The 288,358-nt window shown below is 47.9% G+C and overlaps 1 protein-coding gene across 6 annotated transcripts; it reads left to right on the plus strand.

Moving 5' to 3' along the window:
• The first annotated feature begins 25,249 nt into the window (after nucleotides 1–25,249).
• On the plus strand, nucleotides 25,250–206,387 carry AUH (AU RNA binding methylglutaconyl-CoA hydratase). 6 transcript variants are annotated; one of them, XM_059656335.1, is made up of 10 exons: nucleotides 25,252–25,549; nucleotides 48,200–48,267; nucleotides 48,375–48,462; nucleotides 60,096–60,182; nucleotides 100,565–100,657; nucleotides 102,841–102,897; nucleotides 193,686–193,873; nucleotides 198,774–198,824; nucleotides 200,550–200,597; nucleotides 205,967–206,387. In XM_059656335.1, the coding sequence occupies exons 1-10, from the start codon at nucleotides 25,294–25,296 to the stop codon at nucleotides 206,042–206,044; spliced, it is 1,014 nt and encodes a 337-aa protein (XP_059512318.1). In that variant the 5' UTR covers nucleotides 25,252–25,293; the 3' UTR covers nucleotides 206,045–206,387. The 6 variants fall into 6 exon arrangements, 5 of the variants coding, with proteins under 5 accessions (XP_059512320.1, XP_059512318.1, XP_059512319.1 ...); XM_059656339.1 differs by having other exon boundaries at nucleotides 25,389–25,521; XR_009447564.1 differs by lacking the exons at nucleotides 198,774–198,824; nucleotides 200,550–200,597; nucleotides 205,967–206,387 and adding exons at nucleotides 111,544–111,646; nucleotides 160,219–160,347 and having other exon boundaries at nucleotides 25,250–25,549; nucleotides 193,686–193,826.
• The last annotated feature ends 81,971 nt before the right edge of the window (nucleotides 206,388–288,358 follow it).

Genomic DNA, 288,358 nt, shown 5'->3' on the forward strand with positions numbered 1-288,358 from the left:
ACTACCTCGTTTCCAAATTGTTGACTCAGCCTTCTGCTGCATCTACTCTACTGTTGATTTCCTCTAAAGCAGCGGTTCTCAACCTGTGGGTTGCAACCCCTTTGGCGGTCGAACGACCCTTTCACAGGTGTCACCTAAGACCACCGTGCATATCAGGTATTTACATTACAATTCATAACAGTAGCAACATTACAGTTATGAAGTAGCAATGAAAATAATTTCATGGTTGGGTCACAACATGAGGAACTGTATTTAAAGGGCCAGCGGGTTGAGAACCACTGCTCTAATGTATTCTTCGTTTCAGTTGTTATGGTTTACATTTCTGACTAATTTTTAAAAATGTTTTCTATCTCCATTTTTATAGTTCCTATATTGCTGTTGAGGCTCTCACTGAGTTCGTTGAGCATTCTTATAACCAGTGTTTTGAAATCTGCACCTAGTAGATTGCCAGTCTACATTTTGTTGAGTTCTTTTCCTGGAGTTTTATCTATTCTTTCATTTGGGACATGTTTCCCCCTTATTTTGGCTTCTTCCCCGTGTTTGTGTCTATGTATTAGGCAGAGCTGCTTCATTTCTCAGTCTTGGTAGAGTGGCCTTATGTAGCGGGCTGGTTTCTCTGGTCACTTGAACTGGGTGCTCCAGGACTGACCCTTGTGTGGGTGGTGTGCCTCCTGTTGTAGTTGAGCCTTGATTGCTGTTGGCACATCAGTAGGAGGGATTGGCCCGCAGGCTGGTTGGACGGCTGTGACTCCACCGGAGGACTTGTTGTGCAGGGGCTGACCCTAAGCAGTAGGATTCGCGTTAGTGGGGCTCTGGTGAGTGCTCAGTTTGCCCTTGGAATGTGTCATCTGTGGGGGTGGTTGAATGGGGCTCTGGTGTAGTCTGAAGCTGACCACCAAGGTGTTGTTTCTTGGGCCTTTTGGAGGTGCAGGCCAAGGTCAGCTGCTGCCTGTCCCCTGCCCAGGTCTACTTGATATGAGCTACAAGTGATCTGCAGCCCTAGCTGGTTTGGCTCAGTGGATAGAGCATCAGCCTGTGGACTGAAGGGTCCGGGTTCAATTCCGGTCAAGGGCACATGCCAGGGTTGCCGGCTCAATCCCCAGTAGGGGGTATGCAGGAGGCAGCCAATCAATGATTCTCCCTCATTATTGATGTTTCTATCTCTTTCTCTCTTCTTCTCTGAAAACAATTAAAAAAACACAAAGCCACAAAGTGATCTGCAGATCGTTGCCACTTGTGCTGAGCTCAGAGGTGCCTGGGAGAAGCTAAGCTGCAAACTGAGGCCAGCTGGTGCTAGCACTAAGCTTGGAGTCACTTAGCAAGAGGTATGGGACGCTTTAGGCCAGCTACTGCTATTTTGGTGTTTATGAAACTGAGAGATTTTAGGAAAGTCTGTAGCATGAACCAAAACAGGCCATTTGTATGGAAAAGCCACTGGAAGGGGCTTGGGTGGGCCTGCAGGATGGGTAGGGCAGGGTCTCAGGGGATCACCAGGACTGGGCAAACTGTGTTAGCCAGGACTACGGAACCTCAGATATGGTGTCTGCCTTCACCTACAACAGTGGTTCTCAACCTCCTGGCCCTTTAAATACAGTTCCTCATGTTGTGACCCAACCATAAAATTATTTTCATTGCTACTTCATAACGGTAATGTTGCTACTGTTATGAATCGTAATGTAAATATCTGATATGCAGGATGGTCTGTGAAAGGGTTGTTCGACTGCCAAAGGGGTTGCGACCCACAGGTTGAGAACCGCTGACCTACAGGATGAATGGGGGGGGGGGGAGAGCGCATGGGGGGGCTCAGCAAAGGAACAATGACCTCTGCCAGCACTTCTGTCTGGGAGAAGGCTGCCCTTTCAGTTAGTTCTCGCCCTGAAGCCAGACAGACAATTCAGTTCTTCCCTGTTGTCTCTGGTTCCTTCCAAGCTGCTTTCCAGCGCTGAGCTCAGTGAGTCTGAGTAAGTCCATGTGTGGGCCCTTTAAGAGGAACTACCTGGAACCCCAGCAGCCTCTGTCTTAGCTACAATCCCCACTGGTTTCCACAGCCAGAAATTATGGGGACTTCACTTCCCAGCACTGGAAACCTGGGCTGGGGAGCCCAGTGTGGGGCTGGGACCCTTGCTTCTCAGGGGACCTCTGCAGCTGAGATAGCTCCCCGCTTTTTTACCAGCAGGTCTGTGTCTCTGCCCCTCTTACCAGTTTCAAAGTGGCTTCTTCGCTATATCCTTGGTTATAGGATTTCTGTGCAGCTAGATTTCAGAGGTTCTCAGCGGTGGTTGTTCGGTAGTTTAGTTGTAATTTTGATGTGGTCATGGGAGGAGGTTTACCTATTCCATTATCTTGATCAGAGGCTGACATATGCAAATCTTATAACCCAGCAATGTGGCTCCTAGGTACATCCCCCATAGAAACACAGACACACGTCCACCTGTACATGAATGTTCACAGCAACATTATTCATAATTGCTAAAAACTGGAAATATCCCAAATATCCATCAGCAGTAGACTAGATCGATGAACACAGTGAGTACTGCACAACATTGCATGAAAGCCTCCAGAGACCCAACAGCCTGGGCGATGCTGACCGACATGGGCTTGCGATGTGAAGCAGGCTTGGGATGAACAGCTAAGTGGGCAAACAGCAGCACCCAGAGCGGGCAGCCTGCGTCCAGGCGCCTCCGATTCAGAAGCAAAAGGGGTTTGCGGGTGGCAGCGCAAGGTGGCACTGCTGTCGGCACAGCCTGGCCCCGAGGAGCCGCACCCGGAGCCCCGCGTCCACAGGGCACTGGCCCGCGCCTCCGCACAGCCACTGTTCTAGATGGAAAGAGACCCAGGAGGATAACCAAGTGCTACGTGTGGCTTTGAAATTAATTAGCTCTGACCTACCTGCTAGCACCAGTGAGCAAAGCCAGTGCCATGCAGTCCCTCACGGAGGCCCTCCTCACTCCTGACGTTGAGGGGTGAATGTCATGACACCTGCAGCTTACTCATAGAACAAATATGCAGGTGTTTGCTGTATCCTTCTTTTAACTTTCTGTGAATTTAAAAATGTTCAGGAAAAAAAATTAAGAAAAAGAGTCTCTAAACATCCATATAATTAAAAAGTCAAACTAAGTTGTTGTTTTTTTTTTTAAATTGATTTAAAAACAATAGGGGCCATAACACTTTATGGTCGAAATATTTCAAAGGCAAATTGTATGGCTTAACTCTACGTTCCGGTCAGTCGCTGAAGAGAAGTGTGGGTAATGGGGTACAGAGCGGCACCGTCAGGGGAGTGAGCCGACACGAGCGGACAGCGGCCCGGGACCCGCACGCACAGCCCCAGGAGGAGACAGTGGCCTCTGGACCCGCATGCAGGTGCTGCCGGACGGAGGCGGGAGCGCAGGCCTGGCCCTCACTAGCTGCAGGGGCCCGGGCAAACGTTTCCCGTTTAATTTCCTCAGGTTACTTTATCAAATGTTAGAGGCTCAACACGGAACAATTCACGAATTGCAGGCAGACGTGTGTTAAATTTTTAGCAAAGTATCTGGCATAATAAGTGCATCAAGGTTGGTGCTGTTATGATCACAACCATATTTTGCACAATTAGGCAGGAATGGGCATTCTGGAGTTACAGCCCCACACATGAGGGCAGGGGGCCACCTGAGAATGACGGCCCCTCATGGGAGGGCACCAGGGGCCAAACCAGCAGCCTGGCCCCCAAATGCAGACCTGGTGGCCCTCACTTTGTCACTGTTACTGTATGTCCTCGGGGAATTTATTTCATCTTCCCAAGTCTGTTTTCTGAATAAATGGCAAATGCACAGAATAAATGGTAGCAATTTTTATTAAAATCTGAATGCATATATTTAGAACATTTTCATGATGTTTTATTATTTTAATAAAGACTTACTGAACTGAGTTATACAGGAATTCTTACCTTCATATGGAAATGGCAAGGGTGTTTTGTTTTGGGGAAGGCCTCGGTCAGGCGGATGACCTCTGTCACAGAAAGTGTAATTTGAAACAATAGCTGCCCAGCTCTCCGCTGGGTTTCAGGCAGGAAAGCTGCTGAGAAGACAGTGAGTGCATCCGCCTGCCGCCTCATCCTTGACACTGGGAAGTTCGGAAAAGTGGAGAGGCTAAGAAACCCATCACCTACGTTGAATACTTGCTAACTGTGTCAGTCAGGAAAGGTTGCGTTATACTTTAGTGACAAACAATCCTAGTGGCTTTTAAAGCAACACAATTTATTACTAAGGGTTCAGCATAGGTTGGTGGGAGGTTGGGGCTGTACTTCTCGGCAAAGCCAGAGGAGCTGGCGCCAGGGTCGTGGAGCTGGGGCTGCTGTGGACCAGCAGCAATGCCTGGCAGAGATCCAGCTGAAGCAGCCACTGCCCGCCTCTGGGAGCGGATCTGCAGGGCTGACCCCCATCTCCAGCCGCTGCCTGCAATGCCCACAGGAGCATAGAGCCAAGCAGAACAGCTTCTGCAAACCCTGGCGGTACTGTCATGGCCTGCCGCTCATCACACAATGCGCTTACCAGGTCGGGCTTAAATAAATAAAGACCTCATCAAACCTAAAAACATAATGAATTGTATAGGGAGGAAACCCTGCTCCGAGCCAATCCGTCACTAGTTTTGTCTTTGCAAGAATGTCTTATAACGGAGTCAGCCGGGCCTCTCTCACTCCCCGCCACCTGGAGGGCGACTCCAGCTGCGCGCTCCTTGGCGTTGCTGAGCAGAACTCAGTGAGTGGCACGCGGGTTGTTTCCATTCGGGGGCGATTACAGGTAAAACCTGTGCACGTTTTTGTGAAAAGAACTTTTTTATTTTTTAGGGTCATAAGGGCAGCGCATGTTTAACTCTGAGAAATTGCCCCATTCCGCACCCCAGCGTTTGAGGGTTTAGCTTCTTGTATCCTCGCCAGCACTGGGTGTGTCAGTGCTCAATCATTCCGATAGGTGTGCGCTCTCTCTTTCTTGGGAAATTCTGTGGATGAATCATAAATAAAAAGCATATCCTCTGTCACCTCTTACGTTCCTGGAAGAAAAAATATGGGAAGTGGCTGCTGAGGGGGAAATGCAAACACCCGGAGGAATAGCTTCCACACAGCAGCAGCCGCAGGGGTTCGCGCCAGGTGTTCTAACGGAAGAATAATAGCAATGGCTCTCCCTCCAACAGGAAGACCGCACACAGCCAGCGGCACACTCCAGCGCTGGGGCACGTAGGACCTCCCAGGCTGAGTCTAATAGACACCAGTTTCACACACACACACACACACCCTGACGGTGTACACACACATATACCCTGACAGTGTACACACACGCACACACGCACACACACCCTGACAGTGTACACACACGCACACACGCACACACACCCTGACAGTGTACACACACACATATACCCTGACAGTGTACACACACACGCGTGCACATACCCTGACAGTGTACACACACGCGCACGCACATAACCTGACAGTGTACACACGCGCACACACACCCTGACAGTGTACACACACACGTACACACACCCTGACAGTGTACACACACACATATACCCTGACAGTGTACACACACGCGCGCGCATATACCCTGACAGTGTACACACACGCGCACGCACATACCCTGACAGTGTACACACACGCACACACACCCTGACAGTGTACACACACACACGTACACACACCCTGACAGTGTACACACGCACACACACCTCCTGACAGTGTACACACACACACACACACCCTGACAGTGTACACACACGCACATGCACACACCCTGACAGAGTACACGCACGCACACACACACACCCTGACAGTGTACACGCACGCTCACACACACCTCCTGACAGTGTACACACACGTGCACACACACCCTGACAGTGTACACACACGCACACACACCCTGACAGTGTACACACACACACACACACCCTGACAGTGTATACACAGACGCACACACACCCTGACAGTGTACACACACACACGCACGCACACACCCTGACAGTGTACACACACTCACGCACACATACACACGCGCACACCCTGACAGTGTACACACGCACACACACCCTGACAGTGTACACACACACACACACACCCTGACAGTGTACACACACGTGCACACACACCCTGACAGTGTACACACATGCACACACACCCTGACAGTGTACACACACGCGTGCACGCACACACCCTGACAGTGTACACACACACGCACGCACACACCCTGACAGTGTACACACACTCACGCACACACACACACGCGCACACCCTGACAGTGTACACATGGACATTTCAACAAACAGCGGCAATATTGGACACTAGGCAGAATCAGTGCGGACTCAGGGGCCCGCTCTCTACTCCCATAACACGAAGAGCCACCCCACGTGGCCGGCTGGCCGACCTGGGAACAGCTGCCAGGTCCCTGAAGAGGCCACTGGCCTCTGTCAAGCTTGGGGGTGGGGAACGTGGAGGGGAAGCCGTGGGCCTCCGGGCCTGGCTTACTGATGAAGTCCTGTGCTGTTTGCTGCACAGATTTAGAAAGCGCCAGAGGACAAAAACACAACCGACCGGCGGGATTGCCTGGAAGCCCCCCCGCACCCCCCCCCCCCCGCCACTACAAGGCCCCCAGCAGAGGCGGGAAGGCACTGAGGCTGCTCAGTTACAAGCTATGTCGAAGACGTCGTCAACAATACGTGCTGATTTCACAGCAATTCCACAAGCTATCCCTACGTGGACTGCGAACTGGCAGACTATAAACTGAGAAGCTGATGGCAATAAGGTAGAGAAATGTAGCTAAACTTCCCATTTCCAAACAATGGTGGGATATGGCCCAATTCACACCTTAAAGAAGATATTGGGGCCCGAGAACAGGAAGTAATGGGCAAAGTAACTCAGAAAGTAAGTGCCCTAATCAGACAAGGAAACATTATCCCATAGAAATAGCAAATTGGGTTCCAGAAACCTTAGGGCACTCTGGACAAAGTCCTTGATGACAAGGGCTGAGCAAGGACACATGCCTTCAAGCACTGAGGCCGTTTTAACAGGATCTGCTGAAGGAAGCCTGTCGCTGTCAAGGGAGAAATGCGTGATGGAGGAGATGGACTGAGCCAGACACGGCAGAGGCACAGAGTACGGGAGGCCTGTCGGTGCGCGTGGCCGCACACGCGGGCTTGGCACTTGCCGTGCCCGCTGCGCAGTGCCCGGGCCTCTCTCCAGTAACGCCTGCTCACGCAAGGACGTCACGGAGTCACCCTGGACAGCCGACCCAAGGGCAGGCGGGCGGGGTGTGGTGGCGCACCTGGAGGGGCTCCTGCCCCTTCTTCCCCAAGCGGGGCGAGGGCAGGGAATTCCTCGGACTCATCTGGCCTACACAGCTGTAAGAAACACCAATTTAAGACAGTGAGGACCAAAAAAACACAAAAAAAACAAAACTAGGCCCTACTCTCCCAAAAGACCCGTGGCAATAACTAACCAGCTCCATAACTAGAGGAACCAAAATGCCAGGGAAAGCTTCACAAAGTCAATGCTATTGAATGGAAGTGAATTAGCTCTAGAACATGGTTGGTACATGCAGAGCTAAAACTATTAAATGCGGCACGAGTAATATTCCTACCTTACATTTATCCTTGGACAACTTACATTAGTGTGACAATTCTGGGTTCAGAAATAGATATATGTACCTTTTACCTAACCTCATTATTTTAAACTTTCCATATTTCCTCTGTTGGGTTTGTGGGTCAGATAAATCATCATTCTTTTTTAAAAATAGTTTTTATTTTATTTTTTTACTAGAGGCCCAGCTCATGATGAAATCATGCTCGTGTAGAGTTCCCTGGGCCTAGCCTGCCATCAGGGCCGTGTCTGCTGCCCTACGTCTTGCACACTCCGCAGACGCTGCTGGCACCCCGCGATGCTTCACTGATGCTGCCGGAGCCCCGCAACGCTCCACTGACGCTGCTGGCACCCGGGGGTGGGAGGTAAGGGGGGTAGGGGGTAGGAAGGATAGGGAGAATGAGGGTGGCGGGAGGGCCCGAGAGGTGCTCCATGCACCTCCTGGTGACCGGTCGTTTGGTCATTATGGCGTTACAGCCACTGGCCTTTTATCATATAGATTGTTAATCCTCACCCGAGGATATTTTTTACATGGATTTTTAGAGAAAGTGGAAGGGAGGGGAGAGACACAGAAAGAGAAACCTTGATGTGACCGAGAGGCACATCAATTGGTTGCTTCCCGCCCGCTCCTGACCTGGGCCGGGGATGGAGTCCACAATTGGGTTATGTGCCTTTAACCAGAATCAAACCTGCAACCCTTCAGTCTGTGGGCGGATGCTCTAACCACTGAGCCATCGGCTAGGGCAGATTATCATTCTTTACACAAAATATTTTAAGGCACAAAAATATATACATATGCAGTATATTTAACTAATTAAAGAATAACTGCTGTTTTCTACAAGTGCAAAAAATGGGGGCACCCTCTAAAATGGTACCAGACACAAAATAGACTTCTTAAGGGACAAAATTAGCGTTTCCAGGACTCGTTGTAGCTAGAAAAAGCTGACTCCATTGATATGTGCCTTGTGCTGTGTAGGTAATGCTAATGTTCCACTAGGGCTGAGAACCATCATTACCTGTGAGCTGCCCGTTAATTTTACAAACTCCCCCGATACTTGAAAGGGGAAACAGTGATAATATTAATGGCGTCAGTGGAGTTCTGCTTCCTGCAGCTCAGGGGGCCTGTGCCTGGCCGGGAGCCGGGCTCTGCACGCACGCGCGATGGCCAGCTCAGGTGGTTGGGTTGAGGCATTTTCTAGCAACAAAGGTCTCACAGAACTTTCTGAGCAGCTCAACCTGACCGCAGAAGGTCACATTATTGAATTAGCACCAAATTCCTTTCAGAAGAACTCACTGGTCATAGAATTTAAGTTTGTCAGACATGCTGATAGGTATTAAAATAAGTGATGTTAAAATTAAAAATTAAATCCCTAGTAATCTTTTAACAGGAAAATACCTTAAAATGGGAAGTTTGCCTATGCTGGTGGCTTTCAGTTTATTTAAACGAGACCCACAGGATTCCTTTAACATTGAATGTTGTTCATGGACCCCACTGAAAAATGCAGCGTTCAGGCAAATATAACTAAAGAAGGACACGCCAATGACTTGTTTGAGAATTACTCCAATACTAACACATTTGCACCACCTACTCTGCAATTCTAATTTAAGAGCCAAATGTTGGGCCTGGAGCTACTTCTAAAATTAAGTAATAATGGGGGCAGGGGTTGGTCCTAGTTCTGAGTGATTTCCTGGTAAAGATAAAGACCTTGTTTTTATTTGTTCAACAAGAAGAACACATATTTTTGAGCATCTAATTCGTGTCAGGCATTGCAGCCGACCGTTAGATTCCATGGCAGCGAGATGTACACGCGGTTCTCCTGGACCCCACAGCCCGGCAGTGGCTGGCGTGGGTCCGAGCACACGCATGGCAGCCACAGGCGTTGTCAGCGGCATCATCGAGGCACCAGCCGGGCACTGCTCCATCCCGTCTCCCCTAACGAACGTCTGCGTGGCAGCGCCCCAGTGCTGTGCTGGTAAAAACACGTGTTCCAAAAGTAAAAATTGTAAAATACATGTTCTGACATGAAGTCAGCTTTTTCTTTGGGGCTGAAAATGCCTTTTGACTCCGCCGGCAGAAGATCCCGGGGCAGGGCGGCTCTGAGATGGCGGTGCCCGGACGGCCGGCCCTCTGGGAGCTCTAGACCTGCTCCCTCCCCAGGGCTCTGCAGTCCAGCCCGGTCCACTGGCAGGGGACATTGCTGTTGCTTGAAAAGTAAGCGGTTGGATATGCATGATGTTCTTGGGTTTTCTCCTCGTTCTCTTTCAGTGTGATAATTTATTATTTCCAGGAAAACCTGGACGTTGTCTCCCCTTTCTCCTGAACTACAACCACTACCTTTTCTTAGAAAAAGTCAGAGGCTCCTCTGTGGTGGGCGCTCTGCGTCAGCCTCCTGAGTGGCAGCCACTCACACTGTCACCACCACAAACACGTGGGCCACGGGAGGTCCCACCCCTGCTGATTCCCGGACTCGCAGTCAGGAGTCTTCTAGCACATCTACTACCACATCTGCCGTTCTGTGACAGGACACCCCTATAGCAATGTCTGCCTCACTTCCTGGGTTACTGATACATTCAGCACCTCACGAAGACCTGCAGACAGCTCCGTGCTGGCTGGGCGACCTGCACAGGAACTTGGCTGCGGGTGGTGGGGATCAAAGCCACGCACTGGTTTTTTTGGCTCCAGGCCAAAATGGAATATTTCCATCCCTCACTGCAGGTTGGCAAACTTTTCATTATCTGAAAACATTTTGTGGCCTGCATGAAAGAAACTTTGCTTTGAGAATGAAAATGCTATAAAAATATGAAAAGCATATAAAAATATGCTTTAGATGAAGCCCCTTATGAAATACTAGAGGTTCAATGCACAAAAATTCATGCAAGAGTAGGCCTTCCTTCCCCTGGCTGCCAGCATGGGCTTCCCTCTGGCACCAGGGACTTGGGTTTCCCTCCTCTGGCTCCACTGGCAGGCACCTGGGACCCGGGCTGGCTTCCCTCCAGCCCTGGCTTGGCCAGGAAGGATGTCCAAAAGACATCAGGTCTAATTGGCATATTACCCTTTTATTATTATAGACTAGGGGCCTGGTGCACAAAATTCGTGCACTGGGGGGGGGGTAGTGTCCCTCAGCTCAGCCTGCCCCCTCTCACATACTGGGAGCCCTCAGGGGATGTCCTATTGACAGCTTAGGCCCGCTCCCTGCTCCCCTTGGGGAGTGGGCCTAAGCCGCAGTCTGGCCTCCCTTTGTGGGAGGTGACTGGGCTGATCAGGGGAAGGCACCAGCTCCATCACCCCGCTGCTGCAGCCACTGCCAGTCACCACAGCCAGCAAGGTTTTTTCATCAACACGGACTCCAGTCCCTTCACCATGAAAAAATAACAACTTTCTTTAGGCATTTTCAAGATGTGTCTTTCATATAATAATAATTACTTTATTATTTTTTTATCCTCACCTGAGGATATGTTTCCATTGATTTTTAGAGAATGTGAAAGAGAAAGGGAAAGACAGAGAGAAACATCAAAGTGAGAGGAACACTTTGATTGGTTGTCTCCTGCATGAGCCCTGACCTGGGCCCCGGCCAGGGAGGAGCCTGCAACCTAGGTACATGCCCTTGGTCAAAATTGAACCCAGACCCTGCGGTGGGCAGGCCAAGGCATTATCCACTGAGCCAAACCGGCTAGGGCAGGATATGACATTTCTTAGCCCTCCAGCAGCGGACCTTCGTTTTTTTCACCAGGAGTGTGGTGAAAAACCCTAGATCACCTTTTTGGATTGTTATTACCCAAGTTACTAAGAATATTACCAGTGGCATACAGGGAGCTTAGCCAATGAGAGGTCAGAAAAGGTGTTTCCTCTGTAGTTCACACCAATCTTTGGCTTGGCACCCCACCCACCCCCACCCCAGGCTTGATGCCTCTGGCCCAGGCTTCAAGCCTGGGCAGGGGAACCCCATCTCCCCCGATCACGGGCTCCACCCTTGCCCAGGCCTGACGCCTTGGCCAGAGGTGTCGACCCCCATCACCCTCCGACTGCCAGATTGGCCCCTTGCCCAGGCCTGATGCCTCCGCCAGATGCCCCATCTCCCTCCCATAGCTGGCTCCACCCCCCCGCCTAGGCCTGATGCCTCTGGCCCAGGTATCAGGCCTGAACAGGGGACCCGCACACCCTTCCGATTGATGGCTCCACCCCCCACCCAGGCCTGACGCCTCGGCCAAAGACGTTGACCCCCATCACCCTCCAATCGCAGGATCGGCCCCTTGCCCAGGCCTGATGCCTCTGCCAGAGGTGTCAGGCCTGGGCAGGGGACCCTCATTTCCCCCTGATCACTGGCTCTGCCCTCCGCCCAGGCCTGATGCCTCTGGCCCAGGATTCAGGCCTGGACAGGGAACCCCCCTCTCCCCCTGATCACCGGCTCCGCCCCTGCCCAGCTCCCATTGCCGGCTCCACCCCTGCTTCCTGCTATCACTGGCTGGGTGGCAAAGGTGCCGGGTTCTCTGATCATGGCTGGGGGGAAGGGCAAAGGCCGCCTTTGCCCTGCCGCCTTTGCCCTGCCCCCAGCTCTTAGCTCCCCCCTGGGTTTCCGATCACCGTCAGTGGCAGGGGGCTTCTTCCGTCCTTTCCCTTTCCCCTCCCAGCAGTGTGCCTTTGTTGGCTGTTAACCGCCATCTTAGTTGGCAGTTAATTTGCATATCGCCCTGATTAGCCAATGGGAAGGGTAGCAGATGTACGGCTAATTACCATGTTTCTCTTTTATTAGATAGGACTAGAGGCCCAGTGCATGAAAATGGTGCATGGGGGTGGGGTGGTCCCTCAGCCCAGCCTGCACCCTCTCCAATCCGGTACCCCCTCGGGGGATGTCTGACTCACAATCCAAGACTGCTGGCTCCTAACTGCTCACCTGACTGCCTGCCTGATCGCCCCTAACTGCCTCTGCCTGCCCACCTGATCACCCTCTAACTGCTCCCCTGTGGGCCTGATTGCCCCTAACTGCTCCCCCCTGCCAGCCTGATTGCCCCTAACCACCTCTGCCTAGGCCCCCGCCATCATGGCTTTGTCCGGAAGGATGTCCAGTCTAATTAGCATATTACCCTTTTATCCTATATAATAAAAGGGTAGTATGCAAATTGTCCCCTCGACCAGGAGTTTGTCTGGGAGTTCAACCAGGGCGTGGGGCCAGCTGGGGGAAGGGAGGGAGGCCTGACTGGTGGCGACGGTGGCTGCAGCAGGAGGCCTGAGGAAGGGAGGGGGTACCCGGCCAGCAGCCAGCAGCCACTAGGGACCCTACCAGCGCACGAATTTTGTGCACCGGGCCTCTAGTTAGTGTAGAGTCTCCTAGGAAAATCCAGAGGACAATGATGTCTCAGGCATCGCAGGCAGAAGAAAGCCTTGGGATGCTGACACTCTTGACTTTGGTGACAGCTGTGCGGGAAAAGTTAAGTGAAATAGGCGATCAATCAAAATGAGGAGACAGAAGCAGCAGCAGAAGCTGAAATGCAATTATTTCATGGCGCTCCTGTTACAACTGAGAATTGCTTAAGTTGGGAGGCCAGGTTTGATGCAGAACTCTTGGAAATTAAAAAGAAACAAGTGAAAGATGAACAAGCAAGAAAAAATAAATCGTGTGGGAACAGCTACTGGGAACAGACCATAACCTTGGCGCATCTGTCCAGTTCTGGGAGGGCGCTGACACACTGGGGGTCTGAGACTGTTCCAGGTGATGCATGGAGCAGAGCGAGGTGCTGAGGGTGGCCCAGCTGCAGCCCTGCGGGCCGGACTGACCGGGACCACGCAGGGGCCCTCCACTGCAGAGGCCGGACTGCCCGCAGCGTCTGTGCTATTTGAGGGTCTTGAGTTTCCTTTGTTTTGTTTTTGTTTTTTTAAGAAAAAATAATTCTCAGAAGAATATTCTTCTGATAGCTTTCATCATTAAACTTAATAAACTGACCTTACAATTTCAAAATTTAAATTAACTTTAAAAAGCAAAGCTCAACTATTTGCTGTCTCGGAGAGACACACTTTAAGTATCTGTCCTTTGTCTGTAACATTTGAAAGCATACTTCACTTTCTGACATGGACAGAGCAGTGATAACTCCCTAGAAAGTCCTCCTTCCACAACGAAACCCTGACGAGCAGCAGGATTGGCTGTAGCTAAAAATTAAGACGAAAGTGTGGTTTGCTTGTGGCATCTGCCCACCCGTTCAAGTCCTCCCTGACCCCCACGCAACCAGTGGCCCACGTCCAGGGCGTGCCCTCTGACAACGCAGCCCGAGCTCTGTGCTCTGCGGGTGTGGCTCCTCAGCCCAGGCCCTCCCGGGCCAGGTGTCTGTGATTCCATAATTTGGAAAAGTAATTCACTAAAGTTACTCACTAACAACATATTCCTATTCCATGACGTGGCTGTAACAAGGGCAGCCAGGGTCTCCATCATCATAACTGATATTTATCGAACATACTCAGTGCTAAGCACAGCACAGGTGTACCCATATAGTCCTCCCCAGGAGTTTTGCGAGGCAGGTGTGATGGTCAATGTTTCCTAATCCTAACAGCGCAGCTGAAGTGTGTAGAAGTGAGTCTCCCTCCCGCCACACACAGTTACATGTTACAGTTCCGGAGATAATAACAGGATTTAAACCAGTGCATTTGATTCTGAGGCACAGCCCCTGGAAGCTAAGGGATGGTCCGGCATAATGACCGAAGCACGAGAGCAGGGACCCCGGGGCAAGGAGCCTTTCTGTCCTTCGAAAGCACTTCAGTAGCCCCGCCCTGCACATTGGTCCTGCGACAAGGTCCTTGTGGGCGAAGAAAAAGCCCACCAAATGAAGGCAGCGCTGGCTGCTGCGGTTCCGGTCCCGGCGCACGTTCCCGCCTGTGCTCTCTACAACCAGAAAGGCGGCTCTTCTCCCACATTACAGATGAGGAAACATAAATGCTTGAAAGTTATAAAGTGAGACATTATAAAATAGCGTATACCGATCCTTTCTTTCAATAAGCTAATCTCATGAGAGTGGAAGGTAAAACACACACATAGTATGTCAGGCACGACTTGGTTACTACAAATCTGTATTTGGCGTGATCACTTCTTACAATAAGTCTGTATTCAGATATCACGCGTAAAATGAAAATAACAAGAACAAACGTGACTCAGGACCGTTTTCTGAGGGTGAAAACATCTGCGTCTCGCAGGAGACACGTGGCTCTGAGCAGCTTGGTGGCTTCGCTCACCGAGGCCGGGGCACCCGCTGGGGCCCAGCACAGCGCTCTGAATGTTGCTCGCCTTACAGCCCCTTTCCCCAGGAAGAGGCAAGGGTGACCCTGACCTGTCAGCACCAAAATAACGTGAGGAGGAGGTGGGAGGTTGTGACAAAATACCTTGCATAGGACTCCGTAGCTTACTCGCTTTTGATCGACAGTGTCAAAAGCTCACACCTCCCCTCACCTCAGAGCAAGTGCAGGAAAGGACACTGGCACTCCCAGAGGAAGCCACCAGCTCAGCTCCCAAACCAGCTTGCGCAGGACTACAGCCTCACCCGAAGCAGGCAGCGTCTGAAGTTTGGGAGGTTCAGCAGAGTGGTTACAGGGAACTGAGGACGAAGAACCTGTCATGAACTCAGGGGGTCTCCCCAAATTCCTATGTTGAAGCCCTAAGCCCTATTGGAACTGTCTTTGGATATAGGGCTTTGAAGAGGTAATTGAAATGGATGACATAATAAACATGGGGCTCTAACCAACAGAACTGGTATCCTTAGAAGAGGCTGATACGCCGAGGAAGGATGCACACCGAGGAAAGGCGGTGAGAGGGCCCCGTGAGAAGGTACTGTCTGCTAGCCACGGAGAAGTCTCAGGAGAGACCAAACCGGCCCACACCTTGATCTTGGACTCCTAGCCTGTCTGTGGTATTTGCTATGGCTCCCTGAGCGGATAATATACCCCCTTTAGGCTCCATTACTGATTTAGAGGACACAGTAAAAATCCTACCCACTGGAAAACTGTCCCAGGGACAAGACACAAGAACCCTACCACCCTACAGAAGGGGCTAAAACCGTATCTTTCCAGTCACACTGTATTTCCCCACCCGTATCATTAACACCGCCCATTAGCGTGGCACATTTGTTACAACTAATGAGCCTATAGTGCCACGTTATTATTAACTAAAATCCATATTTTGTTTGGATTCCCTTAATGTTCACCTAATGTCCATTTTCTGTTGCAGAATCCCCCATGGCGTGTAGTCGTCATGTGTTCTTGGCGCCTCGCGGCTGGGACAGACTCTCAGACTTGTGTTTGGTGGCCTCCCAGTTCTGAGAAGTATGAGGCAGGCGTTTTAGAATGCCCCTCAGTTGGGTTTGTCTGTATTTTTATCACGATTACCTGTGGTTATGGGCTTCTGGGAGGAAGTCCACAGAGAGAAAGTGTCATTCTCATCACGTCATTTCAAGGGTCCACACTATCAACATGGCTTACCCTGTGGCTCTGACCTGATCACCTGGCTGAGTGGTGTCTGTCAGGTTTCTCCACTAAAACTCGTCCTTCTCTCCCCCTTTCCACACTGTGCTCTGCGGAAGGAACCCCCTGCCTGCAGCCGTGGAGGGCTGCGTTCCCCTCCGTGAGAGCAGCATCCACAGACATTATTTAGGATCCTACTCGGGAGCTTTGTCTCCTTCCTCTTGCTTACTTATTAAGTTATTTATACAAGTCTGGATTTTTGGATATTTTTCTTCACTTCAGGTTATAATCCTACACCAAGCATGTCAAACTCAAAGGCTAATATGGGCCAAATAAACAAGGTTTACGTTGATGTGGGTTGCAAAAAAAACAAAAGCTTCCATTTTCATAGAAACAGGTTTATTTTGATAAAGACTTGCTGATTACAAAGGGCTGAAATAAATGGGTCATCGTTAACGTAAAATAATAGAACATTTTAATAAAAATTATTACTTTTTCTTGAACATTAACTTACCAGACACTGAATAACTGCACAGATTAATAAGCGTGATGCAAATAAACCTATTTTTCTGGTTCTCCCAAAGCGAAATATTTCCTGTTGCGCACATCAAACAAGTCAGTCCAAGACTGATGACATGGCCATCGGCTGCTAAAATATTCGCTGCTAGTATTAGTGGAGAGAAATGGTGCGCCTGCGTGTAAGGCGCGTAAGGGAAATGAATGCAACACGATTATAGTAATCAGTCATTAGCGAACGTTGTAGTTCGTTATTAATAATTATGTGTAAAAGGATATTGTAAAAATTAAGTTACAAACTTTTTATTAAAATGTTCTTACATACCGTTATATTGGCTGGGCCACAAAAACATTTGTTGTGGGCTGCGGACCGCGAGTTTGACATGCTTGTCCTACACTATATATTTAGTTACTGTTCAACGTGTTCCCTATGTCGCCATTAGGAGCTCTTTCACTGCGTTTCTGTAACTGGTTCACGAACTCTCATAAAGAGGCGTCATTTTGAGCACTTCCTTACCTTTTGGCTTCACACACCTTCCAGGCTCATCTTGCATATTTCCTATGCTGACCCCGTGCTAGAATCAGCTATTTCTCCGCGGAGCACTTTTACTGATGAATGGTATTGGAAACTAACCAAGATCTGAGCACTACCTACTCATTGCTACCTGAGTGTCATTGCTTCTAGGTCACCTCAGCCGAAAGAGCAAGGAATATATGTGTGCGTGCTAAGCTGTGTATATAAACTTACCTAAACATTTTAATATATCACAGATGTGTCTACTCTGAGCCAAACGTCAGTTGATACTGATGTCACCAACTTTATTCCCCTATCCTACAGGCCATTCCAGGTCCCCAGGCATGCGGCTTTTCCGTATTCTCCCACTCCAACAGTAAGAAACTGGCTCCCACCATCTGCCACCCATTCATTTAATTTTTCATTGACTTAACAAAATTGTAAGTGTTAGTACCCATTAATGGCATTATTCCTTTTGATGCTCCAATTGTCTCAGATTTGGCCAGTGGGTTCCCTTCAGGCCGTGTCCTCTCACCTCATTGTTTTCTGGCGGGATGATATTCTGGACTCACCTTTCATTCTTTCTTAGATATAGAATCAGCCATACCTTAAAGGAGCCCTAATCCACCCTCTTCAATGGGATATAATTTACATACCATACAATTTACCCATTTAAATGTATAAAAGCCAATGTTTTTTAGTATATTTTCAGATATATACTACAATTTATTATATTTTGAAGAATATATACCATAATCACCACGATCAATTTTAGGACATATTCATCACCCCACAAAGAAGCCACATATCCTTTAACTATTGTTCCCGAATGTCCCTGTGTTTCCCATCCCAGACTATGATGGCATGTATCTTCAGAGTCTGGTGCGTGTGTGCGTGTGTGCGTGTGTGCGTGTGTGCGTGTGTGCGTGTGTGCGTGTGTGCGTGTGTGCGTGCGCGCAAGCACACACACACACACACATACAATTTGCAACAGTGGGGTTGTCCATTTCTGGGAAATCATGACCACAAAGAACCTAATGAAGAGGGTAGAGTTTCCGAACAGAGTATAAGAGGGGATTGATCAAATTTCCCACATCTGGGAGCAGGGGTGAGGACAGGTAGGGGGAAGCCCTGATGATCATTTGTGGAAAGCAGATGATAGACACAGTAATAACTAAGAACCCGGATTCCAGAGTCCAGTGTTTACTAGTAAGTCTCAGCTCCATAACATGTAGCTGTGGGACTCTCAGTGACTTAAGGCTTTGGTTGCCTAATCTGTGCAACAACTACTCTCTGCCCCTGGGTGCAGGAAGTCAGGGCACAGTGGGTGTGGCCAGGGCCCATCAATGGGCCCTACATAGTCTTGGTGGGGGTGGGGTGCAGTGTCTGGTCACAGAGGCCTCTTCAGGGCACCATGTTTCTCTGGAGACGAGGTCCTCTGGTGCGGCTCATGGAACCCTCCAAGGCCTTGGAGATGTGGTTTTCTGGGTTTGCCATTCACACTCAGAGATGAGTACTCAGGGTAGGTGGAAAGGGAGGCCTTCTGGAAAGTAAACCCACTACAGAGCCTTAGAGAACACTTGCTAAAGAATGTATAGAAAAGCATTAAAAAGAGACCCAAAGAAATTCAGGGACTAGTGTTATAATTGTTATTTTGGGAATAGAGCATGAGTAAAATTGTGCCCATTTTTTGTACCTTGAACTAAAGTTTTAAATATTTAGAATGACTATTTAATACATAAGTGTTTTGCTTAAATTGCACAGATAATATATATATATATATATATATATATATATATATATATATATATATATATATACACTAGTGGCTCAGTGCATGAAATTTGTGCATGGGAGGGTTGTCCTTCAGCCTGGCCTGAACCCTCTCAAATCTGGGATTCTATGCAGGATGTCCGACTGCCAGTTTAGGGATTGGGCCTAAACTAGCAGTCGGACATCCCTCTTGCAATCTGGGACTGCTGGCTCCTAACCGCTCACCTGCCTGCCTGCCTGATTGCCCCTAACCACTCTGCCTGCCAGCCTGCTCACCCCCAACTGCCCTCCCCTGCCAGCCTTCTTGCCCCCAATGGCCACTCCCACCGGCCTGACCACCCACAACTGCCATCCATCTTGGCCTGACCACCCACAACTGCCCTCCCCTCTTGGCCCCTAACCGCCTCTACCTCGGCCCTGCCACCATGGCTTTGTCCAGAAGAATGTCTGGAAGGTCTCCTGGAAGGTCTCCCAGTCTAATTAGCATATTACCCTTTTATTAGTATAGATAGAGGCCTGGTGCATGGGTGGGGCCAGCTGGTTTGCCCTGAAGGGTGTCTTGGATCAGGGTGGGGGTCCCCACTGGGGATGGTGCTGTTTGAGGGGCTGGGGCAGTTTGCAGGCCAGCCACGCCCCCATGGGGTGAAGGTCCCCGCTGGAGGGCCTGGCCAGCCTGGGTAAGGGGTTGAGGGCTGTTTTCAGGCTGGCCACACCCCCCAGAGGGGACCCTCACCCCGATGGTGGTGTGGCCAGTCTGGGTGAGGGGCTGAGGGCCATTTGCAGGCCCCTCCCTCGGCAGCCAGCCCAGGCGACCCAAGCCTCCTGTTCGCTCTGGCCTGCTCCGTGGCCGCTGCCAACAGGCCCCTCCATCAGTGGCCGGTGCAGGTGGGCGGAAAGCTTGGCTACCTCTGTTGCCGGGGGCGACCAAGCCTCCCGCCAGCTCCAGCTGACTCTGTGGCTGCCGCCATCTTTGCCCTGCTAATTTGCATATTCCCTCCTGATTGGCTGTGGGGTATCACAGAGGCCTGGTCAATTTACATATTTGTCTACTATTAGTGTAAACTAGAGGCCCAGTGCACAAAAATTTGTGCACTCGGGGGGAGAGGGGGGTCTCTCAGCCCTGCCTGTGCCCTCTCGCAGTCTGGGACCCCTCGGGAGATAACGCCCAGCTGGCTTAGGCCTGCTCCCGGGTGGCAGAGGGCAGGCCCAATCCCTAGGTGCAGCCCCTGGTCGGGCTCAGAGCAGGGCCGATTGGGGAGTTGGGGCGCTGCCCCCTGTCATGCACAGAGCAGGGCGGATCTAGAGGTTGATGCCACCCTCAGTCACGCTCAGGGTAGGGCCGATTGGGGGGTTGGGGCACCGCCCCTGTCACACTCAAGGCAGGGTCGATGGGGAGGTTGCGGTGCCACTCCCTGTCACACACAGAGCAGGGCTGATCAGGGGGTTGGGGCGCTGCCCCCTGTCACGCACAGAGCAGGGCCCATCAGGGGGTTGAGGAGCTCCCCCCTGTCACTCAGATAGTAGGGCCGATAGGGGAGTTGGAGCACCGCCCGCTGTCACACACAGAGCAGGGCGGGTCAGGGGGTTGGGGCGCCACCCTCTATCACCCACAGAGCAGGGCCGATCAGGGGGTTGGGATGCCACCACTCTCACACTCAGGGCAGGGCCGATGGGGAGGTTATGGCTCTACCCCATCACACACAGAGCAGGGCCCATGGGAGGGGTGGGGGTTGTGGCGCCGCCCTCTATCATCCACAGAGCAGGGCTGATCAGGGGGTTGGGGCGCCGCCACTCTCACACTCAGGGCAGGGCCGATGAGGAGGTTATGGCTCTACCCCGTCACACACAGAGCAGGGCCCATGGGTGGGTGGGGGGGGTTGGGGCGCCGCACCCTGTCACACACAGAGCCGCAGGGCGATCAGAGGTTGGGGAGCTCCCCCGTATCAGGCACAGAGCAGGGCTGATCAGGAGGTTGGGGCTCCTTCCCCTGTCACAAACAGAGCAGGGCGGATAGGGAGGTTCTGGCCCCGCCCCCTGTCACACACAGAGCGCAAGGGTGATCAGGGGGTTTGGGCGCTGCCCCCTGTCACACTGATCCCGGTGCTGGGAGGCATATTACCCTTTTACTATATAGGATAGAGGCCTGGTGCATGGGTGGGGCTGGCTGGTTTGCTCTGAAGGGTGTTCTGGATCAGCGTGGGGGCCCCCACTGGGGTGCCTGGCCAGCCTGGGTGAGGGGATGATGGCTGTTTGCAGCTGGTCACACACCCTTCAGGCTTGGGGTCCCCACTGGGGTGCCTGGCCAGTCTGGGTGAGGGGCTGAGGGCTGTTTGCAGCTGGTCACACACCCTTCAGGGTGGGGGTCCCCACTGGGGTGCCTGGCTAGTCTGGGTGAGGGGCTGAGGGCTGTTTTCAGGCTGGTGGGTGACGGAAGCTCCAAACCGCTCCTTTTTTTCTTTTTTTAAAAAATTCTGGGCCAGCTTTAGCTCTGAGGCTCCAGCTCTTAGGCCTCCGCTGCTGAAAGTAGGTAATCAAAACAATGTATAACTTCAGCTCTGACTCCAGCTCTGAGATCCCAGCTCACTGAAAGCATCTATATTCGTTACAATGTTTCTTAAACTGCAGGCTCAGAGGCCGGCAAGGTAGGCGGGGAACGTTGGAGTCCTCTGTCACTGAAGCAAGCAAGCCTCATGTTCAGTTTAAGCTGCCTGGCTGCCGGCCGCCATCTTGGCTGACAGTTAATTTGCATATCTCCCTGATTAGCCAATGGGCAGGGTAGCGGTTGTACGCCAATTACCATGTTTCTCTTTTATTAGATTAGATAGTATCATCTGATTATTATCTTTGTGCACATGTAGTTTTGAAATTGTTTTTTAAAATATAGAACACATAGATTGCAAGTGTCTCTATGTGTCACCATACATGTATACCCTCAGAGATTTAATGTGGTTGTAATTGTATACACAGTTTCATAAGCTTATCTTTTATATTATTTGTCAATTATGAAGATATAATTAGCAATTATTCTCAGATAGCTCAAATGGAAGGACAGCTATTTCTTGTAAAACTTATCAGACTTTAGGGCTGTGAGCTTTTATCTTAGTATTCACAAAATTTCATATAAAAATAAAAAGTCAAGTGTGTGTGGCAGATTATGTTCCTAAATACATGGAATCCCCTTTGCATGTAGCAATAAAATGGAAGCTGGGTGTATGATCAGCAGCACATGGTTACATTCTTAGGCCCCTTTTGCTGCTGGTTGTGGTGTGTGGGAAGTAGCCACAGGGACAGGTGCCATTTCCAGGTCTTCCACCTGACAGGCCTGGGTGCTCCCCTCGTCTTTCTTGTCTTGCTGGTGGCAGGGAGCAGCCACTGTAGACACAGGAGATGGGAGCCCATGTTGAAGATGGCAGAGGCATCTCAACTGCGCCCGACTGTTCACAGTCTCTCCCTCACATTCACGGGTGATGGCCTGAATTCGGACACAGTGGCCCAGCCATTGCCCTACCATACTACTTTCTCCTTGATTGTTTCAGGCAAGATAGTTTTTTTTTTTTAAAAAAAAAATATATTTTATTGATTTTTTTTCAGAGAGGAAGGGAGAAGGACAGAGAGTCAGAAACATCAATGAGAGAGAAACATCGATCAGCTGCCTCCTGTACACCCCCTCCTGGGGATGTGCCCACAACCAAGGTACATGCCCTTGACCAGAATCGAACCTGGGACCCCTCAGTCCACAGGCCAATACTCTATCCACTGAGCCAAACCAGCCAGGGAAGGAAGATAGTTTTAAAATATTTGCTCATTTTTTCAAAAAGCCCAGAGTTCTGCTTTATTCTTCTCATTGTCTTTGCTGAGCTATTCTGTCTCTCTGCTTGTGGTTGGCAACATGTTGATAAGTGTTTATTTTGCCAGTGACACCTACGTCCTCCTGAGCATTCTGTGCACAGAACTGCGTTCTAGGAGGGGTGTCTTCTGCCACTCAGGCTGTACTCCAGGAGTTCGGTGCTGGCCATCCTAAAACACACACTAAATATCACATAGAAATAAGCATTAGGAAAACATCAAGGGTGTGGCAGATTGAGAAGACTGTTAGCTGAGAGCTGGCTAGAGGCAAGGGTCCCAAAAAACCTGTAGCAGGTGGTACTAATAGTGTTGAATACGCCAAACACCGCCGCCAAATGGACACTCATTGCTTCTGGCTCACATTCTTTGCTCCTGGCTCACATCCTTTACTAAAAAGTAGAAAGGAACTGAAGGGAATTCAATTTTATTGGACACCTTAACATTTATTGAGAGGCTCTGCAAAACAGTGATTAAGAACACGAGGAACTGGAGTCAGATATATCAGATATATTATTAGCTGCAGGGTTTGATAAATAACTTAATCTCAGTGTTTTCATTTGCAAAATGGGGATAGTAATAATACCTTCAAAGTTTTCTAAACATTAAATAAAATAACATACCTAAATGCTTGGAACAGACTAAGAAGTCAGTTGATAAACGGCGTATCATTATCTGTTCTGCTCTCATTCCTGGTGCCTAGTGCGTTACATATTTACTCATCAATCCTATAACATGGGCATAATCTTTTCCATGTTACAGATGAAGAAACTGAAGTTGAAGAATTTGTGTGGTGAAACAGATCTCATTCTAGCAATTTTTCAAATGAAGAAATGGAAGCATGGACTATTTAAATAATCTATGGATGTCCCAAAGTGAAGCAATTATGAAGGTGGGATCCAAAGCCATCTGTCTATCCTGATGTTTGGCAATTCTCCATTTGTTGTCACTCCTGACGGATGGTAATGGTCATGGTGATTACATTACATTTTAACAATCAATTGTCTTCATACACCAGGATATCATCATGACTACTTTCAGTGAGGACCAGACTCACAACTGTTAGGGAAGGGGCTAGTGTCGCTAAGCTGAGTTTTCCCATCAGGCTCTCTGCCCATCAAAACCATAGGCAGTCCTTACTCTGATTTCTTTTTTTAAAAACATATTTTTATTGATTTCAGAGAGGAAGGGAGAGGGAGAGAGATAGAAACATCAATGATGAGAGAGACTCATTGATTAGCGGATTCCTGCACGCCCCCAACTAAGGATCCAGCCCACAACCTGGGCATGTGCCCTTGACTGGAATCAAACCTGGGACCCTTCAGTCCGCAGGCTGTTGCTCTATCCACTGAGCAAAACTGGCCAGGGCTTACTCTGATTTCTAATATAACCCAAACAATCGATGATTATCTTTCTGAAGTTGTCCTAGTTGATTGCAAGTACTTTCTGAGGTTATGTTATTTAAATAGCACTGTCAGGTGGTCTGTAACTCCTTTATTTGAATTTACAATCTACTGATAAGCCAACATAAAGATATCAAAACAATTAGCAACTAAAACAAGTAATTAGTTATAATAATTGCAATAGTTAAGCTATAAGTGAAATTGTTTCCTAGCAGTTAAAGTGAACATGATTATCAGACAAGGCAAAAGATACAAGAGGAAGCAAAGTTTTCCCAAACTACAAAAGAGATTTACAAGTGTCATTTTACAGAAGATGGAATGAACAGAGCCCTCAACAACATTCCCGCCGCGGGCGCTGTACACCTGAAGCTAATACCAAATAACACTGAATGTAAACTGTAATTGAAAAATAAAATTCACGAAAACCAAAAAATGTAGTCAATGTGCAATAGCAGAAATTTGTGTGGCCGTGGGAGTATACTCGGAGCAGCATATTTTTCAAACAATATTCCTAAGCACACCTTTCTCGGCTGGGATTTGATGAAAGGTAGCGAGGAGGAAATCCTAAGCTCTGATGAGCACCTGGACAGGACATCGATCTTAGCGACTCTGGGTGAGGAAGGATCCATCTGCTCTAAGCGCCCTCAGCATCTGGCTGGGGGAGCCCCTGATGTTATACGACGGCGCCTCACTCTTGACCAGCTTGGGCAGGCGGGCTAAGGGCTCCTGCTATTTTGAACTGCACGCAGTAAGCACCGCGTACGTGGACGGGCACGTTAGCCGGTAGCGCGGCTCTGCAGGGCATGAACAGTAAACCGCTGCCACGCAGAGCTGCACGGTGAGCCAAAGGGGACAGAACACAGAGCCCAGAGCACAGCCCAGGTGCGCGGGGAGGAGGCTCCCTGCGGGGAGTTCCCACGCCACCGGCTCCCCACTGTTCCGCAGCCGCGGAGGATCACTTTCTCCCGGTCTCCGCGGACACGCCTTCACTCCGGGGTTACCCCGGGGCCGGGGAAGTCGGGCCTGGAACGCTGTCACCCGGCCGGGGCGGGGCGGGGCGGGGCGGGGGACGGGGCGAATCCGCGGGGCGGGGCGGGGCGTAGCGCGCGCGGCGATTGGTCCGGGCGCAGCGGACTGGGGGCGGGGCCAGGCCGCGCGGCGGGGGTGGGGCGGCAGCCTGCGGCCCACGCCGTAAACAGACAACATGGCGGCGGCGGCGGCTCCCGGGGCCCTGGGCGCCTGGCAGGCCGGCCGCGTCCGACTGGTGGCCGCTAGCTGTGCGCCGCTCGGCCCTCGGTGGAGGCTGCCCGCCTCCTTGACGGGCCCGCGGCTGGGGTCGGCGATCTGGGCCCGGGGCCGGGCGCCCGCGGCCGGGGGGCTGCCCCTGCGGCGGGGCTACGGCTCCGAGGTGAAGACGGACGACGAGCTGCGGGTACGGTACCTGGAGGAGGAGAACCGAGGTGCGTGGCGGCGCTGGCGGCCGGCGCCCCTAGGAAGGGGTCGCGGGGTCGAGTGTGGGGGCGACGTCCTTGTCGGCTGAGCGGCCGGGTCGGGGTCCCCTCCGCGCCGAGGCCGACGAGCGCTCACGCCCTGGCCCGGCCCGGCCGCGGTCAGCGCCGGCTGACACTCGCTCCCTGTGAGCGCGGTCAGGGGAGTGTGGGCGCGGCGAGAGCCCTGCAGCGTGCGGGAGGGTTTTACCGTGACGCTGCCCCGGACAGCCCGCCATCTGCCTTAGGGAGTTAGCTGGGGGCACTCTCCCGCTCAGGTAAGCAGGTGTGAACATTTTGTCCTCCGATGCCGTGCTCAGCGGGGGACCCCTCGCGGAAGGTGCGGAAGGTGCGGGTGGTGCCCTTGAGTTGCCTCCTGCGGAGGAGACAGGCCTTGGCCTCGGCTCAGTTCGGCGCGGGAGGCGGCTGTGGAAGGCGGCCCCGAGCCTGTGTCCCCGCCCCTGGCCGCGGGGAGGCTCAGGGTCTGAGAGGTGTGACAGCAGTCGGCCCGGGACTGGCCGTGCAGTTAGACGTGCACTTCCCTGAGACCGGGACCCGCTCCGGCGGAAGCGCGAGCCCCTGGCAGTGCGGTGGCTGCGGCGAGGGTCGGGCGGTGCTGACTCTGACGGCCTGGGGCGCGCACAGGCTCTAAGACCCCCAGGGGGCATGTGGCCGGTCCTTTGAGGGGGAGATTCTGAGGGTCAGGCGGGGGTTTTGCCAGGTGGAGCAGGCTCCTGGCGTTCCTTACCGGGCAGTGGAATGGACAGTCGGGAGGGTTCTTGGGCAGACGCCTCTGTGCCTCAACTTTCTTGTGTATAAAACAGGAAGCATAATCCCACCTGTGTGCGGCTGCTGTGAAGATTAAATGGTAATGTAAATTGCCCACTCAGTAGCTGGCGACCAGTAGGTGCTCTGGAGTTTGTTTAGCATTTCAGACAGACAAGGCATGGAATATGAACATGTGGGTTGTTTTGGGGAAGAATAAGGCAGGTTTGCCTGTGGTGTGGCCTGGTGGGTGGGGTCCTGGGGGAGTCAGCTGGAAAGCCTTTAAGGTTAGCTTAGTCTCACTGGAATGTCCACTCCGTTAGGTGTAGCAACAGTACATTCGATACAAAAGGCGTGCATGTGCCGTTAGTCATAGGCACTGTGTCCTATAGTTCTTCATCCTTAGGACTTCACGAACTCAAATTGAAAGTGAGTTTTCATAAAATGCCTGGAAATTCCATAGGTTAGGATCCAGATGGATTAAAAAGAAATGGGAGCATACAAGACAATTTAGTAATTAAGATATTTTAGTTACCTCAGATAACCTGTACAATCAGGTGTTAGGACATCATGGTTTCTTAAGACAATTGACCCAGCTTCCTCGAGGGATGGGCAAGAGTATGCTGTGCCTTCCGGGGCAGCCGGCAGGAAGCGGGGCAAAGGAAACATGAGGGCAGGGATGCTGCGGTGGAGGTCTCCCTGGGCCCCTGCTTCCCGGAGCGGCTACCCCGAAATGGCTCTCGGGCAGCCCGCGAGGAAGCTCAGAGCCCTCTGTGTCAGAGGGGCCCGGCTGCGCCCTGTCCCGTCGGCCGCTAGGCTGGGGCGGTGGGCAGCACGGATCCACCAGCCCTCGTCCGCTAGCTGTTTGTCCCTGCTTCTAATGGGATGTGGACGCACAAGCTGTGCAACCGGCTTCTGTAGCGGCCAGTGCTCGCAGCGCTGTCCAGCCGGCTCAGTCCGGGCCATGGTTTACAAAGGCCTCTCTTGCTCGTGGGCAACAGCCTCCTGTGTAAGCCAGCTGACCATTCTTCCCAGTGTGTTCTTTACACTGGTGCTGGACTTCCCTTTTCTGAAGGCCAAGAATGAACTCTGGTGAGGTGAACACCTCTAGTGGCTTCCCCTGCCTGCAGTCCCCACAGCTGGCAGCCTTCACAGGGCCTCCTCTCCCTTCAGCGGCAGCTACGCGTTGTGTTTTTCTGCTTGGCATGCAAGTGAAGTGACCTCGCCCTTCCCCTTACCGTCTCCCAGTCTGGCATGCTTCTACTTACCATCGTGACCCATTTCAAACGTCATCTTTATGAACCTTATTGGAACAACTCCTGGCAGAAACAGAGCAAACAAGTAAATGCATAATGCAAGTCACTCTTGGTACCTGCTTCTCCTCCTTATTCACCTCTAGATGCTCACGTCTTCCCGAGTGTCTTTGAAATCTTTCCACTTTTCTCTATGTTCTTCGTTATCAGTACCGCTCTTGTCCAAGCCAGCATCGTCTCTCAGGTGGACTGTTGCAGAGGTCTCATGTTTTCTTATGATGGCATGTGAATTACGTAATTATATATGTAGCTATATAAAATTACATAATTATATATGTTAATTATGTAATTCACATGCCATGAAATTCAAAATGGAGACTTGCTTTTAGTGTATTTAGAGTTGTGCAACCATCACCACAATCCAGATTTAGAACATTTTTATCAGTGCAAAAAGAAACCCTGTTCTCTTTAGCAATGACTTGACTGCCCGTTGTCGCAGTCCTGCTGCCCCAAATAAGACCCATTTGTCTACTCTGACATTTCATATGAAGAAATCATCATATGTGGTTTTTTGTGGCTTCTTTAACCTTGTGTTTTCAAGGTTCATCCATGTTATAGTTATATAGTACTTCATTTCTTTTTATGGCTGAATAACATTTAATTGTATGCATATATCACATTTTATCTTTTTAAAAAATTTATTTCATAGAGGAAGGGAGAGGGAGAAAGAGACAAAAACATCAATAATGAAAGAGAATCACTGATTGACTGCCTCCTGCACACTCCCTACTGGGGATTGAGCAGGCAACTGGGGCATGCGCCCTTTACGGGAATCGAACCTGGGACCCTTCAGTCAGCAGACAGATGCTCTATCTACTGAGCCAAACCAGCTAGGGCTATCACATTTTATCTTTTATCATTGATGTACATTTGAGTTGTTGCTACTTAGTGGAAAAGTGAACAGGGCTGCTTAGGACATTCATGTACACATTTTTGTGAACATCTGTTTCATTAGGAGTGGAATGGCTGGATCATATGGTAATTCTATGATTAACATTTTAAGGAACTGTGGAACTTTTCCAAAGTGGCTGCAGCAATTTACATTCCCACTAGTGAGGTATGAAGGCTTCAGTTTCTTCACAGTCTGACCAACACTTGTTATTGTGTTTTTTATTATATTTGGTGCTTGTAAAGTGATATTGTGACTTTGATTTGGATTGCCTAATGGTTAGTGATTTGGATCTTTTCATGTGCTTATGGGCCATGTGTGTATCTTTTTTAGAGAAATGTCTTAAATCCTTTCCCATTTGTAATTGGTTTGTTTGTCCTTTAATTGCTGAATTTCGAGAGTTCTTTATATATTCTGGATGCAGATTTTGTATCAGGTACGTGATTTGCAGATGTTTTCTCCTGTTGTGTGGGTTGTCTTTTCATTTTCTTAAGCCTTACCTGAGGATATGTTTTTGGAGATGCCCTTTATCCGATTGAAAAAGCTTCCACCTATTCATAGTCTAAGTGTTTCACCATTTTGAATTTTGTCAGATGCTGTTTTGGCATCTGTTAAAATGATCATATAATTTTTCTTCTTTAGCCTGTTGATGTGATGGATTATGTTAATTGGTTTTCAAATATTGAACCAGTCTTGTGTACCTGGAATAAATCCCACTTGGTTATGGTATGTAACTCTTTTTATACATTTCTGGATTTGATTTGCTAGTATTTTGTTGAGGATGTTTGCATCTCTGTTCATGAGAGCTAGTGGTTTTTAGTTTTTCGTACTTGGGATGCCTTTTTCTGGTTTTGGTATGAGTGTAATGCTGGCTTCATAGAATGAGTTAGAAGTGCTCCTTTTTGCTTATGTTTTCTGGAGGAGATTACAGAGAAATTATATCACTTATTTTTGAATGCTTTGGTAGAGTTCACTTGTAAAATTATGTATATCAGATGCTTTCTGTTTTGGAAAGTTATTATTTATTAAGTTTCTTTAATTGATATAGGCCTATTTAATTTATCTATTTCTCATGTGAGTTCTGGTAGATTGTCTCTTTCAAAGAATTCTCCCATTTCATCTAAGTTACCAAATTTGTGGGATAGAGTTGTTTATAGTATTCCTTTGTTATGCATATGACATCAATGGAATTCAGTAATGATGATACTACTTTCATTTCTGATATTAGTAATTTGTTCTCTCTCTTTTTTTCATAGTTTGCCTGATTAGAGGCTTATCAATTTACTGATTTTTTTAAAGAACTAGCTTTAAAAATTTTTTTTATTGATTTTTAGAAAGAGGAAGGGAAAGGGATAGAGAGTAACATTGATGAGAGAGAAACATCATGTATTGGCTGCCTCCTGTATGCCCCCTACTGGGGATTGAGCCTGCAACCTGGGTATGTGCCCTGACCCCTGATTGGGAATCAATCAAGATCTCCAAGTTCCTTGGTCCATGCTCAACCACTGAGTTACATCTTTTCCTACTGATTTTCTATTTTCAGTTTTATTGTTTTCTGCTGATTTTTTCTTTTTTCAATTATTTTAGATTTAATTTGCTTTTGTTCTAGTTTCTTAAGGTGGAAGCTTAGATTATCAATTGTAGATGGTTCTTAATATGTGCATTCAATCAATGCTGTAAATTTCCTCTAAGCACTGCTTTTGCTATAACCTACAAATTTTGATGTTGTATTTTTATTTTCATGTATTTAAAATATTTTAAACTTCTCTTGAGATTTCTTTCTTTCTTTCTTTTTTTAACCTATGTGCTGTTCAGAAGTACTTTACTTAATCTCCAAGTATTTTGAGATTTTCTAGCTGTCTGTTACTGATTTCTAAGAGCATACTTCAATATGATTTTTTATTGTTTTAAATTTGTTAAGGTGTATTTTTGGCCCAGAATGTGATCTGTGTTGGTGAATGTGTATTCTGTTGTTGGCTGCAGTAGTTTATATTCAGTTAGATCTAGTTTTCAGTTATAATTGATTGGTGTTGCTCAGCTCAGCTATACCCTTACCTGATTTTCTGCCTGCTGATCTGTCAGTTATTGATAGAGGCATTGATGAGATTTGTTGTAATAATTGTTAAATTATTGAAGTTCACAAAAATTTTCAAATAAAGTTAATATATATGGTAAAATTAAAAATAAAATAAAAACACTGTGGAAGGGTGCCAACCTTCACTTTCAGGCCCTTTCATCAAAAGTAAAGACTTTAAACATCTCTTGAGTCCTTGCTGTGAATGATAATTTCGTTCACTGTCTTTATTATTTGTGTTATCTATACAATTATTTTTACAGACAGTATCTGGACTCCTTTCTATGTAAGATGAGAAAAGGAAATGTTTGCTATCTTATTTCTTTCATCTTCTACCTTCCAATTTCTGTCATTTGTAACTTTTAGTTTACATCATAAAAACTTATGAGAGTTACATGTTGTTCTCCTATGACTTAGTCAGTGCTTCCTCTGTAGATGGACCACAGATAGGCTTGTAATGCCACTGTGATAGTCACGGGGACACTGCCTTCAGTGTCTCCAGAAGCGGTCGTCTTCCCATCTCCACTCCACAGCCCAGAGCCTGTGCTCTCGCTCTGCACCTCTGCTGGAGCTTTTTGCTTGGTGACCCCCAGCATACCTTTTTTTTTTTTTGTAAATTGAGATGAAATTCATATAACAGAAAATTTATCACTGAAGTTTTTAAGTGTACACTTCAGTGGTTTTTAGTTTACTCACCATGTTGTACAACCATCACTACTGTCATTACAGACTACTTTCATTACCTCCAAAGCAAATCCATGGCCCTTAGTCATCCCTCCTCATTCCCCTCCCCCCAGTTTCCAGAAACCATGAATCTCCTTTCTGTCTTTGTGGACTTGCCTGTACCAGGTTTTTCACAGAAATAGAATCAAATAATAGATGGCTTTAGGTATCTTGCTTCTGTCATCCTTATGTTTCAGGGTTTACCTATGTTATAGCATGTATCAGTACTTCATTCCTTTCTGTGGCTGAGTGGTACTCCCTTTTTATGTGTTTCTACTTTTTGGGTGTTATGAATAGTGCTGCTGAACACTTGTATACAGTTATTTGTTTGAGCACATGTTTTCATTTCTTTTGAGTAGATAGTTAGGAGGAGAATCATTGGGTCATACGGTAAATTTATGTTCAGTTTTTAGAGGACCCACCAAACTTTTCCACAGCAGCTACACCATTTAACATTTTCAACGGTCTACAGGGGTACCTGTTTTTCCACATCCTCGTCAACACTATTTGTTCCCACTTTTTTTTTGTTATAGCCATTCTACTGGTTGTGAACTGACACCTTGTGGTTTTGATTTGCATTTCTCTAATAACAAATGATGTTTAGCATCATTTCATGTCCTTATTGGGCATTTGTAGATTTCCCTTGGAAAAATACCTATTTAAGTATTTTGCTCAGCATTCCATTGGTTTGCTTGTCTTTTTTATTGTAACAAGAATTCTTTTTTTTTTTATTAAATTTTTTAAAAAAATATACTTTATTGATTTTTTACAGAGAGGAAGGGAGAGAGATAGAGAGTTAGAAACATCGATGAGAGAGAAACATCGATCAGCTGCCTCCTGCACATCTCCTACTGGGGATATGCCCGCAACCCAGGTACATGCCCTTGACCGGAATCGAACCCGGGACCTTTCAGTCCGCAGGCCGACGCTCTATCCACTGAGCCAAACCGGTTTCGGCGTAACAAGAATTCTTTATATAATCTGTGTATTAACCCTATATCAGATATATGATTTGCACATATTTTCTATTCTGCGGATTGTTTTATCACTTTCTAGATCATGTTGAGGAGGTCTGATTTATCTGTTTTTCTTTTGTTGCTTCTGCTTTTGTTGTAATATTTAAGACACTGTTGCCTAATCCAAGATCATGAAGATTTATACTTATGTTTCCTCCTAAGAGTGTTATAGTGGTAGCTCTTACAGTTCTGTCTTGCATCCATTTTATATATGGTGTGAGGAAAAGGTCCAATCCATTCTTTGGTGGGTGAGTAATACCTAGTGTCCCACCACTATTTGTTGAAAAGACTATTTTTGCACCATTGAATGGTCTTGGTATCTTTGTCTAAAACCAATTGACCTTAAAAGTGTTTATTTTTGAAGTCTTAATTCAATTTCATTGATCTATATGTCTCTCCATATGCCAGTATCACACTGTTTGATAACTGTAGCTTTGTAATAAGTTTTGAAATCAGAAAGTATCCAAATAAAATCCTCCAAATAAGTCTTTCAGCTTATTTCTGCAAAAAAGGCAGTTGGAGCTTTGATAGAGATGTGTAGATCAATTTGGGAAGTATTGCCTTCTTAACAATTAAATCTTTTATGAACACAGGATACCTTTTTACTTATTTAGGTCTTAATTTCTTTAAGTGATATTTTATAGTTATTAGTGTACAGTCTTGAACTTTCTTGATTAAGTTCATTCCTAAGTATTCTATTCCTTTTGATGCTATTAGAAATTGAATTGTTTTCCTAATCTCATTTTTGGAGTGTTTGTTGATAGTGTTTAGAAATATGGCTGCTTTTTATATATTGATCTTGTATCATGTAACTTTGCTGAGTTCATTTATTAGCTCCAATAGTTTTTGGTGGATTCTTTGGACTTTTCTCTATATAAGATCATGTCATCTGTGACTAGAAATAATGTAGCTTCTCTCTCCCGCTCAACCTGGATGCTTTCTTTCTTATCCCTTCCCTTCCTGCCCCTCCCCCTGCCCCTGCCCCTCCCCTCCCCTCTCCTCCCCTCCCCTCCCCTCCCCTTTCCTTCCCTTTCCCTTTTCCCTTTTCCCTTTTCCCTTTCCTTTTTTGCCCAATTACCTCGGCTAGAATTTCCAGTGAAATATTGAATAGAAGTGGTAAAAACAGACATCCTTATCTTGTTTCGTATCTTAGGGGAAAGACCTTTAGTGTCTGATCATTGAGTATGATGTTAGTTGTGGCATTTTATAAATGCCTTTTATGAGGTTGAGAAAGTCCCTTCTATTACTAGTTATTTTCCTTTGTCAGTTGAGATGATCACATGGTTTAAAAACATTTTTCTTCTGTTAATGTGGTATATTTGATTGGTATAGATCCAATTATGGTGTATCAACCTTTAAATGTGCTGCTTGATTTGGCTTTTTAATATCTTCTGGAGGATTTTTACCTTTATATTCATTAGGGATGTTGGTTTGTCGTTCCTCGTATATTCTTGCTTTCTTTCTAATATATTCTCTACACTGTTACATGAGTGATCTTTTTAAAATACAAATTTGGCCCTGACCGGTTTGGCTCAGTGATAGAGTGTCGGCCTGCGGACTGAAGGGTCCCAGGTTCGATTCCGATCAAGGGCATGTACCTTGGTTGCGGGCACATCCCCAGTACGGGGTGTGCAGAAGGCAGCTGATTGATGTTTCTCTCTCATCGATGTTTCTAACTCTCTATCCTTCTCCCTTCCTCTCTGTAAAAAAATCAATAAAATATATTAAAAAAAATAAAATAAAATACAAACTTGAACGTGGAAATAAATTTCCCCAACTTGATAAAAAGCTATTGGAAATGTATAGCAAACATATTAAATGGTGAAATACTAAAGCATTCTCATTAAAGGCATTGACAAAATAAGGAAACTTGTTAAATTTGCTAATATTCTGTATTCACCACAATCAATTATAGAATACTTTTGTTCTCCCCAAAAGAAACTCCACACTTTTTAGCTTTCACTGCCCAATCCCTCCATCTCTGCCAGCTCTATACAACCACTAATTAACTTTCGTCCCTTTCAGTTTGCCTCCTCACGGCCTTTCAGACAAATGGAATTATACAGTGCTCCTTTGGGACTATTTTCTTTCACTCAGCATAATGTTTTAAAGGTTCATCCATGTTGTACACGTAACGGTTTTTTATTTCTTTTTATTGCCAAATGCATGTATAGACCACATTTTGTTTATCCATTCAGCAGGTGATGGACATTGGGTTGTTTCCATCTTTTGAATATTTTGGGTAATGCTTCTCTGATCATTCTGATACAGGATTTTGTGTAGACATATGTTTTCATTGGAAATCTTTTTTAAGGAAGATACTAAGCCCCAAAGTTACAAAAACAAAGATATACTACATAAAATTTAAAACTTTGGTGCAACAAAATACCATAAACAAGTTGAATTAAAAAAGTGAGTGATAGGGAAAAGACTTAATAAATAATGACTTAATATTTGTAATGTAAAAAATTAGTCAAAATGCAAAAGACCACTCTGTGAGTAGGTAGTCAAACAAAAAAGACCAGTTAATTCACAAAAGAAATGACAGATGGTCATTAAACTTAGTTAATTAAACTTTAGTTCAGAAAATGGGGTGAAACCTGATATAAATGACATTATCTTCCCATGTATTATCAGAGATTTATAATATTAAGTGTTGGATGGACCAGTGATTCTTTTTTTTTAAAATATATTTTTATTGATTTCAGAGAGGAAGGGAGAGGGAAAGAGAGATAGAAACATCAATGATGAGAGAGAATCATTGATCGTCTGCCTCCTGCAGGCCCCCTACTGGGAATGGAGCCCGTAACCCAGGCATGTGCCCTTGATGGGAATCGAACCCGGGACCCTTTAGTCCGCAGGCCGATGCACTATCCACTGAGCCAAACCGGCTAGGGCTGGACAAGTGATTCTTAATAGCACATTTTATGAGCCCCCCTCTATTGACCGGAAATGCAATGTACAGATAATGTAAGCTACTCTCATATGTAATTTTTAAAAATGCCTAAATATAATGAAAACACAAGAAGGTACTTTTTGGTAAAGCAACATATTTTAGTATGTAAGTTTTTTTTGCTATGATTACTAAAATACAAATAAGTTAAGATTAAAGAGAAGAGAGAAGACCAGAAGCCATTTAACACAAGAAGTAGAGGAAAATAACAAAAAAGATGGCATAAATAGTTAATAGAATAAAAACGAATATTGGGTCCTTAAGCTCAGTTGGTTAGAGCATCATCCAGATATGCCCAGGTTGTGGGTTTGATCCCTGGTTAGGCCACATACAAGAATCAACTAATGAATGCATGAATAAGTGGACCAGCAAATCTATATCTCCCTCTCCCTCTCTTTCTCTTACTTTCCGCCCCTCTCTTTTCCTCTTCCCCCTCTCTCTAAAATCAATCAATAAAACTAATAACAACAAAAAACCAACTACCCCTCTCCCCTAATATTGGGTTAAAAATAACAGACCAGACTAATTTGTATATGGTGAGAGACTGAGACAGTAGCCTGAATTGAAAAGGGATATTATGCCAAGATGAATTTTAGAGAGTCAGGGAACAAATATGATATTCTCGCAAATGAGCTGTACCTTACTTAAATAACTTTGAGTCAGAATTTTCTATTGGGACTTGGGAGAGAGTGGCAACAAAGTAAATTATAAGATTCACTTCTCATTGACACCAAGTCAGATAGAAGTTCTCTCTTATCAGTAATACACTTGAAAATGCAGTAAATGTAATTAGACTAAGTCTGCCTTTAACTTTTCTTTTTTGATGGATACCATGTGAAACAATTTATCAGAATTCCTGATTTTAGGGCAACAAGCTTGTACTTGTGTGTTTGTGTGTAGAGTTGGAATTTTCTGCATCCCAATGTATTAGATTTTGTACAGTGTATCTTTTGCATCTTGTCTAAGAAAATCTGGTGGTTCCATCCAAAGTAAGACACAAGAATGGCCACAGATACACCTAAATGGCCTGTAGAAGCTGAGTTCCAGTGACCTTTTTCCTGTACATCCTTGTAAATAAATTAATGTGGGTAATATAAGAATAATTTGTTGGCACAGTTGTGTCTCAGTACAATGTAGAGGTAGTTTAAACATATTTGAATTGATCTTAATATTAGGTTCATTTTGTGTATTTTTTCAGCATTATTGATAATATAAAAATTCAAATATGAGGGGAAGGAAGTGTCCTTGTGTAGGTTATACACATAATTGGAGAGAAAATGTAGTATTTCCCACCTTTGTAAATTTCTGAAGGTTCTCATGTTCACAGTTGTCCCTGATTGTATCGATGTAATTTTATGTTCTTTAATGTACAAAGGGCCCTTAGTTATGTCACCGTCAGACCCGCCGGCCCTGGACCCAGCCTTGGAGGCGCCCACGATGCTCCTTTACATTTTCCTAACGTGGCCCCGGAGGTGTTGGTGCTTGGCCGGGCAGTAAATAGGGACTCTTTGGGGGATTATTTGCAAAATTAAGAATTCCCAGACCTAGAATGTTCATTTCTTGATATTTGCCAGGCAAATACTTATGCAGGTATAGAAAAAGAAATCTTTAAGGATGCCTATTGCAGCACTGTAATATTTAGTAACAGTTTAAATGCTCAAAAGGAGACTAATGGAAATCCATGTCACAGAATTTTATGATTTAAAGAAATGTCTGGAGATAGAAAGATCTTTTTTTTTTTTAAATATATATTTTATTGATTTTTTACAGAGAGGAAGGGAGAGAGATAGAGAGTTAGAAACATCGATGAGAGAGAAACATCGATCAGCCGCCTCCTGCACACCCCCCACTGGGGATGTGCCCGCAACCAAGGTACATGCCCCTGACCGGAATCGAACCCGGGACCCTCCAGTCCGCAGCCCAACGCTCTATCCACTGAGCCAAACCGGCCACGGCTAGAAAGATCTTTAAGATTGAATTAAGTAAGTAAAAGAAATATTTATGAATGAGTTATGTAGAATAGCACTGACAGAAAATACTGACCCCATTTATGTAAAATAGCAACAACAGCCCAAACTGTAGTACAGCTCTGTGTTTCTGTGTGCAGATACATTTTCTGGGAGGTTCCATAACTGATTACTGAGGCTACCTCTGGGGAGGATAGTGGGAGGGTTCAGGGAAGGAGATTTTCACTTTGTGTGTATAATTTTAATTCTGTACAAGCCAAATATATTCATGTATATTTTTAAAAAGTCCCAGCTAAGTCTCTGTGCTCATCTTTCAGCTGTGTGAGCTTTGTAGAGCGGGGTTGAAGTTGTAATGAACTTGTCACAGATTCACCAGTGATGTTTTATGAAAAGGCAGGGAAACCTAAGACAGGGATTTAAGGTTAGCATATGAATGTATAATTTTTTCTAAGTTTGAATAAACCTGTTTTGGCTAGGTTAGATGAGGAGGATGCATGATAATTGAGCGTCCTTAGAAGCTGTTAATTGTGAAATAAAGTGGGACAATTACAAAACAAAGAATGACAGGCTCTGCTGAAGAAAACTAAGGTTCATTCCATTTTGGGGTAATAGTAACCCATTGATACATTTGAAGGTACAATTGTTTGGCACTGGATGATTCATTTTAAATTACAGAGCTAACTTCCAACTCTTTGATGTGGATATACCCAAAACATCAGTCCTCAAACCTGGGGCCAACACTGCTATAATTAACCATGGTAAAAGCATTTTGATGGTACTTTACATGTTAGTAATAATGTCAACAGTATTGTATCTAGCATGCATTATGGTAACACTTACTGTCCCTACCTGCTAGAAAGGACAAAAGTAATTGAATACTTATGCTGTAAGCTTTATATGTACAGCTGGGGCACTAGTAAGCTTACAGCTGTTTGTATGGAAAATAATGCAATAACTAATAAACAATAATATGAGAATTTTGTGTACTCACAAATGTAAACCTTCTTGTGCCCCACCCTGTGTATACCAGATCATTTGCTCCTCACAATAGCCCCACAGAGTTTGGAACTACTAGCATCTTCCTCAACAATGTAAGACACTGAGGACCAGAGAGGCTAAATAACTAGCCAAAGGTCATACAGCCAGTAAGGGGCAGACTGGGATTTCAACCCCAGCAGGCAGATCTCAGAACCCGCATTCTTAGCTCAGAAGCACAGCAATACAAAGTTCCTGTGCCTGGAGCTCGGAAAGGCCAAAACTCATGTCAGAGTTTGAAGTAAGGAAACGTTTATTAATCGAGAAGTTGCCAATTCAGAAGATGAGAGTTTTAATCCCAAATCAATTTTAAGAAAGTACAGCGTTCAGGCTTCTTTTATGTTAAGGGAAGGGAAGGTGGGAAGGATTGTTTTTGTAAAAACTCAAGTCCCAGGCAGAATTCCGCTGATGATCAGCATGTCGAAAGCAGGAGCTGTTAGCCGGAAGGCCAGGGCAGCGATGCAGGCGAGTACAAGATGGACTCAGTGAGACTGCCATTTCCCTCTCTTACATCCTTAGAGTTGACATCAACTTGGATGTCGCAGAGGCACTTCACATTTACTTTAATTCAAGACCAAACTCATGAACTTTATCCCCCGCCACTTTGTGTTTTTTATGGTTCTGTCATCTCGTTTCATCCACTTGCTGAAGCCAAACACTTAGTAGATACTTCCCACAGAGTTTGGAACTCTCCTAACCTCAGCCAGACCTATTATCTCTTGACTAGACTGCAGCTTGTGCCTCGAAGCTTCTAGCCCTATTCACTTTTGGTGTGATCTCCAAAGATATCGAAACTATATTTCCCCCCTGCTTGCATATGTGTGTTTATATGACTTAACCCTCCTTCACTGATAATTCCTTATTTTTTTCACAGGACTGTAAGGATAGGATCTAGCCTGAGGTGACCTCTTCTCTCATTGGCTCTCTTCTTCTTCTCCTGAGTGGCAGGTCCTGCAATGGGGCCATGACTATTGGCCAGGGACCAGGAGTCAGATTTAAAAGGACTCTTAGGTGGGCTTTTTCTGGGCAGAGAATTCTCTGGGTGGGTCTAGATCCTGAGAAGGTCCACAGGGGAAGGATAATGGTCTTAGCAAGTGGAATGTCCATTGTGAAGTGGTCTAAAGATCAGTTCCCAGGGTAGGGTGGAACAGGAGTCCCTCGGGGGTGAGGACGACGGAGCCCAACGCGCTGGGGCGTTTGCATGCACGACTCCGGAGACCAGGTTCAGAGACACAGATCTAAGTTTATTGAGGAAGTACAGCCGTATATAAAGGGGTAAGCAGCCAATACAATAGGGACACGCTTGCTGTGTTATCCAATGGGCGTGAGGGTCGGTGCTAAGAGTAGGTGGCTCTTGGAGATTTGTCAGGCGGGTGTTGCCACTTCCTGATGTGCCAAGGAAGCATGTTTGCTGGAGTGTGCTCACAGCATTGCATCGGCCACAGCACCGAGATAAATCTCTTGAGCTCTGCCAACAGTAGGGGATATTGATTCAATTATTTGATCAGACCTAACATTCCAGCCTTTTTGTTTTATGGAATAGGGACGAAGGTCATATCTTCTGTAGTTACTTCCTGCTGAGGAGGGACATTGAGATCATAGGGGGTAGACTTTGATTGTAGTCGACTGGAATGTTGTATAGATTCCTCCTGGTTGGAGCGAGGGGTTGCAGCAGTATGATTTCCCCGAGAGACTGGTTAGTGAAGGCGCGAGAGTGGTCCTGAAGGAAAGATGAAAAATGGCACAGAATAGCTGAGCCAAAAATGAGGATGACAAATAGGAGTGCTAATGGTCCTATGAAGGGAAGTAGCCAGGTATGCCAGTTAATATTCTTTAGCCAGTAGTCCCATGAATTTGATTGATGATCTCTAATCTTTGTGGCCCTTTCTGTTAATTTTTGGATGGCATCCCTGACCAGGCCAGACTGATTGACATAAAAACAACATCATTCCTCTAGAAAGAGTCATAGACCTACCCTTTCTCCATAGTTAGGAGGTCCAGTTCTCTCCAGATTTTGGAGGTGACAGCTGCTAGTGATTCTGTCTGATCCTGAATTTGAACTAAATTTTTGGCACTGTCATCTAGGCTTTCTTGTAGGTCCTGAGACAGGATTTCAAAATATGATAGAGCAGTGGTTAGGGCCCCTATGCCAGTCCCGACACCTGCTGTGATTGCGAGGATTTTGAGGAGAGGGATTATCTGGACTGCTCTTTTGTGTCGGCTATGATGGGTTACTGGGATAGGTAAAGACTGATTATTGGGGCTACATCTACATTGGATGAGAGATAGATGAGAGTACAGGTTCCTGCCCAGTTGGTCGGGAGGCAGATGTATGTGTTTTCTCCACAGAGGAAGAAGAATCCCTGATCATGCAGACAAGCTGTAGGAAATAACCATTGGCTTCCGGGGAGACCTGGTAGTTAACCTGTTCGGACCAATGGCTATTGGGTAGTTCTAAATTAACTGTGGTATTGCAGGCTGATGATGGGAGATGGCCTATTGCCATATTGCCCTGTGACCTTGTAAAGCATAAAGGGGTTTGGGCGATTAGTAGGGTGTGTAGAGTGATAGGACCTGTGACCGGGATGGAGGAAGGAGCTACCTTAGCAAGAGACTGAATATAAGAATGGAAATGAAAGGAGGCTTGATGCCTAGGCTGCAGGATAATTACCTAGAAGGGTGTCTGGCTTTTCAAGAAATACAGTTCCCTTTTCCTTTTTATAAGCTAGAGTGATTTTTGCCTGATTCCGTCTCTTGGTTGGGTTAGGGATGGAGGCATACGCTGAAGAGGAGAGGGAAAGGCAGAGCCAGCAGTTCCTGGCTAAGGTTGGATTGGTCTGGTTTAGGAGGCAGTGGGTAAAGTTAAGTGTTCATTTGAGATGAGTGAAGGTGAGAAAGTTCCTTGTGGGTGTAGGAGAGGAGTGTTGGAATAGGATGAGAAGGAGAACTAAGCCACACTTCCAGGGCTGGGATTACCCCAATCGGGGGAAAGCCTATGTTTGGGATCTAGAAAGAGGGAAATCTCGTCCCATGGGATGGTGGTGTTCCAGGGATGGGTTATAATCTGGAAAGGTGGAACCAAGGGGTATGCCCCGATAGTTTAGCTGTAGTTGGGGTGGTTAGGAGTACCTGATAAGGGCCTTACCATCGGGGCTGTAAATTATTTAACAAGTGGATTTCCTTTAGGAGGACCCAGTCCCTGGCTGTAGAGGAGTAGCGGGGATGTCTCCTGTAAAAGGTCAAGGGAGGACCTGATCAGCATGTTCTGTCAGTAATTGTCTCACAAGATTTAAAATAGAGACATAGTGCCCTAGCCAGTTTGGCTCAGTGGATAGAGCTTCCCCCTGTGGACTGAAGGGTCCCGGGTTTGATTCTGGTCAAGGGTACATGCCCAGGTTGTGATCCCCAGTGGGGGGTGTGCAGGAGGCAGCCAATCAATGATTCTCTCTCATCATTGATGTTTCTCTCTTTCCCTTTTCCTTACTCTCTGAAATCAATACAAATATAATTTTAAAAAATAAAATAAAATGGCGACATAGCCCCTAGAGGGGTCCCTGTGGAAGGGAAGTTTCCTAATAAGAGGGTCTTCCATACATGAGTTTAAAGGGACTAAGGAAGGGGGTTGCCTTGATGTGCATAAGGGCTAGAGGTAGGAGAGTAGTTTAAGGTTCTTTAGTTTTGTGAGTTAATTTAGTTAATTTAGGTGAGACTGAATTAAGGAATTTTTTCTACCTTGCCTGAAGATTGGGGCCAGTAGGGGCATGTAAGTTCCACTGGATGTTTAGAGTGGAGGAGACCTGTTGAGTCATTTGAGATGTGAAAGCAGGTCCATTATCTGATTACAGTGAGGTGGGGAGGCCGAATCTGGGGATGACGAGCTGAATGGGAGCTGTGTGACCTCGGAGGACTTTCAGACGCAGTGGGCAATGCTTCTGCCCAGCCTGAGGAGGCGTCTACGAGGGTTAAGAGATACTTGGTTCTCTTAATGGGGGATAAGTGAGTGCAGTCAATCTGCCAGTCTTGTCCAGGGGTTTGGCCCCTTGCCTGATGAGTAGGGAAAGGAGGAGGTGTACCCTGTCCTGGGGGAGATACTGAGTAACAAGTAGAACAGGTTTTGGGGGTATCTTGCAGTAGGGAGCTAGGCTAGGACATGTGATGGGTGGGGGGTGGGGGGTGTTAGGATTTGTAGAAGCGGTCTGCATCCTATATATAGGGAATTGTGAGTAGCCCCAAAGATATCACGGGCCTGTCCCTGGGGAAGGATATACTTGCCCTGAAATTTTAACCATGGATCTTCCTGAGTGGCCCCAAGAGCTAATAGGGACTAAGGTTCTCTGGAGTGTATTAGGGTGTTATATGAGGTAGAGCTAAGAGTTGGGGAGACAGGGGCTTCCTCTGAGCCGCTACCTTGGCCTCCTGGTCTGCTTTGTTATCTCCCTGTGTTACAGGATCATTCCTGACTCAGTTTCTTTCACAGGGTATGACCTTTAAGAAGGCTAGAAAAGGGGAGAGAGGGTCCTAAATGCCAAGCAGGAAGACCTGTGAGGCTTGCAATGATAGAGTCAAGGACTGTGAATGAGCAGTGGAAATAAAGAAATGTCTAGGCTCCAACTTAAAGACCTTAGCCACAGGAGAGCCTGGGCGGCTGCTTTAGCTCACTCGGAGAGAAGGGGTCCCTTCAGACATCAGGGGGATCAGGTCCTGAGTCACTGGACAGACTTTTCTACAACTTTCACAAATCTTCCTACCCATTCACAAATAACCAGCTTTAGTGAAAAAGTAAACAACCAGCATTTCTTAGATTGACATTTATGAACACATTTTAAACACACTCTTACTTTCCAGAAAATATAGCTTCAACAAAGTACAAGAGGCCTTCTGTACTAAAAGTGAAGAGCAGGCGAATTTAAAACTTGTATAACAATCAATGTTTCAGTATTTTATGTTATTTAAAAATATTTAGATGTTTATCATTTAACCCAGCAATGCTCCAAAGTCTTTAAGTTACTGAAGACTGTGGATAATGATGTACAGGCACATGGGGCTGGAGAAAAGGCGGGGGAGGAAGGAGCAGGCCCTGCAGCCTGTTCTAGGACTGCAGTTCCCAGGCCTCCAGCCACTTGGATTTAAAGCTGCCACATTTTCCTTAGGGATAACAGGCTAAGGTTTGGGTGATAATGAGTTCAGCTTCTGATAGCAGCAGGACTGTTACGTAAGCATTTGCAGTTTTGCAGTAAAGAAAGTTGTTCTTTGGGAAGAGGGGTGAGAAGATACTGAAGTGAGAGCAGTTTTCAGAGCATTAAAGGGGTGAGAATGCTGGCCTTGGGATCTAAGGCCTCAGTGAGGGGTCCCTTCACTTACCATAGAGGGGCTTTGTGAGGAGACTAAAGTTGGGAACCAAAGGTGAAAGTACCCAGTGAGCCTGAGAAAGGAGAATATTTCTTGTCTAGAGGAGGGGGCAGCCATGGAGGAAATAATGCATTTACAGTCCAAGGAATGGCTCGGCTTTGTGGGGTGAGAGTGAAACCGAGGTAGGTGACTGTGGTTTGGGACAACTGGGCTTTATGAGGGGATGCACTGCAGCCCTGGCTGGGCACCGAGGTAGAACGAGAAAAGGGTGGATAAAGGGGTGTCTAGTAAGATGCAGTGTAGAGGTGAGGTGGCTACTGGCTGTGAGACTAGTCTGTCAACCCCCATAATAGAGACTGAGGAGGGAACAAGGGTTCCCGTGAATTCGTGGAGGGCAGAACAAGTGGCACCAGGTGTCAATTAAAAAGGAGATCGGCTTATGTGCCACCACAATCATTACCCGAGGCTCTGCCCTGGTGATGTAAGTCTGTGCGGCCCTGTCAGGGCCTGGGCAGCTTCTGTCTTTGGTGGCCAATCCCAGGAGGTCTGGGAGCTCCAAACCAGATCCATAGGGTGGTCTTGCTGGGCTGGCTGAGGTCTGAACTGGAGGGGACAGATTACAGCCTGAGTTCCAGTGGCTTTTCCTTCTGCACCTTGGGCAGGGCCCAGGCGGGGGTCTTGGGTTTGAGTAGGACTAAACCCAGTGTCCTTCCTTGTTGCATTTGAAGCAGGGCCTGGAGGAGGCTTAACCCCTGTCCTACCCTTGTTGGAGGACCAGCACTTCGTTTGGGGTTTGTGAGAGCAGTAGGTAGGAGCTGGAAGGCCTCCTGGGCCTCAGCCTTGGCCTGATCTCGCCTTGTTGTTGGATTTGGGTCTCCTCGTCTCCATTATTAAAGACCTTAGAGGCCAGGTTAATAAAGTCTTTTTGAGATGTTTGTTTACCGTGTCTGTTTTTTGAAGTTTATGGCATATGTCAGGGGCTGATGGGGCTATAAAGTGGGTGTTCAGAAGAAGGGTTCCCTCTGCGGAGGTGGGGTCTAAGGTGGTAAATTTCCTTAAGGCCTCCTTGAGGTGGGGGAGGAGAGCTGGGTTTCCGTCAGGGCCCTGAGTGATTTTGTTGTGTCATACCTGACCGCCTTATGGACAGACTTTTGAGTCTGGCAACGAGACAGGTGATTATATGGCATCGGAGCTGGTGCCCTGGAGAAGGAACCTTTAGTCCCATCCAGGTCAGTTGGGGACCACATCAGCGCCAACTGGTTGGCCACTGAGTCCTGTCTATGGAGGGCACAGCATGGTCCTGGGGTGAGCGAGGAGGACAGGAGGACATAGACATCGTGCCAGGTCAGGTCATAGGACTGGGTCAGGTACTCAGTAAAGGTGGTAAAGGTGGTGGGGTTGGTAGAAAAAGACCCGAGACACGTCTCAATCTGTGCGAGGTCCCACATAGAGAATCGGACGTGTACCCAGACAGTACCCTCAGTTCCTGCTGCACACGAATAGAAGTGGCTGTTGAGGAAGGCAGGGGTCAGGGAGAAGGTGGTTGCTGGTTAGGAGGGTCTAGGTTTTGGGAATCTACTGTAGGTGAGGGAGGAGGTGCACAAGGGGGTAGCGGTCGGTGGTCTGCTGGGTCAAAAGTAGATTCAGAATCAGAAGTGTTAGGGGTGATGTTTCGTGTGAAGGAGAAGGATCTGACGGGTAGAGCAGGACTGAGAGAGAGGGCTGGGACTGAAGGTGAAAAGGCCTGGACAGAGGGAATCTCTGACCATTTTCCATTGAGGTGACAGCAATTATCTAAATCGCGCAATGTGTTAAGATGGAAAGTGCAGTTTTCAGGCCACTGAGACTTATTATTTAGCTCACATTGTGGCCAAACAGTGTTAGAAAAGAAAATGAGGGCCTTGGGCCTGCCCTGCCCTGTGAGTGTGCAGAGGGAGTGCAGCGTGGCCCACGAGAGAGGAAGGGTGAGTGACGGATCACAAATCCAAAGGTGACTGCTTAGGGCAGGCATCCCCAACGCTAAACACATCACCACGAGAAACAAGGGGTGACCCCTCAGACTGGGCGTCCCCAGTCCAGAAGAACCCGGGGCTGAATGGCTGAGGAGCCTTCTGGCCTAGCGCTAGGGCTTTCGAGAAGAGAGACCTTCGAGAAGTCAGTGAGAGAGAGTGGACAGAAGACTCCAGATGAAATTGTGGAACGTCACTCACCTAGAGAAGACTGGCCGGTGTGGGATGGAGGGTCAGCGGTGTAGAAGGGGAGGTTCCGATCCGGTGTCCTCCTCGGCTGGTTCAGGAGGGCCCTTAAGGGAGGGAGGCCTGATCGAGGCTGGTGATCAAATCACCAAGTAGGATTCGGAGGCAAGTCCAAGATGAGCTGCCACTGCCTACTGCTCTCTGAGTAGCAAACTCAGGGTGAGCGAAGCCAGGATGATGGCTCCCCTTCCCTGTGGAACCCTCCCGGGTTTTGGCATCAAATGTTAGGGTCGACGAAGGAGGAAGGCACGGCCTAAGTATTGAGGGATTATGAATTTATGAGGTCATCTGGATAGCAGATGGGTTGAGCCCCAAAATGGCATCAGCACCCAGGGGCGGGGAGTCAGAGATTTTAAAGGACTCCTAGGCGGGCATTTTCTGGGCAGAGAATTCTCTGGGCAGTTCCAGATCCTGGGAATGTCCACAGGAGAAGGATAATGGTCTTAGTGAGTGGAATGTGGTCAAGTGAAGGGGATTGTCTTTTGTGAAGTGGTCAGAAGGTCAGTTCCCAGGGGATAGGGTATTGATCAAGTATTTGATCAGACCTAACACCCACCTCCATTCCCAACTAGATGAAAGGCATTTCTGTTATACAAGGAAAATTTGTACTTACTCGGGACAGGGTTGAGTACAGGTATATACAACTTTGAATATCAAATTAAGGTCTTTGAACTCAGACATTTTGGAAATAAGATAAAATTAAATGTATTTAAGCAGGGATTAAATTATATGCTTAGAATTATTTTTGAAATATTGATCTGACTGCAGCAGTTAGAATGGGAGCCTGGATTTAGGTGATGGTCTCTGATAAAACTAGGGAAGTTAGGAGGGAGAGCTGGGCTTTGTGGGAGATAGAATGAACTTTGTTTCTATAGATTGAGGTTGAGTTGCTTGTTAGATTTCCAAATGGAAGTTGTTGTGCCCAGATTTCAAGGTTCCCAGGACCCCCAGGGAGCCCGTCAGTCCGATGCAAAAGCAAAGAGTCCTTCATTTCGAACTAGTTCGGCTCCCCGACCACACTCACCGATGCAACGGTAGCCCAGTGGCCGAGAGAGAGGCCTGATGGGATTGTGGGTTTTATAGTAAGGGCAGGGGAGGGGACTGTGGGCCCCGCCGATTGGCCAGGCGCCAGTCGGGTCTTGTTACACAGGATGTGGTCAAATTGATGGCGTGCACTTCCCTTGACTATCATTGGTTAGTCCAGAGAAATCCTGGGCGTGGCCAGCAGAGGCCTGGGCCTCCGGGAAGAAGCCCCCACCGAGCACATGGCTCTGCCCAAAAATGGAGGACCCAGGGCAAGATGGAGGGCGCAGTCCTGGCCACCCCCCCCCCCCCCCCCCCCCGCGAGCTGAGTCCGGGCTCCAGGGGCCAGTCCGGTTGCCGGCGGTCCAGCAGATCGACCAGTCCCAGCCCAGACAGGAAGTCCACGTCCTCCGTCTCATCCCCGGGGGTGCCGGCGATCGCCTCCTCCTCCATCTCCTCGGGCAAGGGCACACGCCCCGCCGCCACCGCTGCTACCGCTGCCGCATGTGTCCGGTCTGGGGTGGCGGGCGGGTGGCCTGCGCCGGGCTCCCACCGTGGGCTGGGGAGTCGGTGCCTGAGGCCGCCAGCAGTGTGGTCAGACTGTGCCTCATGGGGCCCTGCGGCCGGCCCACGTAGGCACCGCGATGACTTGCCCTTTCAGAAGTGCCTTCAGTTTATGCAATGGAGGGAGAGAAATTTGGGATGGAGATAATGAAAACTAGTTAGTATGACAAAAAGAGTAATTGAGGTGGTAATATCTGGTATGTATACCACTGGCAAAAAGCTGATCCTGCTGTCCTTGCCTGTGACAAGGATTTGTTGTTAGCCATTAGTTCTGTGGGTAGGTGAAGGTGATACAACCGCATTGTAAGTAGTACGCTGTAATTGAGAATTTTCACTAGTAAGCGTGGCCTTCCTTCTAGTTAGTCTAACTTGGTGGTATAAAGTGTACTTAAATATGCTGATTACCTTAGTGGTGCTTAAAGAGATAAATTGTAGAGACATGATGTTCTAAAGCTCTTCTGTATCAGTCAGAAGAAAAGCAGTGAATATGAAGCAGAAGATTGATTTTATAAATATGTTACAGTACCACATTCTTTAAAATATATGCTTGAAACAGAAAGTAAACACAAAACTAAGCTCTTGGGGGGCACTTCGAGGAGGTGGTAGATTTCTTAAGTGTCCAGTTAACTAGCTGTGTGTGGGAGTCTGTACCCTGAACACTCACTAACTCAAGTGCTTGTGCTTTTTTCATAACTAGGAATTGTGGTGCTTGGAATAAACAGAGCTCATGCCAAAAATTCATTCAGTAAAAATCTCGTTAAAATGGTGAGTGTAAAGATTAAACTCTTTGCTTCTAAAATTAAGCTATAGTGTTGACATCAAGCTGAAAAATGTTCTCCCTTTTTCTTCTTATCCTCCCTGTTTATATTTAGCTCTCAAAAGCTGTGGATGCTTTAAAATCTGATAAGAAAGTACGGACTGTAATAGTGAGGAGTGAAGTCCCAGGGATATTCTGTGCTGGTATGTAAATAAATTTTATTATGAATTAAATTGCAGTCTAATTTTTCCTCACTAATAGCCTATAATAATGTGTTCTGTGGTTTGAATTCCATTACCCATAATTCCTCTTTGTCTTTTTTTTTACTGGTTTACAAGAAAAAAGATGCTTTGTCAGTATTAGACACTTGTGTAACATGGAGCTTGTTTGGAAGTTGAAACAATAATTTGAGTCATTTGTGTGTAGTACATGAATAATATTTCTGAAAGATCAGCTGGGAAGGAAAAATTGTATTTTTTACCCACAACAGTGTGCTGTATTTATCAGTGGCTCAGAAAATACTTTACTTGACTAGCAATAGCTGCCCCACTACAATATGTTAAGTATAGACATTTGCTTTGAAGGTTGGTGTTTGTAGTAGTGCCTACCTATGTTCACAGGATGTATTTTAAAATTGGTAGCTACAGCAGTGAAAGGTAAATGTTGTTTTCCCATTTATACTGCTTACCAAAAGATTATGTTTTTTTTTTTATTTTCCATATTTGTGAGTATTTCTAAGCCATGAAATTGAGTGAATCTGTTTCAACTAGTAAACAATGTACATGATTAAGATAAAAAATGCTGATAACATGCAGTATCATTGTAATTTACTAATAAGTAAATGAAGGGAGAAGTTGACTGAAGAATTAGTTTTTTTTCCCCATTGAAAATATAAATGGGATAATCCTTTTGAGGTAACCAAACTTTTGAAAGAATGACAACATACACTATTTTATTCATTAATCGAGTATTGAACATTTAGTGTATACCAAGAATGATGCTGAAAAGATGGGGAAATACTTCTAGATAGAATCTTTTTAGAGGTGTCTTAGTTGTGAAACTGATATTCTTCAGTTTCGTAAGGGTCCTTAGTTTTCCGAGCTTCACACTCTGTGGCTTCCACATGAAAATTATTGCAGAATTTTACGGTATGTAAGACTATTCCATGTAAATGGGTTATATTTTGGCTGTTGATGTAATGTAGCATACCTACAAGGGTTAGTTTTAACTCCTTTGGCAATCAAAGACAGTGAAGTTATACTCCTCAGCTGCTTGGGTGGTGAAGTTCTGCAGTGCAGATTTCTGCTTTTACATCTGTCAAACACAAGTAACACCATCTGCCTGGTAGGTTGTTCAAGGCTTCAATGCCACAGTGTACCTACGGAGAGTCAATAGTAAGTCACTGATGGCTCTTCATAGTTTCTATAAGGGCTTCACATGTATTTCTATTTTATTCCTTAAAGAATATGGAAAATGTATACCAAGGCAATAGCATTCTTGTATCTGTGACTTTAGGACTAGTGAATATTCCTCCAGGGGACTGAGTCAAGTGCCATGACAGATGGCTGTGAGGTCACTGTTCTCAGGTCCTGTGAGGGCTGCTGAGGGCCTTATTGGGAGGACTTTGGTCAGTTTGGGGGCCTTTAAAGAAGGCCCTATTATGTAAATCCATGAGGAGTGACATGATACTGTGAAGGTAGAACAACACTTCAGAAATAGTGTTAATGACCATAGTAACATTACTGTTGTCACCCGAGAGCTGCCCAAGTCAGAGGTTCTCCCCTCCTCGGCTTGTGGGAAAGAATTCAGACAAGTGATAGAAAGCAGTGTTGAAGCAAAGCAAGTGAATTTAAGGAAACAAAGCAAGCAAATTTATTAAGAATACACTTGGCATAAAGCACAAATGGGCAACTGAGCTAGTCTGAGCGTCCCGCCTGGTGTGGGTTCAAGAGTTTTATACTTCCCCCTATAGGTTTCAAGGTTCACCTGTCAGACTAGATTTCAAGGTCCCCCTTTTACGTTGCTGTGACTTTTCACGGAATTTATTAGATCATCTGGCAATTTTATCTCGTCAAGTCCCAAGACTGCTGACTTTGTTCAGTGGGTGAGATAAACTCCTCTTCCCCCTTCCCTCCTCCTGCCCTAGCAGCTGTTTATCCTGCCTAACATCGCTCTCTCAAGTGATACCATCCAGATGCTTTTGGGGTTTTTGTTATTTGTCCCCCAGACTTCACCTGTCTTTGGGTTTAGCTGGAACAAGTGGCATTAATTGGCTGTTTGTTCTCTGTTTTCCCAGGCCAGGGGGGCTTGCGCTATGTGTTCTCTAGTGAGGGAGGGTGTAAACCATTTGCTCTCAAGTGTCCTTGGTGGGGGAGGATGAGGTCTTGGGATTCACAGGCTGGCTGCAAGCTGCCCACACTGTTCGGCCTTGTTTAATTGTCTTGTCTCAGTTTCCCCATTCCACTTTCCCCATTTCACTTCCTAGCTTCTTACTATCTTGCCACACTGTCTTTTTGTTAGTAATAGGTTTTGTGATTAAAACACTGTAGTTATTGGTAGAATTCTTTTAATCTTACCTATTTATTTGCTGCCCATATGCTTTGCATGGCTATATTATGTATATTCTTTGAAATAGGCTTTAATTCTTTAATACATTTTACAGATGTCTTTTATAGGTTGCCTTTTTGGGGACATATTAATAATATACCACATCTTTTTACTAGATTAACAAGTTAGCTTTGAATATGTTTTTCAAGTATTAATCAGATACACTTTCTTTGCTGTATATGCTTTTAAACTTTGTCATGATTAAGATATCTATATTTTAACTCATAAGAACTGTTACTGTATTTTATAAAAAAAAATCAGTGTTTGAATTATAGGAAAATTGGGGCAAATCATTTATTAATTCAATGTGTATAATAGAACCATTTTTTCAAATTTCTTTGGAAGATTTTCTTTGCTTACATATATTTGAAACAGTTTAGTAGGTCTGTCTTTATTAATATGTACAGATTAAGTGTAAGTCCAGATAAATTTAAACTTATAGTCTCTGTTAATTTAAAATATTAATTTTAATTAGGCTTCATTTATTAGTTATTGTTGAAGAATACAGTCTTTTGGGTGTGTTTTGCAGTGTCTCTGAATTGTCTCAGACCACCCTCCTAGTCACTGATAGTGTCTCTGGTTCTTGACTTTGGTTCATTGTTTCTGTATCGTTTTTCTAAGATATTAGAAAAACATAATTAAGCCCTATTAAACTGATCCCTATATGCATTGGAGGTTGGAGAGAGTGATTTCTGACTTCCCATTTAAATCTATTATTTAGAATCAATAACCATATTTCACTTACATTTTTAAAATTAAATTTTAGTTTAAAAAATATAATAGGTCAAAATGTGTTAGATTTGTACAGAATGTATGAAAAAGTATATAAAGAGAGAAATACCCCTGTCATCACACTGCCTCTACTCCATTATTCCTCTAATAAAAATAACAATTTTTATCATATTCTTTATTCTTCTTGTATTTCATTATACAGATGTATACACATACCAGTACACATGAATATACAAATATGTATGTTGAGGAACTGTTTGCTGTGATAATGTGAAGCCTGCATGCAGTTTGGAGAATGCATGTTGTAAGAGCTGTGCATGAGGTGTTATGCCCACGGTGCCTCTGGTGCTGGAACTGTCTGCAAGTGAGACTCTGGTTGGAGTGATAGCTTCTGTTCTCTGTCTGTAAAAATAATTGTTACATGAAATTATGTTAAGTAAATGTACATACAAAGTAAATAATTTTGAAAAAAATCACCAAGTGTATTAGTATACTTTTTGGTTTTGGTAACTGAAGTTGTGACATTAACTGGGCTTCTGAATTATTTGTTACAAACATTTGAGAAGAAAACATCTTATATAATAAAGAGCTAATATGCTAATGTTCATGATGCCCTCATGCAGTAACGACCGATCAGCAGGAGGCTGCGTGCGTGGCAGGTGCGGGTGGGCAGGGGTTTGTGCGTGGCGAGGCACACATGGGTGGGTGGGGACGTGATGCTGTGTCCCTGCCCGGCGCCAGCCGGAGACGTGATGGGGGTGGGGCCAGCCGGGTCTGGGTCTCGCCCAGCGGGGGTAGGGCCGGCTGGGTCTGGGTATCTTCCCTTTTAATGTGCACGAATTTTGTGCACCGGGCCACTAGTTTTTAGAATAAAACAATCTCATTGGGTAAGTCACATGCTATCTTTTTAAAGAGTCCATGTAAGGTCAAGGACCTGATGAAAGGGGTGGTTTAGCTGGAGCTACTTCCCCTGACTTGTAGGGCAGGGCTTGCTTTACTGTTCTGGTGATTTACTGCTTTAGAATATGTTTTCCTTTTAAGCTCTAAAATCTCATGCACTTAAGCATCATAATGGTCCTATGTCAGTGATGGCGAACCTTTTGAGCTCAGCATGTCAGCATTTTGAAAAACCCTAACTTAACTCTGGTGCCATGTCACATATAGAAATTTTTTGATATTTGCAACCATAGTAAAACAAAGATTTATATTTTTGATATTTTATATATTTAAATGCCATTTAACAAAGAAAAATCAACCAAAAACATGAGTTAGCGTGTCACCTCTGACATGCGTGTGTCATAGGTTCGCCATCACTGTCCTATGTTGATTGAGAAAATGCATAATGTCAAAATACCACTCTGGTTATAATAATGTATTTGAATGAATTTTCTGTTATAAACTACAATGATATCTAGATACAGAAAAAAAGTATATCATAGTAATCATGACTGTATACAATGTTTCCTGTACGTGTATGTTTTCAGATACCATGCCATACCCTAAGCATGACTCCAGGTTGGAAATCACTCTTGTATACTTTTTTTTGCCTGTACTTTTTTTTTCTTTTAAGATTTTTTTATTGATTTTTAGAGAGAGAGGAAGGGAGAGGGAGAGAGAAACATCCATGTCAGAAGGGGGTTGCCTCCTGCATGCCCCCTTCTGGGGATCAAGCCTGCAACCAGGGCCTGTGCCCTGACCTGGAATCAAGCCGCAATCCTGTAGTGTCTGGAGGACCCCCAGCCCACAGGGACCAGGGCTGCCTGCACTTCTTGCAGAATACTGAGCATGTCATTTTGATAATCAAAGCTCAGTGTGAAGCACTGGCTACATAGTTTACATGAGATTGTCTTGAGTGTGTGCCCTGTCCAATTTTTATCTTGTTTCTTTTTATTTTATTGATTTCAGAGAGGAAGTTAGAAAGAGAGATAGAAACATCAATGATGAGAGAGAATCATTGATTGGCTGCCTCTTGCATGCCCCCTACTGGGGATCAAGCCCCCAACCCAGGCATGTGCCCTTCACCAGAATCGAACCCAGAACCCTTCAGTCCACAGGCCAACGCTCTATCCACTGAGCCAAACCAGCTAGGGCTATCGTGTTTCTTATACAAACACACACACACACACACACACACACACACACACACACACACACTCACTCACTCACTCAAAGAAAATATGAAATAATTCTGCTATTTCAAAATGATTTTGTAGTAACATTTTTAATGTATTATCTATAATGAAATTATGAAAAAGTCCTTTTAGTGCGATTACTGTATTGGTTGTAAACATGTAACCCTAGTCATCTATTTTTGCTCTTTTAGTGTTCTAAAAGTAAGTAGAAAGTACATGTGGATTGTTTTTACCATAAACTTTTTGAAGTGAAATTTTATGAGAAGTTACTGAGTCTAAGAATTTTTCCCTTTGTAATCTCTAAAATAGAGTATAAACAATTCTTGGTAATTGATTCTTGTATATAGAACTCTCACTTGAGTGTTTCGTTGAACTACACTGGCGTTTTTTTTTTTTTTTTTTTTTAAAGTAAAGGTAGTTTTGCTTCTGCTTTTGAATTCTAGTAAATTGTGTTCTGACAAAATTTCTCACTAAAATTGTCAGCGTGCTTGATTGTTATGTGTATTGTTCAAATGGATACAGATGTCATGATGTGATTAGAAGTATGGGTGCTTCTGACTAATAAAGTTATCCAAAGTTGTTTCAGCATCTTAGTTTGTTATATTTATGTATTTGAATGTTAATACCAGCGATTTCCAAACCTCTGAGCTGTGATTGGTGGGCAGTGCATGGGCCACAGGCGTCAGGACCAAACCCTGGACCCCTGAGCTCCTGGCATGGCTCCAGGAGCCTCCTCCAAACCGGTGCGGTCTCCCAGCAGGCAGTGTGCCACAGAGCCAGCATAGGTGCTGTGTTAGAGGGCACCTCATGTAAGGACTCCCAGCAGGCAGTGTGCCACAGAGCCAGCATAGGTGCTGTGTTAGAGGGCACCTCATGTAAGGACTCCCAGCAGGCAGTGTGCCACAGAGCCAGCATAGGTGCTGTGTTAGAGGGCACCTCATGTAAGGACTCCCAGCAGGCAGTGTGCCACAGAGCCAGCATAGGTGCTGTGTTAGAGGGCACCTCATGTAAGGACTCCCAGCAGGCTGTGTGCCACAGAGCCAGCATAGGTGCTGTGTTAGAGGGCACCTCATGTAAGGTCTCCCAGCAGTCAGTGTGCCACAGAGCCAGCATAGGTGCTGTGTTAGAGGGCACCTCATGTAAGGACTCCCAGCAGGCAGTGTGCCACAGAGCCAGCATAGGTGCTGTGTTAGAGGGCACCTCATGTAAGGACTCCCAGCAGGCAGTGTGCCACAGAGCCAGCATAGGTGCTGTGTTAGAGGGCACCTCATGTAAGGACTCCCAGCAGGCAGTGTGCCACAGAGCCAGCATAGGTGCTGTGTTAGAGGGCACCTCATGTAAGGACTTGGTGGGTTCCAGGGTGCATTCCTGGGGCTCCTCCAGGACTCATTCAGAGTCCCTGTCTCTCCCCTCTGCATTGCTTGCCTCCTCTTCCATCTGCTCCTCTCTCCCATAGAGCACTACATTTAACTACTTTTATTAACCAACTAGAGGCCCCGTGCATGAAATTCATGCACGGGTAGGGTCCCTAAGCCTGGCCAGCGATCAGGGCCAATCGGGGCCTTCTGGCTGCCGGCTGGGGCCTTCCTTTGTTCCACGCTGCCCCCTGGTGGTCAGTGCATGTCATAGTGAGCAATCGAACTCCCGGTCTCCTGGGCAAACTCCCAAGGGGACAATTTGCATATTAGCTATATCTATCTATCTATCTATCTATCTATCTATCTATCTATCTATCTATCTATCTATCAATCATCTATCCGTCCATCCATCCATCCTGTTAAAATTTGGAGAAAGGAGTATGCATACAAATGGAGGAAATAAAGTACTTCGAGTACAATTGAGGACTACTGCAGAAGTGTTTGTAACAGGCAATTTTGGAAAAACAACAAAACTCAAATACATCCTCTGTCTCATCCCGCCCCTGTCGTTTGAGCAGGTAGATCGCTCCACAGTGACCAGGTCCAGTGTATCTGAGACCCCAAAATCAGTCCTAGCTCCCTGGAAAGGAAGCCAACCCAACTTTTTGAAGTTTGTGGGGGAAGGGTATGTAGTTAATGGGCATCTCTTTTTTCAGCTGTGACTGGTGCAGAGCAAGGGGCTGCATCCTACTGATTGGAGCATGTGGGAAATATCCTGAATATCCTGCTTCTGAATGTATAAAAAGTAAATGTCTTGTTACCAAAGTGGAGAAATTTATGAAATGGTTAATGACAGAGAAGCTACTCCCAGACATGCCTCCCTCGGACTGACGACAGGCAGGGTGGCCTCCTACTCACCAAATCCGCCTCAGACTCTGGTAGGACCAGAGATGGGGGTGTGAGAGCTCTTGCTCTTGAGACTTTCAGCTCCAGAGGGTGTCTGTTTAGAGGAGTACTGGTAACAGATTTTGTTCTTTCCCAGCCTTCTACAGACAGACCATATTCCCAAGCAAAATGATCATTCTTCAAAAGATGCCCAGCCTTCACGTCGGCCTCTGGACTGGAAGTGGGTCTTCTCCAGATTCCCAAGGAGAAGCAGCCTAGGGCGGGTCTGCTGCTCCTAATAAAGCAACTCAGCCTTTCTCCACTGCACCTCTCTGAGCTGGGCTCTGGGCGCCGCAAAGGGAGAGGTTCCCCGAACCTGCTTCCTGCACACCTAGGCTAGGATACATCTTGTAGGAGGCGGCTTCAGAGCCCGGTAGGCGGTGGCCAGGTCCTCCAGCGCCTCACCTCCTGGGCTGCAGTCCAACGTCTCCCAGCGCCCCAGCCTCAGATGCGCCCCACAGTTGCCCGTACCACCGGTCGCCTCAGCGCAGACCCCAGCAGCCCAGGGTACAGCCCATCCAAGCCGGCCACCCGGCAGCCATGCCCACCGCTGCTGGTAGCTCTCCGCTGCTGCCGCTCCGGGCGCAGGATGCTATGGGCACCGCCATCTTTGTTGTGAAGTGACAGCTAATTTGCATATTACCCTTTTATTAGATTAGACTAGAGGCCCTGTGCACAAAAATTTGTGGACTCGGGGGGGCGGAGGGGGGTCCCTCAGCCCGGCCTGTGCCCTTTCGCAGTCTGGGACCCTTCGGGAGATAACGACCTGCTGGCTTAGGCCTGCTCCTGGGTGGCAGAGGGCAGGCTCAATCCCTAGGTGCAGCCCCTGGTCGGGCTCAGAGCAGGGCCGATTGGGGTGTTGGGGCACCGCCCCCTGTCATACACAGAGCAGGGTGATCGGGAGGTTGTGATTCCACCCTCAGTCATGCTCAGGGTAGGGCCGATTGGGGGGTTGGGGCACCATCCCCTGTCACACTCAAGGCAGGGTCAATGGGGAGGTTGCGGCGCCACCCCCTGTCATGCACAGAGCAGGGCCCATCAGGGGGTTGGGGCATTTCCCCCTGTCACTCATAGAGCAGGGCCCATCAGGGGGGTTGGGGCTCCATACCCTGTCACGCACAGAGCAGGGCCAATCAGGGGGTTGGGGCGCAGCCCCCTGTCACGCACAGAGCAGGGCCCATCAGGGGGTTGGGGCGCCGCCCTCTATCACCCACAGAGCAGGGCCGATCAAGGGGTTGGGGTGCTGCCACTCTCACACTCAGGGCAGGGCCGATGGGGAGGTTATGGCTCTACCCCGTCACACACAGAGCAGGGCCTGTGGGGGGGGGGGGTTGGGGTGCCGCACCCTGTCACACACAGAGCGGGGCCGATCAGCGGGTTGGGGCGCCGCACCCTGTCACACACAGAGCCGCAGGGCGATCAGGGGATTTGGGCGCTGCCCCCTGTCACGCTGATCCCAGTGCCGGGAGGCCTCGCGGCTCCGCTGATCCCGGTGCTGGGAGGCATATTACCCTTTTACTATATAGGGTAGAGGCCTGGTGCATGGGTGGGTGCTGGCTGGTTTGCCCTGAAGGGTGTCCTGGATCAGGGTGGGGGTCCCCACTGGGGTGCCTGGCCAGCCTGGGTGAGGGGATGATGGCTGTTTGAAGCTGGTCACACATCCTTCAGGGTGGGGGTCCCCACTGGGGTGCCTGGCCAGCCTGGGTGAGGGGATGATGGCTGTTTGCAGCTGGTCACACACCCTTCAGGGTGCGGGTCCCCACTGGGGTGCCTGGCCAGTCTGGGTGAGGAGCTGAGGGCTGTTTTCAGGCTGGTGGGTGACTGAAGCTCCCAACCGCTCCTTTTTTTCTTTTTTCTTTTTTTTATTCTGGGCCAGCTTGAGCTTTGAGGCTTGGCTCCAGCTCTTAGGCCTCCGCTGCTGAAAGTAGGTTTCTGGCCTTTGCTTACAATGTTGGGATCCTGCTGGCTGAAGCCCGGCAGGTTTCTGGGGTTTTGTTTAGCTTCTATGTTTGTTACATAGTTGCTTGCAGCTCAGAGGCTTGCAGCGGCAGGCGGGGAACGTTGGAGTCCTCGGTCACTGAAGCAAGCAAGCCTCATGTTAGTTTCAAGCTGCCTGGCTGCCGGCCGCCATCTTGGCTGACAGTTGATTTGCATATCTCCCTGATTAGCCAGTGGGAAGGGTAGCGGTCGTACGCCAATTACCATGTTTCTCTTTTATTAGATAGGATGTGTATTACCCCAGTATACACTGAGCAACATTGTATATTCTCAATTTAAAATCATATTCTCAATGTTAAGTGATAGTGAGTTGAACCATTATGTCTTTTAGCAAATACATCCTACCTTAGATATTTTTTGGCTTTAATAACAATTTTCTTTCATGCTGAATTTTAATTCTTCATGGAAAAATTAGAAGACCTATATTAGGTATCCACAAACGTTTAACAGTTCAGGTACTCAACTGAACTTATTAAGCAATATGATGTTACAGAGATTAAAGTCCTCACTTTGTGCAGATTGAATCTCATCACCTCTCCCCCCCAGAAATCACCATTTGAATTTGGTATTTATCAATCCATGTATGTTTTATATGCCTAAATAGCATCCTGTGTAAAATGGTTATTATCCTGTGTATCTTTTCTATATATAATTATACTAGTAAGTGTAATTATAGATTCTTCAACATTTATAGATCTACCTATATTTGTACTCTAATTCCTTCATTTACACTAGAATTCTTCATTCCATTATATATTTTTTTCTGTCTTATTAATAATCCTTTTGATCAATCTTTAGGTTATTTCCAATTTTTTGCTCTTTTACATATGTTGTATTAATTGTTATTTTCTCATTTCCTTGGGCATGTGTTTGAGAGATTTTCTAGGGTGTGTGAATATCTTTCTATATAATAAAAGGCTAATATGCAAATTGTCCCCTTGGAGTTCAACCGACCAGGAGTTTGACCACTGGCTATGATGTGTGCTGACAACCAGGGGGCGGTATGGAATGAAGGAAGGCCCCAGCCAGCAGCCAGGGGAAGGAAGGCCCCGATTGGCCCTGATTGCCAGCCAGGCCTAGGGACCCTACCTGTGCACGAATTTTGTGCACCGGGCCTCTACTCTGTGTGTGTGTGTGTGTGTGTGTGTGTGTGTGTGTGTGTGTGTGGTGTATGTGTACTGCAGTTCTCACTGTCATAGAAAGTATGTGGGCTCAGAATATCAAGTACCAAGCTGCTTGGTACTTGATATTATATCTAGTCATGATTCATTTATAATGGGCCAATAAGTGACTAAGTAGCTGAGTGTATGCCCTCTGTGCTCTAATTTTATGTTTTCTATTTGTCTATCTACTTAAATGGGGACCTACCCATCTCAAATAGTTTAATTTTATTAAAAAGAATGTCTTTGTTGAGTCACAGCGTATATGGTTTCTTAAAGAATTCTTTATGTTTATTTTTCTCTGTTTCAGAGTGATAAATTCATAATTATGATATTGTCAGTTTGTTCATAAGTGAAAGCCAATGATTCTCAGACGTGATCTGTAGTCACCAAGACAGACTTCCAGGAAGTGATTTTCTCTGTAGAAAGGCATACTGTGCCCTTTTCACTGGGTTGACATTTGCACTGATGAGGCAAAAACAATAGTGGGTAAAACTGCCAACATCTTTGCAAAAACCAAGGAGTGGCATCAATCTGTAGTTATTTGTGTTAACATTAATGGGTTTATTTGTATTATTAAATAAATAAATATTTTAAAAATTTGTAATTTTAGTTTCTAATAAACTATTGGTACATATAACCTAAACAAAATCTTTTCCTCTAAGAGGTTTAGGGGACCTAATATCACAGATTTTGAGAACCATTATTAAGTACACAGTAGATATATGAACAAACAAATACATTATTCTTTCTGATTCTTTAAGAGGAAAATTTAAGTAATATAGTTCCTTTAACAGATAAATTCAGTTACTTTTAGTGTTATATATGAATTTAAAGTTTTCAATTTATTTCATTAAAATTTTGTTTATAACTAGATTATATTTGTAAATAAAATATTTTGCAGGTGCTGACCTTAAGGAAAGAGTCAAAATGAATCCTAGTGAAGTTGGTCCTTTTGTCTCAAAAATAAGAGCAGTGATCAATGAAATTGGTAAGTATAATTAAATTCTCCTTTTAGCATGCTGAATGACCTTAAATGCCAGATATAAAAAGTTATACGCTGTCTTTATGTATAAAATTTGGCCCAAACACTTACATAATTAGAAAATCATGACCTAAAGCTGGTTTTTGTAAAATAACATGTAATGTGTTTGACTTGAAAATTTGTGAAGAATGTTTTATAATTAAAGAGGCCGCCTATGTATGATGACATGGCATATGAAGATAATTGTTACAAAACAGAGAGAGTAATTTGGCATTAACCTTTGACTTAAAGTATCTATAATTCTTAAGTAATTTCATATACAAATGTGTTTATAGATTTGGAATTTTTTTGTTTTTTACATAAATAGGATTGTACTATTTCCTTAGAATTACAGACTTTTGTGTAATATTTACATCTCAGTACATATCAATCTACTTTATTACTAGTACTTTTTTTAAAAAATATATTTTATTGATTTTTTACAGAGTGGAAGGGAGAGAGATAGAGAGTTAGAAACATCGATGAGAGAGGAACATCGATCAGCTGCCTCCTGCACATCTCCTACTGGGGATGTGCCCGCAACCCAGGTACATGCCCTTGACCGGAATCGAACCTGGGACCTTTCAGTCCGCAAGCCGACGCTCTATCCACCGAGCCAAACCGGTTTCGGCTATTACTAGTACTTTTTAATATACTGTTGAATAGTAATCCATAGCATAGTCTCATACATATTTTAAAATTATTTCTTTATAAACATTATTCATTAATGAATATTTATGTTTTTTTGTTATTTATAAACAAGCAGTGACTATCTTTGTATCAAGTCTTTCAGAACATTAATATGTGTATTTATAGAATGTATTCCTAAATATAGAATTACAGTCCTATGTATAATGTGTTCATTGTACATCTTAATGAATCCTGCCAGATTATATTTTTAAAAGGTTGCAATCATTTATATTTCCATTAATTATATGACAGTACCTGTTTCCTCATATTCCCGTCAGCATTTAATGTTGCTATTTAAAAAATTTTTCAAGGTTAAAAAACAAACATTAGCAGTTTAATTTGCATTTCCCCAGATGTTGTGTCATGTTTTATCTTAAACTGCCTTTTCACGTCCTTCTTCTCCTTTTTATAGCATTGTATAATAACTATTTATATAGCCTTGGTTCTGTATCTTTTTTCTCTTCCTCAGATTTATTCCAAGTTATTTCATTCCTTTGAATTGGATCTTTCCCTTCCCATTTCTGTTGAAGTCTGGTTATTGTAGGTCTGCAGGAACGTTACTAAATTTTATGTGCTTATCTTAGATGCCAACCTTCTAATTACTTGCACTAGTTATTATTATTTCTCAATTAATTTTCTTGTATTTTCCAGATAAAGGCTTATTATTTATAAATAATGTAATTTTGGTGTTCTTTTGTCAACATTTTGATCTTATATATCTTTCATATACTTTTACATTGTCTAAGGTACTTGGTATAATATTCAGATGTTGAAGTGAGCATGTTTATCCTTATCTTTATTTGACTTTGATGAATACTTTTAATATTTTTCCAACAATTTATCAATTTCTCCTTTTCTTCTATTTAGCTGCCCTGGTCTTATATTACTAGAATAAACCCTACCTGGTCATTGTGGTTAGCAGTATTATGCTAGATCCAGTTTTATATGTGTTGGTATAATCGTAAATGAGATTGACCTTCTGATTTGGTTTCTGTGTTACCTTTTCTGGCTTGGGTCAAGACTATGCACAGCTTTCATGGCAGGAGGTGGTAAGCTTCCCGTCTCTTTCTGTGCTGCACTGGGCATCGTCTGTTAATTGAAGGGTTAGTGGAATGTGACATCTTTTGGAGTTTTGTGTGGTTTTGTTATTCTTGTTTACTTTAAAAATTTATTTTATTTTTTCTATCACCTTTTATCCCCTCTAGGCCCTCTTTCACCTACACCCACCTCTCCCCGCCCCCCCTGCAATTACCACACTAAGTTTTAGAATACATGTGTTTTGATTTATGGAATGGTTGTTGTCACCTTACAGTCTCTTTTCATCCTGTGTTAGTGTCAGCAGAGGCATTTCTCTGCTTCTCTTCCAGCTTCAACCTCACAGTTAAAGCCTTCTGAGGGGGAGTGTGGCCTGGGTTTCCATATTGGTCAGAGAGCTTGGTGTTGGAAGTAACAGTCAAAGCTGTCTGACTTCACACGTGTGCTAGGAGGAGTGGCTAAGACTGGTCTGATTGTAAACAGTACCTTGATGTTTCTTCAAAGACTCTTTCTATTTTATTAATCTGAAACTAGGATTTTTCTGGGGCTTTTTAAACGAAGAACTATTTCTGCAGTGACATTTTCTTTTCTGTGACTATAGATATAGCATTTTTGTTGTGGGTCCTGTCTACCTTTGTTAATTTCATGAGTTCCTCAATATTTTTTGATGATAGTTTTCATTGCAACATTACAACAGACATGAAATGTTTAAGTTGCCTTTGTAGTGGTTTAGTGTGATTTTGAGGGGCAGGTAGAAACTGAGTGTCTCAATCTAATCTGCTCATCTATATAATAAAATCCCAATATGCTAAGTGTCCAACTGTTCGTTCAACTGTTCGACCAGTCGCTATGACGTGCACTGTCCATCGGGGGCAGACGTTCTGACTGGGAGGTTAGCTTGCTGCTGGAGTACGGCTGATCGGGGCTGGAGGAGATGGGCCGGACATGCTCTGGAGCCCTCCTGTGGTCCTTCCCCAGCCAGTCGGCCCTGATTGGCCCTGGGACTGGGTAAGATGGCCCTGATCTGCCCCAGTCGGGCCTGATCGGCCTTGATTGGGACTGGGTGAGATGGGCCAGACACGCCCTGGATGAATCTGTGCACCAGGCTGGTTTCGGCCTGATCCCCACAGGCCACGCTGAGGGACCCCACTGGTACATGAATCTGTGCACCGGGCCTCTAGTTTAATATATGGCACTAGGGCAGGCAGACTTCTAAAAGCAATGGATAGTAAATATATGTGGCTTTGAGGGTCAACCTCCTGTAGTCCCTCCCCCTGGCCAGCTGGCCAACCTCCCGTGGTCCCTCCCCCGTCACACCCCCTAGGCTGGCCCCAATTGGCCCAGCCCAGATAGGGACTGGGCGAGATGGCCCTGATCGGCCCTGATTGCTGGTCAGGCCTAGGGACCCCACCTGTGCATGAATTCATGTACTGGGCCTCTAGTATATATATTATGGTTCAGTATTCATTTGCATTTTGAGACATCCACTGAAAATACTGTGAAAATCTTTAGGCCAATAAATGTGAAATTTCTGTCTCAAGATCACAGTCTGGAATATTCATGTAAATAGTGAAGAAACTGAATCAGTAGTTAAAAGTTCTTTCACAGAGAAAGCACTAGGCCAGTTTTTATACGTTAGGCGATTTACATTTCAGGCATTTTACCTGCCTGTAAGGCTCAGGTCTTCACAGTGTGATGCTAACTCTCCCACAGAGCATTAGAGTGAGAGTTCATTTCTAAGCTTATGATTTCAGACTGTATAACTTTCATACATGAACATGACAAAAACAATTGAAGAAATAAATGAGGAGAGCCAGTCTTGCTTGTGAATATAGATAAAATCCAGTAGGTTTTAAAAAAGACTACATTGGATTTTCCCAGGAATATAAGCGGGAGGGCGAGGTTTCCATTTGAAATATTAAATTTAATTTGTGCTTTTAGCCAATTAAAGTAAAATCATGTTTTTCTCAATAGATTAATAAAAAGAATTTTATAGATGTCCAATCTATTCATAGAAAAAGCTTAAGGCAGACTAGAAATATAGAAGGAAATGTCCTTATCCTGATGAAAGGTATCTATTTCTTAGTAGTAAAATATTAAAATAGTCTCCTAAAGTCAGGAAAAAGACAAGAGTCCCACTAGCTTCACTCTGTTCCACATTGTTCTGAAAGTGCTGTGCTTTGTGGAAAGGCAGGAAATAGGAATAAAGGAATGATGGAAAAAGAAGAAATAAAACACTGTCCTTCACAAGTGGTATGATTGTCTTAAGGGAAAATCTAAGACATAAAAAAGAATTAAATGGAGACACATTGTCTTTTTGACATTTAATTCTTTTTTATGTCTTAAAATAAAATTTCATAATTTTTCCATCTAGCTGGCATATATTTCTAAATCCACTATTGTTCCTACTATAAATAGTACCTTTTTGGTTGATGTCTTTGTCTGTTACTGGTATAAAGAAAGGCAATTGATTATTTTTAAATATGTATCATATTGAGCTATCTTGTGACATTAATTAGGTCTAATAATTTGTTGATCCTCTTAGTTTTCACAAATGATGCAATGTACAGACTCAGTGTAATTGTACTTAAGTTCTCAGCGTTAATTTCGTAAGGAATTTGAGCACGAAGAGGCCCCACACGGCCAAGCATGCCAAAGAAGAAGGAAATGCAGGGCTTGTCTTATCAGCACTCAAGACTTAGTAACTACGGTGGTGTGTTATTGGCTTTTGGGTAGAAATGGTTCTGTAGAGTGGAATGCAAAACAGAACAGAGCCACATGAGTAGAGGGACTGCACAGGAGAGGGGTGCGTTGCGACTCGCTGAGGGGCAGCAAAGACTTGACTGTTTATGAAGTAAAACAAACTTATATCCTTGATGGAGTGAAAAATTTCTTAAACACAAAATACAGCACTTAAAAGGAAAGCGTGAAAATTCTACTAAGTTTAAATTAAGAACAATTTGTTCATTGAAGACACTATCAAGAAAGCAGAAAAGCCACAAACTGGGAAAAAATACTTGAAACTAACAGCTGCCAAAGGATTCATGTACGCTACTGTCATCGTAAGAAACGTCTAGTGTAAACCTGTAGAGAATTTTTATGAGTTATTTGAACCAAATTGACAATTGCCTGGAAGCAAAATCTCAGCAGGTTTGGAAATGCTCTGCAGAATGGCAGCTTTACCACTCATTTTATATTTCAGAATCACAGGGTTACGTGGACTCTGCTGATGATAGCTCAGGGAGCTGGGAGAAAGCCAAGTGGGAACCCTCTGAGACCGCATGAAGAGTGAGCCCGAGAGCAAACACTTGGTTTACATTGGTGGGTCCAGGGTAGCTGACAGTGACCATTTACAGCACCTGGATTTGGAACCTGAGGAACAGGGTGACAATGAGGTTGTCCCATGGTCTCCTGCTGTGGTGGGAGATTGTGCCCTGAGGGGGTGGGAAAGGGGATTACTCTGACATTCCAAAGGTATGTTACGTCATGGTAGATGCAAAAAGAGAACAAAGACTAACCTTTGTCAAGGAAGGTACAGGTCTAGGACAGGACTGCCCTGCATGACTCGCTTTTAGTTAGGAGGTTTTAAGTTCAGACCATCCTAGGTGGTTACTTTAGGTCTGAGTTTGTAAGGCTGCCACACAGGCCTCCCCTGAGCTTGTCAGATATAGCATGTGGTCCCTCTTTCATTCACACTACATTCATACGTGAATCAGTACATACAATCATACATGTAACCTGGAAGTCAATAAAACAACACAAAAGAAAAATATTTTTCATACAAGAGGAAGGGAAATAAGAAACATGTAAAAGATGATCTTTAGTAATAGAAATGCAAATGGAGATCACAGTGGGATGCTGTTTCTCATTTTCAGATTGGCCAAACATTCGTATGCCTGAGTTACCAACAGTTAGTGAGCAAGTGGATCACCAGGAAGTTCATACAATTCTGAGGGGAATATAAATTGGTGTCACTGTTTAGGAAAACAAATGTCTTAACATAGTTGAACATTGTCATTCCATAAGACTAGATCACTCACATTTTTAGCATTTATGGAGAGGGGTGACTTTTAGACTGTTTTTACTAGACTCAGACTAAGAAACATCTACAGTTTGGCCCAATAAACACCCAGAGGTGGGTGGGTATCAAAGATTCATAAAATAATCACCTTTCTTTGTATACTGCATTTTGATACTATCCTATTTTATTCTTTAAAAATTTCTGATTTTGACCTTTGATTGGATCACTTCTTTGAATGGATTGCTACTTGGAGTTTGAAACTACACTATTCTATAGGCATTTTGCACATGTCCTAAGAAAATTTCGACCAGTATATAAAAAAAAGACTTAACAGTAGCAATGTTGTTAATAGTAAAAAGCTCAAAACAACAAAGTGCCAATGACAGGAGAATAGGTAACTTTTGAATATGTTTGTGAAGTTGTTTTGTAAAAAACATTGCAAGTAAATGGATAACTGACACATATAACAACATGGCTAAGTCTTTGAAACATGCTGAATTAAAACTTTTTTTTTTATGAAACTAAAAGCATGAAAAGCAGTATGTAGTTTAGAGATGTGTACATGTATAGTGAAATCACATACACACATTCAGGAAAAAATATACGAATGGTAAACAGACTTCACATTGCTGATTACCTGTGAGTTTGGAAATCAGGTGGAAGAACAGGTGAAAAGCACATGAGTGGATTTTAGTTCTGACTTAGTTCTTAGTTTGGTGATTGTAAGGGAGTTTGTTATGTTGCATTAGACGTATATGCTACATATGTTTTTAAAAATATGTTTTTATTGATTTTAGAGAGTGAGGAAGGAGGAAAGAGAGAAAGAGAGAGAAAGACAGAGGGAGAAACATTGAAGTGAGAAACATCCATCAGTTGCCTCCCAGGAATCAAACCTGCAATCTAGGTATGTGCCCTGACTGGGAATAGTACCTCTACCCTTTTGGTGCATGGGACAATGCTCTAACCAACTGAGCCACCCTGCTGGAGATACACACATACATACATACACACACACACACACACACACACACACACACACACACACACACACTGAGTGGCCAGATTATTATGACCACCCCATCAGTACTTCGTTGGGCTACCTTTTGCCTTCAATACTGTGGCGATTCTTCTTGGCATTGACTCCACGAGATGTTGAAAGGTGATGTGAGGAATCTGACACCATGCTTGATGAATAGCACTGTCCAGTTCTGTGAGATTTGATGGTTGTGGAACCAGCTGCCTGATGGCTCTTTTAACTTCGTCCCACAAACGCTCAATTGGATTGAGATCTGGTGATTGTGGGGGCCACCTAAGCAAGGTAAAGTCTTCCTCATGTTCTTGAAACCACTCTTGCACAATACAAGCACTGTGGCATGGAGCATTGTCTTGTTGGGAGAAGCCATCTCCATTGGGATATGCCATCAACATGATAGGATGAATTTGATCAGCAACGATACTTAGGTATGTTGTGCTATTCAGACGTTGTTCCACATGAATTAAAGGGCCGAAATCATGCCAGGAAAACATGCCCCAAATCATAACACTGCCCCACCAGCTTGAAGGGTTGTACTCATGCATGTGGGGTGCATGCTTTCATGCTGTTTCTGCCAAATTCTCACTCTGCCATCTGCATGATGCAACTGGAAACGTGATTTATCGGACCACATGACTTTTCCAATGCCCGACTGTCCAATCCTTGTGTTCCTGTGCGAATTGGAGATGTTTTATCTTGGTAACTGCAGACAGCAAAGGTGTTCGAACAGGCCTTCGCTTCCATATCCCATACGATGCAGTGTATGGCTAATTTGCCTACAAACATCAGGTGGTCATAATAATCTGGCCACTCAGTGTGTGTGTGTATATGTATATGTGTGTGTGTGTATGTTGAGAGAAAGAGAAAGGGAGAGATAGAAACATCCATGATGAGAAAGAATCATTGATTGACTGCCTCCTGCATGACCCCCACTGGGAATTGAGCCCGCAACCCGGGCAGGTGCCCTGGTTTTCATAGGTTGATGCTTAACCACTGAGCCATTCCACCTGGGGTACATATATTCTTAATATTTGCCAAGTTAAGTTAGCTTTTTAAAAATAAAATATTTTTATTGATTTCAGAGAGGAAGGGAGAGGGAGAGGGAGAGAGAGTTAGAAACATTGATGATGAGAGAGAATCATTGGTCAGCTGCTTCCTGCGCCATTCCTCCCTCCCCCACCCCGAGATTGAGCCCGCAACACAGGCATGTGCCCTTGACTGGAATCAAGTCTGGGATCCTTTAGTCCACAGGGTGATGCTCTATCTACTGAGCCAAACCAGCTAGGGCTAAGTTAGCTTTTAAAAGATTCATGTATCTGTGTTCTGCAAACATTTCTTATGTTATCTCTTAAAAATTTTTTCTCTTATATTCTTTTTTCTTATTTTTAAGAGAAGCCAAATTCTAGATTTTTAGAAAATATCTTCCAATTTTAAGGTTTTTTTCAAGGTAGAGAAAAAAGCCCTTTGAATGTCCAACAAAAATTGGTTTATAGACCAGATTCTGTACACAGTCCGCCTCCCAGTTCGTTTGCGTTTTCCACGGGAGGAAACGGGTTTCTTGTGGATGTTAATGGGGCTCATGGAGGAGGTTTCATATGCAGGAGGGCTGGCACCTGTCCCTACGAACCCAAGTTGATGGTCACACTCTCGGGAATTTTGTGAGCTGGTTGTCAAAACTACAAACACCTTGAAATTGGCCATGGTAGCATTATCAGTAGAGGAACAAATCAGAGTGTATCCTGCCTGTTTGAAGCCACATTTTGCTCTTGCCCATTACATTTTCATTTTCCACAACTGGAGGGTCTTCCTCTGGGGTCTGAAGAGCAAATGGGCTTTTCTTTCTGACTGGTGTGCTCACTGCTGCTTGTTTCTAATGAAAGAGAGAGCCTTACAGGCACTGGGCTCCCTTGAAAGCTGAAGATCTCTGTTTTCATAAAAAGATCTCTATTTTGTTCAGAGTCACTACATTCCTTCTTTACTGTTCCTGGCTTCTTAGAAAGCTGCTTCTTAAAACTTAACCCCAAAATCCTAGAACCAAATTTAGTTTTTGGTTCTTTTTTTTAAAAAACAAAATGTCGCCCTAGCTGGTTTGGCTCAGTGGATAGAGCGTTGGCCTGCGGACTGAAGGGTCCTAGGTTCGATTTTGGCCAGTAGGGGGCTTGCAGAAGGCAGCCAATCAATGATTCTCTCTCATCATTGATGTTTCTGTCTCTCCCTTCCCCTTCCTCTCTGAAATCAATAAAAATATATTTAAAAAGTGTCATATGGTTCTTTTTGAGATATTTTCTTCTAAAGAAATGGTGGATTCTCAGATTGTAAAAGGTTAATCATTGTTACAGTCTCCTCCCCTTTCAATATGGAATGTCTAGGTTGAAAGCAATACGATTATTTACATTTCTTAGGCAAGTCAGCTCTGGTGCACAGATGTGAAATGATCTTGCTCTGATAACAGCTGATGTTCCTTAACTGCCCAGCCCTCCTCCAGCGGCTGAAGAGCACACCTGCCTTCAGAGTTTAACTTCAGGGGTGGGCACATCACTGTTGAGAACACCATTGTCCCTGTAGAATGTAGACTACGGGCAGCAGAGGTGTTAGTTACCTGCTGATGGCCAGTCTTGTCTATGAAGAGCTCGAAAACATTCTTAGACTTCTCCCATAAGCACCACCGTGGGCGGGGCGGGGCGGTGGGTGGAAATAGGGGGCAGGCCAATTGTCTCAAGTGGAGGCCTCAAAGAGTTGCTACCTAACCCCAGAGGAATATTTAAAATAGGCTTTCACCTGAATTTTAAACTGGAATCTAGTGTGATGTGGATGATATTTTTGTAGTGGTCTTCCACAGTAATTCTTTAAAAAGCCAGGCATTTCCAGCTGCCTTTTCTATTTTTTTTCTGATGAAATAAAATTGCAAAAGCTTTAATTTAGCTATGTAAATGCAGATCTGTATTTGCATTGAAATACAAGTAATTATGTTAAAAGAGAGATTACAGAATTCATCTATTTAACAAACATCTTTTTTTCTTAAGATTTTGTTATCCTACTTTTTATCAAAGAAGATAATTTCATTTTGGAAGTTTTGAAATTCTCCTGTTAGCTTTCCTTCATGTGATGGAAAATGCAGTACTCAGGCGCACTTTCCCATCAGAAGAAGCTGTCTCTCTGGTCCAATACCGAGAAAGTGTTCTGTCCAGCAGAATGAAAGTCTGTGTAACCCTGCGGGCAAGCCTCTCCTCAGCGCTTCTCGGTCCTTGTGCTTTTGTCGGCTTCCTTCCCAGGGGTAGGACTGATAAAGCTCACAGCAACACAACTCACAAGAAGAAAAGAAAGTCCCGCCCAGTGTGGGAGCAGCCAGCTCCTGTCCCTCCTGCAGAGGTTCGCCACTGGACTGCACTCCTTTCCTGCCCGCCCAGCTGACGGCTCTTTAATGTTTGGTAACCATGTGATCTTTCCATCTGTCATCTTTATCTCAAGCTGGAAGTTACATGATATTTCACAGTATAAAGTTGTTTTTATGTCAGAACATTGGCTCAGTGTAATATTTTTTAAAAGACATTGCCATAGGATACTCATTTTGTTGTCGTAAAGTTACACTTTATATATTACCAAAATATGTGCATTTCTGTGAATCGTTTTGATAGATGTTTACTGAAAATGTCTTGATTTGGAAGTCGCAGAAGATGTGGATTCTAGTCTTCTCACTACCATCTGGTAGTTCTGTCTCCCTGTCGTGAGGATAGTGTTTCCCCACCCGGCCCTCGTTTCTAGCTGAGTAATGGCACATGGCAGGCCCTGACTGCGTCCTCTCCTTAGGGAGGCTTTTAACCACTTGCTGGGTCCTTGGCTGGGGAAGAAAATGGCTGTTAGTTACAAGCTGGCTGCACAGTGCCCGCCCTGCTTGGCCTTGTTTTAACTTCCCTGTCTCAGTTTCCCTATTCCTCCTGCCCTGGAGCTTTCCTAGCTTTTCACTGTCCTGTAACATTTGGAATGTAGGCAAGGAGTCCAGGCTCGAGCTGGACATTTGGGAGTCACCGGAATGCTGATGCGTGGGAGCCTGGGCACACAGAGGAAAGCAGCCTGGCCCTGGGCATCAGCCCTTCAAGGCTGGGGTCAGGCTGAGCAAGATCAGCCAGGCGGGGCGGCCGGGAGAAAACAGTTCTGAAAGCCCAGTGAGGAGAGGCTCCTACGGCAGGAGGGTCTGACCTGACTGCAGGCAGGCCACGCAGATGGACCTTCCCGAGCGGACACGGCTTTGCAGCCTGGCCGTTGCTGGAGGCGTGCTGCGCTGGCAGGCAGGAGGCAGCTCCTTTCCTGGCAAGTTTGGGAAGCACCCTAGTCTGACTGTTAGGCTTTTTGGTTTAGATTCATATAGAAAAAACTAATTATCTGAAATGTACCCTGGCTATGGATAAATATAATTTCTTATAAGTAAGCTATAAATTAGGGTATTTGAGAAGTTTCCCCTCAAAAATAGGTGTAGAATATAGCTTTCTATGAAGTATAACATCTGGTTTATCAAAGCTTAGTTGTAGTCTCTGATATAAGATTCAGAATTTTTGAATATGAAGAAGATGAATAATTTTTACTAAATTTAAAGTGTTGTATTTGTCACTTCATGCATTTAGTAATTATATACTTGTTAAATTCATGAAATGCTAATCTAAGAAGCGTGCTTGTAGAAGTAAACTCTTTCTAGTATCCCATTTCAGCACTTGGACATTCTTGAGTAATGAGTACAAAAGGGCTTGCACGAATGAATACAAAAGATCTTTCTCTTTGATCAAGTTTTCCAATTGATTTAGAGCAGTGGTTCTCAACCTTTTTAATGCTGCGACCCTTTAATACAGTTGGTGGTGACCCCCAACCATAAAATTATTTTCGTTGCTACTTCATAACTGTAATTATGTTACTGTTATGAATCATAATATAAATATCTGATGTGCTATCTGTGTTTTCCGATGGTCGTGACCCACCGGTTGAGAACCGCTGATTTAGAGGCATCTCATACTTATTCACAAAAAATTCAGAGCTGATTGATTTTGGAGTTTAATAGGTTATCACCATTATATAACTCAAAGCTTTTTCAGATATTTTATGTTTGTTTTACTTTATCTGAAATAAAGCTTATTCTGAAAAGACTTAATGAGTATCACAATGACTATCATAATACAATTTGAGAGTTATGCACTTGTTTGAAGTCCAAGGAGATTTTTAAAAACCTATATTTTTATTGATTTCAGAGAGGAAGGGAGAGGGAGAGAGAGAGAAATATCAATGATGGGAGAGAATCATTGATTGGCTGCCTCCTGCACGTCCCCCACTGGGGATCGAGCCTGCGACCTGGGCATGTGCCCTTGACTAGAATTGAACCTGGGACCCTTCAGTCTGCAGGCCAACATTTTATCCACTGAGCCAAACTGGTATGGCAGGAGTTTTTTTTTTTTAAGATTTTTTAATTGATTTTTTTGAGAGAGGAAGGTAGAGAGGGAGGGAGAAACATCAATGTGAGAGTGAAAGATCGCTGCCCCCTGCACACACCCTACCTGGAATCAAGCCCAAAAGACTGGTATGTGCCGGGATCCGGAATTGAACCAGTGACCTCTCAGTGCACAGGAGGATGCCCAGATAACTGAGCCACACCGGCCAAGGCTCAAGGAGATTTTTAAAATAAGTAATTAATTTAGTTATAGTGGATTCAATTCAGCGTATATTTTATGTAATAACTCGGAATTTGAAGTGCTGAATTACGGTATGTGAAAGATAGATGGGCGAAACACTCCAGTTGTCTTTATTATATAAGTAGTAACTACTAGATCTTAATTTTAGTTTTCTTTGTCCTCTTGCCAAGAATGATGGAAGACTGACACAAATATCTTTTCCTTGAGTTCACATTCCACCTGTGGAATCATGATATAGAATAGGGTTATACTTCACTGTTTGCAACTATGGTCTCCTTTCCTTTTTGGAATTTTATTTCCTTTGCTGACTTTCATTGTGTTAATCCCATTATGCCTTTGGACAGTTTTGTGAAAATTATACTGTTTTGGGAAACATAGAAGGACTAATGGGCTTGAGTCAACCTCTGTCATTCTAAAATATTACTCTGGAATATTCTAGAATTTGAAAAGACTAAGAAAGAAAATCACTTGAATTCTTTTTTGTCTTTTTTATGTTTGTTAGCTTTTAATTCCACAAGGTATATCTGAATATGTATTTAATGTAAAAATGTAAAACTTTTCCTACACTTGCTTCCTTTCCACAGAAATAATTATTGGTAATACACTCATTTAATACGTGTATTAGTAGGCCTTCTCTTGGCTTTTACATGAACATATGTTTATTTGTACACAAACATATTTATGAGAATTACCACATAAATAAGTTTTCTATTTTTTTCATTGTGGGAAATTTGTAATTTTCTACAAATGCATCCATGTCATCCAGATTTTCAAATGTATTGATATAAAGTCATTCACAATATTCTCTTATTGGTTCACCGTCTGAAACATCAACAGTGATGTCTCTTTTCATTCCTGATATTGGTTGTAAGTGTCCTCTTTTTCTCTCTCTCTCTTTGATCAGGTCTTCCAAGGCTTATCAGTGTTATTACACATTTCAAAAACATTTCTTGGGCTTTGTTAACCCTCTCTGGTATTAATGTTTTATTAATTCCTATCCTGGTTTTTATTAATTTCTTTTTTCTTCAGGTGTATTTTGCTGCTTTATTTTAAAATCATTTTGATGAATTGTGGTTTCATTTATTTTCTGCCAATTAGACTTATATGACCTTCTTACTGTGTCCTTTATATCTTTATATCTTTTTTTTTTTCTGTGGTTTCCCTCTGCCTCTCTGTACCTCTCGTAAGCCATCTACCAGCTCACTAATTTTCTTATAAACCACACCTATATCTTTCTTTTCACAAACATTGAGTTTTTATTTAATTTAAAAATATTTTTGGTTCTTTAAAAAACCAATTGTCACTTTTTATGGTTTATAGTTTCCTGCTTGGCTTTCATGTCTTTGAGAGTCAGTTTTTGATGGTAATGGATCTCAATTTTGTATGGATCTTTTTCTTAATGATTTTCTTTTTTTTACTGGTTTGTACTATACCTTGTTTCTTTGGTTATCCTTTGGCTGTGTGTGATAAACATTGTATTTGCAAAAATTATTTCTGGTAATAATTTTTTTTTTAAAATTAAATCTTTATTGTTCAGATTATTACATTTGTTCCTCTTTTTTTCCCCCCCATAACTCCCCTCCTCCCAGTTCCCGCCCCACCCTCCGCCCTCACTCCCCACCCACTGTCCTCATCCATAGGTGCACGATTTTTGTCCAGTCTCTTCCCACATCTCCCACACCCCTTTCCCCCCCAAGAATAGTCAGTCCATTCCCTTTCTATGTCCCTGATTCTATTATAATCACCAGTTCATTCTGTTCATCAGATTATTTATTCACTTGATTCTTAGATTCACTTGTTGATAGATGCATATTTGTTGTTCATAATTTGTATCTTTACCTTTTTCTTCCTCTTCCTCTTCTTAAAGGATACCTTTCAGCATTTCATATAATCCTGGTTTGGTGGTGATGAACTCCTTTAGCTTTTCCTTATCTGTGAAGCTCTTTATCTGACCTTCAGTTCTGAATGATAGCTTTGCTGGATAAAGTAATCTTGGTTGTAGGTTCTTGGTATTCATCACTTTGAATATTTCTTGCCACTCCCTTCTGGCCTGCAAAGTTTCTGTTGAGAAATCAGCTGACAGTCGTATGGGTATTCCCTTGTAGGTAACTGAGTTTCTTTCTCTTGCTGTTTTTAAGATTCTCTCTTTATCTTTTGCTCTTGGCATTTTAATGATGATGTGTCTTGGTGTGGTCCTCTTTGGATTCCTTTTGTTTGGGGTTCTCCGTGCTTCTTGGACCTGTAAGTCCATTTCTTTCACCAGGTGGGGGAAGTTTTCTGTCATTATTTCTTCAAATAGGTTTTCAATATCTTGCTCTCTCTCATCTTCTGGCACCCCTATAATTCTGATGTTGGTACGCTTGAAGCTGTCCCAGAGGCTCCTTACACTATCCTCGCATTTTTGGATTCTTTTTTCATTTTGCTTTTCCGGTTGGATGTTTTTTGCTTCCTCGCATTTCAAATCATTGACTTGATTCTTGCGCTCCTCTGGTCTGCTGTCGGGCGTCTGTATACTATTCGTTATTTCAGTCCGTGTATGCTTAATTTCTAGTTGGTTCCCCAATATAAGATCGAGGGTCTTATTAGTTTTCGTGTAGATCTCATTAAGTTTATCGGCAGCTTCTAAACAGTTCTTGAGAGACCTTAAAAGTGTGGTTCTGAACTCTATATCTTCCATTGACAATTTTGTCCTGTTTCTTTGTCTCCACATTTTGTTATGCTTCCTTGGTGCACCCCCTAGTGGTCTTTGTTCGCAGTCTTGTAGTTAAACCTTGATTGTTGTAGCTAATCCCAGGGAGGGTTTGACCTCCAGGCCAAGTGGCTATGAGAATCAGCTGTGTCAGCAGTGAGAGAACTTCTGTCCTCTAGGGAGGTGCTAATCTAGCCTTTGCCTGAGGCTATCCGGCAAATGGCTCTGTGCAGGGCTTGGGCGGGGCGGGTCGCACAGGATCAACAGGGTGGGCGGGAGAGAGCAGTTATGGCGGCTCTCAGTCCTGTCCCCAGGGGCTCTGCCTCTCTGAGTCCCAGCACCCGCTGCAAAGCTCGGAGAGAAAGCTGCACTCGCTCTGACCGAAGCCAGACAGTCCCGCTTCTCCCGTTTGAGTCTGGGTCCCTAAAGACTCGCCCGGATCTGGAGCTCAGAGTCTGCGACTCCCTCCCGATTGAAAACGCCAACCTCGCCCTCCGCCACCAGCCCGCTCCGCGCACTCCGCACCTCAGAATTTGACTTCAGCACTGCGCCTCCTCTGAGTGTCCGTGTGCGTTTCTCTTTCCTCCTAGTTGTAGGACTTCCACTCAGCCAGCGTTCCTGTGGTTCTGGGTGATGTCCCTTCCGTTTTTTGGTTTCACTTTTGAAGTAGTTGTTCAAAGCAGCAAACTCCGGCGTTAACCTATGCCGCCATCTTGGTTCTCTCTCTCTGGTAATCATTTGGAGCATAGTTTTCTGCAATGTGGATTTTTTACCCCTCCATTTAAAAGATGATTTCCTAATATTACTTTCATGGACATATCATAATGTATGTAATAGCCCTTTATTAATGGACATGTAGGTAGTTTTAGTTTTACTGTTATAAACAATGATGTAGAAAATACCATTGTGCGTGTTATTAGGGTAGCTGAGGGAACCTTCTCAAATAGGAATTCCTCTCTTCGAGGTTCGGAACAAATGGAAAATAAAATAAAATGTAGGAAAAAAGTAAAATACTATCCTTATCCCTGATGTTTGCTAAGTTGAAGGTTGTGGTTTCAGATGTGTTGAGGAGGAGATTTCCTCACTGGGATCTCCAGCATCAGGCCCACTGGCCCAGCCCAGCTGTGCTGGGTTGTGCCGGCCACGCCCTCAGCGGTTGGCCTGAGCCGGCTTCATACTCACAACGCACTGCTCACCTGGACATGGAGGAGAACCTGAGTTCCTGGAGGGCAGGCCTACCTACAAAAGAAGAAAGGAGGAGTGGATAGCAGAGCCAAGAACAAGCCTCTGTATTCATTTTTATTTTTAGTAATTAAATTAAAAATTTCCATCACCATTTACCTCCTCTATGCCCTCTTCCACCTCTACCCCATCACCACACCGTTGTCCATGTCCACGAGTTCTCTCTCTCTTTTTTCTTTTTTGCTCAATCCCTTCACCCCTACCCCTTAACACCCTCCGTCCTTTAAATTAGCCATTTAGATAGATAATTAATTGTTGAGATAGAATGAATTTGGGGATCAAAGTTATAGGACAGTGGGACCCACCTTTGTGATGCTGTATAGATTTAGCACTTCAGGGAAGAAGAGAACATTTGTACAGCCGTGTACACTGGACACTTTGTTGTTGGGAAGGTGGCCTTGCTAGAAAGCACCTCTGGAAGCAGGTGGCTGGCCTGTACTTCACGGAACTGGTCTCAGTGTTGGACCAGCTTCTGCAGCTACCAGATGGGGAAGGAAATGTGCCGCCATGCTGTCCACATCTGTGTGCTTTAACCAGCCAGTGTTCTATTGTTATCTTCTGGGTTACTGCGTATTGGCCAGAGGATGGCTGTGATATTTATGTAGTTTTGTATTTATTGTTGTGTTTTTGCTTTGTAGATGCTGCCTCTATATTACTTGGCGCATAGATATTTTACCACTGCTCCATCTTCCTGATGGGCTTCTCCTTTCCTAAGCCTCACAAAGTGCCTTGTCCCTGGCCTGTTAATGCTTTGAGCCCTATGTCGCCCTTATGGATTCATAGTATGAGAGGTTTTCTTTGTATTTGACTTTGAGGTAACATACCCATCCTTCACAATTTTTAAATTGCATTTTTTCCTTTGTGTTAGATGCTTGTCTAATGTTCTGCCTTAGTTGGGTTTTGCTTTGTGATCCAGTTGGAGCCTTGTTCTTACTGGACGCAGACAGCTTCTTGCAGTGTGTGGGTGTGTCTGGTGTGAGGGCTGTCGTGGTTTACCATGCCTTCTGATTTGGTGGTTTTACATTTAAAAAACTAGTGGCCTGGTGCATGAAATTTGTGCACATTGTAAGGGAATTAATTAGAGGAACGTAATTTGGACTCACTATCTAATATTAATAATATGTGAGTGTGAGGCAGTCCGCGTATCTGAAATTCAATGACATGGATTTTACCTATTACTTTGCCAAATAAATGGAATTTACAGATATCATTTAAAAGAGCATTCAGCTTAATATTAAAAACTCTGGCTACCAAGTCAGGTCTGTTTTCAACTTTTTGCCAGCATTGTAAATTGTTTGCAATATCTGCCCATTTGGGGTTGCATATCATGGTTATGAATAAATTGGGCTTGCCATACTTTGTTACAATTGCCATAGCATCCTGATATTGCTGCTGCATATTTCTGGGACACCAATCGGCACATTGTCATTTTCAGATCTAGATTTGAGATAATCCATCAAACCACTATATTTTTCAACTCTCAACTTGGATTGGTTTGCTTTGATGAAATTTATCTGATTGGCCTCCATTTTTGAATATGAATCCATGATAAACTGTTGAGTTAATTTTCCTGCATTTAAAATAGGATTGAACATGTCCTGCACAGAGTGATGAAATCCATAATTCTGCATTTATGTGACCCGTGTCCTTACATTATATCTAGTACTTGGAGGGGGGGATCTCTCAGCCTGGCCTGTGCCCTCTCGCAGTCTGGGACCCCTTGGAGGATGACCACCTGCTGGCTTAGGCCTGCTCCCTGGGGGATTGGGCCTAAGATGGCAATCAGACATCCCTCTGGCAGCCCGCCAGCCCTCAGGGGATGTTCACTTGCCAGCGGGGAGCAGACCTAAGCTGCAGTCGGACATCCTTAGTGCTCCTGAGGAGGCAGGAGAGGCTCCCACCACCACTGCTGTATTGGCAGCCATCAGCCGGGCTTTTGGCTGAGCAGAGCTCCCCCATGTGGAAGTGCACTGACCACCAGAGGGCAGCTCCTGCATTGAGTGTCTGCCCCCTGGTGGTCAGTGTGTGTCATAGTGACCAGTCATTCCCAGTCTTTCTGCTGTTAGGGTCAGTTTGCATATTACCCTTTTACTATATAGGATAGAGGCCTGGTGCACGGGTGGGGGCCGGCTGGTTTGCCCTGAAGGATGTCCCGGATCAGGGTGGGGGTCCCGCTTGGGTGCCTGGCCAGCCTGGGTGAGGGGCTAATGGCTGTTTTCAGGCTGGCCACACCCCCTTCAGGGTAGGGGTCCCCACTGGGGTGCCTGGCCAGTCTGGGTGAGGGGCTGAGGGCCGTTTTCAGGCTGGCTGGCAACTGAAGCTCACAGCCTCTCCTTTTTTTCTTTTTCTTTTTTTTTTATTCTGGGATTTATTTACCTTCTATAATTGAAACTTTATTGCCATCCTGCTCGCTCCAGCCCTGAGGCTGCGGCTGGCTGAAAGCAGGTATCTGGGGTTTGTTTGGCTTCTATAATTGAAACTTTGTTGCTTTTGGAGCTGTTGCTTACGGAGCTCAGAGCTGGACTGCGGCAGGTGGGGAACCTTGGCTTCCTCCATCACTAGAGCAAGCAAGCCTCCTGCTCGCTTCAGCTGCGTGGCTGCCGGCCACCATTTTTGTTGGCAGTTAATTTGCATATCTCGCTGATTAGCCAATGGGAAGCGTAGCGGAGGTATTGTTAATTACCCTTTTTGTCTTTTATTAGATAGGATTATTGTTGATTACACTGTTGTCTTTGAGTCTTAATGCAATATCTGTTCCCCAGCCTTTTTCACCATGTGGAAAAAAAATAAGATATGTCATTGCATCTAATGTAGGAAACAGGATATTGATTTGTTTCATTTTAGTGGCATTTGGATTATTGGGATCTGGTTTACAATGAATGAGCAAGTCCCTTTCAAAAGGAGGTTCTCCATCATCGTTTCTGAATATGACAGCAACCTTGGTTACACGGGAGAATTATATCTACCTGGGTCACTGTTACGATCATATTTAATTGCCATTATTACTTCTGTGGGAGCAATACCTTTTGCTGCTGCTTCAGATTGGGCTTCCTTTTCTACCTCATGTAGCATCTTGTACGATTTTGTTAATCATTTATTTCATGCATGAGGTTGTTGATGTTGATCATGAGTCTTTCTGAGCAGCCCTGGTTTTCTGGCATTGCTAATCTTTTACTTGTAGCTTCGGCTGTATCCAAAATATAGAGTTGAGCAAACTTCCGAGAAACACCATCCGAAGGATGTAAAGTTCCAGTTTGGTGATAAACTTGTCCGTGTATTCTAAAACAGTATGGCCCATATCCTGATGGCGATGCAATATTTGCACCCATGGAAGCAAAAGCAAAGGAACTATTTATGGAAAGAATATTTTCCATGAAATTTTTACTGTCAGAATCTTCGTTTGTCATTAATCTTTTTAAATATGCTGGGTATTCTGGAAAATGTCTATCATTTGGACAGACTTTCCCTTTGCTACAACATCGAGTAAATTTCCCATCGGATGGTTTTTCATCAGAGAAATTTAGTGATAGGCAAAATTCATGTCGAACAGTCATTCCACCACAACTATGTTCGAGAATTGCATCCTCATGTAGTCCATTTTTGCTGAGAAGGCAGTTCCTACCAGCATTGGTAGTACTTGTTGATGACTATTCTCTCGACATATTCTGTCGTCGCACCGCCTTCTTTCAACTTCAAAGGCACGTTGGTCTTTAGACATTTTCTGTTGATGACGCCAGTGTTTTTTGGCATCAGAGTGACGTTTTTTCAATAGCTAGTCTTCAGATACATTCTGTCACAGATGCCGCCTTCTTTCAAGATCAGATGCATGTTGTTCTTCAGACGTTTTCTGTCGATAACGCCGGCATCTTTCGGCTGCAGAGCTACGTTGTATCAACAGTTATTCTTTATAGTCCCACCTCTCTACTGTCACGGTCTGAGATGCAGGTGAATGAGAATCCTGGCTGTCAGGCCACTGAGAGCTGTCTGGCCAATGGCTGATTATGGCTGATTCTGTGGGGGTGGGACTTTGTCCTCCCTGCTGTCACTTTCCACAGCTCTGATGAGGAAGCTGGGGTGACAGAGGGAGCCACGCCCCCCAAGCCACCCCCTCTCTCACTCTGCTCTATGTCCAGCGGCCTCCTGCTCTGCCAAGTCTTCCAAACCTCCCGCTCTCCGCCTGCTCTCCCGCTCTTTTCTCCACCGGCGAAGGTCCTGGGAGCCTGCGGGTGTGGTTTGGCGCGGCTGGCCTCGCCTCCCGGGGCGCTTGACACCTGTGTATGCAAATTAACTCACCATATTTATCGGGTTAATTTGCATACATACTCCTGATTGGCTGGTGAGTGTAGTGGAGGGACAGTCAATTTACATGTTTCTCTTTTATTATATAGGATTATCTTGTATGTACTGTGTGTATCTGTTCGTCTTGTCTGCTTGTGGGCTTATTCTAGTAATGGGACAGGGTTGTATTCTGTCCCATCGTTCATCTTCATTGTTATAACATACTCTAGTGTCCTTGGCCCTCTGTCCCTTAGAGAGCTCTGATGACTTCTCACTCCGAGCAGTGACACAATTGTCTATTTCTTGTTTTAGATTCTTCCCTTTCTCTGATCCCATCATTTTTTCTTAGTGTTTTATCTATAAGTTAAAATGGACTCATATGTATATTACTTGATTTATTAATTTTAAATTACATCACTCAACCTCTATTTATAAAAGATCAGGAAATGAGCCCAGCCGGCATGGCTCAGTGGTTGAGTGTCGACCTATGAACCAGGAGGTCGTGGTTTGATTCCCAGTCAGGGCACGTGCTGGGGTTGTGGGCTCCATCCCCAGTGCGGGGCATGCAGGAGGCGGCCGATCAATGATTCTCTCTCATCGTTGATGTTTCTATCTCTCTTTCTCTCTTTTCCTCTCTGAAATCAATAAAAATATGCACTTTTTAAAAAATCAGGAAATGAGAATATTTTCTTTTGTTGGACTTAGCATTTTTATATTAATCAAGTCATGTAATTTTAAAAACATGATTGAGGTGTAATTGACATACGTGAATTGTATGTACTGACGTGTACATGTGGTAGCTGAGTGGTGAGGCCATCACCCGTCGGGGTGAGCATATCCATCACTCCAGAAGCTTCCGCACCCTTGGCAATCCCTCTCTCCTGTCCCTGCCCCACTTTCCCCAGACAACTGCCCAGTTGCTCTCTTTCACTAGAGACTAGTTTCCATTTTAAGAATTTTAAAAATGGAACACAGTGTGGATTATTTTGTATGTCATCTTTCTGTCAGCGTATTCTTTTTGGAGCTCACCGATGTCTAGCATGTGTGAGTATTGGCTGCTTTTACTGCTGAGCAGGGTCTCATTGTGGGACGGTGTTGTGTGGGACATTTGGGGGGTGCAGCTTGGTCAGCTGCACATGCAGCTGCTGCAGACACGTGTGTGTGAACTTTTGCTTCTTTGCACAGGAGCCCATCCAGGTCGGTTTTTCCTCCCTCTCAGTGCAGTGGGTGGGTCAGCGCTCCCCCTGGGAGGGGAGGTGATCAGGTCCTGGTTCCTGGTGTCCAGACCTTCTCCTGGGGGGTCTTGTTAAAGTGCTGATCCTGGTCCAGGAGGCAGGGTGGGCCTGGGAGTCTACATTTGAACAACTTTCCAGGTGACTCTAATGCTGCTTGTTCACACTTTGAATAGCCTGTGACTAATGAAGCAGGAGGTAATGATATATTTTTTCCTGCCACGTGAAAATAAACTACCTCTAGTGTTAGATTTTTATCAGAAATGGGAAGAACTGCATTGGCCATGCTCAGGAGCATTTGCAGTGCCGCCGGAGCTTTGCTGCCTCTCGAGCAATAGTGACCGTGAAGGTGGTACGTTTACCGTCACCTTCCAGACAGGGCTGCGAGCGGGAGCTGTGGAGCTCACTTCGCCCAGGGCCTCTCTGCATTTTCCCAGGAGGCTTTCTCGATCTCAAATTTTGGTAGGAAGAGGATGCTCGGGGGTTGGCCTTGCCTACTTTCATAATCTATACAGTCCTGTGCTGGGGACAGTGGATCTACAGTTCCCAGGAGAACACAAGTCAGTATCCCCGTCAGCTGACTGATGCCTTGCACCCGGTTCCTGAGATGCCCCTGGTTGGACTCACTTAGCTGTGGGGTCACTCTGAGTCTCCAGGAATTCGCAGGGCACAGAGCCAGCGTGCACATCAGGCTTCCTGAGGGCACGCAGCATCTCCCTGTCCTCAGATACGCAGCCATGGCCCCTTAGGGAAGGATGGAAGGATGGAAGGATGGGTGGATGGGAGGATGGAAGGATGGGAAGATGGTAGGATGGGTTACGATGCTGACTCTTACCTCAGGAGCTCTGGGTCCTGGCGGTGAGAACTGGTTTTAGGCAGCACTGGTTATGAACAAGACCTGAAGCCAGACCACCTATGCTCCAGTTGTGGCCGTACCAGGCACTTAACCAGTGTCCCCTCCGTCTGTAAAATAAAGGCCAGGAGAGTTCCCCTGTCATAAGGCTGGCAGGAGCGGGGGGATAGTATTTGTAAGGTGCGGAGAATAGTGGCACACACAGTAAGCACTTTCTAGTATTTTCTAGATGCATAAGTAGCCATATAGAAAGGCAGGTGAATGATAAGCTTAGACAAATCAAGCAGCTGTTCACACGCACAGTGGTCACTCTTCTGACTCCCGGGAGCTGTGCTCCCACTTGCAGGCCGCCAGCCAGTCTTGGAGATGAAGTGGGCGTGCTTGTTGGCATCCAGGCGGGCTCCTTTCTCCATGGCTTGGCTGGACCTCCCGGAGAGCTGAGCCACTTGGGGCAGGTAGTTTTATTTGGCTTTTGTCATTCCTTTGAAAATGGATAATGGGAGTGGAGCAGAATACATTTAGCTGAAGGTAAAATTTTAACTGAACTTAGAGATAATTAGGAATTTATTGTATTTTCAGTTAACTTCTTTTTAAAGAAAGTTTTGTTGATTACAGTTGTCACTCAGTATTACTTTATATTAGTTTCAGGTGTACAGCATAGTGGTTAGACACTTAAATAATTTACAAAGGGATCCCCTGATAAGTCTACACCTACTGGGCACCTGCATAGTTCTCACAGTATTATTGCCTGTATTCCCTACGTGTGCTTTATATCCCTGTGACTGTTTGTTGTTGTTATTGTTCTTAATCCTCACCCAAGGACATTCTTCCCATTGATTTTTAGAGAGAGTGGAAGGGAGGGAGGAAGGAAGGGAGAGAGAGACAGAGAGAGAAACATCAATGTGAGAGAGACACGTTGATTGGTAGCCTTCTGCACACAGGGTATCTAACCTGCAAACCAGTTATGTGCTTTTGACTGGGACTCGAACCCCTAATCCTTTAGTTCACAGGTTGGCACTCTAACCACTGATCACACCAGCCAGGGCCCCTGTGACTGTTTTTTAACTACCCTCAGTTCGTTCTCTGTATCCATGACTGTTTCTGTTTTGTTTGTTCATTTATTTTGTTCTTTAGGTTCCACATATAAGTAAAATCATATGGTGTTTGTGTTCTCTGTCTGACTTATTTCACTTAGCATAATACCCTCTAGGTCCATCCATATCGTCGCAATGGTGAGAGTTCATTGTTGTTGTTTTGGCTGAGGAATAGTCCATGGTATGTATGTACCACATCTTCTTTATCCAATCTTCTGTTGATAGGCACTTAGGTTGCTTCCATATCTTGGCTATTGCAAATAAGCTTCAGTGAACATAGGAGTACATATATCCTTCTGAATTAGTATTTTGGATTACACCCAGAGGCGTAATTGCTGGGTCATAAGGTAGTTCTCATTTTAATTTTTTAAGGAACTTCCATACAGCTTTCCATAGTGACTGCACCAATTTACAATCCCACCAACAGTACACGAGGGTTCCTTTTTCTCCACATCCTCACTAGCATTTGTTGTTTATTGATTTATTGATAATAGTCATTCTGACAGGTGTGAAGTAATATCTTATTGTGGTTCTAATTAGCCTTTCTCTGATAATTAGTGATGTTGAGCATCTTATTACTAGTATATGTCTGTTGGCCATCTGTATGTCTTCTTTGGATAAATGTCTATTGAGGTCCTGTGCCCATTTTTAAATTAGTTTGTTTTTTTGGGGGGGAGTTGGTGTTAATTATAAATTATATGAGTTCATTATAAAATGTGAATATTAACCCCTTATTGGATGTATCATTGAAGAATACATTCTCCCAGTCAGTGGGTTGTTTTTGAGTTTTGTTGATGGGTTTCCTTTGCTGTGCAAAAACTTTTAGTTTGATGTAGTCTTATTTGTTTATTTTTTCTTTTGTTATATATCTTCTTCTCTGAAGAGATATATCAGAAAATATATTACTCAGAGCCATGCCAGAGAGTTTACTGCCTGTGTGTTCTTCTAGGAGTTTTATGGTTTTGGGTCTTACATTTAAGTCTTTTTTTTTTAAGTTTTTTTTTTAAAGGTGTCTTCCTCATTTGTCTGGAACTTTCTCCCAAGTAGATAAAATGAGCAGAGTCTCCAGTGGAATTAGTTATGCCCTGGTTGGAGTTTTTTCTTAATCTTCACCCGAGGATATGGTCATTGATTTTTATTTTTTTTTTGTATTCTTTTAAAAAAAATTTTACTTATTTTTTAATTTTTTTTACAATATACAAAATAAATCTATTACCAGATTGTAGGTACAAAATAGCCATTTACATGCAATAAACATTAATATTTCAAGAAAAACGATTTTAAATGTAATAATGTTACATGCAATAAACAATATTTCAAGAAAAACTATTTTAAATATAATAATGTTACTTGCAGTAAACATTAATATTTCAAGGAAAACAATTTTAAATATAATATTACATGCAATAAACATTAATATTTCAAGAAAAAAAGATTTTAGATATAATATTACCAAAACTGTACTAACATAGTGTAATATCACAAAAGTTGTAGGAAATATTAAAAATCTGCAAATAACAGGATTACGTCTATTATATTCTAAAATATTTTTTTCTCTGGCTCTACTTTTGTTCATCAGTTTATGTTGTTCATTATATTCCACAAATGAGTGAGATCATGTGATATTTGTCTTTCGCTGACTGGCTTATTTCACTTAGCATAATGCCCTCCAGCTCCATCCATGCTGTTGCAAATGGTAAGAATTCCTTCTTTTTTATAGCAGCGTAGTATTCCATTGTGTAGATATACCAGAGTTTTCTAATCCATTCATCTACTGATGGGCACTTAGGCTGTTTCCAGATCTTAGCTATTGTAAATTGTGCTGCTATGAACATAGGGGAGCATATGTCCTTTCTGATTGGTGTTTCTGTTTTCTTGGGATATATTCCTATAAGTGGGATTACTGAGTCAAATGGGAGTTCCATCTTTAATTTTTTTGAGGAAATTCCATACTATTTTCCACAGTGGCTGCACCAGTCTGCATTCTCACCAGCAGTGCACGAGGGTTCCTTTTTCTCCACATCCTCACCAGCAGTTGTCCTTTGTCAATTTGTTGATAGCCATTCTGACAGGTGTGAGATGGTACCACATTGTTGTTTTGATTTGCATCTCTCGGATGATTAGTGACTTTGTGCATGTTTTCATATGTCTCTTGGCCTTATGTCCTCTTTCAAAAAGTGTCTATTTAGGTACTTTGCCCATTTTTTTTATTGGATTATTTATCTTTTGTTAAGTTATATGAGTTCCCTATAAATTTTGGAGCTTAAACCCTTATCGGAGATAACATTGGAAAATGCTATGATATTTGAGGCACAGAACAAGGGGGGCCCTAAATGTACTATGCTTTGATATTTGAGACATTCTTTATTGTTCAATGTGATTTATTTCTGCATGCCTCAGTTTTGTAATAGTTAAATTACTAGAATACATCTTGCTATAAAATATTACTAGAAGATCAAATGATCAGGTGACATTTAGTGTTATTTTCTATAAATGAACACAATCTTTGGTATGCTAAAGTGATAGGTATTATAGAAATATTCAGATAGGGAGACCTACAGGCTTGATTACAAGTGAGGCTTACTATCAAAACCCAAATTTATTGCTTAAAAAAAAAAGCAGGGAGCCCACTAGAAATATAAGCCCTTGAAGTGCAAATGTAAATTGGATAAGCTTTGCTATTACAAGAGCAACAAGAAAGAATTCAGAGGCAAGAATGAGAAGCACATTGCATCCACTCTAAGTTGCTGCTAAAGAAAAAGAATGGTATACTATGAAAATACTTAATACAGATTGTAAAGAGATTTGTTCCAAGAGGATTTCCTAGAGTAAGTGGTATTTCAGTTAATTTTTTTAAATGTGAAGAGGTTAGCTAGATAAGAAAAAGGTGTAGGGGTCCCAGATTGGAGAGGGTGCAGGCCGGGCTGAGGGACCCCCCACCCGTGCACGATTTTCATGCACCAGGCCTCTAGTCCTATATAATAAAGAGGGGATATGCAAATTGACTGTCACTCTGCCACAAAGATAGTGGCGCCCACGGTGGGGGGGGGGGGCGGTTTCTGTAACACAAGATGGCTGCACCCACAGCAGAGGCCGAGCTCCTGTAAGGAGCCTTAACGAGCAATCAGCTGGGACCTGAGGCTGTGCCCCCCTCAGCCCCCATCTCCTGTGGGGCTTGAGAGGGACCGCAGGCTGCTCCCCCTGCCCTGGTGCCAGGACAGGGGACCTCAGGCCATGCCCCCCCAACAGGCAGGGATTGATGGGGGACCTCAGGCTATGCCCCCCCACCCAGCGCCTGGCCAGGGGACCTCAGGCTGCTCCCCCCACCCAGCGGGGCTTGACGGGGGACTTCAGGACATGCCCCCCCACCCTGGCACCAGGCCAAGGGACCTGAGGTTGTGCCCCCCACCTGGCAGGGCTTGACAGGAGACCTCAAGGTGTGCCCCCCGTCCGGTAGGGCTTGATGGGGGACTCAGGCCATGCCCCCGGCCCCAGCACTGGGCCAGGGAACCTGAGGCTGTAACCCCCGTCCCGGTGCCAGGCTGGGGGACCTGAGGCTGCACCCCTGGTCCAGTGGGGCTTGACGGGGGACCTCAAGGTGCTCCTCCCCACCCCAGTGCTGGGCCGGGGGACCTCAGGCTGCTCCCATTGCCATGGGCTGCAGCGGGGCGTGATGAGGGAACCTGAGGCTGTGCCCCTCTCCTGGCAGGGCTTGATGGGGGACCTGAGACTGCGCCCCCCTCCTGGTGCCAGGCTGGGGGACCTGAGGCTGCGTCCCCCTCGCCCAGTGGGGTTTGACAGGGGATCTCAGGTTGCGTCCCCTGCCTGCTGGGGCTTGATGGGGAACCTCAAGGCGTGCCCCTCCCCCTGGCCTGGTCTGGGGGACCTCAGGCCGCACCCCCCGCCCTGGCGCCGGGCCAGGGGACCTGAGGCTGCGCCTCACACCTGGCGGGGCTTGACAAGGGTGGGACTGGCTGGGTCTGGATCTAGCCCAGTGGGGTGGGGCTGGCCGGGTCTGGGTCCCACGTGATTTCAAGGCGCACGTGGGTGGGTGGAGACTTGACTCTGGGTCCCGTGGTGCACCCCAGACTCTGACAGGAGGAAGATTTTCATATACATTTTACTAATTTCCTTTAATCTGTGACACTTCTATTATAGAGAAAGGGCAAATAGCAATATTAAAATATTTCCTCGAATTAATCCCCTTTTAATGTGCAAGAATTTTGTGCACTGGGCCACTAATTGGTATATAAAAGAGCCGTAGATTTCTGGGTGTTAATTTTGTATCCTGCTACATTGCCGAATTCATTTATTAAGCCTAGTAGTTTTTTAATGGAGTCTTTGGGGTTTTCTATATACAATATCATGTCATCTGTAAATAATGACAGTTTTACTTCTTCTTTTCCAATTTGGATGCCTTTTATTTCTTCTTGTCTGATCACTATGGCTAGCACTTACAGTACTATGTCGAATAGGAGTGGTGAAAGTGGGCATCCCTGTCTTGTTCCTGTTCTTACAGGAAATGGTTTTAGTTTTTGCCCATTGAGTATGATATTGGCTGTAGGTTTGTCATATATGGCCTTTATCATGTTGAGATATGCTCCCTCTATTCCCACTTTGCTGAGAGTTTTTATCAAAAATGGGTGTTGGATTTTGTTGAATGTTTTTTCTGCATTTATTGATGTGATCATGTGATTTTTGATTTTCAATTTGTTTATGTGATGTATCACATTTATTGATTTACACATATTGTACCTGCCTTACATCCTTGGAATAAATCCCACTTGGTCATGGTGTCTAATCTTTCTAATGTATTGCTGGTTGTGACTTGCTAATATCTTGTTCGATGATTTTAGCATCTATGTTCATCAGAGATATTGGCCTGTAATTCTCTTTCTTTGTAGTGTCTTTATCTGGTTTTGGAATTAGGATAATGCTGGCCTCGTAAAAAGAGTTTGGAAGTGTTCCTTTCTCTTGGATTTTATGAAATAGTTTAAGGAGTGTGATGTTAATTCTTCTTTGAATGTTTGATAAAACTCCCCTGTGAAGCCACGTGGACCTGGGCTTTTGTTTGGTGGAAGTTTTTTCATTACTGCTTCTCTTTCATCAGTTGTTATTGGCCTATTCAGGTTTTTTTGATTCTTCCTGATTTAGTTTCAGAAGATTATATTTTTCTAGGAACTTGTCTGTTTCATCCACATTGTCCAGCTTGTTGGCATATACCAGTAGTTCGTAGTATTTTCTTACAATCCTTTGTATTTCTGTGGTGTCAGGGGTTACTTCTCCACTTTCGTTTCTGATTTTATTTATTTAGGTCTTCTTTCTTTGTTTCTTGATGAGTCTGGCTAATGGTTTATCAATTTTGTTTATCCTTTCAAAGATACAGCTCTTGGTTTCATTGATTTTTTTTTTGTATTGTTTTTTTAGTCTCTATGTTATTTATTTCTGCTCTACTCTTTATTATTTCCTTCTTTCTACTTACTCTGGGCTTTTCTTGTTGTTCTCTTTCTAGTTCTTCAAGTTGTAGGGTTAAATAGTTTATTGCTTGCCGGGTCCAACCCCAGCAGGTCCAGGGGTCCCCAAAGGTGTGGACGGAGTCGGTGAAGAAGGAATGGTCTCGATCTCCAGAGAGGTTCTGCTTCGGATCTCCAGCCAGGTTCTGTGGCCAGGTCCTGGTCAGGTTCTCTTGCCAATCTCCGCAGTCAGGTTCAGTCCAGGATCCCTGCCATGCTCTTTCGCCAGGCTCCGCCTCCAGGCTCCGAGGCCAGTCCCTGTCCAGGATCCTCCGGCATGCTCTCGCCAGCGAAGTTCTTCTGTCTCTAGAGAACATTCTGTGTAGGTTCTGTGCCTAGGCTCTGTCTCTCTTGGTCCTGTCTTCCAAGCCCTGTGTCCTTAGTTCTGTGTTCTGAGTTCTGAGTGTTTCTGTCTTGTTACAACTGTATTTATACCAGTTGATTCAACCCTATCAATCTCTATTACAAAGGTTAGGGCGTTTCTTATCTCCATTCCAGGGAGAAAAGATTATGTAGTTTAAGCATGATTGTTCGTAGTTAAAGGGATTAATTACCCGCCTGGCACTTAGTTGAGGGGTTTTATTCCCTCCCTAACTTCAGGGGAAAATCCCTACCTGGGGATTCAACCTTTCTCGGAGAGGTGACTTTGGTTAAAACACAGTGCCAAGAAGGTGAGCAAACATATTAAGAACCGTATGCCAAATATGCCAGGTCCCTTGAAACAGCAAGGATGGACCGGCTCCCGGCAATTGCTGATTTTTCTTGTTTTTTGAAGTATGCCTGTTGAGCTATGAACTCCCCTTTCAGGGCTGCTTTTGCAGTGTCCCAGAGATTTTGGGTTGTTGTGTGTTCATTTTCATTTGTTTCCAGGAAGCTTTTGATTTCTTTCTTGATTTCATTGGTAATCCATTCATTTTTACCTAATAATAGACAAACATGTAAATTGACTGCCCCTCCACTATGCTCACCAGCCAATCAGGAGAGTATGCAAATTAACCCAACAAAGATGGCGGTTAATTTGCATACATAGGGGCAAAGTGGCAGAGTGAAGACTGAAGGCTCCGTCCAGAGCCGCAAAGACTGAAGGCTCTGTCCGGAGCGAAGGCCTGGGTCCTGGGTGCCGGAGGAAAACCGGTGCCAGCAGCCAGGGGAAGGGAAGGCCTATTGCACAAATCTCTTCGTGCAATAGGCCTCTGGTTGTTTAATAACATACTATTTAGCCTCCATGTGTTTGAATGTTTTGGGGCGTTTTTACTGTAGTTGATTTCTAATTTCATTCCACTGTGGTCTGAGAAGATACTTAATAAGATTTCAGTCTTCTTGAACTTGTAGAGACTTGTTTTGTGTCCTAACATGTGGTCTGTCTTTGTGACTGATCCTTCTTCCCTTAAGAAGAACGTATATTCTGCTCTATTGGGGTGAAATGGTCTATAAATGTCAATTAAATCCATCTGATCCAGTGTGTCCTTATAGAGTCTCTGTTTCCTTGTTAAGTTTTTGTTTGGAAGATCTATCCAGGGAAGTCAGAGGGATGGTAAAGTCCCCTACTATGACTGTATTGTTGTTGATCTCTCTGTTAAAGTCCTCTAGAAGTTTTTTTTTACATATTTAGGTGCTCCTATATTGGGTCATATATGTTTACCAGGGTTATAACCTCTTGTTGGATTGATCCCTTTAGTATTATGTAGTGACCTTTCTTGTCTCTTGTGATGGCCTTCATTTTAAAGTCTATTTTGTTGGATATTAATATTACTCCAGCTTTTTTATCTTTTCCATTTGTATGGAAAATTTTTTTCCATCTCTTCACTCTCATCCTGTGTGTGTCTTTTGTTTTGAGGTAGGTCTCTTGTAGACAGCATATATTTGGGTCATGTTTTTGTATCCATTCAGCTACCCGCCTTTTGATTGGAGCATTTAATCCATTTACATTTAGGGTTATTATTGATAGATACTTATTTATTGTCATTTTAAGGCTAGGTTTCTCTCTCTGTTTCTTCTTCTCATTACAGCAATCATGTTAGCATTTCTTGTAATGCTGGCTTGGTGGTGAGGTGCTCTTTTAGCCTTTTTTTTTTTTGGTCTGGGAAGCTGTTTATTTGACTCTATTTTGAATGACAGCCTTGCTGGATATAGTAATCTTGGTCTCAGATCCTTGCTTTCCATCACCTTGAGCACTTCATGCCATTCCCTTCTGGCCTGTAGAGTTTCTGGTGAGAAATCAGGTGTCAGCCTTATGGGAACTCCTTTGTAGGTAACAGTTTCCTTTTCTCTTACTGCCTTTAAGATTATCTCTTTGTCTTTAATTTTTGACATTTTAATTATGATGTGTCTGGGTGTGGGCCTGTTTGGGTTCTTCTTGTTTGGGGTTCCCTGTGCCTCCTGCTCTTATGTGACTCTTTCCTTTACCAGGTTAGGGAAGTTTTCTGCCATTATTTCTTCAAACATCTTCTCTATGCCTTTCTGCCTCTTCTTGCACACTTGCTATTCTAATATTGTTACGTTTCACATTGTGCCACAGCTCCCTTAAGCTGTTCTCCTGTCTTTTAATTGTTTTTTTTCTTTTTGGCTCTCTAATTGAGTGGTATTTTCAACTCTGTCTTCTAATTCACTGATTCAAAACTCAGCTTCCCCTAATCTGTTGTGTATTCCTTCCAGTGTGTTCTTTTTTTGTGTTACACCATTCTTTATCTTAAACTGTTCTTTTTTCATAGTTATTTTATCTTTTTTCATGCTGTTGAGCATTTTTACCATCATTATTCTGAACTCTGATTTGGATAAATTTCTTATCTCTGCTTCATTTATCTCTTCTTCTGGAGAATTCTCTAATCCTTTCATTTGGGGTTTGTTTCTTTGTCTCTTTATTTCCCATTTGGGTTTGTGAGTATGTATTAGGTAGAGCCTCTACACCTCTCAATCTCTAGTGCAAGACTGTTAAAGGCTGTTTCTGACTCATTAGATCAGGCAAAGACTCAAAGCCTCCAGAGACTGCCTCTGCCTACAGACTGATAGGATTCCGTCTTGAATTGCTCCCCAGGCAATTGTCCTCAGGTGTAGCGAGAGGTTTTTTTCAACAGGGTGGGGCAGTTGAAATTAGCCTCCTTCTGCCTGGAGGCTAATTGTTACTTTCAATCTCTTAGGTGGCCTCAGGACAAGTTGTTTTCCAATAGGGTGTGTCAACTGTCTTCCCCCCAGGAGAGGCAGATGTCTATGTGGGAAAGATGTCCTCTGCAGCATGAGGGAATGACTCAGCCTAGGAAAGTTGTGGTGTCTGCCTTCTGAGCTCTATCCCCTGAGTCCCTAGTCCTGGCTTCTGCTCTCACAACTTTAGTCTGCTTCACCCTCCCTCTGCTGGAGCCCAATGTGGTGGCTCCACAGGGAGTTTAGTGAGTTGGCCCTTTAAGAGAGCGCCTAAATTTTCAGCTGTTACTCCCTAGCAGACAGCACCTCACTGCTTTTCACAGCCAGTTTTATGTGAGTACCCTTCTCAGTTCTGGTGCTCTCTACTGGGGGGCCCAGGTTTGGGGTTAGATCCCACAGTTCTCAGTGGCAACCCCCCACAGCTGCGGTATCTCTCCAAGACTTCAGTTGCTGTCTGTGGGTGCCCTGCCAGCCCTTTTGTGCCTCCCCTCCTCCTACCTTTCTCTTTGTGGTCTCCACATTCAGTCCTTGGGTATCAGGGTTTTTTCCTGCGAGTTTTCCATTGATTAGTCAGGAAGTTTTTCTATATTTTAGTTGTAATACCAGTTTGTTCCTGGGAGCATGTCTGTGCAGCATCCACTTTGCTGCCATTTTTAATCCTCATTGATGTTTTTCTGTTCATTGATTTTTAGAGAGGGAGGAAGGGAGAGAGAAAGAAAGACAGAGAAAATCCATGTGAGAGAGATCAGTTGCCTCCCACATGTGCCTGATTGGGGATCAAACCTGCAACCTTTAGGTGTAGAGGACAACACTCAAACCAACTAAGCCACCCAGCCAGGGCATCCTGGTTGGATTTTTACTGGGTTTGGACAAAACTCATTATCTGAGGAATGTTGTAAAAAGTGGCTGTAGCCCTAGCCTGTTCGGCTCAGTGGATAGAACGTCAGACCAAAGAGTGCCAGGATCGATTCCGGTCAAGGGAACATACCTTGGTTGCAGGCTCCTCCCCAGCCTGGGCCCTGTTTTTCTCACATAAATGTTTTTTAAGATTTTTTAATTGACTTTTTTTTGAGAGAGAGAGAGAGAGAGAGAGAGAGAGAGAGAGAGAGAGAGAGAGAGAGAGAGAGAGAGAGACATCGATGTGAGAATAAAACATTGATGTGGGAGTGAAACATCAATCTGCTGCCTCCTGAACGCCTGGCACCTGGGGATCAAGCCCATGTGCTCTGATCAGGAATTGAACCAGCAAACCTTTCAGTGCACAAGACAACACCCAAACAACTGAGCCACACCAGACAGAGCTTAAGTCTTTTTTTAAATTGAATTTTTTTGGGTGACACTGGTTAACAAAATATGATAGATTTCAGATTCACAATTCTACAGCACATTATCTGTACACTGTATTGTATGTTCAAATGAAGTATCTGTCCATCACCATTTAGTTTTCAGCCAATCTTGATTTTGTTTCTATTCTTGAATGATTCCAATAAAGTTAGACTACCAGTATACTATAAGGGCATTTCTTTTGAAATATTGATTTTTCAGTTTTGTATAAGAACACTATTCTTTAAACCAGTGGTCGCCAACTGGTGGTCCTCGGACCACTGGTGGTCCGTATGGTCCAAAAGGTTGGCGACCACTGCTTTAAACAAAACCAAATTTAAAAATCATGACTGACACTAGCATTTTTTTTTTGTAGCAATTAGCCTGTTCATATTTTTAGAAACATCCAAAAACTTACATTATGTATTGTACCTCAGAGTTGAAAGCAGACCCTGTCTTTCCTTTTCCCCACATTCATGGTTTTCTGGCCTCAGCTATCTTCCCCGTGGGTGTCCTGCAAACCCCTGAATAGACAGAGCCTCCCCTTGTACCTCTTTTATTTTCTTTTTAAAATAGCAAAACTTTCATTGTTTGCTTTATATTTTTAGGAGCATTTCAAAGGATTATTGTCTTCTTTGTCATGCCTGGCTTACTTCCTAGTACTGCACTCAAAAATAGCATCTGATCCTGTTGGTTGCATAACGTTGAGTCACACTTTCTTCCTATTGCCTTTGGGAGGGCCTTTGCTCCTGACAGGCCCTCTTTCATTCGGTTCACTCTTTCCTATACAACTGCCATTTTGATATTTCTCAGTTCTTTGAAACTAATAACCTGCCTTCCTAACGGTATGCTTTATTGAGTTTTCACTAAGATTATTAAATGCTCCCAGGTAGAAATACGAGCTATAAAACCCAGTTGTTAACTATGAAACTAACGTATTTTGAGATGACTCATATTTTCCTGAAAAAAATTTACTAAGAAAAACATCTTTCAACTGTAATTAATTAATTTTTTAAAAAGAAAGAAAATCAGAGAAATATTAGGATTATGTATAATTTCAGGATTCATAATCTTTTAAAATGGTTGAAATTCAATTGCTCATTGAATACTAAGCTGTAATATTAAATAATTCTTTAGGAAGAAAAATGTATTTAATGATTTGTACAATGCTAATTTATGTTAATTAATATTTGAAAGTACCACGTAGTTTATTTAATGATTTGAGTGTGTTAATTTCCTTTTTTTTTATAAGGACCCCCACATTTCTTGTCATTTTGTATTATGTATTTCATATAAGTTATAATTTTAAAAACTTCTATTCTCTTGAGAAAATTTCTTAAGGTCTTAACTGTCAAATTTAAAAACATTTTCCCATTGATTTTTAGAGAGGGTGGGAGGTTGGGGCGGGAGAGAGAGAGAGGAGGAGAGAGAAACATCAATGTGAGAGAGATACATCGTTTGGTTGCCTCTAGCATGTACCCCTACCAGGGCTGAGGATCAAACCTGCACCCCAGGTATGTGCCCTTGACCAGGATTCGAGCCTGCAAGGTGCTCAGGCCAGTGCTCTAACCACTGACCTACAGCAGCTTGAAAATTTTATTACTTCCAAAAGTTTAAGTATGTGGAGGAAAAGTGTTATATTCTCTGATTTCAAAATTAAGAATACTTAAGCAATGAGAAGATTCATTTCAGTCACTCCTGCCCCCTCACTTCCCAGATCAGCATATTTGCATTTGTTTATTTCTACTCATTTTCTATCACTCCATCATGTAAATCCCATACTCTAAGTTATGTAGAACCTGCTACCTTCCACATCATTTGTTTTATCAGCATAAGGTTAGCTTATAGTAACTTTCACAGTGATGGGGAAGGGAGGGCATTTAACTAATTTTATTTGTGTTTTTTATGTACAGTAAAATTTTTTAATGACTATATTTTTTAGAATAAAGATTTTAAACTTTCTGTCGGCTAACTGTCATATTTGTAAGTATATTGATTTGAGAATACTATCAAAATGGAGAGTGAAGCCTTGCCAACTCTTTTTGAGGCATTTGTTCCTCTGAGTTGCAGTGTTAAGAACATTGTAAATGACCAAGAATTGTAAACTTCCCGTGTTCTTTCTGTTGTGCTTCAAGGCTTAGGAAGGTATGGAACATTACTTTTGTAATTTACAGCCGATTTATTCCTTCAGCCCTTCTACTTAGTCTTTATTATCAGTGCACAATTTGATGTGAAGAAAAATCCCCTTTCCATATATATCACATCAATTTGTTCCTATTTATTTACTGCTAATAGCACTGTGCACGAATCCGTGTGCTCGTAGCTCTCTTCCCCGCCCTCCTGTAGCTCTCTGCCCCTTGTAGATTGGTCGTGATGTTAACGGCATCCCGGCTAACCTGCGTATTCCTCTATTATTATATTAGACTAGGGGCCCGGTGCACAAAATTCGTGCACTGGGTGTGTGTGGGGGGAGTGTCCCTCAGCCCAGCCTGCCCCCTCTCACATACTGGGAGCCCTCAGGCGTTGACCCCCATCACCCTCCAATCGCAGGATCGGCCCCTTGCCCAGGCCTCACGCCTCTGGCCTAGGTGTCTGGCCCAGGCAGCGGGGACCTGCAGTGGCAGCGGGGGGCGCCGCGATTGCGCGGGCTCTGCCCCTGCCCCTGCAGGATGCCTCTGGCTGAGGCATTCGGCCCGGACAGCGGGGACCCACAGCTGCAGCGGCCCCGCGATCGTGGGCTCCGCTTTAGGCCCAGGCAAGGGGCCCCTAGCTCCCGGGACTGCCAGCTTCGACTGTGCCCAGCTCCCATCGCTGGCTCCACCCCTACTTCCTGCTATCACTGGCCAGGCCGGCAAAGCCACCTGATTCTCCGATCATGGCTGGGGGGCAGGGCAAAGGCAGCCCCAGGGCCACCTTTGCCCTGCCCCCCAGCTCTTAGCTCCCCCCTGGGTTTCTGATCACTGTCAGTGGCAGGGGGCTTCTTCCTGCTTTCCCTTTCGCCTCCCTGCATTGTGCCTACATAGGCAAATTAACCGCCATCTTGTTGGCAGTTAACTGCCAATCTTAGTTGGCAGTTAATTTGCATATAGCCCTGATTAGCCAATGAAAAGGGTATCGTCGTACGCCAATTACCATTTTTCTCTTTTATTAGTGTTGATGGGTTGGAATTTTCAGAAATGGAACTTAGTAGTACACATATTTCAGGCCTGAGTTTGCGTTTGGGGGACCTTTAAAACTCACTTTTGTTATCTCTCTTTCTAAGAAGAGTCAGCTTGCAACAGTTATTTGAGTGCCTTTAGCACTCCCCATGCCAGCATTTTCCCACAGCAAGGAGAGAATACCCGCCCTTCCCTCCTGTTGCTCTGAAAGCTTAGGAATGCTGCCGTTTCTTTTCCGTAGCTCTGTAGCCTGCTGATATTCATGCCATTTAAAAATATTAAGTGAAAGAAGTTATTAATAAAAAGAAAAGTAGGGAGAATACCAGGTTCAGCATAAGGGAGACAGCAGAAGCAGTGAAAAACCTTGTGGTTTGTCCCGGGTGGTAAGAAGCACCCTGCTGACCACCATTGGTGTGACGTCACTGGCCTTTGTTTCAGAATGGCCATGAGCTGGCTGCTGAGAGGAAGTGTGCACAGAGTGCCATGGAAGCACGACAGGAGGGACTTGGAGGAGCAATGCCTCGAAAGGCAGCAGGGGCTAGCGAGGCATTCCAGGCAGAGCGTGGCTTGTGCACAGCTGTGGATGGAAATGCCTTCTGGGGGCTGTAAGTAGTTTGGGGCTGAAGCACAGAGTAGGTGTCTGAGCTTGGAGAGGAGGTTGTGCAGGTGGACAGAACTGAGTTCATCAGGTGCTTCCTGTGCTGTGCTATGAGGTTTCTCCCTTTTTATCCTCAATGTGGAATACATCATTGTACAGGTTTTGTTTTGTTTTGTTTTTAATGTATTTTTATTGATTTCAGAGAGGAAGGGAGAGAGAGAAAGATCAATGATGACGGCTGCCTCCTGCATGCCCCCTGCTGGGGATGGAGCCTGCAACCCAGGCGTGTGCCCTGACCGTTAATCAAACCGTGACCCATTCATAGGTCAACAGTCAACCACTGAGTCACACCGGCCCGGTCAGTTTTCAGTTTTAAATAGTGGGATAGCATAACTATGTTTGCACTTTAGGAAGATTATCTGGCAGGTAATATGAAGGGGAAAATTGCAGCAAGGTCAATTTGAGACTTCCTGCTGGTGAGAAATGAGGTACCCGGGACCCTGGCTTTGGAAAGGGAGGGGGACTACAGATGTGTGAGCTGGTGGACAGGACTCAGAGAGCAGTAGGGTGCAAGGCATTGGAAAGGAGGACACCGGGAGGACTTCAGGGTGCCTGCTTGGGTAACATGGATGGAGGTGCTACCAAATGTGATATAGTCACTAGAAGAAGGATTGGTAAGAAGTTGGTTTGAGCACGATAAAGCTTTTCATTGGAGATGTCTTACAAGCAGGTGGCCATAGAGATTCAGTTTAGAGAGATGTTTGGGTAGAAATTGGGACATTGTTGGTATTTAAATAGGGGGGTAAAAGTTAGGGTGGGAATGAGATCTCCTGGTAGAGTCCTATTGAGAGGGGAGGAAGGCTGAGACCTAACCAGAGGGAGATGGGAAGGCAGGAAAGACGAGGGAGGGCCCTAGCAGGCAGATGAAGAGTGTGTTCAAGGAGGAGTTTCCAAGGCGAATGTCTCTGATCTTCAGTTTACTGGGGACCAGGTGATGCCCATTGGTTATGGGACAGTCTCATGGTGTCACTGGTAAGCGGAGCAAGCACAGTATCAGGAGTTGCAGTGGGACTAGAGCTGTGAGGGGAGGTAAGTGGGAGTGGGCCCAGAAGCTTAGAGGTGGACGAGCTGAGGCCACAGCGAGGCCTAGGGGCGGGTTTTGAGGGGAGAGATGAGATTGGGGAGGTCGTAGTGGGGAAGGAGTCTGGTGAGAGCTGGAACAAAGTGATGCCATTTTATTTGTAGTGACTGGAGATGACCTTGGGAGCCACTCAGATTAAGTTGCCATTATATTTGTTTATTGATTTTTCTTCCTTTTTGTCAGATAAATGAACCAAGACATTGTTGTGTTTTTTCATTAAACTCACACTCTGTAAACCTGTCTTTCTGTTCGTTTCTTCACCGAGGTCTAAAGCACATCACAGGGAGGGAGCCCCGTGGGCTCTGAGCTGCCCGTTCAGGGTTCAGGCCCCACGGCCTGCTGTGCTGCGAGGGTGCAGACAGGGCCGTGCTGTGCCAGGCCGGGCATGCTGCTCCCAGCCTCCGCAGGCTTTGCTCCTAGAAGAAGCCTGAGGACTGAAGTCTCTGCACTTCAGCACATTTGTATGTTTTCAAGGCCTCGAGGGAAGAGCCTTTTGGTCTGTGGAATTTCACATGCCTGTGGGAGAGAGATTTTTAGGGATGGTACCTTTTTATTTTACCTACTTTTATTTTACTTTTTACTTGAGGTATAATGGACATATAACATTATATAAGCTGAAGGTGTCTATTTGTTGAGTTGCTATATTTAAATATTGCAGTGTGATGACCACCACAGCTTAGCTGACGGCTCTCTTCTGTGGTGAGGACAGTTGAGATGGTGCCTCTTAACGCCACGTCCTAAGAAGCAGAACCCTTCCTATGTTATTTTTGACTATGGAAATGTGAAGCTTTGCATTGAAAAATAGAATGCTTTTATGAATCTTGGTAGCAAGTGTCAGCGTCTTTTGCTCTGGGGTCATGAGCGAAGGTTTAAGCTTGGGAAGAAAATATTCCGGGGTCAGTTCCCTTGAGGTGCTGGCGCTGGTGGCGTCTTGTCTAGAAGTGAGCAGCTTTCCTTTTCTGTGCCTCGCCAGGTCGCCCAGCTCACATTCCCACGTCAGACACCACATTCAGTTATGGGAGTGAAATCTGGGTATTTGACTGTACAGTGGTCTCAGTCAGTACCATGCTGTTTCCGCACTCAGCAGAGCCTGGTGTGTGTTCTGTGACTGGCTGACCTGTTCCCCGCCGTGCTTGTGGGTAGGCTGCCGGAGCTTTCTCAGAGCTTCGCCCATCTGAAGGGTGGCATGAGGTGGGGCCCGGTGACCTCCCAGCGGCTGCGCACTGTGCTGGTGACTAAGGACAGAGCGAGTGTGTGGATGCCCCCGAGCCACGCGGGCTGCTTCTGTCTTGTTGGAGGAGATGGTTACTTCTTCCAATGAGAGGGTCGTCCTCAGCACAAGGGAGCCCATGGAGGCTCATGGACTAATTATTTAGACTTGAAATCTGTCTGAATTTGTTGATTCAACAAAAAGTATTTATGAAAGTATCTCAATAATATGGGAAGATTTAAAGGTACTATTGCGTATTTATATGATGGGACAACAATGAAGGAAATGGTATTTTGTTAAAGGCAAAAGGGACACAAAATTCTATATGCAATAGCCCATTTAAAAATATATTTACAGGAGAAAATCTAAGATCAATTACACAGTGAGGTAACTTAGTAAAGAGGCATGACACCCTTCTTTCTATTGCAGCGAACCTGCCAGTGCCGACAATCGCTGCCCTGGACGGACTCGCTCTAGGTGGTGGTCTGGAACTGGCATTAGCATGTGACATACGAGTGGCAGGTGAGAATCACCCTATTAATATAACATTTTTAAAATGAGGCGTGTTTTTTCTTAGTCTCCGGAAAATTCCAAATATTTTATTCTTTTCCTGTTGTTGAGTAGACTATTTAGAAAAAAAAATCACCTGTTGGACTTAATGAAGTGCTTCAGATTCCAGTGAAGAAAACCGTTGTCTATAGTCTCTTGTTCACTCTCATCAGCAGGAACGGAGAACAGGAACTGGGTCAGACACAACTGAATGTGAACCTTAGGTCCTGCCCTTTTTGACCAGTTTCCTCCTCTGAATTGGGGGAAGTCACGGTTGCAGTTGTGAAGATGGAGTGAGTTTATCTGTGGCATGTGTCTAGTCCATGCACTTAGTTACCGTTAGCTATAGAAATAATAACTTCATCTCCTGGGGCTTCACTTTCTTCCTGGGGGTTTACTGAGGATTGGATGAGGTGCCTATGAAAAGAATAATGAAAACGATTAGTGCCAGCCATGTGCTGAGTGTTGACTTGGTGCCCAGCTTCCTTCTCAGCACTTGACGTGTGGTGACTCGCTTCATCTTCACAACAGCCTGATGAGATGAGTACTCTGTGGAGCTCGGGGAAGCCGGGTGGAGAGGTGGAGTAACCAGCCCCAGATCAATGACTGAACTGGGATCGGAACCAGGCAGTCTGGTGTCAGCCCTCACGCCTGCCAGCCTGCCAGAGCACCGCACCTGGCCTTGTCCTCTACAGCCTCCTGACCTATGGCAGAGCTGGTCCTTGCTCCCTCGGCTCCGGGACCAGGGACTGGAGGAAGCAGGCAGGAAGTAGTTCACTTTTCTCCCAGGTTCCCACTGTTCCTTCTGGTGGAGCTGCCTGGTAAACATAGAGTCCGTGAATTGTGTTTTTCAGAATTTTATGGTAACTTTCTTGGGATTTGCAGTTGCTAGTCCATGCACACCTTCCCCCTTTCCTCTTTATTTTGGATCTCTCTCTTGTCTGAAATGAAGTGGCGCAGCTAAGGCGCATGAAACCCATTTCTGAAAGAATGCAGCTTCTGGGAACTAGGATCTGGGACGCGTCCCAGTGCTTTTGGACATGCAGGTAGAGGGACAGTCAGGGTGTTTGAAAGTAGCCCTAAAACAAACACGAAAAGGCACCCTGTCCAGTGCAGGAGAGTAAAACCCCCTGGCCTTGAAAAGTGCTGTGTCCGGCAGGATACATGAAGCGGCCTGACCTGGAGAACTGTCCCCACTGAAGGGTTCTTACTCATCGGCACAGCCTCTCTCCTCATTCCTGGTGATGACCGGAGCCACGCCTTCAGGTGGCTCGGCAGCGTCAGGCCACATTGTGTACCAATAGTTACCACCTTGGTCTTTCGGCATCAAAAATTACTCTCTGCCAAGCAGCTTCTAGCGGAAAATGCTTGAGTCTCTTAATGTACAGTGTGGGGCAAAAGTAGCTTTACAGTTGTTCGTATGGAAAGCAACATAATAAAGAAATAATAATATCAGAATAAACTGTTTCACATACAGTTGTAAAACTGCTTTTGCCCTACCCTGTATATAGTTTAGAGTGTTACTTATTTTCATAACCAAATGCCTTCTGAAGTGATAAAAGGACTCGTGACACATTTAATTAGTAAACAGAATACAGTTGTTCTCCCTTATTCCAGGGATCTACATTCCAAGACCCCAGGGAAGCCTGGAAGCTTGGGTGGTACTGAGCCCTGTGTCATACCATGTTTTTCCCTTTACACACACTCCTCACTGAAAGGAAGCACTGTGGCTTCTCCGGCATTCCACACTGCGAGCATCACTACTCCCACACGTGGGCTGTTTCTACGTAAAAGAAGGGGGTGCCTTGAGCACTCACTCTGAGGGCCTCCTGGCTGCTGAGTGACTGATGAGCAGGCACATGGGCGGCCTGAGACACTGCGCAGCGGGAGGAGTCACAGCCCAGGTGGGCGCAGCAGGATGGAGAGGTCTCACACTCAGCACAAATGCCGTTTTAAAACTGAGGAATTGTTTATTTCTGCACAATCCCATTTAATATTTTCGGACAGCATTTGTCTTCAGGTAACTGAAACTATGGGCAGAGAAATTGTGGGTAAAGGGGATTACTGTATTTATAGCATGCTTATTGACTTTTTAAAGTCATCATCAATGAATATGATTATGTGGATGTTACTTAATTTTATTCCTTCCTTTTCAGCTTCCTCTGCCAAAATGGGCCTGGTTGAGACAAAGTTGGCAATTATTCCCGGTGGAGGTATGAATTGTTCCCGCCCATCTTGATTTGTTCTTAAAAAAGGGCCTAAGGCCCAAAGGTCGTCCCTGAAAGGCCTCATTCTGGGGGAGAGTCTAACGCCGTCTAACGCCATCGTGGCTCTGCAGTCCGGTCCTTCCTCGGCACTCTCTGCTCTGTGTGTGTGTGTGGGGGGGAGGGGGGGTGGAGGGCGGGTGGCGCTGTGTCTGTCCTGTGCTCTCTCCAGGCTTTTCCAAACGTTTCTTCAGTTTCAGATGATTGGCCATCACATTATTCTTGGAAGATCAGAGAGCTGCCCGCACCCGCCCCCCGCCCCGCCACGCGCCAGGTTTCTGGTGGCTCTGCCGGGACAGAGCTTGGGGGGTGGGCAGCGGCGTGCTGGTTCTGTTGCTGCAGAAAGGACAGCTGCTGCTTGTGGGAGCCTCACGGGCGAAGCAGTTTCCTAGCGTTGATAGTGAAATCTAAGTCTGAAATGTTTGTTTCTTTGTCTGATGCAGAGAATTTGGAGATATTCACATTTTGTGAAGTTGTTAATTTAAAAAGTAGACTTCATTTGATGATGTGCACATTGATATCTTACTAGTATATGAAGAAATCATAGTAATAATGTAAGAAATTAATGGCAGTATTGAACACTTCAGGCATGTTGTACCTAAATAGGTAAAAATTGTATGATTAGCCATATCATTATAAGAGTATTTATCCTGATTAGGGTGTATAGGTTGTATAGGTAGAAATTAAAACATAACTCATTGAGACTGAAGACTGCTCAGATCAATGTGTGTAGCCCACTAAGGTTTCTACTTCAGTAATCCATACAAATGCTATTCTTTTTTTTAAATATATTTTTTATTGATTAAGATATTACATATGTGTCCTTATCCCCACGTTACCTCCTACCCCCCACGCCCCCCCCCCCCCCCCCGCTCATGCCCTCACCCCCCCGTTGTCCGTGTCCATTGGTTAGGCCTCTATGCTTGCATATAAGTCCTTTGGTTGATCTTTCCCCCTTAACCTCCACCCTCCCCTACCTTCCCTACAAGGCCCGACAGTCCAATCAATGCCTCTCCGTCTCTGGATTAGTCCTTGTTCATCAGTTTATGTTGTTCATTATATTCCACAAATGATTGAGATCATGTGGTATTTATCCTTCTCTGACTGGCTTATTTCACTTAGCATAATGCTCTCCAGTTCTATCCATGCTGTGGCAAATGGTAAGAGTTCCTTTTTCTTCTTCCTCTTCTTAAAGAATACCTTTCAGCATTTCATATATTGCTGGTTTGGTGGTGATGAACTCCTTTAGCTTTTTCGTATCTGTGAAGCTCTTTATCTGACCTTCAATTCTGAATGATAGCTTTGCTGGATAAAGTAATCTTGGTTGTAGGTTCTTGCTATTCATCACTTTGAATATTTCTTGCCACTCTCTTCTGGCCTGCATGGTTTCTGTTGAGAAATCAGCTGACAGTCATATGGGTACTCCCTTGTAGGTAACTGACTTTTTTTCTCTTGCTGCTTTTAAGATTCTCTCTTTGTCTTTTGCTCTTGGCATTTTAATTATGATGTGTCTTGGTGTGGTCCTCTTTGGATTCCTTTTGTTTGGGGTTCTCTGCGCTTCCTGGACTTGTAAGTCTATTTCTTTCACCTGGTAGGGGAAGTTTTCTGTCATTATTTCTTCAAATAGGTTTTCAATATCTTGCCCCCTCTCTTCTTCTGGCACCCCTATAATTCTGATGTTGGTACGCTTGAAGTTGTCCCAGAGGCTCCTTACACTATCTTCATACTTTTGGATTCTTTTTTCTTTTTGCTTCTTCAGTTGGGTATTTTTTGTTTCTTCGTATTTCAAATCTTTGACTTGATTCTTGGGAACCTCTTGTCTGCTGTTGGATCTCTGTATATTATTCTTTATTTCAGTCAGTGTATGCTTAATTTCTAGTTGGTCTTTTTTCATATCCTCCAGGGTCTCTCTAAATTTATCGGCGGTTTCCATAAAATTCTTGAAAAACCTTATAAATGTGGTTTTGAACTCTATATCCAGTTGTTTGCTTTCCTCCATTTCTGTCATTTGTGACCTGTTTCTTTGTCTCCGCATTTTTTTATGCTTCCCTGTGTTGGTAGAGTGGTTTTGTGTGCTAGGTGTCCTGTAGGGCCCAGTGGCTCAGCCTCCCCAGTTACCTGAGGTGGACACTCTTGGTGCACCCCCTTGTGGGCTTTGTGTACAGTCTTGTTGTAGTTATGCCTTGATTGTTGTAGGTATCACTGGGAGGAATTGACCTCCAGGCCAATTGGCAGTGAGAATCAGCTGTGTCTGCAGTGGGAGAACTTCTGTGCTGAAGACACCCTTCTGGGGCAAGACTTGCTTTAGTGGGGCTTTGGTGCTCACTGAGTCTGCCCCCCCTGAGTGTGTCCCTTATGGATCTGAGGAGTTGTAATCTGGATGGTCCCACTCTGACCACTGGGTACACTGGCTCTTGGATCTAAGGAGGTGCTAATTTAGTCTCTGCCTGAAGTTACCCAGCAGGAGCTACGGAAAGATCTGCAGATTCCCCTTCCTTTTTTGGAGTTTGGAGGTGTCCTGATGAGGCCCAGCTGTGAAGCAATGCAAGCTGCTGTGGGGCCTTGGGCCTTCTCTTGGAAGTTCTGGGTCTGTCTGGCCCAGCTGTAATTTGTTAGGTAATTTTCAGGTTGCAAAGGGCCAGGGCATTCATACGCCGCAGCCTGGGTGGGGCGGGGTCTCAAGGAATCAACAGGGCAGAGCAAGCAGCTATGGCAGATCCTCAGCCCTGCCCTAAGGGGCCACGCGTCTCAGTGTCCCAGTAATTTAATTGCTGCAAGCTCCTCTGAGGGAAAGCCGCCCTGGAGTTCCGAGTTCTGCCCGCTGCCAGACAGTCCAGTTTCTCCCCGTATGAGTCCTGGGTCCCCAGAGACTTCCCGGAACTGGAGTTCAGAGCAGTCGGGAGCTTGTGACTCCCTCTTGATTCAAAAAGACAGCCGCGTCCTCAGGTACCAGCCCCTTTCCGCGCGCTCGAGCCTTCGTACCTTTGCACTTTACTCCCGCAGCTCCTGACTCTCAATGTGCTTTTCTCTTTCCTTCTAGTTGTAGAATTTCCACTCAGCCAGCCTTCCTGTAGTTCTGGATGATGTCTGTTTTGTCTTTTTGTTGTATTTTTGAAGTAGTTGTGGGAGGCAGCAATTTCGGTGTTTACCTATGCCGCCATCTTGGTTTCTCCCCACAAATGCTATTCTTGTAGGTAAAAACATTTAATATCTATCATACCAAGATTTTTCAGTGATTAATTAAAACAAAAAAAGGATTTATAAGAATATATATAATTGAAAAGAATTACCAGATAACTAATATGTGAAATAAAAAGAAGGTTTAGAAAGAAGGCATGATGTTTCATAAATTCTTTTAAGATTTAAGTATTTATTAGTGACTAGAGGTCCAGTGCCTGAATTCGTGCATGGGTGGGGTCCCTTGGGATGGCCTGCAGAGATTGGGTCCCAGTTCGCGCCCCCAGCCTTGCAGCCCCAGCTCATGCCCTCAGCCTTGTAGCCCCGCAGCCCCGCCTGGCACCCCACCTTGGCCTGGTGCTGCCCCCTCACCTGTTCCACCATCCCACCTACAGGGTGATTGATTGGGGCTGGGCCCCCCGCCTGGCTCCCTCAGCGCCTGGGAGCTGGCGGCGGCCCCGCCCCCTGCCGCCGCCACTGATCGCCATCTGCGGGACAAACAGTGGGGTGATTGGGCCCCCACCTGCACCCACCTTGGCCTGGCACCCCCGCTCACCTGCTCCACCATCCCACTGCAGTCCAGCTCTCATCAGGGCCCATCGGGGCGGCAGTGCCTCCACTGCTGCCGGCTGCCAGTGCTGCGTCGCTGATGCCCACCATGTTCCATGCTGCTCCTTGGTGGTCAGCACAAGTCATAGCGAGTGGTCGAACTCCTGGTCTCTCAGTTGAACGACTGCCCCGGGGACAATTTGAATATTAGGCTTTTATTATATAGGATGAGGATAAAACTAATCCTAGGAAGAGAGTGATGATTCCCCCGCTCCCAAAGACATGTCATTGTAAAATCTGGGAATATGACCTTATTTGGGAAAAAAGTTGGTGTAGATGTTATTAGGTTAAGGATATTAAAATGAGATCATCCTGGATTATCTGAATGAAGCTTAAATCCAATGACAAGTGTCTTATAGTAAGAGGACACTCAGACAAAAGAGGAGAAACAGGGAGAACACCACATGAGGACAAAGGCAGAGACTGGGAGATGCATTTACAAGTCGAGGACGGCCAAGGGTGCTGGTGTCACCGGAAGCCAGGGGACTCTTCCTCAGCACTCCAGCAGGCCTGCCAACATCTGGGTTCTAGACTCTAGCCTGCAAAACTGTGAGAATTACATTTCCATTGTTTTAAGCCACCAAGTTTGTGATAATTTGCTGTAGCAGCTGTGGGAAATTAATACAGTAATTTTTAGTAATACAGTAGCTTAAGTACATTTTTTTGGACGGGGGCTTAGTATATGGCAGAGATAGGGGGTGGGAGAAAGATGAACTTGGTCATTTGGATATTTACCAGGTTCTGAATGTGAAATGTTTTGTTTTAAAACCACTGGAAGGTGGAACAGTTGTGCAAGAGAACTGTTGGGTTTGGTTAGATGAAAAAAGCTTAATTGATTGTACTACAGAAATGAGGGTGATAGCTTTAGCTCCTTTCATCTTTGTTTGTTTGATTTTTTTGTTAATCCTCACCCAAGGATTTTTTTCCATTGATGTTTTTAGAGAGAATGGAACAGAGGGGGAGAGAGAGAAATATTGATGCGAGAGAGTCACATCGACTGGTTGCCTCTTGCATGCGCCCTGACCAGGGCCCGAATTGAGCCTGTGCGCCCTTGACCTTAACCAACCCTTCATTCCGCGGGCTGACACTCTAATCACTGTGGCAGATTGGCTGGGGCTCCTTTCATCTGTTATGAGCTAGCTATGCAAGGTCTGGAAATCGGCATGTTCTTCCTAATGTGCTTAAGTTCTTTTGGGTCCTCCTCAGTAGTGGAGCCATTCATCAGAACACACTTTTTATAAATTTGATTAAATTTGGACTGTGTATTCTCATGAATACTGTTATTTAAAATTTTTTTTAATTTATTTTTATTGATTTCAGAGAGGAAGGGAGAGGGGGAGAGAGAAAGGGAAACATCAGTAGTGATGAGAGAGAATCATTGATCTGCCACCTCCTGCACGCCCCATACTGGGGGTCGAGTCCGTAGCCTGGGCATGTGTCCTGACTGGGAACCGAACTGTGACCTCCTGGTCTATAGGTCAATGCTCAACCACTGAGCCACGCCAGCCTATTATTAGATAGGATATCCTATCTAATAAAAGAGAAACATGGTAATTGGCGTATGACCGCTACCCTTCCCATTGGCTAATCAGGGCGATATGCAAATTAACTGCCAGCCAAGATGGCGGCCGGCAGCCAGGCAGCTTAAACTGAACATGAGGCTTGCTTGCTTCAGTGACGGAGGACTCCAACGTTCCCCGCCTGCCTTGCCAGCCTCTGAGCCTGCAGTTTGAACATTGTAACAAATATATAAGCTAAACAAAAGCCCAGAAACCTGCTTTCAGTCAGCCGGGATCTCAGAGCTGGAGTTGATACAGAGTTTTGATTATAGAACTGAAACAAACCAGATACCTACTTTCAGCAGCTGAGGCCTCAGAGCTGGAGCCAAGCCTCAGAGCTAAAGCTGGCCCAGAATAAAAAAGAAAAAAGGAGTGGTTGGGAGCTTCAGTCCCAGCCTGAAAACAGCCCTCAGCCCCTCACCCAGACTGGCCAGGCACCCCAGTTGGGACCCCCACCCTGAATGGTGTGTGACCAGCTGCAAACAGCCATCATCCCCTCACCCAGGCTGGCCAGGCACCCCAGTGGGGACCCCCGCCCTGATCCAGGACACCCTTCAGGGCAAACCAGCCAGCCCCCACCCATGCAACAGGCCTCAATTCTATATATTAAAAGGGTAATATGCCTCCCGGCACCAGGATCAGCGTGACAGGGGGCAGCGCCCAAACCCCCTGATCGCCCTGCGGCTCTGTGTGTGACGGGGTGGGGCCACAGCCTCCCTATCAGCCCTGCTCTGTTCCTGACAGGGGAAAGCGCCCCAACCCCCTGATCGGCCCTGCTCTGTGCCTGATAGGGGGGAGCTCCCCAACCCCCGATTGCCCTGCGGCTCTGTTTGTGACAGGGTGCGGTGCCCCAACCCCCCCACCCCACGGGCCCTACTCTGTGTGTGGCGGGGTGGAGCCATAACCTCCCCATCGGCCCTGCCCTGAGTGTGAGTGGCAGCGCCCCAACTCCCTGATCGGCCCTGCTCTGTGGGTGATAGAGGGCGGTGCCCCCCCCCCACGGGCCCTGTTCTGTGTGTGATGGGGTAGAGCCATAACCACCCTATCGGCCCTGCCCTGAGTGTGACAGTGGCGGCGCCCCAACCCCCTGATCGGCCCTGCTCTGTGGGTGATAGAAGGCGGCACCCCAACCCCCTGATGGGCCCTGCTCTGTGTGTGACAGGGTGCGGTGCCCCAACCCCCCCACCCCACGGGCCCTACTCTGTGTGTGGCGGGGTAGAGCCATAACCTCCCCATCGGCCCTGCCCTGAGTGTGAGTGGCAGCGCCCCAACTCCCTGATCGGCCCTGCTCTGTGGGTGATAGAGGGCGGTGCCCCAACCCGCCCCCCCCCCCCCCCACGGGCCCTGTTCTGTGTGTGATGGGGTAGAGCCATAACCACCCTATCGGCCCTGCCCTGAGTGTGACAGTGGCGGCGCCCCAACCCCCTGATTGGCCCTGCTCTGTGGGTGATAGAAGGCGGCGCCCCAACCCCCTGATGGGCCCTGCTCTGTGTGTGACAGGGGGTGGTGCTGCAACCTCCCCATCGACCCTGCCTTGAGTGTGACAGGGGCTGGTGCCCCAACCCCCCAATCGGCCCTACCCTGAGCGTGACTGAGGGTGGCATCGCAACCTCCCAATCCGCCCTGCTCTGTGCATGACAGGGGGCGGCGCCCCAACTCCCCAATTGGCCCTGCTCTGAGCCCGACCAGGGGCTGCGCCTAGGGATTAGGCCTGCCCTCTGCCACCTGGGAGCAGGCCTAAGCCAGCAGGTCGTTATCTCCTGAGGGGTCCCAGACTGCGAGAGGGCACAGGCAGGGCTGAGGGACCCCCCTCCCCCCCGAGTGCACAAATTTTTGTGCACCGGGCCTCTAGTATATATATATTTGATTGTAGACAAATATTGTACAAATACAATGCTAACGATTTAAAGCATTAGCCAATTTAAAAATAATTGTTACTCTAGGACCTCCCTATAGTATTCTGAATTATATTGGGGATTTTGTAAAACATAGCCCCTACTCTGTTCTCCAGTATTTTCACATTTAAAAAAACAGCTCAACTTCCTGTCTTCTTCTCCTTCAGTAGTCAAAATAAAACTCTCTTTTAAAAATAACTCCTCAAAGAATACCACCCTTTAGCCTGTCTATAAGAATCAAATAAAACAAGTCCAGAGGATTATGATCTTTTTTATTTAACAGTTTAGAAACTTTTTTGTTTGCGCACAAATTGGTGGCAAGTTCCCTCATTCCTAACCATGGTTTCTTGCCTCTTCTACTGGAGGCTTGGAGACCAGGGGGACTATTGAGGCTTTTTGCTTGGGTATGCACCACAGTGGACACAGTGTCTAGCATTTCCAGTGGTCTTTTCTCTTCAGCCTCTTATTCTGGAAATATTTAAACTGTAGGAGATTTGAAAAGCACTGAAATGCACCTTTTTATCTCGCCTCATTAAGATCTTCCCTCCCACAGCCTTCTGCCACATGTGTCTCTAGCTCTCCATTCTCCCTCGCAGATGCACACCCATCTTTCCTTGCTGAGCCATTTCAAAATAACAAGGTGAACTTGAAGTGTTGCAGCCTGCCTTTCCTAAGAATAAGAAAGGACTGTTATATAACCAAACACTATTATCATACTGAACAATGATAACATTGATATTCAGGTGTCCCCAGGGGTTTCAAAATGTAGTTTATAGTTGTTTTGTTTTTCTAATTCAGAATCTCATTAAATGTTACACATCGCGTTTGGTTAGAACTTTTCTTTTTTGAAATTTAGACAAGTCATCCATCTCTTTGTTTTTTTATAACTAATTTTAAAAAATCAGGCAAATTATCTTTAAAAAATACATATATATTTTATTGATTTTTTACAGAGAGGAAGGGAGAGGGATAGAGAGTTAGAAACATCGATCAGCTGCCTCCTGCACACCTCCCACTAGGGATGTTCCCGCAACCAAGGTACATGCCGTTGACGGAAATCGAACCTGGGACCCTTCAGTCCACAGGCTGACACTCTATCCACTGAGCCAAACCGGTTAGGGCTCAGGCAAATTATCTTACTGAGGATTGCATATTGTGAATTTGACAGTTATTTCTTCATGTTTAGGCTAAAAATCTTTGCCAAGAATTCTGAATGAATATGTTTTATTTTCATTTTATTGGATAGCGCTGAACATCAGGTTGTCCACTTTGGGTGACGATGACTTTGATCGCTGCGTTGAGGTCTGACTCACCACGGGTCCAGTTTTAGCATTCTCTTCTTGGAAACTTTTCAGGAAAAGCATCTTCAGTGATGGTTATTGGCATTGACCGTTCCTCAAAAAGGAAAAGAAGAAGATGGGAGCACTTGGGTTTCACAGGACCAGAACCAGAGTCCTGGTTTGTCTGTGCTCTTCTCTCTGAGGGGGGTTTAGGGGGGCAGGGACGGGGGACTGGGGCCTCGCTGTCGGCTGAGCTGAGCAAGGCGGAGTCTGGGCTGGCGTCTGGCACTCTATTTTAGGGGGTGTCTGAGGTAATGATGGACTTTTAAATCCTGTGTGTGTGTTGCCCTGAACACAGTCGTCATTTTGGAAAGTTTTGTTTGCAGCCTTTATTGAAATCCTCTTCGGCTTGACATCAGAGTCTGGACTTATTCTTTGGAATCTCCTGGGCAGTGACTCACCGTTATCCTGCGAGGGCGAACTTGACTCCACAAATAGCAGAGCCCTTCCGTGCAGGGCTGAGTGCTGCCGGCTCCTGGGAGGAGAGGAGAGGCCTGGACGACCTTGCGCAGGCTGTGAGCGGGGCCTCCTGTGCGCTCTGTCCGCGGCGCTGAGAGCAGCTCAGGACCACTGCTCTGCCTTGTGGATGAGGGGCTGGGAGCTGGCTGTTGGTGTCCCCTGTTGACAGGCATTTTGTTAGTTGCTGTGGAGGAAACATACACAATGTGGGTAAAAGTAGATTTACAGTTGTGAGTATGAAAACAGAGTTTATTCTTGTTTAGTGATTATTGTGTTATTTTCCATACGAACAACTGTAAGCCTCCTTGCCCACCCCGTATTACCTATATGTAATGCAACAGCGCTTTCTTGGAATTGCCCCTCTGGAGTCTGGTAGGAGAGGTTAGCCATGTGTGGGTAGCATAGCCACCCCGTCATGGGCAGGTGTTGGCATGGACGTGCATAGGTCGTTCACCCGGGAGCGTGCGTCTGAGGAACTGGCTTCGTTAGCCGCCAGCCCTGTTCCCAAGGCCTGTGCGTGGGTCCCAGCATGGCTCCAGCTTCCTCCCCTCCTGCGGGTCTCTTTGGTAACACACTGAGCTCCAGGCATATTTCTTCACTCAACTCGCAAATGTTGTTGAGCCTGCACTGGTGTAGACGCCGGCATGCAGCCGTGAACAAACACGAGAAGGTCTGCCGCCACGCAGCTGACCCGCTCGGAGCAGTGGACACGCACATAATACGTGTGAATCGCGGTGGAAGGGCCAGGGGTCTGGCGAGGGGCGGGCTCTTCACTTGAAAGTAGGTGGTCAGGGGAGCCTCCTGAGAGGGTCACATTGGGGTTGAGACGAGGCTGGTAGGAATGAGGAAGTTGTCAGGCCGGAGGGAGCATTTGAGACAAAGGCGCACCTGGGCAGAGGGCTGAGAGGGCACAGCCTGGGACACTCATTTGTCCCCCACTGCGGCCGTGACAGGCAGGAGGCGGAGAATGATAGGAATGGAGTCCGAGCCCGCAGGGATGGCAGCTCTATCTCAATGAGAAGGACCCACAGCAGCGTGTCAGCAGAGATGCAGTGAGATCTTAGGCTTGTAAAGATTTGTCTGGTCACCATGCCAGTCAGTAGCTCCAGGCTAGTGGCAGGAGTGCCTTCCTGCCAGGAGCCTGTGGCTGGAGTTCCAGTGGCTGTGCTGGGCCTGGCCTGGGGCAGTGATGGGAGGCGCCAGGTGTGGTTGGAGAATCTCCTGGTAGACTGAATGAGGAGCATAAGAGAGGGAAGGACGTGGAGACGGAGCCCGAGGCCGCAGGCTGGGGCAGCTGAGAAGCTCCCTTGGGCTGATGGTGGAGAGTAGTGGACAGAGGAGGATGGGAAGAGATAGTGAGGAATATTGCTCGGACGTGCTTGATTAAAAATCCACATCAAGTGCAGAATCAATCAGGTTGATAGTTGGTTGTGCAAATTTGGACGTTAGGAGAGTGGTCTGGGCTGAAAATACAAATGTGGAATTTCTTTTTCTTTCTGTCGTCCACTGGCCTGGTCTAAAAAAACAGAAATTGGCACAGACAGAGGGAACTCCTCCAGAAGAGTCTCTCTAGTTCAGGCTCCGCAAACTGGGAAACGGATTTCCTTTTAGCGACAGCAGTAGCAGCCAGCACCCAAACACCTGAAGTTCTGAGGGAGGAGGACCTTCTGTGCTCAGAGGAGCTTTGTCTCAGGAGGGTGGGCGCCAGTCTCCATGCTTCCCTGCCCATCCACTGTTTGGGCGTGGGCATGGTGTGGCTGTTGGCGTGCAGAGCACAGCAAGGTAAATATGCCCAGTGTGTCAGGCTGAGGGCCAGAGACACAGGGAGCCCCTGGGACCAGCAAGTACCACTGAGATGGTGAAGAGTGAGGAGCTCAGGAACAGAACCCATAAAGTCACTTGTGGACAGGACTCACTCCTGGCTGAGTGTGTGTTCTGATGCTAAACAGCACACCAAACATTTGCGAATTTGAAACAAGAGATGGACCACTGCCCAGGTCTGAACCGGCCAAAGGCCTCAAAACAACGAACACTGAAACCATGGTCCACAGAAGGCTGGTTGGAATGTGCAGTCGGAACACAGCCAAGTTGATTCAGTGCTAAAACAAAATCTCCAGGCCAGAATTACTCAGCATATGAAGTACCCCCAAATCTCCAGGCCAGAATTTCTCAGCATATGAAGTACCCCCAAATCTCCAGGCCAGAATTTCTCAGCATATGAAGTACCCTCAAATCTCCAGGCCAGAATTTCTCAGCATAGGAAGTACCCTCAAATCTCCACTTGCATGGGAGAAGAGGATCAACAGATGCTGTCCAGTGCTGGGACTGACCAGCAGACCCTGAGCGACGGATGCATGACTACTCTGACACATGTTTCTGTGAAAGAGCGGGCTAAGGGACTGCTTGGCTATAGGAACCAAACAGGCCCATTCGCCTGCCTCCTTAGGCTTTTATTGTAACAACAGCTTGAACTAAAATTATTAGATACTATCAGCAGGGTAAGCATCCTTGAGAAGACACATGCGTCTGCAGTGTCCTTTAAGCAAGGACGTCTGAAGACTAAGCATAAAGATTCCAGTAGACACCTGGGGGCTCAGACTTGTTTTGAAAAGTCAAGGCAGGGGCTGCCGCCTTCAGCCAACTCCTGTCCCATGCCTCCCCACAGTCCAAGATGGCAGATGTAAGAACTATTTGAGAAAGATTTTAAAGCAGTTATTACAAAAATGCTCCAAGAAGTAAAGGTGAGCTGTTCCAATAGCTCCCCCTCTGCACCTTGCTGGGGAGGGATTCCTTTCCTAGATGGCCAGGCCCCTGACACCTGACCCTGGATAGATGTTGTTAGCAGTTCCTTAGTCATGTGTACTCAGGGGAGCATGACAGCACAAGTCCCGCAGGCCCACACAGAGGCTGTGCTCAGGAACAGTGAAAAGACCGTCTGTGGGTGGCAGGCTTGGCAGTGAGAAGAGGGAAGGATGTGATTGGCTTGTCTGAATAATTCCATGGTGGCAGGAATGTGCTTGGTCTCCTCCATAAGGAGGGCTGTTAGCCTGGAGGGTATGTTGACAGGGGAGAGCAAAGAGGGGAGGGAGACTTGTGGTCAGGTGATTTGTGGTTCACCTGGTTTCCTGAGATATTAGGCAGCGCATAATATTGGGACTTAATTTTAGGTCTTTTTTTTAAAAGAAATGTTTTTATTGATTTCAGAGACAGAAGAAGGGAGAGGGAAAGAGAGATAGGAACATCAATGATGAGAAACATCGAGTGGCTGCCTCCTGCACGCCCCCTCCTGGGGATCAAGCCCATAACCCAGGCATGTGAATTGAACCGTGACCTCCTGGTACATGGGAAGACACTCAAACACAGCCACACCAGCCAGGCTAATTTTAGGTCATATGCCACAGGAACAAATGGAAATACAGAAAGTTTCAAAAAAGAAATAAAGGATAAAGTACCACTAATAGAAATTTTAGGACTGGAAAATAAAAACAAACTGAATGGACTGAATTGCAGAATAGAGATGACAGAAGAACATGAGTTAACTTTACGAGGGGACAATAGGAATTAATCAGTCTGAACAGAAACAAATGAGATTGTGAGTAAATGAACTGAACCTCAGGGACCTATGAGACAGTCTTGAAATGTTTAACATTTGTCACAAGAGCCTGAGAAGGAAAGGAGAGAGTGTGGCTCATGAAAAAATGTTTGAAGAAATAATGGCTGAAGACTTCACAAATTTGATGAAAGACAAACAAGGATTTAAGAAGCTAAATGAACCCAAACAAGATGAGCACAAAGAAAGCCATAACCAGACACATCATAATCAAACTGCTTAAAACTAAAGACCCCCTACTCCCCCCCCCAAAAAAAATTCTTGAAAGTCAGAGGAAAGTAACACAATATTAATAGGGAAATAATGATCTGAATGACTAGATTCCTCATCAGAAACAATGTCAGTAAGTGTAATGACATTTCTAAGGTGCTGAAAGAAAACTGTCAACCCAGATTCTGTATTAGGAGAAAATGTCCTTTAGGAATGAAGGTGGAAGAAGGGCATTGTCAGATGAAGGAAAATCAAGAGAATTTATTACCTGTAGGTGGTATTGGTGGAAGGATAGACCCATTCATCAGTGGAACCGGCAGAATCCCAAATAGACCCATGCAGATATGGCCAGTGGATATTTGACAAATACGGTGTTAGAAAAGTTGGACATCCATAGGCAAATAAAAAAGAAAAGAAAAGAACCTCAACTTAATCTCATAATTTGTACAAAAAGTAATTCAAAGTGTTATACTCTTATATATATAAAATGTGCAACTATAGCGACTGACTGTCTCGTTCCCAGAGTTTGAGACCCTGGGGCCTTCAGCGAGTATCACTAAGTGTGTGAGCTGCTGCTTCCGAGGAGGTAGAATGAAATTAACTTCACAGAGCAGCTACCCAAAGTAAACTGGAGAATTACTGTTACAAGAATATTTTATTTACTTCAACTTGATGTTTTTTCATTGAAATTTGCTTTATTGCTTTCTATGTCCAAATTTTAAGTGTGGAATCAAATTAATCAGCTATTTTGATTCTGAGTACTTCAATTTCCTTTTTATGACTTCGGATTGATATTAGTTTCTCTTACTCTCATTTTTGTTTTGTTTTGTTTTTTTAAAAAAAAACCAGTAACTTGGTATTTTAAGAAACAGATTATTCATTTCGTGCGCAGCACATTCCTTTCCTGTTGTCCAGTTGTAATCAAAACAGCCTTGTTTGCGTTGTCCTATTCTGTAGTGTGCCTTAGGTATCAAGGTAAATGACAGTGTTAAGAATCACTTGAAGTGGCATAGAAAGCAGATGTCTGGAAGCAATGGGAGGAGATGTAACGGTCAAAGGGAAAGGTAAGACAGGCCTGCCTCTGTAAGTTACCAGGATTGGCAGTTTCTGTCTGTTTTAAAAATAAAACGGAACTCACTTTTTACAGGTCACCCACTGTGATGACTGGTTTTGAGTCTCCAATACCTGTAACAGGGAGACAGGGCGGGAACTCTCAGCTTCTCCTGGGCACGCACCTGGGCCTTCTACTTTACACGGTGCTTGTCCAGTGTGATGCCAGCAGGGAGCTCACTCAGCAGTGGAGCCAGGTGATGTTTCTTCGCTCCGTCACACTGAGCACACTCCCCTCCGCCGTGGCCTTGGGGATGGAATGAAAGGCTGAGGAGCAGCACCTCTGCCTGGGGCAGACAGCTGCAGGGAGGGGGTCTGGCGGGGCCTCTGCACTGGGATCCTGCCTCCCTCACTGAACTGCATTCATGTCTGCTCTGATCCCTGTTTCTTCTTTTGTAAAGTGAGACAGCAGTGATGTCTACCACAGGCCCCGGGAGAGCTGGCGAGGATAGGACTCTAGCCTTTTAGCATTCTGGCACAGTGGCAGGCTGCCAGTTACTCGTGTTGTCACTCTTGTTTGCTGTAGTATTTCTTCTTTTCAGCATGTCTTTAACAGCTCTACTAAGTTATAATTGATGTACAGTAAACGGCATGTATTTTATGGTGTACAGTTTGGTACATTTTGACATACTAGTATATACACCCGTGTTACCATAATTACAGTCAAGATAATGATAACATCTATCACCCCTAAGAGTTTTTTTCAGGCAATAACTGAACCACTTTATGTCACTAGATATGAGTTTTTATTTTCTAGAATTTTACATAAACATTATCATATATTATTTAATCTTTTCTTTGCCTGGCCTCTTTCACTCAGCAGAATTATTTTGATATTTATCCATGTTGTAGTGAGTGTCAGTAGTTAATCCCTGTTATTCCTGAATGGTATGGCATTGTTCAGATATACCACTGCTTGATGATCTGTTCACATGTGGATAGACACTTGGCTTAGTTCCAGATTTGCGGTGCTATGAGTAAAGCTGCTATAAACATTTGCATGGACACATGCTATTAGTTATCTTGGGTAAATTCCTAGGACCAGAATGGCTTCACGTGACAAGTATGTGTACGTGTGGTCGGACCAGCCATCTGAGAGTCCCCACCAGCAGTAATGAGACTTTGGTTCCCATCCTCACCAATGCTTCCGGTGCCTTTAGTTCTCCTCATGGGTGTGTGGTACCTCACTGTGGTGTTTCATTTCCCTCATGTCTAAAGATGTTGAGCATTTTTTATATATGTTCTTGCCATCTGTATTTCCTCTGTGATGCTGTATCTGCTCAAATCTTATACCTGTTTTTAATGGGGTTGTTGTATTACTGAGTTTTAAATTCTTATTGTTGCATTTTGTTATTATTGAACACTTTAGATACAGGTCCTATTTCAGATAGATGCTTTGCAGATATTTTCTTCCCATCTATGATTTACCTTTTCATTCTCTTAGCAATTCTATCAGAAAGCAGATTTTAATTTAGAAGAAGATCAATTTATCAATTTGTTTTTTCATGGATTATGATTTTGGAGTTCTCTGGAAAAGAAATCTTTGCCTAAACCAGACTCACAAATATTATTCTCCTATGTTTTGTTTTGGAACTTCTAAAGTAGTCAGTTTACATTTAGATCTGTGATGCATTTTGAGTCAGTTTTTGTAGATGATGTGATTTTTGATTGTTCCAGCATCATTTATTGAAAAGAATGTCTTTTTCCTTTTATTCACCTTTGCAGCTTTGTCAAAAATGAGATATCCATATATGTGTAGGTTTTTTTTCTGGACTCTTTCCTGTTTCATTAATCTATTTGTTTATCTTGATACCAATACTTGATTACAGTAGCATTAAAATAAATCTTCAAGTCAGTTAGTTCTCTTACTTATTGGTCAAAGTTGTTTTGTCTAATCTAAATCCTTGCCATTTTCAAATGAATCAGCGTGTCAGTTTTCATAAAAAAATCCTTCTGGAATTTTGAATGGGATTATGTTCAACCTGTAGATCAATTTGTGGAGATTTGATATCTTAGTACTGACTCTTCAGATCTGGGAACACAACATACTGTGTATTTTGTTAGGTCTTTAATTTCTCTCAACAATTTTTAAATATTTTGTTTCTTGGCAGAATGCTCTATAAATGTCATTTAAGTTAAGTTGGTTGGCAATGTTGTCCATTTCTTTATATCTTTGCTGGTTTTCTTGCTACTTGTTCCATTAAATATTGAGAGACTATAGTTGTGAATTTTTATATTTCTCTTTTCATTGCTATTGTTATTTACTTCTTGTATTTCCAGGCTGTGTTATCAAGTGCAGAAATACTTATTTGTCATGTCTTATGATGGTTTGAATTCTATATCATTTAAAAATTATTTCTTTTATCTCTGGTGATATTCTTTCCTGTGAAATCTATGTCTGATTTTTATGTAGTTATTCTAGCTTTTTTTGACTATTGTTAGCCTGATATATCCTTTCCTGTTCTTTTATTCTTAACCTATTTATGTCTTTAAAATATGTTTCTATTAGGCAGCACATTGCTTTTTTATCCTATCTCACACTTGCTTCCTTTAATTGGGATATTCGGACTACTTATGTTAAATGTGGTTATAATATCAGCAACATCAGTTACATATAAACCTTTCATTTTCTTATTTTTTTCTATTTCTATTTGTTTTTGTTTCCCCTTTCCTTTTTTTGGTCATTCTTTGGATTAATTGATTCTATTTTTTATTTTTTATTGATTGCATTAGGGCATATACGGTACATCTTTCATTATATAGTGTACCATCTCATGATAAATCATTTCACATACAAGAATGTTATTTTAAGTACTTTTATTTTTTTCTGACCTTTGTCCTATGGTTATGCACTTTATTTTGCATATGCTATAAAACCACACAGGATGGTTAATTACTTTTATTAATTAGTTATTATTTAAAGAGATTTAACTAATTAGGAAAATATATATTTACTAGGTAGATATTTCCAGTTCTTTTACTTCTTTCCATCTGTTATGATCCCCTTCTCCCAGTGGACTTCCTTCGACATTTCTGTAATGCAGGTCTGCTGCTGATGAATTTCTTCAGCCTTTGAATATCTGGAGAAGGCTTTCTTTTACCTCTGTATTTAAAAGTATTTTTGCTGGGTATAGAATTCTGAGTTGGTATTTATTTGTCAGTACGTTAAAGGTGTTGTTGTATTCTCTTCTTAGTTGCATTTTTTTTTCTCACAAGGAATCTACTTCATCCATCCATATCTTTGTTTTTTTCCCCCTCCCTAGGGTACTGTAAGATTTTCTCTTTATAATTGGTTTTGAGCGGTTTGAATTATGTGCCTTGGTGTAGTTTTCTTTGTGGTCCTTTTACTTGATGTTTATTGAAAATTTTTTTTATAAGTATATTTTTATTGATTTCAGAGGGGAAGAGTGAGGGAGAGAGAGAAACATCAATGATGAGAGAGAATCATTGATCAGCTGCCTCCTGCACGCCCCCTACTGGGGACCGAGCCCGCAACCCGGGCATGTGTCCTTGACTAGAATTGAACCTGGGACCCTTCATTCTGCAGGCCAACGCTCTATCCATTGAGCCAAACTGGCTAGGGCTATTGGACTTCTTGAACTTTTCCTCCCTTCAGGTGGTTTCCTTTCAGGAGACTCTTGGGTTTCCTCACATGTAAGTGGTAGTCAGTTCTCTGCTGGATAATCAAGAGGGACCCTCGTCAGATTTCTGGAGTCTTATTGCTGTCCCGCACACTCTATTACCTGGTCTCTCTGGCTTCAACACGAGGGTGCACTGGGTTTGGCATGGCACTGCCCCTCTGTGCAGTGTCCTGGAAACTCTCTGGACAATAGTTTTGGCATTTATAGGGCTTCCCCTTTCTGTCCTCACTCTCTGGTGACTCACGTCCACTGTCATGAAAACTTTTTTGGATTTTTCAGGCAGAAGGCAAATGGAGTCTTTGCTATCTTGGCTGGAAGAGAAAGTGCTGTGATTTCTTAATTGAATAACATATACATCTGTCCTTCAGTTGCATTATTGTTTTATTGCTTATCGAGAAACAATTGGCATACTATATTAGTTTCAGAAACGTCCGTACTCTTTTCCATAGTGGCTGCACCAGTCTGCATTCCCACCAGCCGTGCAGAAGGGCTCCCTTTTCTGCACATCCTCGCCAGCGCTTGTAACTTCTTGTGATTTTGATACTAGCCATTCTAACAGATGTAAGGTGATGTCACATTGTGGCTTTCATCTGCATTTCCCTGGTGATTAGTGATGTTGAGCAACTTTTCATTTACCTGTTGGCCATCTGTATGTCTTTGGGAAATGTCTGTTAGGATACTCTGCCCATTTTTTAATTGCATCATTTGGGTTGGGTTTTTTTGTTTTGTTTGTTTTTTTCCTATGGAGCTATGACTTCTTTATATATTTTGGATTTTAACCCATTTTCAGATACATGATTTACAGATATTTCCTCCTATTCCATAGGTTGCCTTTTCTTTTTGATGATGCACAAGCTTTAGTTTGATATAGTCCCACTTGTTTACATTTGCTTTTGTTGCCTTTACTTTTGGTGTCAAATCTTCCCTTCCTCCCTCCCTCCCTCCCTCCCTCCCTTCCTCTTTCCCTCCTTCCCTTCTTTCCCCTACTCTCTCCCTCCTAGTATCCCTTCCTTTCCGTGATATCCTTGTCTGGTTTTATTATCGGGGTAATGCTGGCCTCATAAAATGAGTTTAGAAGTGTTTCCTCCTCTATTTTTTTTTTTTTGAGGAGTTAGAACAGTGGTTCTCAACCTTCCTAAAGCTGTGACCCTTTAATACAGTTCCTCATGTTGTGGTGACCCCCAACCATAAAATTATTTTTGTTGCTACTTCATAACTGTAATTTTGCTACTGTTATGAATCATAATGTAAATATCTGATATGCAGGATGTATTTTCATTGTTACAAATTGAACATAATTAAAGCATAGTGATTAATCACAAAAACAATATGTAATTATGTATGTGTTTTCTGATGGTCTTAGGCCAGTGGTCGGCAAACTGCGGCCCCTTGAGTGTGGTTCTTCCACAAAATACCACGTGCGGGTGCACACGTACAGTGCAATTAAAACTTCGTGGCCACACTCAAGGGGCCAAAGAGCCGCAGTTTGCCGACCACTGTCTTAGGCGACCCCTGTGAAAGGCTGAGAACTGCTGAGTTAGAAGGATTGGTGAAGCCATATGGTTCTAACTTTTGTTTGTTGATAGGTTTTTTTATTCTGATTCAGACTCCTTTTAGTGAGTTTGTTGAAATTTTCTATTTTTTCATGATTCAGGTCTTGGTAGGTTGTATGTTTCTAGGAATTTATTAATATTTTGTAGGTTGTCTAATTTGTTGGCACATTATTGTTCGTAGTAGTCTCTGTATTTCTGTAGTATATAAATTATGAAATTTCCTCTCATTTTTTATTGTATTCATATTTCCTTGAGATGTAAAGTTAGGTTGTTTAATTCAGATCTTTCTTATTTCTTGATGTACACATTTATCTGTATGTATTTTACTCTTATAACTTACTTTACTGCATCCATAAATTTTTGTATATTGTATATCCATTTTCATTTATCTCAAGATAGTTTTTGATTTTCCTTTGATTTCCTCTTTAACCTATTGGTTGTTCAGGAGCATGTTGTTTAGACTTGAATTTTCTAGTATTTTTCTTGTAAGTGGTTTCTAGTTTCATACCATGTACTTGGAAAAGAAGCTTGACATGATTTTAGTCTTCTTAGGTTACTGACTGACTGTGTGGCCAAATATACTAGAGAATGTTTCATATATGCTGAGAAGAAAGTGTATTTTGTTGTTTTTGCATGGAATGTTCTAATTATGTCTTTAAGTCCATCTGGTCTAACATTGATTTCCTGTGTGGATGATGTATCCATTGATCAAAATGTGGTATTAAAGTAATATTGTATTGCTGTCTATGTCATCCTTTAGGTCTGTTAGTGTTTTATATGTTTACATGCTCCTAAGTTGGATTCATATTTACAAATGTTTTACACTTTTCTTAGATTAAGAACTCTATATGACTTTCTTTGTCTCTTATTACAGCCTTTGCCTTAAAGTCAGTTTTGTCTGATACAAGTATAGCTAGCCCGTCTTCCTTTTGGTTCCATTTGCATGTGAAACTATTTTCCATTCTTTAACTTTCTGTCTGGGTGTGTTTTTTCACCTGAAGTGAGCTTTTTGTTAGCAGCATATGGATGAGTCGTGGTTTTTATTTTTTCATTATTATTATTATTATTTTAATTCATTCAGTCATTCTGTGTCTTTGATTGGCGATTTAGTCCATGTATGTATTGAGCAATTATTGATAGGTATGTACTTACTCCATTTTGTTAATTGTTTTCTGACTGTTTTATAATTCTTTTTTTCTTGTCTTATTCTCTTTGATTTGATGATTTTCTATACTGGTAATCTTAGATTATTTTTCTCTTTTAGCATATCTCCTATAGGTTTTTGCATTTTGGTTACTATGAGGCTTGTCTGTTTTAAGTTAATAACAACTTAAGTTTGAATGCCTTCTAGAGCTCTGCATTTTTACTCCTCCCACATTTTATGCTTTTGATGTTACATTTTATACATTTTTATCTCGTGTACCTATTAAAAAATTAAGGTTATTTTTAATACTTTCATTTTTTAACCATTATATTAACTTTATTAGTGGTTACTCCACTACCTTCAAAGCATTAGATTATTTTGAATTTTACTATATAGTTACCAGTAAGATTTATACATTTATTATTTATTTATGTATTTATGTATGTATTTATTTATTATTTTTTGTTAATCCTCACCTGAGGATATTCTTCCATTGATTTTTAGAGAGAGTGGAAGGGAAGGGGAGAGACACACACACAGAGAAACATAGATGTGAGAAAGACACATTGATTGGTTGCCTCCAGCATATGCCCCAACCAGGGCCAGGCATTAACCCTGTAACTGAGGTATGTGCCCTTGACCAGATCTAACCCGGGACCCTTCAGTCCGCAGGCCAACACTCTACCCACTGAGCCAAACCAGCCAGGGCTATACTTTTATTTTTTATTAGAGGTCTGGTTCATGAAATTCGTGCACAGAGGCGAGGTCCCTCTCAGCCAAGCCTGTATCCTCTCTAATCTGGGACCTCTCAGGGGATATCCGATTGCTGGTTTAGGCCTGATCCAACCAGCAGATGGACAACCCTCTTGCAATCCTGGACCGCTGTCTCCTAATCACTCACCTGCATGCCGGCCTGGTCACCCCCAACTGCCCCCCTCTGCTGGCCTGGTTGTCCCCAACTGCCCGCCCACCCCCCTGCCAGCCTGGTCACCCCACGCGCAGTCTGCTTGTTCAGTCGTTTGGTCATCCCTCACTAACCCCCCTGCTGGCCTGATCATAGGCAGCCATCTTGTGAGTGTGTGATGGTCAACTTGCATATTATCTCTTCATTATATAGGATTATTACTAATTTGTACTTTTTTGTATTAACTTAAAAAGTTCCTGTAACATTTTTTGTAGGGCCATTCTAATGGTGATGAATTCTTTTAGCTCTTGCTTGTCTGAAAAGCTTTATCTCTCTTTCAATTCTGAACAACAACTTTGCCAGGCAGAGTATTCTTGGTAGGGTTTTCTTTCAACACTTTGAATATATCATGCTACTCCCATCTGGTCTGCAAAATTTCTGCTGGAAAATCTGCTTATGGTCTTATGGGGGTTTCCTAACAAGTTGTTTTGTTCTTACGGCTTTTGAGATTTTCTCCTTGTCTTTAACTTTTCTTTTCTTTTTTTAAAAAAATATATTTTTATTGATTTCCAAGAAGAAGGGAGAGGGAGAGAGAGAGAGAAACATTGATGATGAGAATCATTGAATGGCTGCCTCCTGCATGCCCTCTATTGGGGATCAAGCCCGCAACCCAGGCATGAGCCCTGACCAGGAATTGAACCATGACCTCCTGGTTTATGGATCCACACTCAATCACTGAGCTACACCTGCCAGGGCTAACATTTCATACTTTAGTTATATGTACATTGGTATGTGTCTTTTTGGATTTATCTGGTTTGGAACTCTCTGAGCTTCCTGGATCTTGATGTCATTTTAGTCTTCCAGGTGAGGGATGTTTTCTTCCCCTTTCTCTCTTCCCTTCTGAGACCCCTGTAATGCAAATGTTGGTCTGCTTGATGTTGTCCCATAAATCTCTTAATTTTTCTTGACTCTTTTTCCTTTTTGTTGCTCTCATCGGATGAATTCTTTGAGTTCACTGATTCTTTCTTACTCTTCATGTAGTTTGTTCTTGAACCCCTCTGTTGTATTTTGCAGTTCAGTTATTGTATTCTTCAACTCTGAATTCTATTTGGTATCTTCTTGTATTTTTTATCTCTTTGTTGAATTTGTCACTTTGTTCATGCATTTTTCTCTGGTTCTCAGTGAGCATTTATATGACCATTATTTTGAACTCTTTATCAGGAAAATCACTTATCATTTTATTAAGGTTTTTTCCTGAGATTTTTATCTTGTTCTCTTATCTGGAATATATTCGTATGTTTCTTAATTACTATGACACTTTATAATTGTTAAAGAAAAAAAACTATTGAAACCTGTAAAGAATTTTTGTGAGTTTATTTGCGCCAAACTGTTGACATATGCCAGGAAGCAGAACCTCAATGAATTGAGATAATGCTCTGGAGAATGGCAGGTTACATTTGTATTTATACATTGCAATCAAAGGAGGGACATAGGTGGGTTACATGAAATTCATTGGTGATAGATTAAGGAGGAGGGATAAAGCAAAGCAGGGGAAACCCCTGGGATTGGATAAAAAGTAAAATGATGGACACATACTTAGGTGGGTGCAGGATCAATTAAATCTGTCCTGGCGCCCAGCACATTTGGTTGTGCCCCAGGGGCTCCAGAAAAAAAGGAAGTTACAAGTTACTCAGACATTTCAAGGGTATGTTATTACAGATGCAAAAGGACAGATAGGCTCAGTTAAGGTTAAGGTTCACCTTGTGAGTGAAGATACTGGCCTAGGACGTAACTACCCACCATAACTGCTTTTAGTTAAAGTTTAATTTCAGACCATCGTTTGTGGTGACTTTAGGTCTCTGAGTTTGTAAGACTGCCATGCAGGCCTCCCCTGAGCTTGTCAGGTCAGCATGTGGCCCCTTTTGTCCACATACTGATTTTTATGCATTAGATAAAACAGCCACCTCTCCTAGTCTTAGAGGTGAACCTTATCCTTAAACTCTGCCTTAGCTCTTAGTTGTCTCCCAAACCTTTTTTTTTTTTTGGCCCAAGAATGTTTATTCTTAGTGACTCCCAGTAGTGGAAAGTGTGCCAAGACCTGTCAGTGGCCTCAACATATGGATTCCAGCTAATTGGAATCATCTTTTAAAGTATGAACTATACCTCCTTCAGGGGAACTGGGAGATGCACATTTCTGTTGGCTCTTGCTGTGCTGAGCCCTGGAGTGACAGGCAGTTAAGAACTCTTTCTTTGTTTGCTATGTCTTGTTGAGCCCATTAACAGAAGCCCTCCTAGACAACAGAGCCAGACTATCAAGGGATGTGTCCTCTGGTGGTTAGCCACAAAAATTGGGGCACCAGACATGTGCACAGGGTAATTTCTCAGAGACACCAGTGACCCGGAGCAGGTCAGATGGAGAGGGTGAAGATGGTGCTCACTGCCTCTCTGTCTCTGGGGAGGATTATAGTCTGTACTTTGATGTGTGTTTCCTTAGAAGCTGACCCTCAGGCTACTGCTGTGAAGGTAAGTTCATAGGTCTCTTTCACAGAAACAGTGGGCTTTTCACACCTCTGTCTACATACGGGTCCTGGCGGTAGCTAGGGAAGTCTCCAGCCCTTTGAGAACTGTTCCTCAGGTTACTAGACCTTTGTGGGTCTCATGTACTTGAATCCTGTTGACTTCAAAACTAGACATTTTGGGTTTTCCTCTCTCAGGTGAAGGACTTAAAAGTTTGGATGCCTGATGTGACGTTTCTGTTGTCTTATGTCACTTGATTTTGAGTCAAACAACATGGAAATATTAGTCCCAGTAATTATTGTTAATGGTTTGATGCCTATCATTTCAAATTTAAAAATGCATCTACTGATGTATTAATGTAGACCACATATATTTTTTCCTAAAAATATGATCATATTATAAATTTTCTTCTGTGACTGACTTCCTGTTTTTGATTTAATGCTGTATTTTATAACTCCAGTAAAAAACATGGCGGTTTTTCACTGTAAAGCATTCTATTGGCCTTGACTTTTAGATATACATCCATAATGCTACTAAGGAAATATCGTTACATATTGATGATGTTGAAATTTTTGATACTTGAATTATTTAGATACATTTTCTATTATTGAAAGATTTTAGCTTTCTTGGAATGAAGTGCTCTGGTAATGGTATATTGTTTTTTCATGCTTAGGTACTTCTGAACTCTGTATGGTTTATTTGAATGGTATTTTTTGTGTCCATTTTTATAGATGAGATTAAAGTTTTGTTTTATATGTTGTGAGATTTTGGTAGTAGTTAAATATTAGCATTTTAGAAAATATTTGGAAGTTTTATCTACCTGGTTTCTGGAATATCTGAAATACTGGAATTAACACTTTCTTGAAATTGTATTAATTTTGCTTGTGTGTCCTGATGTATTTTGACACTTTAAAATTTCTCTTTAATAATTTACATTTATTAGAAAATATACTTATCCAGATCTTCAAGTGTATTGACATCGACTGTATATCATTTTTTCCATTTCCCTTTCTCCTGATTTGCTTTTTCACAGAACAGGCTCTTAGATACTGTTTCTTACTGCTTCCCTCTTTTTTAATTTATGACTTCCTGCTTTTATGATAATTAATTAGCTTTGTTTCTCATGTTTTGTTACTCTTTTTAAATACAATTCAAATATTTATTTAGTCTATCTTCATTCTTAGTAATGAAGGAGTTTCTTACTGTACCTTTAAGCTAATTTTAGCTGTATAACATTCATTTTCATAGAGCACTTAATATATCCTAGATTTGCATTTTTATTTTTATTTAATTTTAGCCCAAGAATTGCTTAGAGTAGTGTTTTTTTTTAAGTTTCCAAGTTATTTTTGATGTTATCTATTAATAAGTTCTAGTTCCGTTATTGCATGTTCAGATATTTTTTGTAGCACTACTTTTAGGAAGTGATTGCAGTTTCTTTTTGTATAATAATTGCATTAGCCAGTAAATGTATTCTATGGCCTTTGAAATGAAAATGGATTTTTTGTTTGTGGGGTTTTGACATAGACTTAAATATTTTATATTCTTTTTTAGTTTTTGTGTATTTGATTTGTCAAATTAGAGGGAGATATGTCAAAGTACCCATTGCTATTATATTTGTCAAGTTTTGGTTTTCCTATCAGATTTTCTTATATATATTTCAATTCCATGTTTTTTGCTTAGAGAGGCCAAACATATCTTCACTGTGGTTCATACCACATAGTCAGTATGAATGCCACCATTTTCCCATTGAATGGTTTTACCTTGAGTTCTGTTTTACTTGTTTATGATTCTAATATCCCTTACTTCATCTGAGCATCATTTGCCGGATGTGTCTTACCCAGCCTTTTACTTTCTACCTTTGAGTTGCTTTAAGAGTGTGTCTTATAGACTTTGCACAGTTTATAGATGTTATACAGTGAATTCTTCTAAGAGCTAATTTCATCTTATTTTTCGCATTCTTCATTTTAGGAAGAAAACCACATAGGAAATGTGTTTCATAGGCACAGTGTCTTCTAGACTTGTTTCTTGCCCTGTCTCTTCTAAAAATAATTCATCTTGATTCTCATTAGTGTGTATTGTACCAGATTTTGTTTCTATGGTACTATATTACAGGTTCAGTGTTTCATTATATTTTTATGTACATGTAATATGAAGATACATTTTTAAAAGAGCTTTGTGGTTTATTACTTGCACTTTTCTTTGTATGTGACATTGGCAGGATGGAGTTTCACAAAAATAATCTTGGTTTGCTGGTATGGTGTAATTGCCTATATTAAGCAGTTATAAGGGGTTGAAAATAATTTCTTAGTTCTACTCATCCTTAATTTTTTCCTAATTTTGAAAGTACAAAAACATTTAGAGAACTATTATTAACTTATGGGATTGTGAAAAGGAAATTCATATTGATATTGGCTGTGGCTATTATTTTCGCCCTTTCATGGAAAAATTATTTGAATTTTTCAAAGCCTGAAGCTGTGCTTTGGGGAGCTATTTTGGTACTAGTCTCAAAGGACAGATTGCTGTTTCTTTCCCACCCTCATACAAACTAGGTTCCTGGCTTTTGGCACATCTCCATGATGTGACATTATTTGATGTTCAAGAGCGCTATCTAGAAATAGTGATGCAATATCAGCGAGGTCACTTTTCATTTCATGAACGTAATTTTCAGTGCCTGGAATTAGTTTCAGTATGAATATCAATGAATTTCCTTTTGATCTGTTAATGATTACATTTTTGTCATGAGCATTTCAGAAGCAGAGGAAGCGTCTGAATGGTCATAGTCACTCTGTTAGATGATAAGTTACAAGGTTTCTGTTCAGTTTGGATGATTGGTCTGTTAAAGTAGTTGGTATCTTATGCAAACCAAGGAATTCTTTATTTGTTAAGCAAACTTTTATCTGTTGCCATAATAGAATTCACTGGCCCAGGTGTTTTAAAATATCTAATACATGTATTTTTAAATTTCATTTTACTATAGCCAACTTCAAAAATGATCAGGGGAGTTCCCTGTTCCATTCACTAGCCAGAAGCAAGTAGGTGAAAAAATCCAGAATAATCATAGGGCTCCCCTAATATTAATTATCTGTTGGTTCTAGAATACCTGATATTTAAAATGAGCTACTTTGAGATCAGTCATGTATGAGTCTACAGAAAGAGATTGAGGAAATATAAACTGTCCTAAAACCATGAACCTCCCAGCTGCAGGCCCTGGAGCTGGCTGGCCCCAGGACAGTGACTTGCCTCTCAGTGCTTCCTCTGGCCGCCTGACCCAGGAGGGGTAGTGGCCATGAGCAGTTACAATGGCACCGCGAGGTGGAAGGAATAGGCGGTGTGCACTTTAAAGGGGCCCTGTTAGCTCTAAGCACCCGCCAGGTGTAGTTCATCATCAGGGTCGTTACCTAACGAGCTGGTGCATAAATGTGCTTGTTTCTCTTTTGCTACCATAAACGTAGGTAGAAACTTATTTAATATGAATTAAATATTTTATTTTTCAGAAACATAAATTGAGTTGTCAGTCTAATGTTGACTTTATTCTCCCTTAGTTTTCATACATTTGAGTTTGCAACTGTAAATATTTTTTAACTTTTTATTCATAAGTTTCACAACTATTGAGAATTTGGTAGAAAATAAAGTATTATAAAATGAAGGGATTTGAATTTTTTATTTAACTGTGTTAAGATTGAAAGGTTAATGTGGGGTGCGAGTGGGCAGGCTAATTAGCCACCTCAGATGGTGGATAAAGAAAAATGGAATTTATTTACGGAAAGGGGAGGGCTGCAGAGCCTAGGGGACACGGGTGGATGACAGCAGCCCTCAGGAGCTGGAGTCCTGTTCTTACATGTGGTCACTGGCCGGACACTTGTCATTAGTGGGTCTGGGCTGCGCTGGGCTTGGAATGCGGATGGACTGCAGGGGTGCGATCAGGTGCCTTTAGGGCAGTTTCCGTTCCTTTTATGGTCTGACTTCTGGTGTCCAGCAATGTTTTTCGTAGTCTTTTGTTCTGTGGCGGGAAACTTACAAATGGCCAGTAAGGATTATATTGCCTTAGAGGCCTAACAAAATCACGTCATTTAGTACTGAAATAAGAACTTGACAGTATCTTGTCTTCTTCCCCTTGGTAATTTCTTAAAAGATAAAGTGAGGCATATTAAAAAATTTAAGAGTTTACTTGAACAAAAATCATTTGAATCAAGCAGCACCAAGCCAGCAATCGTCAGGAGAGCTTCACCAAAAGGACTTCTATGGAGAAAAGATGAAAGCAAAGGCAGGACATTATTGTTGGCTAAAGCCTCAAGTCTAGGTGGCTGTTTGTGATTGGTTATTTATTGGTAGTGTTTTGATTTCATAACCTTGAGAAACCAAATTTACAGGCTTAGCTTTGGTTTTCATATCTCTATACCTATACCTATACCTATACCTATACCTATACCTATACCTATACCTATATCATCTATATCCATATCTCTATCTTTTTTTATTGATTTCAGAGAAGAAGGGAAAGGGAGAGATAGAAACATCAATGGTGAGAGAGAATCATCGATGGGCTGCCTCCTGCAACTGGGATCGAGCCAGCAACCTGGGCATGTGCCCTTACCTGGAATGGAACTGTGACCTCCTGGGTCATAGGTCAGTACTCAACCACTGAGCAACACTGGCCAGGCTTAGCTTTGGTTTTCTTACATAGGCTGCCAGGGCCTTAGAGCCACCTCAGCCTAATAATGGCCTACCTTAATTTAACAAATGACATTTCTGCTGGTGATTATGTCCTCCATGTGTCTTTCCCACTGTGTTATTAGGGAAGGAACAGGTCTCTTTTGTTGACTCTCTTGTCAGTGTCACCTAGCCCATTGTTTGTAAAATGATGGCTGCTTGTCAGTAAATGTTCCTTGAATGAAATGAATTGCTTCTCTTTAAATAGTGTATTTCCTGGGAGTTTCAGGAGTCACACCAGAAATTATGTTTATGCTAGGGGCCCAGTGCACGAATTTGTGCACCTTGAAAGGAACTGTGGACCGTGAGGCCGCGGTGGGCACAGGGGTGGGTCTCAGCCCATTCTCTGTGCCACCACTTGGCCCCTCCTGCTGCAGCCCCCGGCCCTTTGTCTGCCAGCAGCCCCATTCCTGCTGCCGCCGCTTCTACCCACTGATGGCACCAGCCCCGCTTGCACTCGCTGACAGTGCGGAGCAATTGGGGCCAGTGCCAGCAGGAGCAGAGGGAGGTGGAGAAGCCCTCAGGGGCGACTGGGGTTGGCAGCTGCCACTCACACCTGCTGACAGCGCCAAACAATTGGTACCGGCACTGGCAGCGGGTGGGAGTGGTGGCTCTGGCGCTGGCAGTGGGTGCGCGCAGGGCTGGCGCCAGCAGTGGGTGCAAAGAGGCGACTGCCAGCCCTGATTGCCCCTCAGGAGCAGGGGGATGTGGAGAAGTCCTGAGGGGCTATCAGGGCTGGCAGCTGCCAATTGCACCTGCTGACAGCACCAAGTGATCAGGGCAGGCGCCGGGTGCTAGCAGCGGGTGTGAGTGGTGCTGGCGCTGACAGCAGGTGCGAGTGCCCAGTGGGACCGTGGCACACAGGAGCTAAGAATTTTCAGTAACCACCAGAGGCTCGTCCCGATGACAGCGACTGGCGCCCTGCTCACCTGCTCCACCATCCCGCCATGGCCAATGCTCGCCATGTTCCACGCTCTGCTGCCTGCTGCTGCTGCCCACCATGTTCTGTGGGCACGCTCTGGTGGTCAGCGCACATCATAGCGACCGGTTGCTCAGTTCTGCCGTTCGGCCTATTTGTATATTAGGGTTTTATATATGTAGATGTTCTTTGGATTAGTTTCTGCTGGATAAAACTGTTTTGCATGTTTGTATTATATTTCTGTGGCTGTCCTGGAGCTTGTTTTTAACCAGGCATACTTCAGTGCCCTCTGGGACAGAGTTTGCGGAGCCCAGGGAACGTGTAGCAGTTGTTTCCCTGCTCTGAGTAATGCTGACTCTGAGCTCCTGGCTGAAGCCTGTGGGGGCTGGAGAAGAAAGGGCCTTGCTGTCTGTCTTAGATGCAGGTACACCTGCCAGCCTTTCACACCTCTGAGAGGAGAGAAAAGAGAGTTGATTAAGAGTCAGGAGTTACTTGTTTCATTGCTACACAGAATTAAAGCTGCAAAAAGAACCAGAGTGTTAGTCAAAGAGCTCAGACTCCTTCTAAATGCAAACAAGCAAGTCCTCAGGAGTCCGGGGTTGCTGTGAGCCCCAGGCCGTTATTTAGGTCACTGTGTAGTTATTTCTTTTGCTGATTTACATCATGAATGTATACACATTCATGTTATTTCTGATGCTTTAAAAAACATTTCGGTTGTGTTATAAAGATATAGAGAGTTTAAAAGACTTAATTTGGTACTTTTCTTTTATGCAGCTGTAAATAACTATCATTTCTGATAAGACAGAAATCTAAATTTCTGTTCAAATACGTGGAGTTTAGTGTATTAGTTTCAAACCCTTCTGTACAAGTCAGGAATGGAGGCTCCTTTGTGATCAGACACTAGGAGATGCAGGCCTTCCTGGGAAGAGCTCTCTGGTGTTTATGCCAAGTGGTGTGGGTTCTACACCACTGTTGTGATGAGCCTTTTCCCTGTGGGAACCTTGGCCTTTCCAGCATCTGACCCCTGTACTGTCGGTCCCTGCTGTATAGGTATGGTGGGTGGCTGCTAGCGGAGGTTTCTGCCCAGGATTTTCAGTTTGAAGCTTGGCCTTCAGAGATAGGACAGGGGAGGTTTCCTTCTGGCACTAGTGGGGGCTTTGTCTGAGTCCCGGGCTGCAGGGTCCTTGCCACTGTTATCAGACAAAGTGAGGGGTCCTCTTCCCCACTGGGTGCTGTGGGGGTGGAGTTCTTATGACATTCAAAGAAAAAAATTCAGACTCTCACGGGGAGATTGAGAGTGATATTTATTACCTTGGAATTACATCCCTGAGTTTCCAAAATTCCATTCCCTTAGCCAGTCCTAGAAGATGTGTAGCTGGGCTTTTAGTGGAGCTAGAAGCAAAGCTAGTGCCCAGAGTTTGTGTTCCATGTTGCAGCCGGGCCCAGGTCAGCAGCTTGGCTCAGGGTCCAGGTCAGCAGCTGGGCCCAGGGTCCAGGTCAGCAGCTATCCCAGGGTCCAGGTCAGCAGCCAGGCCCAGGTCAGCAGCTGTCCCAGGGTCCAGGTCAGCAGCCAGGCCCAGGTCAGCAGCTGTCCCAGGGTCCAGGTCAGCAGCCAGGCCCAGGTCAGCAGCTGTCTCAGGGTTCAGGTCAGCAGCCAGGCCCCGGTCAGTAGCTGGGCCCAGGGTCCAGGTCAGCAGCTGTCTCAGGGTCCAGGTCAGCAGCCAGGCCCAGGTCATCAACTTGGCCCAGGGTCCAGGTCGGCAATTGGGCCCAGGGTCCAGGTTAGCAGCCGGGGCTAGGGTCTAGGCCAGCAGCTGGCTAGCTGCAGTCCATGAGTGCATTGTGTGTGGGGTCTGCATGGGGAGGGTACAGGAGAGGGTGGCTCAAGCAACAGGAGTCCCAAGGTCCCAAAAGCAGAAGAGGGCAAATTCCTTTGTTTAGGTCAGTGATGGCGAACCTTTTGAGCTCGGCGAGTCAGCATTTTGAAAAACCCTAACTTAACTCTGGTGCCGTGTCACATATAGGAATTTTTTGATATTTTCAACCATAGTAAAACAAAGATTTATATTTTTGATATTTATTTTATATATTTAAATGCCATCTAACAAAGAAAAATCAACCAAAAAAATGAGTTCGTGTGTCACCTCTGACACGTGTTATAGGTTCGCCATCACTGGTTTAGGTGATTAAATATCCCAGATGTTTGCATGTGTTCACATAAGAAACATTCAAACCTGTGAAAATTTTAGTGAGTTTATTTGAGCCAGCTGTTGACAATTGCTGGGGAGCAGAATCCATGGATTGAGATAATGCTCTGGAGAATGGCAGTTTTGCACCTTATTTTATACATTACAATCAAAAGAGGAAACATAAGTGGGCTACATTGGTGATAGATTAGGGAGATGGGAGAAAGAAAAACAGATGGGAGAGACCTCTTTGGGACTGGATGAAAAGTAAAATGATAGACTTCTTTTACTTAGGTGGGTGCAGGATAGTTAACAGTCAACAATCTATAATAATGAAAGCGTGATATGCAAATTGACCGAATGACCGAACAGCAAAACAACTGTCTGCATGATCACGCTATGACACGCACTGGTGCCAGGCCAGCTAAGGTGGGTGCAATGCAATTGGTCAGGGGGGCCCCACCATCACCCCACAATCACCCCGCATAGGGAGGCCCAGGCTACCCAGCCGGCAGCACTGCAAGAGGGCATAGGCCGGGCTAAGGGACGCCCCCCCCTCCCGAGTGCATGAATTTCATGCACCGGGCCTCTAGTTCACTCAATAACAGTGAGAGCATTTGTGGTCTCCTCATAGAGGTACCTGTGCTTTGAGGGGTTAGGAAAAAGGAAATTACCTTGTTTTTGCAAAACCATGTTAATTGGCATGTTATCTTAGATGCAAAAAGACCAACCAAATGGACAGGCTTAGTTAAGGTGAAGATTAGCCTTTGTTAGGGAAAAATACTGCCTTAGAACATGACTACCCACCATAAACTTGTTTTAGTTAAAAAATTTTAATTTCAGACCATTTTTTGTGGTTACCTTAGGTCTCTGAGTTTGCAAGGCTGTCCGCCATGCAGGCCCTCCCTGGGCTTATCAGGTTAGCATGTGGCCCCTTTCGCACATGTACACACACACACACACACACACACACACACACACATACATTTTACAGCGGCCACACCCATTCTGGCCAATGATCTCTGTTCCCAGGTGTGATTGACAGACAGGTATTGCAGGGAACATGCCTATGTCTGGCCTTCCCTTGACTCCTTTCCTGTTATTAATTATTAGGTTAATTACAGCTGTATTACCCCTCTCTGATGTGGTTGGGGCTGCCATCCTGCCTGGTCCACGGTGACTCTTGGTTCCTGCCTGTTTTGAACATAGTTCATCAGTGTTAAATAAAAACTTTTAAGACAGAAAGCTTTTCTAAAGAAAGGGTTTGTTGGGCCACATGTTAGCCAGAAAAAGGACTAGGTCCTGGGACATGCCGTCTGAATCCCCAGCATCAGGGTTGATGGAAAGACCAATGTGTCCGCTCTCCTGGTATTGACAGGGCTCCTTTGAACATTATGTTTTGGGGAAGAGAGAAGTAAGTTGTTTTGAAAGAATTTACATTGGCTACGGATAAGGGGAAAGGTGAGGCGGGGGCAGCGCTGGGCTAGGTTCCCAGTCCATAAGGAAGAACTGTTCACCGCTTTGACTGGCTGTGGGCAGCGGCCCGGGAAGTTCGTGCATAGGCAGGACTCCTGGTGGCCAGTTTTGTAGGCGGTGCCTGAGGCTGGCAGGAAGCTCCTGCTCACACTCAGGATGGCCCCAGCCATTCAGGTGTCTTGCTCTTGTCTCTTGCTCTTGCTCGTTGGCCTGGTGTGATAGGACATCTCAGAATTTTCCTCTTGTCATCAGCATTCCTGGTGTTTCTTGGAGTCACCCAGAAACCCTTCAGTAAATTCCTTTCCTGTGTAAATCAAAGTTGATTTCCACTGTCAGTAGCTAAGCAGTCTGACTGATACAGCCAACCGTTATTCTGTCCACCCTCATGCACACCAGGAGGTGTAGCTGATGTTGTGTGCAAGTGGTGTGATATTCAGAATTTTGTTTCATTTTTCTTTAGGGTATGTTGTATGCCTACTATGCCTAACCTGATTTTCCAGTATAGCAGTGTTTTTGGTTTATAGGTTGGTGAGATGTAGTCATCTGTTTACCGAGTATTTCATTGAGTACTTATTATGTACCAGGCACTTGTAGTGGCTGCAATAAGACAGCAGTAGACAGAAGAGACCAAACCTCTGCCTTCATGGAGCTTCCATTAGGGGATGTGGACTGATAAATATGGTGATAGATGTGGTCATGACAAAATTAAGCCGGGGGGAGGAGAAAAGGCATGCTGCAGCGACGCCATCAGCATGGGAGTGAGGGGTGACCTTGTGGTATCATGACAGGGGGTGCGTGCTTGCGCCCCAGCTCCGAGCACTCTCAATCTCCCAGACCATGTGGTGGTGGGGATGTGCTGGTTGGTCCAGGAGAGTGACAGCTGATGTGTAGAGGCAGCGTTTTAAAAGAGCAGCTAAATGCACCTCAGTTAGCACAGAAGTAATGAGATTAAATGCATATACAGTTGTTGTAGAATGTAGTTTAAAAAGTACATATGAGAGTTAGCATTTTCAGTGTTTTAGTATAATATTTAAGCACACGGTCTATTAACTCTGGGCCATGTGCTCGTTATCCTACTGTCTATTTTAGTCATCATACCACCCACAAAGCATGTGCATGTGTGAGCATTAGGTTTTCAAAGGACCTGAGGTCCGGGAGCTGTTGTGGTTTTTCCTTCCTGATATTCGTACGTTGGTACAGAATGTGTCAAAGCGTCTAGGAATTACAGAAAATGAGAAGCACAGGGAAGATTTCTGCTTCATCATGAAAGGACTAACGTATCTAAAATTAAAAGCTAAGCAGAAGCAATCTTAATATCTTGTTGATTGCATGCCAGAAAGAAAAAGAAATGGCAGCGCATCCTGCTGAGAGCGTGTGCTCTGCCTCCCTGTGGGGCTGTAGGCGGAGCCTCGGGAGGCCATGCCAGTGCACGGCCACTGACTGTCCCTGGAGCGTGTACACCCCGCACTGGGGAGCAGGCTCTTTTGTATATTATTTGTCATTAAGTATCTCATGATTGGGTTTGGATGAATGCTGCTGTAAGTTCACATTATTTTTTTGTATCCTTTCCAGCAATCAAACAAAGTTCTTTCAGTTAAATTCTGTATTCCTCTATGTAAGTGACATTTCCAAATTTTGTAATACTGAATATTTGGAGGACGGGAATTTATATATATTACTAGAGGCCCAGCGCACTTTGTGCATGGGTAGGGTCCCTAGGCCTGGCCTGTAATCAGGGCCGATCTTCCCTGCCTGCCGGCAGCTGGTCTCGCGTCCCCTCTCTCCCCCCCCGCCCCACCCACCGACGTGGTCGCTCTCTGTGTGTGGGGTGACAGGTGGGGGTGATTGGGGCCCTGCTCGCTTGCACCCACCTTGTTTCCCATTCCCCATCGGGCAATCAGAGCCTGCCAGCCCAGGGGAGCGGGGAGGAACCCAGAGGTTGGCCAGCAGGCCCAATCCGGTGATTGGGGCCTGGGGGCTGGGAGCAGCTCCTACATTGAGCGTCTGCCCCATGGTGGTCAGTGTGCATCATAGCGACCAGTCATTCCACTGTCCTGTCGGTTTGTATATTATACTTGTAAATATATCGATTATTTTAAAGAAGTATTTTGAAACAGGTTTTGAATAAAAATATATCTATACTTTTAGACAATTAGTATTGAGTTTTTCCTAGATATGAATTTCAGTTTATACTTTAGTGTTTGTAATAAGGTGGTTTGATCATGTTAGAACATTTACTTTCTTCTCCATCCTTTTAAATTGAAAGGTAGCAGCCTCCAATCGCATTTTCTGTAAGTATTTAATCTTCATAAAATTTAGGTCTTTTGAAAACAGTATTGAGGCAAACCTCTGCATCAAAGTGATGAATACCAATTTGTGGATTTATCTGAATTGTGCGCAAGCATGTTTTCTTGGGTGAATAACTGTGATGTTTGATTTCACAGCTGCCATGTAAGGCCCCGGAGTCTGTCCAAGATCGATTCTTTGTTCATATTGAGCACAGTCTGAATTAAACAAAAATTCTAGGTAGAACCCAAACAGGGGTTGCTTATTCCTTTATTGCCCTACAGCAGTGATGGCGAGCCTATGACACGCGTGTCAGAGGTGACACGCGAACTCATTTTTTTGGTTGATTTTTCTTTTTTAAATGGCATTTAAATATATAAATAAATATAAAAAATGTAAGTCTTTGTTTTACTATGTTTGCAAATATCAAAAATTTTCCATATGTGACACGGCACCAGCGTTAAGTTAGGGTTTTTCAAAATGCTGACTCGCCGAGCTCAAAAGGTTCGCCATCACTGGCCTACAGGGCACATGTAGTGTGAGTTCTCTGAGAGCCATGGCCGTGTGACTGTGACTTAATTCACAGAATTACTCTCACTGAGAAACACTCATCTACAGGAGACATTTGGCTGCTGAGCATCCAGTCTCCGTCCTGAAAACACTTGGCTTCCATGAGGAGAACACTGGCCTGCCGCTTCCTACTAGGAGGGAGCCAGAGAGCCCACCTTTTTGGACATGGAACCTTGAGCTCCCCCAGTTAGGGGCTCGCCCTCAGGACTGTCCGGGCCCGGGAGCTCCCACAGCCTGGCCCCGTCGGCGGCACTGCTGCTTGGTCTTGCTTGGTGTCGGTCTGTTACCTTGCAGAGTGCTCTTGACTCTCTGAGAGCCGCCAGAAAGTCCCCTCTCCTGATGGAGCCAGAGCCATTGGTTGCTGATCACCTACACAAGAACGTTGATGGCTAAGGAAGCAGACCTTTCCTATCTAAGGGAGGATTTTACTGTCAGTCGGTCAGCATCCTGCTGTCTCGTATGGTTGGTGGCCATTCAGAATACACTGCTGGAGCAGTCCGGGCACTTGCCCGTGGCCCTGCCCGCAGCTGCTGGGCTCTATGCGGCCATGGAGGCCACGGCTGGTGTGCCTGTGGGCCGTCGTGGGCTGGCAGTGCTTTTCTGTTTGCTGGATTGTGTGTAAAAGTTTAGGACTGCTTCCTAGTGCCCTGGTGTTAAAAGCCAGTTACCGGATGGTGCGTGTCATCAAGGGACAGCCGAAATAAATGTTTCTCCAGCTGAATTTTTCTATCATTTTTAAAAATAAGCACCATAGTAGTGCATTTCTTTCTCTTATGATTATAAAGTGACAGTTTTAGGTTCAGAAGCATAAGATGACCAAACTTGCAGCATTATATTTTAAGATTCACAGATATAGAATAAGATATACTTTTGTCATCGAAGGCATGTGTTTTCTACTAAAATTAAAATATTGCTGGAAGAATTATGTATTGAAAATAAGTTTATTTTGTTCCAGTTATACTTAGATCTGTCGCTACATCATTCTGGTGTTAGGTCACTCTCTGACTCATTTGTATATCTTTCTGCATTCCACCTCTGGGCAGCCACGTATTCCTAGCTCATCCAGCATCTCTGAGGGAGTTGAGAGCAGTTTCTCAGCCGTGTTGAAAGGGATAATTATCTGAATCGCATCACCTCAATAGAAGGTGTAAGAGTATTCAGACCAGCATCTAGTTTTACATTCTTGTCTATCAAATAGATGCTCCTTTTCTATTTTATGCTCAGCATCTTTGAATGTAGTTACACATCACAGTTGAGTATGTATGAACTTACCCCAAAGACCTAGGTTTAGCAGTTCATGCGCTAGAAAAAGTGCCACAGCTTTCAAAAGAAGACGGTGAAATAGTTGCAGTTGGTATGTTAGCATAAAAAATAGACTCTTGGGTTTTAAAACATGTATATGAAGTGTCCTATTTTCCTCAGTGTGAGTGTGCCTGTGTGTTCTTTGCCCATTCATAGCTTTGCAGATGCTTTAAAGGTGCCCTTTCCAGCACAGGAGTGAGCTGTGCTGGGGTGAGTTTACCCTGACCTGGAAGATGTTCTCACTCTAGGATTGTTGCACAGGATGAGCACCTGCCGGTGGGACTGAAGCCTCTCTGAACCCTCGTCCAGACGACGTACCTTGTGCTGTCACGGGTGAAAGCAGAAAACTGTCCGTGTGAGGATACTTAATGGTAACGGTGTTGAGAGGAAGTTGACTCTGTGGTCTTTAGCTTACCTTCCAGAAGGCATCCTCAGAGTCACCCGGAGTTAATGTTTAAAGGCCAGAGCAGCATGGAGGGGAAGCTGGGCATTAGTGGGACAGACCTGAGTCCAAGGTTTATGGGCAGCAGTGATAACTGGGTGGAGGGGCCAGAACTAGCCAAACTGTCTGTTGTTCTTCAGGAACTAGTGTGGAAAGGCTATTCCAAGTGGTAGCGGAAGGAACACGTTCAGAGAGTAAGGAAAAGAAGATAGGAAAGGGCAGTCGAATCCCTTTGTCACCCCTCTGCCCTGCCTGCCTGGGTACCAGCACCCCAGAGAAGAGGCAAGCGAATGTCACCCATGAGAGACCGGGCTCCCTGAACCTCTGACAGCAAGGTGGGACCTGGCAGTGGAGTGCACGGGTCTCTGCAGCTGTGGCCGCCGCTGCAGGGGGTGCAGGCGTCCAGCAGTAGCCGCACTGCCGCCCACTGTGCAGGACGGTGCGAGGCCAGTGGGGGAGGCCCACGGGAATGGGAAATGCAGGCACCGCAGAACGTGCATCTGGCCACCTTAGATGACTGTGTGTGACTATATAGCCATCAGGAAAGAAAGAGATGCCACAGAAAGGGAGCCGGCGACCGGGCAGAGGGACAGAGACTGCATCCTATGCTGTGAAGGTTTGGTTACGCGACTGGGTTCAAGTCATTTAGTTGTGTGGCAGGTTATTAATTATGGCAGGTTACTTAGGCCTGTGAGCCTCTCTTTATGCATAAAGTGAGAGTGATGATACATCTATATTACAAAGCTGTCGCAGGGCTTATTATAGTTAAAAACAGTTCGTCAGCGTTAAAGCACCATGTAAATGCTAGTTATCCCGTGGAATTTAACATTGGAAGCTGGGTCCCTCCTAATGCATGTGTTGCTAATAACCCTAGGGCTTCGCAGTGCACTTCCTCTTCTGCTGTCTGAACTGATCACCCAGAGACTTGGATTAGGGTGCTGGGATCTGACCTTGCTTCTGACAAGCGCTGCGCTTCTCAAAATCCCCACCAAAGTACACTTAGGTGGGAACACATGCCCAGCTGGTGGCTCAGTCGGTTGGTGCATCGCCCATGCACCAAAAGGTTGCAGATTCGATTCCCCATCAGGGCACATACCTAGGTTGTGAGTTGGATCCCTAGTTGGGGCCTGCATGGGAGGCAACCAGCAGATGTTTCCCTCTCACATCGATGTCTCTCACTCTCTCTCAGTGAAAAAACACATGTTCTCAGGGGAGGATGAAAAATTAAAAGATAACACATGCACACAGGGTGCCCAAGCTGCCTGCCACATGGAGCGCCTCGTTTCCTTCAAGCCTCACCTAGCCCTGGTCCGTGCCGCTCTGTGGTGGAGTGTCTGCCTGTGCCCGCAGGATTGTGGGTTTGATTCCTAGTCAAGGGCACTTTCCTGGGTTGCAGATTTGATCCCCTGTCTAGGTCAGGACATGTGCAGGAGGCCACCAGTTGATGTGTCTCTTTCACATGGATGTTTCTCTCTCTCTCTCTCTCTCCCCCCCTCCTTCCCTCCCTCCTTCCCTCCCTTCCTCCTCCCTTCCACTCTCCCTAAAAAAAGCAATGGAAAAAATATCCTCAGGTGAGTATTAACAAAATTTTTAAATCTCACTCTATTTTACAATTTATGTAAAGTTTTCAGTCAAGCCTGTACAGTATTTATAATAAACTACACATACCTTTTAAGTTACCTGTGAATAAGATGTTAAAGGGGGGAAGGCTCCTGCCTGCCCTATTTTTTTAAAAATATATTTTATTGATTTTTTACAGAGAGGAAGGGAGAGGGATAGAGAGTTAGAAACATCGATGAGAGGGAAACATCAATCAGCTGCCTCCCGCATACCTCCCACTGGGGATGTGCCCGCAACCAAGGTACATGCCCTTGACCAGAATCGAACCTGGGACCCTTCAGTCTGTAGGCTGAAGCTCTATCCACTGAGCCAAACTGGTCAGGGCCTGCCTGCCCTATTAATGGGTAGGCGTGGTGGGGTGGGCCCTGCCTGTGACTTCAGGTGCCCCTAGACACAGGAGCGCACACGCCCACCTCTTGGGCTTCTCTTACTCGTTAAAGAAGAGGATTGACTCTTTGGGGCCTGTGTTCCCTTTTGGGCAATAATTTCATGTAACAGATATTGCAAGGAACTCTTGACCTGATTACAAAATCAAATGATATGACACACTTATTTGTACAAAGTAGTTTCTCAGTGTTGTGCAATTCTTAGCCATGTGGACCTTCACAGAAGACCTTGCTCAATCGTTTATTATTGTAGAGACTTCAGACCACCAGGTTTTATTTGCTGGAAACATTCTTGAAAGGTCGTCATCAGGGATGACATTTCACTGTGCTGTTCTCTCCGCTGTGGTGTGTGGTTCCAGCTTCCCGCTCTATGCTTGGAAACCCTTAAGGTTTCTGGTGAAGAACGTCAGCTGAGCACTGAGCTCTGTTGTTTGCCATCTGCCCGTGTCAAGGCCTCCCCAGAATGAAAGCACCGGCTCTAGCCGGGAAATGATGGTGCAATCATCAGCCAGCACCCGGCAAAGCAAGGGCAGGAGTCATCAACAAACCAGGAGTCAGTCACTTCTGGAACGTCACAGGGGAGGCAGGTTGAGAAGCTCTAGGCTGGATGTGCTGCAGGGGCCTCCAGAGTGCTCGGAGTCCACAGCTGTTTTAAATATTTTTATTGATTTCAGAGAGGAAGGAAGAGGGGGAGAGAGAGAAACATCAGTGATGAGAGAGAGACACTGATTGGCTGCCTCCTGCATGCACCCTGACCAGGGCTGGGGATCGAGCCTGCAATCTAGGCACCTGCTATTGAACGGAATCGAACGTGGGACCCTTCAGTCCTCAGGCTGATGCTCTGTCCACTGAGCCAAACTGGTTAGGGCCGCAGCTGTTTTAGAGGTTCTAAACTTAGCGGTTGCCAAAAGCAGGGTAGGGCTGAAGGGCTGTGTGTAAAGTGTAGCACAGGTTAGGTCCACACCCCACTCTCCCAGCGCACAGTGCACACGCATGCACACCCACGCGTAAAGCAGGGCATGGGTCTGTTCCCTCGTGTGTGCGGCCAAACACAAAGGTGTGCTTACATAGGGTGAAACTCTACAGGGCCGGGCAGTTACCAGATTTGGTGAAAACTAAATTAGACCCTAATACCTTGAGACATTTATTACACGTAATTAACTTCTGTCCTATGCATCTAAGAGCTGTGTACGCTCATGGGGAGGTTAAAAGTACTCATTCATGTAATTTCCTGTTAGCTTATTCTCACACAAAACTCCACTTGAGAAAGGCTACCAACTACTAAAGAAATCAAACATAGCTAATAAGCCAATAGTGAGGATAGAATGGAATACTAAAAAATGCTTAATCACCAGGCAAAAAAAGAAGAACAAGCAGTAAAGGTTAGATGCGAAAAATAGAAAACAAAAATCAAGATGGTAAATTTAATCTTAACCATGCTGATAATTAAATTAAATGTAAGTTGTTTTGTACAATATGATTACACAGCCGAGGCTGTCAGACTGGTTAAAAAAGTAAGACCTCAAGTATATGCTGTTTTTAAGAGACACGTTAACGATAGCGTTGCAATTAGGTTAACACTGAAAGAATGGAAGGTCATGTGCTGTGCTTACCACAGATGAGAAAGCTGGGAGAGTGGTGTTTACACCAGAACACTAGGCTTCAGAACAAGGACGCTCACAGTGAAAAGGAGGGACATTTTATACAAGAGTGAATTCACCAAGAAGACACAACAAATGTTCCTGCAACTATCAGAACAGAACTTCCAAGTACATGAGGCAGAAATTCTCAGAACTATATTTTTGCTGGAGATTACATAATTGATGGAGAAAATGGAAAGAAAACCAGGATATAGAAAATTTCACCCTACACTATTAACTTCCCCAAATTGATCTTTACAGAGCACTTTAACAACAAAATTCACATTTTTTGAAGTTGTACTTGGAATATTGATCAGAACAGACAGAAAGATGAACCACAAAATGAATCTCAATAAATTTTGAAGATTAAAATAACCTATATCCTGTCTAATAATAGACAAACATGGTAATTGACCATACCTTCGCTACACCTCCCATTGGCTAATCAGTGTGATATGCAAATTAACCACCAACAAAGATGGCGGTTAATTTGCATACACAGCCTCCAAGCGGCAGAGGGAAGACTGAAGACTGAAGGCGGCTCCGGCCGTAGCAGCAAAGACGGAGGACTGAAGGCGGCTCTGGCCATAGCAGCGAAGATGGAGGACTGAAGGCGGCTCTGGCCATAGCAGCGAAGACGGAGGACTGAAGGCGGCTTTGGCCGGAGCAGTGAAGACAGAGGACTGAAGGCGGCTCTGGCCATAGCAGCGAAGACGGAGGACTGAAGGCGGCTTTGGCCGGAGCAGCGAAGACAGAGGACTGAAGGTGGCTCTGGCCGGAGCGAAGGCCTGGGTCCCGGGTGCCAGAGGAAAACCTGTGCCGGCAGCCAGGAGAAGGGAAGGCTTGTTGCATGAATCTCTTCATTCAACAGGCCTCTAGTATATATACTAGTATATATATAAAACCCTAATATGCAAATAAACTGAACAGCATAACAACCGAACAATCAGTTGCTATGACATGCGCTGACCACCAGGGGGCGCGCATAGAACATGGCAGGCATCGGCCACAGGGGGATGGTGGAGCAGGTGAGCAGGGTCGTCAGGCCAAGGTGGGGCGCTGGTTGCTGTCATCAGGGCGAGCCTCTGGTGGTTACTGAAAATTCTTTGCCTCTGCATGCTGCAGTCCTGCCAGGCACTTGCAACTGCTGCCGGCACTGGCCTCGCTCACATCTGCTGCCGGCACGAGAGGCACCGCTCGCACCTGCTGCCAGAGCCCTGTGCTGGTTCCGATCACTCGGTGCTGTCAGCGGGTGCGAGTGGCAGCTGCTGGCCCCGATCACCCTGAGGGCTCCTCCACCTGCCCCTGTTCCTGAGCTGTGATTGGGGCAGCAGCTGCTGCTTGCACCCGCTGACGGTGCCAGCCTGCTCACACTCGCTGCTGGCGCTGGCCCCAATCACTCCACGTTGTCATTGGGTGTGAGCAGGACCGGCACCGTCAGTGTATGGGAGCGGTGGCAGCAGAAGTGGGGCTGCCAGCAGACAGGGGACTGGGGGCCGTGGTGGTAGGGGCTGGGCGAGGGCACGGAGGATGGGCCAGGACCCGCCCTTGTGCCCACTGCAGCCTCACGACCCACAGTTCCTTTCAAGATGCATGAATTCATGCACTGGGCCCCTAATAAAGACTATATTACCCTGACACCAACAGAATGAAGTTAGAATCAGCAACTTCTAAGTATACCCATGGGTCAAAGAAGAAATCACAGAAGATATTAGAAAATATTTTGAACCTAATGGAAATGAAAATGTTAAGTTTTATGGAATATAGCTAAAGCAACGCTTAAAGAGAAATTATAGCTTTAAAAGCTTATGTTAGAAAATAAAGAAAGATATAGAATTAGTGAGCTAAACCTCTACTTTTAAGAGTATAAATTAGTGAAAAATACTATGTATAAACAATAGAGAAAAATCAGTAAAACCGAAAGCTAAAACTGATTATCAAAAAGGAAATAAACAAAAAGACACAAATTACCAATATCTGGATTAAAGGATAGGTCATCACTACTAATCCTACAGATAATAAAGGATAATAAGAGAATATTATGAAAAACTTTATGTCAGGAAATTCACCAACTTGAAAGATATGTAATTACCAAAATGTACTTAAAGAAATAGAAAATCTGAATACCTCTATATTTTTTTAAGTAATTGAATTTGTGATTAAAATTATTTTCCCATCAAGAAAACTCCTAGCCCAGATGCCATCAATGGTGAAATCATTAACCATTTGAGCGAGAAATGTTGCCAATCTTACCCACATCCTTTCAGAAAACGAAGGACGGAATAGGTCCCAGCTCATTTTATGAGGCCCTCATTATTTTTCTGCCAAACCAAAGCTATTAAAACAGGGGTCCTCAAATTTTTTAAACAGGGGGCCAGTTCACTGTCCCTCAGACCGTTGAGGGGCGGACTATAGTTTTAAAAAAAAACTATAAACAAATTCCTATACACACTGCACATATCTTACTTTGAAGTAAAAAAACAAAATGGGAACAAATACAATATTTGTATTTGCATATGGCCCGCGGGCCGTAGTTTGAGGACCCCTGTATTAAAAGCAAAGAACTCGACAGAGCAATATCCCTCATGAAAAGAGATATAAAAATTCTTAACCAAACTTTAGCACATCACACCCGGTCAGATGTCAAAGATCAGCTGGCTGTGGGCGGCAAGCCCACCTGTTTCTGGGCCCTGCCGGACGGGCTGTTGAGGAGCGCCACGTGAATGCTGGGCAGAGGAACTGCAGTGTTCCTGGGGTTGACTCCTGCGTCTCTGAGTCAGAGTATTTCTTCTGTCTTCTGTTTCCTTGTGTGGGAAATGCCAAGGGGCTGGGGTGGAGGTGAGGGATGGGGGATGACTGGACCTGGGGCCATGTTGTGTAATGCTGATGCTTGGAGCCTGAAGCCGCCACCATGCTGCTCGGCCGCGTCCTCGGTGTGGGCTCTGGCTCTGTCGCTCACTCACCTAATACAGTTGCATAACCACATATTGAATTAACTGACAAGGGCTGATCTGGGTACCATGGATCCAGTCAATAAACATAATTTTTTTTAAATTAGTAAAGATAATATACTTAAACTAAGCAGGATTTTATGTATAAATTAATATCACATCAACAGAATAAAAGAAAAATTGTGTGCAGAAAAAGCACTTAATAGAATTCAACATTGATTCATGGTTAAAGAAAAAACAAAAACCCTTAGTAAGTTAGAATAGCAGGTATTTCCTCCGTCTGACCAAATGCCTTTTCTAAACTACCTCTCGCTCACATATTCAATGATGAGGAACTGAACCCTTTCCCGTAATGATGGAAACCAGGCAAGAATGTCCACTCTCATCACTTCTACTCAGCACTGAACTGTAGGTTCCCGCCAGTGCTGCTAGGCAAGAAGGAGAAATGAGACACAGCTGGGAAAGAGGAACTAGTGTTCTCTCTGACAGGCACAGTGAGCATGTGCAGAAACATTCTTAAGGACTTTATCAAGAACACGATTAGGACTAGTAAGGGAATTGAGCACACTCTCTGCATACGAGGTCAACATATAAAAATCAGTCGTGTGTCCATATAACAGTAATGAATACTTGCAAAATGAAAGTAAAACATCACTTCCCTTTACAGTAGAATCTAAAAATATAAAATATTTAGGAATAAGTTTAACAAAATATGTGCAAGATCTGTCCACTCAAAACTATTAAATAAAGTGGAGAGAAATGGAAGACTTAAACAGAGAGATAGCATGTTAATGTATCAGAATATGCATATTATGGAGATGTTGGTTCTCCCCAAATTGATCTATAGCTTCAGTGCAATCTCAGTTAAAATCCTAGCAGCATTTTCTTTTTTTGTATAAAATGACAAAGTGATTCTAAAGTTTATATGGAAATGCAAAGAACAAAGTTGGCTGAATTACACTGCCTGATTTCAAGATTTGCTATAAATGTAAAAAAAAAAAATCAAGACGGCGTGATACTGGTGTGAGAACAGACCCAAATGGGCTCTCACAAATGTGATGGGAATGCAAGTGGGAAGGGCAGTGGTGGCGCCCACTCGTCATCGTTACAAGAAGCGTCAGAATTTCAGAAGGATCTTGGTCAGAGTTTTATTAGCAAATGTATTTTAGGACAGATTTTATGAAGTATTATTTTATGCTGCTAAATGGACCATAAGCCTAATTGCTGCAATCTGGGTAGATGCATATTTGTTTTACAGTTTAAGCCTCACTAACTGATTTAATAGATGAGTCCAAAGCACTCTCAACTACTTCCAGTTATTACAAATGATCAGTCTCTTTTGTTTCTAAAATCATATGTAACTGAAATAAAATGTTTATGTGGCATTATTTAAATTTAATTATACTTAATTCCTGTAAATAGAAGATAAAATGCCAGAACTGAGAACTTGTCCTTTTCTAGTTTTTAAACAGAGCTGCATAATTGATAATGCCTCAATTCATGAACAATTAGCTTGTTTTTGAAAATTACAGAAAAGACATTTCCTAAATTAATTCACATTATACTTTTGATTTTAAATAATAAAGGTCATTTTTAAATGATAGCTTTACTGTGTACCAAGTTAGCTTTTGCTAGTTTAAAACAAAAAAGTCAATTTTATGACTTTGTGAAGTTGTAAGGGGACATTATAAATAGCTTTGGTACGAAAGACATGTGCATATACAGGCATAGGCACCTTTAATCATTGAAAGGCGCTTGGCAGGGCAGTCTTGGAAATGTCCTCTGTAATAGTTTTTCTGGCATCTATGTTAGACTGTTGCGTGTGCTACTATGTTTATCTTTATCTAATCAGCCCTTGCTGTGAGGTTTGGTTATTTTATTACAAGCAGCTGTGCAAAGCCTTTTTTTTTAAAAAAACTACATTCTTTTGTAGTGCTGCCATCACTCAGATATTACACATGTAGGCAGCAAGTTCAAAGCAAGTAAACTGTAGAACGAGATGAAATACACGATGTCACTATATTTCATGACACCTTTGTGGGAAACTACCCTTTCAGGACAATTTAAAGTGAAGGGATTGCCCTGGCGGGTTCCCAATGGTGAGAGGATCCTCAGTGCCCAGGGGGCACATTCAGGAGGCGGCCCATCAGTGTTTCTCTCTCACATCGATCTTTCTCTCTTTCCCTTCCTTTCTGTCTAAAAATCGATGAACGTATCCTTGGGTGAGGTTTACAATAAAATGAAGGTATTTAGTCAGAACAAAAGATAGAGCCGGTGATGTGGATTATCACTCTCATGTGTTTTCTGAACGTGAAACAACTTATGCTGGGTCTAGCTCGGACTACTTTTAGTGTTCTGAGGGTGAAAAGTATGCCGACATTTAATTAGTTTGCTCTGATGCTGAGAAATGTGTACATATTAGTATATACATTTAGTGAGTTTATGAAACTATCAGAAGCCTTAGAATTCTAAATCTGTGCTCCAAATGGGGACTTTGGAATATATCAGCTGTTTTTAAATCAAAGCTGAAAGCTCTCTGTAACATGTGTGTAGCCATTTAAAATTCTGTAACATCCCATGCAGTTGACCTTTGAGTCTGTGCTGTAGGCCCGGTCCTGGGATAGCCACTGTGCCGTCTTGCATTTCCACATGGAACCTGAGAGGTAGGTTACTCCCAGCTTACAGATGGGGGAAGTGACTCTTCGAACCTCCTCTCGGGTCACATAGCTGACTAAGGGTATTTGTTCCAGTGGATACATCGATGGCCCACTGGACCACTCAGGCTTGTTGCTAGTTAGGAGAAGTGCTCTGATATCAGGAAGCTGATCTTCACAGTGAAACATACTACATGACAGCACATACATGGTTGGCAATATAGACCGTTCTTTAAGTTTTGCATTAACAGACGAGATAGACACTTGGACAGTTTGCTCTTTTAGATTAGCCATTTCTTATTCTAAATTCCTTTTCGTTTCTATTGCCACTCTGTTAATCCAGATTCCCATTTCCTCCCACCTGTGCCAATCTAGCATTCTGTAATTAGTCTCTTAGGATTATGTCCTCTCCTTGGTACATTTATGCCCCATATCATGAGTGCAAAATTAATTTTACTCTGAAACTTTCTGTTGCTCACAGCGATTACCAAAGAAGGCGTAAGCTCATCCGAGCATTTGAAGACTTGAATTTCGCTCCTCAGTTTTGCCCTTTCCGTGACCTCTCCATGCCCCATCTCAGCCACGACCCCTCCTGGTGCTGAGCTTCACATAGAGACCTCATCTTCTCTCCCATCCGCACATAGCCCCGTACCCTCTCCCGAAGCACTTCCTTGCTCCCTGCGTAACACCTGGCCTGTGCCTCTTACAGTGGTACCCAGTAGGCCTTCCCTAGCTCCCTGCATAGCACCTGGCCTGTGCCTCTTACAGTGGTACCCAGTAGGCCTTCCCTAGCTCCCTGCGTAACACCTGGCCTGTGCCTCTTACAGTGGTACCCAGTAGGCCTTCCCTAGCTCCCTGCGTAGCACCTGGCCTGTGCCTCTTACAGTGGTACCCAGTAGGCCTTCCCTAGCTCCCTGCGTAGCACCTGGCCTGTGCCTCTTACCTAGTAGTTCTGGCATCACCTCACAAAATCTGGGAAATTAAGGTAAACAGATTTGTGAACACCATCCAGCCATTCACTTCTTCACACATCTGCAGTTTTTCTTATGTCTGGTCACTGCACTCAAGATAATTTATATATTTTTGATACTCCTTTTAAAAAAATCTTTATTGTTGAGAGTATTACAGATGTCCTCCCTTATGTTCCTCCTTGCCTGCTACCACCCCTTTCCCACCTCGCCCCAGGCCTTCACCCTCCTGTTGTCTGTGTCCATGGTTATGCGCATAAATTCTTTAGTTAATCTCCTCCCGCACTCCCCACCCCCCTTCCCTCTGAGATTCATCAGTCTGTTGCATGCTTCTATGCGTCTGGTTCTATTTTATTCATCAGTTTATTGTGTTCATTAGATTCCACATATAAGTGAGATCATGTGATACTTGTCTTCTTCTGACTGGCTTATTTCACTGAGCATAATCATCTCCAGGTCCCTCAATGCTGTCTCAAAGGATAAGAGATCCTTCTTTTTCTTTAAATTTTATTTTAAACATAAAATTTTTTAGTACTTGGGTTCTGGCTAGGAAAGAATTCAGAGCAAGGCCCAAACTATAAGAGAACATTTTATTGGTTAATCACAGAGGTAGAAAAAGTAATTCCTAGAAGAAATGGGCTTAGGAAACAAGTGATAGAGGCAAAGGAAGGGCCCTTGGAGCTTGGGAGGGAGGAAGCTGATGGTGACTGCCTGGGGGGAAGGGAAAGGCATGGAGAGTGGATTCTTCTTTTTTACAGCTGCCTAGTACACCATTGTGTAAAATGTACCAGCTTTTTATCCACTCATCTGCTGCTTCCAGATCTTAGCTATTATAAATAACGTTGCTATGAACATAGGGGTGCATGTATCCTTTCTGATTGGTGTTTCTGAATTCTTAGGATATATTCCTAGAAATGGGATCCCTTTGTCAAATGGCAGTTCAATTTTTAATTATTTGAGGAAATTCCACACTGTTTTTCATAGTGGCTGCACCAATCTGCATTCCCACCAGCAGTGCACTAGGGTTCCTTTTTTTGCACATACTCACCAGCACTTGTTGTTCATTTATTTGTTGATGTAGCCATTCTGACAGGTGTGAGATGATACCTCATTGTCGTTTTAATTTGCATCTCTCTGATGATTAGTGACATTGAGCATTTTTTCATATGTCTCTTGGCCATTTGTCTGTCCTCTTTGGAGAAGTGTCTATTCAGGTCCTCTGCCCATTTTTAATTGTATTGTTTATCGTCTTTTAGCTGAGTTGTATGAGCGCTTTATATATTTTGGAAATTAACCCCTTATCAGATGTGTACTTGGTAAAGTGGGCTCCTTTTTCATTTTGATGGTGGTTTTGTTTGCTGTGCTGAAGCTTCTTAGTTTGATGTAGTCCCGATTGTTTATTTTTCTCTTTGTTTCTCTTGCCCTAGGAGCTGTATCAGTGAAAACTCTACTATGTGATATGTCTGATATTTTGCTTCCTACATTTTCTTCTAGTATTTTAATGGTTTTACAATTTACATTTAAGTCTTTTATCCATTTTGAGTTTATTCTTGTGTATGGTGTAAGTTGGTGGTCTAATTTCATTTTTTTGGCATGTACCTGTCCAATTTTTCCAGCACCGTTTATTGAAGAGACTTGTCTTGACTCCATTGTATGCTCTTGCCTCCTTTGTCAGATATTAATTGAACATAATGGCTTGGGTCAATTTCTGGATTCTCTGTTCTGTTCCATTGATATATATATATGCCTGTTCTTGTACAAATACCAGGCTGTTTTGATTACAGTGGCTTTGTAGTATAACTTAATATCTGGCATTGTGATCCCTCCAACTTTTTCTTCTTTCTCAAGATTGCTGTGGCTATTCAGGTTCATTTTTAAATTTCATATAAATTTTTGTTCTAGATCTGTGAAATATGCTGTTGGTATTTTAATGGGGACTGTACTGAATCTAAAGATTGTTTTGGGTAGTATGGGCATTTTAATGGTGTTAGTTCTATGAGTCCATGAACATGGTATGTTCTTCCACTTGTTTATATCTTCTTCTATCTCTTTTTACAACATCCTGTAGTTTCCTGAGTATAGGCCTTTTACCTCCTTAGTAAAAATTATTCTTAAGTATATTAATTTTTGTTGCAATGGTAAATGGGATTTTTTTTTTTTTAGTTTCTCTTCCTGAGAGTTCATTATCCTATATAATAAAAGGGTAATATGCAAATTGACCCTAACAGCAGAATGACTAGGAATGACTGGTCACTATGACACACACTGACCACCAGGGGGCAGACGCTCAATGCAGGAGCTGACCCCTGGTGGTCAGTGCGCTCCCACAGCGGGGAGCTCTGCTCAGCCACAAGCCAGGCTGATGGCTGCCAGCACAGCGGTGGTGGCGGGAGCCTCTCCTGTCTCCTCAGCAGCGCTAAGGATGTCCGACTGCAGCTTAGGCCTGCTCCCCGCTGGCAAGTGGACATCCCCCGAGGGCTCCTGGGCTGCCAGAGGGATGTCTGTCTGCCAGCTTGGGCCTGATCCCCCGGGGAGTGGGCCTAAGCCAGCAGGTGGACATCCCCCAAGGGGTCCCAGACTGCAAGAGGGCACAGACCCAGCTGAGGCCCCCCCCCCCCCCCGAGTGCACAAATTTTTGTGCACTGGGTCTCTAGTTGGTATATAATAATTCCATCAATTTCTGTATGTTAATTTGTATCCTGCTACATTGCAAAATTTACTTATTACTAGGTGTACTGGTTAATAATGCGGATTTTGTAATAAAAGAAAACACGATAATTTTAAGAGAAACATCAAAACTGCTTTATTCAAAATAATATCCATCGCTAGCTACACATTTCCCCCATCTTTCAGGTAATTGGTGGGTACCGTCCCAATAGAACTTTTCTTGTTTTGATGCAAACCATTCAGAGACCCAATTTTCCACTTTTTCATACAATTTGTAGTGCTGCTCAGAAAGTGTGTGCCATCGATCAGAACAAGTGGTCATCTGAAGGAGCAAGGTCTGGTGAATATGGCAGGTGGGTTAATACTTCCCAGGCAAGATCTTTTAACGTGTCTTTAACTGGTTTTGAAGAGTGTGATGGTGCTTTATATGAAGCAAAATTACCTCGCCATGTCTTCTGGCACATTCTGGTCATTTCACGATCAAAGCAGGTTCAGATTGATTATTTGTTGTCAGCAGCGATTAGTATTAACTGTTTCACCTGGTTTTAGAAGCTCATAATACACCACAGCTTCCTAATCCCACCAAACGCAGATCACTGTCTTCTTTCCGAAGCGATTTGGCCTTGCAGTCGATGTTGATGATTGACTTGGATCAACCCATGATTTTGTGCATTTGGGATTCTCAAAAAATAAATCCACTTTTCATCGCCAGTCACAATTGGATGCAAAAAAGACTTTCTTTCATGCCATTGAAGCAACATGTTAATGATGACTTTTCGGTTTTCCATTTGTTTTTTGTTCAGTTGATGTGGCACCCATTTTCCTCCCTTTAAAATCTTTTGCATTGCTTGTAAATGATCGGAAATTGTTTGCTAAGCAACATTTAATCTTTCTGCAAGTTGTTTTTGAGTTTGACATGCATCTTCATCCAATAATGCTTGTAATTGTTGGTCTTCAAACTTTTTTGGTTGACCTGGACGTTCTTTGTCTTTCACATCAAAATCATCACTTTTAAAGCATTTAAACTAGCGTTCACAAGTATCTTGAGATGGAGCCTGTTCACCATAAGCTTCCCGAAGTATTCAGCAGCACTTTTCTTCAAAATAAAGTAATGAATCAAAACTTCCCACAAATGCTCTTTTTTTGGCACAAAATTTGACATTTTTAAGCATAAAAATATCTATTTGACATATGAAATTTTGAAGCTTGTTGTCAATACAACAAAATAGCATACATATCAAGTCTCATATATATCAACATATGTGTAACTCTATCTTTTGAAAAAAATGCTCATTATTAATGAGTACACCTGGTAAATCTAGTAGTTCTTTGGTGGACTCTTTAGGGTTTTCTATGTACAATATCATGTCATCTGCAAATAATGAGAGTTTTACTTCCTCCTTTCCAATTTGGATGCCTTCTATTTCTTATTATTGTGTATCACTGTGGCTAGGACTCCAGCACTGTTGGAGTGTTGAATAAGTGGTAAAAGTGGACATCCCTGTCTTGCTTTACTGCTTTTAGGTTTTGCCCATTGAGTATAATATTGGCTGTATGTTTGTTATATATGAATTTTATTGGGTTGAGGTATGATCCCTCTATTCTCACTTTACTGAGCCTTTTTTAAAAAAACTAGAGGCCCAGTGCACGAAATCATGCACTTGGGGAGAGGGGTGTCCCCCAGCCCAGATTGTGAGAGGGCGCAGGCCAGGTCGAAGGACCCCACAGGTGCACAATTGGGGCCAGGCAGAGAGACGCTGGAGGCTGGCAACAGGGGAGTGACCATGGGAGGGCTCCAGGGTGTGTCTGTCCCGTCTCTCTCAGTCCTGATAGGCCAAACCACAGCAGCAAGCTAACCTACCAATTGGAGCATCTGCCCCCTGGTGGTCAGTGCACATGATAGCGACTGGTCAACCAGTCGACTGTCTGCCCCCTGGTGGTCAGTGCACGTCATAGCAAGCAGTTGTGTAGCCTTAGCATATCATTAGTATATTACACTTTGATTGGTTGAACGGAAGACCGGACACTTTAGCATATTAGGCTTTTATTATATAGGATGGGTATTGGATTCTGTCTAATGCTTTTCCTGTGTCTATTGATGTGATAATGTGACTTTTGTCTTTCAATATGTTTATGTGATGTATCACATTTATTTATTTGCAAACATTGTACCAGCCTTGCACCCCTGAAATAAATCACACTTGGCCTGGTGTATAATCTTAATATATCACTGTATCCAATTTGCTAATATTTTGTTGAGGATTTTATCGTTTGTGTTCATCAGGGATATTGTCCTGTAATTTTTTTTTCTTTGTAGTGTCTTTATCTGGTTTTGGAATTAGTATAATGCTGGCCTTGTAAAAACAGCTTGGAAGTCTTCCTCTTAGATTTTTTGGAATAGTTTGAGGAGGATAGGTGTTAGTTCTTCTTTGAATGTTTGGTAAAACTCCCCTGTGAAGCCATTTGGATTTTGTATGCTGGGCATTTCTTTTTTTTTACCACTATGTCAATTTCATAATTTATTATCAGCCTATTCAATTTTGGAAGATTGTATTTTTTAAGAATTTGTCCATTTTGCTTAGGTTGTCCAGTTTGTTGGTATATAGTTGTTCATAATATTTTCTTATACTAGTAATCTTTTGTATTTCTGTGGTGTTAGTTTTCACTTCACTGCTTTTGTTTCTGATTTCAATTATTTGGGTCCTCTCTTTTTGTTTCTTTTTTTTCCTTTTTAAAATTATATTTTTATTGATTTCAGAGAGGAAGAGAGAGAGAAAGAGAGAGAGATAGAAACATCAATGATGAGAAAGAACCATTGATCGGCTTCCTCCTGCACGCCTCTTACTGGGGGTTGAGCCCACAACCCAGGCATGTGCCCTTGATTGGAATCAAACCCAGGACCCTTCAGGCGGCAGGCCGACACTCTATCCATTGAGCCGAACCAGCTAGGCCTCTCTTTGTTTCTTGATGAATCTGGTTAAAGGTTCATGAGTCTTATTTATCTTTTCAAAGAACCAGCCCTTGGCTTCATTGATCTTTTATATTGTTTTTTAGTCTCTATGTCATTTATTTCTGCTCTGATCTTTGTTATTCCCTTCCTTCTACTTACTTTGGGTTTTTCTTGTCCTTTTCTTTCTAATTCTTTTAGTTGTAGGGTTATATAGTTTATTAGAATTTTTTTTTTTTTCAATAGGCCTGTAGTGTGATGAACTTCCTTCTCAGGACTGCTTTCGCTATGTCACATAGATTTTTAGGTTGTTACTAGAGGCCTAGTGCATGAGTTTGTGCACCAGTCGAGTCCCTCGGCCTGGCCTGTGGGGATCGGGCCGAAACTGGCTCTCTGACATCCCCTGAGTGGTCCCAGATTGTGAGAGAGTGCAGGCCAGGCTGAGGGACATCACTAGTGCACGATTGGGGCCGAGGAGAGACGCAGGAGGTTGGCCAACCAGGGAGGGACCATGGAAGGGCTCCAGGGCATGTCTGGCTCGTCTCACTCAGTCCTGATTGGCCGAACCCCAGCAGCAAGCTAATCTACTGGTTGGAGCATCTGCCCCCTGGTGGTCCAACCAGTGCACATCATAGTGAGCGGTTGAGTGGCCTTAGCATATAATTAGCATATTATACTTTGACTGGTTGAATGGCTGACCAGTTGACTGGACACTTAGCATATTAGGCTTTTATTATATGGGATGTGTTCATTTTCATTTGTTTCCAGGAAGGTTTTTATTTGTTTTCCCTTGATCTCATTAGTAACCCATTCATTGTTTAATAACATGCTATTTAGCCTCCATGTGTTTGAATGCTTTTGAGTGCTTTTATTATATAGTTGGTTACTAGTTTCATGCTCTTGTGATCCAAGAAGATGCTTAATATGTGCCTAGATGTAGGTCTTTCTGGGTTCATCTTGATTGGGACTCTGTGTTTCCTGAACTTAAGTGAATTTTTCCTTCACCAGCTTAGGAAAGTTATAATTTTCTTCTAACAGGTTCTCTATTCCTTGCTCAGATTCTTCTCCTTTTTTTTTCACCTCTGTGATGCAGATGTTGTTATATTTCATGTTGTCCCATAGCTCCCTTAGCTATCCTCCTGCTTAATTTTTTTTTTTTTCTAAGTGCTGCTCTGATTTGGCGATTTTTTTCCTACCATGTATTCTAATTTACTGATTCGTTCCTCAGCTTCTAATCTACTGTTGTTTCCTTCCAGGGTATTCTTTATTTCAGCTGTGTCATTCTTAATTTTTTGTGGATTCTTATGTATGATTTCTCCATCTTTATTCTTGCTTATGAAGTTCCCTTTAAGTTCCTTATAGTTATAATTAAGTTGCTTGTAGGTCTCACTAAGTTGTTTGAACATCTTTATAACCATTACTTTGAACTCTGATAAATTGCTAGCCTCCTTTTCATTTAGTTTCTTTTCTAGTGATTCCTTCTTTTCTTTCATTTGGGGGTTGATTTTTTGTGTCCCCATTTTTGCAGCCCTGTCTTCCCAAGCACTGGGTCAGGCATGCCTGGTTGCGGCAGCAGGTCCATGTGTCTGAGCGTGCCAGGTCCCAGTGGCAGCAGCAGGGCCAGTTATCCAGGGCACCTTGTCAGGCTCACTGGATTGGGGCCTCAGGTCCCTGTGTCCAGGCATGCTGTGGGGCAGGTGCACTATATCCATATTTTCACCTGCAGACCTCGCAACTACCTCCACCTCCACCAGGGTCATTCTGACATGTAATGAGCTTGGAAAACATCACTGAACAATGTAATGGCACAAACCTTTCTTAGAGCCCTCAAAGAACTGTTTTTGTTGTATTCTTTGTACTAAATGTTGATTTTTAAGTATGCCAACAAACACATTAGGTTTATTTCCACTTTATTTAGTTTGAACTGTAATTCTTTCCTCTCTTTATTTAGCTTACTTGACTTTCTTTTGCTAATTTCTTACATTTATAAAGTATTATTTACATGCAGTAGTATTACTTGTCTAACACATATTCTGAGGAATACAAAGAATTTGCGCTGCCTAGTGATATATTTAAATAGCCGTGTGGAGTAGTCTGAAATGAGGTGCTTAGTGTTGCTTCATGAGGAGCCGCGTGGGATAGACAAACTGCTCCGTGATCAGTCTGCAAAGCTGCTGCCTGCAGTCCTCCTGGGCTTTCCCGACACTGAGATTGGGGATCACAGAGAGCGACAGAGCTGTGAAGGCCAGCTCCTCACCACACTTGAGTGGAAGGAAACTGTTCAGTTTAGACAGACGCCTGCTCTGGGAGGGGAGGCCGCTGGGATGAGGCAGGCAGCGCCCCTCTGGGCCCTGCACAATCTCTCCAGTTTTCTCTTCTCTTGAGTCTTTGATCACATCACACCCCATAACTTGTTTTCTGTGGATGTGTTTATAAACTTAACATAATACAAGGAAGGTCATTTACAGACTTCGTTTTTAGGATATACATTATGATGTATTGATAAGTACGGACCTCTGAAATCAGGATATTTGATGAATGTGAGAGCTGTCAGCTCACTTCATGTTATCCCATGTGGTTCTGGTAACCGTGGGAATGATGACACCAGATTAACTTCCCACATTTCTCCTGGTTGCAGAGGCACATACGGTGTGAGGTTGGAGTACATATTCAGTCCCGTCTTGCCTTTCCTGTGTTTCTGAAGGACTGATGGAGTCTGTGCACACCTAATCACTCCAAGCAACGGAAAGGCCTTGTCTAAGGAATTGTAGGGTGAATTGATTTCTAAGGAGTGATAGACGCCTGTGTGCTTCTAAAAATTATGACATATATTGAATTTAAAGAAAAACAAACAAAAAGCAAAATTTACTAGTAATAACAGCTGGTACAGAAACAAAACGTTTGCCTATTCTCATTACGCTTTCATCTGTACCATCTGTGACTCTAGTCCAGTAGTTCAATGTGGAAATTAAAGTTTGTTTTCACTCCTCCACATTATAAGGTCAGTTTCAGTGGCTCTCTTTCTTTGCCTTCAGGATACCTTTGTTTCAATTTAGTCAAAATGTATATCATATCCACACCTCGTGTTATCTTACTCTTAATAGAGTTAAACTCAAGTATTTTTTGCTTTTCATTTCCAACGTGTGGCTGCCTTGGTAATTCAGATAGCCCCACCCTTTCTGTCCCGCAGCCGTTGGCGTTGGTTCAGCAAGGTATGGCCACAGTCTGTGGCTCAGAGAGACTAGGGAGCCGGTGAGTGAGCACCCAGCTCTGCAGGGACGGCCTCTCGGGCCTAAAGTGGGGGGTCACGGCCACACCCCAGGGAGCTGGTGTGAGAACTCAGTGAGCTAATGAAGTACTTACAACCGCCCTGCCCCTGGCTTGCTGTTGTGCTTTTTTCCAAGGCATCATTATTGCCATGGGGCTGTTCAATGATCTTATGTGAAAAAGAAAAATTCCGCTTCCCCACCATCACCAGAGACAGGGGGAGGGGAGAAGAGGAAGATCGGTTGGTAGCTGATAGATCTCCTGGACAGCTTTGGCTGCTCCGCTAGACATTGGGAACCCTGAGGGCCAGAGGGGACTTGGAAGGGACAGGAAGAGGCGAATGTTTACGAAACCCATACAGGCACAGCACTGAGGGGCCGTGTGACTTAGTCTTGGCTTGCTCCGTGCAGGACTTCATTGGACGTTTGCTGCGTGGGACGGGCGTGCTGTAGGTTATGGGATGGACTCGAATGTGGCGAGGAGCGGGGCGAAGGGAACGCTCTCCTGGCCTGCCCTCGACATTGGGCTCCCTTTCCCTTTTTCTTTTACAGGCTTATTGGGAGCTTATATCAGTGGAAACCACAGCTTCTGGCTTGTATAGTGAGTACACGATCAGCCAGTGACTGACTTGTATTTCCCAGGCTCCAATGACTGACTCCTCTCAGACACCGAGCTACTTTGTAAGTAGTAAGACTCAACGCGAGTCCATCTGTCGTATTCGCAGCCCCAGCACACCCCCTCACAGCCTCTGCTCTGGGAGGACCTGTGAGAGGAGAGGTTCTGCACTGGAGAGGATTGGAAGGGAAGCACCCAGACATGTGTCGTGCACCCCAGGTTGGGAGGCCTGTCCTGCTGCTGCGCATCCTGGAAGTGCAGTCGCTGTACAGAAGGGGGCTGGCCAGGCACCAAGGGCTGACTGTGTGGGACATTTACCCAGCCAGGTCATCTTCCTCCCCTGGAGGTGCTGAGTCAGACTCAAAAGGCGAGTACGTTCCTGCGGGGACCCCACAATCCCCGGTGCCTGGGCTCCTGGGACCCTGCCCTTTCTCTAAGGTCAGAGCAGACACATGGGTGTGCTCGTGGCTTCCCTGTGTTCTGGGGAAGTCACGTGTGACCTCTCTATCAGGCACTTTCTGGCCTTCACAACACCCCGGGAGTGTGTGTTGATGTGCTAGTAGGAGTCCTCTAGACCCTAAAGCCAACCCCTTTCTGAGCTGAAGGTAGGATTCTCGGGCAGCCCGACAGCACATCTCCGTGGCCCAGCCTGATAGAGGCCTGTCTCGGGGTGATGTCTGCCCTCAAGAGACCAGCAGTGACTCCCTGGGAAATTCTCTCCTGTTTGATGAGATTAAAAGTATAGGTGCTGTTTTTCAGACAAGAAAACATAGTGAATATGCCCTCAACACTTTTTTAGTTTTTAATTAGTGATTTAAAATAAAAACCGTGTGACATCAGCTGACCAGCTAGGTGTCTCGAGGCTACCTGAGCCCAGGAGACCCCGCTGCCCCTGAATGTGCAAGCAGGGAGGGCAGTCCTGCTCCTCCTGACCCGCAGCGAGCCTGGGAGCGGGAGCTGCAGGCCCTGAGGAACCTCCCTGGGCGACTGGGGTGGGCACATCAGTGGCATGGGTGGCCTCAGAGCCACCTCCTCAGGCCAGGCCAGCCCATTCCAGCTTCTCTCCCTCCACTCTGGGCCTGCTCTTCCTTCTAAAGCAGCGGTTCTCAACCTGTGGGTCGCGACCCCTTTGGCGGTTGAACGACCCCTTCACAGGGGTCGCCAAAGACCATCCTGCATATCAGATATTTACATTACTATTCATAACAGTAGCAACATTACAGTTATGAAGTAGCAACGAAAATAATTTTATGGTTGGGTCACAACATGAGGAACTGTATTTAAAGGCCCATAAGGTTGAGAACCACTGTTCTAAAGGAAGAGGTTAGTGGAGACTACAACTTCTAATGAACCCCAAATTTTAAAATTTTTAAATAATCTTATTTATAGTTAAGAAAAACAGTGGCTGATAAACATTGTAACTATATCCTTATCTGTCACATTCATAATCATGAGCAAAGGTATAAAATATATTTAGCCATAAAGTATTAACGTATCTCTCTTGCTGTTTTTGTTACTGCTCAGAGAAGAATCTAGGGAAGAAACAGCTTTTGTGTAATCAGCTGAGCAGCTGCAGGTGCAGGAACGGGAAGGGGATGGACACGAGATACTGTTTCTGTAGTTGTTGGCAGAGCCCTTGTGGCATGGTGCTTCCGACCGCTGGGCTATTGCTCCTGAGTGCTGCCTCTTCGACGGCCTCTCTCTCCCTCTTTCTCTTCTCCGTGGGGTGCTCCCTGCGACAGGCCCAGATGCTTTCGCTGTTCCATTGACCACGAGCAAACATTCCATAGGCCAGCCTGCTCATTCCAGTAGGTGTGTGCGTGAGTGCATCTACATTTTCATGTGAAACATGAGGACAGAACTAGTACCTGTAAGTGAGGTGGTCCGAGCATATGGCTTACCCGCCAGCTCTTGAAGCCCTGTGCCCCACTCCCAGCCCTGACTGTCCTCGGCGAGTGCTTGCTGCCTGCGGAGGCCCGCCACCCCCCAGGGCTTCCTCTGTTGTAGCTCTAGGCCAGGGTGTCCTTTGTCGGAAATCCTACCTTGGTAAGAAATGCATGCTTTCAGCTTTTCTTATTTTACCAACATTTTGAGGAAGAAAGTATGTACTTTGAGACATAGGGCCTTTAAAGACAAAAGTCATAATACAGATTTAAACATTTAAAAATGAAGATTGGTGTCAAGACAGATCACTGGGGGAAAAATAGTCTTTTCAGCTATTGGTTGTCCATCTGCAAAAAGCTAACTTTGAGTCATAGGTCTCACCATGTAAAACAGTGAACTCAAAGTGGACCACAGGCCTAAATGTGACACTTAAAAATATAAAACTTCTACCACAAGATTTAGGAAAACAATCTTTGTGCTAGTGAGTTAGAAATGAAAGATTTCTTATATAAGACACCAAAAGCGCAATGCATATGAGAAAAAATGGAAATATTAGACTTGCTCAAAATTAAGAAACCTGTTGTCAAAAGGCACTGTTAAGAGAATAATAGAAAGACAAGTCCAAGATTGGGAGGAAATATGTGCAAGTCATATATCTGAGAAATGACACATATCTAAAATACGTAAAGAGCTCTCCAAACTCAATAGTAAGAAAACAAAGCACCTTAATTAAAAAGTCAAGAGCTTTGAGAAGAGACTTGATCAAAGAAGATAGGTGTTCGGCACAGAGGACATGCAGATTGCAGCCACGGGACCCACCGCTTCCGTGAGCTCCTCTCAGAGTGGCTCACATTACAGCTGACTGCCCCGTGTTGGCAGCACGGGAGCGTCTGGAACGTGGACGTTGCAGGTCGGAATGGAAAATGGTGCAACTTATCTAGAAAACAACTTGGCTTTCTTTTTTTTTTTAGGTTAAGCATACACCAAGATATGATCGCAGTTATACAGGGTGGGCTTAGGTTCACAGTTGTTCACCTGGAAAATAGTACAATAACTAATAAATAAGAATACAAAGATGAACACTGTGTTTCGTGTACTCACCACTCTACTCCTATTTTTGCCCCACCCTGTATATATGTAAGACACTGTACAGCTGCGGAAATGTCTTCTCATTTCTCTTTTCCATTTTGTAGATGTGCTTAATAGTTCAGCCTGTTCCCTATGGATAGACATTTGGCTTGTGTGTGTTCCTTTGTAGCTACAAATATTGGCACCATGAAAAACTTTGTGACAAAACACTTACTGGTCAGTGTTTGGTAGGACCCTGGCAGCGAGACGGCTGGCAGGAGGGCAGCTGCTCTGAGATCCTGCGGGCCTCCTGTGCAGGGTGTCAGAGCGTGGGCCCGGCAGCCTGGCATAGAGCCATCGTCCCTGCGGGATGTGCCAGTCCTATGTCCTATGTGGGGCTTCTTGAGGCTGCATAACTTGCATGTCTCTGTAAGCGAAGTTGATAGTTTTCACATGTCTAATGGCCTACAGGGGAGGGAAAACACTTTTACTCTCCTCTCCTTGGTTCTCTGGCTGGGGTCCTGGAAATTTAACTGACAAAAAAAGACAGATTAATGAGAGAAAAAGTTTTTTAACACGTGGAGCACACATGTGCATGGGAGAGGCTCAGTGATGGGTAACCCGAAGAGGGGTTACAACTTGCAGGCTATGTGACCTCTTAGGCTAAACAAAGGTCAGGGTTGGGGTTTTGGTGGTGGGTGGATATGGAAGCGTGTGTATGGGCATGTGCGGTAACGGGTTATTCAGAAGGGTATGTTCCTCATGCCGGTGTAAGTCTGTCTTCTCCCGTTGTCCTCTTCCTGGTCCTGGAAAGGGAGACACCTTCCCCAATGACATCTCCTACAGAGGGAGAACCTGACTCTATCTTCACTCCCCCTGCTGCTCCGCAGGTGCCTGCGGCTCCTCACGTCCCTAGGTCAGAGCAGCAGAGTTGGCACAGCGGCTTCTGGTGCCTCCGGCCATTTGCATTTGAGTTGTCTCTTCATAGCTTTCGCCTTTTTTCCTGATTGTCAGCTTGAGTCATCAGTCTCCATCTATAGCACGTTTATATTAAGTAGTACAAGTTGGAAGTGAGAAAATAGTCAGGCATGGAACGTACAGAATAGGAACTGTGGTCAGCAATACTGCAGTAAGTATGTATGGTGCAAGGTGGGTACAGACTTACTGGGGGATCACTTTGTAAGCTATATAAATGTCTCACCAGTACTCTGTACACCTGGAACTAATAGAATATTAATGTCAACTGTAATTGAAAAAAATGTTTAAAGAAATAATTACTTCATTGTGATTTTTTCCCCAATTGCAAATATTTTTTATGTTGACCATTTGTATTCTCATTTGCTTAGGACTCTTCTCCTCTTACCCCCTGAAGTCTCTTTAATGCGTTCATCTTTTTTATTACTTACAGGTTTTGAGACAGAGACCTAGGTTAGTGACAATTCATCCCATTTTTGTAGTCCTTGGATTTTTTTTTTTTTTTTTACTTTTACTAGTAGATCTCAATATACTTGGCATTAACCCGCTTTGTTTTGTGAAATGGATGCGGCTTATCCTTTTTCTCCTGTTGCCTTCATCCTTGAGGACGGTGCTCACTGGACGTGGACTTCGGGGTGGCGCTGGCTTTCTCTGCGGGAGACGCCCACTCTCGTCAGCCCCTGTGCCGGGGAAGGGAGCTCTGGGTCAGCCTTGTCTGTCTGAGGAGTATCCACTTTTTCTTTCCTGCTTTACCTGTCCTCACCTCTGGCTTCCTGGAGTTTCGTTTTCTTTATTAAGGTGCACATTTCATTTTCTTTTTCTTGCTTCTAATTCACCGGCACTCTTAATATGGGAATTAATGTCCTTCGGTGTTTTGGAATTATCCAGCCAGTATCTCTGAAATACTGTCTTTGCCTGTTCCTTCTTTCCTGTCTTCTCAAATTTCTTCTGGTCGCATTTATGCTGGACCGGACCGCTGTTTTCTCCTGTGTGTGCTGCATCCTGGAGAGTTCTTCCGGCCATTTTCCCGGCTTGCTTTGCCTCATCTTGCTGTCTTCAGTCTGCTGCCGGATAAATCTGTCAAGTTTCTCTTAGTGACTGTGTTTCCCTTTCTAGAAATGTTTGGTTTATTTTAAAATAGGTTATGTCACTTTTCCTAGTTTCCTGTGACTATGATCAAATTGACCATGTTTATCATCCCAGTCAGGCTGTCCTGACGGCGCGGAGGCTGCCTCTCAGCAAGCCCGCCGTCACGAGGTAAACATCCTTGTTTTAAAATGTCTATCTGGTTGTGCATTTCTCAAGTCTGTGGGTATTTTCACTGTTTCCGGTGGTTCTTTTTCTTGTCTCTTTTCTTTTTGTATCTGAATATCTTTGGCTGTTTGCTGGCCATTCCTGTGAGTGGGCTCTCTGGTGGCAGTGAACGTGCCCTCCCCCAGAGAATCCGCATCAGCTCTGCCATCTGCCGCAGGGCAGTGCCAGTGTCACCCCTCAGATCACAGTCCTTCAGTCCACAGGTGCCCAGGTTCTGTGCCACTGTCACCCAGAACCACATGTGGCAGCTCTGCAGCCATAATGTCTCAGGGAGTCTGTCTTTCCTTCCCCCTCCCTCTTGCTCTGTTCAGCACCCAGGCAGGCTTCTGCAGGGCCCTTTGTGGTTACGAGGACGGAGGTCTGGTTTACTGGTACCTCCCCTTGGAACAGAGGGTAGGTTTCCTCTGCCCTCCCTGCCTTAACCAGCCTCGGCCCTGACTTCTCTTCCCCATCCCTGTGACTCACACCTTGAAACAGGTCTTGTACTTCACCCTGCAACATACATGACTTCACCCTGCAACATACATGCCTTCACCCTGCAACATACATGACTTTACCCTGCAACATACATGACTTGGGGCTCTGTTTACTTATGAGGTTCCTAGGAATTCCTTGCTATTCTTTTTAACTTTTTATTTTTTTTACTTTAAATCCTGAAACCCAATGTTTTTGTTAGTTCATTTTCAGTAGAAGATATATCTGATCCAAATAACTGGTCTCTATCTTGAAACTGTAGTCAGCCTGTTAGACTTTTTATTTTTTTAAATTAAATTTATAGATGCATTTTAGAAGGGTTGAGATATACCCCATATTAGGTACTTTCTCTTAAGTCACTTTTAGAAGTTTTATCTTTTATCTAGCTTATTTCACATTTCACTTACCATTTACCATATCTGTATGTTTTTAATTTTGAAACATAATGGTTTTGGAGACGATTTTGTTTGCTATCTTAGTATAGACTGACTAGTATGAATTGTTTTGTCTTTCTTAAGATTTTCTCTGTGACCCAGCACACAGCTAGTTTTCACACATGTTGGATATGTATTTGAAAGCAGTGGCTGGGGGGTTCTTTAGGGCAAAGTTGTTATTTGTATTTTTCCAATTATCTGTGTCAGGGTGAGGAAACGCTTTCAATGCGGGACGAGCTGTCAGCTCATCAGGCCTGACGGGCCGGGCGTCCTGACTGCTGGGCGGGCTGCTTCCCCTCCTGCTGGCTGCCGGGGGCCTGGGTCCACGCTCCGTGGCTCACGGGGGGGCTCACGCTATATTCCCAGGACACACCTCAGGAAAAATGAAGGAGACAGCAGCCTCTTTCGGGGATTGCTCCCTGAGGGAGTTGTGTCTGTGTGCAGCTATCAGTTGCCACAAAATGCTGTGTAACAATCCACTGGAAAGCCGGGGGCTCCGCCACTGTTTGTGTAGCTCCCGTGACTCCCGGGAGGGATTTCGGTGGCCAGCACTGCTCGGCCGTCCGGACGCGTGTCCCATAGCAGCTGCCCTGGCTCCTCCAGGACGGATCCTGGGCGAGCAGGTGGCCCGGCCTCCCCGCCCTACGGGAAGCCCCCTTCCTGTCCCCTGCTCGGCAGCCCGAGGGCCAGGCTTTCTGTTCACTTGGGTGCACTTATTAGAAACGTATTCTACACCATTCTTGGTTTTAATCCAAAATTGACTTGTATTTCTTCGTTTTGAGGGTAAAGTTTTCAGAATTATGAGAAATGTAAGGTTAGAAAAACAATTATTTTATAACCAATATTTTCCTTCCCCTAAAACAGATGCTTTTTCAACCTGAAGTATCTCTTGTGTCTTATTTTGATAAACCATTTACTGAAATCAAATAATAACACAGGTCAGTTTAGTTTCCTTAAAATCAGTTCTCTTAAATGGAAATGTGCGATGTGGCTACCAGATGGGCAGGCAAACACCATCTTTCCCCGTCTGACCCTCACCGCTGGCTTCTGGTGCCCATTTGCACCACTGTGCTTCCGGTGCCCGCCCTCACCACTGTGCTTCCGGTGCCCGCCCTCACCACTGTGCTTCCGGTGCCCGCCCTCACCACTGTGCTTCCGGTGCCTGCCCTCACCACTCTGCTTCTGGTGCCCGCCCTCACCACTCTGCTTCCGGTGCCCGCCCTCACCACTGTGCTTCCGGTGCCCGCCCTCACCACTGTGCTTCCTGTGCCTGCCCTCACCACTGTGCTTCCGGTGCCTGCCCTCACCACTCTGCTTCCGGTGCCCGCCCTCACCACTGTGCTTCCGGTGCCCGCCCTCACCACTGTGCTTCCTGTGCCTGCCCTCACCACTCTGCTTCTGGTGCCCGCCCTCACCACTGTGCTTCCGGTGCCCGCCCTCACCACTCTGCTTCTGGTGCCCGCCCTCACCACTCTGCTTCTGGTGCCCGCCCTCACCACTCTGCTTCCGGTGCCTGCCCGCACTGCTGCACTTCCGGCGTCTATCTGTACCACAAAGTGACTGGGCCCTGGGGAAGCCCTGGTGTCCCCAAGATTGCCTTAAAGGAAAGGACCCCCAAGTGAGCACACGGGACCTTGGCGCAGAGGTGGAGCGGGCGCCTGACTCGGAGGGAGAGGTGCTGGTGCCAGTCGCTCTCATGCCCTGAGGCTGCCCTTGGTCCCGTGGAGGGACAGGTGCTGTGGGTGCTGGCCAGGCAGTTCTGCAAACAGTCCCGGTTCTCAGTTCCAGGTGGCAAACAAAAGATGGGCTTCCCCAGAGGGAGACAAATCCAGGATAAAACACAAGCTGGCCACACAAGGAAACTGAAGAGGTACAGGAAGGGCTGCTGACCAGGATGCAGGCAATCTCACCGCATGGCCACCAGCAGAGGGAAGACAGGGCTCTCTGTGGGTGAGGCTGCCCCCTGAGGCAGCCATCCTGCCCCGCACGTTCAGAAAATGGGGAGCCTTTCCTTCTCTGAGGTTTTTGGAATAATTTAGAGGATAGGTGGTAATTCTTCTTTGAATGTTTGTTAAAATTTACCTGTGAAGCCATCTGATCCAGGACTTCTGTTTGTTGGGAGAATTTTGATTGCTGATTTGATGCTGTTAGTAGTCATTCAGATTTCTTGCTGTTGTAACTGCTGGTCTGTTAATACCGTACAGGAACATTTTAGAAGTGCATCCTGGATGGTTTATGAGTTAGCCTCGCCTGGAAAGGCAGCAGGTGTGGGGATGTGTTGTGGTTGGGGAGATTTTAGTTGTTTTGTCGAGTGCATTTGTTTTGCTTTGAGTGTGGGAAGAAGAGTATTTGTTTTTGACTGTTTTTCGTTTTTCTTGCGACATGACTTACAATTATGAAAAACTGCCTGGATGTTGGATATGTTTCACAAAAATAATTTGTTTCCAGTTAGAGTTGCTTCATCTTACTTGAATGTGCTCTGGGGAATGGCTCGTCCCACTGTCTTGATGTGAAACAGTTGTTGACTAGTTCCCTGAGTAACAAAATGTCATGCAGTTGCTGCGCACCCCCCCCCCCGCCCCCCCGCCAGCTGCAGTTCTGCTTTTTGCAGTTTCAGTTACCTGCAGTCACCATGCATCACATAAAATTCCTGAAATAAGCAATTCATAAGTTTTAAGTTGTGCACCGTACTGAGTAGCATGATGAAATCTCATGCCGCACGCTCTGTCCAACGCAGATTGGACATCATCCTTCGTCTGTTGTCTCCATGTCACACAGGCTCCCTGCCTGTTGATCACTTAGCAGTGTCTCGGTTAGCAGACCTGCCGTCAAGGCATCGTGGTGCTGTATCCAGGTACCCAGTCACCTTTCTTGTTTCTGCCACATTCTCTAACTTTTTATAGATACTGTTGTGATCGTTCCATTTTATTATTAGTTATTGTTAATCTCTTACTCTGTCTACTTTAGAAATTAAACTTTGTCATTGGTTTGCATGTATAGGAAAACACAGTCTATCTAGGGTTCGGTACTACCCACAGTTGCAGGCATCCACTGGGGGCCCTGGAGCATGTCCCCGTGGGTAAGGGGAAACGACTACTGTACTTGCGTTTCACAGAATGTTTGGTCATTCTCCCAATGAGTAATGCTAACTAGTTTGTAGTTTTAGTCACTGAAATATCATGCTTGTCTCATTTTGCTCATTTTGCTGTTTGTTTTAAAAAAGAAAATCTCCTCTTCTGTAAAGGAGATCTCAGAAAGTGCCAGGGTGGAGGCACGGCCACACTGGCCCAGGCACCCTGCTCTCAAGGGGACCACATCCTCCTGCCACTGGCCATCCCTGCCACGACGCCCTAGTGGAGTGAGCACGTGCTCAGGCAGAGGTGGGCCAGCCTCTGAAGCAGGGAGTGCGGGGAGAAGACCTGCTGCCAAAGTGGAAGGTTGGCAGAAGTTTGTGTGTCTATTATTTTTTTAAGTTTTTATTTTTCAATTACAGAGGACATACAGTATTATAGTAGTTTCAGGTGTACAACATAGTGGTCAGACATTTATTTAACATATGAAGTGACTGCCCGGTGATTCTAGTACCCACCTGGCACCGCACACAGTTCTTACAGTATTACTGGTTCCATTCCCTGTGCTGCACTTTACATCCCCTTGGCTGTTGGTAAAGGCCGGTTTGTACTTTGTAATCCCTTCACCTTTTCACCCAGCCCCCAGCCACTCAGATTGCTCTCTATATCCAGGAGTTTGTTTTTGTTTTGTTTGTTCCTTTTATTTTGTTTTTTAGATTTCACATAAAAGTGAAATCATGGAGTAGTTGTCTTTATCTGACTTATTTTACTTAGCATAATACCCTCTAGATCCATCCATGTTGTAAATGGTAAGATTTCATTCTTTTTTATGGCCAAGTAATTCCATTGTGTGTATGTACCATCTCTTTCTTACTCAGTTGTCTATAGATGGACACTGTGGTTGTTCCCATAGCTTGGCTATCCTATCTAATAAAGATGGAATATGCAAATTGACCATCACTTAGCGACAAAGATGGTGGCACCCACAGCCAATAAGGAGGGAATATGCAAATTAATGCAACAAAGATGGTGGCAGCCAGCCCCGAGTGAAGGCGGGAGGCGGCTCCCGGCCCCAGTGTGAAGGCGGGAGGTGGCAGCCTGAGTGAAGGCCTGGGTCCTGGGTGCCACAGGGAAACTGGTGCTGGCAGCCAGGGGAAGGAAGGGCTATTCTTGCACGAATCTTTGTGCATCAGGCCTCTAGTTGTAAATAATGCTGCAGTGAAGATAAGGGTGCAGGTATCATTTGGAATCAGTGTTTTGGATTTCTTTGGATAAATACCCAGTAGTAGGATTGCTGGTTCATAAAGTAATTCTGTTTTTAATTTTTTAAGGGACCCCCATACTGTTTTTCCACAGTGGCTGCATTCCCACCAACAGTTTCTTTTCTTCACATCCTGGCCTGCACTTGTTTGTTGATTTATTGATGATAGCCATTCTGACAGATGTAAGGTGATGTCTGATTGTGGTTTTAATGTGCATTTCTCTGATGATGAGCATCTTTTCATGTGTCTATTGGCTATCTGTATGTCCTATTCAGGTCCTTTGCCCATTTTTTAATCAGATTTTTTGGGGTGTTAAACTGTATGAGTTCTTTTTTTTTTTTTAAATATATTTTATTGATTTTTTACAGCGACGAAGGAAGAGGGATAGAAAGTTAGAAACATCGATGAGAGAGGAACATCGATCAGCTGCCTCCTGCACACCCTCTACTGGGGATATGCCCGCAACCAAGGTACATGCCCTTGACTGGAATCGAACCCGGGATCCTTCAGTCCGCAGGCCGACGCTCTATCCACTGAGCCAAACCGGTCAGGGCTGTATGAGTTCTTTATACATTTTGGATGTTAAACCCTTGTCTGACATATTATTGGTGAATGTATTATTTTCAATAGGTTGTCTTCATTTTATTGATGGTTTCCTTCATTGTGCAAAAACTCTTTAGTTTGATTAAGTCCCATTTGTTTATTTTTTTGTTTGTTTCCCTTGCTCGAGGAGACATATCCAAAAAAACATTACTAAGCAATGCCAGAGAGTTTATTGCTTATGTTTTCTTCTAGGAGTTTAAGGTTTGGGTCTTACATTTGTGTCTTTAATACATTTTGACTTAATTCTTGTATACAGTGTAAGAGACTGGTCTAGTTTCATTTTTATGCATGTATCTGCCCAGTTTCCCCAACACCATTTATTGAAGATACTATTCTACCACATTGTATATTTTTGCCTCTTTTATCATAGACCAGTTGAAAATATAGGTGTGGATTTATTTCTGTGTTCTCTCTTCTGTTCTGATCTATTTGTGTGTTTTTGTAATTGTACCAGGCTGTTTTGATTACTATAGCCTTGTAGTATAGTTTGATATCAGGTACCTCCAACTTTGTTTTTTTCTCTGGAATGCTTTAGCTATTAGTGCTTCAATGTAAGGTTTAGGATTGTTTGTTCCAGGACTGTGAAAAATTACATTGGCATTTTTATAGGAATTGCATTGAATCTATAGATTGCTTTGTGAGTGGTGTGGACATTTTAACAGTGTTGATTCTTCCTATCCATGAGCACAGTATATGCTTCCATTTATTTTTGTTTTTTCAAATTTCTTTTTCAATGTTTTACAGTTTTCTGAGAACAGGTCTTTTACCTACATAGTTAAACTTATTTCTATGTGTGTTATTCTTTCTGATGCAATTGTAAATGGGATTTTTTTAAATCTTTATTGTTGAGTATTACATATGTACCTTTTCCCCCCCATTAACCCCTCCAGACCTTCCCCACCCCCCACGCCAGGCCTTCACCACCCTATTGTCTGCGTCCATGGGATATGCATATATGCATACAAGTTCTTTGGTTGATGGCCTCCCACCCACCCACCCTCCCCTGCCTTCCCTTCGAGATTCTGCATTCTGTTCCATGCTTCCATATCTCTGGATCCACTCCATTCATCACTTTAATTTTGTTCATTAGATTCCATATATGAGTGAGATCATATGATACTTGTCTTTCTCTGACTGCCTTATTTCACTTAGCATGATACTCTCCAGGTCCCTCCATGCTGTCTCAAAGGTTAAGAGGTCCTTTTTTACTGCTGCATAGTATTCCATGGTATAAGTGTACCATAGCGTTAGTATCCACTCGTCTACTGATAGGCATTTGGGCTGTTTCCAGATCTTAGCTATTGTTAATTGTGCTGCTATGAACATAGGGGTGCATATATCCTTTCTGATTGGTGTTTTGGGTTTCTTAGGATATATTCCTAGAAGTGGAATCACTGGGTCAAATGGCAGTTCCATATTTAATTTTTTGAGGAAACTTCATACTATTTTCCACAGTGCCTACACCAGTCTGCATTCCCACCAGCAGTGTACTAGGGTACCCTCTTCTCCACATCCTCGCCAGCATGTTGATTTGCTGATGGTAGCCATTCTGACAGGTGTGAGGTGATACCTCATTGTTGTTTTAACTTGCATCTCTCTGATGATCAGTGACTTTGAGCATTTTTTCATCTGTCTCTTGGCCATCTGTATGTCCACTTTGGAGAGGTGTCTATTTAGATCCTTTGCCCATTTTTTAATTGGATTGTTTGTCTTCCTTTTGTTAACATGTATGAGTTCATTATATATTTTGGATATTAACCGGAAGTCCTAGCTATAGTGATCAGACAGGAAGAAGAAATAAAAGGCATCCAAATTGGAAAGGAGGAAATAAAATTTCATTATTTGCAGATGACATGATATTGTACATAGAAAACACTAAAGAATCTACCAAAACACTACTAAATTTAATAAATGAATTTGGCAATTTAACAGGATACAAAATTACCCAAAAGTCGATGGCTTTTTTATATTCTAATAATGAATTGTCAGAACGAGAAACTAAACAAACAATCCCATTTACCATTGCAATAAAAAAAATTAAGATAATTAGGAATAAACTTAACCAAGGAGGTAAAAGACTTGTACTTGGAAAACTACAGGATTTTAAAAAAGAGATAGAGGAAGACATAAACAAGTGGAAGAATATACCATCTTCATGGATTGGTGGAATTAACATCATTAAAATGTCCATACTACCCAAAGCAATCTACAGATTCAATGCCATCCCTATTAAAATACCAATAGCATATTTCACAGATCTAGAACAAATACTCCAAACATTTATATGGAATATAAAACCCCGAATAGCTGCAGAAATTTTGAGAAAGAAAAGCAAAGTTGGAGGAATCACAATATCAGATATCAGGCTATATTACAAAGCCTCTGTAATCAAAAAAGCCTGATACTGGCACAAGAACAGGCATATAGACCAATGGAACAGAACAGAAACTGCAGAAATCAACCTAAGCCATTATGCTCAATTAATATTTGACAAAGGAAGCAAGAGTACTAGTATACAGTGAAATCAAGACAGTTTCTTTAATAAACGGTGTTGGGAAAATTGGACAGATACATGCAAAAAAATGAAACTAGACCACAACTTACACCATACACAAGAGTAAACTCAAAATGGATAAAAGACATACATGTAAGTCAGGAAACCATAAAAATCCTAGAAGAAACCATAGGCAGCCAAATCTCAGACATCTCTCATAGCGATATGTTTATGGATACATCTCTTAGGACAATGGAAACTGAGAGAATAAACAAATGGGACTACATCAAAGTAAAAAGCTTCTGCACAGCAAAAGAAACCATCAACAAAATGAAAAGGGAGCCCACTGTATGGGAGAACATATTTGACAATGGGATTGTTTTTCTTTCTAATAGTTCCTTATTGGTGTATAAAATGCAATTAATTTCTCATTATTAATTTTGTTTTCTGCTTATTTATTAATTTTAATAGTTTTTTTTTTAATTTGGTCAATTCTTTAGGGTTCTCTCTATATAGCATCTTGTCATCTGCAAATTGTAACAGTTTTACTTCTTCCTTTTCCAATTTGGATGCCTTTTATTTCTTTTTTTCTTTTCTTCTTCTTTTTTTAAATATATTTTTATTGATTTCAGAGAGGAAGGAGAGGAAGAGAGATATAGAAACATCAATGATGAGAGAGAATCATTGATCGGCTGCCTCCTGCATGCCCCCTAACGGGGACTGAGGCCGCAACCCAGGCATGTGCCCTTGACTGGAATCAAGCCCAGAACCCTTCAATCCAAAGTCCGATGCTCTATCCACTGAGCCAAACCAGCTAGGGTTCTTTTTTCTTTTATCATAATGGATGCTGGATTTTGTCAAATGCTTTTACTGTATCTATTAATATGAGCATATGATTTTTAGTGATGTTGTTTGTGTGGTTTATCACATTAATTGACTTGCAGATATTGAACCAACCTTGCATTCCAGGAATAAATTACACTTGATTATAGTGCATGTTCTTTTTCATGTATTGCTGAATTCAGTTTGCTAATATAAATTTTTTTTTATTTTTCCTCACCCAAGGATATATTTTATTGATTTTAAAGAGAGAGGAAAGGATGTGAGAGAGACATTGATCAGTTGCCTCCTCCCATACATGCCCCAACCAGGGACTGAGCCCACAACCTGGGTATGTGCTCTGACAGAGAATCGAGCCTGCAACCTTTTTGGTGTATGAAATAATGGTCCAACCAACTGAGCCGGCCAGAGCCAACTTGCTAATACTTTTTAAAGATTGTTGCATTTATTTTCATTAAGGATATTGCCCTATAATGTTCTTTTTGTTTTTGTAATGTGTTTGGTTTTGGTATTAGAGTAATGCTGATCTTGTAAAATGAGCTGTGGAGCCTTTCCTTCTCTTCGGTTTTGGAATAATTTAGAAGAATAGGTGTTAATTCTTCTTTGAATATTTGGTAAAATTTACCCGTGAAGCTCTTTGATCCAGGACTTTTGTTTGTTGGGAGGTGTTTGACTACTGATTCGATTTTGTTAGTAGTCATTCAGATTTTTTGTTTCTTCATGATTCAGTCTTGGAAGATTGTATATTTCTAGTAATTTATCCATTTCTTCCAGATTGCCCAATTATTTTGCATATAAATTGTTCATAGTAATTTCTTATAATCATTAGTTACTTCTGCTTTTTTCATTTCAATTTTCTGGTTTCTCAAAGAAGGATAATAATAATAGTGGCCCCATAGGATTCCTGCAAAAATTATAAGATGTGTTAAATTACATAATACACAGTGAGTTCTCAGTAAATGGTGGTTTGTTTGTTTTTTAATCCTCACCTAAGGATATTTTTCCATTGCTTTGCAGAGGGAGTGGAAGGGAGGGAGGGAGGAGGATGAGAGAGAGAAAGAGAGAGACAGGGAGAGGGTAAGAGAGAAACATTGATGTGAGAGAGACACATCAATTGGTTGCCTCCTGCACGCACCCTGACCTTGGCCGGGGTTCGAGCCTGCAACTGAGGTATGTGCCCTTGACCAGAATCAAACCTGAGATCCTTCAGTCCATGGGCGGAAGCTCTAACCACAAAGCAAAACCGGCCAGGCCCAGAATCCGCAAATTTTTATTATGTGACATGCTTTTGATAAGGAAAATAGAAAAAATATTTAAATCTTCAGGTGCAGTCCATAGCTTAGTCATTATTAATATTTTCAAATAGTCTTACATACGTTATTTTAACAATAAGATTTTGCTGTGATTTTACTTATTCATGTGTCTTGTGTTATACAGAGAGAAAACATCTGGATATTGAATATTTTCCACTTATCTGCCCTTTACTACCCTCACTTAATGAAAACATAAAACATCAAGGTTTACTTTTTATGAAATACAGTCAGCCTGTGTACTCTTTTGTTGATCAATGCGTTTTGGAAAGATAACATTAAATCAGGGCACCTGGACACCTATTGTGTGGTTCACTTCCCTCCTGATAGTGTTGGCAAAGGCTGTGTTTCCCGAGGTGTGCTTTCCAGAGGGGCTTCTTCAATAGTATACGCTTTTCACTCTCCCTCTCTGTTATTTTTAAAAGATGAAGAGTTAACATGTTTGTCCAGCTCCTTGATTTTGAAAGAATGAAAGATGATTTTGAAGTTTTGGAAAATACTCTCTGAGTGTGACCTAGGCAGTACCTTTTTGAGAAAGGCCAGATGGGCAGAAGAAAAGACTTTTACAGTGTGTGTTGCTGAGTCAGCTTCAGTCCTGTGTCAGCAGCCTCCACTGCTCACAGCCATGTGCCACACCCACAAAGTCTAGTCGTCCTGACTCACTTGTGGCAAAAGTGACGGGAAGTCACTTCTCAGGGGGGCTATGAGCAGACTGGCTCCATCCTGTGCACTCTGTGTTGAATTGCTCACCTAGGGAGGAGCACCTGCCCTCTGAAGAGGCAGCCCTGTGTTGTGCTCGTGTGGGGAGGACCGAGAGGGTCTGTCCGCCACAGGAGAGTGAGCTGGAGGACTGCAGCTCATTAGGGACCTGGAGCCGGAAGGCCCAGCCACACCACTCCTGGGTTCCTGACCCAAAACTGAAAGAATAAATGTGTTCTTTTAAGCCACTGGGCTTTGGGGTGGCTTACAGTGCACATTAAGTAACTGAAACAGTGCTTCTTGTTTAATCATTAGAGATGGGGAAACAGTTTCTTCCTAAAGCCCAGACTGCATAGTTCCTGCGCTACCATAGTCACCACCTGTTTGGTTAGGTAATAGTATTGCATAATTCTTTTCAGGGTTTAAGAGATTTTTTTAAAAAGTTTAAAACGGTAGATAGAACTCATAAAGGGTTAGAATTCCTTCATATCTATAGATACAATGCTGTTAAATTTGCTAACTCATTTCAGCATTTGTATGCTTCATCCAGTGACGTGATGTGAAACATGAGAAATATCACTGTATTAAACAGAACTAATCAAGAATTTTCTTTAAAGCTCTCAGGAATATACACATATGTAGACCTACTCATATTCATTTGATACCATGATTACATACATCTATAATTATAAAAGCATAATATGCTAATTAGACTGGACGTTCTTCTGGACGAAGCCAGGGCTGTGAGGGAAGCCTGGGTCCCGGGTGCTAGAGGGAAGCCGGTGCCGGTAGTCGTGGGAAGGAAGGCCTGCTCTTGCATGAATTTTGTGCATCGGGCCTCTAGTATATTTGTAAGTAATCTAAAAAGGCAGCAATAGTAATTTGTGAATATATACCACTAGATAGAAATCAGAATACAGAAGAGTCCATTGAATCACTTCCATTCATTTTATTTTCTCTGGGAAGTTACTGTATTTAACTTCAAGCTAGCCTGGGGTGGGATTATGTTGAAGGCTATGCGAAAGATCCCCGTTTTTGATCCAGTTTGCAGATACCCACTTCCCTTGCATTTGGTGCATCTGTATTGTAAGAACGGATGAATCATTGGTTTCCAGAAGTCTCCCTTGTCCTCATTTTGGCACAACAGGTTACCTAGACCATGGCACATAGTCTGTTGCTGGGCGTGCAGACATCGCTGACTAAGACGCTGTGAGGGTTGAAGTGAACTATACAGAGCTTAACAGGGTTTCTTTGGTTTTGCAACAGAAACAAACATCATGATCAAAAAGGAGCTCCTGGGAGGCTTCGGAGCAGGAGAGCAGGCTTGATGTCCACACCATGGCTTCTGGCCACGTGCTGTTCACATTTAACTTGATTAACATTTACCCACTAGCCACGTTTCAAGTCGTCACATGTGGCTAGTGGCTCCCTCCCATGTCGGGCAGCCTGGACACAGGCCATGTCCACCCTCACAGGAAGTGTGATCTGGCTGCATAGCTTCACACAGGCTTGCCGAAGTCTTTGCTTGAACTGCTGAAGCCAGCCATTTCCTTCGTCCTCCCATTGCTCTTCAAGATGCGGCTGCAAGAGAGGCCTGACTCTGGCCAAGGCCATTTGCCTGGGCTGTGCTGGGGTGTGTGTGTGGGAAGTGTGCTCTGGCAGGAGCGGCCAGCGTAGATGGCAGGGGAACAAGGAGTGCTGGTGGGCCGTTTTAATTAGATTTTACCTTTCATCTGGATATAACAATATATTTTTCAGAAATTAAAAAAAGATAGAGTAATGCCTCAGCAAATATTTGTTGTGAAAAGCGCATGTTCATATGTTTAAATAAATATAATTTTGTACTTAATGAATAATACTTTGGTATATCTCTTTCTCTATCAGCGAAGGGGATAGAAGTCAAGAACACTTCCTGTAATAAATACTAATGAAAGCTGCATCACAGAAGTTCTAGTCCAGCCGTGGGCAAACTACGGCCCGCGGGCCGGATCCGGCCTGTTTGAAATGAATAAAACTAAAAAAAAAAAAAAAAAAAAAAAAAGACCGTACCCTTTTATGTAATGATGTTTACTTTGATTTTATATTAGTTCACACAAACACTCCATCCATACTTTTGTTCCGGCCCCCCGGTCCAGTTTAAGAACCCATTGTGGCCCTCGAGTCAAAAAGTTTGCCCACCCCTGTTCTAGTCTCTTGCCTCTCAGCTCATTTTGATTTGGAACAAAATGTTTATGCCCAATCTTTTTAACCTTGCCCTAATTCTTAAACGTTGCTAAGCTTTTGCTGATGCTCCTTTCGCATAAGCCACATAGAGGTCAAGCTGATGTATCCAGGAGGTTCTGCTGGGCTTAACCAGTTAGGTTTTCCTCCTCACTTCATTCCTGTCCTGTTTCTCTCCCTCTCTTTCTCCTTCCCTCCCCCCTTCTTCCCTCTCTCCCCCTCCCTCCCTCGCCCTGTGTGTATGTTTCCTCATTGCTTTACAACATCCTACAAAGCCTCAGGGAATAGAGAGTATTACAACACTTTAAACATTGGTCACAGATTGAAGGATAAATATTTTTATGCTTTTTGCATGATTGTGACACATCTATTAGGAGACCAGTAAGTATGCCATGTTTGTTCATGTAGCACAGTCCTCTCTGACCCTGGAGTTTCATTGTGAAAGGAAGTCAGTTTTGTGAGCATCTGGCCCAGATTGAGGGAGACAGCACTTGCCCCATGCCCTCTGGTAGATGCCACAGCAACCAGGCGCAGGGGCGCTGGGACCCATAGCCCACGGTTCTGCAGCGTTCTCTCCATGGCTCTAGGAAAAATGACTAACCTTAGTGGGCCTCTCTGTGCATGAGGGGGATTTACAAGTAATTCAAAGGTGACATTGACTTGTAGAAATCGGAGCTCACTTCTGATCCTATCAATAGATGCCCCTACTGCAGTATCTACATAACTTTCAGCTTCAAGTGTTTGCTGTAAGGGTCCCCCTTTGTTACATGGCTTCCTTTTTCATGAAGTCATAAGAAAAGGGAAACATTAAGGCTAAAAGAGAACCCCCTCAAAATAAAAACAAAACATATTGCCATCTTCTCCCTTGTAAATACTACGAAAACCTAATTTATAATCCAAAGCCATAAGTTATGTTCTGTGATTTACATTTTACATTGTAATTGTCAAATGTCAAACTAGGCTTGTTTTTTAAATTATTTAAATACAGACAAATATAACAAAAGGAAAGTAGCATCTGAGTGTGGGATGGCTGCCACCCGTCCCATGCCCAGGGGCCTGTGTGAGGCGAGGCGCGAGGCGGCAGGAGCAGGAGGAGCAGGGAGACTGGAGGCCGGGCCTCCCACTGCTTGCCTTCCCGGCACAAACCAGGTGCTGCGTTGAAGCTGAAGCCGCTGTTGAGCAGAGGTGGCTGCTTTGCATTTGTTGTAAGTGGTGTCAGCCCAGAACACCATTACCGGGGGCGCGGGATGTGAACGGGAACACGACATTTCAAACCCAAAAAGTACGTAAGCATAAAACATTTGTTACGCGATTAAAATAGTGCTAGCCATTTCGTTTCCCCTTAGTAGTCGAGCCCCAGTTTTATTTCCTCTGCTGCGCCTGAACACTCGGCAAGAAGCCAGCCTTGCCCTCCAGGAGCTGCATGGGAGCCAGGTCCGAGCAGGAGGTGGAAGCGAAGTTGTTGGCTGGGACTTGATCTGCCCTCTGCCCTTCCCTTTCTTCCTTCCTGCTGCCGGGTGCAGACATGCTGGCAAGGCTGCGGCAGGCCCTTTAGACTGCGATGACCTGGAGAACAGAAACCAGGCCGAGGGCAGCGAGGACATGAGGGGACGGCCGTTGGGATCTCATGCAGCCCCGGCCTTGAGAAAACTGGTCCCAGAATTTTGTGGTCGACGCGTAAAGTTTCAAGGAAGTGGTTGAATCTAAGCAGTAAAACTGTAGATCTTGTTGGAGCCGCTGAGTATACAGGTGGGCAGTGGCAGGTGAGGATTTGGTGGCGTCACCTTGCGTGGCTCACTGCCAGCTACCTCCACGCCCTCTGTGATGCTCGCTCGATGCTCCTCATCTGTTGGGAAGCAGGTGCGGAACATGCCTGCGAGCTCACAGCCATGGAGTGAGCGTGCTCATGCGGTGAGCCGGGTCAGGGGTCAGATGCCGCTGTACTGAGAAGCAGGGCTCGACGTGGCTGCTGGGGCTGGGAGGGGATTCATTTTCTATTCAAGGGTTTTAAACACAGAAAACCTGTCCTGGGAACTGTGCTAAACCCTTCTTACAGGCCAGTTGCGCTATACCCAGGGCTGAAGTTCAGCTCTCTGTGATTGTATCGGCAGAAGTCTTCCTCCTTCCCGTCTGAGCCCAGTGCTCTCCCTTCCCCGCTCCCCCCCAATGCCCTGGGCTTCCACATCACCCACAGCATCTCCATTCTGAATCTAGATTTCCTACCCCCCATGGCAGCATCCGCACCTTTCAGCTCTCCTGACCTCATTGAACCATCATGTCCAGGACACGCTCACTAGCCACGCCCTCCTCTCCCGGCCCAGCGTGGGCCTTAGGATCCTTTGTGATGACGACTTCCTTACAAATGACTGACTGCCTCACACCCACCTCCGGGGGAACTGTGAGGGTTAAATGAGCAAGTTAATGCGCAGGAAATGTCTGCTCAGTACATGTCAGCTCTCGCCTGCCGTTACCTGGCTTCTCCCTCTTCCTTTCTGGTCCAGCGAAGCTGCAGCGTATCTGCCTATTCCGTGCCGACTCAGCTCAGGACCACAAATCTCAGATGTGCAATTCATCCTGCCCAGGAGCCCTGCCACACTTCTCCAATGTGTTTGCCTTCCACTCTTCGAAACGTGTGTCCAGATCTCCTTCCTCAATCCACCTGTACTCCCAGACGTTTTTGGTACAAATAACAGGAACCCCATTCCAGTAGCTTAGGTGTAAGGAAATGCCTCATAATACCACAGACTGCAGCAGTGCCAGGACTGAAAGTTCAGCAGCTCAGTGATGTCTTTCTGCACCATCTTCAGTTTGCAGATTCACCTGCTGGCTTCCCTCCCAGGCATGAGGTGGCTGCCATGCTCCAGGTGTCCCGTGTAGACGTGACCGCACCGAGGAAGAAGCCTGCCTATTCCTGGGTGTCTTCCTTTCAGTGAGGAGGTCTTCCCTGGGAGACCCTGGGGGATGTGGGGGTCGGCGTCCGGAAGTGGTTGCCTGCAGCTGAGCACCACCTCCCCTGCTCTCTGCCACCGCGGTCCACGTCGGGGCACTGCGCAGGCTCTCCCTGGCTCCTCCTCTGCTCCTTACCTGTGAGCAGTCTCCCTGGGTGATCTATCCAGGCCCCTGGCTAGATAGATGGTAGTGATCTGTATGGTATGATCATTGATAAACAGCCTGCATATCCAGTCACATGCCTGACCGCCCAGGTATGTACCCTAAAGGTATACTTACCATGACCAGAGCACACCGTCCCTCCTCTCAGTGTCAGTAAATACACCCGCTCCTGTTCATGCACTTACGCCAGAAATCCGGCCTTCGCATTCATTTCCCTTTCTCACACCCATTTCACCAGCAACACTTGCCCAAATCTCAGCGCCTTCCCCTTCCTTAGCTGCCCCGTTCAGTCCCGTCTGCCATCACGCCGCACTTGGGCGGAACCGCAGCCCCTGAGCACCCTGCTTTGATCTTGCCCCTATCGTCTCTTCCAAGCTTCCAGAGCATCTTCTAAAACACAAACCGTGCCACTTTTCACTCAGAACCCTCCAGTGGCGGGTGTAGATAAAGATGAAAACTACCTGCGTCTGCATGATCTGCACGCTGACTGTCCAGCCCCCCTCTGCCACTCTCCTCGCATCCTCCTCCGGCAGCTTCCGGGACCTCCTTACTGGTCCTTGAACATGCTGAGCGTGGCTTCCCCTCAGGCCTTCACGCGGCTGATCTCATCGCGGGCTTCATACTTACCCAGCGGGTCCTCCCCACCACCCAGTCTCAATTCGCCATCTAGAGATGAGCTCAGAGCTCTCCCTGCCTGCCTTCTCTCTCTAACACCGCTCTTTCCTCAGTGCCTGTTCGTTGCCTCTTTCTTTTCTCTCCGCCTTTAAGATAATAAGCTTCATAAGACAGGATGGTCTCTAGGTTCCCCACTGCTGGTTCAGCACCTGGGACAGTGTCTGGCAAATGTTAGGTCACTCAGCCAATACCTTGAACAAATGGATTTTATTTGCAAAGAGTAAAACATGAACTCCCATTGAGCTTTATCTGTTTTTGAAAGAGAAAAACAAAACTAGTTATGTTATTGCATCATTCATGATGCTGAAGAGCGTGTAACAGAAATGGCCTCTGGCCACCCTAAATGGACAGGAACTTCCTTGTGAGGTTTCCAGCCTCAGCGCCTGGCTAAGAGCAGCGCTCAGAGCACAGGACGGAGGCAGTGGGACAGACAGCCCACACCGTGGCTGGGTCACAGTACAGGCACCCGCAGGTCTTCACAGCGCTCCGCGGCATTGCCTGTGAGCTCAGGAAGTCTCCGTGTTACAAGCTCACCCATTCAGGACCCCCGTCCGGAGGCGTGACAGCAGCGGACCGGACCTGACTCGGTTGCCTGCGCGGCTGGGCCAGGACAGAGAGGATGGTCAGCCCTCAGCCCCCGTTGGTGGGATCCTTCCACTGTGCCAGCTGCATGCGGGTGGGGACGTTCCTCCAGAAGGAAGACCAGGCTTTTCCTGTGGCAGTGGCGGCAGTGGAGGCTGAGAGCCCGTGCAGGCCCTGAGAGCTGTGGGGACTAGTTTTGCAGTTTCTCTCTCAGTATGTTGGTGCCCTGCCGCAAGCAGTATGAACATCTGCTTCACCCTTCATCTCCTTGGCTCACAGTGACCAGAGCATGTGCTAGAGAATGACCTCACGACACTGCAGAAGGCGCTCATGGGTGCTCAGTGGCTTCCTGTCACCTTCAGAGTAGACCCTGGTCAGCCAGGCCCAGGTGCCCCAGGATCTGTCCCCTCCGCTCCCCACCCCACCCCACCCTCGGCTGTTCCTGCTGCCACACACGCCTTCCTGTCTCCTCTGCCTCAGCCGGTCACTTCAGAGCCCCTGGCGGAGCCGTGGGCACCGTGCTCCTGACCCCATGCCTGCTATTCACGGGTTTCTGCAGGCACCATGTGCTGATCGCAAGCTTCCCACAGGAGCGTGAGCTTCAGGACCAGGGCCTTGGTTTAACCCACAGCTCTGTCCACGTGCTCAACGTGAAGTTCCGGTAAGCACTGGAATGAATGAACATGTGTTATTGCTTGGAAATTGGTTCCAGAAGAGGAATCCACAGTGGCAGGGCTGCTCCAGGCGGCCAGCGCTCTTGGTTATGTCACTGCCACTGCTTTACCCGTCGCCTGCCATCACGTTTCCAGCGGTGGCTCAGCAGGGCCCCTTGTCTCTGTGTGAATGTTGGAGCCGTGGAAGTGCAGAGCCTAGGCCTGCCTCAGACCCCGAGTCCGGCTTGTTTAGAGCCCAGCCCGAGCCTTGGCGACAGCGGCTTCCCAGGAAAAGGCAGGGCCCCTCGCCATGGGGCTGCCGTTCCCTCGGGACCTAGTGATGCAGCTCTGGATCTCAGCCCCTCCCTGTTCCTCTGCTGTACCGCGTGCAGGGGCACCCACTCCAGGAGACCTGCTCAGTAGGTGATAAAGGAACTGGGAAACAGGTTTTTTGGGGCAAAACGTGCTGTAAGGCCCTAACTGGTTTGGCTCAGTGGATAGAGCATCAGCCTGCGGACTGAAGGTCCCGGTTCAGTTCTGGTCAAGGGCATGTACCTTGGTTGCGGGCACATCCCCAGTGGGGTGTGTGAAGGAGGCAGCTGATCAATGTTTCTCTTTCATCGATGTTTCTAACTCTCTATCCCTCTCCCTTCCTCTCTGTGAAAAATCAATAAAATATATTAATAAAAACAAAAAAAACCCCAAAAACGTGCTGTAAGGTCACTGCTCCCAGGTGTGGGTGAGGTGCGTGGCGCTCAGTGGCAGCTGCGGTTCTGGCCCGTGTGGTGGGCGCAGGGCGCCCTCGTGGACGCCTTGGTGTCTCAGGACGCGGCCAGCGCAGGGAAGCCGGGGCTTCCTGGGAACGTGGGTGGGAAGTGGCTCTGATGTTTGCGCTCAGTGGCTGGCTCTGTGTCTGTACTGTGGTTGTGTTTCTAGTCTGGTGTCATATGACCCTCACAATGCAGAATGTTTGGAAATAATAAGCACAGCTGACCCACAGAGACACATACTGTGTGGGCATATCTGATACATGTATGTATTGGTTTATACTGTGTACCTCACACCTTTTTAACCAAATAAGTTCAGACCATGTGTTCATTTCATAATTTGCTCTTTACTTATCACATAGTAGGTGAGAGCCAGATCCGGGCAGGTGTGAGCCCTATTCCTGCGATCGGACCCAGTGACCGCGGGCAGCTCCGTGCTGGAGGCTGTGGGATGGGTCCCGCTTGCAGGAGAGGTGTGGTCAGCAGGGGACCATTTTGTTTACCTCCATTGTTTAAATTTGTGGGTCCCCAGAGTGTATATAGAGATGGCATCTGAGTGATTCTGAACTTGATGCCCTTGAGAACGATACCCAACTCTGCTAATATTAGAATTTAATATTCAGAATTAATAAAAGGTGCAGTAGAATGAATTCCCTCCAGTGCGCCTGTTTGCATTTGAACTTAAAATCCACCCCTTCCCTTTCACACCAGGTCTGGGCACTTCTTGTCCGGGTTGCGAGACTGGGTGCCGCACTGAGCCTGCCTCCCTAGCAAGTGTTGTGTGTGTGATTTACAAACACACGTGCTTCTGCGCCGGGGCAGCATGTCGGCAGAGAGTTTCTATGTAGGGAGCTGCTCCTGAGATGCGCATGGAAATCAGTCCCATCAGCCAGGCGTGGGTTCTGTCCCCCAAACACGCTCATCTCTGCGGTTTGGGCTCACACTGTCAGGATTAACTGAGAAAGGCAAACTGAACAGGCCACGTCGTTTTTGATTTTTGTTCTTCTTTTTTTTTCTTTTTTTTCTTTTTTGAGACATAGAGGAGTATTTATTTCATGGAAATTAGCAAATGCAAGAAATCACTCCCCCTTTTTTATATCAAAGTACTTTATTTATTTATTTATTTATTTATTTATTTATTTATTTATTTATTTATCATTCTAATGTTTTATATTCTTTATTATCCCACCATCAAGGACTTTTATAAAAAGTGTTCTTTTTTTATTGTTTTATTGCTTAAAGTATTACAAAGAGTATTATATATGTCTCCTCTTTTTTTCTCCCCTTGACCCTCCCCTAGCCTCCCATGCCCCCCAGCGTCTTGTGTCCATTGTTTATGCTTATATGCATGCATACAAGTCCTTCAGTTGATCTCTTACCCCCCCAACCCTCCCCAGCCTTTCTGCTGTAGTTTGACATTCTGTTCAATGTTGCTCTGCCTCTGTATCTATTTTTGCTCATCAGTTTATAATGGTCTTAATTATCCATAAATAAGTGAGATCATGTGGCATTTTTCTTTCATTGACTGGTTTAATTTCACTTAGCATAATGCTCTCCAGTTCCATCCATGCTGTCGCAAATGGTAAGAATTCCTTCTTTTTTACAGCAGCACAGTGTTCCATCGTGTAGATGTACCACAGTTTTCTAATCCATTCATCTGCTGATGGGCACTTAGGCTGTTTCCAGATCTTAGCTATGGTGAATTGTGCCGCTATGAACATAGGGGTGTATATATCCTTTCTGACTGGTGTTTCTGATTTCTTGGGATATATTCCTAGAAGTGGGATCACTGGGTTAAATGGGAGTTCCATTTTTAACTTTTTGAGGAAACTCCATACTGTCTTCCATAGTGGCTGCACCAGTCTTCATTCCCACCAGCAGTGCACGAGTGTTCCTTTTTCTCCACATCCACTCCAGCACTTGTCGTTTGTTGATTTGTTGATGATAGCCATTCTGACGGGTGTGAGATAGTACTTCATTGTTGTTTTGATTTGCATTTCTCAGATGATTAGTGACTTTGAGCATTTTTTCATATGTCTCTTGGCTTTCTTGAATGTCCTCTTTTGAAAAGTGTCTATTTAGGTCCTTTGCCCATTTTTTTATTGGATTGTTTATCTTCCTTTTGTTAAGTTGTATGAGTTCCCTATAAATGTTGGAGATTAAACCCTTATCAGTGATAACATTGTCAAATATGTTCTCCGATGCAGTATGTTTTCTTATTGTTTTGTTGATGGTTTCTTTTGCTGTGCGGAAGCTTTTTATTTTGATGTAGTCCCATTTGTTTATTTTCTCTTTAGTTCCCAATGCCCTAGGAGCTGTATCAGTGAAGAAATTGCTTCGGCATATGTCTAAGATTGTGTTGCCTTTGGATTCCTCTAGTATTTGTATGGTTTCCCATCTTACATTTAAGTCCTTTATCCATTTTGAGTTTATTTTTGTGTATGGTGTAAGTTGGTGGTCTAGTTTCATTTTTTTGCATGTATCTGTCCAATTTTCCCAACACTATTTATTGAAGAGACTGTCTTGACTCCATTGTATGTTCTTGCCTCCTTTGTCAAATATTAATTGAGCATATTGGTTTGGGTCGATTTCTGGGCTCCCTATTCTATTCCATTGATCTATATGTCTGTTCTTGTGCCAGTACCAGGCAGTTTTGAGAACAGTGGCTTTGTAATACAGCTTGATATCTGGTATTGAGATCCCACCTACTTTGTTCTTCTTTCTCAGGATTGCTGTAGCTATTCGGGGTCTTTTTTATTCCAGATGAATTTTTGGAGAGTTCATTCTAGATCTGTGAAATATGCCATTGGTATTTTAATGGGAAGTGCGTTGAATTTATAGATTGCTTTGGGTAGTATGGACATTTTAATGATGTTGATTCTACCAATCCAAGAACATGGTATGTTCTTCCATCTGTTTATGTCTTCCTCTATCTCTTTTTTCAACGTCCTGTAGTTTTCTGAGTAGAGGTCTTTTACCTCTTTAGTTAAGTTTATTCCTAGGTATCTTAATTTTTTTGGTGAGATGGTAAATGGGATTGCTTTTTTAGTCTCTCTTTCTGTAAGTTCACTATTGGTGTATAGAAATGCCTTAGATTTCTTGGCATTAATTTTGTATCCTGCTACATTGCCAAATTCATTAATTAAGTCTAATAGTTTTTTGATGGAGTCTTTAGGGTTTTTTATGTATAATATCATGTCAACTGCAAATAAGGACAGTTTTACTTCTTTTCCAATTTGGATGCCTTTTATTTCTTCTTCTTGTCTAATTGCAATGGCTAATACTTCCAGTACTATGTCGAACAGGAGTGGTGAGAGTGGGCATCCCTGTCTTGTTCCTGTTCTTAGGGGAAATGGTTTTAGTTTTTGTCCATTGAGTATGATGTTGGCTGTGGGTTTGTCATATATGGCTTTTATTATGTTGAGGTATGATCCTTCTATTCCCACCTTGCTGAGAGTTTTTATCAGAAATGGGTGTTGGATTTTGTCACATGCTTTTTCTGCATCAATTGATATGACCATGTGGTTTTTTTTCTTTCAATTTGTTTATGTGATGTATCACGTTTATTGATTTGCGGATATTGTACCATCCTTGCATCCCTGGGATAAATCCTACATGGTCATGGTGTATGATCTTTCTGATGTACTGCTGGATCCAATTTGCTAAGATTTTGTTGAGGATTTTGGCATCTATGTTCATGAGGGATATTGGCCTGTAATTCTCTTTCATTGTGTTGTCTTTCCCTGGTTTTGGTATTAGGGTGATGCTGGCTTCATAGAATGAGCTTGGAAGTGTTCCTTCCTCTTGAATTTTTTGTAGTAGTCTGAGGAGGATAGGTTTTATTTCTTCCTTGAATATTTGGTAAAACTCCACTGTGAAGCCGTCTGGCCCTGGGCTTTTGTTTGCTGGAAGCTTTTTGATGACTGCTTCAATTTCTTCCCTAGTTATTAGTCTATTGAGATTTTTAGATTCTTCCTGATTGAGTTTTGGAGTGTTGTATTTTTCTAGGAATATGTCCATTTCCTCCAGGTTGTCTAGTTTGTTGGAGTAGAGCTGTCCATAGTATTTTTTAACAATCATTTATATTTCTGTGGGGTCTGTTCTTATTTTGCCTCTATCATTTCTGATTTTGTTTATTTGGTTCCCCTCTCTTTGCTTCTTGGTGAGCCTTGCTAGCCTTTCAAAGAACCAGCTCTTGGTTTTTTTGATTTTATGCTATTGTTTTTTTGGTCTCTATGTCATTTATTTCTGCTCTAATCTTTATTATCTCCTTCCTTCTGCTCACTCTGGGGTTTTCTTGTTGCTCTCTTTCTAATTCTTTGAGATGTCGAGTTAGATGATTTACTACCACTTTTTCTTGTTTTTTGAGGTAGGCCTGTAGGGCTATAAACTTCCCTCTCAGGACCGCTTTCATTGTGTCCCATAGGTTTTGGATTGTTGTGTTTTCATTGTCATTAGTTTCCAGGATGTTTTTAATTTCTTCTTTGATCTCATTGGTAACCCAATCAATATTTAATAACATGCTATTCAGCTTCCAAGTGTTTGAGTATTTTGGGTTGTTTTTATTGTAGTTTATTTCTAACTAGGGGCCCGGTGCACGAAATTCGTGCACTGGGTGTGGGGGGGGGGGAGTGTCCCTCAGCCCAGCCTGCCCCCTCTCACATACTGGGAGCCCTCAGGTGTTGACCCCCATCACCTTCCAATCGCAGGATCAGCCCCTTCCCCAGCCTGATGCCTGGGCCAGAGGCGTCAGGCCTGGGCAGGGGACCCTCATTTCCCCCCATCACTGGTTCTGCCCCTAGCCCAGGCCTGATGCCTCTGGCCCAGGCGTCAGGCCTGGGCAGGGGACCCCCAGACCCCTCCGATTGCTGGCTCTGCCCCTTGCCCAGGCCTGACGCCTCCGCCAGAGGCGTAGACCCCCATCACCCTCCGATCGCCTGATCGGCCCCTTGCCCAGGCCTGACACCCCCGCCAGAGGTGTCAGGCTTGGACAGGGGACCCCCATCTCCCCCCGATCACTGGCTCTGGCCCCCGCCCAGGCCTGATGCCTCAGCCAGAGGAGTTGACCCTCATCACCCTCCGATCACCAATCACCGGATCGGCCCCTTGACCAGGCCTGAGGCCTCTGGCAGAGGTGTCAGGCCTGGACAGGGGACCCCCAGCTCCCTGCGGTTGCAGGCTCCACCCCTGCCCAGGCCTAACGCCTCTGACTTAGGCGTCCGGCCCGGGCAGCGGGGACCCGCAGCTGCAGCGGCCCCGAGATCGCGGGCTCCGCTTTAGGCCCAGGCAAGGGACCCCTAGCTCCTGGGACTGCCAGCTTCAACCGTGTCCAGCTCCCATCGCTGGCTCCACCCCTACTTCCTGCTATCACTGGCCAGGGCGGAAAAGGCACCTGATTCTCCGATCATGGCTGGGGGGCAGGGCAAAGGCGGCCCCAGGGCCGCCTTTGCCCTGCCCCCCACCTCTTAGCTCCCCCCTGCGTTTCCGATCACTGTCATTGGCAGGGGGCTTCTTACTGCTTTCCCTTTCGCCTCCCTGCATTGTGCCTACATATGCAAATTAGCGCCATCTTGTTGGCAGTTAACTGCCAATCTTAGTTGGCAGTTAACTGCCAATCTTAGTTGGCAGTTAATTTGCATATAGCCCTGATTAGCCAATGAAAAGGGTATCGCCGTACGCCAATTACCATTTTTCTCTTTTATTAGTGTAGATGTTATGCCATTGTGATCAGAGAAGATGCTTGGTATGATTTCAATCTTCTTGAATTTGGGGAGACTTTGTTTGTGACCCAATATGTGGTCTATTTTTGAAAATGTCCCATGTGCACTTGAGATGAATGTATATTCCGTGGCTTTGGGGTGAAATGTTCTGAAGATGTCAATTAAGTCCATCTGATCTAGTGAGTCATTTAGGATTGCTGTTTCTTTGCTGATTTTTTGTCTAGAGGATTTATCCAGTGATGTCAGTGGTGTATTAAAGTCCCCTACTATGATTGTATTGTTGTTGATCTCTCCCTTGATATCTTCCAGGAGTTTTTTTTTATGTATGTGGGTGCTCCTGCATTGGGTGCATATATGTTTATCAGGGTTATATCTTCTTGTATCAATCCCTTTAGTATTATGAAGTGGCCTTCCTCATCTCTTGTTATGGCCTTCACTTCGATGTCTATTTTGTCTGATATAAGTATTGCTACCCCAGCTCTGAGCAGCAGCATTGCTTACAGTTAGATTTACATTTGTCAGTGCTTCATGTTTTTTCAGACATTTTCTGCCATATTGAGTAAAATACTTATGGACTCACCATTTCTGACTGCTTGGGCAGTGTAAATGTAGTGAATAATGACTGCATTTTCCAGAAGCCATATTCTTTGTGTTTATGTTAAAAAGCAATCCCTGTTGCCCTAGCTGGTTTGGCTCAATGGATAGAGTGTCAGCCTGCGGACTGAAGGGTCCGGGTTTCGATTCTGATCAAGGGCACATGCCCTGGTTGCAGGCTCGATCGCAAGTGGGGGGTGTGCGGGAGGCAGCCGATCAATCAATAAAAATTAAAAATAAAGCAATCCCTGTTGAAAATATCAGCCTTCATCACCCATATTTTCTTTTTTTAAAAAAAATATTTTTATTGATTTCAGAGAGGAAGGGAGAGAGAGATAGAAACATCAATGATGAGAGAGCATCACTGATTGGCTGCCTCCTGCGCGCCTCACACTGGGGATCGAGCCAAAACCAGGACATGTGCCCTGACCGGGAATTGAACCGTGACCTCCTGGTTCATAGGTCAGTGCTCAACTGCTGAGCCACTCCGGCTGGGCCTAATCACCCATATTTCTAAGTATTGGTCAGGGATCTTAATATTGTTGCTTAAACCGCGTCCTTCCCATGAAGCAGCTTTGGCTGGGAAACAGGTGGGGATGGCCTGAGTTACCGAAGGGAACGTTCTTTCTTGAAACTTGTGATCTTATTTTCCATCCCCACTGTTGATGGAGGTGAGAAGAGATGTCTCCTTCCTTTGGAAGGTCCAGAGGTGGGAGCAGCTGTGAGTGCGGGCAGCCGCCAGGTGCCTGGCGTCCTGTGGCTCACTGTCAGGCAGAAGTTGGTTTTTGTATGGAATCACCTTCCTGTTTTTATTGTCATTGGTAACTAACACAGAAAAAAGGTGTAAACTTGTGGCCAACCCAGACACTGAGCTTGTGTGCCTTTTCTCCTCTGAAACTTCGCAATCATCCAGCCCTTGTCTCCGGCACCAGGGCCTGGACAGCTACTCTAAGGACAAGGTTTAGACGAATCTTAGCAGTGTCCCTGTTTCATATTGAAACTACCAATAGTGCCTGCTCTTTAAAAAAATTTTTTTTAATTTTAAAGTATATTTTTATTGTTGATAGTATTACAGATGTCTCCCATTCATCCCCTTTAACTCCCCTCCACCCAGCCCCCAACCTCCCCCGCCCAGGTCATCACCATCCTATTGCCCGTGTCCATGGGCTCTGCATATAAGAATATAAGTTCTTTGGTTTATCTCTTCTCGTCCTCCCAACTCCACGTCGAGGTATGTCAGTCTGTCCCATGCCTCCATGCTTCGGGTCTTATTTTGTTGGTCAGTTCATTTTGTTCATTAGATTCCACAAATAAGTGAAATCATGTGATATTTTTCTTTCTCTGACTGGCTTATTTCGCTTAGCATAATGCTTTCCAGTTCCATCCATGCTGTTGCAAATGGTAGGAGTTCCTTTTTACAGCAGTGTAGTATTCCATTGTGTAGGTGTACCACAGTTTTTAATCCACTCATCTGCTGATGGGAACAGGGGCTGTTTCCTGATCTTAGCTATTGTAAATTGTGCTGCTATGGATGCATATATCCTTTCTGATTGGTGTTTCTGGTTTCTTGGGATATATTCCTAGAAGTGGGATCACTGGGTCAAATGGGAGTTCCATTTTTAGTTTTTTGAGGGAACTCCATACTGTCTTCCATAGTGGCTGCATCAGTCTGCATTCCCACCAGCAGTGCACCAGGGTTCCCTCTTCTCCACGTCCTTGCCAGCATTTGTTGTTTGTTGATGGTAGCCATTCTGGCAGTTGTGAGGTGGTATCTCATTGTGGTTTTAATTTGCATCTCTCTGATGATCAGTGACTTTGAGCATCTTTTCATTTGTCTCTTGAGAATAGTGCCTGCTCTTGTCATGCTTTCTCTCAAATGAGCTCCCAACCTCAGTGTCAGGCAGTTAGTGTTCGCACTGAAAAATAACTTGGCACCAAGCCCATTTTTATGACTAACTGTCTGCTTTTATGTTTATTAAATTAGAATTAGTTCACATGTCATTTACTATAAATGATTCTTTAAAAGCACATGAGCTGAATTTCTAAGAATCGATGAGTTTTACCTAAGCCAATGGGCCTGTCCTCAATCCCCTGTGCATGGCCGAGGTGCAGTGAGCTGGCCCCATGTGCACCTGCTTCCTGCTGGTGAGGACAGGGTTCCATTCGGGAGCTCATGGTGCGCTGCAAAGAGCAGTCTGTGCCAGGTCTCTTAGTAAAGACAGAAGATTCTCAAGTGCTTCTTGATGTTAACTTTATAAACCAACTAGAGGCTCGGTGCACGAATTTGTGCATGGGTGGGGTCCCCCCGATCACCCCACAGCCGGCCAGGGGGAGGGACTATGGGAGGTTGGCTGTAGGAGTGCACTTACCACCAGGGAGCAGCTCCTGCGTTGAGCGTCTGCCCTGGTGGTCAGTGCACATCATAGCAACTGGTCGACCGGTCGTTCCATCGTTCCAGTTGTTTGGTCCTAACAGTCACTTAGGCTTTTATATATATAGATTAAGAGATTGAATTAGTTTTCCAGTTACTAATTTTGACATACAAACTTATGGCCCTGGTTTATTTTTATAAATGAAGAAATGAAATTTTGAAATGTTAGACCTAATGGGTAGCAGATCATTGCCTGCATTTTCTCTCTTCTCCATTCCACAGGGGGGACGCAGCGCCTGCCACGTGCCATTGGGATGTCCCTGGCCAAGGAGCTCATCTTCTCTGCACGGGTGCTCGATGGCCAAGAAGCCAAAGCAGTGGGCTTGGTCAGCCACGTCCTAGAGCAGAACCAGGAGGGCGATGCTGCCTATAGAAAGGCCTTAGACCTGGCGAGAGAGTTCTTACCTCAGGTACCTCCCAGCCCCCTTCCTTTTTCCTCTTTTTAGGTAACTTTATAGCTAACTAACAGACAACGATCATTTCACACAGCCTTAACGTCCTTAGCTTGCTTTCCAAGTAGAGAAGTCCATGGCAGCCGCAGAGTTAGAGCTAGTTGCTGTGCTGGGTTAGCATCAGCAGCCACAGAGTTAGAGCTAGTTGCTGTGCTGGGTTAGCATCAGCAGCCACAGAGCTAGAACTAGTTGCTGTGCTGGGTTAGCATCGGCAGCACAGAGCTAGAACTAGTTGCTGCGCTGGGTTAGCATTGGCAGCGCAGAGCTAGAACTAGTTGCTGTGCTGGGTTAGCATCGGCAGCCACAGAGCTAGAACTAGTTGCTGTGCTGGGTTAGCATTGGCAGCGCAGAGCTAGAACTAGTTGCTGTGCTGGGTTAGCATCGGCAGCCACAGAGCTAGAACTAGTTGCTGTGCTGGGTTAGCATCGGCAGCCACAGAGCTAGAACTAGTTGCTGCGCTGGGTTAGCATTGGCAGCGCAGAGCTAGAACTAGTTGCTGTGCTGGGTTAGCATCGGCAGCCACAGAGCTAGAACTAGTTGCTGCGCTGGGTTAGCATTGGCAGCGCAGAGCTAGAACTAGTTGCTGTGCTGGGTTAGCATCGGCAGCCACAGAGCTAGAACTAGTTGCTGTGCTGGGTTAGCATTGGCAGCGCAGAGCTAGAACTAGTTGCTGTGCTGGGTTAGCATCGGCAGCCACAGAGCTAGAACTAGTTGCTGCGCTGGGTTAGCATTGGCAGCCACAGAGCTAGAACTAGTTGCTGTGCTGGGTTAGCATCGGCAGCCACAGAGCTAGAACTAGTTGCTGCGCTGGGTTAGCATTGGCAGCCACAGAGCTAGAACTAGTTGCTGTGCTGGGTTAGCATCGGCAGCCACAGAGCTAGAACTAGTTGCTGTGCTGGGTTAGCATCGGCAGCCACAGAGCTAGAGCTAGTTGCTGTGCTGGGTTAGCATCGGCAGCCACAGAGCTAGAGCTAGTTGCTGTGCTGGGTTAGCATCGGCAGCACAGAGCTAGAGCTAGTTGCTGTGCTGGGTTAGCATCGGCAGCACAGAGCTAGAGCTAGTTGCTGTGCTGGGTTAGCATTGGCAGCCACAGAGCTAGAACTAGTTGCTGTGCTGGGTTAGCATTGGCAGCCACAGAGCTAGAGCTAGTTGCTGTGCTGGGTTAGCATCGGCAGCCACAGAGCTAGAACTAGTTGCTGTGCTGGGTTAGCATCGGCAGCCACAGAGCTAGAGCTAGTTGCTGTGCTGGGTTAGCATCGGCAGCCACAGAGCTAGAGCTAGTTGCTGTGCTGGGTTAGCATTGGCAGCGCAGAGCTAACCTGCAGATGGAGGAGGCCGAGGACACGCTGCTCACTGTGAGGTGTGTCACAGGCATGTTCGTCTCATGCCAGAACTTCCCAGCCGAGAGGGTCTTGTTATATAAACAGTTAGCGACTCCTCTTTATCCCCAGGGGAGCACCAGGTGTGACACCCCTACCCATTTCTGGAGTCAAAAACTCCTTGTGACTCCCTCACCTAATGCAAACGGACGCAGTCTATTTGGGGACACGGGTTCCTTGGGACTCGCGTGCTCTCCCTTTCAAGAACCCCTTGCATTTGCTGGGAGCTTTACTTCCAGTGTCAGAATGTGTTCCTGGAGTCCTTTGCTGTCAGAAAAAGGCCAGGCCTGCTGTGACACACCTGTCCCAGATCTGTCAGAGGTGACACACCTGTCCCAGGGCTATGTGGTGACACACCTGTCCCAGGGCTATGAGGTAACACACCTGTCCCAGATCTGTCAGAGGTGACACACCTGTCCCAGGGCTGTCAGAGGTGACACACCTGTCCCAGGGATATGAGGTGACACACCTGTCCCTAGGGCTGTCAGAGGTGACATACCTGTCCCAGGGCTGTAAGAGGTGACACACCTGTCCCAGATCTGGCAGAGGTGACACACCTGTCCCAGGGCTATGAGGTGACACACCTGTCCCAGGGCTGTCAGAGGTGACACACCTGTCCCAGGGCTGTCAGAGGTGACACACCTGTCCCAGGGATATGAGGTGACACACCTGTCCCTAGGGCTGTCAGAGGTGACATACCTGTCCCAGGGCTGTCAGAGGTGACACACCTGTCCCAGGACTATGAGGTAACACACCTGTCCCAGGGCTGTCAGAGGTGACATACCTGTCCCAGGGCTGTCAGAGGTGACACACCTGTCCCAGGGCTGTCAGAGGTAACACACCTGTCCTAGGGCTGTCAGAGGTGACACACCTGTCCCAGGGCTGTCAGAGGTAACACACCTGTCCCAGGGCTGTCAGAGGTGACACACCTGTCCCAGGACTATGAGGTAACACACCTGTCCCAGGGCTATGAGGTGACACACCTGTCCCAGGGCTGTCAGAGGTGACACACCTGTCCCCAGAGCTGTCAGAGGTGACACACCTGTCCCAGGGCTTTGAGGTGACACACCTGTCCCAGGGCTGTCAGAGGTAACACACCTATCCCAGGGCTGTCAGAGGTGACACACCTGTCCCAGGGCTATGAGGTGACCCACCTGTCCCAGGGCTGTCAGAGGTGACACACCTGTCCCAGGGATATGAGGTGACACACCTGTCCCTAGGGCTGTCAGAGGTGACACATCTGTCCCCAGAGCTGTCAGAGGTGACCCACCTGTCCCAGGCCTATGAGTGACACACCTGTCCCAGGGCTGTCAGAGGTGACACACATATCCCCAGGGCTGTCAGAGGTGACACACCTGTCCCAGGCCTATGAGTGACACACCTGTCTCAGGGCTGTCAGAGGTGACACACCTGTCTCAGGGCTGTCAGAGGTGACACACCTCTCCAGGGCTGTCAGAGGGGACACACCTGTCCCGGGACTATGAGGTAACACACCTGTCCCAGGGCTGTCAGAGGTGACACACCTGTCCCAGGGCTGTCAGAGGTGACACACCTGTCCCAGGGCTGTCAGAGGTGACACACCTGTCCCAGGGCTGTCAGAGGTGACACACCTGTCCCAGGGCTGTCAGAGGTAACACACCTGTCCCAGGGCTGTCAGAGGTGACACACCTACCTGTCCCAGGGCTATGAGGTGACACACCTCCCCCAGGGCTATGAGTTGACACACCTGTCCCAGGGCTGTCAGAGGTGACACACCTGTCCCAGGGCTGTCAGAGATGACACACCTGTCCCAGGGCTGTCAGAGGTGACACACCTGTCCCAGGGCTGTCAGAGGTGACACACCTGTCCCAGGGCTGTCAGAGGTGACACACCTGTCCCAGGGCTGTCAGAGATGACACACCTGTCCCAGGGCTGTCAGAGGTGACACACCTGTCCCAGGGCTATGAGGTGACACACCTGTCCCAGGGCTGTCAGAGGTGACACAGCTGTCCCAGGGCTATGAGGTGACTCACTTGTCCCAAGGGCTGTCAGGGGCTGGTGCTGGTACTGCTTCAGTCCTCCTTGATTAGCATGTGAGCTCTAAGCTCTCTCAGAGCAGGGCCCTCAGATAATTTGTTCCCCATGGAAGGCAACAGAGCCTTACACTCTGAATCGATGGAGAGGGAGCAAATAGAAAAGACTGTTATTGCTGTTAAGAAAAAAGAAGACACTCACTGTTACTTCAGTAATTATATTTCTCAAAAATTTTAGGGAAATGTCTACCTTTAGAGGGATTAAAGGTACAGGTATCAGAAGTCATAGTTTAAGTGTTAGTTAGCTAACTGCCCTTGGCTTCCACCTTCATGACCAACCCGTCAGGTAAATCGGGCACTTGAGCAGGCTGTGGCCTGGTCCCAGTCCTGATAGGTGCTCCCGGCTGGACGGAGTTCAGCTCCTCTCCAGAGCCCCACCCTGTGTCCCGGGTCCTCTGGCTCCAGAATCCTCAGTCTCCGAGACCCTCGGGGCGTTGGTGCCGTCATTGTCCTCAGCTCCCCCTGCGTGGTCCCCCCCACTTTCCCGCCCCAGCTGCTGTGCACCCCATGCTCCACATGGAAGCGCTGCGGGCCTCCCGTGGTGCCTGGGGACCGGCCTCTGAGAACACGAGTGGCAAAAACGAACTCCTCCCGTCAGGATGATGCCGAGTGACATCAGCAGATGCCTAACTGTGACGCCAGACGCAGCAGTTACACAGCCATTGGGGGGGTCATCTTTACTTTATGTTCTTTGTCACTGAAAGGTGACTCTTCCAAATAACTAGAAAGCTTCTCTGAACTTCCTATTTCCAGGTGATTTCTGTATTGGATGTCACTTCCATTTTCCTGTCTGAGAAAAAGGCTTATCTAGAGGAGAGGCATTGGTTTAGTATCTGGGAGAGCAGCTAAGCCAACCAGTCGGTATCTAAGCCTTTCCAGTTCCCTGAGCCTTGCTGGCCAGGGTGTGGCTGCGGCAGAGCCTGGCGGCCCTGGGAGCATGCTGGCCAGCAGCCGGCCCAGCCCGAGGGGGGGCGCTCAGTGAGGGGAGCACTGGTGTCAAAATAAATGACTGATTATTCCTAAAGAGCACTGCCGTGTGCATACCAGGGTGCAGATCCTGCTGGAAGATTCGTGGCCTGGGCACTGGTTTGGACATATAGAGAGGATGAATGAAAGGAGATAGACGAAACAAGTATACAAGATGAGTGTGGATGGGAGAGTTGGAAGGGGTCGACCTCAGCGAATGTATCTCAATCAGATTGAGGACTTTTTTAGCAAAGGCCAGCTTAGGAGTACCTAATTAAGTTAATAACAATGTACCTACCTATATAGTTTAAGTTTAAAAATTTTGGCTCTCAAAAGAAATTTCAATCGTTGTACTGTTGATATTTGGCTCTGTTGACTAATGAGTTTGCCGACCACTGGCATAGATAGCGATTAAATCTGTTTTTTTAATTTTAATTTTAGGGACCTGTTGCAATGCGAGTGGCAAAATTAGCAATTAATCAGGGGATGGAGGTAAGTTACTTAATGGTTGAGTTTTGTTGGAGTAGGTAATGGAGATTTAATTTAAATGAACCATCTTTAGACTTCTACATTATATTTTAATGTTCTAAAATATAGCTGTTTCATTGCCACTGTTACTGAAAGCTACTGAGATTCTTTTTATTTTATTTTATTTATCTTTACTGTTGAAAATATTACAGATGTCCCTTTTTTTCCCCATTGACCCCCCCAACCCCCCCCCCCCCCCCCGGCCTTCACCGCGCTATTGTCTGTGTCCATGGGCTGTGCATATATGCATACAAGGTCCTCTTCCCAGCCCCCGACCCCCGCCTTCCCTCTGAGATTCCACAGTCTGTTCTATGCTTCTGTGTCTCTGGGTCTGTTTTGTTCATCAGTTTATTGTGTTCATTGTCTTTCTCTGACTGCCTTATTTCACTTAGCATAATACTTGTTTAATTCTGCAAATAGGTGTTAGTGAACTTATAATCACAGAATTCGGTGATTTCTCTGATGGCCGCACAGCTTGTGGTTTTCCCATTGAGTTAATAGACTTCCTGACTGTAGTCCATAGAGAACCAGAGCAAAGGGCCTTCTGCGCATTCTCAGTGCCGGCACCTTGATAGCGAACACGCATAGGGCGCCTGGCTCTGCACCTTGCACTCCTAGGTGCTGCCTGCTTCACGCATCTCCCTGCAGGTGCTGCCAGGCGTGTCCTGGACCATCCTGGGCGGGGCTATGGCAGTGGAGGCCAGGCCGGGCCGGGCAGGGCAGGCAGCCGTTGGCGTGGGCTTGCACTTGCAGCAGTTCTGTTTTGGTTAAATGATGGAGTTTTTAAGAAAGATGCTTATTCCTTGCATATCCAGAGCCCACTGTATTATCCTGGGCTTCCTAGCAGTAAAAAGAAATTGAATTTGTTAGCAATAATGCAGTTTTTAACATTTACAAAGTACTTGATTGGTTTTTAAAATTCTTACATAATAGTAACAATATTTAATAGCAAACACCTTATGTGACCCTGGCTGTGTGCCCTGGCCGTCTCACACACATACACCCCCCCCCCCACACACACACACACCTCATTTTATTGCACTTTATTGTGCTTAACAGATAATTGCATTTCCATCAACAACCAGGCAAGACCCTCCAACAGCACAGACACGCAGACTCACTGAAGGCTCAGGTGATGGCTAGCATTTTTAGCAATACAGTATGTTTTAACTAAGAAATGCACATTCTTGTCTTAGACATAGTGCTATTGCACACTTAATGAACTACAGTGTAGTGTAAACACAACTTTTATCTGTGGAGGGAAACCAAAACCGTGTGACTTTACTGTGGCATGTGCTTTATCGCTGTGAACTGGAGCCGAGCCCGCAGCGTCTCTGAGTTCTGCCTGTGTGTCTAGGCACTTCATAGCGTCCTCACCCGCATTAGTTCGCCTCACCCTCACAGCACCCTTGATTGGTAGGAGCTGGGTGAGCCCCTGTGCAGACGCCTCTCACCTCTCACGCACAGGGAGGTGAAATACCGCCCCAGGGCCTCACAGCTCCCCCGTGGTGGAGGCCGATGTGAGCCAGGCCTCAGTTCCAGAGCCCCCTCCTGGGGTCTTCCTTGCGATTTGCCACCTTACAGCGAAGGCTCTGTTCTCTGGGGATAGGGTGTGAGTTTGATTTACATTGAGTATCCCGTGCTTTAAAAAGGAATTCCTGCTGACGTGAACTATGCTTTTATCCTCAGGTCGATTTAGTAACAGGGTTGGCCATAGAAGAAGCTTGCTATGCTCAGGTATGTAACACAGTCACAGTCAGTGCCTTCGGTGTAAGTCAGATGAATTATACATGGTGAGCAAGGTCACACTCACTCCGAAGCCACACAAATGTTAAAATGGTTTCTATTTGACTGTTTCCAGCTCTTTTGGTTGATTCTGTTCACAGACTAATGACTCTTATCTACATAATTTAGAAAACTCTTAGAACAATTTAGTACCATTTGTGCTAGAGCTGTCTCTCTGACTCAGGTTTTTCTTGTGGGTGTGACTTGACCCCTCACTGCAGGTGCAGCGTGGAGGTGGGAGGCGGGCAGCGTGAGCAGGTGCCTGCTGCGGAACATAGGTGTTGAAGACTCACTGCTTTTCCTGGCATTCGCAGCCTTCCCTGGCCCTAATTCAAGTACCCAGTTTCCTGTTTTGTACACAAATTATTGGGGCTTTCTGTAGAGGAACAAACGGTCCTTCCTTCCTCCCTGTCTCCCCTCCCCCTTCCTCCGTCCATCTTCCCTTCTGTTTTTCTGAAAGATGAACTGTTTTAGAGCACCTAAAGTAGCAAAAACGCTTTGTCCTGCCTTTCCTGAGAATTAGAAACTGCCTCAGCCTCCATTAGGCGGTGGTCGTGGAAGGAGCGTGGGTGGAGTTACTCTGCCTGGGCGCGTGGAAGCCACCACCTGTTGTTGGTGAGCACATGCCGTGAATGCCGTGAACTATAGCCTTGTACGGAGCCTCTGAGGCCAAAGAAAAAGCCTAAAAGCATATTTGGCCACAAATCACACCTTAACAAACGTAAAGGAACAGAAATCATACCAAGTATTCTGCCAGACCACAGTGGAATTGAACTAGAAATATAGGTGGAAAATCCCACTTTTCAATGGTGTGTTTTAATCTTTAATGAAGGTTAAGCAAGACATATGTGTCAAAGAAGAAGTTTCAAGAGAAATTCAGATGTTGCTGAACTGAATCAAAATGAAAATGAAATTTACCAAAATTTGTGGGAATGCATTGAAAGCAATTGCTTTGAGAGAATTTGTAGCATTGAATGCATATATTAGAAAAGAAGAAATATCTAAATCAATAAGTTTCTACTTTATAACTAAGAGCAAGTTAAATGTAAAGTAAGCAGAAGAAAAAATAAACTTTAGAGCAGAAATCAATGAAAATAGAAAAACAATAGAAAAAGATCAACAAAACCAAAAGTTGGTTCTTTGTAAAACTCTATAATATTTATAAACTTCTAGCCAGGCAACCAAGGATAAAAGAGAGAAGATAAAAATTACCAACATCAGAAATGCAAGAAGGTCCATCACTACAGATCCCATGGACACTAAGAATAATAAAGGAATACTATCAACAGCTCTTTGCCCCAAAATCTGATAACCTAGATAAAATGGACCAATTCCTTGAAATACACAAAATACCAGAATTTGCACAAGGAAAAATCATCTGAGTAGTATGTTTGTTAAAGAAATTAAATCAATAATTAACTTTCCAAAATAGGAAGCACCAGACCCAGGTGGGTTCACTGGTGAATTCTTTCTGACATATAAGGAAGAAATTATATCAGGTCTTTTTCAGAAAATAGAAGTAGAAGAAACACTTTCTGAAACTTATTCTATGAGAGCAGTATTGCCTTGTTACAAAAACTAAAGAAATTACAAAAAAAGGAAAACTGCAGACTTCTATTTCTGATGAACATAGATATAAAAATTCTCAACGAAGTATTAGCAAATCCAATCCAACAATGTATAACAAGAATTATATGCCATAGCCAGATATGCAAGGCTCATTCAACACTTGAAAATCAATTAATGTAATCCACCACATCAATAGACTAAGCAGGATAAATATAATTATATTAACAGATGAGGAAAAGGCATTTGACAAAATCCAACACCCATTCATGATTAAAAACTCTCAGCAAATTATGATTAGAGGGGAGCTTTCTCAACTTAATAAGAATGTCTACAGAAACCTACAGCTAATATATTTAACTAGAGTCTGTGCACCAGTGGGATCCCTCAGCCTGGCCTGCACCCTTTTGCAATCCGGGACCCCTCGGGGGATGTCGGACTGCCGGTTACGGCCCAATCCCCGCAGGCCAGGCCAAGGGACTCCACAGGTGCACGAATTCATGCACCAGGCCTCTAGTATGAATATAAGATCTTTGGTAATCTCTTCCCACCCTCCATCCTCCCCCCTTCCCTCTGAAATTCATCAGTCTGTTCCATGTTTCCATATCTGTGCATTGAGTGTCTGCCCTCTGGTGGTCAGTGTATGTCATAGCTATGGGTCAAATGGTCGCTTAGGCTTTTATATATATACTAGGGGCCCGGTGCACGAAATTCGTGCACTGGGTGTGTGTGGGGGGGAGTGTCCCTCAGCCCAGCCTGCCCCCTCTCACATACTGGGAGCCCTCAGGCGTTGACCCCCATCACCCTCCAATAGCAGGATCGGGGCAGCTGCAGTGGCCCCACGATCGTGGGCTTCGCTTTAGGCCCAGGCAAGGGGCCCCTAGCTCTTGGGACTGCCAGCTTCGACCGTGCCCAACTCCCATCGCTGGCTCCACCCCTACTTCCTGCTATCACTGGCCAGGGCAGCAAAGGCGCCTGATTCTCCATCATGGCTGGGGGGCAGGGCAAAGGCGACCCCAGGGCCACCTTCGCCCTGCCCCCCAGCTCTTGGCTCCTCCCTAGGTTTCCGATCACTGTCAGTGGCAGGGGGCTTCTTCCTGCTTTCCCTTTCGACTCCCTGCATTGTGCCTACATATGCAAATTAACCGCCATCTTGTTGGCAGTTAACTGCCAATCTTAGTTGGCAGTTAATTTGCATATAGCCCTGATTAGCCAATGAAAAGGGTAGCTCGTACGCCAATTACCATTTTTCTCTTTTATTAGTGTTGATAGATGATAAGGAATAGGGCAAGGATGTACCCTCTTACCACTTCTTTTTAGCATCTACCAGAAGTTCTAGCTAATAGGATAAGACAAAAAGAAATGAAAGTTGTACAGATTGGGAGGGAGGAAATAAAACTGTATTTATATATTACATGATTGCCTATGTAGAAAACCCCAAAGAATCAACCAGAAAATAATACTAACTCATAAGCAAGTACAGCAAGATTGCATAACACGGGGTTAATATATACAAAAGTAAGTTGCTTCCCTGTATACCAGCAATGAAGAATTTTAAATTAAAAGCACAATATTATTTACATTAGCAAAAAAAATAATACTTGGGTATAAATCTAACAAAATATTTGCAAGGTCTATAGAAGGAAAACTAAAAAACTGGTGAAAAATCAAAATCTAAGTAAGCCTGGCTGGAGTGGCTCAGTGGTTGAGTATTGACCTTTGAACCAGGAGATCACAGTTCCATTCCTGGTCAGGGCACATGCCCGGGTTGCAGGCTTAATCCTCTGTGGGGGCGTGCAGGAGGCAGCCGATCCATGATTCTCTCTCATCATTGACGTTTCTATATCTCCCTCTCCTTTCCTCTCTGAAACCAATAAAGATACATTAAAAAAAAAAAGATCTAAGTCAATGGAGAGATGGCCCATGTTTATGGATAATAGGATTTAATATTATTAAGATTTCACTTCTTCACAACATGACCTATATAACAGTTCAATCCCAATAAAAATCCCAACAGGTTACTTCTTTATATCGGCAAACTGTTTCTAAAGTTTATATGGAAAGTCCAAACCCCAGGTTACCCAACACGAGATTGAAGAAGAACAAAGTTTGAAGACTGACACTACCCAACTTCAAGACTAACTATAAAGCTACAGCAATCAAGACAGTGTGGTAGTGGCCAAAAGACAGACAAATAGATCACTGGGACAGGATGGGGAATCCAGAAGTAGACGCACTCAGATACAGTTAGCTGATCTTTGACACTTACAAAACAGTGAATCTAGACACTGGCTTTACATAAACTTAACTCAGAATGGCCATAGACTTTCCAATGGAAAATGATAAACCTCTTGAAGATAACAGAAAATCTAGGTGACTTTGGATTTGGCAGTGACTTTTTAGATATACCACCGGAAGTGTAAAAATGAGAGGAAAAAATCATGTTTGACTTTATTAAAATGAATACTCTGCAAAAGGCACAGCAAAGAGAATAAAAAGACAAGCTGCAGTCTGCGGGGACGGGGGTGGGGGGTGGGCGGAATCTTTGCAAAACAGTTATGAAGGGTGTATGTCTAAACAAAAAAGAACTTAAAACTCAGCAACAAGAAAATAACTCGTTGAAAGGTGGGTAAGAGATTTGAACACAGACCTCACCAGAGTAGATGTACAGACGGCAAATGAGCAGACGAAAAGATCCTTAACATACGTCATTAAGAAATGTAAATAAAAATGAGCTACGATTTGGCCATTTCTTACAAAGTGAAGCCGTCTGACCCTGTGGTCCAGCAGGATGTGTTTAAGCAGGCGAGCTGAGACTTCCGTCCACACAAAGCCTGCACCATGTCCAGGGCAGCGTTACTTACAATGCCCAGACGGCCTTCGGGAGGCGATGGGTAGACTGTGGGGCCCCGACAGTGGAGTATTAGCCACGATAACAGGACATGACTTGCCCTGCCACAGAAAGGCATAAGAAACTGTCATGCGGATTGCTAAGTGCAGGACTGCCACCTAAAAGGCTGCACACTACATGCTTTCAACCATGTGCCATTCTGGAAGAGGCAGAGGGTCGGGCAGGGATGAATTGCGGGCCACCCGGGATGTTTAAAGCGGGAACGTTTCTGTAGGACACTGTCTGGAGGATCCGCACGCACATTGTCAGAGTCCATGGAAGATGCCACTCAGTGAGCCCTAATGCAAACTCTGGGCTTCAGTTAATAATAATATGTGGATGTTGGTTTCATCAGTTGTAACAAATGTACCACAGTCAGGCAAGGTATTAATATTAGAGGATGGTTGGGGTCCTGAGGGAGTCTATGGCAGCAGTCGGCAAACTGCTGCTCACGAGCCACATGCAGCTCTTTGGCCCCTTGAGTGTGGCCACAAAGTTTCAATCGCACTGTACGTGCGCGCCCGCACATGGTATTTTGTGGAAGAGCCACACTCAAGGGGCCACAGTTTGCCGACCACTGGTCTATGGGAACTCTGAACTGTGGCTCAATTTTTTGTGTGAACCTAACCTAAAATTGTCTAAAAAATAAAGCCTATTAATTTTTAAAGTATATTTGAAATGGAGAAAAACCATAGTTGGAATTGGAATAATAAATTTGGACACATAATTAGGATTGTTCAAATGACTACTAGATTTCAAAATTTTAGATTGTGTTCTAATTCGTTTTCTTTGATAAAACTTGTCAAAACTGTTTTCCCAGTTTTTACTTTTTGGTACACATCACATAATGTTTTGTTTCTCTTAGACCATTCCAACGAAAGACAGACTTGAAGGTCTTCTGGCTTTTAAGGAGAAAAGATCCCCTCGCTATAAGGGGGAGTAGAACAGACAGCGGCCTTGGAAGTGTGAGTGTAACAGTGTGCTTCTGGGAATGGCTCAGCGCCTGATCTCCGTGACCAAAGCGAGGAGCGGCGAGCCGGCGGCGCCCCTGGAGGCGGCCCACGTGCACTTGTCCCACTGTAATGCCACTCAGCCAGAGTGTAAGCTAGTGTCCCGTCGAAACAGATCCAAACGTAGGTAGGCATTCTAAGACATTTCCTGCATATGAAGCTTTCTGTTCTTAGTTTTTGATGTGAATAATGTATATACTGCACTTCAGGAATAATGTTGATTGTAAGTCTACTGTGCTGCAATATGAAAATAAAATTATTTCTATAGACCCAAAATGCGAAGTTATACAAGTAAGTTTCTAAGGGTTCACACACACACACGTGCATCTCACACTGTAAAATGATTGCATAGATATTCTAAGTGAAATTGATCAGATCTAAATAAAATTAGTGAGAAGAAACTTGGGAGTTTTTTTCTCACCCCATTCTTTTCTAATTGAATAAAACATCGTGTGTTGGATTTTAGAAGAAACCAGCTTTCCCTGCTGGTTCTCTCTGGTGAGCTCAGTCGTCAGAGACAGGCCTGGCACCTGCTGCTTAGCCTCCCGCACGTGGCTGGCCCTGGCCTCCCCAGAAAGAAAATGGCAGCCAGGGTCGTGGGTTAAGGGTGCAGTGCAGCCTGCCTCCCGCTCCCCCCTAGCCCCCCAATTCCTCGCACCTGATTTCAGGAAGGAAAGGAGGTGGCTTTCCCCCTGGCCAGGCAGAGCCTCCAGACTGGGAGCAGCCAGCAGGTCAGTTGGGGTGCCTTGCCTGGGGCGGGCCTATGGGAGCCTGAGGGACTGTGGACTGAGGTGACAGGGGAGGAGGACATCACAGCCCTGAAGGAGCTGAGCTGCCTTTCCTTTGTGTTTGTGTTTGGTTCATCACACCAGGCTGCCTGACTGCGGGCAGCCCTGCTCTCTGGGACCTGTGCCTCATTTAAGGCCCCGCAGCCCCGCCCCGAACACTGCAGGGCGGGGGGGCGGGGGGTGGAGAGGGGGTGCTGTGCAGCTAGGACACATTCAGGACGCCTGTTCCTTGCAGCCCGCACTTGGCATCACAACCTCGTTCCTTTTGGAAAGCGTATACACTTAGAAACTCAACACCTAAAAACACACAATCCATTAAAACATGGGCAGAGGACCTGAATAGACACGTCTCCAAAGAGGACGTACAGATGCCAATAGACATATGAAAAGATGCTCAAGGTCACTGATCACTAGAGAGATGCAAATTAAAACCACAATGAGCTATAACCTCACACCTGTAAGAATGGCTACATCAATAAATCAACAAACAACGAGTGCTGTCGAGGATGTGGAGAAAAGGCAACCCTCGTGCACTGCTGGTGGGAATGCAGACTGGTGCAGCCACTGTGGAGAACAGTATGGAGTTTCCTCAAAAAATTAAAAATGGAACTGCCTTATGACCTAGTGATTCTACTTCTGGGAATTTATCTGAAGAAACCAGAAACACAATTGGAAAGAACATATGCCCCCTATGTTCATCGCAGCGTTATTTACAATAGCCAAGATTTGGAAGCAGCCCAAGTGCCCGTCAGTAGATGAGTGGGTAAAGAAGCTGTGGGACATTTACCCAATGGAAAATTAGGTCATAAAAAGGAAGAAAATGTTACCCTTGTGACAGCATGCGGGGACCTGGATAGCTTACACTAAGTGAAAGAAGCCAAAGAAAGACAAGTGCCATATATTTCACGTAGAGTTTAACGAACAAACTGAACTAACAAGAAAAATGCAGAGACTTAGAGAGCAGGCAGGCAGCTGGAGATGGGGCGGAGGAAATTGAGCATAAAGAGAACTCATGGACACGAACGACATTGTGGTTATTGCATGGGAGGAGGGGAGGCAGAGGTGGAAGAGAGTAGTGGGGTATAACGGTGATGAAAAAAACCTTTAAAGAAAATTAAAGAAACTGAGACACTGTTCTGTATCCAGAGGGACACGCGAGAGGAGTCAGCCTTCTCGGCAGCTGGAGCCGCCTCGAGGCCCCTGAGACCAGCGAGTCTGAGGACTTGAGGCTGAGCAGCCACACCCGTCGGAAGGAAGGGTGAGGGCCAGGGGCACACCTGCCGCTTCCAGGGAAGCCTGGCAGCGTCTTGTCTGGTCTGCATGGCTCAGACCCAGCGCTGTATTCAGTTCTCGGCGCCCCGTGTCAGGCGGCTAGTGATGTCACTGGACAGCACAGGGCTCTGGCCACGTCTCCCCTCTGAACCCGCAGTGAGACCTCAGGCAGCGCACCACCTGGAGCCTGATCCTCATCCGTAAGGTCCAGTAGCTGCTCCCGATCATGGCGGACAGACCAGCGGTGTCGGGCCAAGGGCTTTGAACCAGCGGTGGCCTCCGGATGTTTCCATTTCAGAGGAGAGGTGTTGGGACAGGGCGGTGGGTCTCAGACCATGTCCGGCTCAGGGCCTGCTCGGAGCCTGGGAAGAGACGGTGAGAGACTGGGCCTCTGAGCCCATTGAGGCGCTGGGGCCTGTGAGGCTACCAGGGCTGGGGGAGGCCCGCAGCCCCGCACACGCTTACGCTGGCCGCTCTGCGCTTGTCCAGACAGATGAGGACTGTGGGCAACGGGTGCCACTTCCCTCCCCGGGCCCAGGGGCACGCTGAGAGGACGGCTCTGCTAACCTGAGCCTCGGCCCCTCTGGGCTGAGCGGGCAGGACTGTCACTGCCTTCCCTGCTCCCTGGGGGCTGGGCCAGAAGAGGCTCTGGGTTATCACTGCCTGGGCCCTGGGGCGAGCAGGAGCTCTGATGTGTTAAGAAAAGTGATCTGCTGACAGGACCAGTTTTGAGGGCGGGTGGGCTGGCCGCCCAGAGGAAAACAGCCCATTTCTCATCGCCTGCTGGCTTTCGTGGCTGCCAGGCCGCCTCCTCATCCCAGAGGAGATGCTGGGGGACGCGGGGCCTGTGCGGGCAGCCGTGACGGACCAGGGACAGGCAGCCCTCGCAGGCCGTGCCCACGCCGCGCTGCCAGGGCCAGTCCCACGTGTTCCCAGGGCCGTGGGCGCAGCTGCCACAGGCCATGGTCGCAGCGGAATCTGAACCAGCATGCGGCCCCCTGAGCTTTTTGAAACGAGGCTGAGTCACTTTCCCTGTCAGCCTCTGAGCCCGTGAAGGAACGAACGCTTCGTGCAGTTGGCAGAAACTGAGTGGTTGGCAAGCGACAGTTCGGACCTCCTGCCCCCTGCACTAACCTTTATTTTGAGTTGTTCATTGACATTTTCCAAAAACAGTTTTTATGAAACCTAGAATTTGCTCACCAGTGGCCACAATTTGAATGCTTTAAATATACAAGAAATGTGTGACTTGCCATAGAAGACAGGAAATGACAGCCCTGACTTGGCAGGAAGAAATTCTAATTCTTGGAGGGCTGTGATTGGCATTAGTACCTGCCAGTGGTGTTCGCATTTTGATTGGTGTGTATATGCAGTTAGATTTTGTGTAATTATTGACAGGGTGGGACTTGCATCTGCCATTTTGCTATTTGTTTTCTCATGCCATACTTGCTCCGACGGTAATCAAACGGTGACCTCCAGGTGCATGGGTCGACTCTCAACCACTGAACAGCACTGGCCGGGCAGTGCTTTATTTTTTTCATGTAGATTTGAGTTACTCTCTAGTGTCATTTCAACCTGAAGGACTCCATTTATATTATTTCTTGTAGGGAAGTTCTTCTCATGAAAAATTCTCTGTTTTTGTTTATCTTGGAATGTCTCAATTTTTTCTTCACTTTTAAGGGATAATTTTATTAGATATAGGGTTCTTGGTTGACAGTCTCCCCCCCCCCCCTGCCCCACACACAGACTTTAAATATGTTGTCCCACTGTCTTCTGTCCTGCATGGTTTCTGATGAGAAACTGGCTGTCAGTCTGTTGAGAGCACTGTGAAGCCGCTCTCCCCTTGCTGCTTTCATGATTCTCTCTTTGCTTTGGTTGTTGGCAATTTGGTTATAATATGTCTTGGTGCGGATACCTTTGAGCTGACCCTGAGCTTTTTGGCTGTGTAGATTAATGCCTTGTGTCAAATTTGGGAAGTTTTTGGTCAGTATCTCAAAAATTTTATATTGATTTTTAGAGAGAGAGGAAGGAGGGAGGGAGAGAAACATCGACTGGTTGCCTCCCGCATGCCCTCTGACTGGGCATGGAACCTGCAACTTGGGCATGTGCCCTGACCAGGAATTGAACCAGTGACCCTTTGATGCATGGGATGATACTCAACCACCTGAGCCACACTGGTCAGGGCTCTTTATATATCCTTCCGACACCTTTCTCTCCCCGTGGAACTTCCCTGTGTGTGTTAGTACACCTGACTACCCCCAGGTCTGAGGCTTTGTTCATTTTCCTTTTATCTTTTTTCTGTTTACTCTTCTGATTTGATTTCTTCTGATATGTCTTCAAGTTTACTGATTCCTTTGACATCTCAAATTTGCTCTTGAGACCACTTAGTGAATTCTATGGCTGCTGCTTTTCCTTGTATGGGTCACACTTTCTTGTTTCTTTTCGTATCTGATATTTTGTTGAATAATAAACGTTATATATAATAAAACCCTAATATGCAAATCGACTGAACAGCAGAATGACTGGTTGCCATGATGTGCACTGACCACCAGGGGCAGACGCTCAGTGCAGGAGCGGCCCCCAGCCTGCAGGCCCCAGGCCAGCCAAGGCGGGGGCCAGCCGGGGGCCCGCCGGTCACCCTGTAGAGAGAAGCGACAGACCAGTGGCGGTGGCAGGGGGCCCGTGCACGAATGTCACGCACCAGGCCTCTAGTGTTAAATAATATGGCAACTCTGGAAATCAGATCCTTGTCCCCACCCCCCATGTTTCCGGTTGCTGTTTGTTATTGTTGCTCTTTGTTTATTTGGTGACCTGTCTGAGCTAATTCTGTGGTCTTTGTTGGGTGTGGCCACTGAAGTCCTGGTTTGGTTGGTTTAATGGTCAGCTAATGATTGGCCTGAGATTTCCTTAAATTCCTGGAGCCAAGAAGCCTCCATCGTACGGAGGGCCCTGGGCGTGGCCAGGGAGTGTCCTCAGTGCTGTGTCAGGCAGTTGGCAGCCTTGCTTAGCCTTCACTCCCTTTCTGTGCAGAACCCCAAGGACAGCCAGAGGTTAGAGTTAGGGCCTTCCAGGTCTTCCCTGCGTGGGAACACAGGTCTGCATGTTCACCTTGCCTTCTGGGTTTCTAGGAACAGGCCAGAGCTGTGCATAGCCCCTACGAACACCTCATTCTCCAGTTTCTCCTGGTAGGCTTTTGGTTGCCTTCTCATTTGTGCCAACTGTTATCACTACCTCAGGCAACTTTGAGGCTAAACAATTGTTACTGGTTGTTTTATGCAAATTCTGTGGAAAAAGCTGTTCACAGGGAAAGAACTCTCAGGCCAGATAAAGACAAGCCCTGTGAGGGGCTTTCCCCTCTAGTGGGTTCCCCTGGGACCTGCCAGGCTGGTTAGATGACGCCATTTCTGGGAGCAGAGCTGTGGGGAATGCACAGGTGCAGTGGGTGGTCAGGACATGGCCACCATGACTTTGAGGCTGTCGGTTTTGAAACTCTACAGGGAGTTTGGGAAAGGGAGCGGGCTACACAGCAGTGTAAAATGTCACAGAGCCCAATATTCTTATTCAGATTCAGCAAGTTTTCTTGAATAAATGCTCCTCAGATTGTTGCAAGCTTTTGGTTATTTCCAGCGTTCTGTAAAGATTGATTTTGACAATTATTGCCAGTGTTCTCGTTGCTTATGTGGAGAAGTAGATTTTTAGAGATTCTCACTGCATTCTCAGTGAGGTCATCCACCCAACTGATTCTAATGCAATGGGCATTGTTAGTAAATAAGGTATTCAGAGTAGCTTTCGTATCTGGCATATCAAAACTGATGTTTATAATAATAAAAGCATAATATGCTAATTAGACCAGACGTCCTTCTGGACGACCTTCTGGACAAAGTCGGGGCTGTGAGGGCCGAGGCAAACCGAGGTGGCTCTGAGGGCTGAGCCCCTTGCACGAATTTTGTGCATCAGGCCTCTAGTTTAATAATAATATAACAATATATTGTTAGTTATCAATATTAATATTATAGTATTATTAGAATCAAATTATTTGTTTACTTTTTAAAAAAAATATGTTTTTATTGATTTCAGAGTTTGGAAGGGAGAGAGATAGAAAGAAACATCGATGAGAGAAACATTGATGGGCTGCCTCCTGCACACCCCTTCCTGGGTCGGAGCCTGCAACCCAGACATACAGCCTGATGGGGAATTGAACCAGTGACTTCCTGGTTCATAGGTCGACTCTCAACCACTGAGCCATACCAGCTGGGCTCCCTTACTTCTGAAATGTGAAGGTTAATTTGAAGTCAGAGGAGGATAAGATCTACTGCTGCTGCTGTATTTCAAGTGTGTGTCTGAAAGGGCCAGGAAGCAGAAATGTGCTGCTTCATCTGAGGCCGCCCTTGCCTCGTCATGAGGGAGGTTTGGTCTGTGGAGGATGTGTGTCCATCCAGCCCTCAGCGGCTACGCTAATAGCCATAAGTCACAGCAAGTCAACCCATAAATGCGGAATTCAAGTAGTAAATATCAAGTTAATTATTGAAATTCTAGCATTTACCAGTGTTTTTGTGTTTGTGGAAAAATATAAACTTTTCTTCCATGCTGTTAAATTAGTGCTCCACTGTTGGACATTAGGACTATGATGACAAAACAGTGTATTAATTTGAACTTATCCGATCTTGGACAGGCTTTCGTGTATAGTAAGGGTTTGCTAGTGATGAAACCCATAAGTCCTTTTTTAAAAGAAAAAGTAAAATGCAAATAATCAAGATGAAATTTGAGAATTTATTTTTTCTAATATATGCTGTGGAGCTAGATATATTCTAGTGGGTTACTGGAACATATAATTGGCCGCTGGTTGAGTTTCAAAAGAATTTTTCGGTTAAGGTGACATTGGAAACAGGTAGAATTGCCACGGAGTCATCACACCCCGTGGGCACTGTCCACTCTAGGAGCTCCTCGGCACAGCGGCCGCCTGTGCCCTTGGCTGGTGATCGGTCTGCTCCCTGGGGAACCGTCTCTGCTGCTCGGGCCTTTCCTCCTGTGATAGCTACAGCGCAGCCCGGAGCAGCCCACGCGCGTCCTCTGGGTGACGCCGGCAGGGTTACGGGTAAGTAGTGGCTTCTTGCGGACGTTGCTCAGGACCGTGAGCACGATGAACTGAGGGTTGATGGTTACAGGTAGATCCTTGGCTCCCAATCTCTCTGACCTTTTGCTTTGCTTTTCTTACGTGTAAAATAATCTTATTGTGGGGCTATGTCTGCTGATTCTAACATGAATGCCAGGAGCCCCTTGAGCAAAGTATCTGATTTGAGTTTAAAGGGCGGTTTTTATAATGACCAAGGGTAACACATCTGTGCCACCTCACACTGCGCCAGCGACCAGGCTGCAAAGAAACGCCGTGTCATGGCTCAGGGAACTGAAAGGCCCAGTTCTCCGTGTCATCCACTGAGCACTGGCGATGAGGGCCGGCCCAGGAGGCGCACCGCACGTGGTTCCAGTTCTGCCTCAGAAAGGTCCCCGCAGGCCCAGCCCCTGGCCTGGGTCACCCCGCCGTGGGCCCAGCCCCTTGCGCTGCGGGCCAGCTGCGCAGGGTGACGCGCTAATGGCTCTAGCACAGCTGTCCATGCAGGACCCTGAGAATGAGTAACTGCAACGTAACTCGCATCGCACACATTGGAAGATTCAGACAGCTCAGATAGGAGCTCAGAGATACGCTCAGAAATGAGCAGATGTGTTCTGGCTTCTTAATGATAACAGCTGTTCCAAGGTCACTGGCGGCAGAGAGAACCGGTGCTGCCACAAGGGCCTAGGTTAGTCGACAGGGAAGGAGCACAACCTCTGTGCGGAGGGGAGCGGCCGGGAGGGCACGCAGGCCTGTGTGGCAGCTGGGGGCGAGCAGCGCAGACCAACTCCACCTGCGCCAGGCGGGAGAAGGTTCCACTCACCCGCCAGGCCAGCTCGGGGACAACCAGGTCCCCACCTTCTCCAGCCTCGCCTCTCCCCGCCCACCGGCTTCCCTGCCACAGACCAGGGTGAGTCCCTCCACCCACCGGGGTATTTGGGGAAGGACTTGGGCCCTCGTTAGCACCCCGTGCGGAGAGGGGGACACAGCGGGAAGTGCCTCCACAAAGGACAGCAATGCCGGCTAGGCTCCCGGTGCATTTTGCTGCTCACCTCCCTCTCCACTGCACGGGGACGAAACCCAGGGCAGCGCCCGGTTATGGCGGGGCCTCAAGCCTGGCTGCCACCCCCTGAACAGGGTTGCCCTGCAGGCCCCGCACTCCCGGGGTTGGGGGAGCGCTGTTGGTAACGTGCAGGCTCCCCCGGGGCCCGCTGGCTCTGTGGGTTAGCATCCACTTACTCCATCTCGCAGGGGATGCGGGGTGTCCGGCCACTGTCACCCAGGAGTCCCAGGCCACAGTGAGGGCGGAGCCTGCTGTCCCTGCAGGAGCAGCGCTGCCCGACCACCAGGTCGCAGAGGATCTTCCTAAAGGACACATCTGTCCCCAGACCACACTCCGCACAGAGGGAGCACTGGCTCCCCTCCCCAACCCCCCCCCCCCCCTGCTCCCAGGCTGACACGGGGTGGGACTCCCAGGCCTGGGTGGGGCGCTGGGAAGGCTGCACCTGGACCCGGGGACTGGGGCGCAGGAGGGGGGTCGTGCTGGGCTCAGATGAACTGCACTGGGGTACAGCCTGGTCCTCGCCGCCTCCCCAAGAGTCTTCCTTTGCATTTGGAGGGTTTGTGTGTGTGTGTGTGAGAGAGAGAGAGAAGGAGAGAGATTTTATTTGGTAACTACATTGGGAAGCAGCAGAGAGTGGAGGCTCCCTTGCTGTGCCAGGGGCCCCAGGGCCTGTGGGCAGAAACCCCCCTTTCCCACCCGACTGATGCACGCAGATCCACAGCAGGTGGCCAAGGACTCCCAGACCCCACCAGGTGCTGCCCGGCTGCAGGGGCTCCTGGGCAGGGGGAGGGGCTCCCAAAAGGGGGGAAGGGTTCAGGTGTAGGGAGGGGCTCCCAAGAGGGGGGAGGGGCTCCCCAGGGCTCGGGCTCCCTGGGGTGTGATGGGCTGGGCGCCCTCAGGCTGACGTCGGCAGTCCCCCTTGTGGGCCCCTCTGACCTGTGGGAGAGCATGGGTGGGGATCTGGGTGTTCAGGAGGGAGTGGGCTCAGTTTAGTGGAGGCTGAAAACAACCTCAGCCCGCCTTCCTGGGTGCAGGCCGTCTTCCTGGGTGCAGGCCGTCTTCCTGGGTGCAGCTGCCTTCCTGGGTGCACCCGCCTTCCTGGGTGCACCCGCCTTCCTGGGTGCAGCCCGCCTTCCTGGGTGCACCCGCCTTCCTGGGTACAGCCCGCCTGCCTTCCTGGGTACAGCCCACCTTCCTGGGTACACCGGCCTTCCTGGGAGCACCCGCCTTCCTGGGGGCACCCGCCTTCCTGGGTACAGCCCGCCTTCCTGGGAGCACCCGCCTTCCTGGGGGCACCCGCCTTCCTGGGTACAGCCCGCCTTCCTGGGTGCACCCGCCTTCCTGGGTGCACCCGCCTTCCGGGGTGCAGCCCGCCTTCCTGGGTACGCCCGCCTTCCGGGGTGCGCCCGCCTTCCGGGGTGCAGCCCGCCTTCCTGGGTGCACCCACCTTCCTGGGTGCACCCGCCTTCCTGGGTGCAGCCCACATTCCTGGGTGCACCCGCCTTCCTGGGTACACCCGCCTTCCTGGGTGCACCCGCCTTCCTGGGTGCACCTGCCTTCCTGGGTGCTGCCCGCCTGGCTCTGCATCACTGGCCTCCTGGGGCCACTGGATACGGCCCGGGCCCCCAGCGGCTCCTGGATGTCCGCCCACCGTGAGGAGCTGTTTCACACGCCACCTGTCTCCACAGGAGCCCGTCACCGCCAGGCCTCCGCCCGGAGGGAAGGGGCCTCTGTCCCCAGGCTACTTTTTATCCGACAGCCATGCAGGTTGGGTGGCATTTTTACAAGAAACCCCTGCAGGCACACGCTTGGTCTGGGGCCGCCCTGAGGGAGGCCTGCGCCCACCGGCTTGGGCAGGCTCGCTGTTCCCACGCCCTCCGTCCCGGTGCCGCACTCAGGGAAGGAGCTGGAAGCACAGCGAAGGGGCAGCGCCTGCACAGCCGGGTGGTGGCTTCTCTCCCCTCCGCTGCGCTGGACGGCCTGTTGCCCGTCTGGGAGGAGGGACTGTGCCTGCTTCACGGCAGCTCCCAGGCTGCACCGTCCCCTTGGTCTCTGAGCCCCGCACCTCCTCGTCTGCTCCAGGGGCTCCAGCCCTGAGACAGCCCGGTGGGCGGCCCTGAGCCCTCGGGTGGGCGGCGGAGAGCCAGCGCTGCTGGAGCCGGCCACGCACACACTGGGCTCTGTGGCGGGGCCCGGGGGCGGCTGGGCCATGTGTGGCCACACCTGGGGCTTAGGGGGGGGGCGAGGTCCCGCGGAGGGGGGGGGGTCTTACCCCGGCGTGGCCCGGGGAGCAGTGGCGGCTGGGAGAGCGCCTGCTTCCAGGGACCTGGTGCCGCTGGTGGGCAGAGCACAGGGCTCCGCTTGCCCGGCCACAGGGACGCTGCCTCACGCCCGTGTCTGCACTGCTGCCCCACGCCCACGGGGTGGGAGTCTGCAGCTCAGAAACTGCCTGTCTCTGGACTTCAAGCCGAACCTGCACTTTCTCAGGGCAGCGGAACGGTGCCAGGCCCCTCCTTACACCCACACACCACACATCACACACACACACATCGCACCATACACCACACACACACATACATCACACCACACACCACACACCACACATCACACACCACACACCACACACCACACATCACACACCACACACCACACATCACACACCACACATCACACACCACACATTACACACCACACATCACACACCACACATCACACACCACACACACACACGTGCCTCACACCTCACACCACATACCACACATCACACACCTCACACCACACACCACACTCACACACCACACATCACACACCACACACCACACACCACACATCACACATGACACCACACATACACTCTCTACAAACACATACACAGAACACACACCAAATGTATACTCACCACACATATACCTCATACCTCACATACACACATCACACCACTTCACACATGCACTCAAGACACACACGTACCACACACATACAGACACTCCATATATCACATATACCATACACACACAACACAAACATACACAAATGGACTCCAGGAAAGACATGGGAGCGTGCTCTGTGCACTCAGCTCCTGGTGTGGACACCAGGAAAGACAGGAGGGGGGCCTGTGTTCTGTGTATTAAAAGCCAATGATGAAGAAATTTAAAGGCAAACAGGGAAAAAAGACAGTAAGCTACAAAGTTATCCCCATTAGTGAGCCAGCAAATTTCTCAGCATAAATTCTACAGGCCAGAGAGAGTAGAATGACATATTCAAAATATTGAAAGATAAAACTGTCAGCCAAGCATATTCTATCCAGCAAAGATATCCTTCATCTAGGAAAGGCTTTCCCTGACAAACAAAAACTGAGGGCGTTCCCAACACTGGGCCTGCCTTACCAGAAATGTTGAAAGAAGCTCTTCTACCTGGTATGGAAACGCAACATCTCAAAGCTATTCCCAAATAGAGTGCAACTGCTAAAGTTCAGCATAAAGGTTAAAGGGGGAAACATAACTAAAAATCACGACACCTACTTCAGTTTGGCAATTAACTCACAACATAAAAAAGGGAAAATTTGTGACAACAAAAACGCAAAAGCAGAGGAAGAAGAAGAAACCTATAAAGAGAAATGAAGAAAAGACATTATTAGCATAAAAAGGACTTTTTATCTATAAGGTATTTTATACAAACCACATGGTAACCACAAAACAAAAATCTAGAGCAGAGACACAAAACATTTTAAAAAAAGAGGAAACAGAGAAAAATCATAGAAAACCACCGAACTAAAACGGCAGACAGAAACACAAGAGAAAAGAAACCGCAGAATATAGAGCAAACAGAAAACAAAAGAGACAGTGGCAATAGTTATCCCTCACATACCAGTAATTACCCTAGATGTAAATGAGTGAACTCACCACTCAAAACACACAAAGCAGTGGGATGGATTTTTTTTTTTTAAAGATAACTCTATGCTGCCTGTAGGAGACCCATCTCAGCCCCACAGACAAATAGGCTCTAAGGGGAGGGTGGGAGATGATACTCCAAGCAAATGGTAGCCATGAAAGTGAGTGTATCCCTCATCATACCAAGCAAGACTGACTTCAAGCCAAAAAGGTAACAAAAGACAAAGATGGATATTATGTCATGTTAAAGGGGACAATCTACTAAGAAGACATGACACTTATCAATACATGCACACACAGCATAGGAGTACCACAATATTTCGGACAGCTATTAACAGGCCTAAAGGGAGAAACGGACTGCTATGCAATAGCAGTAGGGACTTTGACACCCCACTTACATCATGGATAGATCATCTAGACAGAAAGTCAACAAAGAAACAGTGATCTTAAGTAACACATGGACTGGATTTACTAAATAGATATATACAGAACATTCCCCTTCAAAGCAATTGAATATATAGTGTTCTCAATGCATAGGAAACATTTCCAAAGATAGGCCATATATTGGGACAAAAAACAACTCTCAATAAGTTTAAGAAGATTGAAATCATATCAAGCATCTTTTCCAAACACAATAGTTGAAAAAGAAAACTGGAAAAATAAAAAATATTTGGTGATCAAATAACATACCTAGAACAACTATTGATTAAGTCAGCAAGGAAATCAAGAGGAAATTAAAAAAAAACACATAAAGACAAATGAAAATATAACATACCAAAATCTATGGGATACAACAAAAGCAGTACTAAGAGGGAAGTTTATAGCAATACAGGAGCCTCAGGAAATAAGAAAAATCTTAATCAATAAACCTTTACACATAAAGGATCTAGAAAAAGAACAAATGAAGCTCAAAGTCAGTAGAAGGGAGAAAATAATAAAAATCAGAGCTGAAAGAAATGAAGTAGAGACTAAAAAGGCAATTCGAAACATTAATGAAATGAAGAGCTGGTTCTTTGAAAAGATAAACAAGATTGACAAACCCTTAGGTGAACTCACCAAGAAAAAAGGGAGAAGGTTCAAATAACTGATATCAGAAATGAAAAAGGGAAAGTTACAATGGATACCATAGAAATACAAAAGAAATCATAAGAAACTACTATAAACAGCTATATGCCAACAAATTAGAAAATCTAGAGAAAACGAATAAATTCCTAGAGTCATACAAACTTTCAAGACTGAATCATGAATAAATAGAAAATCTGAATAGATGGATCACTAGTTAGGAGATTGAATTAGCAATCAAAAGCTCCCCCAAAACAAAACTCCAGGACCAGACGGCTTCACTGGTGAATTCTACCAAATATTTAAAGAAAATGTCATATCTGTCCTTCTCAACCTCTTTCAGAAAAAGGAAAATGGAGAGGGAATGCTTCCTAATTCATTTTGCAAGGCCAATATAATCCCGATACCAAAGCCAGACAAGAAAAACACACAGAGAAGAAAGTTTCAGGTTAATATCTCTGATGAGTACAGGTGCAGAAAATCACAGCAAAATGTTAGCAAACGGAATTCAATAGTACATTAAAAAGATGACACACCACGATCAACTGGGATTTATTCCAGGGCGGCAAGGATGGTCAACAGCTGCAAATCAATCAACGTGATACATCACATTAGCAAAGGGAAGGACAAAAGTAATTTGATTCTCTCAATAGATACAGAAAAAGCATGTGACAAGATTCAATATTCATTTATAATAAAACTCAATAGAATGGTTATAGAAGGGAAATACCATAATAAAGGCCATGTATGACACATGCACAGCTTGTTTAATACTCAATGTTGAAAAATTGAAAACGTTTTGTCTAAGATCAGGAACAAGACAAGGATGCCCACTCTTGCTGCGTACATTCAGCAGAGTATGGGAGTCCCCGCCAGCACAATCCGGCAAGAAAAGGAAATAAAAGGCACCCAGATTGTAAAGGAAGAAGGAAAGCGGGCACTGTCTGGGGGTGGCGTGGCTTTATATGTAGAAAATGTTAAAGGCTTCACAAAACACCATTAGAAATAGCAAATACAGGGATGTTGCAGAGCACAGAATCAATCTACAAAACTCTGTTGCATTTCTATATACTAACAATGAAAAATGAACAAAACAGCCTCGTTTACAATGATGACAACAAGAACCTAACACCAAGGAGATGACAGGCCTGTGCACTGAGAACTAAAGACATTGTTGACGAAAATGGAAGAACACACGAAGAAATAAAAGTATCTTCTGTGCTCATGGGCTGGAAGAATTACCAGTGATGTCCATCTTACCTACAGCAATCTACAGATCCAATCCAATTCCTATCAAATTTCCAACAGAAGTTTTCACAGAAATAGAGCAAAAAATCCTAAAATTTGTATGGAACCACAGAAGATCCCAAATAGCCAAAGCAATCCTGAGAAAACAATAACAAAGCCAAAACATAACATAAGTAATTGCTCAAAACCATAATGGTTTTGAGGAAATTTCAAACTACACTATAAAGGTGTAATAATTAAAACAGTATGTTATTGGCAGAGAAATGGACACAGATCAATGTAATAGAATTGAGAGTCCGGAAATAAACCTGCATATATATGGACATCTATATATATAAAAGCCAGCGACCAGAATGATGAAACAACCAGAACAACCAGTCGCTATGATGTGCACTACAGCGGCCAACCGGCCCAATTGGGGCCCTGATTGGCCCCCCAACTTTGGCCTCCCTCACCCCAATTGATCAGGGCCAGCCAGCCAACCTCCTGCATCCCCTACCCCCAGCTGGCCCTGCCCCTGGTTGGGCCTGGGTGAGACGGCCCCGATAGGCTCTGATCGCCGGCCAGGCCTAGGGATCCCACCCATGCTCGAATTTCATGCACCGGGCCTCTAGTTTAATTTATAATAAAGGAGCCAAGAATTTACCATGGAGAAAGAACAGTCTTTTTAATAAAGGATGTTGGGAAAAGCAGGCAGCCACATGCAAAAGAATGAAACTAGACCACTATCTTACATCATACACAAAAGTTACCTCAAATGAAAGACTTGAATGTAGGACCCAAAACCACCAAGTACATAGAAGAAAACAAAGGCAGGAAGCTCCCTGACATCAGTCTTAGCAACGTGCTTGTAGATTTGACACTAACAGCAAGGGAGACAGAAGCAAAAATGAGCACACGGGACAACAGCAAACCAAAGCTTCTACACAGCAAAGGGAACCACCTACAAAATGAAAGTCAACCAACCAAATAGGAAAAGGTCTTTGTAAGTCACACATCCAATAACTAGTTAGTATCCAAAAGGTATAAAGAGCTCATACATCTTAATAACAAAAGCCAACTACCCAACTAAACTGTGAGCAGGGGATATGAATAGAAATTTCCCCAAGATGTACAAATGGCCGACAGCACATGAAAAGATGTTCAACACTAATTATTAGGGAAGTGCAAAGCAAGGCCATAATGAGACATCACCTCACACCTTTTAGAATGGCTATTACAACCAGACAAGACGCAACCAGTGCTGGAGAGGATGTGGAGGAAAAGGAACCTAGTGCACTATTGGTAGGAATATAAATTGGTGCAGCCTCTGTGGAAAACAGTATGGAGATTCCTCAAAAAATTAAGAATAAAACTACCATATGACTCAGCTGTTCCACTTCTGGGGGCTTATTTGAAGGAAGATGAAAACACTAATTTAAAAAGATGCTTGCACCGATTTCATTGCAGCAGTTTGTAATAGCTAAGACATGGGAGCAACCTAGGTGTCTGTTGAGGAGTGACTGGATAAGGTGTGGTACATATTTACAATGAGATTCTACTCAGTCACAAAAAGGGTGAAAGCCTGCCCTTTGTGACAGCATGATGCAGCCGGAGGGTGTTCTGCCGAGTGAAGTAAGTCAGACAGAGAAAGGACAAATCGTGATTTCACTCACATGTGGAATATAAAAACACACAAAACAAGTGAACAAACAAACATTGAAAAAGACAAACACGTAGAGGCAGACAACAGATCAGTGGCTACCAGGGGGAGGAGTGGAGGTGGGCAGAATAGGTGAGGGTCATTGTCTGGTGACAGAGGGAAACCAGACCTTTGGGGTGAGCATGATGTGGTGTGTACAGATGTCATAATGCTGCACACCCCAGAGTTACAGAATGTCTCACCAATGTTACCTCAATAACACCCCAACCCCAAAGACTGGGCTGACACAAAGGGTCCCTTAGTTTTTCCTGGGGCAGGTCCCTAGTTGTGGCATGAAGAGTCCCAGGCCGTCACCAGCCGGCTGTCCTTCCCACTGAAGGAAGCGCAGTGGTGAGTCCTGGTCACTGTCTGCCTGTGGGGCGCTGGCCAGGGCACATCCCCTCACTTCTTCCCACTGGAGTGCCCCGAAGTGTGTGTGTGCTATGGTGTGTTGTGTGTATGCTGTGTGCTGTGTGCTGTGTGTGGTGTGTGTGTTGTACTGTGTGTATGCATGTGCACACATGTATGTGTGTGGTGCTCTCTGTGGTGTGCTGTGTGTGTGTATGTGTGTGCATGCTCTGGGTAGTGTGTGTGTTGCATTGTGCGTAGTGCGCTGTGTGTGTGTACGTGTGTGTGTTGTGGGGGAGTGTGTGAGGATTTTGGGGGTGTTGTGGCGTGTGGCGTGTGTGGTGGAGACAGCCAGCAGCATTTCCTGGTGAGGTGGCTCAGCACGGGAGGACGGGCACAGGACAGGTGCAGTGGGCATGCTGCAGGAAGCCTGAGCCGGTGCTGCTCTCGGGCAGCACTTTGGAGCTGGGCCATGTCTGTCTGCCGTGCTGGACACTGAAGCTAACACACAAAGTGCTCACTGCAAACTGGCATCGAAAAATGAAATTTACAAAAATAAATAAAAAGGCATCTATATATATAAAAAGCCAGTGACCAGAATCCCATAATGACCAGAATGACCTGTCACTATGACGCCCACTGCAGCCAGCGAACCAGCCTGATTGGGGGGGTGGGGCCGGCCGGCCAACTTCCTGTGGCCCCTCTTCCTGGCCAGCCCCACCCCGATCACTCCCCCTACCCCAATAGGGGGCAGGGCTGGCTGGCCACCGTCCTGCAGCACCTCTCCCCAGCCAGCCCTGCCCCCGATGGGTCCCCACCACTCCGATCACCCTGTGGACCCTCCCTTGAACCAGCTCCACCCCTGATCTGCCCCCCCACTCCAATCAGGGGCAGGGCCTGCCGGCCAACCACCAAAGGCCCCCCCAGGCCACTGGCCCCCATTGGCCCCCCACCCCATTTGGGGGTGGGGCCTGCCAGCCCACTGCCCACAGCCCCTCCCCATAGCCGGCCCCAACCCCGATAAGCCCCCATCATCCCGATCAGCCCACGGCCCCTCACCCCAGCCAGCTCCACCCCTGATTGGCCCACCCACACCTGATCGGGGGTGGGGCTGGCTGGCCAACCTCCCATGGCCCCTCCCCTGGCTGCTGACCCCCAATTTGCCCCCCACACCCCATTCGGGGGCAGAGCCCACCAGCCAATTGCCCATGGCCCCTCCACCAGGCCGGCCTGGCCCTTATTGGGCCCCAATCAGAGCGGGCCAGCCAGCCAACCTCCTGCCACCTCCTCCTCCTGACAGGCCCAGCCCTAATTCTCCCCGATTGGGGCCGGGCTGGTCGGACCCCACCCATGCACGAATTTGTGCACTGAGCCTCTAGTCCAGTGGTTCTCAGCCTTCCTAATGTCTCGACCCTTTAATACAGTTCCTCATGTTGTGGTGACCCCCAACCATAAAATTATTTTCGTTGCTACTTCATAACTGTAATTTTGCTACTGTTATGAATCGTAATGTAAATATCTGATATGCAGGATGTATTTTCATTGTTACAAATTGAGCATAATTAAAGCATAGTGATTAATCACAAAAACAATATGTAATTATATATGTGTTTTCCGATGGTCTTAGACGACCCCTGTGAAAGGGTCGTTTGACTCTCAAAGGGATCACGACCCACAGGTTGGCGACCCACAGGTTGAAAACCGCTGCTTTAGTCCTATATAATAAAGAGATAATATGCAAATAGTTGTCATGCCCTCGCGCCCTCATGCCCTTGTGCCGGGGCTGGGGGACCTGAGGCTGGGCCCCCCACCCCCATTCTGGGCTGGGGGACCTGAGGCTGTGCCACCCTCCCACCCAGCGGGGCTTGACAGGGGTGGGGCTGGCCGGGTCTGTGTCTTGCATGATTTCGAGGTGTGCGCGGGTGGGCGGGGACTTGACTCTGGGTCCTGCAGCGCGCCCCAGACTCTGACAGGAGGGAGATTTCATATACATTTTACTAATTTTCTTTTATCTCTGACACTTCTATTAAAGAGAAAGGGCAAATAGCAATATTAAAATATTTCCTCTAATTAATTCCCTTCTAATGTGCATGAATTTCGTGCACCAGGCCACTAGTTTAAACATAAAGAAGGACCCTTCTGTGAACATGGTGCTGGCATGTGGCTCACTGCTGAGCCGAGCAGGCATCTCTGTTGACTGTCTCTCGTTTCTCAGATCGTCGACAGAACATGTTTGCGCTCCCTGTGGGCAGGCTGTGAGCTGCAATCGACTCATCTCACACTCTGGACAGCAGAAAGCCTTGCCTCTGAGGGGAGAAATGACTTTGGGGGGCATTCATGCTTTGCAGACTTTGAAGACACACACGAAGGTGCTGGGCCAGGTGCAGGCTGGGAGCTCAGGCGGGGCCGTCTCTGTCAGCAGAGAAGCCAGACCTGGGCCCACCTGGGACTTGGCCTGAGGGGGCCCCCGGACGGGCCAGCTCTCCATCCTCAGTAGGTCACCGGCAGCCTTTGTGCAGATCCTGCAGCTCCTGGGCCAGCGTGATGGAAGGCAGCTCCGGAGCGCCGGCCCCGGCTGCGGTCACAGAACCCGCTGTGCGCACTGGAGGGAGCAGGTCACCACGTTGTAAGCAGTCCTATCAATCCCCTTTTGCCCTTGATTTTTGTGGGGGATTGTTAAAGTGACTCTTCTAAACGCATTTGGAAATGTTCTCTTTCCACCCGAGTTTGGCAGTATTTTTATTTATTTATTTATTTATTTTCGTTTCAATCAGTCCTATCAAGAGGCAAAGTTGTTTTCTGTAAGTTCATGTCGAAGCTGAGGTAGCCAGTCCCTCTGGAGGCCAGCCCTGGGCGTCTGGCCACTGGCAGGGCTCTCAGAGGGTCACTGGACGCCTCCTGAGCCCGCCTCCTGCAGGGAGGTGCGTGCGCTCCCCAGGGCCCCGAGTCAGCGGACCCCCAGGTGCAGAGGAGCTGCATGTGGCTCCTTACAAACTGCAGACACTTGGTGCTCAGCACAGCTTTTTGTTTTTTGCAGCTCTAGGGCTGAGGCTGTGTGTGTGTGGGACTGAGGCTGGGTGTGTGGGGCTGAGGCTGGGTGTGTGGGGCTGAGGTTGGGTGTGTGGGGCTGAGGCTGGGTGTGTTGGGGGCTGAGGCTGGGTGTGTGGGGCTGAGGCTGGGTGTGTGTGGGGCTGAGGCTGGGTGTGTGGGACTGAGGCTGTGTGTGTGGGGCTGAGGCTGGGTGTGCGGGACTGAGGCTGGGTGTGTGGGACTGAGGCTGGGTGTGTGGGGCTGAGGCTGGGTGTGTGGGGCTGAGGCTGGGTGTGTGGGACTGAGGCTGGGTGTGTGTGGGGCTGAGGCTGTGTGTGTGTGGGGCTGAGGCTGGGTGTGTGGGGCTGAGGCTGTGTGTGTGTGGGGCTGAGGCTGTGTGTGTGTGGGACTGAGGCTGGGTGTGTGGGGCTGAGGCTGGGTGTGTGGGACTGAGGCTGGGTGTGTGTGGGGCTGAGGCTGTGTGTGTGTGGGGCTGAGGCTGGGTGTGTGGGACTGAGGCTGGGTGTGTGTGGGGCTGAGGCTGTGTGTGTGTGGGGCTGAGGCTGGGTGTGTGGGGCTGAGGCTGTGTGTGTGTGGGGCTGAGGCTGTGTGTGTGTGGGACTGAGGCTGGGTGTGTGGGACTGAGGCTGGGTGTGTGTGGGGCTGAGGCTGTGTGTGTGTGGGGCTGAGGCTGGGTGTGTGGGGCTGAGGCTGTGTGTGTGTGGGGCTGAGGCTGTGTGTGTGTGGGACTGAGGCTGGGTGTGTGTGGCTGAGGTTGGGTGTGTGGGACTGAGCCTGGGTGTGTGGGCGGCTGAGGCTGTGTGTGTGTGAGGCTGAGGCTATGTGTGTGGGACTGAGGCTGGGTGTGTGGGGCTGAGTTTGGGTGTGTGGGACTGAGGCTGTGTGTGTGGGGCTGAGGTTGGGTGTGTGTAGGACTGAGGCTGGGTGTGTGGGGCTGAGGCTGGGTGTGTGTGGGGCTGAGGCTGTGTGTGTGTGAGGCTGAGGCTGTGTGTGTGGGGCTGAGGCTGGGTGTGTGGGGCTGAGGTTGGGTGTGTGTAGGACTGAGGCTCGGTGTGTGGGGCTGAGGCTGGGTGTGTGTGGGGCTGAGGCTGGGTGTGTGGGGCTGAGGCTGGTTGTGTGTGGGGCTGAGGCTGTGTGTGTGTGGGGCTGTGGCTGGGTGTGTGTGGGGCTGAGGCTGTGTGTGTGGGGCTGAGGCTGAGGCTGTGTGTGTGGGGCTGAGGCTGGGTGTGTGTGGGGCTGAGGCTGGGTGTGTGTGGGGCTGAGGCTGGGTGTGTGGGGCTGAGGTTGGGTGTGTGTAGGACTGAGGCTCGGTGTGTGGGGCTGAGGCTGGGTGTGTGTGGGGCTGAGGCTGGTTGTGTGTGGGGCTGAGGCTGTGTGTGTGTGGGGCTGTGGCTGGGTGTGTGTGGGGCTGAGGCTGTGTGTGTGGGGCTGAGGCTGAGGCTGTGTGTGTGGGACTGAGGCTGTGTGTGTGGGGCTGAGGCTGGGTGTGTGGGGCTGAGGTTGGGTGTGTGTAGGACTCAGGCTCGGTGTGTGGGGCTGTGGCTGGGTGTGTGTGGGGCTGAGGCTGTGTGTGTGGGGCTGAGGCTGGGTGTGTGGGGCTGAGGTTGGGTGTGTGTAGGACTGAGGCTCGGTGTGTGGGGCTGTGGCTGGGTGTGTGTGGGGCTGAGGCTGTGTGTGTGGGGCTGAGGCTGAGGCTGTGTGTGTGGGGCTGAGGCTGTGTGTGTGGGATGAGGCTGTGTGTGTGGGACTGAGGTTGGGTGTGTGGGACTGAGGCTGGGTGTGTGTGGCTGAGGTTGGGTGTGTGGGACTGAGGCTGGGTGTGTGGGGGGCTGAGGCTGTGTGTGTGTGAGGCTGAGGCTATGTGTGTGGGACTGAGGCTGGGTGTGTGGGGCTGATGTTGGGTGTGTGGGGCTGAGGCTGGGTGTGTGGGACTGAGGCTGGGTGTGTGGGGCTGAGGCTGGGTGTGTGGGGCTGAGGCTGGGTGTGTGTGAGGCTGAGGCTATGTGTGTGGGACTGAGGCTGGGTGTGTGGGGCTGATCTTGGGTGTGTGGGGCTGAGGTTGGGTGTGTGGGACTGAGGCTGGGTGTGTGGGGCTGAGGCTGGGTGTGTGTGGGGCTGAGGCTGGGTGTGTGTGAGGCTGAGGCTGTGTGTGTGGGGCTGAGGCTGTGTGTGTGGGGCTGAGGCTGGTTGTGTGGGGCTGAGGTTGGGTGTGTGTGGGACTGAGGCTGGGTGTGTGGGGCTGAGGCTGGGTGTGTGGGACTGAGGCTGGGTGTGTGGGGCTGAGGCTGGGTGTGTGGGGCTGAGACTGAGTGTGTGGGGCTGAGGCTGGGTGTGTGGGGCTGAGGCTGGGTGTGTGGGGCTGAGGCTGTGTGTGTGTGAGGCTGAGGCTGTGTGTGTGGGGCTGAGGCTGGGTGTGTGGGGCTGAGGCTGGGTGTGGGGGCTGAGGCTGGGTGTGTGGGGCTGAGGCTGGGTGTGTGGGGCTGAGGCTGGGTGTGTGGGGCTGAGGCTGGGTGTGTGGGGCTGAGGCTGGGTGTGTGGGGCTGAGGCTGGGTGTGTGTGGGGCTGAGGTTGGGTGTGTGGGACTGAGGCTGGGTGTGTGGGGCTGAGGCTGGGTGTGGGGGCTGAGGCTGAGTGTGTGGGGCTGAGGCTGGGTGTGTGGGGCTGAGGCTGTGTGTGTGGGGCTGAGGCTGTGTGTGTGTGAGGCTGAGGCTGTGTGTGTGGGGCTGAGGCTGGGTGTGTGTGGGGCTGAGGCTGGGTGTGTGAGGGGCTGAGGCTGTGTGTGTGTGAGGCTGAGGCTGTGTGTGTGGGACTGAGGCTGGGTGTGTGGGGCTGAGGTTGGGTGTGTGGGGCTGAGGCTGGGTGTGTGGGGCTGAGGTTGGGTGTGTGGGGCTGAGGCTGGGTGTGTTGGGTGCTGAGGCTGGGTGTGTGGGGCTGAGGTTGGGTGTGTGGGACTGAGGCTGGGTGTGTGGGGCTGAGGCTGGCTGTGTGGGGCTGAGGCTGGGTGTGTGTGGGGCTGAGGTTGGGTGTGTGGGACTGAGGCTGGGTGTGTGGGGCTGAGGCTGGCTGTGTGGGGCTGAGGCTGGGTGTGTGTGGGGCTGAGGTTGGGTGTGTGGGACTGAGGCTGGGTGTGTGGGGCTGAGGCTGGGTGTGTGTGGGACTGAGGCTGGGTGTGTGGGGCTGAGGTTGGGTGTGTGTGGGACTGAGGCTGGGTGTGTGGGGCTGAGGCTGGGTGTGGGGGCTGAGGCTGGGGGTGTGGGGCTGAGGCTGAGTGTGTGGGGCTGAGGCTGGGTGTGTGGGGCTGAGGCTGTGTGTGTGTCAGGCTGAGGCTGTGTGTGTGGGGCTGAGGCTGTGTGTGTGGGGCTGAGGCTGTGTGTGTTTGAGGCTGAGGCTGTGTGTGTGGGACTGAGACTGAGTGTGTGGGGCTGAGGCTGTGTGTGTGAGGCTGAGGCTGGGTGTGTGGGACTGAGGCTTGGTGTGTGGGGCTGAGGCTGGGTGTGTGGGGCTGAGGCTGGGTGTGTGGGACTGAGGCTTGGTGTGTGGGGCTGAGGCTGGGTGTGTGGGACTGAGGCTGGGTGTGGGGGGCTGAGGCTGGGTGTGTGGGGCTGAGGCTGGGTGTGTGTGGGGCTGAGGCTGGGTGTGTGGGGCTGAGGCTGGGTGTGTGTGGGGCTGAGGCTGGGTGAGTGGGGCTGAGGCTGGGTGTGTGGGGCTGAGGCTGGGTGTGTGGGGCTGAGGCTGGGTGTGTGGGGACTGAGGCTGTGTGTGTGGGGCTGAGGCTGGGTGTGTGGGGCTGAGGCTGGGTGAGTGGGGCTGAGGCTGGGTGTGTGGGGCTGGGGCTGCGTGTGTGGGGCTGAGGCTGGGTGTGTGGGGCTGAGGTTGGGTGTGTGTGGGGCTGAGGCTGGGTGTGTGGGGCTGAGGTTGTGTGTGTGGGGCTGAGGCTGGGTGTGTGGGGACTGAGGCTGGGTGTGGGGGGCTGAGGCTGTGTGTGTGGGGCTGAGGCTGTGTGTGTGGGGCTGAGGCTGGGTGTGTGTGGGGCTGAGGCTGGGTGTGTGTGGTGCTGAGGCTGGGTGTGTGGGGCTGAGGCTGGGTGTGTGTGGTGCTGAGGCTGGGTGTGTGGGGCTGAGGCTGTGTGTGTGGGGCTGAGGTTGGGTGTGTGGGGCTGAGGCTGGGTGTGTGGGGCTGAGGCTGGGTGTGTGGGGCTGAGGCTGGGTGTGTGGGGACTGAGGCTGTGTGTGTGGGGCTGAGGCTGGGTGTGTGGGGCTGAGGCTGGGTGTGTGGGGCTGAGGTTGGGTGTGTGGGGCTGAGGCTGGGTGTGTGGGGACTGAGGCTGTGTGTGTGGGGCTGAGGCTGTGTGTGTGGGGCTGAGGCTGTGTGTGTGGGGCTGAGGCTGGGTGTGTGTGGGGCTGAGGCTGGGTGTGTGGGGCTGAGGTTGGGTGTGTGTGGGGCTGAGGCTGGGTGTGTGGGGCTGAGGTTGGGTGTGTGTGGGGCTGAGGCTGGGTGTGTGGGGCTGAGGCTGGGTGTGTGGGGCTGAGGTTGGGTGTGTGGGGCTGAGGCTGGGTGTGTTGGGTGCTGAGGCTGGGTGTGTGGGGCTGAGGTTGGGTGTGTGGGACTGAGGCTGGGTGTGTGGGGCTGAGGCTGGCTGTGTGGGGCTGAGGCTGGGTGTGTGTGGGGCTGAGGTTGGGTGTGTGGGACTGAGGCTGGGTGTGTGGGGCTGAGGCTGGCTGTGTGGGGCTGAGGCTGGGTGTGTGTGGGGCTGAGGCTGGGTGTGTGGGGCTTAGGCTGTGTGTGTGTCAGGCTGAGGCTGTGTGTGTGGGGCTGAGGCTGTGTGTGTGGGGCTGAGGCTGTGTGTGTTTGAGGCTGAGGCTGTGTGTGTGGGACTGAGACTGAGTGTGTGGGGCTGAGGCTGTGTGTGTGAGGCTGAGGCTGGGTGTGTGGGACTGAGGCTTGGTGTGTGGGGCTGAGGCTGGGTGTGTGGGGCTGAGGCTGGGTGTGTGGGACTGAGGCTTGGTGTGTGGGGCTGAGGCTGGGTGTGTGGGACTGAGGCTGGGTGTGGGGGGCTGAGGCTGGGTGTGTGGGGCTGAGGCTGGGTGTGTGTGGGGCTGAGGCTGGGTGTGTGGGGCTGAGGCTGGGTGTGTGTGGGGCTGAGGCTGGGTGAGTGGGGCTGAGGCTGGGTGTGTGGGGCTGAGGCTGGGTGTGTGGGGCTGAGGCTGGGTGTGTGGGGACTGAGGCTGTGTGTGTGGGGCTGAGGCTGGGTGTGTGGGGCTGAGGCTGGGTGAGTGGGGCTGAGGCTGGGTGTGTGGGGCTGGGGCTGCGTGTGTGGGGCTGAGGCTGGGTGTGTGGGGCTGAGGTTGGGTGTGTGTGGGGCTGAGGCTGGGTGTGTGGGGCTGAGGTTGTGTGTGTGGGGCTGAGGCTGGGTGTGTGGGGACTGAGGCTGGGTGTGGGGGGCTGAGGCTGTGTGTGTGGGGCTGAGGCTGTGTGTGTGGGGCTGAGGCTGGGTGTGTGTGGGGCTGAGGCTGGGTGTGTGTGGTGCTGAGGCTGGGTGTGTGGGGCTGAGGCTGGGTGTGTGGGGCTGAGGCTGTGTGTGTGGGGCTGAGGTTGGGTGTGTGGGGCTGAGGCTGGGTGTGTGGGGCTGAGGCTGGGTGTGTGGGGCTGAGGCTGGGTGTGTGGGGACTGAGGCTGTGTGTGTGGGGCTGAGGCTGGGTGTGTGGGGCTGAGGCTGGGTGTGTGGGGCTGAGGTTGGGTGTGTGGGGCTGAGGCTGGGTGTGTGGGGACTGAGGCTGTGTGTGTGGGGCTGAGGCTGTGTGTGTGGGGCTGAGGCTGTGTGTGTGGGGCTGAGGCTGGGTGTGTGTGGGGCTGAGGCTGGGTGTGTGGGGCTGAGGTTGGGTGTGTGTGGGGCTGAGGCTGGGTGTGTGGGGCTGAGGTTGGGTGTGTGTGGGGCTGAGGCTGGGTGTGTGGGGCTGAGGCTGGGTGTGTGGGGCTGAGGTTGGGTGTGTGGGGCTGAGGTTGGGTGTGTGTGGGGCTGAGGCTGGGTGTGTGGGGCTGAGGTTGGGTGTGTGGGACTGAGGCTGGGTGTGTGGGGCTGAGGCTGGCTGTGTGGGGCTGAGGCTGGGTGTGTGTGGGGCTGAGGTTGGGTGTGTGGGACTGAGGCTGGGTGTGTGGGGCTGAGGCTGGCTGTGTGGGGCTGAGGCTGGGTGTGTGGGACTGAGGCTGGGTGTGTGGGGCTGAGGCTGGGTGTGTGTGGGACTGAGGCTGGGTGTGTGGGGCTGAGGTTGGGTGTGTGTGGGACTGAGGCTGGGTGTGTGGGGCTGAGGCTGGGTGTGGGGGCTGAGGTTGGGTGTGTGTGGGACTGAGGCTGGGTGTGTGGGGCTGAGGCTGGGTGTGGGGGCTGAGGCTGGGTGTGTGGGGCTGAGGCTGGGTGTGTGTGGGACTGAGGCTGGGTGTGTGGGGCTGAGGTTGGGTGTGTGTGGGACTGAGGCTGGGTGTGTGGGGCTGAGGCTGGGTGTGGGGGCTGAGGCTGGGTGTGTGGGGCTGAGGCTGAGTGTGTGGGGCTGAGGCTGGGTGTGTGGGGCTGAGGCTGTGTGTGTGTCAGGCTGAGGCTGTGTGTGTGGGGCTGAGGCTGTGTGTGTGGGGCTGAGGCTGGGTGTGGGGGCTGAGGCTGGGTGTGTGGGACTGAGGCTGGGTGTGTGGGACTGAGGCTGGGTGTGTGGGGCTGAGGCTGGCTGTGTGTGGGGCTGAGGCTGGGTGAGTGGGGCTGAGGCTGGGTGTGTGGGGCTGAGGCTGGGTGTGTGGGGCTGAGGCTGGGTGTGTGTGGGGCTGAGGCTGGGTGAGTGGGGCTGAGGCTGGGTGTGTGGGGCTGAGGCTGGGTGTGTGGGGCTGAGGCTGGGTGTGTGGGACTGAGGCTGGGTGTGGGGGGCTGAGGCTGGGTGAGTGGGGCTGAGGCTGGGTGTGTGGGGCTGAGGCTGGGTGTGTGGGGCTGAGGCTGGGTGTGTGTGGGGCTGAGGCTGGGTGAGTGGGGCTGAGGCTGGGTGTGTGGGGCTGAGGCTGGGTGTGTGGGGCTGAGGCTGGGTGTGTGGGACTGAGGCTGGGTGTGGGGGGCTGAGGCTGGGTGTGTGGGGCTGAGGCTGGGTGTGTGTGGGGTTGAGGCTGGGTGTGTGGGGCTGAGGCTGGGTGTGTGTGGGGCTGAGGCTGGGTGAGTGGGGCTGAGGCTGGGTGTGTGGGGCTGAGGCTGGGTGTGTGGGGCTGAGGCTGGGTGTGTGGGGACTGAGGCTGTGTGTGTGGGGCTGAGGCTGGGTGTGTGGGGCTGAGGCTGGGTGAGTGGGGCTGAGGTTGTGTGTGTGGGGCTGAGGCTGGGTGTGTGGGGACTGAGGCTGGGTGTGGGGGGCTGAGGCTGTGTGTGTGGGGCTGAGGCTGTGTGTGTGGGGCTGAGGCTGGGTGTGTGTGGGGCTGAGGCTGGGTGTGTGGGGCTGAGGCTGGGTGTGTGGGGCTGAGGCTGTGTGTGTGGGGCTGAGGTTGGGTGTGTGGGGCTGAGGCTGGGTGTGTGGGGCTGAGGCTGGGTGTGTGGGGCTGAGGCTGGGTGTGTGGGGACTGAGGCTGTGTGTGTGGGGCTGAGGCTGGGTGTGTGGGGCTTTGGCTGGGTGTGTGGGGCTGAGGTTGGGTGTGTGGGGCTGAGGCTGGGTGTGTGGGGACTGAGGCTGTGTGTGTGGGGCTGAGGCTGTGTGTGTGGGGCTGAGGCTGTGTGTGTGGGGCTGAGGCTGGGTGTGTGGGGCTGAGGTTGGGTGTGTGTGGGGCTGAGGCTGGGTGTGTGGGGCTGAGGCTGGGTGTGTGGGGCTGAGGCTGGGTGTGTGTGGGGCTGAGGCTGGGTGTGTGGGGCTGAGGTTGGGTGTGTGTGGGGCTGAGGCTGGGTGTGTGGGGCTGAGGCTGGGTGTGTGGGGCTGAGGCTGGGTGTGTGGGGACTGAGGCTGGGTGTGGGGGCCTGAGGCTGTGTGTGTGGGCCTGAGGCTGGGTGTGTGTGGGGCTGAGGCTGGGTGTGTGGGGCTGATGTTGGGTGTGTGTGGGGCTGAGGCTGGGTGTGTGGGGCTGAGGTTGGGTGTGTGGGGCTGAGGCTGGGTGTGTGGGGACTGAGGCTGGGTGTGGGTGGCTGAGGCTGTGTGTGTGGGGCTGAGGCTGGGTGTGTGGGGACTGAGGCTGGGTGTGGGGGCCTGAGGCTGTGTGTGTGGGCCTGAGGCTGGGTGTGTGTGGGGCTGAGGCTGGGTGTGTGGGGCTGATGTTGGGTGTGTGTGGGGCTGAGGCTGTGTGTGTGGGGCTGAGGCTGGGTGTGTGTGGGGCTGAGGCTGGGTGTGTGGGGACTGAGGCTGGGTGTGTGGGGCTGAGGCTGGGTGAGTGGGGCTGAGGCTGGGTGTGTGGGGCTGAGGTTGGGTGTGTGGGGCTGAGGCTTGGTGAGTGGGGCTGAGGCTGTGTGTGCGGGGCTGAGGCTGGGTGAGTGGGGCTGAGGCTGGGTGTGTGGGGCTGAGGTTGGGTGTGTGGGGCTGAGGCTGGGTGAGTGGGGCTGAGGCTGTGTGTGCGGGGCTGAGGCTGGGTGAGTGGGGCTGAGGCTGGGTGTGTGGGGCTGAGGTTGGGTGTGTGGGGCTGAGGCTGGGTGAGTGGGACTGAGGCTGGGTGTGTGGGGCTGAGGCTGTGTGTGTGGGTCTTAGGCTGGGTGTGTGGGGACTGAGGCTGGGTGTGGGTGGCTGAGGCTGTGTGTGTGGGGCTGAGGCTGGGTGTGTGGGGACTGAGGCTGGGTGTGGGGGCCTGAGGCTGTGTGTGTGGGCCTGAGGCTGGGTGTGTGTGGGGCTGAGGCTGGGTGTGTGGGGCTGATGTTGGGTGTGTGGGGCTGAGGCTGGGTGTGTGGGGACTGAGGCTGGGTGTGGGGGGCTGAGGCTGTGTGTGGGGGGCTGAGGCTGTGTGTGTGGGGCTGAGGCTGGGTGTGTGTGGGGCTGAGGCTGGGTGTGTGTGGTGCTGAGGCTGGGTGTGTGGGGCTGAGGCTGGGTGAGTGGGGCTGAGGCTGTGTGTGCGGGGCTGAGGCTGGGTGAGTGGGGCTGAGGCTGGGTGTGTGGGGCTGAGGTTGGGTGTGTGGGGCTGAGGCTGGGTGAGTGGGGCTGAGGCTGTGTGTGCGGGGCTGAGGCTGGGTGAGTGGGGCTGAGGCTGGGTGTGTGGGGCTGAGGTTGGGTGTGTGGGGCTGAGGCTGGGTGAGTGGGACTGAGGCTGGGTGTGTGGGGCTGAGGCTGGGTGAGTGGGACTGAGGCTGGGTGTGTGGGGCTGAGGCTGGGTGTGTGGGGCTGAGGTTGGGTGTGTGGGGCTGCGGGCAGCAGGGGCTGAGGCTGCAGGCCCAGCACCCCATCTCCAGGGCCTCTCCTGGGCCTCTAGTCAATCCCATGTCCAGTGGGACTTCCTGGCAGCACTCAGGGGTGGGGGGTGGTGCTGGCCACTCGGGAGAGGGTGACACTCACACCCTCTGAAGGCCTGGGTGAGGAAGCCTCAGACACCCTCCACCTCAGTCTGGTGCCGATGCCAGGTCTGTCCTAACCCCCGCTGGGGAAGGGGACTCAGCCAGGGGCAGGGCAGGGTGCAGCGAGCCCTTTGGTCCTCAGCTGATGTTGTGTGGCTCCCGGTGTCCACCCTGTCCCAGGAGCTTGCACGTGGGCACAGCAGGCGGACCAGGGGGCATGGCCGGACTTCTGCAACGCCTCTCTGTCACTTGAAATCTGGAACCAGCAGCAGTGCCTACACCCTGCCCCCTGTGCCCCTCCCCCGCCCGCCTGCTGCCCCTGCCCCCTGCACCGGGAGGAAGGTAAGACCTGTGCTGAGTACCCGCCATTCCCCTGAGGGGGCAGTCTCTGTGGCTGCCTCCCGCCCCGGGGTGGGGCCATTGCCCAGTGAGGCGGGCTGCCTGCTGCGGGCTGGGGAACGGGGAACGGCTCCCACTGTGCCCGCCCCCCTGAATGTGGGCAGAGAACTCAATGCTCCCAGAGCAGCTGGCGTGCAGCTGCTGTCTGAGGAACACGGTGGACATTTCAGTTCTCAAGGGTCAGAGGTCACACCGCCGCCCGGGCTCCCACAGGGGATGGAGCCCCTGTCCTCTGTTCCCTCTCCCACAGGCCCCGTTTCTGGGCAGGTAGTTTGTCCCGTTTATAGCCTGTGAAGGGCGGGCCCCAGCACTGCCCAATGCTTGGTGATTGAGTAAACGTGAGGTTTGAGCCTGGGAGGGCGGTGAGGGCGCGGCCGGCCTGCAGACCTGGCACGGGCCGTTGGCGGCGGTGGCACGGGGTCGCACTGGCACATTCAGAGCATGCCTGGCGAACTGTGCAGAATATATTTGCATTCTCATTTTGGTAGTAGCACTAGAAATAGAAATAAGAAAGAGCGAGAAGAGACCAGAAGAAAAGGTGTGTGTGGGGGGGGGGGGGGAGCGGGGGGGGGGGGCGGGGGCGGAGGGAGGGGATGCCAAATGGCAACTTTAGACTTTACACTCCAGGTGGAAGCTGAAGTCATGAACACAAACAGCTCTCTCTCTTTCCCTCGTTAATTACAGGTTGTAAAGCCAGGGTGTGGGCTGGGCGTGGGCCTTCCATGTTTCCAAACCGTGTGTGACAGCTGTAGACGGGCTTCCTGGGCGCCCCAGGTGCGCGTCCCCCGCCGTGAGCGAGCGCGGATGGCACTCCTGCGGGCGCTCGGGTCCCTCCACCCACCCGCTGCCTGCGCCTCCGGGGAGGGCAGCCCCTCAGCACCTAAGGAGAAGGTGACACTTGCGTTTTTTAAAGCAATAACGTTAGATATAAAAATACTTTAAAATGCAAAAAAGAAAGTAAAACACACCCACAGTCCCACCCGGAGGATCAGCAGTCAGCCTCGCCTTGGAGTTTTGGTCTGGACAGCGGAGCAGGTGGTTCCCATCTGGATTTCGGAGCCAGGTCCCCTGGGTCAGATTTGCCCCCCTCACCCCGCCCCCCCACCACGTGGGACCTTCGTTGGTCACCTGGCTGCTCCCTGCTTCAGGCTCCTGGTCTGTGCAGGGCGCACCCACAGTGGCCTCTTGCAGACGGCGAGGTTAATGCCTGTGTACCATCTCTGTAGCACCTTCACAAACCCCCACAACAGCTTGCCAGGGGCCTATCACCGTATTTGGATTTTTGCAAAAGCAATAATTTGTTTTTATGCCCCCCCCCCCCACCCCAGCCCCACGCCTGAGTTAATTTTATTCTTTTTTTAAAAATCATGTACAGTCGTCCTCCCTTACCTGGGGGATACCTTCCAAGACCCTGTGGACGCCTGACACTGCGGCGTTAGGAATATATAAAATGTTTCTTTCTTTTTGCTGGAAGGAAGCACTTTCTAGCTTCTCCCTGGCTCTCAGGTCGCAGCCCCACGCTGCCGACTTGGGGCCGTGACGAAGTAAAGTAGGGTGACCCGAGCCCCGCGCTGACACCTCAGCAGCAGCTCTGGCAGCCGAGATGGCCACTGAGAGGCCACAGGGAGCGACGCTCCACGGAGATGCTGGCCACGGCGACCGCGTCCCGGGTGACGGAGCCGGACCGCACGGAGGTCATCGGCTGCTCAGGACGGTGCGCGTTTTGAACGTGTGAGTTGTTTGTCCCTGGATTTTCCATTTAATGTTTTCCCACCAGGCTGACCGCAGGCAGCAAACCGCAGAAAGCGGGACTGCCGATAAGGGGGCTCTCATGGTACCAATACGGGCGAGCTCGCCGCTGCGGGATGACGGTCAATATTATGACTTCGGGCACTGAAACCTCACTTCTGCCTGAAGGGACTGTCCTCTTAGACTTTGGGGCGCTCCTGGGAGTGTTCACGTGTTCACCTTCGTGCGTTACGGCCCCGTTTACAGCAACGCTTTGCTGTGTTTTGGAGCGGATGTGATGCGGGCGGCGCTCCTGCGTCCTCTGCTGCCTGGGAGGGTCTGCGCAGCATTGGTGCCGTCATTGCTTTCCACGCTGTGCAGGGTGTGCTTAGCAAAGGGGGGGGGGGGGGGCGGAGGGGGGGTGGCCTGAAGTCTTCTGGGTGGGAGGTTCACGCTGACAAACTCGATTTCTTTAATAAATACAGGGCTATTCCTAGTTTCTCTTTCATTTTGTGTAAAGTTTGATTAGTTGTATCTTTGAAGGAATTTGCCCATTTTATTAACTTGCCAAATTGATTGGCATAAAGTTGTTCACAAAATTGGCTTCTTACCCTTTTAAAATCTATACTGTCTGAAGCGACCACAGGCCTCCGGTTCCTGACATTGGGGATCTGTGTTCTGTTACAGCTTCTTGAGTAGTCGTTACGGGTTTATCTACTTTGTTGGTTTAGAAATCCCAGGATCTAGCTTTCTAATTCCTTTGTAGTTGCTTCCTATTCTGTGGATTTCTGATCTCTGTTACTTCTCTCCTCCTACTTGCATCGGTTCCCCTGCTCTTCTCTCAGCCTCTAGAGCTGGAACTGGGTCCCTGTGCGGGCACTTCCCTGTCTAACTCAGCGCTCACAGCCGCGAGTTTCCCTCGAGCCACTGCTTCACTGTGTCCCCCACATTTTGCTTGTGTATTTTCCTTATCACTCAGTTTGAAATAGTTTATAAATTATTTGTGATTTTTTTTAAGCATGCATTATTTGGGTATGTATAGTTTAATTTCCAAATATTGGAGATCTTCCTGGGTATATTATTATTATTACTAGGGGCCCTGTGCATGAAATTCATGCACTGGGGGGGGGCGTTCCTCAGCCCAGCCTGCCCCCTCTCACATACTGGGAGCCCTCAGGGGATGTCCTAGTGACGGCTTAAGCCTGCTCCCTGCTCCCCTTGGGGATAGGGCCTAAGCCGCAGTCTGGCCTCCCTTTGTGGGAGGTGACTGGGCTGATCAGGGGAAGGCACCAGCCCCATCACCCCGCTGCTGCAGCCACTGCCAGTCACCGCAGCCAGCAAGGTTTTCTCATCAACATGGACTCCGGTCCCTTCACCATGAAAAAATGACAACATTCTTCAGGCATTTTCAAGATGTGTCTTTCATAGGATATGACATTTCTTTATTGTTTTTTTATCCTCACCTGAGGATATGTGTCCATTGATTTTTAGAGAATGTGGAAGAGAAAGGGAAAGACAGAGAGAAACATCAAAGTGAGAGGAACACTTTGATTGGTTGCCGCCTGCATGAGCCCTGACCTAGGCCCCAGCCAGGAAGGAACCTGCAACCTAGGTACATGCCCTTGGTCAAAATTGAACCCAGACCCTGCAGTGGGCAGGCTGAGGCATTATCCACTGAGCCAAACCGGCTAGGGCAGGACATGACATTTCTTAGCCCTCCAGCAGTGGACCTTCGTTTTTTTCACCAGGAGTGTGGTGAAAAACCCTAGATCACCTTTTTGGATTCTTATTACCCAAGTTACTAAGAATATTACCAGTGGCATACAGGGAGCTTAGCCAATGAACAGTCAGAAAAGGTGTTTCCTCTGTAGTTCACACCAATTCTGGCTTGGCTCCCCCCTCAGGCCTGACACCTGGGCCAGAAGCATCGATCCCCATCACCCTCCAATTGCTGGATCAGCCCCTTGCCCAGGCCTGGCGCTGAGGCATCAGGCCTGGGCAGGGGACCCCCAGACCCTCCGATGGCCAGCTCTGCCCCTGCCCAGGAGCCCTCTAGCTCAGGCCCTTCCTACGCTGCTCAGGGCCCACACGGGGCCTACCTTGGAGTGACCGGGGTGCTGATGATGTTCCCAGGACCCAGGCCGCTGGGTGCCTCTGTGTGCAAATTAACCGCCATCTTTGTTGGGTTAATTTGCATACTCATCCGATTGGCTGGTGAGCGTAGTGGAGTGACACCAATTTGCATGTTTCTCTTTTTTCATGTAGATTGATTTCTAAATTTCTTTGCAATCAGAGAAGCTGCTCCATATGTTTCCAGACCTTTTAAAGTTGTTGAGACTTGCATCGTGCTCAGCTCCTGCATGTGCTTACTGATGTTTTTCTAATAGATCAATAAATTGCTGAGAGAAGGATGTTCATACCTCGCTCTTACTACGATTGTGCAATTGTTTTTTCCTCCAAATTAAGCAAAAAAAAGGAACGGTTTTCATCTGATAAAGGACATCTATGCAAAACCTAGTGTTGCCCGGTACTGTTCATACTGTTGCAGTGCTGATCCCCCATGAGATCGGGAACAAGAGAAGGAAGTAGCTCTGTCATCACTGTAGGCAGCTCGCACTGGGGGCCCCGCCACGCGAGTCCAAGCAGACAGAGAGGGAAACACACAAACTGGGAGGTTAGACTGTCTCTGCCGGAGCCAGGCATGATCATCCGCATGGAAAGTCTCAGGCCACCCACAAACCACAGCGCGAGCTGCAGGCGCAGGTCCAGTCAGCAAAAGCCAATTGCACATGCATATACCAGCAGCAAGCAGTGGAAAATGCCATTACAATTCCATTTATAGCATCAAATAAAAGTCTTAAACATGCATTTAACAAAAGGAGTGCACAAGTTCTGGCCACAGAAACTGCGGATGTTGCTGAGAGAGCTCAGACCCACCGTGTGGAGAGGGAGCCCGTGTCTGGGCTGGGAGACGCAACAGTACAAGTTGCCAGCTGCCCTCAAGTACATCCGTAGGTTTTGCTTTGCAGGTATAAGCCACTCGGAAATTTTTTTATTTTGCTGCCAACATAAAGTATTTCCAGGAAACAGAAAGTGTTACCAGACTCATCTTCTTTACGCACCCCAAGACTTCCCGCGGCAATGCAAAGAGGGTTAGCGTGACTGATGAAATGTGCAGGGGACCCTTCGTTTCGGGCCTCTCAGATTCTCTTCGGATCCTGACGTTAACGATTGCCCCTGAAGTTTGTCTTACACGCCTGTGGGCAGCTGTTGCTAAGGCGCCACTTCCAGCTTGTGGTGCAGAATTCCAGAGCAGCCCGGAGCCCCTGGCATAACCCTGGGGTCATGTTACCTTACAAAGCTAAAGGGGTTTTGTAGGGATAATTAAGGTTGCTCTTCCGTGGACCTCAAAGTGGGGAGACTGCCAGAGTGGCCTAAACAAATCCCAAACCATTTAAGAACAGAGGTTTCTCTGGCTGGTTATAGACAGGCATGAGAGAGACGACGGGGGGCGGGTCCCTGCTGCTGGCCCTGCCACGGGAGGACAAGGCGAGGACCTGAGCGTGGCTTCTGGCTGCTGAGAGCAATCCTGCTGATGGCCTGGAAGGGAGCCGGAGTTTGGGCTCCTGCAGCTGTGAGGAGCGAGCCTGAACATGGCCTAACTCGCCCCTCCAGACAAGACCGGAGTCCCCCCACGCCCCACACCTCCAGACAAGACCCGAGCCCCCCCACGCCCCACACCTCCAGACAAGACCCGGGTCCCCCCACGCCCCACACCTCCAGACAAGACCCGAGTCCCCCCACGCCCCACACCTCCAGACAAGACCCGGGTCCCCCCACGTCCCACACCTCCAGACAAGACCCGAGTCCCCCCACACCCCACACCTCCAGACAGGACCCGAGTCCCCCCACGCCCCACACCTCCAGACAAGACCTGAGTCACCCTCCACACCCACTCTGAGAGGCGCACAGCCCTGGGCTTCCGACCTACAGAGTCAGAGGCGCTAAAGGGTGCTGTGACAAGCTGCTGAGTTTATGGTGATGTGTTGGGCAATTGTAGAACTCATACACAGCTGGGATAGAGCAGTCACAGGAATGAGCCATTGTTCCCAGTTGCAGCGCTGTTTTGTGGGATAAGAGTGCGATTCTACTTTCCTAGTGGTGAACAAGGCCTCCACCTTCCAAGCTGTTGCCAGGGTTCAGGTAAAAGGTGGCCCGAGTTCCTGGGAAGCTTCTGATTCTTGCTGTGGCAGTGCCGCTCCTGGCCCGCAGCAGCCTGCACCTGTTGGGAGTTTGCTGGGAACTCGCAATCCTGGGCCAACCTCTGGCCTCCTGAGGCTGGTCTCCCTCTCAGCTCAATCCCCAGGCACAAGTGCGATTTAAGGTTTGAGCAGCATCGCTCCCACTGCCCCCGCTCCCACTGCCCCCGCTCCCGCTCCCCCCGCTCCCACTGCCCCCGCTCCCGCTCCCCCCGCTCCCACTGCCCCCGCTCCCTCTGCCCCCGCTCCCACTGCCCCCGCTCCCACTGCCCCTGCTCCCAACCCCCCCCCCCCCCCCCCCCGCTCCCGCTGCCCCCGCTCCCGCTGCCCCCGCTCCCACTGCCCCCGCTCCCTCTGCCCCCGCTCCCTCTGCCATTGTTGGCTCTTAGGACTCTGCCCCCCAAGCATCACCTCTTTGTTGGGCACAGTGCCTGGGTCCCAGGGATGTGCGGTAGGGATGGCCCGGCAGAGAGTGGAGGGCGTGGACTCGTCAGAGCTGCTGCTGCAGACGCCATGGTCCCTGCGGGTCAGAGGCCAGGGACCAGCTGCGACTGCCCCAAGGTCACCCAGCGCCCCTTGTGCCCTCTGGAGCCGCTGGGCACTCACTGTGTGGGCAGTTCCTCGGGTGGCGCTGCCGTCTGCCCAGCGGGCGATCTGCTCATAGCTTCACGTTTTTCCTTTTTCTCCTTCCATACCCTACACACTCCCCAGGGAAACGGAACCCCTCATCTCTGGTCCTTCGCGCTCTCTTTCTGAGAAACACCTCCCATCTCACCACTTCTTCCAGAAGGCCTTCTGGGTGGCCGCTCCCAGCCTCCCAGCCGGCTTCTGTTGCTCTGTTTTCGCCCTCCGTGATGCTTTGTTTGTCTGCTGCAGCACAAAACCACCCCAAATCCAGTGGTTTAAAGCCACCATTTAATTTGTCTCAGGTGAAGAATTCGGAAAGGGCCTGGCTGGGCGCTTTCGCTTGGGATCTCCCCGACATGGATAGGTAGCTGTCATCCGGGGCTACAGTCATCTGAAGGCCTGGCCGATGGCTGTCCCGGAGGGCGCCCGCCTTCATGCTGCTGGCCAGCGGGCTCAGCTGGAGCACACGGCTGGCCCCTCCCGGCTGAAGCGCCTCTGGGCAGGGCACCTGGCCCACCAGGGGCCTCGGGGCCGGGACTCGCAGGCGCAGGCAGAGGCCCCAGAGCTTCTATTGCCTCGTCCGGAACTCCCGTAAGTAAGTCACAGACTCTGCATCGCTCCTGAGCAGTGGGTGGCACAGGGCAGCCCAGATTCCAGGGCGAGGGCTCGGACCGCACCCTCAGAGGCGGGCGCAGGGGACGTGAGGCAGGCTCCGTCCCTCACGGTGGCCGCCTGGCCTCCTGCTCGGTCTCCCTCTGGTCCCCTCACAGACAGTGTGACTTCCCACAGGGCTGCCTCCAAGGCCTGGCACCTGGCCACATGCATGTGCTGCCTGACAGTGAGTCACAGCACAGCCAGCCCAAGGGGAGGCGAGCCCAGAGCTAACAGAGGCAGCCGCGGCGTGTCTGCATCTGTGAGCAGCGAGGCTCCGAGGAGACGCAGAGGCTGGTCTGAGTGCGGGGTCAGCTCTTCATGTAAAGACCTCATGAGCCCATCAACAGCACGGTCTGGGAGCTGTCATGGAGACTGCAGCGGGGCGGGGCCCACACAGACTGGGGAGCACCATGGGGACTGCAGGGGGGCTGGGCCCACACAGACTGGGGAGCACCATGGGGACTGCAGGGGGGCTGGGCCCACACAGACTGGGGAGCACCATGGGGACTGCAGGGGGGCGGGGGCGGGGGCCCACACAGACTGGGGAGCACCATGGGGACTGCAGCAGGGTGGGGGCGGGAGCCCACACAGGGCAGCACCACACCGGCTCTGATTGGCCCAGGGAGCAGGCTCTCCAACTCTTTGTGCTTCAGCTGGAGCCCAGACAAGACCCTTTACCCAAAGGCACGCAAGCCCTCAGCGGGAGGGGCCTCTGGAACCAGGGTCAGGCCGAGCTTGTTGGGAGAAAATCGCGTCTTGCCAACATGCAGACACAGTGAGTTTCCGAGTCCTCCGAGTCCCCTCTCTAGTTGCATGGATTTATCTCCCCGCCACCGCGCTGCCCGGGGTGGGGGGAGGGGGGCGGCGCTCAGCCTGGCCTCCAGCGGCCCCTCCAGCTGGGCCTGGGTCTGACTCTGTGAGGGGCCGAGCATTGGGTGCTCACGGCCTGGCACAGCCTGGTTGCTGAGTAGCTGCCTCTTTTCTTGGCTGAGATGGTTTAGGACAGGGGTGGGCAAACTTTTTGACTCGAGGGCCACAGTGGGTTCTTAAACTGGACCGGAGGGCCGGAACAAAAGCATGGATGGAGTGTTTGTGTGAACTAATATAAATTCAAAGTAAACATCATTACATAAAAGGGTACGGTCTTTTTTTTCAATAGTTTTATTCATTTCAAATGGGCCGGATCCGGCCCGCAGGCCGTAGTTTGCCCACGGCTGGTTTAGGGGGTCACCCAAGACACCCTCACACTGCCAGGCCCTGGGACAAACGGGAGGCTTGGAGGTTCGGCCAGGAGGGGATGCTGCTTTCGCCCCAGGCTCCCAGAGCACAGCCGGCCATGGCCAGGGGGAGCCGAGCTGCAGGCAGGTGCCCGCCTGCCCGTGGGCACAGGGCTGGGCAGAGAGCCCGATGGGCAGGAGAGAAGGCAGGGCCAGCACATCACAGGGGTTCCTGTACCCCCTGGAATGCGCCGAGAGGAGCTCTGGAGACACAGAGGTGCAGTCACAGGTGAGTTTGGGCTGCCTGGCTGTGCCCCGGCCACCTCGGAGGAAAGTCATGCTGTTTTTTGTTTTGAGGCTAAGGGCGGCAGGAGCCGGCCAGTGGCTCGGTCTGAGCGCCTCTCAGCGCACCCTCAGCCTCAGGCCGTGTCTGTGCCGCGGCCTCCCAGTCCTCTCGGGGCTCCTAGGGCCTTCTGCACGCAGCGGCCGTGGCCAGCCTGTGGCACAGCCCGCCCGGAGTGGGTGCTCAGGGCTTCGCGACGTGGTTTCATTCTGTGGCTCTTGTACTAACTGGGTGAGTCCCCGTGTCCGACAGCAGGTGGCGCCCAGCTGCGGCTGCGGAGCTTTCTCCCATGTCACCGCCACAGGAGCCCGCGCGGAGGGGCCCTGCGTCCACAGCCGAGCTCTGAGACACGCGTGGCCTGGGTCGGGCCCTCCGTGGCAGGGTGCCGATGCCCTCACTGGAGGACAGTGCAGGGAGCGGGGGGGAGAGCGCCTCCCTGGCCGAGAGCAACGACCCAGCCGCCAGCCAGGCAATGACGGCTACATCCCCTCCCATTCCCATTCCGAGGTGTTCCTCGGGCAGCGGGTAAAGGAAGTTCACGTCTGAGAAAAGTCAGCCCCGAAGGATTCCTAACCTTCGGTAACTACCTGTAAACAGAGCGGCCGAGGGAGGTGTGGACAGGTCGTGACGCGATGACCCAGGTCCCTCCTCAGACTCTGGGAGCCACGGCCCAGCCCAGGGATCCCCAGGCGCCGCCACGCGGACACTTACCACGCGGACACTTACCCCGGGAGGTCAGCGAGCACCTTCCTCCCTCTCCCTCTCACAGAGCCGCTCCCGCACAGCTGGGGGCCGATGACCAGCTCCATAAAGGGCTCTGTGGAGGTGAGCCTCCCGTCCCCGCTGAGCGCCAGGACCTGGGCCAGGGTCTGTGGCGAGGGTCCTGCCGGCTCCTCCCAGGGCCCTTTGACATGGGTGTGGGGAACGGAAGCCCCGTGTCAGCCACGCAGACGCCCTGACCTTGCACTTTGTTGGGGTTCTCGCCTGGGGTTCTGCCTTCTCCTGGGTCACCTCTGAGAGCAGGTGCCTGGGAAGTTGTACTGATGGGAGGGGTGGCTTTCATTGGCACATGGGAAGCTCCAGTCTGGGGTGGTGGGGAGGCCCCCCAGCTCTTGTCTCCTGTTTCACAAGCCTCACCGGTCCTGCCTCCAGTGGCCCCTGTAGTGCCATCAATGTGCTTGTTTTTACAGCAAACTAGACCGTGTGGCCTGTGGGGTAGGGGGAGGGAGAGAAGGCGCTCTCGGTGCTCACGGGGACCCGCTGTCGGAACTCACAGGTCACCTGCAGGAGAGTTCCGCTGAGGGGGTGGCTCCTGCCGTCAGGGGTCATCTGCCTGGCACTGCTGTGGGTCTGCGGAGAGCTGGCACCCTGTAGGGAGTGTGTGTGTCGCGCCAGCAGGTCACGCCCTTCCATTCCCCAGAACTGGCTTCTGAATCGCTGTTAAGCTGAAAGCAAACGAAGAAACCCCCCAGGAAGGCAGGACAGCCTCCTCCTGGCAGCCGCTGAGGGAGCGGCCGGAGGGTTAGGCCGCCAGCCCCTGCTTTTGGTGTGTGGTTTAAGGAGGTTGGGCAACCGCCGTCCGCTTGGAGCCGGCCCAGGGGCAAGGGCGCCGCTCCTGTCGCCGGCCTGCTCGCCGGGCTGGAGGAGGCCGGGCTGGGCTCTGCCGGCCGAGGGCACAGATGCGCGGCCCCAGCGCGGCCGGCGAGGCGAGGTCAGCCAGGTGACCGTCGGCAGCACGAGGGCCGGGGCTGGGGCCGCCTGTTCACCGTCCCCCACTTCCGCTCCCACACCGAGGGCACGCCTCGCAGAGCCCCCACCCTGAGCCCGCTCCCTGCGGGGACAGGACTTGCAGGGCTGTGGGGGCGGGGAGGGGGGCTCTCCCAGGGCTCCTCAGGCTGTGGATGGGACCCATCCCGGCCATGGGATTAGTTCCTGCGCTGTGACTGACATTTAAAATATATGAGGTAGAATAAATTAAGAACACAGACTGATGCTAATAAATGAAAACCTTAGCATGATGCCAGGTTTTGTCTTCAAACGTTTCTACCGTCTCCACCGCTGTCCTTCCCATCCTGTGCCGTATGCGCTTCAGAAGGTCCGGGCCTTACGCTGGTCCCTCTGGCGGCCGCCTCACCCTCTGCGGAGGGTCCTCCTCCTCGTGCCGGACCGAGCAGGTCTTCATCACTTACGTCTGCAGCTGGGCCCCGGGCTGCGTCCTGAGCTGCCGTCCCCTTTCCAGCTCTGCTGCCTGCCTGTGGCCCTGGCAGTGAGCCCAGCACTCTCGGGCATGTGTACCCCCGTGTCCCCAGCCGCAGGCACGCCCTGGGCCGCCCTGGGGCCATCCTGCTTCCACTCCTTCGTTCTCCAGCTCAGCAGGGACAGCTCTGCCGTCCAGCAAGCTGCCGGCACCCAAATCCAGGCTTCTCCATCCCCTTCCAAGCCCTCCCTCGTTTGGTCATTTCTGTCTGTGCTCCTCAACACCATCCTCTCCTCCCCCTGCCGGCCCGGCCCCGCTGGGACCAGCATGCGTCTCAGGTGAAAGACGCTGGACCTCTGCCCTGCCCCTCCCCTCCTCGCTGCACAGGCTGGGCAGGGCTGTCAGTGCTGCTGGTGCCATCTGTGAATGTGACAGGGATCAGAGGGCCACTCAGGCCAAAGAATCACACCTGCGATTGTTGTAACTTGCAAGGCAGTGCTGCTGTCGGTGCAGGGGTCTTGGGGCCCCTCTCGGCCACGTGATCCGGTTCCTGTCACAGAGACAGCCCCAGCATGTGTGCCCTGATGCGACACGAAGGTGTCATCAGCGAAGTGGTGTCTACAAAAATATTCATCTGAGCCTCATGGGAGCTCCGGTGAAGGTCCAAGGCGTAAAGAAGCACACCGCCTGGCCCCGGGGGAAGCAGCCGGCAACCGGACGTGGCGCAGGGCGCTTCGGGCACCGCAGGGAGCCCCGCTCTCCCGGAAGCCAGCCTGGCTCCAGGTTACCAGGGACTGTGGGGACCTGAGCTCCGGTGAACTTAGATGGGTGGCGCCGGAAGCACCCAGCCCAACCCTAAAGGACAGTTGGAAACGTTGGAGTGTGGCCTGGAGACGCGTGTGCAGGGCTCAGTGTCCGCTTTGGGGTGTGGGGGTGGGCGAAGGCCCTGTTTCTCAGGCCCACGCGAGTGTGGGAGCAGGTGCCTGGGTGTCTGCTGCGCACTCCTGAGCGACTCAGTAAGCAGACCCCTCCCCCCAGGCCCACGAGAGCGAGCTGGGAAGACGCAAGCAGCGGTCGAACCCAGGGTCACATAGTCTGGGGTATTTACTTGTATTATTTGTTCAACTTTTCTGTACATTTGAAGTTTTATAACAATAAAACATTGGGGGCAAATCAAATGTAAAACTAACTCTGCTGCTCCCAGAACTGCAAATCTGAAAGCCCTTGGCTCAGTCCCTGCCTGGCCTCTCCCCTCCCCACTCCGCCTCCCTCAGGCCCTGAGCAGATCTTTGTCGGTGCTGTGCTGTCGGGTGGCAAGGTCAAGCTTCAGGCACACTCCTATGCTGTGTGAGGGGTCCTCATATTTACCCCCCAAATATTTACTTTAGACCAGAAACTGTTGGAGGGAAATATTATGGCCCCAATACATGGTGCTCGATCTATTTGCTGCCAGAATGAAACTCTATTTTGCACTTTGCTGCGGCCTGGGGAACTCCGTTACTCAAGAGCCTGCATTCCTGACTATTCTGAAAAGCAAGACCGGCTGTGACCACAGTTAGGTGCTCCAACGCCTCCGGAGTGGGGAGAGAAGAGCCGCTGGTATCTTCTGGAACTGATTTGCGGCCCCTGTCTTCCTATTAGTTGAGTAGAACAAGTCAGAACTGGGGAGAAAGACAGGCAGTTTTCAGATACCTCTCACCAACTCTGAGTTTGAGGGTGAAGACTGCCTCAAGGCTGGTCAACTGTGAGGTCATATTTGTATTGCCAAAGAGAAGAAGACAATTTTTATTTGATGCCAACAAGTTAGAATGTCAAGACCTTATTTTTATTGGCAAGCAAGTAGGACAGCAACGGAGCAGAAGGAAATGTTTGTGCATGGATGGATTTTTGGGTGGATAGATGAATGGATGGATGGATGGATGGATGGATAAATGGATGAAAGATGGATGGATGGATGAATGGTAGGTGGATGGTGATGGATAGATGGATGGGTGGATATAGATGGATATAGGTGTACATGGCTCAATGTTGGATATTTTGGCTCCTATAATATGAGAGAATATCTTACTATTGTCCCAGCCCTCCAGACGCCCAGGGGCCTGAAAATCAACCCTAAACTGTTTTCCAGAAGGAGTCACCCAGGATGGAATCAGAATTCAGACGTGATTGGTGAATCTCACCCCCAGGCAAGTACACATACCGAGTTTCCCAAAGATGATGATTCTGCGTGAACACCATGTGCAGCGGGAGAGCTCAGGCCCAGCCAGAGCTTAGCTGTTGGGGATCATGAGGCTCCAGAATGAAGTCAGTGTGTTTGGGACTGTGCTGGCTGCTGCTGTGTCTGCAGAATCCTGGCTTCTGAAGTGTGAGCTAGGCTTGCAGGGATGACGAGGGAGGGATTCTCAGGTATCTTGGGCCACTACCTGGTAACTCTCTGATGGCAAACTCCCAGCTATTAGCCCAGGCACAGGAAGGCAAAGCCAATTCCACAGGCTCCCTGTGGAAGAGGGTGGAGTCAGGAAACTGTACCTGTGGACGGAACAGCTGACTCAGCCAGCACCTGGGTGACTCAGGCAGCACCAGGTGGCCCATTCAAGGGTGATGGCAGGAGCCAGGATAGGAAACCTTTTCGATGGCATGTTTTCCATGTTGGCGGGGCGTTAACACCCAGCTATTCAATCAAATACTACTGTAGGCGTCGCTGTGAAGGTATTGGGAACAAGTGGTTGACATCTGTGATTAGTTGACTTTAAGTAAAGGAACTGACTCTTCACCCTGTAGGTGAACCTCTGCCAATCTGTTGAAGGCCTTAGAAATGGAGATTGTATTTTTAAAGAAGAAGAAATTCTGTTTCAAGATGGCAGTGTCAACTCCTGCCTGAGTTTCCAGCTTGCACTGCAGATTTCAGGCTTGCCAGCCTCCACGAGCATGTGACACGATTTTTAAAATTTTATTTTTCAATTTCAGTGAACATTCAACATTTTATATTAGTTTCAGGTGTATAGCACAATGGTGAGACAATTATATAACTATGGAGTGACCCTCCTGAGGAGTCTGGTACCCACCAGGCATCATACATAGCTATTACAACATTATTGACTATATTCCCTATGCCATACTGTACATCCTCATGACTATTACATAACTACCTACTTGTTCTTCTTAATCTTGTCCTCTTTTTCATCCAGCCCTCAACCCCTTCCCATCTGACAACTGTCAGTTTGTTCTCTTTATCTACAAGTTTATTTCTGTTTTGTTTGTTCATTTATTTTGTTTTTTAGATTCCACATGTAAGTGAAATCACATGGTATTTTACTTTCTCTGTGTGACTTATTTCACTTAACATAATACCCTCTGGTCCACCATGCTGTTGCAGATGGTAAAATTTCTTTCTTTTTTATCCACTCATCTACAAATGGGCAGTTAGGTTGCTCATCTTGGCTATTACAAACGAGAGGTCCAGTGCATGAATTTGTGCACTGAAGGGGGCAGGCCACCTGGGGGGAGGGGCTGAGGGTGGTTGGCCAGCTGGCCACGCCCCCTGGTTGAACTCCCAGTTGAGGGAACAATTTGCATATTAGTCTTTTATTATATAGGATGCTGCAATGAACACTGTGATGCATATATCTTTTCCAATTAGTATTTTGAGTTCTTTCAGATATAAACCCAGAGGAGGAATTGCTGGGTTCTAAGGCAGTTTTATTTTTAATTTTTTTCTGAATGTCCATACTGTTTTCAATAGTGGCTACATCAACTTGCAATCCCACCAGTAAATGCACAAGGGTTCCCTTTTCTCCACATCCTCACCATCACTTGTTATTTGTTGATCTATGAATGGTAGCCATTCTGACAGGTGTGAGGTGATGTCTGGTTGTGGTTTTAATTTGCATCTCTCTGATGATTAGTGACTTTGAGCATCTTTTCATGTCTATTGGCCACCTGTGTCCTCTTTGGAGAAGTGTCTCTGCCCATTTTTTATATGGATTTTTGTTTTTTGGTGTTGAGTTGTATGAGTTCATTATAAATTTTAGATACTAACCCCTTACTGGATGTATCTTCTTCCATTCAGCAGGTTGTCTTTTTGTTTTGTTGATGATTTTCTTTGCTGTGCAAAAACCTTTTATTGTTAGATGTAGTCATATTGTTTAATTTTTCTTTGGTTTCCCTTTCTTGAGACGATATATCAGAAAAAAGACATTACAAAGAGAAATGTCAAAGTTTACTGCCTATGCTTTCTCCTAAGAGTTTTATGGTTTTAAGTCTTACCTTTAAGTTTTTCACCCATTTTGAGTTTATTTTTTTTTGAAATATATTTTGTTGATTTTTTACAGAGAGGAAGAGAGAGGGATAGAGAGTTAGAAACATCAATGAGAGAGAAACATTGATCAGCTGCCTCCTGCACACTCCCTACTGGGGATGTGCCTGCAACCAAGGTACATGCCCTTGACGGGAATGGAACCTGGGACCCTTTAGTCCACAGGCCGATGCTCTATCTACTGAGCCAAACCGGTTAGGGTTTGAGTTTATTCTTGTAAGTGGTGTAAGAAAGTGGTCTAGTTTCACTTTTTGCAGGTATCTGTCCAGTTTTTCTAACACAGTTTATTGAATAGACTTTAACCCACTGTATCTTGCCTCCTTTGCTATATATTAATCAATCATATAGGTGTGGGTGTACTTCGGGCTATCTATTCTATGCCATTGATCTATGTGTCTGTTTTTATGTCAATACCATGCTGTTTTGATTACTATAGCCTTGTAGTATAGTTTAATACTAAATAGCATGATACCTCTAACTTTGTTTTTCTTTCTCAAGATTCCTGTGGCTAATTGGGATCCTTTGTGGCTCCGTATAAATTTTAGGAGTATTTGTCCCAGTTCTGTGAAAAATGCCTTGGTACTTTGATAGGTTTGCATTAAATCCATAGATGCTCTGGGTAGTATAGACATTTTAATGATGTTAATAACTGCCTTCCCCCCCAAGCAAAAACTGCAGGAGAAAGGTGTCCTCTGCAGAGTGAGGGGATGTCTCAGCACAGGAAACCGGGGTGTCTGCCTTCTGAGCTCTAACCCCAGGGCCCCCAACCCTGGCTTCTGCTCACACAGCTCCAGTCCACTCTGCGCTCCCTTTGCCAGAGCCCAAGGTGAGTGGCTGCACACAGAATTTTGTGCATTGGTCCTTTAAGAGGGTGCCTGCATTTCCAGCTGTCTCTCCCTGGCAGACAGCAACCCTGCTGCTTTTCACAGCCAGATGTTATGTGAGCACCTTTCTCAGTTCTGGTGCTCTCTGCTGGGGGGCCCAGCTTGGGGATCAGACCCCAGAGTTCTCAGTGGCAACCCCTCCCCCGGCTGAGATCTCTCCAGACCTTCAGCTGCTGTCTGTGGGCGCCTCCGCCCCCCCTGCCAGTCTCTGTGTGTCTCCACCTTCCGTCCTCGGTTATTAGGGTTCTCTCCAGCTGCCCTTCAGTGGGTTACTCGGGAAGTTTTTCTGTATTTTAGTAGTATTTCCAGTTTGGTCCTGGGAGCGTGTCAGTGTAGCTTCCAGTTACACCGCCTCCATTTTGGAATCAAGAGACTATTTCCAAATAAGGACCATTCACAGGCCCAAGTGCACATTAATTCTGGGGGACACTGCTTGACTCAGCACAGAGATGCTGTGAGGAGCAGGACAAACGGGCCTTTTCCTTCCACCCCCGCTCCCCCAGAGCCCACAGGAAGCCAACCAGCAGGGTGTCCAGGACACGGTGCTCGCGCCCAGTCGTCCCTGCAGCCACAGAGGAGACCACTGGGGGTTGGAAATGGACAGTGGCCACCGGACCAGTAGCTGACCCACGTGACCGTGGGAATGGAGAGCGTGGCCACCGCCTCAGCGCAGGAGGTCGGGCGCTGCCGGGAGCACGTGTCCACGCGAGAGCGTCTGTCATCCCTTTCCAGGCAGCTGCGGTTCGCATCTGTGTAGAGGCTGTGTCACCTCACTGCGGGCACTGACTGTTCCAGAAGCTCTGCACACGTCTTCTCATTTGCCCCTCCAGCAGGAGCCTGCGCATCTGCAGCAGCGTCTGCTCAGAGCCGTGGGCCCGGCTCGCGGCGCTGCCTCCTCCGTCTCCCCCAGCGACTCTCGGCGCAGCCACTGCCTTCAGGTCTCCAGAGCGCTGGCTGTGTCTTAGAGCTCGGGGTCTGCACAGAAGACGGTCTGAAAATTGTGGAGGGGTGATGCCGAAGCAAAATCTACACAAAGCAGGAATCGAAGTTAAAGTAGACTCTGAGAGCCATGCCTGTCTATGCAGGCTTGTTCTTGTAACTTTTCTATCAAATCAATAATAAATGTTCATTAAAAATTTTAAAATATAGAACATTTCAGAAACAAAAAGTCATGGCTAATATACTGATGTTTTACCTCTACCCCCAGGTGGTTTTCCAGTGCTTGGTAATCTTAAAATTAAAAAGAAAATTAGTAAGTACATGAAAAAAACTGCTCCTGGAAAAAAATAGCTGGGACCTGCTCACAATGAACCGGGAGCCACAGAGACCCCAGCTGGAGGGTGCCGGCGGCCCAGGGGGGTGCCCGAGCCGGAGCGAGCAGGAGTCCAGAAAGGTCTCCTGAGCCACCAAAGCCATGTCATTGCACCCAAGTCCTGAAAGTCCATGAGTTTCATTTTCAGTTGGAGGAGACGCCCTCTGCTCCTTGTTCTGGGCATTTCCAACGGGCGGATGGGAGACCCTGTCAGGGGCACAGACTCAGCAGAGAAACCCACTCTGGGCTCCAGAGTCCTTGGCCATACTCAGGACACAGTCGCCGAGAGATGAGGTAAAGGTGACAAAGAATACATACTAAGCCCTGGCTGGTTTGGCTCAGTGGATAGAGCATCGGCCTTCAGACTGGAGGTTCCCGGGTTTGATTCTGATCAAGGGCGCATGCCCGGGGGTTGCGGGCTCAATCCCCAGTAGGGGGAGTGAAGAGGCAGCCTATCAATGATTCTCTCTCATCATTGGTGTTTCTATCACTCGTTCCCTCGTCCTTCCTCTCTGAAATGAATAAAATATATCTATCTAAAAAAAAAAAAAAGGAAAGAAGGATACATATTAAGTGGGGCCAGCACGCCCGAGGAATCGTCCAGAGAGAGAAAGTGGAGGAGGCAGGGAGGGGGCGGGAGTCCTGTCTACGAGGCAGGAACGTGAGCGTTCTGAAGAAGCTGCACCTCCAAGTCAGAGCTGTGATAAGTAACATAACATTTACGATTTACTCAGGTAGGTATAGGGTCCCAGGGCATTAACACATTCATGTTTACTGCATCCATCCCAGCCTCCAGCTCCAGGACTCTCAGATCTCATGAAACTGAAACTCTGTTCTCTGCCCAGCCTCCGCGCCCACCTGCCCCAGCCCTGGCACCCCTGGTTCTGTGTGTCTCGAGCACTCCGATGGCTCTAGGTGTTCCACAGCAGTGGGTTCATACGGGTCTGTCTTTCTTGTTTCTGACAGTTCACCCAACATGATGTCCGTAAAGTTCATCCACGCTGTGGCCCGTGTCAGAGTCTCCTCCCTTTTTAAGGCTCAATAGTTCTCCTTGTGTGGACATACTCTGTTGCTCCGTCCATCCATCCATCCATCTCCACATTTTAATAACTTTAATCCGTGTGCCCACATAAGACCATTTCAGCACCCACTCGCTGTGAACGTCATCACTGAGATGCTGCGCGCTCCCTGTTGGGCATGAAGTGTCTGGTGTGTGTTTCGCCCCTAGAACACAACCCCATTCAGAAGCACGTGGCTTCCTGCAGCTCTGCTGCCTGGCACCTGGCGCCATGATTCTGGGTTCTCACTGAGCATCAGCTCTGCAGGTAAGCAAGCATTCTCGAAGGAGTGCACACCCCCGGCTTCCAGAGTGTGGCGGTGGGTGGCGGATAGGATGGATCCACACCGACTCGGCTCCATCCCTCCCCCCTCCCCCCCCCCCCGCCCCAGGGCCAGGGCCAGGGCCAGGAGGCCGGGGCTGCATTGCCTGGGCGCTCCTGTGCCGGCTCCAGAGGCCCCTCCCAGCGCTGGGCAGAGGCGGGGCTGTGCTTGGCTGTTGCCTTCTGTGGCCTGTCGGTGAAGGCTGGCTTGTCCAGTGCTGGCTGTCCAGGGCCATGGGCAATGTGCCATCCATTTTGCTGCTGCAGAGAGTGGGGCGTGCAGCGTGTCGGGAAGCTGGCCGCTGAGTTGAGGCTTCCAGATGGGCAGGCCCTCTGGTTCTTACTGTACAGGGAGCTCCCTTGCAGACTCAGGTAGGCAGCTCGCTGCTGCTTTCCCACTTGCCCTGTCCACCTTTTAATACCCTGCCATATGGCCACGCCTCTTGAAGTGACTCCGCCGAATCTTTGCAGCACAGACAGATACCTGATGAGCTTGGAGCCTGTTATGAGCTGAATGTTTGTTCCCAAATTCCTATGCTGAAGCTTAGCTCCGCCCAGTGTGGTAGTGTTGGGAGGTGACTAGGATTAGGTGAGGCCATGAGGGTGGAGTTCCTATAATGGTCTTAGTCCCCTTGTAAGACTCACGGGAGAGCTTGCTCGCCTCTGCCTCACTCAGACTTCCAGCCTCCAGAACTGGGAGAAATAAATATCTGTTGTTTATAAGCCACACAGCCTGAGGCGCCTTGTGACAACAGCCCTGCCAACTGAGATGGACTCTCCTATTGGCCTGTAGTCACAGCTGCACACCAGGTGCAGTTCATGCAGGTCCGGGTAGACGGTGGCACCTCACACACACCTGCCCACTTCGGTGGGACTCCAGCTGCATGACAGTTAAATCTGCCCGCTTTGCTGAGGATGAAGCAGGTGGTAGACCTAACACTCAGAGTCTGTCGGCTTCTATGAGCAGCTCCCCCATCAGGAACAGTAGTGAATATTAGGTTATGACTGAATTTAATGGCGCTGTCAGGAGAGAGACGAGTCTAGGGGAGAACCGATAACTCACGTCAACTTAGAAAACTGAAGAAATAGATATAAAGAAAACTGATTATGGCTTTAGGAGGATGTTGATATTATGGAGTGTGTCTAAAGGACAATTTCCTCTATAGATTACAAAACAATCCAGGAAACTGACCCAGAAATATCTTAGGAATAAATTTTTCCTTTAGGGAGAAATGGTAGCTGTGCCACCCATCCCCTGCTGTCAGTCTCACACTGAATTGTCTCAGTATTTTATCTAATGTGATGCACATGTGTCAGACACAAGTATTTCAAGATGGAGCTCTAGAGTCTCTTGAGAGATAAGCGCACTTAAACAGGCCACTAAGGCAGCATCTATGCACATGCCAACCCTGAGGAGAGCGGGGCCGCCCTCCGGACACTGCAAACAGCATCAGCGCAGCTGTGCTTGCCAAAGAGTGGGAGTGGCCTTTGTAAATTGAGATGCTCTATGCCAGTGGTCGGCAAACTCATTAGTCAACAGAGCCAAATATCAACAGTGCAACGATTGAAATTTCTTTTGAGAGCCAAATTTTTTAAACTTAAACTATATAGGTAGGTACATTGTTATTAACTTAATTAGGGTACTCCTAAACTGGCCTTTGCTAAAAACGTCCTCAATCTGATTGAGATACGTTCGCTGAGGTCGACCCCTTCCAACTCTCCCATCCACACTCGTCTTGTATACTTGTTTCGTCTATCTCCTTTGTATGTTGTTGCCCACACGTGGTACTTTGTGGAAGAGCCACACTCAAGGGGCCAAAGAGCCACATGTGGCTCGCGAGCCGTGGTTTGCCGACCACTGCTCTATGCCATGCACTATTCCCAAAGCATACATAGACACACACACATACACACACGATCATACACACAGGCACATACCTCACACACTTTTAAATACAGCAGGTCCTTGGGTTATGTTGGAGATCCGTTCCTACAGCACGACGTAATGCGATTTTCGCTGTAAGTCGGAACCCACCTACATAAGCACCTACGTCACTCACATGGAGCACACACACAGCAGTAATGAACTGAAACAGTAAAAAAAATTCAAAAGAAAATAACAATTTCTGACCTTTACTTGTGGTAAATAAATAATAAAAAACATAAAGCACATATGTACATACATTGAAAAGACGAAACTTTTTTTTTTTTTATAAATAAATGGGAGATGGCGATGTAACCACGAAACGATGTACGTTGACTCCGACATAACCCAAGGACTGTCTGTATATGCACATACATGTACATACAGGAACACACATACAGAAGCACATGTACACGTAAGACATGAAGACACACTGCTGTGTAGTGTGACGAACATGTGCCTGTACTTTGCATATCTGTAGGCAGCTGCACTTTAAGATTATGTTAGGCACCAAGGACTCAGAAAACGTACCACCTCTGGACCATTTATGAAGGTTCTTTAAAGAAGAAACATAAACCATCAAGATAAACATAGATATAAGAGAAACATGAAGACTGCGCAGAGTGGTGAGCAAATGAACTTGTAAAATGTGTACAGATGCTTAACGGTCACAAGACGGCTGCCCCAGCTCCACATCGACGTTCTCACACCGGCATCCCAAGTAGGAGGCAGGATGTCAATAAAGCCTCTGCTGGAAGTGCGGGCCCAGATGAGTCCCGACTCCTCTCCCAGCTGGGCGGGTTGCTACCCTTAAGAAACCAGGGTGCAGGGGGAAGTAGCAGTTGGTAGAATGGTTGGGTGAGCCGCTTACTGAGTCTTCCATGATAGACAAAAATAAGAAAGGGCATAGAAGATGGAACAGCATGATTAACTGGCTTGATTACAATGGTTAAGAGGTAAACTGAGGCATATTAAGTTTTTTAAGAGTTTATTTGAGCAAAAATCAATTTAATTCAGGCAACATTCAATCTAGCAAATAAAAAGGAGCTCCAGCCATAACTAGTTTAGCTCAGAGGATAGAATGTTGGCCTGTGGACTGAAGGGTCCTGGGTTTGATTCTGGTCAAGGGCACATGCCTGGCTTGTGGGCTCGATCCCCAGTGTGGGGCATGCAGGAGGCAGCCGATCAGTGATTCTCTCTTATCATTGATGTTTCTATCTCTCCCTCTCCCTTTCTCTTTGAAATCAATAAAAATATATTTAAAAAAATAAGAAGCTCCAAGGCAATGGACAAAAGGAAAGACTTTTGTAGTCGGAAGAAAGTGGGAACAAGGGCAAGAAGTTTATTGTACAGTTTACTTTTCTGAGGGGATGCGGGTTCTATCAGGCAGGTCGCCTAACCGGTGCTGGTCAGGTGGTTCCAGGTTGACTGGCTTCGATTCTGTTTACCGGGAGAGCTGGAACTGTAATTCAGTCTCGGTTTGGTGGTGTAGGGCTTAGCATAGTGGCTCTATTTTGGGCCCGTTGTCCTTTTTTTTTGTTTCTTTTAACTATATTTATGCGCCGAGACCCATTTGTTTGTGTCAGCAGAGAGCATACCTTCATTTCAAACACAAGCGGAATATTCGCAGAAATTGTTGCTAAAGTAGAACATAAACATCTTATTAAAATTCCAAAATGGAGAAATTATACAGGCTACCTTCTCTGAACAGGATGCAGGGGGGAAAGGCATTGGCATAAAAAGGATAGTAAAGTAATTCTATTTCAAGATTTGAAAACACTCTTTAAAATAAAAATAAAAACTACATCTGTAAGCTAAAGGCTTAGAAATGAATGTCCATGCGCGTACGTCATGAGGGACGTGGACAGAGCCACTGTCGGCAGAAATTTGTAGCTTTCAATCCTGGTGCTGGCAAATAGGAGAGACAGCAAAAAAATAAAAAATCCGAAGGTAGTGGAAGTAAAAAAATCATAAAACTAAAGCTAAATATTAGTGAAAGAAAAAGCAAACAAAAAAACCAAAATGGAAGAGTGTTTTGAAAATAAAAAAAAAGTTTAAATAAATCTCTGGCTACTTTGAACAAGTAAAAGCAAGCAAACAAAAAACCCATAACAGCGAGCACAAGATACATAAAAGCATTAGAAATATAAAAGTGTCCATAACTGCAGAAAAAGATTGTAACTGAATACCACTCTATGCCAGTATTTTTGGGACTCTATATGCAAGTAATGATAATCAAGGAATACTAAATTACAGTAGAATCTCTCTTATCCAACACTGTCCATACCTGTGGTCAGTTGGTTAAGTAAAAAAGTGTGTTAAAGAATGTGTGTGTGGGGTGGGGTGGGGGGATCATAATAAACATCATTACAGAGCTCAAACATTTCACTTTCATGAAAAACATTAAAACAGATATTCACTTACAGATATTCACAAGGCCTTTTCTTTGAAAATGGGTCGCTGAGTGGATGTCTACAACATCTGTCTTACACGAAATACACCTAAATTCATTGTCAGTAACTTCTAGTTTTGATTTTTTAGATACAGGTGGAGAGTGTTAAGACAGTTGATGGAATGTGCTTGTGGAATCCTTTTATGTCAGAGCTTCTCACAGTCCCACGAGTCCGTGCCTGTCCTGGGGATCGTGTGCAAATGCAGAGTGTGACTCAGGAGGTCTGAGCAGGCCTGAGACTCCAGCCGGTTCCCAGGCGATGCGGGTGCTCCTGGTCCAGGGGCTGCTCCTGGAGTAGCCAGGATGTACATGTTTGTGATTCCTGCCCCGCCCCCCCCCCCCCCCCACACACACACACCATTTCCAGGTGTGCTAGCACATTTAAATCCAAGTCATCTTTTTAGATAGACTCAACTCTATCTAGTCTTCCTAAAGCTTCAACCCAGTCTTCATAAAACTGAAAACTTTTTTTAGTGCTTATTCCGTTGGTTTATAGAATACTGTTGGGGTCCAGCCCCAGCAGGTCCAGTGGTTCCCAAAGGTGTGGACAGAGTCGGCGAAGAAGGAATGACACGGAGGCAGCGTTCAGTTGATCAGCATAACGAGGTTTTCTTTTTATCCTCCTGTTACATCTTTATTTATACCAGTTGATTTTAATCCTATCCATTCTATTCCAAAGGTGTTTGTCATCTCCATTCCAAGGTTGTTCGTAGTTAAAGTGATTAAGTACCCGCCTGGCACTTAGTTAAGGGGTTTTACTGATTCCCTTCCTTAGTCCTGTTAATCCCTAACTCCAGGAAAAAATCCCCACCTGGGGAAACAACCTTTCCCAGAGAGGTGACCTTGGTTAAAACACATAGCACTAAGAAGGGGAGCAAACATATTAAGAACAGTATGCCATATACGCCAGGTTCCTTGAAACATATGCTGTGCAGATGTTTCTTCCCTGCAGCGACTATGTCAAGCAGCAAGGATAGACCGGCTTTCAGCAAATTCCCCCTTTTTTATTTTTTAAATGATAGCGAGTGTAAATCAGTGGCCACCTCTCGGATTGGGTTGTTTAAGACTCGGAAGACCCGTTTGTGACTTTGCCAACAGGTCAGTCCGAGGCTTAACCCTATATTGGCTGCCCACAGAATACTAAGTTAAATAAAATTATCCACAGGTACACTTGTCATAAATAGGTTTGGGGAGAAACACAGCTAATGTCTGGTAAGTATCCACTTTTAGTCATGGAAGCCTGAGAAAGTGGCCTGCTAGAGTCCCGAACTTATCACGAGAACCCTCCTTTTAAAAGCACCCCTGCTATGGTCTGAAGGGCTGTGTCCCCCAAACTCCACATGCTGGAATCCCATCACTCAAGATGATGCTGTTAAAAGATGGGGTCTTTGGAGCTGATGAGGTCATAAAAGTGGGGTTTCATGAGTGGGACTCCTTGTAACAGAGACCCTACAGAGGTCCCTCACCCATTCCTCCATGTGAGACACAATGAGAAGTGTGCAGTCAGGACATGACCTCTCACCTGACCACACAGCCCCCTGATCTCAGACTTCCAGCCTCCAGAACTGTGAGGAATAAATATCTGTTGTGTAGAAGCCGCTCCATTTGTGGTATTTTGTTACAGCAGCTCGTATGGTACCCTTCCTCTACAAAAACAAAATAAATAACCCAGACCCAGGTGGTGCATGTGGGTTTTCCCAAACTTGTAAGAATAAATCATCCCCACCTTATATATTTCCCCAGTAAATGGAGAATGACACATATATCCCAATTCAGTGTATAAAGTTAGTATAATCTTTATCCAAAACTAGAGACAGTACAAGAAAAACATCACAGACTCATTTCATTTATGAACCTAGTTGTGAAAATCCTAAATGAAATATTAACTCACTAATTCTAATTGTGTATTAAAGAAGTATTTATACCTGGGATGTAAGGATGGTTCAATGCAGAAAATCTATTGATACAATTTATCCCCTTAGTGGACAAGGAGAAAAAGCATATATTTTCTCAATGGACATGAAAACTTTAAAAAACTATTCAACACTCTTTCCTAATTAAGTAAACAATCCTCATTAACTTACAGAAAATATGTTTATAACCTAAAAGAGGAAAGCTATCAGAAATCTGCAGTTGGGATTTAAGAGAACATAAAACTTTTTGAATAAGTGAAGAGACATATCATTCTTCTGAAAGAACATCTTAATATTATAAAGATTTCAATTCTTCCTAAATAATATAATTTACTTCAATCACAATCAAAATTTAAAAAATTTTAAATTAGAATTGGCAAGCTGAATCTCAACTTTACATGTACAAGAAAGTGCAGAGGAATGGCTGTTCTGAAACATTTGGATCAGACAAGTAACATATAGGAAGAAAATGTTTAGCTAACAACCAACAGTATCCAGAATATTGAAGAGCGCCTACAACCATAGAACAATGCAAATAATGAAATAGAAAAACGGGCAAAATGAATAGGTGATTCACAGATAACGGCACACAGGTGGCTGATTACGATACATAAAAACGTTCCTTCTCAAAAAACTGCAAATTCAAGCGAGTGATTTTTCAGCGGTTGTTAACTAAGTTGTATTCTATCCACTTATAGAAAATGGTTGCTACACACAAGCAGTGAACTCCAAGACACACGGCTAAATGAGGAAAGCGTGAAGAATATTATGTATAGAGTCGATGCATCTCCACACGCCAGTGCCCAGGCCAGTCACTGAGCTGGGTGCCGGGGGCAGCGGGTGGGCCAGCACAGAGCCCCTTGCAGTTTGCTGAGGACAGTGCACGGGTTGGAGCGTGGGCATGAGGATCTATGAATAGTTTTAAATGCCCTCGCCAAACTGCTGCGCCTTCGAGACAATGAAGGTGATTCCGCTTGTGTTGTTCCTCCAGGAAGCTCTTCAGCATTGAATATAGATGCTTCTTCTTGAAACACATCCCAGAACTACTCAGCTCTCGGGTTTACCCTTCTGGCTCCTCGAAGGCAAAGCTATGTGAGGTTCCCAGCGCCAAGGAGTGGCCCAGCGCTACATGTGATACTCTTCGTTTTCAACAAACTAAACGTGCTGCAGCCGGCTTCCTGAATGCTTCTCCCAGCTGCGAAAGCGTGAAGTCGTCATCCACGCAACTGACATTCCCGGGTGGCAGCTTGACCCCTGTGGGGGCGGAGGCTGAGGCCGCCCCACTGCGGTGAGATGAATTCTGGGAAACGCCGCCCTCCTCCGGGGCCTGGCTCTCACTTCATCAAGTGAGGGGAATAAGAGCCACCTCCACGTAGGGATTGTCACGAAGCAATAAAATACATTTGAAACAAACACAAATAGACTTGCTCCAACAATAGTACTGATTGCAACAACTTGATTTCTCTGCTTCCAATGCATGCATTTCGGGGCCACTTTAAGGCTTTTACTATTTGGCGCTTTCTAAAGAAAAAGGAAGCTCTGGAACGTGACAAGTTAGGGCTCTGACTAGACCCCACCAGGGTGTTCTATGAAGAGGAGCAGGCTCCCACCCGACCCTCAGCAGCTTCTTCCTCCAGCAAGTCGAGTCCATTCTTTTCCCGACTCAGTCTCATCAGCGCGCACAGCCCTGAAGACGAACTGTTTCCCTTTGCCCGAGGGCGTGCTGGTGGGTCCAGGGCACCTCCGCCCGGTCCAGGCTGGGAGCTGACGGAGGGGTAGACCATGGGAAGCCAGGCTGGGAGCGGCACCAACGCCCTCCATTATTGTCAGCATTTGAGGGCAGCCTTTATTGTTTGTTTTAAGCCAAGAAAACTGAAATGCCATTTTCCTCGTTGCTCAATTCAGTTTTCATTTGATGATTCCACCCACTGTTCGCTTCAAAGCCTAAGATCAAACTGAGAAACTTCTGGCTGTGTCCCTAGAGTTTGATGCTCTTTGCACAAACTGAGAAATGTACTACAGAGCCACCCTTCGGGGGAAGGGGTGGTAGGAAACATGCCAAACATCTTTACATGTGTGAACACCCTTAGAGGCAGACGCCCCCCCAGTTCAGCCACTTCCCCCCCACGCCTGCGGAGCTCAGCGGGTAGAGGCAGAGGGGCGGCAGGTGAGGCCTGGGGAGACGGACGGAGTCCGGCGCTGGGAGCTGAAATCCTGGGTGACAGTTTGCTCCTAGGCCTAGCTGACTGGGTGACTCAGTGTCCCTACCTCCACTCCCTCCTGCTCCTCTTCTCTCATGGTCCAAGGGGCCCTCTTAAGCTGCCCTTAAGCCTATAATCTAATTTGTTCTTCCTCCCAAATGGAACCCATTTCTCCCGGCTAAGCTGCGCTTTGTAGCTTTACGGCAGCACCGAACCCACTTTATTTCCACGTAAAGGGCTGCTTCTCTCACACACTCCCTCCCGGGAACTTGTCCTCATGTAGAGGCTCTCTGCTCCGTGTTGTAGTTAAAGGGAACTCAGAGTCTCCTCCACCTGGCTGGCAGCCAGCCACCAGGTGGCCCGCAGGGCTCTCTGGCCCTCGCAGCTCCGTTCCAGGCCCGGTGATGTTCCTGGCGCAGCTCCGTTCCAGGCCCCGTGATGTTCCCCTCACAGCTCCGTTCCAGGTCCGGTGATGTTCCCCTCGCAGCTCCGTTCCAGGTCCGGTGATGTTCCCCTCACAGCTCTGTTCAAGGCCCGGTGATGTTCCCCTCACAGCTCCGTTCCAGGCCCCGTGATGTTCCCCTCGCAGCTCCGTTCCAGGCCCGGTGATGTTCCCCTCCTCACAGCTCCGTTCCAGGCCCGGTGATGTTCCCCTCGCAGCTCCGTTCCAGGCCCGGTGATGTTCCCCTCGCAGCTCCGTTCCAGGCCCGGTGATGTTCCCCTCGCAGCTCCGTTCCAGGCCCCGTGATGTTCCCCTCACAGCTCCCTTCCAGGCCCCGTGATGTTCCCCTCGCAGCTCCGTTCCAGGCCCGGTGATGTTCCCCTCACAGCTCCCTTCCAGGCCCGGTGATGTTACCCTCGCAGCTCTGTTCCAGGCCTGGTGATGTTCCCGGTGCGGCTGCAGCCAGCGGGCATCTGGCTGTCCAAGTGCTCGGCTCCACCCTCCCGACAGCCCGGAGGACCTGCGCCTAGAAGAGCGGTGGGAACTGAGATGAGCAGCAGCAGCTCCCGCAGGGGCTGCCGTTCTTCTGCGCAGGGAGAGCATGTGGGTCCCATAGAGAGCTCACCAGCAATGGCCCGGGGATGTTCCCGCTCCACTCAGCGGGGTGGAGGTGGGGGGCAGCGAGGGAGACGGCAGGGCTGGGGGCGTCCTTCTTATCTTGTCTGGGACGGGATCCTGTGCCCAGAGCCCTTTACAGAGCCGCACGCAGAGGAACGCCACCTTTCCTGCCAGGAGGGGACCCCACGGCTCCATGTCCACGTGTGCTCAGTGTCCCCGCGGCAAGTGGCAGGGGGAGGCCCCCACGAAGGGCTGCTGAGGTGGCCGGGCAGCAGGTGGCACTACGGAGGCTTTGCCGTGAGAAGTGCCCGTGCGAGGCCTGGCCCTGCCCCGACCTGGCTGTGTGCGGAGGCCACCACGCTGTGTCACTGGTGCGTCCTGGCCCGGCCTGGGCTCTCTGAGGGAAGCGCTGGGCACCAGAGCTCCTGCCTGCGGTTCAGTGATTGATGTTCTTTTATGAGCCCGAGGCAGGGGTCACCTCAGGCCCAGACGGGGGGCGCCGTGGCTGGAAGGCAAAGCTGGGCAGCACCGGGCTGGCTCAGCCACGCTGGCAGGACTGGGAGGCATGGACACAGGCAAGCACGTGGCAGCTCGCAGAGGGGACGCCTGTGTTCATGGCCAGAGCAGCGCTGCCCAGTAGACCCACAACACAGGCCGGGGCTGCGCGAGGGAGCCGGGACAGGAGGCCTTCAGGGCCACGGCACAGTCTCCCGGACCCGCCTGCGCGCTCAGCCCCCTCCAGCACGGAGAGGAAAGTCACGCCGTCACTGGCGTCCTAAGGAGACCGGCTGTGCTTAGACCACTGAGTGCTGCCGCCAGAGATGCCCCTCCTCTGGCCCTGTCCTCAGGGGCTCAGATGCCCCTGGCCCCCGGCCACTGCCCCTCCTGGAACGTGGGTGTGCAGGCATGTGCGCCCCCTAACGACCTCGTCGCGGCAGGGGCGGGCCTTATTGGTCCATGGGGTGGGCGGCCCTCCCGGCCCCGAGTCCACGTGTTGTGTAAATAAATGGATCCGTGTGTGTGAAGTGAAAGCTTGTGTTCCCAGGGCTCTGGCTGTTCACCCTGTAAGGCGAGGACACAGGTCCGAGAGCCCGAGGTGACCCACCCAATGTGCCCTGGGCTCCCTTGGCTCTGCTTTGGGGGCCCCGCCACCAAGTGTCCATAGCGTGAGCTGCTGCTGCTCTGGGGGCTGGTGGTCTGGGCCCCACGCCTGTGTCTGAGTCAGACTGCGGCCACCATTGGGCCCAGTGGCTGCAGCCCTGGGGCGAGAGGCAGAGCTGCACCGTGTGCTGTGATATACTCTCCCCAGCCGCGGAGAAGCCCAGGGGCGCAGGGGGGAGGCACCCAGCCCACGGGAGCCCAGGGGCGCAGGGGAGAGGCACCCAGCCCACGGGAGCCCAGGGGCACAGGGGGGAGGCACCCAGCCCACGGGAGCCCAGGGGCACAGGGGGGAGGCACCCAGCCCACGGGAGCCCAGGGGCACAGGGGAGAGGCACCCAGCCCACGGGAGCCCAGGGGCACAGGGGGGAGGCACCCAGCCCACGGGAGCCCAGGGGCGCAGGGGAGAGGCACCCAGCCCACGGGAGCCCAGGGGCGCAGGGGGGAGGCACCCAGCCCACGGGAGCCCAGGGGCACAGGGGAGAGGCACCCAGCCCACGGGAGCCCAGGGGCACAGGGGGGAGGCACCCAGCCCACGGGAGCCCAGGAGCGCATCAGCGAGGCGTCTGCCAGCTTCCCTCCCAGAGACTGAGCCCGAGGCCGGTGCTGCTCGGGGTCTCACTCCTGAGCGAGCCCCTGGCACCTGTCAGCCAAGCCACGAGGACACCCAGCCACAGGGCTGCTCTCTGACCTGTATACGGAAAACTTTAAACATGCAGAAGAGTTTAAGGAGTTGTGGAGGGACCACCAATATCCTCAGCACCAGATTATGCAATTCACATTTTGTTGTCATGCTTTATCACATGCCAGTCCGTCCATCCATCCATCCATCCATCCATCCGTCCATCCAGCCCCCTCATCCTCCATCCTGAGGTAGACATCATATACTCACCCAAGGAGTCACTAATCATCAGAGAGAAGCCAATTAAAACAACAATGAGGTACCATCTCACACCTGCCAGAGTGGCTACATCATTAAATCAACAAACAAGTGCTGGCGAGGATGTGGAGAAAAAGGAACCCTTGTGCACTGCTGGTGGGAATGCAGGCTGGTGCAGCCACTGTGGAAGACAGTATGGAGTTTCCTTAAATATTTAAATATGGAACTGCCATTTGACCCAGTGATCCCACTTGTAGGAATATATCCCAAGAAACCAGAAACACCAATCAGAAAGGACATATGCACCCCTATGTTCACAGCAGCACAGTTTATAATAGCTAAGATCTGGGAACAGCCCAAGTGCCCATCAGCAGATGAGTGGATAAAAAGCTGTGGTACATTTACACCATGGAATACTATGCAGCTGTAAAAAAGAAGGATCTCTTACTCTTTGAGGCAGCATGGAGGGACCTGGGGAGTATCATGCTCAGTGAAATAAACCAGTCAGAGAAAGACAAGTATCACATGATCTCCTCACTCATATGTGGAATCCAATGAACAAAATAAACTGACAAACAAAATAGGTCCAGAGGCATGAATGCATGGAACAGGCTGACAGATCTCAGAGGGGAGGGAGGTGGGGAGGATGGCAAGAGATTAACCAAAGGAAAAAAAAAAATATATATATATATGGCTCATGGACACAGACAATAGTGTGATGAAGGCCTGGAATGGGTGGGGTGATGGGGTCAAGGGGAATCTATAATGCTGTCCTCCCAATTAAAGAAAACGACGAGCACTGTTGCATTATCTAGGGAGGTCATGGGACCTCCATGTCAGCAGAGCAGGGGAACTGCTTGTCCTGAGCTATGGCCCTGCCCAGAGCCGTGGCCTGTGCTCTCCTGTGTTGGCCCGCGAGTCCGGCCCCACGCGCACTGCCTCTAGTTCAGACAGCTGTGCTTCACAGACGTGCAAGCTGCCCTGCTGCCCGCAGGCGCGTCTGGAGCTGGGTGGCGCAGAACGCACGACAGAACTCAGTGTTTGGTAAATAACACTGGACAAGCCGCCCTGAAACCTGCATTGGAGTGACCAAAGCTGCAGACGGGCGCGGAGTTAACCACCCCCAGCTTTTTCTCTTTGGGATATTGATTGTTTTAAGCTAGTCCTTTTTAAGAAGCAAAAGACTCAGGAAGAAACTTTGACCTTCCCCTGAACTGCTAAAGAAGTAAGACAGATCACCTGCTCCGTAAGGGAGCTGTCGTAGTGATTAGAGTTGGTCCTGAGCGACTAAGTGCACTAGACAGGGAGGGCCTCACAGGCCCTTGGTCCATGTCCCCTCCGTGTCCGTGTCCATGTCCCCTCGTGTCCATGCCCCCTCCGTGTCCGTGTCCCCTCGTGTCCATGTCCCCTCTGTGTCCATGTCCCCTCGTGTCTGTGCCCCCTCCGTGTCCGTGTCCCCTCGTGTCCATGTCCCCTCGTGTCCGTGTCCCCTCGTGTCTGTGCCCCCTCCGTGTCCGTGTCCCCTCGTACCCATGTCCCCTCGTGTCCGTGTCCCCTCGTGTCCGTGTCCCCTCTGTGTCCGTGTCCCCTCCGTGTCCGTGTCCATGTCCCCTCGTGTCCGTGTCCCCTCCGTGTCCAAGTCCCCTCCATGTCCGTGTCCCCTCGCTGGGGCAGCAAACGTTTGTTTACCAAACGCGCTTCTCCATCTCGGTGTGAATTGTCTTCTTCGTCTTTCAAGTCTCAGATCACTGCCCGCTTTCTCCGAAGCTCAGGCTGCGAACTGACCTGCTGTCTGATTCGTCCTTGGCCCCACGTTCTCATGGCACCTGCCCATACGCACATCATTAAGTGCATTACTTCCCCCAGTTAATCTGTCTGCTGTCATTTTATTCTACCAGCCGTCAGAACTAAGGCGAGAAAGAGGAAATTTCCCTCCTCACCAAATCCTATACCTACAGTCATTCAGGTCATCAGAGACGGAGTGGTTGCATGTACATTAAAGTTCCAGGGAATATTAAATTGCATTTAAGAATTAAACATTTTGGGAACAAATGTTTATAAGCAATGTTATACTTTTCCTTCCCTTCTGAAAACAACCTGACCTTTTGTTGTTGTTAATCCTCACCCAAGGAACTTTTCCATTGATTTTTAGAGAGAGAGGGAGGGAAAGAGGGAGGGAGGGAAACATTGTTGAAACAGACACATCGATTGGTTGCCTCCCCCACATGCCCCGACCAGGGCTGTGGATCAAGCCTACAACCCAGGTACATGTCCTTGACCAGAATTGAACGCAGGACTCTTCAGTCCTTGGGCCGATGCTCTAATCACTTACCCAAGCTGGATAGGGTACAACTTGACCTTTTAAAAAATGATTTAAATAATTTCCCAAGGAGAGGAGCCGGATGAACTTTACATCCCGCGGTTCAGGGGCCTGGGAAACCCATAGAGCTGATGCACCAGGGAATTCTCAAAGATGCCTGTGCTCTCCACTGGACTCTCCTCCCTACCTCCCCCCCCCCACCACCACCTCCCCCCGCCACACACAGACTTAAAGACAGAGCAACTGGATAGCAAAACTAAAACCCATGGGCACCATGGGCACCACGGGCACCAAGCCTGTAGAGAGTGAACTGCTTGGTCCCCGAGTCCACCTTGTTCTCCCTGCACTGCTGCGGTGGCCTTCAGGCTAACGGCTTCTTGCATCAGACGTGCCAGTCATCACAGGAATTCTGCTGCGGCCTGAGTCTGTAAAACCAGCCCCCGCAGAAAGCGCTGCTCCCAAGGAGATGCGGGAAGTGTGCGTTGCTTATCAAGATTTGCAGGACCTTGTGACCGGACTCACATCAGCGAGGGTCGGCAGACCAAGCACCGTCTCCCTCGGACTCCGGCAGGTGCCCAGATGTCTGCGGTCCTCAGTCACCTCGCCCCCCGCCCCCCGCCCCTTCCCTCAGCATAAAGGGGGCCCGGTCCTCAGTCACCTCGCCCCCCGCCCCCCGCCCCTTCCCTCAGCATAAAGGGGGCCCGGTCCTCAGTCACCTCACCCCCCCGCCCCTTCCCTCAGCATAAAGGGGGCCTGGAGGCTGCTGTTGGAGACAGAGTCAGGGCACAGACAAGTTCCCATCTCCCGGTTGGTGCCTCTCTGGTCACTAACCTTCCCTTACTCCAAACTCGGGTGTTCTGAGCTTTGGCCTTTTGAAACATCAGGCACACAGACTGGGCTGGTCACAAAACCACGTGACAGACTATGCCCACAAACCCCGAAAGCAGGTGGGTATCAATAAACCACCAATCAGAGGCCCGGGCAGGGTCACCTGTGTGTTCGGAAAGAGGAGGCCAGAGCGGGGAGGAATCTAAGGGCCCGACAGAGGAGGATCCCAGATAGTCTAATGAGTATTCATTCACTGGGGGGCCTGGCCCATCGAGAGCAGCAGCTGTGAACACACAGAGCCCGTGGGCCCCACCTGATTTACCCCGTGAGCGCGTGGCCCCACTGCAGATCAGAGGGGCTGCCTATGAAGGAGTGTTGATGACGGCCCCGCATGGTAAATACAGTGGGGTCTTGACTTACGAGTTTAATTCGTTCGGAGACCGAGCTCGTTAGGGAGCTCGTTAACTCAAGTACTCTATCAACTCAATGCAAAAAATCGGCCAAGAGACAGCTGGTATCTAAAAACTCGTTAGTTGGGGCACTCGTAAGTCAAGGCCCCACTGTATACTATAGGCCCCTGAATCGCACAACGTAAAGTAGTTGCAATGGTGAGTTTTATGGTGAGTGGGTTTTACCTCAATTACAGAAAAAGTCCCCAAAGGCTGAGGCGGCACAGAACCTCTTACCTCTCAGGCTGACCTTGCAGGGACCCAGGGTGACAGGACAGCCACGGAGGGGGCGGGGCGGGGAGCTGCGGGCTGGGGAGACAGGCCCCGCGGTCCGGGGCGGCTCGCTGGAGACCGCCAGGGGCCGGAGCGCCTGTCGGGGTCAGATGGGACCGGGGTGTCAGCACTGACCCCCATGTACAGAGAGCAGTAAGACTGCACGTTGGTGGGGTGCGTGTTTGTCTCTGAGCTGTGCCTGGGAGGGCCCAGCAGCTGGGACCCGGTGCCCGGGCGGCCCTGCAGGCAGAGCTGGGTTTCTGGAAGCCGGTCTCCAACAGGAGGAGCCAGCCTTCCTCACAGGGATGGCGGAGCCCGGAGCCCAGGCCGGAGCCCAGAGCCCAGGCCGGAGCGGGGAGCGCAGAGGAGCGGAGCGTCTTGGGATGAGGACGTGGCGCCGGTTTGCAGGAAGAAAGGAGAGTGTAAGGCTCCGACTTTTGCATCACAAATCACCGCAAATCTCAGCAGTTTAAACAGTAAACATTAATATGGCACAGATTCTGTGGGTTGGGAACATGGGGGTGGCTGACCTGGTCGCCTGGGCCAGGTCACCCGCAGGACTGAGTGGGCACGTCAGCTCCCCTGGGAGGATCTGCCGCCGGGCTTGGCGGCTGCCGGCTGTGCCGGGGACACCAGCCCAGCAACCTCCGTCCTCCCGAGGCAGCTGGCCACACAGGCCGCCTCCTTGGGCGTGAGAAACCCAGGGAGTGGGGGTGCCACCCGGGGACCTGACACGACAGCTGCTGCAGGTGCATCCCCTTCTGCGACCTGCTCCCACCTGTCCTTCAGGCCGTTGGAGGGTCACCCCTCCGCGTCTTGGTAACGCATGTCCCCCAGTTATTCTGTACCTCAGCACCCTGTCTGCTTCTCATACCACTTCCATTTACTTCGTTTATGAGAATATCGTGAGGACTACGGTAGTCATAACATACCGGAATGTAATGTGATATACGCTGTGGGCTGCGGGGAGCCAGGACTAGGTCTCTGCTGCCCACAGCCCTTCCCCAACCACCTGGCAGGTGCTGGGCAGGTAGTAAGGCCTGGCGACTGCTGCGTGGATGGGTACATGCAGGAGCAGCCGCTGTGCACAGCTTGCTCCCCCCCCACCCCCCCCAGGTAGTCCAAGGAGCCGTCCAGCTGGTGTGCGCCCTGAGAGCCACCGGGAAGGCCCGGCCACACGTAACCCTTGGCGTCAGGAGCTGGGGGAGGGCGCTGGCCTGCATGTTTCTTCATGCCCAGAGCAGGTCCAGAAGGGGCGGTGGCCAAGGGCAGCCGGCTTGGGGGGGGGGGGCAGGAAGCTCCCTGAGGGCTCCTCCAAACGGGACGCCTTTCCCTCTGACTTGTTAGTAAGTGTTAGCACCTGTGACAGGAAGGGAGCACGTGTGTTTGACAACCTGAATTTGCTTCTCAATTCCCTTTGGGAAGAAAGCAGGCTCTGATTGCCACCCAAGGCCACACACTCTGGTTCAAACTAGGGTTCTCAACCCAAGCCACTTGCTGGGAAGCCCTGGGGAGCTGTGGAAGGTTCCAGCAATGAGCAGTGCCAGGCCACCAGATCACCCCTGGACCGGCTTCTGGGTGTTGGCGAGCCTGGCCCCAGGGCGGCCGCCTTTACGGCAGAAGTCTCTTAGCCTGTCTGTCCCCATGTACCAGGCACTGCTTCAAATAATCTACGTACATTCAGGCCTGCTTCCACCCAGGGCTGATCTTTTCATTCAATTGCTGTTATAGGAAACCCACACGACCCTGCAGTAGGTAACTGGCAACACTGGAATGGTTAGAGGGTTTCCCCAGGAGAGCCCTTCTAGCCACAGGGGAAGGCACCACAGGGAACACGGACCCTGTGGCGTGTGTGGAAGCGCGTGTCAGTGTTGCAGGCGACTCCGGCGGCCCCCATCGAAGTAGCATTTCCTTGCTTGCTGGCAGCTCTTCGAGGTGACTGCCACCGCAGGCTTCCTATGCGGGCTGCACTCCCGGGTGATGGGCAGAAGGAAGGTGAGGGTTCCCTGGCCACCTGCTCACCAGGGGCGGCGCGGTGTGCGGATGCAGCTGCGTGGTGGTGCTGAGAACCCTCAGGTGTGTGTCTCCCCCAGGTGCCCTGACGCCTCCCTCAGGGGTGTCTGGGGCCGGGTGGGCGGTGTCCCTGTGCTGGCCAGTGGGGCCCTGGCAGCACGCTGGCCGAGCTGTGAAGCGAGCGTCCTGGAACAGGAAGCCCCGTGCCTCCCTGAGGTCTCAGTGTCACTCCCACTGCCTTCTGCTGGCTAAGGCAGTTCTGGCGTCGTCCAGGCTCAAGGGACAGTAGTTCCGGGGAACAGACTGGACAGTTAAACAACAGGCTATTCCCTCAGTTTGGGGGCTGGGAGTCTGTGTCCTCTCGTGGTTGTCCCTCCATGCCCGAGTCCTACCCGCCTCTTCTATTAAGATGCCACTCAGACTGGGTTGTGCCCACCCAGTGAGCTCACTGCGCCTTAGGTACCTCTGTGCGGGGCCACCTCCATCGCAGTCCCAGGCTGAGGTGCTGGCGCTGGGCTCCCACCGGTGGCTGTGAAGAGCACAGTTCAGCACAGAGGAGGGGCGGAGATGCGCCTCTCGGGCTATGCCAACTGGTGTGGCTTTTTTGGAAAATGTAATCAGCCCAGGTGACCTACAGGGCCCTCCTGCTGCAATCTAACAACCAGGCGCAGGTGCTTCTCGATGACACCGGGATCACTTACAGGGCGGAGCCTGCTGGCCGCGAGGAGCAAGCCCTCTGGCTGGAGGGCCCGCACATGGCCCCATCCTCCCCCACGGAATGATCTTAGCACCTCCTCCGTGTGAAGGCACGTGGCTGGGGCGGTGCCACGACGTAACCCTGGGAAATAGCTCCTGACGATCAGGACTTGTGCTCCCTTTTCTCCTGGGGGCCTCCCAGCAGCTGTGGCCAGTGCTGCCCGCCCGCCCTCCACTCCCCTGCCGCCAGGAGGGCAGCCTGCCAGCTTGGAGCACCCAGTCAGTGCGTGCCTGGCCGGGCTCCCTGCGGGGTCCATGGGCGGGGCTCACACAGGTCCTGCAACTTCACCCTGAGCTCCACCCTGGCACCCAGGGGGCCCAAATGGGCTAGGGCTCAGTTACCATGGTGACGACTGGCTTTCACGTTGCCTTCCCTGTCCCATCCCACTTACAGTTCTTCGTCCTCCTTGTCACCAGGGCTCTTGGAATAACTCCCCAGATATGCTGCCTGCACCGGCCTGTCATGGGGGAACCCTAACTAGGGCAGGTCCGTGGGGTGCTGTGTGTGCAGATGCAGAGACACAGCCAGGAACAACCACTTTGAGGTTTAAAATCAAAGTTTAACATCTTTTGTCTCCTCTCCCATCTGAGCGGCCCCATCAGCTGGGCCCCTGGTGAGCGGCGGTGCACCCTCCACGGCACGGGAAGCGGAGCCCAGGGCTGGCGCAGCCCCACTGTCTCCTGGGCTCCGTGAGGAGCGCCCGCAGGGACAGAAGCCGCGGCCTCAGAAATGGGAGCCGGTCCTGGGTGCGCCCTTCACCTTCCCAACCCGCCAGCCTGACCGCGGTGGGACAGCGGTGTCTGTGATGACAGTGTGATCGCCGCCGGTGAGGGTCAGCGGGAAGGACGGACAGACAGGCTGAGAACCCAGGGGGACGGTGAGGGTCAGCGGGAAGGACAGACAGACAGGCTGAGAAGCCAGGGGGACGGTGAGGGTCAGCGGGAAGGACAGACAGACAGGCTGAGAACCCAGGGGGATGGTGAGGGTCAGCGGGAAGAAGGGACAGACAGACAGGCTGAGAATCCAGGGGGACGGTGAGGGTCAGCGGGAAGGACGGACGGACAGGCTGAGAAGCCAGGGGGACGGTGAGGGTCAGCGGGAAGGACGGACGGACAGGCTGAGAAGCCAGGGGGACGGTGAGGGTCAGCGGGAAGGACAGACAGACAGGCTGAGAACCCAGGGGGATGGTGAGGGTCAGCGGGAAGAAGGGACAGACAGACAGGCTGAGAAGCCAGGGGGACGGTGAGGGTCAGCGGGAAGGACGGACGGACAGGCTGAGAACCCAGGGGGACGGTGAGGGTCAGTGGGAAGGAGGGACGGACAGGCTGAGAACCCAGGGGGATGGTGAGGGTCAGCGGGAAGGAGGGACGGACAGGCTGAGAAGCCAGGGGGACGGTGAGGGTCAGCGGGAAGGACGGACGGACAGACAGGCTGAGAAGCCAGAGGGACGGTGAGGGTCAGCGGGAAGGACGGACGGACAGGCTGAGAACCCAGGGGGACGGTGAGGGTCAGTGGGAAGGAGGGACGGACAGGCTGAGAACCCAGGGGGATGGTGAGGGTCAGCGGGAAGGAGGGACGGACAGGCTGAGAAGCCAGGGGGACGGTGAGGGTCAGCGGGAAGGAGGGACGGACAGACAGGCTGAGAAGCCAGGGGGACGGTGAGGGTCAGCGGGAAGGACGGACGGACAGGCTGAGAACCCAGGGGGATGGTGAGGGTCAGCGGGAAGGACGGACGGACAGGCTGAGAAGCCAGGGGGACGGTGAGGGTCAGCGGGAAGGACGGACGGACAGGCTGAGAACCCAGGGGGATGGTGAGGGTCAGTGGGAAGGAGGGACGGACAGGCTGAGAACCCAGGGGGATGGTGAGGGTCAGCGGGAAGGAGGGACGGACAGGCTGAGAACCCAGGGGGACGGTGAGGGTCAGCGGGAAGGAGGGACAGACAGACAGGCTGAGAAGCCAGGGGGACGGTGAGGGTCAGCGGGAAGGACGGACGGACAGACAGGCTGAGAAGCCAGGGGGACGGTGAGGATCAGCGGGACGGACGGACAGACAGACAGGCTGAGAACCCAGGGGGACGGGAGGAACGTGCCCTGGCCCCCTCCGGGGCGTGGGGCAGCTCTGGGCCGACCCGCCTGTCTGCATCGGGGGAGCCCTGTCCTCTGGGCCGTCCCGAGCTGGGGCCCCGTCTTTGTCACTGAAGCTCTTGTCCGCCGGCACCGTGGGGGCCACGGGAGGCCTCCACCGGACCCAGGTCCTTGTCACGGAACAAGAAGGAATTCAGGAGTGTGGCAGCCCTCGCTGGTTTGCTCAGAGGTGAGGGTGTCGGCCTGTGCACTGGAGGTCGTGGGTTCGACTCCTGTTCAAGGGCATGTACCTGGGTTTCAGGTTCAATCTTCAGTCCCAGATGGAGCCTGTGTGGGAGGCAACCAATCGATGTGTCTCTCTCACATTGATATTTCTCTCTCCCCCCACCCCTCTACTTTCTCTCTAAAAAACAACAACAACAAAAAACAATGAAAAAAATATCCTTGGGTGAGGATTGAAAAAAAAAAAGAAAAGAAAATAGTATGACAGGAAGGGTTAGCCACGCAAAATAAATTTAATAAATTTATTAAAGCGATAGTACGCAAGGGGAAGTGAGAGGGCGACTGGGAGACTAGCCGTGATGACGGGGTCTGGGTGGGAGGTTTCATTAAACGTGAGCGAGGGGGAGAGGGTGGTCCTCTGCTCTGACGCTGGGGGTTACTGCTGAGGCGGCTGGTCCTGCCCCCTCCCCACCCCAGGGCGTTGGGGAGAGGCGGTCATGCCTGCGGCGTTCCAGCCAAGACGGAGAAGGGCAGGGCAGAGCTGAGGCCTGTGCGCCCTGTTCTACTCTCCTGCCTCCGCTCCTCTCTCCCCACCGTGGGCCCGCTGCCCTCCCCGAGGTCCCGGCCCACGGGGGCCCCACAGTCCCTCAGAGCTGCGGTGGCTGAATGCCCTGGCGCTGTGGAACCAGACCCTTGACAACCAGCCTAAACGCGACGACACGGAGCCCCAGCCCCAGGCCCCGAGACACACACAAGCAAACCGCAGAGAGGGGCGGGAGCCGCGCGAGGCCAGCGAGTAAAACCGCAGGAGAGAGCCAGGCAGCGCGGCCCCGGGGCCAGCGGCAAGCACGGGCGCTGCTGCGCCTGGATGAGGGACCTTGAAACCCCAAGCTGGGTCCGATCTGGAGGCTGAAGTGTCTGACAGAGGCTTTTAAGGGGATTAAAATAACTTGGTGGAATTCGCCCCGAGGAAGGAGAAATAGCCTCTATCATGCTCTGGACGTGGAGTTAAAATGCATTTATTTCTGTTGCTCAGTCTGAGAGCTGAGCTCGCCAGGGCCCGGGAAACCTCTGCTGCAGGCGGCAGGGCAGGCAGCCGCGCTTGCCCTGTCACCAGAGGCCCGTCTTTGTTGTGTGCGCGTTGCGGCTACAGGAAGGAACCGTAACGGATCTTTAAATAGCAAACCTGCGGCGACACTGCATCCGTCAGAAGCCGCTGCTATGTGATGACCTAATTTTAGCTGCTTATCAATCCCCAGGCTTGTTAGTTGATGTAACTGATCCTCTGAGGGTAGATGACTTTAGTGCTGAACACGGCTAGAATTTAATATGAATCATTTGGACGAATGCCCAGCTGAGCTCGTGTGTGTGTGTGTGTGTGTGTGTGTGTGTGTGTGTGTGTGAAAGAGAGAGAGAGAGGGAGAGAAAGAGAAAGGGGGGGAGTGGTGCAGGTAGCCATGGTGGCCATCAGCAGAGCCGTCCCCCCACCCCCCGCTGGCCCCCTTACTGCTGGACAATCAAGCTCACATCCCATGAGTTTCAAGCGCAGTGTCCTCGGACAGCGCCTTGGCGTTATTTCCCTTCTCACCAGTGAGACGCTCCTCCCAGCGGGCTCCCATGCAGGCGCTGATACTCGGCCCCTGCCAAGATGTAATGAGAGTGTCAATAATTGCAAGACATTTTAAATGAATGTTTTCGAGGAAAACCATGGCCGGTTCAAAGAGAGTTTCTTTCTGCTTGTGGAGAGAGCGGCTGAGAGGCGTCGAGGAGCAGAGAGCTTGCGGACAGCCTCCTGCTCTGCAGGTGCGGGCATGAGCAGACCAGGCCGTTGGCCGTTTCCCTGGGCGCTTTTCACGGGCATCGCTCTAGTGGGCCTGCGCTCCTGGGTGTGGGGCGCCGGCACCCCGACTTACTCCCCCTAGTTGGTGTCACTTCTTGCCATAAAACACAGCCACGTGGTTTGTGATCCCCATTATTTGAAATTGCAGGTGAAGCTGACAGATTGGAGGACTGAGCCACTGGGCGAGACACCAGCACCCAGAGGGGCTGTGCCCAGGGCTCCTGCCTGCTGCCTTCTCACCCTGGGGAGGCACTCTGGTTTCCATGGTCCCTTCCTTCCTCCCTCCCTCCCTCCCTCCCTCCCTCCCTCCCTCCCTCCCTCCCTCCCTCCCTTCTTTTCTCAATATGGTTGGCATCAGTATTATTTTATATTACTTTCAGGTGTATGCGTAGCGGTTAGACATTGTATAACCTGCAAAGCGACGCCCTGAGAGTGCCCGGCACACACTCAGTCACTACAGTCTCATTGCCTGTGTTCCCCGTGCTGTGCTTCACGTTCCGGGGGCTGTTCCTGTAACCGGCGATCCCTTCCCCTTTTTCACTCACCCCGCACCTGGCAACCATCAAAATGGTCTCTGCATCTATCAGTTTGTTTCTTTTGTGTGTTTCTCTTGCTCTTTAGATTCCACATATGAATGGAATCATAAGGTATTAGTTCTCCCACTTCTTTCACTTAGCGTCATGCCCTCCAGGTCTGTGAACTTCCCTTCCAGGGTAACCTCTGCTTGCTCCTCGCCCCCTCCACCCTGGCTGGGGGTGGGGCGAGGGAAAGGAGGCTTCCGTCTGACCCCCTGTGTGGTGGACAAATGCCACCCAGAGCCTGCTGACGGGGCCTTTTAATGGCTGTGGCAGGTAAGGCCCGGGAGGAGGTTGCCTTTGGAAAGAGGTGGCCAGCCGCTGTCATGACGCGCCCAGGCTGAAGTGAACTTAATCCACGCTGCCCGCCAGCTTCCAGGAGCGTGGAAAATGTTAGCGCTACACCTCTAGGTCCGCCCGTGTGTGTGTGTGTGTGTGTGTGTGTGTGTGTGTGTGTGTGTGACCCGTGTGACCCGTGCCTAGACCTGAACAGAACATCCTATTGCACTTGCTAGCGTTTCAGTGGCACTTCAGTTCACTCCCTGCCCTCATTTGAGCGGCCCTGCGCTGGAGCCAGGAGGGCCATGTGGCTGATGCCCGTGAGAGCTGTGGCGCGGGGCCCAGCACCTATGAGACTTCACCCAAGACACCTCTTTAGTCACACTCCAGGGAATTTCCTGATAAAGTAATTAACACCTATAGGCATTCAGATGTTTTTAAACATAAAAATGAGATTAGTGTTACATGTCTCATTAACAGCATTGGAGGACAGAAGATAACTATTAAGAAAATGATCCAAATAAATTATTTTGAGAAAAAATAAAATTTATGTTTCAGAAAAAATGGGGTCATTGTGGAACATCGGGCCTCAGAAAGGACAGCCACTGCATTATCTGAGGAGGGTGAAAAGAAGGCCCCGTAACCCTGAGAGGCGGAGGCTGACACGCCGTGGGCAGACAGGACGTCTTGGGCTGCCGTTCAGTCTCTCAGAGGCTACGGTTAATAACTGAAGAATGAGCACGTGCGTGTTAACTAAGGATTCTTGAGGCTGAGCATTCATTCTGGAGGATAGAGCATAGTAACAGTCTACAACTTAAAATATTTACAACATTAACTCTTTCACCCAAAACTAGGCATAGGGCCGGGGAGTGTGTGGTGGGAGGGAGACTCCAAGTGCAGAGATGGGAGAAGGAGAAGCATGTAGGTGGCCTTGAGCAGGTGGTGATGCCTCTGAGAATCAGGCTCCCCCCAGATGGGCAGGGGGCAGTCAAGTGAAACACCTCGGGGAGAGTAGTGTTATAATTAATGCTGGTGAGTTAATAGAGAAAAGTGGGCATGGCCACTGATTTTATGTGTTAACTTGACTGGGCCATGGGGTGCCCAGATATTTGTTTAAACATTATTCTGCACATTTTTGGATGAGCTTAACATTTATTTATTTTTATGTTTAAAAATCTTTATTGTTGAAAGTATTATACATGTCCTTCTTCCCTCCCCCATTGATTCCTTCTAAACACCCCCTCCCTGACCCCTCCCCCCCCCCCGCCTGCCCCAGGCCTTCATCACCCTATTGTCTATGTCCATGGGTTATTCATATATGCATACAAGTTCTTTGGTTGATCTCTTCCCACTCCCTCCTTCCCTCTGAGGTTCAACAGTCTGTTCCATGCTTCTATGTCTCCGTATCTATTTTGTTCATCAGTGTATTTTGTTCATTAGATTCCACATGATGTCATGAGTGACATCATGTGATACTTGTCTATCTCTGACTGGTTTATTTCACTTAGCATAATACTCTCCAGGTGCCTCCATGGTGTCTCAAAGGGTAAGAGATTCTTCTTTTTTACAGCTGCATAGTATTCCATGGTGTAAATGTACCACAGCTTTTTATCCACACATCTGCTGATGGGCACTTGGGCTGTTTCCAGATCTTAGCTATTTAAATTGTGCTGCTATGAACATAGGGGTGTGGAATATAGCCTAAGAAACCTGAAACACTCATTGAGTGAGCTTAACATTTAAATCTAGAGAGTGAGCAGATGCCCTCCCCAGTGTGGGTGGGTCTCATCCAACTGGTTGACGACCTGCAGTGAACAGAAAAGCTGGCCACTTTTGAGTAAGAGGGACTTCCTCCTGCCTGACCACCTTCAGATGGAGGCATTGGCCTTGTCCCCCATGAGAGAGCCTGACCAGAGCCTCCCAGGTAAGGCCCCCTGGACCTGACTCACAGCAGTCAGGCAGTGGCCACCTGTGGTTGCGTCCACCTCCCAGCTGCAGGGTGATTGTTACACAGCAACGAACACATCTGGGCACGTGAACGCGATTAGGGCCCAGTCCCACTGATGCTCAATGTGTCATCAAACCCCAATGGGCAGAAGTTGTTCCATTGCCCACTGTTACCACCTGTGGACATGAGACACTGTAGCTTACAGTTGCATTGGCATGTTTTGTTAATGGCATGAAATGTGCCACTTTTTCTAACTTTTTAAAGAGAACTGTATCCAGATCAGAAGAAAAAATCCCTGACTTATCCCATGACCTTAAGTCCATGTAACAGGTTAGATGAACAGGAAAGAATTTAAACTGTGGACAGCCCCCAGGGGGTCCATTGAAAAGCTGCGTAAAGGGCCTACGGGGGAGAGGGGACAGGTAGTCGTAGACTCTGAGGCCATATGAAAAAAGAAGGGGAGACTCGCGAATTCTCCAGTGTGGGGATGGGCCAGAGTGTAGGAACGCTGGGAAACAAGAGCTGCTGGGGACACGCTGTAAGGCTGTGGGAGTAGTCATGTTCGTGGCGGCTGCACAGGGGCTGTTTGAAGATGGCCTTAGGCTCGGTTCTCCGGTGGTAAAGGGAGCTGTTAAGGGAGCCATCGAGAATCCAATGGGAGAAATGGGCTCAGGCTTTGAGAGTAATATTTCTTTATGTTTTGAGGATGAACTTTGAAATCTCTGTGATACAAACAATGTTTGCAACTATGAAGTAGCTGTTATTCACTGAATCCCTGGCTTTCGAAGTCATTTTCCCATTTCCTCCTGTTACTTTATGTGTATGAACATGACATTAGAATCCTTCAGATTTATTAATTTTTCTGTTTATCTGTTCTGTCTAAAACTTTAGGTGATTTTATTTTGAGTGGCTGTAGGTTCACATGCGGTTGTAAGAGCCACCACAGAGAGACCGTGTGCCTTTTACCTGGTTTTCTCCCACGGGGGCATCTTGCAGAACTGAAGTTCCCCGTGGCAGCCGGGAGCAGACACTGGTGCAGCCAAGGTAAGACACTTCCACCGCACCTTTTACCGCCACGTCCCCTTGACTCCTGACATCACTGCTCTGGTCCTGACTTCTATACTGGTGTCTTTCCAGAATGCTGTGTACATGGACCCGGACAGTCTGTCACCTGTTGGGGCTGGCGTTTCACTCGCGTGGTTTCCTGGAGACTCACCGAGTGCCGGCCCGGATCAGGAGCTCATTCCTCTCGCTGTGCCCTCCGTTTCCTGCGCCCGCATCAGGAGTAGCTCTCTGGCTTCTTTGATTTCAGATGTCATGTTGTTGTTCCGAACTGTCAGGCCTGTCACTTGCATAACAGGGTCAGGGCCAGTGGCCATGCCTGAATTTGCACTTCTATTATTGGCATGTTTTTCTGTCTATATTTTGAATGACTTAAGACTAATTGGTTTACCTGGATTTAGTCCATTCTACTTTGATAACTTTTGTTTTCTTTTTTATCCTTGATTCTTAAAAATGAAACAATACAAAACTATTCCTGGGGAGCAGAGGGACAGGAATCCCCATTAGCTGGAGGTGGCTGTTGGTCTGGCTTCTCCACCCACTGAGCCTGAGGCGAGAACACGGCTCAGGTTGTTGGGGCGCTGGCTCCCAGGAGCGCAGTGAGGCGGGAGAAGGGAGGAGGAAAGCCGCGAAAGGTCCCTGCTGCAAGGGGGTGGGGGAGGGGCTCACCCTCCGCAGACCCTCCGCGGAGCCCTGCTGAGCGCCCCGAGTGCCGGGAGGGAGGGGAGCTGGCTCTTCACCCCCTCCCAGCCTCTTAGGAGTGGCTGCGCCTGGACCGTTCCTGGCCTGTGGACCCAGCAGGCTTCTGCAGGTGGGAGGCGCCCGCAGAGCCAGGGAGCCGGCCTGAGGCGGCTGCAGTGTCCTGCCCCAGGCCAACCTCCGAAGGTCTGGGGCTAGTCTCCTGCGCCCTCACCTGCGAGGGCGGGCCCTGCGCCTCCCGGCCCCTCCCTTTGTAGCCTAAGTACTGCGCTGGCAACAGCTCCAGAAGGCCCTTGTAGGACGGCCATCGAAGGCCGTGGACTCTGGAGCCTGCGGGGCGGGGACAGCGAGCCCAGGCCGCGGAGGAGCGGCTCCTGTCCCCTGCAGCTGTGCTTCTCCAACCCGGGCTGGTGGCCGACCCGCCTGGAGTCCCGGCGCATTCCCGGTCCCACCACACCTGATGCCGCTGATCTCAGAGGGCCTGGAGGTAACAGCACCCCAGGCGACCCAGCATCCGAGGGCTTCCCACGCTGCCACCGGGACTTCACACCGCCTGGGCTGTCTTCTCACCCTGCACCCCCACCCAGGGGGACCCCAGAAGCCCCCGCTGCACATTGTGACTAACGTTCGCGCCTCTGGCTGAGGCTGCAGTGCATCCAGCCCCCCCAGTGCAATTGGAAGCGAAGGGGACACACTCCTGCTAAATGGAGAGAAACAGAGAGACACCCCAAGAAAAAGATGCCCAGCGCCTCAGCGCTGCGGGTGCTGGCCGAGGGCTGGCAGCAGCCCCGCGGGGGGGCCCTCACGTCCTCGAGGGCCGCCCGCTGCAGCTGTGATGCCACTTCCGCACCGTCCCCTCGCCCACAGGAGCCTGGCCGTCCGTCCCAGGAGGCCCCGGGCAGGGGCGGCTGCTGCTGTCGGTCCTGCCCTCGGCCAGGGCTGAGGCCCCCTTAGATTTCTGTGCGGGGAGAGGGCCAGCGGGCGAGTCCACAGGCTGACACGTTTTGTGAGATTAAAACACTGCGGGGAAGCAAAGCGGGCGGCGTTGGCCTCTTGTTGCCACAAAATAATACTCTCCATGCACAGGCATTAGGTATTTTCCTCTTAAAACAGCAAACAGTAACAACAGTGCAATAACAGCCCGCAACCCTCGTGCCCCGCCCTGCCTAGTCCCACCCCACCCAGTCCCCGCCCCACGCCCCCACCCTGGTCCTCGCCCCCCCCCCCAGTACCCCTTCCCCGCTGCTTAGTCCTTTAACCCCCAAGTCCTTGTTAACCGTTTTGTCCCTTGGCCGTGGCCTCCCAGAGGTGTTTAGGAATTCGTGGGCTGGGAGGCTGGGAGCAGGGCGGCACCTTCGCCCCTGTGGTGGGTCTCGTGTTGAGTCATCACCCACTGTACCCGGAGGTCCTCCCCAGGCAGAACGGGTGCTTCATGAAGGGAAGGTGGGTGACTCACGGAGCCAGTCACCTCCGAGACTGACACATAGGTGCGCAGCAGCCCCCAAGGCTCTGGAACAAGGGACTCTCGGCACCAGACAGCAGGGCCGCTGGGGGCACCTACACCACGGCCACGTCCGAGGGGCCCCCCTGGCTCCGGCCGGCTGTCCCAGGGGCCCGGGATTACCGTGTGACCACCTCCTGTGGCTCAGAAGCTGGACAGCTGCGCTGTAACTTGGAACCTACCAATATTCGGTCAAACAAAAACCACCCACCCACATCTAAAGGCTGAGCACGTGGCCCACCTGTCTCGGCAGTTGGAGTTGTCGGCTCTGCTCTCTCCCCAGCGTTTCGCTTCTGCCTGTGCTATTGAAAGCTTGGTCTTAGCTCCGTATTCTCAGCTAAATCACAGTCACTCCTGCAGAGGTAGCGCACGCACTGGGTACACCACTCAAAGGGGACGGAAAGGCAATAGCTGCCGCCCTTTCCCAGCTCTGCCGCCGCCCAGAACCTTCCGGGCACATTGAGTGCAAATGGCTCTGAATGGACGCATGGGTTCTCTTCTCTCCTTTTTGCCACCGCAGATTCTCACAGTTTATTTTTTGAGTGGAGCTATGATTTACACAGTCATTGATCCGATCCTGTGTAGAGTTCACATACCCAGTTTTCCCTCTTATCAACCTGCTGCATGAGTGCGGTCCCTTTGTTATAATTAACATTGGTGCGTTATTATTAACCCAAGTCCTGGGTGCACATGGGGGCTCCCACTTTGTTAAATGTGTGTCATGCTGTGCGTCTGCCCTCACGGGGTCCTTGTGAGAGTTCCACCCCCGTGCTCGAAGCCCTGCCGCCCGGCACAGCGCACCTCTGTAACGAGCGGCTGCTGACACGATCCCGGAATCCGGGGCTCTGACCGGGCCCAGTCCTGGGTGGGGCAGCGTCTTCGCTTGAGGTCGGTAGTGAATGGAGGTCTACAGCTCACCGCCCTGCCTCGCACCCTGCAAGGATCGAGGCCCTTGCTCAGGAGTGCCCTCTCCCCCAGAGGCGGGGCAGCCTCAGGCCTGGGCGCTCAGACAGGCTCCCGACCCCCAGAGCTGTGGGTCCCCCGACAGCACATGGCAGAGGTGTCTGACTGTGTTTTCAGCTGGATGAGGCCCAGGAGAGAGGGAGGCCAGGACCGGTCCCTGAGGTGGTGGCAGGGCAGGGGTGAGGCCCAGGAGAGAGGGAGGCCAGGACAGGTCCCTGAGGTGGTGGCAGGGCAGGGGTGAGGCCCAGGAGAGAGGGAGGCCTGGACAGGTCCCTGAGGTGGTGGCAGGGCAGGGGTGAGGCCCAGGAGAGAGGGAGGCCTGGACCAGTCCCTGAGGTGGTGCTGGGAGCAGGGGTGAGGCCCAGGAGAGAGGGAGGCCTGGACAGGTCCCTGAGGTGGTGCTGGGAGCAGGGGTGAGGCCCAGGAGAGAGGGAGGCCAGGACAGGTCCCTGAGGTGGTGGCAGGAGCAGGGGTGAGGCCCAGGTTAGAGGGAGGCCTGGACCTGTCCCTGAGGTGGTGCTGGGAGCAGGGGTGAGGCCCAGAGGAGAGGGAGGCCTGGACAGGTCCCTGAGGTGCTGCTGGGAGCAGGGGTGAGGCCCAGGAGAGAGGGAGGCCAGGACCGGTTCCTGAGGTGGTGGCAGGAGCAGGGGTGAGGCCCAGGGGAGGGGTATCTGGAGCAGGGCCTGTTTTCCTACTGGGTGGACTCGGCCTGTTACTGGGGGCTTGGCTAAGTATGTGGGGATCATGAAGCCCAGTAGTCACTGCGCTTTGTGGCATTCCGGGGCGGAGGGGAGTGGGGGCTGCTCATGGCCGTGGACTTGCTGTGAGGAGGGCTGCTGCACACACGGGAGAGCTGGCGGCGCCTGGGAAGGGCTGGCGGGTGTGCTCTGGGCTGTGGGAAAGCACTGCTTTGCCAGAGTGGCTGCCACACTGTGGCTCCGGGACTCAGAGACGGAGCCAGATTAAGAAACAAAACCACAAATGCTGCTCATGTCAAGCTTCCTTGGCAATTCAGGTAAAAGGCGCGCCAGTGCGTCCCGGCGGTGTGGGTGGGAGCGGTGTGGCGAGTGCCGCTCAATCAGGGCACCGACGCCAGAGAAAAGGAAGCTTCAGAAGGCACCGGGCCTTCTAATGCCGGCTCTGAAAATAGACGGAGCGTCCGGTGCTGCTCGCCGGAGCCAGGCTGCGAGGCCGGCCCGTGGGCCTGCAGGGCCCGGAGGGCAGAGGCCGGCCTCCTCGGTGCCCCGGTGCCCGGCTGCGGGCTGATCTGCTTATGGCTGTTCTCTCCTCCTGCCGCTTTCAGCAGGAGGCTCACTCTCTGCCTAGCAAACAAGAGCTCCCGCCCAGTGGGGCCCGTCCAAATGCCAACATGGTCTTTAACTTTGTTCCCAGTGTTTGGGACGGTGCCAGGCCCAGATCCCCAGGCACGCCTGGCCCAGGAGGGAGCAGAAACGCGGTCCTTCCTCTGGCCTCTGTCACTGTCCCTTCCCCTGAGAGGCCCTGGCTGCCGGTGTGGGGCTGGGCCAGATGCTGGGGACCAGGTTGGCCCTGGAAAGCCCAGCCAGGCCACCTGCCCAACGTTCGAGAAGTTTTCTGAGCACAGGTTTGCCTTTCAGTCGTAACCCGACCCACTTTAACCTGAGAGCCCTGGCTGAGCACGTGCCCATTTGGCCCGGATGCCGTGGGAGAAGAGCCCGTGCCCAGGCAGCCGGCCCGTCCACCCTGGGAAACGGCACTGCTGGGATCTGGCACCCTTTTGGCTTCTTTGGCCATTTGTGCAGGTACCTTAAACGGGAACCACACCAGCTCATGCTGTTCCGAGAGCCGGCGTGGGGCGCAGGACTGGGTGCAGTGGGTCTGGGCCACCAAGGCTGTCCAGGGAAGGGAGGACGCTGGACACACACTGGCCAGGCAGGCGGGGGGAACCCCGCCTCTGTCCCCTGGCCCTGGGGACTGTGCCTTGGGACTGCGCAGCCACCAACTGCCTGTTTCCCTCCCTGATTTCTGCCCTGTGGCCGCCCCCAGGAGGCGAGTCACCTCATCCACAGACGGCCCCTCTGTTCACAGGACCAACGTAGGAGGCCAGAAGTCCAACAGGTCATTCCCGTCTGAGTCGATGATTTAACGCCAGGAGCTGCAGAGCCAGGGAAACCCCTTCTCAAACGTTGGGAATTGACAGGAACCCTCCCGCCTGACTCCAGGGAGAAACTGAGAAGCCCCTGGTCTGTTGGCACCCAGTCGGCTACTCTCCATAGAGGCTGGGAGGCTGGGAGGCTGGGAGACTGGGAGGCTGGGAGGTGTACCAGGCAGATGGGAGATGGGGACTCAGGTGCTCCCTGCATGCACATGGCTCCCTCGGCAGGCGCTCAGCTGCCCGAGGCTCCCCGCGCTCCAGCCAGGATGGAGACAGCCACGTAGAAGGTTCTGGGCCTGGCCACTCAGGGTGCACCCAGGACACAGGCCGAAGCTCTGAAATAGGAGAGGGTTGGGGTAAAATGTGCCCCAGACTCAGCAGGTGGCCGATTGCATCCCACCGGAGGCTCTGAAGAGAATGCGGTCAGGCCTCTGATGAGCTCAGAGCGCAAGCACCTTACAGAGCTGCCAGGCCACGGCTCAAATGGCGTTCCGTTCAGTCCCCACACACTTTCCCGACCCCTTCCCACCGGTTAACTGGCCCTTGTCGGGGGATTCTCAGCCTCACTGACTGCTGGTGGCTGGAGAAGCCCGGGGCTGCTGGTCGGAACGATGCTTTAATGCTACATCCACAGGAGGGGTGGCTTGGACTCCAGGCACATGCTTTCCTTCAGAGTCACCTTCACTCCCGACCACACTGCGGGCTGCCTTCCCCCCCCGCCCCCCTCAAATCCTGGCGGTGCTGGTGATACTTGGGTCATAGAATAAGGTGGGAGCAATGCATCGCCCAGAACCTGCATCGCCCTGGGTGTGGGAGGCAGCGTGTGCGAGCACTGTGACCCCAGGCCCGCGGTGGCGAGGAGGCCAGGAGGCCAGGAGGCTCAGGCTGAGTGCTGGAGGCCTCTACGCAGGAGCCAGGATGTCCTCTCAGCCCAGCCGACACCCCGGGAGTCAGGCAGGAGCTGCTGGCTGAGCCTCCGTCTCTCCCCTGACGCACAAGACCATCAGCACCGAAGAATGCTGGTTTTAGGCCTCTAACGTTTTAACTATGTTGTGGAGGCAGGGGGTGTTGTTATTCAGCCAGACAAAACCAAAACATGGGATTACCAAGGAAATTAATTATTAATGATGCTAAAATACAAGTCATAATGGTTAACTTTATGTGTCAACTTGACAGGGCTCTGGGGTCCCAGCTCTCTCATAAAGCATGATTCTGGCTGTGCCTGTGAGTGTTTTTTGGATGAAATTAGCACCTGGATTGATGGACTGAGTAAAGCTGACTGCAGTGTGGGCGGGTCTCAGCCAATCAGCTGAAGGTCTGCATGGAAGAAAAGGCTTTCGAGGGTGAGGGGTTCTTCCTCCTGCCACCTGTGATGGGGACACGGCTTCCCGGCCTTGCACTGGACCTGCGCAGTGTGCTCCTGGGCCTTGGCTTGCCCCTGCACCCTGCGCTTGCGAGACTTGCCGGCTCCATAATCACAGGAGGCAGTTCCTAGAGCTACTCTGCCTCTCCCTATACCATCCTTCTGTTCCCCCTAACGTGCAGGTTAAACCAACAGCAGAACTCCTAGAGCTCAGAGATCACCGTTTTAGAGCAGGTCAGAAGCAATCCATGTCTATTTTGAAAATCCAGTTATTTCAAGAATGTTATAAAAATGTAATCACATACTATGTAACCTTTGGGGATTGGCATTTTTCATAATAATTCCTTGGAGATTCATCCAAGTTGTTTTATGTACCAATAGTTCATTACTTTTCATTGCTGAGCAGTTTTCCATGGTGTGACATTGAGATTTATAATAAGAAATATATATATCTACACTAATAAAAGACAAACATGCAAATTGACTGTACCTACGCTATGCCTTAAGCCATGCCCACCAGCCAATCAGAGTGACTATATGCAAATTAACCCAACCAAGATGGCGTCCAGCAGCCACTGAGCTGGAGCAAGCAGGAGGCTTGCTTGCCCCAATGATGGAGGAAGCCAAGCTTTGAGCTCCACTCAAAGCAACAAAGTTTCAATTATAGAAGGTAAATAAACCCCAGATACCTGCTTTCAGCCGGCCGTGGCCACGGAGCTGGAATGAGCAGGAGGCTTCCCTCCTGCCTGCCCTGGCTGGCTCTGAGCTCCACTCAAAGCAACAAAGTTTCAATTATAGAAGGTATATAAATCCCAGAATTAAAAAAAAAAAAAAAGAGGAAAAAAAGGAGAGGCTGGGAACTTCCGTTGCTGGAGGGGCTTGGCCAGCCAGCCCTTAGCCCCTCACCCAGATTGGCCAGGCACCCCAATGGGGACCCCCACCCTAAAGGGGGTGTGGCCAACCTGAAAACAGCCCTCAGCCCCTCACCCAGGATGGCCAAACCTCCATGGGGTGAGGGTCCCCACTGTTGGGGGGGCTTGGCC

This window comes from Myotis daubentonii, chromosome 11 (assembly GCF_963259705.1).
Source record: "Myotis daubentonii chromosome 11, mMyoDau2.1, whole genome shotgun sequence".
Lineage (NCBI taxonomy): Eukaryota > Metazoa > Chordata > Mammalia > Chiroptera > Vespertilionidae > Myotis > Myotis daubentonii.

Bases quoted from the DNA above. Each gene is read 5' to 3' on its own strand.
- AUH (XM_059656335.1), top strand. From the start codon at position 25,294: ATGGCGGCGGCGGCGGCTCCCGGGGCCCTGGGCGCCTGGCAGGCCGGC. The intron at 60,183-100,564 runs GTAAGTATAATT...TTTCTATTGCAG, and splicing joins AGCAGTGATCAATGAAATTG to CGAACCTGCCAGTGCCGACA. The intron at 102,898-193,685 runs GTATGAATTGTT...TCCATTCCACAG, and splicing joins GGCAATTATTCCCGGTGGAG to GGGGGACGCAGCGCCTGCCA.